A 288,358-nucleotide genomic window follows, 5' to 3' on the forward strand; every position below is an offset into this window, starting at 1 on the left:
TTTTTCCTCCTTTTACCCAATCTATTTTCTTTCCTCTTAGCACCCATACTACTTGGATGAGCATTTTACTTTCACGACTGAACTCATCAAACGTTAATACCTTACAGAATTGCGTCCTGAATTTTTTTTTTTTTTTTTTTTTTGCGGTACGCGGGCCTCTCACTGTTGTGGCCTCTCCCGTTGCGGAGCACAGGCTCTGGACACGCAGGCTCAGCGGCCATGGCTCACGGGCCCAGCTGCTCTGCGGCATGTGGGATCCTCCCAGACTGGGGCACGAACCCGTGTTCCCTGCATTGGCAGGCGGACTCTCAACCACTGTGCCACCAGGGAAGCCCCCTGAATTTTTTTGGATAACATCTTTCCCCACTTTGACACAGGATAATAAGCAATAGGATTTTGTATTCCACACTTCACTAAAAATATTTTAAATTTATCTGTTTTGGAAAGGCATGAAGGAGGAATATAGGGGTATCTTTTTCACTCATGAAATTACTATTCTTTCAGTACTGAGATCTAGTCAAAGCACTTATCTAAGATTTATTGCCAAGATTTGATGATTATTAGCCAAACCGCAAGGGTCTTGTCCTAGTGCTTGTCCTCTTAGATTCTCTTTAATACAATACTGTCAACTAACCTGTGCTCAAATTTTATTCATTCTTATATGTGACTCTCCTTGCACTCTGTTCGATCTTTCAGTATCTCTTTCAAAAAATATATTTTTTCCTTTTTTACCAGCTAATCATGGCATGATTCTCTTTGTCCTCTAAATTGTCTTCTCAGGGAGTTTTCCAGTTTTCTTCTGAATTTTAGTAGTGTTTAATAGTGACTCTGACCCTAGTGTTTTGATTCTGTTCCTATTTTAACTCTAAAACAACAACACCTGGATGGATGGTCACTACCTCCTCAAACTGAAAATCATGAATACACAATTTCATACATTTTATTTTCAGAATCCTCACCTCTTTTATTTTAGTTTGCCCATCTCCCTTATCCCCTGAAATCAAAACAATACCAGTGACTTTTTCTGACTTCTTTAAGCCACATGGTCTATTTGTACTGTTTTGTGTCCTTTCTCAGATCACTAACTTGCTAAAAATAATATATTCATTTCTCTTTCCACTGCCAAATCCCTTTTCTAAGCTCTATTATGGACTAACCAGATTACTGTGTATTTATTTCTTCAAGACTTCTCTATCTTCAGTTTCTATCCTTTAGTCATGCATGAAATCTGAATTTAGTGTTTTAATCTGTAGTTTCTTTTCCTCTTATCATTCTCATCAACTCTTATCCACATACTTCCTTGCCAAATTCCTTGCCATTGCATATTCTTCCTTCAATATTCCCATAATTATCGACCTAAATTATTCATATACAACTGTTTATATTTTTTTTCTTTGAGCTGTAATGAAGTTAGCTCCTGTTCTCTCTAGGCTTATTGAGCTTCAGTCAAGCAATTCCACATACAGAGAACAGTTTAACTTCGCTTCTCTTATTTTTTTCTGAGAGAACCAGGGCATATTGCAAGTAAAAGTTGATTAGGCATGAATAGCTATATATTACCATAGTATCTTTCATTCATTTACCAAATATTTGTCAAGCATCTACCATTTGCTAGCCAGTACTCAAGACACTGAGAATACAGCAGTGAATTACATTAAGTGGTATTAGACAGTATTGAACAGGCCAGAGAAATCCTGGCCTGTCTATAGAGTTTAGCAAACCAGACAAGTTTGAACCCCTAGAGTCATGCTGTTCCCAAAACATGGTAACCACTAGCCACATGAGGCTAATTCCAATTTTAAATTAATTAAAATTAAATGAAATTTAAAATTCAGTTCCTCAATTGCAACTAGCCACATTTCTTTTGTTTTCAATTGACATATAGTTAATTTACAGTATTGTTTTAGTTTCAGGTATACAGCATACTGATTCAATACTTTTGCAGATAATATTGCATTATAGGTTATTACAAGATAATGGGTATAACTCCCTGTGCTGTATAATAAATCCTTGTTGCTTATCTATTTTATATATAGTAGTTTGTTAATTCCATACCCCCAATTTGTCCCTTCCCCCTTCCCTCACCCCTTTGGTAACCACAAATTTGATTTCTATGTCTGTGAGTCTGTTTCTGCTTTTTATATACATTCATTTGTATTTTTTTTTTTAGATTCCATGTATAAGAGCTATTATATTGTATTTGTCTTTGTCGGACTCACTTCACTAAGCATAATATTCACTAGGTCCATCCATGTTGCTGCAACTGGCAATATTTCATTCTTTTTTATGGCTGAGTAATACTCCATTGTGTGTGTGTATAATGTGATATATATATATCACATCTTCTTAATCCAATTGTCTATTGATGGGTATTTAGATTATTGTTTGGCTATTGTAAACAGTGCTGCTATGAACATTGGGGTGCACGTATCTTTTCAAATTAGTGTGGTTTTTTTTTCTGGATATATACCCAGGAGGGGAATTGCTGGATCATATAATACTGCTATTTTTAGTTTTTTTAAGGAACCTCCATACTGTTTTCCATAGTGGTTGCACCAATTACATTCCCACCAACAGTGCAAGAGGGTTCCCCTTTCTCCACATCCTCGCCAACATTTGTTATTTGTAGACTTGATAAAGGCCATTCTGACAGGTGTGAGGCAATACCTCACTGTGTTTTGTTCTTTCTAATGAGAAAGTATTTGATTTTTTTTTAATTTATTTTATTTATTTATTTTTTGGCTGCGTTGGGTTGTCGCTGCGTGCGGGCTTTCTCTAGTTGTGGCGAGCAGGGGCTACTCTTCCTTGCAGTGCGCAGGTTTCTCATTGCAGCGGTTTCTATTGTTGCAGAGCATGGGTTCTAGGCGCACAGGCTTCAGTAGTTGCAGCATGTGGACTCAGCAGTTGTGGCTCGTGGGCAGTAGAGTGCAGGCTCAGTAGTTGTGGCACACAGGCTTAGTTGCTACGTGGCATGTGGGATCTTCTTGGACCAGGGCTCAAAGCCGTGTCCCCTGCATTGGCAGGCGGATTCTTAACCACTGCACCACCAGGGAAGTCCCTCATTGTGGTTTTGATTTGCATTTCTCTAATAATTAATAATGCTGATCATCTTTTCATGTACCTATTAGCCATCTGTATGACTTCTTTGGAAAAATGTCTGTTCGAGTCCTCTGCCCATTTTTTGATTAGATTTTTTTATATTGAGTTGGATGAGCTATTTGTATATTTTGGATATTAACCCCTTATCTGTCACATTGTTTACAAATATTTTTTCCCATCCTGTAGGTTGTCCTTTCGTTTTGTTTATGGTTTCCTTTGCTGTGCAGAAGCCTTTCAGTTTAATTAAGTCCCATTTGTTTATTTTTGCTTTTACTTCTTTTGCCTTGGAAGACTGATCCAAGAAAATATTGCTACAATTTATGTCAAAGAGTGTTTCACCTATGTTCTCTTACAGGAGTTTTATGGTTTCATGTCTTACATTTAGATCTTTAAACCATTTTGAGTTTATTTTTGTATATGATATGAGAGAATATTCTAATCTCACTGTTTTACATGTGGCTGTCCAGTTTTCCCAGCACCACTTGTTGAAGCCACATTTCAAGTGCTAAATAGCCCCATGTGGCTACTGACTACCATATTTGACAATGTAGATATAGAACGTTTCCATCAACATAGAAATTTCTGTCAGATAGTACTTCTCTAAAGTAATTGGAATATGGAAAATTTTGAGCCTATACAAAATGTAAAAATATGTCATAGGACAACTTGGTTCCCTAAATTAGGAATGGACCTATGCTCAAAGTGCCAAAAAGGTGGTAGGGACTAGGTTGTTTCTTTGGCCCAAACTAGCATTAGCACAAAAAAATTCTCAGGATAACACAGATATATGGAATTACTCTGTATTCTATGACATAGGTACCTAAGTGCCTGTTCTACCAATGCCAGCTTGAAGAGTACTTTTGGGGTTTTAGACAACTTTCTAAATAGCCTTCTGCTTATCTCCACTCCCTTTTTTAGAAACATGTTTTTAAAACTCACCTCATAATGTTTTCAAAATAGAAGGAATTTGTAACTCACTTGTTTCTCTGTTGACCTATTTCTCATTTTTATATATGGAACATTTATACTGTAACACTAGACTAAAGATTGTGTAAAATAGATTGTAAGCTCTCAGAGAGAGAGCAAGCCTTTCCTGAGTGCTGGACCCCTCCTAATCTCTACCCTCTCACTTCTTAACACTCTAATACTATTAGTACCACATGTTCTGCAAGTATTTAGTAAATGTTCGTGGATGTCCTACACTCATCTATTCTAACTTATTCTTTTTTTTCCCATTCAGGTTTTCTGATCTATATTTTCTTTCTCTTTACTTAACAGACAGTGTGGAGCATTCATTATTAAGACAACTGGGCAGCTCTAGTCTAGCTCAACTGATTTCTTGTCCTATGATCCTTGTGTGGCCGAGACCCAGCTTCAACGAACCGGCTAGACGCTGCCCGTTGTGAAACTTAGGGTTAGTTAATACCTCGCCATACTTATTTATTCCACTATAAGCTGTCTAAATTTGATGAAATTTGCTTTTTCAGCTGTTATACAGAATTATTTAGGTGGATGTGGCATGTTGGTTTTTTAATGTGTTGATCTAACTGTAGTGACATTTTCTACAACATGTTTTATCCATTCCATAAATAATAACCACTTTGGGAATAGTGAGGTATCTTTCATTTTCTCTGCTTTGTGTTATTTCTTTTCCTCTCAATCTTTTAGAAGTTATGTTTCATATTCTTTGATATTTATTTTAATATTTAGGATAAGAGTCATTTCTAATTCTAATAGAATTTTTAGTACTTTCATGCCTTTTATCACATATTTAATCTTAATGAATCAGTTCTACTACTTTGTAATTCTGTCATTTTTTGTCTATTTTTTAATTTATTTGTTACTGCTACTCCTTATTTAATTTTGCTTTTACCATGGTTTTCAGAATTTGAATAGTACTTATACTCCTTTTTAAATAACATTTCCAAACATTGGAAATACCATCAACATGATCAGTATTCTTGCCTTTTCATGTGATTAATTTGACTATAGTAAATTTTTTCTCTAATATTTGAGATAATGCTCCAGCCTTCCTATAACATAAGCCATTTGGTACCAAATTTTATATAATATGGATCACCTAGTAGAGGTGTTTTGATAAAAGAAGGCTCACCTCTGACATGATCTCATAACATTGACTAATATTTTACTATATTTTGGTGTTCTTTTAATGTTTTAATCTTTTGACCTTTCCTTATGTTTTACCAATATATTCAGTTATATATGTTATCAGTTCTTAAAAGGACAATTAATTATTTCCATAAAAAGCAAAATTATTTCTTACACCAAAGAAAAACTTTAAATTCTGATTCTAAAGCCAATTCTTATTATAAAATTGGAAAATAGGTGGGGAGGAGAAGCCGTTGTTCAAAAGTTACGGAACAAATCATAAGTGTTTTTATCACTAAAATTTATTTGTAGTATGAAAAAAGCCTTCTTCAATCCATTTGCAGTTCTTTCACTGACCTAATTTTAGGTGAGAAGGGGAAAGCCATAAATATTGGCATTACCCTAATAAATTTCTTTCCTTTCTTTTTCCATCCCCAAATATATTCCATGCTCAGCAACAGAAATAATAAGACTTGTACCCCAAAGTTTTTCCTCGTCAGTCAAACAGGGAGTTTCTTTTGAAAACGTAGTGAATGTGCTTGCCAGTCAAATGGTTTCATGAGAACAGCAGGACCATATGAAATATATACTAGCATATGAGGATTCCATGTACATTAATTACTCTCACTTTTTAGAAATGTAAAAAGACTAAAGTCCCACAATGAAATTTCAAGTTTTTTGTTCTGTAAGTAAAAATTATTAACTACCAGTGTTAGAGATCTTCTTTTAATAGTACTATCCTTGAGAACAAGAAAAATTAATGTTTTGATTTTCAAAATGTTAAACATGATGCTAAACAAATCCTGGACTGTTAATAAAAATTAATGATGTATTATTGGATAAGGAATTTTGATAATTATGCATACCCAGGTGTGTTTTTCTACAGAGCTATATAGATTATATGTATGCACACATCTAATATATATACATAATATGCATACACACATACATATTTTATATATATATGTGCATATATAATTCATACATATAGACTTTCTTAGAATTTAGCTTTATTTTGAGAAGCTAATCAAAACTGTGGAATTTATTGAAACCTAAATATATGGAGGATATCATCAACCTTCTTCATGGCCTAGCTTGATAGCCCAAACATGTTTTTCTAAAAACAGATTAGGAGGATGAAAATTCTCCCGACATATACTACATAAAGCTCATTTTATTTTTTTCCTTTCTGTAGGTTTTTTGTTTTTTTGTCTTTTGGGGTTTTTTTTTTTGCCAGCGCCGTGCGGCTTGTGGGATCTTACTTCCCCTACCAGGGATCGAACCTGGGCCACAACAGTGAAAGCTCTGAGTCCTAATTCCCTGGCAGAATTCCCTGTAATATATCTCCTATAGGTAAATTTGAAATGAAGTTTTTACTTACTTAGTACCCATTTTGAAAAGCCAATCTTAAGACAGCTGCAGTTCACTCTGTTTTAGAATGAAATGGGTAATACATTATTAGTCCCTGTACCAGAATCAGAAGGTAATAAATTTGCAACCTGTTTTCCTAAAACCTCTAATACAATCAGAGATAGAAAGATGGTAGCATGTCAAAAGATAAAGCATCTTGGAAAATTAAGACTTTAACTTCCTCTCAGCTGAGTTATCAGGATAGCTTAGAAAAAGATGTATGATTTAGTTTATAACATTGCTTTATAAATTTCTGCCAATAACGGCAGTACATTATTTTCAAACACGTTTATACATGATAACTCCCATATGTTAGGAGTGTGTTTCCTGGATTTATGCTATATTTAACTATAAAATAATGAATTGGGGTCACACAAAAATTCTTTGTATTTTTTCCAGAAGTAGTGTTTCAATAGTATTAAAATATAGAATCAAAGGACTAGAAAAAATTTTAGGAGGGCATCCAATTCAACGTTGATATCATGCTTCAACATGCCCTATTGTTATAATAGTAAATTGCTGGACCCTGAACCTATACTTAGACTAAAATGTACTCTGAAATCCCTATAGACTTCAGGGGGAAAGAGCCAAATAATACACAAAGGATGGATATAATATTCATCTTTGGTACTGTTTCTTTCAACCCTATTCCGTGTTTTCATTCCTGTATATAAATTCCTAAAACTATGCTATCAGCTTCTGTACTTGCATGTTGAGTACTACTCTCTGATTAACAGCTACAGTTATTGCTGTTGTTGGACCCGCTATGTGTGTTTCTGCCTCTCTGCTTTTATGTATTGCATAAATTTGCTAATATTTTCTGCATCCTCCTGGTTCCTCTCAGAAATCAAGTACCATTCAAGATCATTTATTTTATTTAACATTGTCATTATTTCTCCTTTCCATGTGACATAATCCTTCAGTTTTCTATATACAAGATTCATGGTTATCTTGATGTTACCTGCTTTCTGACCTGTCAGGATCCACAGATATAAAATAGAAGGTGTAGATTTCAAACTAGTGAAATAACAGATTAAGGATTTCCCATTTTATCATTCTTTTTAGGCATGGTGCTTAAAATAGTATCAACTAATATAATGACAAGCCTAAATCTATCAAAGTAAAGATACACAGTAACAGTATGAATAGTCATTAAGACATTTTACTTAGGCTAGCGAGTGATACCATATTGACATCTGACTTATTTTTAAAACATGTAATTTTAAAATTTTCCATTTACTGATTTGTCAGTTTTCCTCATTTGGTATGTATTTTTTAGTTAAAAGAAGCCAATACTTGATTATTTACTCGTATTTTGGTGCATAATTTTCTTAGTGAAGCTAGTATGTTAACCTCAGTTTTGCATTTCTGTCAAGGTGTGTACCCATGAGTAATGGTCATTCAGTATTTCTCTAAAGGTGATATAAGTCATAAATATCGTTGTGCACTTTCTCCCCTTTGGAAAGAAGGGGTGTAAGAAGCCACCCCTCTATACACAGGGACTAAAGTCCTTCTCTTCCTCCCCTGCTAAGAGTCTTTTCCTCAATTCAGCCCTCTTATTTGTTGGTTTTTGTTCCTCATCAGAGAAAACTGGGGGGACCCTAGATCCTCACACTCCTTTGGGATGTATGTACCTACAAGATTCCAGTATGCTCTTAGGCTTAAAGAGAGAATTTCTAAAAAGAGGTTTTTTTATTAGACTCTAACTTTTTCCTTCATTTCTTTCCTTGTGGAATAGAGGGGGTAAAATACATCTCTGAGAGTTTTTCTTTCCTGGGGAAAATAACACTTTTCAGGAAATGGTAGTTCTTTTGTGTTATTTTGTTATTTAAAGTGACTCAAGTACAAAGGCTTCAAAGTAAATGTCTCAAAGTTCTTAGCATTTATTTTCCTCCCATTACTTACCATCAACAGGTTTTGTTGCATTCTCTCTAGGCCTTTGTCTTCAATAGGTTTCAGTGTTTTGCAGTTTTCCCTTTGGAAAATTACAAGTGAAAAATCAAACTACAATTAACCCTTAAACAACACGGGGATTAGGGACACCGACACACACACACACACCCTGAGTATAACGCATAATTATGGCCCTCCATATCCACCATTCTGTATCCGTGGTTCCTCCCTTGTTCCTTATCTGTAAATTCAACCTATGGTGGATTAGTACTGTAGTTATTTATTGAAAAAAATCCACCTACCAATGGAGCCTCACAGTTCAAACCTGTGTGTTGTTCAAAAGTCAACTATGTATTCTTCCTGTCCCTTGAATTCCCTAAGCCTACCAGTTGTACTCTTTTAATCTGGAAACAATTCACTGTCTATTCACCTGAATATCTCTTTTCCAACTTGTTTGCCAAGTACCATATCCTTGATGTTTGAATCAATTAAAAAAAAAAAAACCTGAGTGTGCTGGCCATGAGAAAGACCTCCCCCTCCATCTGGCTTTCCTCCTTCTGGCTCTTAGCATTCTGAGGACCTCTATTTTCTATTTTGGATAGAATTTCTCCAAATTTTTAGGGACCCTGAGTCTTTTCTTATCCACCCAATTCAATTAATTTTCTTTTTTTTCTTTCAGACAAACATTTTTTTTTTAATGCATGCTCTCCTGTCTTTTTATGGCTGCGTTGGGTCTTCATTGCTACATGTAGGCTTTCTCTAGTTGCCGCAAACGGGGGCTAACTCTTCGTTGCGGTGCCTAGGCTTCTCATTGTGGTGGCTCCTCTTGTTGTGGAGCACAGGCTCTAGGCACGTGGGCTTCAGTAGTTGTGGCTCACAGGCTCTAGAGCACAGGCTCAGTAGTTGTGGTGCACAGGCTTAGTTGTTCCACAGCATGTGGGATCTTCCCGGACCACGGCTTGAACCCATGTCCCGTGCATTGGCAGGTGGATTATTAAACACTGTGCCACCAGGGAAGCCCCCAATTAATTTTCATTGACTGAAAATGATAGAGCTTAAGTATATTTTCTATGTAGCCATTATATGTATACTGTCACCTCTGCTTTCATTTTCAAATATGGCTCTAAAATGAAAGAAAAGAAAGCAATCAAGCATACTTAATTTTGGAAGAGTTTTGCCAAATTCCAACCATATTACTGATGATATTTAAATTCACAAGATAGTCTCAGAAAAGATGTCAATATTGGGCTAAGTACGTAATCTAATAATACTAACCTGAATTCTAGATTTGCGGAATAAAAGAAAGGGAGAAAAAAGGATCTTTCTCCTCCTTGACTTCCCTAAGAATAAACAGAATGTTAGTTAATGCAAACACTCAATCCAATTTAGTAGAATTTCCAACAGTATAATGTAACATGAAAAAATTCAGGCAATATGGGAACAATGTTTTGGCTTAAGGAATCCAGCTTACAAGTAGCTAATTCATACTTAAGAGAATGTCATTCTTGGTTTTCACAGCTTCCTTCCTTCTTCCATTTCTGAACCCCTTGGTACTCTTTTTTTCTTTTTTTTGGCTGCGTTGGGTCTTCATGTCTGTGCTCGGGCTTTCTCTAGTTGCAGCGAGGGGGGGCTACTCTTCATTGTGGTACACGAGCTTCTCATTGCGGTGGCTTCTCCTGTTTCGAAGCATGGGCTCTAGACACACAAGCTTCAGTAGTTGTGGCACACGGGCTCAGTAGTTGTGACTCACAAGCTCTAGAGCACAGGTTCAGTAGTTGTGGCACACGGGCATAGTTGCTTCGCGGCATATGGGATCTTCCCGGACCAGGGCTCGAACCCGTGTCCCCTGCATTGACAGGCGGATTCTTAACCACTGCACCACCAAGGAAGTTCCCACTGGTACTCCTTTTCTCTTTTTTTTTTTTTTTTTTTTAGCTGCATTGGGTCTTCATTGCCGCACGCGGGCTTTCTCTAGTTGCAGCAAGCAGGGGCTACTCTTTGTTCTGGTGCGCAGGCTTCTCATTGCGGTGGCTTCCCTTGTTCCGGAGCACGATCTCTAGGCACACAGGCTTCAGTAGTTGTGGCACATGGGCTTAGTTGCTCTGCGGCATGTGGGATCTTCCCGGACCAGGGCTCGAACCCGTGTCCCCTGCATTGGCAGGCGGATTCTTAACCACTGTGCCTCCAGGGAAGCACCCCCCATTGGTACTCTTAAAGCTCCATATTGTTCACAATGCTTCCTAATAATAACAGAGTGAGCACTTTGGAAGTATGAAAAAAAAAGAGAGAACCAGGATAGCTTTTGCTTGAACATGGAATGTTTTATCCTTTTCTTTCTTTTGCTTTATGTATTATAAACATTATAAAAGGAAACTTTGAAAGATGATGATCAACCACAGTTACGTTCGTGTCTAATTCCTAAAGATCAGATGAAATTAGAAATGATGATAGTTGACCAGAGGGCAGACAGCAGAAGCAAGAAGAACTACAATCCTGCAGCCTGTGGAACAAAAACCACAATCACAGAAAGACAGACAAGATGAAAAGGCAGAGGGCTATGTACCAGATGGAGGAATAAGATAAAACACCAGAAAAACAACTAAACGAAATGGAGATAGGCAATCTTCCAGAAAAAGAATTCAGAATGATAGTGAAGATGATCCAGGACCTTGGAAAAAGAATAGAGGCAAAGGGCTTCCCTGGTGGCGCAGTGGTTGAGAGTCCACCTGCCAATGCAGGGGACACGGATTCGTGCCCCAGTCTGGGAGGATCCCACATGCCGTGGAGCAGCTGGGCCTGTGAGCCATGGCCGCTGAGCCTACGCATCCGGAGCCTGTTGCTCCGCAACGGGAGAGGCCACAACAGTGAGAGGCCCGCATACCGCAAAAAAAAAAAAAAAAATATGATCATCTCAATACATGCAGAAAAAGCTTTTGACAAAATTCAACACTGATTTATGATAAAAAACTCTCCAGAAACTGGGCAAAGAGGGAAGCTACTTCAACATAATAAAGGCCATATATGACAAACCCACAGGAAACATCATTCTCAATGGTGAAAAACTGAAAGCATTTCCTCTAAGATCAGGAACAAGACAAGGATGTCCACTCCCACCACTATTATTCAACATAGTTTTGGAAGTCCTAGCCACGGCAATCAGAGAAGAAAAAGAAATAAAAGGAATACAAATGGGAAAAGAAGAAGTAAAACTGTCACTGTTTGCAGATGACATGATATTATACATAGAGAATCCTAAAAGTGCCACCAGAAAACTACTAGAGCTAATCAATGAATTTCGTAAAGTTGCAGGATACAAAATTAATGCACAGAAATACACTAATGATGAAAAATCTGAACTAGAAAATAAGGAAACACTCCCATTTACCACTGCAACAAAAAGAATAAAATACCTAGGAATAAACCTACCTAGGGAGACAAAAGACCTGTATGCAGAAAACTATAAGACACTGATGAAAGAAATTAAAGATGATACCAACAGATGGAGAGATATACCATGTTCCTGGATTGGAAGAATCAATATTGTGAAAATGACTATACTACCCAAAGCAATCTACAGATTCAGTGCAATCCCTTTTAAATTACCAATGGCATTTTTTACAGAACTAGAACACAAAATCTTAAAATTTGTATGGACACACAAAAGACCCCGAATAGCCAAAACAATCTTGAGGGAAAAAAACGGAGCTGGAGGAATCAGACTCCCTAACTTCAGACTATACTACAAAGCTACAGTAATCAAGCCAATATGGTACTGGCACAAAAACAGAAATATAGATCCATGGAACAGGATAGAAAGCCCAGAGATAAACCCATGCACCTATGGTCAACTAATCTATGACAAAGGAGGCAAGGATATACAATGGAGAAAAGACAGTCTCTTCAATAAGTGGTGCTGGGAAAACTGGACAGGTACATGCAAAAGAATGAAATTAAAACACTCCCTAACACCATACAGAAAAATAAACTCAAAATGGATTAGAGACCTAAATGTAAGGCCAGGCACTATAAAACTCTTAGAGGAAAACATAGGAAGAACACTCTTTGACATAAATCACAGCAAGATCTTTTTTGATCCACCTCCTAGAGTAATGGAAATAAAAACAAAAATAAACAAATGGGACCTAATGAAACTTCAAAACTTTTGCATAGCAAAGGAAACCATAAACAAGATGAAAAGACAACCCTCAGAATGGGAGAAAATATTTGCAAACGAATCATTGGACAAAGGATTAATCTCCAAAATATATAAACAGCTCATGCAGCTCAATATTACAAAAAACAAACAACCCAATCCAAAACTGAGCAGAAGACCTAAATAGACATTTCTCCAAAGAAGACATACAGATGGCCAAGAAGCACATGAAAAGCTGCTCAACATCACTAATTATTAGAGAAATGCAAATCAAAACTACAATGAGGTATCACCTCACACCAGTTAGAATGGGCACCATCAGAAAACCTACAAACAACAAATGCTGGAGAGGATATGGAGAGAAGGGAACCCTCTTGCAGTGTTGGTGGGAATGAAAATTGATACAGCCACTATGGAGAACAGTATGGAGGTTCCTTAAAAAACTAAAATTAGAATTACCATATGACCCAGCAATCCCACTACTGGGCATATACCCAGAGAAAACCATAATTCAAAAAGACACATGCACCCCAATATTCATTGCAGCACTATTTACAATAGCCAGGTCATGGAAGCAACCTAAATGCCCATTGACAGACAAATGGATAAAGAAGATGTGGCCCATATATACAATGGAATATTACTCAGCCATAAAAAGGAACAAAATTGGGTCATTTGTAGAGACGTGGATGCATCTAGAGACTGTCACACAGAGTGAATTTAAGTCAGAAACAGAAAAATAAATATCATGGCTTCCCTGGTGGCACAGTGGTTGAGAGTCTGCCTGCTGATGCAGGGGACACAGGTTCGTGCCCCAGTCCGGGAAGATCCCACATGCTGCGGAGCGGCTAGGCCCATCAGCCATGGCCGCTGAGCCTGCGCATCCGGAGTCTGTGCTCCACAACGGGAGAGGCCACAACAGTGAGAGGCCCACGTACCGCAAAATAAAACAAAACAAAACAAATATCGTATATTAACGCATATATGTGGAACCTAGAAAATGGTACAGATGAACCAGTTTGCAGAGCAGAAATTGAGACACAGAAGTAGAGAAAAAACGTATGGACACCAAGGGGGGAAGCGGCGGCGGGCAGGGGTGGTGGTGTGATGAATGGGAGATTGGGATTGACATGTATACACTGATGTGTATAAAATGGATGACTAATAAGAACCTGCTGTATAAAAAAATAAAAGAAAATTTAAAAAAGAAAAAAAAAGGATGTTAGTTAATATTCATCTTTTTGTAAATCTGTATCTTACTAGATTTCAAATGGGCTGTCCTGTTTCCTCAACGGATCTCATAAGTATAACCCTAGATAATGAAATACAGACATTTTGCTTTGTAGTTTAAGAGATTTTTTGTTTTGTTTTTGCGGTATGCGGGCCTCTCACTGTTGTGGCCTCTCCCATTGCGGAGCACAGGCTCCGGACGCGCAGGCTCAGCGGCCGTGGTTCACGGGCCCAGCCGCTCTGCGGCATGTGGGATCTTCCCGGACCGGGGCACGAACCCGCGTCCCCTGCATCGGCAGGCAGACTCTCAACCACTGCGCCACCAGGGAAGCCCCAGATTTGTACTTTTGAAGTTAAAAACTTTTTAATCCATTCACTTGCTTCTTGAAAATTACTTTCTAAATCATCGTCACCTTTGCTTAAATTTTGTATACCCATTACAGAGAATTCAGCTTCCCTTATTTTCTTCTAAATGATGAATTATTGGGGAAAATATCCAAAATTCACTCTAAAGATCATCTCTTCATGTAAATCATCCAGTTGGTCTATTTTCTTTATTAAACATCCTTCAAACCAAACATCTTTATACACTCTAGGTAAAGGTCACCAACAATATAGTATTCACTGACATGATTTAATCTCAGGTCATGCAGTTTCAAGACTCTTGTCTCTATTGTTAATAAATACAGTTTGTTCTAATAAGACAAGCTTGTCATTAGAGTCTGTCTGAATAGAGTCATGTGTAAGAATGTAACTTCATCTTTTCTCAGAGATAATTACATTCTCAGCAACTTGTCAAGTTCCAATATGAATATTAGCTTAACCTTCTCTGAAATATGATTATATGGATTCAGAATTATGAGTCCTTGTCTCTAGCACTTACTTCCTCTTGAATCTCACTCCCACCTTCATTGATGAGCAGCAGACAGACTTGATTTGATTATCTTATACAAATGAAAGCCATTTACCTATAGACAAGATCCTCTGATGTTTTATCAATCATATCAAGTTCCGTTTTCACTTCTGCTCCTTGTAGTAGTCAGAAAGTTCTTGACTTTGCTCATCTCTGCTCCAAGTTCTTACTAAATGATATGTTTATCATTCAAATCAGGACACTTGAAAGGGGACACCAAAAATAATTTAAATTACATAATTTTTAAAATATGTACTTATTGACCAACAAAGAAGTTTATCACATTAATAAATCCATTAAATCATTCTATTCAAAGGCTATTTTTCAAAACTTAAATTCTAATATTACAAAAGGCATAAACCTAGACTGTCCCCAGGAAATCAGAATGTAGGTAACCCTATTAATACATTAAAAAAATTAAGGTAATATTAAACTAGGATCAAAAAGTATAGTCTGAAGGACATTAAGCCATAAGGAATAGGTGTGAACTCTTCTATTACTTTAACCCTTGAAGCTTTATGGTTTCTGGCTTAGCCATTGATACAGCTATATAAATAAACTGAATTATGTTTAGGTATAATAAGCCTGTTTCCCTGTGTTATAAACATGAAATCATAGAATCATATAACCTAAGGACTACAGGGTCTACAACTGTGGAATAGCCTTACAATGTTAGTCTTAAAATATTGGTAACTTAACCCGTGTAACTAAATTTGCTATATAATTTCTAGGTAGTTCTAAAGAAAAGCTTCAGTTTAGTCACTGAAGATTGTTTAAAGTCCATGATAACATTCCTTATAAAAACTGCCTTAACTTTGTTGATGTTGATGATAATCTGCTATAAAATCATGCTTAGAATATCACATTTTTGCTTACTATATTTTTCTAAGAATAACACGTCATATTTATATAGCATCTTAAAATTTACGAGCACTTCACATAATCTCATTTTATCCACTCAATATTTTTGTGACATAATCAGGCAACTTTTTACAAGAGAAGGGAGGCTTAGAAAGGTTAGGAAAATTGCCAAAGATGACATTACTATCAAGTGATAGAACCGCGAACTTCTGGTTACTAATAAATTGTCACCTGTAAGGAGGTGACCATCTATCGTTGAATCACTAAAATTAAATCTTAAGACACAAATAAAATGTCTATTCTAATCCCTTAATCATCTCTGAGTCAGGATCAAAAAATATTTCAATTCTAAAATAAATAAATTGTAATAAACCTGAAACTGTTTAATCATGCTTTTATCAAGTAACCTAAGTATGAACAGTTTCCCAACCAAAACAGGAGTAATAGAATTACCCTAGAATTTAATTTTTTAGATTGTTGGTCAAAATTTTTCTTTAAAAGTGTTGTGCAATTCAGCACTCTGGGAAATATAAGGAACACAAGGTGAGAAAAGCCTTCTAAGTATACCAGAAAAACTTAAATCCCTCTGAGAGCGAAAGATACCCACCTATAGGCAGTGCCATCTACTCTATATTTTGGGAACATGGCACATTTCCACATGTTTTTGAGAACATAAAGTCCACCAACAAAAACAAATGAACCGTTGGTTGCTTTTCTTCTTCCTTTCTATTCTTCTTGCTAGTAACTGTAATATAGGCATTTATCAGTCTTTGTACAGACCCTCCATGTAGTGTTTGCTATTTGGGGTAAGGGTTATTCTAGTTTAGTTATCTTTTTTTACATCCTAATGACAAGTACCAAACTCATGCTACTTTTTATACTGATAAAATGTGTGATTCCAAGATAAATGGATCACTATCATAATTGCCTACTGAAGTCTCCTTAGCTCAAAAATTCTAACAGTGCCCACAGTTAAATATAGCTTAATGTCACTGAAATGAATTTTCTCACAACACTTACTTTGGTAACTATCTTTTAATTTATTTTACAATACTTTATAAATGTTTCTTTTCTGGTTAGGAGACTATTTTGTACCTTCACAAAGTATCCTTAAGTGATACAGTAAACTCTTTGTGTAACTGCACAGTTTAAAACAGTTTAAACCCTAGAAGCATCTAGGTCTGATATGCCATTAAAATATTACCCATTGTTTTTATGACTTACTCCTGATAGTTAACTATTCTAGTTAACTGAATTGTTAGTAGACATGTTCAGTCTTAAGTCAAAAGAATGGCACATATGGCCAAATCCTGGAAAGTACAATAGGTAATCAACCATGCCTCTTTAGAGAAATGGGGCTTATCTTAGAAGCTTTAGTTCATTTCCCATAACTAAATATAAATTGCTAGTTTTTAGAAGAACTACTAGAACACTTGTACCATTTCTGTTGTCACATTCAAGCTGGGCAATTGATTTAGCCTACATGCTACTTCCAGTGTTTTATTCAGCTTTATGAGATAAACTTGGCTCCTTGATACATTCTTCTTGAATCACAATATTTAAACTCAAATCATCTAAAGCAGGCAGAGCAAATGATGAGATTTTTTTTCAGACAAAAGGATTTGTCTATGCTCTGAAGTAGGCATTTATTTATTAGAGATGCGTTAGCTAACATTTTCCCATTCTCAAGTGCATTAAGAAAAGCAGTATCTCCAGCAATCCTTATGTTCAGCAGTGAATGAAATAAAAATCATTTGTTGGGACTTATTCTATTCATGGAAGTTTTACTTAACAGTAGGATGTCACTCTATTAACACAAAAGTTTATTAATAATTACCTGATTTTCTCTAGTTAGTCACTTTCTCAACCATAGGATCTGCCTTCTAATTTTGTATATCACTTAAGTACCTAAATCTTTTTTTTTTTTTAACATATCTTTACCAAAGTTCAGGGCTGGCACAAAGAAGGAAGTATAACCTAATAATTTAGAAATACCATTTGATGTGGCTATTCTCAGATCCTTTGTAGTGAGTCTTTTTTATAGCCCTAAGATGCCTCCCTGTCTAGCAGTAGGTTACAAGGTAACCTACTCTTCCTAGTGGGAATTTCCTAAAGTACACCTTCTCTCCTCAGAATGCAGGACCAGTTAATATTATTTTTTAAATCTTCCCCTTAGGTAATAATAAAATAAGAGCCATTTAAAGTGCATTAAAACCATTATTTTCTTTAAATCTCTTAATAGGAACCAAGGTTACATTCTGTGAGAAGAAGCTTTTCTCAACCTTCATCTGTAGGTTTGAAACCTCGATATTCTCGAAGCCCACACTTTCATCCTAGAAAAGATTTCAGAGCAGAGGATTCAATTCTTACTCCACCTTCCTCTACTGATTCTGTTAAGTAGAGTCTTGGATAACTATTTTATCCAATAATAGAAAACAACGAGCCCCATGTGTGGTCTGGTAACAAGTATGAGGTTTTGGATGTACTTAAGGTTAAATGTTTTTGCTTTTTTAAGGGAAGTAAAGAAATCTTAGTAGCCAGAACACTGGAGTTACAGAATAAAATCATGGTTTCCTTTATTAATTCACACACACTTAAGTAACACAGACTTATAATCTGTAACAAATAGAACAAAGGTTATATCTATAAAACAAGTATCTTGATAAAGTTTGAAAAATTTGGTCATCATCTGGCTATCTTATCAACATGATAATGTCATATACAACCACTTAAAAACGTCTTTGGTGTTTGGATTTTACAGTTTTATTCCAGATGTTTTATAGTTTTTAGACACAGCATGGCATATACAGAATATACATAGCAACAAACCATTTGTTGTAATAAGGTAAATTCAAAAAAACACTGTCTCGATAATTAGGGAGATAATATGTATAGAAGATTCTAGCTTCTGCAGTATTTTGTTTTCAGTGTATCTAGGTTTGTGTATATTTTACTTATATTGTTTTTGATAAAACATTTCAAATTCTAGGTTTACATTAGAAATTTTGCCAGATATTAATATATATATATAATTTGTATATATAATATCTGGAAATCTGTCATATTATGACCATTTATTTTATATTAATTACTATGGCCAAAGTTGATACAATTCTTAAATATACTTAAAGATATCTCCATATTTATTTCTGGCCCTCTTGTTATTCATACTAGACGTATAAGGGTTCTTATAGCATCTTAGCAAGTATAAGCATTCACTGTATATATTATGTCCGATTCAATACATATTTCTTCCTTTAACACAGTGACACTGTCAATACTCCTTTTTATCTTTCATTCAGGTCTTAGTTTGTGAGGTCTTTAGACTTTAAAAACATTAACTGTGACTAAATAAAACTTAACCACAACATTATTTTTCATCTTTTAAATACAAAGCTTGAAAAAAACAAAAAACAAAGCTTGATTGTCTGCTCTTACAGAATTGGAAAAGTTTATAATTTAAAAAAGTAGCACATTAAGTAGAACTTTTTAAATTAAAAAATGGTCATGCCAACTTTTCTTTAAATGCTACCTGTTTAATATATATCCCAACTTTCTTCTGCAAAAACATTATATTCCTTTTATAGAAGGTTGGGCTAATAATAAAGAATAAAAATTGTTATATAAGTAAGCAATATTTAAATTGACTACATGGAAATTATAGCATTTATTTAAATTTGATTGCACAATGCTAGGAGTCTTATTTTTTTCACTATTTTAATTTCATGTCCACTCAAAGAACTAGAGTTGGTTTGCACTTCTGTTAGGAAAGAAAAAGAATTATTTATTTTTTTAAATTATACTTTAAAATTTTCTTACAATATTAGATAACCCAGTTATAACTTGAGTTAATTTTTTTTAACCCTGTCTCATAAAGAATAATGAACTATCCATTGATGTATATATTTTTGGAGTATATCACCAAAATGTTTCTGGGCTAAAATATTTATGTTGAGGAATAAAATGTAATAGCACAGTTATAGAATAAATAATATAAAGAATATTCTGTCACATCCAAAGGCCAGTCCACCGATTGAGAGTATTTTATTTTACTACATTAACTTTGAAAGTAGCATGCTGTATGTTAATGGTCCAGTGTTCTATAATTAGAGCCCTAGTCAAAAAGATCATAAAACAGGGGCTTCCCTGGTGGCGCAGTGGTTGGGAGTCCGCCTGCCAATGTAGGGGACACGGGTTCGTTCCCCGGTCTGGGAGGATCCCACATGCCGCGGAGCAGCTGGGCCCGTGGTCCATGGCTGCTGAGCCTGCGCTCCGCAACGGGAGAAGCCACAACAGTGAGAGGCCCGCGTACCGCAAAAAAAAAAAAAGATCATGAAACAATATAATACTCCACCTGTCTGTTGTTTTCAGTATACATTTTAATCCTATATTTATAATTCAGGCTTATTCAGTATATAACAAGGCATTTTTATTCTAAAACTTTTATAAATTTCTAGAGTCCAAGAATTGCATTTTGCTTCAAAAAAAGATTTACATCGGTATTTTTCGTAGCTAATATATTGTAGGCAGTTGTGCTCTTTACCAAAATGTTTTGATGTACTTCCACAGTGCATTCATTCAATTCTGTAAAGATTACTTCATTTTTCTCTCCAGATATAAAATACAGAAAAAATGGAGGTAGTATGAAAGTTAATGTACCCAAAAAGCCTGTTCTGCTTACATTGTGATGTTTTCCTCTTATTTTATAGCTAATATAACATATCCATGATAGCAAAAACAGCTTTAATAACTATGAGATCAACGTTTTAGCTTTTAATTATCAAGGTCCTTTTTATTATGCCCTGATATAAAAATGAACAAAGATAAGGAAACTAAACCCTCATGCTTAGCCTCATATAGTTCTGAAACAACCAATGACAGTACATAAAGGAAATAGTATTACCTAAGAAAGCATATCTTTTTTTTTTTCCTTTGGTATTTTGGAGAAAACATCTAAAGGATAACAATTTTAAAGTATACACTAACAATTTGAGGTTATTTTTAATACTTTCAATGTGTTTCTTGCTAATGATATTTAGGATTTTTGTTTTTAACATGTCTAACTTCGGTACCAAAGCAAAGAAAGCTACACAATATCCACTTACATATTTTTAGCAACACATAGAGCAAACTTCCTAAAATCCTTATTAGTATCTGATCTATTATGCAAACTATTTTTTAAAAGATACTAATAGATGTAAATCTTTCCTACCCTATACATACACAAATACTGACTAGTAAAGTCAACCTTAGGGTTATTTTATTCAGGCAATATCCAATTGTTTGTGAGAATGGCTCTCAATAAAATAACACATTTAATATCCTAATGTCTGTGCCAAAGGAAAAATGAAAATAAACTCAGCAACAATCCTATGTTTACCAAATACATTTTTATGCCTGTGCCCTAGCTGTCTGTCTTTAAAGAATGACTTGTTTAAAACTCAAGCTCAGATTTACCTGCCTTCACATATTGAATATTTAAAACATCTGCCTCTACAAACTTACCAATGATGGGTTTTGATAAGTTAGTTGAACTTGGCTAGCCCCCTTAACACTACATTAGATGTTAAGCAGTAAGTTTTCATTATTTTTCCTTTGTTTTTCTGTCTGAGATTAGATTGATTTCCTAATTTTTACACTTACCTACACAGTTATATATTTATACTGGTTTTTGTGCCCCATAACTCATAGCTTCACTTCTAGATGGTCTCCATGAACTATGGAAAAATGAAGAAGTGCTATATACTCTCCTTAGGCTAGAAAACCAATTTTATGATATTATTTACATCCAAAGATGTTTTATTTAAAATTTGTTAGGAATTAATTACCTTCTAGAAGCTGATTTTTATGTGGACAACATTTTAATAAGAAAAAACTTTATTCTTTGAGGACTGATTATTAACTAATAGATTTTTTTTAACTGGGTCAATGTCATAATGAATGTTAAAAATATTTCCTTTATACTCAGCAAAAAATACTCCTTCTAAATCTTAAAATGGTGTGAAAATCCAACCATCAGCTTTCATGCACTTAACTATATATATTTTCAATAATTCATTTTATTTTAGTACTTAATGATCTTCTATAATACCAAAATGGGCTTCTTACACATTGTAACTTGATTTATTTAATTACATTCCAGTAATGAGCTGTAAAATGAAACTGAACTCAGGACTAAAAAGTTTTGTTTTTTAAAAATGTAGGGAGTTTCCATAAAATAATTTTTATAGAAATTTAAATATAAAAAGTTAATGCAATAATTTCAGTTTACCAGGATTGAAGGTTCTTTGCTTTAGGAATGCCTATATAAATTCCTTCAGCAAGTGATTTTTAAAGGTAATCTTAAACATGCTATATGTAGGGTATTTTTTATAATACATCAGTCTGATTCTATAAGCAAGTCATAATCTACCATGCAAAAAATACTGGAAAAGTACCCATCATGCCTTGCTAACTATGGGATTATATAGCTTGAATTTAAACAGAGTTCTGAAGAAATTATTTAAAACGTAAAATAAAGGTGTAGATGTTATTAGCTTCCAAGTTAGCAAGGACTTTAAAACCTTTTGATATATTTTTAAAAATACAATTCAGATGATAGCTAAGAGACCTATATACACATAGGTTTCATCCTGAACTTCTTCAAGGTGTAGCCCATGTCCAACTTTAGCTACATTTCATTTAAAAAGTAAAATATGACAGAGTATTCTTTATGCAATTCATAATAAAGTCTCTAATCTGTGGAAGTTAAAACATGTCTTGACCATCATATATGATATATATCAGATATAATTTACCAGGAATTATCCAGTATGTGGCATTTTAGCTAACAGGGTGGTATTTGCTTTGGTAATAACTAGAGTCAAGGGCATTTAATCTGGTTTCTGCAAGCTTGTTAGGAAAGATGTCATAAGAATATAGTAAGAAATGTTCAGTAAATTCATAGAACTTAAATTGTTAATAAATAGATGAGTCTTTTAATTAGTTCATTTGTATTAAAACTGTATGTATGAAATGAAAAAATTTCAGTGTTTGTGACCTCTAATAAAATTCTCTGGCTTTGTTACTTTAATAATTAATTCAAATAAAACTCTTAAATATTGATATGTTTTCATGTTTAGAGATAAATATATAAAGTATTGATTAGTAAAATGTTATTTTTAAATACTTAGATTTATGAATTTATGGCAACATACTTTCACTTAGGGAACTGTTGGATTCAAAAATTTGGAACACTTCTGAAAATAAGAAACACAATAATCTTAAGGAAAAAGAAAAATAGAGACTATAGAGTTAAATTTTTAACAATTTACACTAGAATACATAAGCAGGTTTCAAATACAAAGGAAACTATTGAAAGCAAAAAAAGAAATATATTTCATGATAAGGTAAGCATTTTTTCTAAGTTTCATTTTTGGCACTCATATGTTTCATAATCTAGCTATCAAGAACCAATTCCTCTTCTTGAAACACTGAATGTATTTTAATTAAGTGTTCTTATTTAGACTTTTCATCTTCAGACTTTGGATCTGATTTTACTGCTTCCTCTTCCCCACAGTACAGTTCCCTCAATATACACTCAGGGATTGTCGTGGTGTTGATGTTAAGGATGGTGCTGAGGCTCTGGCACTATAACAAGTTTGAGTCTAGGCTCTCCTGTTTTATAAGCTGTATAACCTTAGCCAAGTTACTTAATGTCTCTGTGTCTCAATTTCCTATCAGTTAAACAGAGTTAGAATAATACTTCATAGGGTTGATGGAAAAAGTAAATGAGAGAACACAAACAAGGAACACAGAACTGGCGGTCCTCTTCCTTCATCTTCATTTATCTTCAATTAGAAAATTTGGCAGAATTATGGCCATGGGATCCTCCCCTTTTAATAATCTAGAGAGGACTCACTGAACACGTATATTTGCTGACATTTCTATTCAAAAAGCAAGTTATTATTTTCGCAGAAGCATGCATGTGAAAGATAAGGTTTTAGAGTCACAAAACCTTACCCGCTATAAATTCTTCATTTTTTTCTACCCTTAACAGTGATGATACACTTGGGTAGTGAGCATTAAAGATTGAAATGCTAATGTCTAGTGTAAGTTATTAATTTTTACTTTCTCATTGCCTGGTTTCTCTGAACTCACAAATGGCAGTCTCATTTCTTTCCAAATTTGAACATTTCTTGTCATTTTCAGTTTTAACTTTTTATATTTTGAGGCTGTTGTTCGATTATACAAGTTTAATTGTTATAACTTATCGGTACATTATTCCTTTTATATTAAGTCTCACTTCATCTTTAGTAATGGTTTTCCCCTCAAAATAGATTGTCTACTATTAATATTATGATACCAGCTTTCTTTTGGTTAACATATGCCTAGTGTTTCTTCATGTCTTATTTTGTTATGTTTAAGTATATACCTTTTAACTACATATAGCTAACTTTAAGCTTGAATATTGCTGTCTTTTGACAGAAAGTCCATCCTGTGATATTTTGTTTTATTATAATTACTGATATATTTATATGCATTTCTGCCATCTTATTATGGGTTTTCTTTTACCATATTTTTCATTTTTCTTTGCCCTTTTTTTCACCTTCCTGTCTTCTGTTGGACTGAGTTTTTTTAAACATTTCATCTGGCTAAGAAGAAATACATTCTAGTTGTATTATTTTAGTGATTAACTAAATTGTGTAATATTTACACAATTAATATTTATTATTTAATTATTTAATATTTATTATTTAATATTTACAGGCTTTTAACCAGTAGACATTTCTAGATTAGTTCAAAGGAAGTCAGATTACTGAAACTATCATATTTAATGTGTTCCAGAGTAAAGGTTATTACCCTTTTAAAAGTATTTTAATCAGGAAAAAATGTGTAATGAGTCATATTTTTATTGAATGTATTGAATTAAGAGAATAGAACAATGATTCCAATCTGTAACAGTCAACCATAAACTAGTTTTTGAAGGTTCATCTTACTGTTCGATCCCACAAACCAGTGACTGTCAACCAATGAGGGAGTATATGTACAAGGCATGGCCTTAAGAGTGGTAGCATAGGGAGGTTGGTACCATTTTACCCCTACCATACACTAAGAAAATTAGCAACATCCATTTCCACAGTTATTCCTAGAGCTGTCCCTCCAGCTTACCCAGTGAGTCTTCCAGGCCCTCTGCAGATGTTTCATCCAAAAATCCTTAATGAATTGAAGGCAGAGCTCATCTCTCCTTGGAGTTATTTTCTTCTTGCAGATCATACATTTGGTTTCCTGAAACATTCTGACATCTCATACCATACTGTTCTTAAGTGAGGAGCTGTGTGGACTTGAAAATCTATGGTGAGTAAACTGTGTCATAAACCAAATGGGAATGAAATAGTTCATAGCCAAGGATGGAACTTCTATAATATAGTCTCACCTTACTTTGGTGAAGATCCAAGTAAGGCTGAAGCTCCCAATAGCTATTCATGAGAAGAGGCACAGTACAGAGTTTATTGTTTGTAGTTGTCGAGGCCATAGGAAGATCCTCTTGGTGTGTACCTCTTCCCAATCCCCTTTACTCATCATGGAAATTTAAGTCAAAACTGATTAATGTGATATAATCTTAAGCAAGGTATTTTACATATGGTCAACTATTCCGTTAGATGGTTCCCCTTAATTCAGAGGATCTATACTGGGTAACCCAGGACTACCTAAAAAATAAGTCAGTTTCACCTCTAAGGTTACACTAATGCAGGCCAACACTGGTTAGTCCCTTCTTCTCAGCTCAGAGTAGTTCTTGATGATAGAAGAAAGCAGCTTAGGCTGGGCTTCTCCTATCCTCTATCTCAAAAAAGAATAAGACCCTCTTCTTGAAAGGCTAAAATCCCCACTAATTAACCTTAATTAACTTGGTTGTTACTATTCTGGCCCTTCCAGCAATGTTAACCTCCAAATTTAGTGTGTTCCTATTGATAGAAGTTAACCAGTCCTATCCAAAGCTCCTACAAGAAGGGGCAGGGCCAGCTGTGTTGTGCTGAAATGACATATTTCATACTGTCTTAGTTTTGCAAGGGGCTCCAAGGCTTTGTTCTAAAACTGAACCCCCTAACTTGTACTCTTGGTTACCTCGACCTGTGCCCTAGCTCCCCCCAGGCTCTCTGAACTAGGTAACTTTCTCAGCAAAAATAGACACATGACTGCCAGTAGGTCCAGACCTTTTCAGATCCACTGATATTACTCATTCTGGCAAAAGATGAGGGCAAGGACCCATCAAGGTTTACAGCATCCCAGACCTTACCAGCAAGAACAGTTGTCCTCCATCTGGTAGAACTATGGATAGTGGGGGACTGCCTCTAGGAGGCAATTATAGATTCTCAGACAGCAGCTTTATAGACCAAGTTTTAGTCAAGAGGCATGGCTGCTTCCCCACTGTAACTCAAGGTTACACTAATGCAGGCCAACACTGCAACTACACACTCACTTAGGGGTGAAACAGCCAGCCAGGAAACCATCCCTACCATAATGCCCAAGGAGTAATCTGTTGAATGGTTGGTACTGCCACCTGCTACCCAAGCTACTTCATGATTGTAAGTCTTCCTAGTTGGAGGCCCACAACCTGACCAACTTTACTTCAATTTCGGAACTTCCCAGATCTAAAGAGTTATGTGCCAATCATAGATACAGGTATAGGGGAAAAAGAAAAAAGCCCTGTGCCTCAGAGCCCATGTCTCAGCCTATGCCTTCTTGAGCACATCAACTTAAAATTCAATTTATCAGGCTCTTCTCAGCCCTTATAGAGTCACACAGGTGCTTAAGAAAAATAATGAGGCCTACTTCCAGAGTAAGTGTGAGATTTCAATGAAATGAGACTGTAACTATTTCTTGTTCCTGCCTATTCTTGACCTCCACATAGCCATAGGTCTTCTGACTTCTGAGGTGCCTAATCTACGAGTTCACTTGTGGAATAGCCCTCTAATATACAATGGTGCCACACATATACACTGCCCACAACTTCTTGCATGACTTCATAGTAGACTGTAGTCTACTGGGTTGACAGCTTATTATTACTTTAATGTGACATTCCATGAACACCTGAACAGTGCTCTATCACTCATGCAACACTGCCTCCAAGAATACTCGAAAATGAATAGTTGACAGCCTTAGGGTAGTACTTGGGAGAAACTTCCTTTCTGGTCAAGGAACCCACAAGATGCCAGATAAGGTGTTAGCAATTCTGGAATAGGGGACTTCTTAGATGTCTACAAGTTTATCATCATCTTCTCCCACAAGTGGTTAGGATGTCCTCTCTTGGAAGTGCATCCCTGCCAGTTTTAAGTCTCGCCTATCCTCCACTTGCCACTCTTAAACTGCTGGATTAAATAACACATCACCTCGGTACACAAAGGGTATTTGCTTTACCTGTTTTGCCTCCTACAGAGAATCCAACTGGTTCATCTTCCATATCACCACAGAATAAGTCATATCCAACTTACCACACTTCTTCACTCAAAATATCCTGTCTTCTGTAAAAATTATGCCCTCTCCTCTTTGGTTTCCCTGTTTTCCTGTGTCCTCCAGTACCACAAATACTCTGGTAGAAGTTAAGTGCCTACACAAATGACAGACTGCACAAAAGGAACTCTATTAACACCCAGGAAGCCAATGTCCAGTGTACTGACCAGCATTAGGCCATGGGTAAGATCATTCCAGTGGAAGACACTGTCCCTCCGTTCATGATAGGAACTGTAAGACTTATAATGGCACTTCGAAGGCAGAAGTTATCAATGCTGGTTTTCCAAGTCTGTTTTCCTTCATCCATGTAAACACATCCCATCTCTTTCACTACTCTGCTATCCAGTCCTGAGACATTACACTCCATCCTAGGTCCCAGTAATCTACCCTAGTAATCCCAGCAGGTAACTGGAATATGTCATATGGAAAGCCCAGGATTCCATTATGAAGAATAAGGAGGATCTAAAGGAACTGGTAGAAATGGTCCTTCCACCTTTAGAATGCCTTCAAGCATTCTTTTCTAAGCAATGTTTCCAAGTAACCAGAAATCTTTCACCACACCAACTAATAAACAGAAATTGGAGCTGAACAGTAGCACCCAGAATAAATCTGGGGGAACTACCAGCACAGTTTACTTCATGGTGAGCCCTCTCTGCTTGCTACCATGCTTAGAATGGATATCTCAAGGCAAGTTCTCATTTTAAACTTTGCCCTAGCTGTCCAATCACCTATGAGATATAATGCTGGCTTACTATGTTGTAGTCATTGTATAAGTTGATACCTTAACATCTTCTCTGTGATGTTCTCTTATGGAGCCTTGGAGAGATCCCTAAATCCAGTTTGAGATTCCTGGAGCATTGATCATTTCCTCCCTTCACCATCACCTTCAACAAATGCAACAGAAGAGATCTGGATAAGGTACTCAGAAACTTTTAAACTTTAATAAGTTAAAGGAGCAAAGGGAAATTAGTAAAAACTACTTGAAAGTAAATGTATTAACATTTATATTAGCTATTCCACAATTTCTATATTGTATTATAGATCCTGATTGACCAAAAGAAATCATATAAGGTAAATTATGTATGTGGATAACAAAATTAAGACCAAAAAATATAAAGAAAATATTGCCCTTTTGAACTATCTACAGATTTTTAAAATCATACCTATAAACCTAATGTTATTAAAGTTTAAAAAATTTTTAACATACCAAGTACCTCAAAAGAGCTTTATAGGGGCTTTCCTGGTGGCGCAGTGGTTGAGAGTCCGCCTGCCAATGCAGGGGACACGGGTTCGTGCCCCGGTCCGGGAAGATCCCACATGCCGCGGAGCGGCTAGGCCCGTGAGCCATGGCCGCTGAGCCTGCGCGTCCAGAGCCTGTGCTCCGCAACGGGAGAGGCCGCAACAGTAAGAGGCCCGCGTACCATAAAAAAAAAAAAAAAGAGCTTTATAATTCATCATAGTCCAAACAAACGTGATACCTTTACTTATTAGCTTACTAAACATTTAATAGAGTAAATGTCCTTTTTCAGTAGTCTGAAAAAAACTAAGGATTCTGATCTTTCTATTGCTTACTGTAAAACAGCAGTGGTTGCAGTTATCCTTATTTTAAGGAAAGCAATAAAATTTTTTCTTTAAATTTAAATTTTGCAAAATTAGGAAGCAGAAAACCTATTCTAAATATTCTGAAACCTCAATGTTAAGTAATTAAATGTGTGAGACTAGAGCCATCTACTGGTTAAAGTGTAATGTTACAAAGCACAACTACTGGATTATTAACTAGCAAAGCAGGGAGTCATGGTTGTTAAGAATTGAGAATATAAACATAGGCAAAAATCATCTAGTCTAGGACACTGGTTTTTAAAGGTTTAATGAAACAACCTCTTGTTAACAGGAGACCCAACATATATAACAAAGTAAAAGCTGAGGGAGGGGGTCTCCAACCCCCACACGCACTAATTTGCCCAGCAGAGGCCAGGCCAGTGACAAACAAGCCATGAGAGGTAGTCTGGGCAAATAACTGTGGTTTGGACAGAGGCACAATGAGAAGGAGTAGTATCAGCAAAGTTGTCTCTTACCCACCTTTCCCCTGGAGACATCTTAGAGACACTGGGGTGCAAAGGACAGTGGTTAATGGACACAGAGAACTGAAGAGTAGGGAGTAGGCTCCTGAAAGGCTACAAACCTCTTTTCACAGGGACATTACTTATGTGCTCATTTGATGCAACACTTCAGAAAGCATTAGTATAACTTTCCTGAAAATGAAAAATAAGAAAATAAGATGTTTGCTTTTTTACCACAGCTAATAAGAACTGAGTTTCTAGGTCTTATGGGTTTTTACCAGCCAGGCCCTGGACTGGTCCAGTCTTGGAAACAAGACCCCAGTTTCAGGTCCCAGCCTCCTCCCTTCAAAAGGGCATGGATGTCCATAGAATCGAGGCAAGAAATGGAGCTCTCCAAGGCCCCTCTCTGTGGCAGAGACCCCCAACCTAGACAGCAGCTTGTCAGCTAGGCTTGGGGTGACAGGCTGGAGCAAAGTTCCAAAGACTCGCAAACATTCCAAGGCCACATGAAGCACAGTACCCAGCCAGGGAGCATCCACTGGGCTCTCCCAGTTCAACTTCCATGGTGCATGCCTTTGGACAAAGCCATTAGTTTGCCGGACACAGCTGGATACTGCCTCCAGGGCCTTATAGATCTGAAAGTTATCATAGTGGTCTGCCACCTGCTTGGGCAAAGTGGCCACTGCGCTCACCAGAGCATAGTCCTCTGCCTGAGCACGACCTGATGGCCCCACCAACCCTGGCTCACTGGGAAAACAGGTAGTGCAAAAAGCCGGATAGGTCCCAGAAGGATTTATTCTGTTGGCAGTGCATCGGTTCAAGAGACCTCCCAAAGCAAATGCCAGCTCGGAATCCAACAACTTAACCACCTTTTCACCATAGTAATCACAGTCCCAGTTGGGGACGCCCTGACGAAGGAGAAAGTAGCGGAAGCCATCCACAGTATAGCGGTCAAGGCATGTCCTGGGATCCACCACGTTGCCCAAGCTCTTAGACATCTTTTGACCACAGACTGTCCAGTGGGAGTGAACATAGATGCGGTGTGGTGGGCTCATGCCGGCCCCTAAGAGGAGGGCAGGCCAATAGATAGCATGGAATTTGAGAATGTCCTTGCCTATGATATGAGAGGTGGTGGGCCACCAAGATTTGAACTCAGCGTTTGGGTAGCCAATTACAGTAAGGTAGTTGACCAAGGCATCCAGCCATACGTAGATGGTCTGCGAATCGTCCCCCGGCACCGGAATGCCCCAGTGCAAGTGGCTACTCCTTCGAGAGACGGATAGGTCAGGCAGCTCCTCTTCCAGCCACTGAAGGACTGCGTGATGGAATGGCTCCGGGGTGATGGCCTGAGGGTCGCCCCGCAGCCACCGCTGGAGCGGCTCCCGGAACTGGGAAAGCCTGAAAATGTAGTTTTCTTCCTTGGTCCAGGAGACGGGATGCCCGCTCTCCAGAGATACAGGACACAAATCCCCCGACGGGCCAGGCTGCCTGGTGACCTTGGCTTCAGGCAGGAAGCACTCGTCGGAGGCGCAATACCAACCTTCATAGAGCCCCTTGTAGAGAAGACCCCGAGCCTTCAGCACCCCCCAGAAATGCTGCACAGCCATCCGATGCCGGGCCTCAGTGGTGCGGATGAAATCGGTGGAGGAGATGTCAGCCTCCCGGAAAAGCTGCTGGAACTGGGCAGAGACTCTGTCGCACAGCTCGGACGGAGCCAGGCCCGCAGCGGCTGCTGCCTGCTGAATCTTGAGGCCGTGCTCATCGGTACCAGTGGAGAATCGCGTGGCGGCGGCGCTGGGAACTCGGAGGCGATGGTGTCGGCACAGGGCGTCAGCCAGTAGCGCCGAGTACAGGTGCCCGATGTGCGGCGCCGCGTTCACGTAGAAGATGGGTGTGGTGAAATAGGCGCGCGCGTCGCGGGTATCTTCCCGGACACCGAGAGGGTCCGAACTGTAGTGGCGTAAGCTAAAGTCCTCCAGGAGCGAGAGCCTACTCGCCCTCGTGCGTCCTAGCAGCCGAAAGGCAGAAATCCGCAGCATGATGCCTGCGGAGATGAAGCGGCGGTGGGGGCGTTCTGGAAGCACGTGTGAGGGGCGCATGCGCAGCCGAGCCGCACCGCCGCTTCCGTCCAGAGAGCCAATGAAGTCCGGCCCCGAGCGCCGGCCCTCCGCCGCTCAGCCCGCGCTCCCCCCTCCGTGGGACTCGGTTACAGCGGTTGTGAATTGCGGGAGCGAGCGAGAACGATAGCTTAGAGGAACTGGCTGAAGGAGAGGTTATGAAGCAGATAAATCTTTATCTTTCTATATCATACTGCGTGTCCTGCTTTGTAATTTTATATTTATGAATCTGGTTTTTTTCTCCAGACTGAGTTGCTTGTGGGCAAGAATTTTGTATTCAGGCATTTCTGAAACACCAGCCAGTGGCTGGCACATTGCAGGAGTGTGCCCTCTACGTAGGCTCTGGTAAACGTAGGGATCTGAAATATCATATACATTTCCTCTCAGAGCCTAGTGGGCACAATAAATCCAGAAGGGAGGGGGGGGAAGGGAAGGAAGAAAAACAATGACCTAAAGCACTTGAGTGAAGGATAAGAACTGAAAAAGTAAGAGAAATCCTTTCTCTAAACGCAGTTTTTGTTGAATCAACAAAAGAGGTAGGCTTGTGATGTTCCCAGTCTTTGCAAAGATTACTGAGATCCAGAAAGCTGGAATGCAGTACGTTGTCACTCTGCACCTAAGGAAAAAGCAGTCTTCAAATTTATTTCTCAATGTTGTTGTTAGTAATATTCTTTTTAAATCGTCTTGAAGTTCTTCTAGAGCAGTGTTTTTCAAGTTTGCTTTAGTAAGGGAACCCTAGCTCTTTTCGAAAAGGATGACTCGGGAGCCCAGAATTGGATTAATATTAATCCTTGCTTCTTGACATACTCTCATCTTTGGTCTATCTTTTTTTTCCCCCATTTAACTTAATAATTTAGTAATAAAATAATTTTATTTGATTAATTTAATAATAAAATTTAATAATAAAATGGAATGGAACACCTGTGACCCCACAAGCCAACCTAAGAACTAGAAGTGGTTCTCTAAATGTGGTCCCAAAAGAACAGCATTAGCAGCACCTGGAACCTTGTTAGAAATGCATATTCTTAGGCCCCACACTCCCCTCCTCAATCAAAAACTCTGGGGGTGGTACCCAGCAGTCTAGGTTTTAATGAGTTTTCTAGGTGATTCTGATGCACACCAAAGTTTGAGAACCACTGAACTAGGAGATTACCAGTGATTTAGATCTATGTGCTCTGTTTCTCCTTGTCTTCCTGTTTTCCTCCCAGAGGTAATCATTGTCCTGAATTTTGTACTTTTGCACTTATGTTATTACATATAAAGTATGTCTAAGCAACATATTGTTTAATTTTGCTTGTATGAAACATTCTAAAAAAGGATATCATGGGAATTCCCTGGTGGTCCAGTGGTTAGGACTTGGCAGTGGCTGCAGTAGTTGGGGTTCAATCCCTGGTTCGGGAACTAAGATCGCAGAAGCCACGCGGTACAGCCAAAAAACAAAAAAAGATACCATACCACGTATAGTGTATTCATGTTTTTGCCAGTAACTAGTTAATTCATTTTGACTGCTGCATAATAATTTATGAATTGAGACATATGGTAAGTTGGATCTGATTTCCGTGGTGATATAGAAAGTAGACCAATCAAATGCTCTTTAGGAGTTACAATAGATACAACAAATATCCTTTGGCTACTTAGTTAATGTGCTATTTGATCCAGCAGTTTAAGAAGGGCAAGAGAAGGATAGGTAAAACTTAAAACTGGAGGGTATGTACGGTACCCTCCAGAACTACGAGACAAACCCAGTTTAAGTATGTGAGAAATCAGTTTCTCCAGAAATTATTTTTTTTCTCCCCCAATTCTTTTTTTCACCCTTGTCCATAGAATCAATTCTTCAGTGTACAAACATGCTATTTTTTCTCCCATCTTAAAAAGAAAAAAATTCTCAATCTCCACTACTGCTGCATTTCTTTCCTTTCCTTTATAGCAGAGCTTCTTAAAAGAAATGGCTGGTAATGCACACTTGAGTGGTTCAAGTTTTTTGCTCTTAGAAATCGTACTGCTATTAACTTTCTCATCTACATATATCTCCTGGTACTTATATGCTAAAGTTTCTCATGGGTGTATACCTAGGAGTGCTATTGCTTGATCATAGAGGATGTGAAAGTTCAGTTTCACAAGATAATGCTATTTTCCAACATGATTAAACAAATTTACATTCCCATCAGCGACATACCCTTAAAGAGGTCTCCCTAATTCTTGATATCATCTACTTCTTAATTTTTTGTCAGCTCAACTAAGTATAAAATGAGTTATCTCGCTAATATTCATAGAAACACTAGTCTCAATAACCAAAAGACAGAAACAACCCAAACATCTATCATCTGATAACTAGATAAACAAATGTGGTATTGAATATAACCACGCAGTGGAATATTATTCAGCCACACAAAGTACCGAATGAAGTACTGATAAATGCCACCACATAGGTAAATCTTTATTTTTTTAATTTTTTTTATTTTATTTTTGGCTGCGTTGCTGCACGTGGGCTTTCTCTAGTTGCAGTGAGTGAGGGCTACTCTTCAATGTGGTGTGCAGGCTTCTCATTGCGGTGGCTTCTCGTTGCGGAGCACAGGCTCTAGGCGCGTGGGCTTCAGTAGTTGTGGCTCACCGGCACTAGAGCGGAGGCTCAGCAGTTGTGGAGCACGGGCTTAGTTGTTCCGCGGCATGTGGGATCTTCCCGGACCAGGGCTCGAACCCATGTTCCCTGCATTGGCAGGTGGATTCTTAACCACTGTGCCACCAGGGAAGTCCCTAGATAAATCTTTGAAAATAACCAGACACAAAAGACCATATGTTTTAGATTCCATTTATATGAAATATTCAGAATAGACAAATGCACAGAAACACAAAGAATATTAGTGGTTGTCAGGTGCTGGAGGAAGGTTGGAATAGAGAGTGAATGTTTAAAGGATATGAGTTTTCTTTTGGGGGTAATAAAAAAGTTCTAGAGCTAGATAATGATGATCATTGTACAACACTGTGAATGTACGGTTGACTCTTGAACAGCATGGGTTTATCCACTTGTATGCAGATTTTTTTCAATAAATACATACTACTGGGGACTTCCCTGGTGGCGCAGTGGTTAAGAATCTGCCTGCCGATACAGGGGACACAGGTTCGAGCCCTGGTCCAGGAAGATCCCACATGCCACGGTGTGGCTAAGTCCGTGCACCACAACTACTGAGCCTGAGTGCCACAACTGCTGAGCCTGCACACCTAGAGCTGGTGCTCCACAACAAGAGAAGCCACCACAATGAGAAGCATGTGCACCGCAACAAAGAGTATACCCCGCTCGCTGCAACTAGAGAAAGCCCGCGCGCAGCAACAAAGACCCAACGCAGCCAAAGATTAATTAATTAATTAATTTTTTAAAAATTATCTTTAAAAAAATAAATAAATACATACATACTACACAATCCACTGTTGGTTGAATTCACAGATGCAGAACGACTGATACAGAGGGGATACAGAGGGCTGACTATAAAGTTATACTCAAATTTTCCATCATATGGAGGGTCTGTGTCCCTAACCCCCATGTTGTTCAATGGTTAACTGTACTTAACTCACTGTACACTTTAAAATAGTTAAACTGGTAAATTTTTTACTTGAATTTTACTGCAATAAAATGTTATCTCACTTTGGTCTTGATTTGCATTTCCCTAAATAGAAGTAAAGTTGAGCATCTCTTCATATATTTATTAACTACATATGTTTCTTTGCCGGTGAAGTGCCTATTTATATTTTGTGTCTATTTTTATATTGGCTTGTCTTTTTATTTATTTGCAGGAGTTCTTTACATATTCTTGATATTGTTCCTTCAATGGTTGACAAATATCATCTACCATTTTGTATCTTGTCTTTTCACATTAAAGAGGCTTAATGAATAGAAGTTCTTAATTTTAATATAGAATTTATCAACATATATCTTATGGTTGTCACCTTACAATTAATCATTTAGGACTATTTTATGATTATCTTTTCACCTTAAAAATACTCTTAGTACTCTGATGTCAATAAATATTCATATTTTCATATAAAAGTATAACAGTTTTGCTTTTGATGTTCAAGTTGTTTCTGTAGAATTAAAATTTTTATATATGATATGAGATGGGGATCCAATTTCTTCTCCATATAGATAGCCGATTGTCCCAGCACCATTTCCCCACCATCTGCCATGCCACCTCCATCATATGTTAAATTTCCACATATGTATGTTCCCGTTTCTAGGCTCTTTATGCTATTGGATTGGTTAATTTGTCTATGCCTTGCTAAAAGTAGCTTTAATTACTATGGCTTTATAATAAGTCTTAATATATAGAGAACTAATCTCTCCTCATTCTTCTTCAGAAGTACCTTGGACCTTCTTGGCCCTTTTATCTTCCACATAAATATTAAAATCAACTTGACAGATTCCATGCAAAAAAAAAAAAAGCCTGTTGGGGTTAAGGTCACCATTGTATTAAATCTATAGCTCAGTGACAGGTATTAAGAGCTGAGAGGGAGATATACTTACAGTATTTTTTGTTGTTGTTGTTGGGGGTAGGAGTTTATTAATTTATTTATTTATTTTTGCTGTGTTGAGTCTTCATTTCTGTGCGAGGGCTTTCTCTAGTTGTGGCAAGCGGGGGCCACTCTTCATCGCGGTGCGCGGGCCTCTCACTATCGCGGCCTCTCTTGTTGCGGAGCACAGGCTCCAGACGCGCAGGCTCAGTAGTTGTGGCTCACGGGCCTAGTTGCTCCGCGGCATGTGGGATCCTCCCAGACCAGGGCACGAACCCGTGTCCCCTGCATTGGCAGGCAGATTCTCAACCACTGCGCCACCAGGGAAGCCCTATACTTAGAGTATTAAGTGTTCCTAAAAATGACTATGCATATCGCTCCATACGCTTAAGACTCCTTTAATGCTGTTATAGTTTTATAATTTTCTAAGTGCAAGTCTGGCTTATATTTTGGTAGATTTATTCCTAGAAACAGCATAGTTTATCAATAATGTAAATGGTGTCCTTTTCTGAAAATTATGATTTTCTTAATTGTCTGTTACTGGTATATGAAACTGATAAAATCTTAAGATATTCTGTTTGAAGAAAGAGTGGCAGGGGGACCCAGAGCCCTGCCTGCTCGGCCTCCCCACGTGATCAAAGCCTGTTCTCTTCACCAAAGGTGGCACCTCTTTGGAATCGGAAGGCTCTGTCATACATAGTTTCAAAACTTCTGATCTAGAAGAATAAATAGTTAAGAACAGTCAACATGTTTTAAAGAATAATAATATTGTCAACTGCTGGACATTGAAAGATTATAAAGCCATAAAAAAATTTTAATATGTAATGCTGAGAAGCCCAACTATAGAACAAGATGAGAAGTCAAAATATAATTCTTAGTCTATATAACTATTACGTATGTGATGAGTGTAGGATTTCTAATTATAAAGAAAGAATGGCCCTTTCAATAAGTAGTGCTTTCAATAAGTCATTACTTAGGAAGTTTGACTACATTATGAAACTAATAGTACTTTAAATAGCTAAAACTCAATGTTGGTTTGCTAGCTTGTTAATTCTGGAGAGGATAAACTGGCTTTTTCATCTTTGTGTCCATGTAGTGCCTTACTATATAGTAGGCACTCCATAACACTGTTTAATTTATTTTTTTGGATCAGAGCCACATAAAATAGATTGGATTTAAAAATTACTATTATGCAAAAACTTTTTTCTGTAGGGAATGGGTTGAATGATTTTTTTTTCTTTTTTTTTTAGAAGATGGTGGGGTTAGGAGTTTATTTATTTATTTATTTTTGCTGTGTTGGGTCTTCGTTTCTGTGCGAGGGCTTTCTCTAGTTGTGGCAAGTAGGGGCCACTCTTCATCGCGGTGTGCGGGCCTCCTACTATCGCGGCCTCTCTTCTTGCGGAGCACAGGCTCCAGACGCGCAGGCTCAGCAGTTGTGGCTCACGGGCCCAGTTGCTCCGCGGCATGTGGGATCCTCCCAGACCAAGGCTCGAGCCCGTGTCTCGAGCCCCATATTATTTCTTAAAAGCTTTAAGACTTTGGTAAACTCAAGTGTTCCAAACTTGAGTAGTTACTATGATAATAATATGCTACCAGTTACGGAGAATGTTTTCATAAGGTTCATTCATTCATTCAAGGACTAAGTGAGCTCATACTAGAACACAGATAAGAACTGGTACTATATCTCCATGATATCCAGCCACATAAGAGTCTGCACTTGGGGAAACCCCCTTTACAATACAGAACTGAAAGCTGTCCCTGAAATCTACAATTGGCAGCAAATGTAAATCAATACTGAAATAATGACCAATGTTAGAAAACATTTATTCCAAAAATTTATCCTAATTACTGTAAGTACTCAATATACGACAAGCCTGGGGACACACGATTAATAAAAGATTTTCTATGAAAACAAATGTAGTTGTGACAGCTGGATATCAGTGTGCGGGGGTGCAGAGAACAGACTTAGATCCACATCTTACCGTGTGTACTACAATTGCCAGATACATCAGAGTTAAGCAAGAAGTAAGGGTGTGATGAATAGGTGGAGCACAGATTTTTTAAGACAGTGAAAAGTATTCTGTATGATTCTATAATGGTGGGTGTATGTCAATATATGTTTTTCAAAACCCATAGACGGTACAACACCAGGAATGAACCCTAATGTAAACTATGGACTCTGGGTAATGATGATGTGTCAGTGAAGGTTCATTGATTGTAACAAATGCACCACAATGGTGCTGGATATTAGTGGAAGGTTGTGCATGAGTAGGGATAAGGGAGTATGTGGGAACTTTCTGTACTTTCTGCTCAATTTTGCTGTGAACCTAATATTATTCTAAAATATCAAGCTTATTTATTTAAAAAACAAAATAAAAAAACAGAAAACAGACATTTGTTTCAAATGGAGAAATATGTTATTGAAGAAATGTACATATTTCTGGAGATGCAGAAAATTTTTTGACTAAAAGTATTTGTCTAAAAATGTACAAGCATTAAAGAGGCATGGAGCAAATACATGTGATAACCAACAAAATCTTACTGCCCAAAATACAGTTTTAAAGGAAAAAAAAAATCTGGGACTTTCCTGAAGGTCCAGTATTAAGACTCCATGCTTCCAGTGTAGGGGGCACATGTTCAATCCCTGGTCAAGGAACTAAGAATCCCACCTGCTGCAGAGTGTGGACAAAAGAAAAAATAATAATAATAAGGTTAATATCTTAAACAGTTTATGGCCAACCACATATTTATGTAAGTAATGTAAATGAATTATTTACCCATTAGAATACATTTTCTCTGCTTATTACTTTCTAACTGATTTCCTTGTATGTAAACTCTTTCCTTTGACCATTTATGAAGTAAAATCTAAGTGTTTAGGAAATAATCCAATGTGGAGAAAAAAGTAATCTTTATAAAATTCTTTACCATGAAACTTTGAAAATAGCCAAAATGCTGCTTATTAAACATAATATTAATACAATGAAATCCCATATAATTGTTAAAATAGAGGGAATGTGTGCCATATGGACATTGAAATGTGTTTTGAGACATCATTAAGGGTCAAATAAAATTTTATTTTGTTGGATTTTTGGAGAGAAAAATGATTAGGTGATGGCTTAGTTGTGAACAAAAGGAAGTGCAGTTCCTTTCACTAGAGATAAAAGAAATTCTTTAAGGACACAATAATGCATCCTATTCATTCATTTGTTCAGTCATCAACTCAACTGGACTACTGCAATACTCTCCTGAAGGACTAGTCTCCCCCCATTCTTGCTCCTATTAAGACCATCTTCCTCAAAGCAGCCATAGTAACCCATCAAAAACACAAACTTATGTCACTTGCCTCTTTCAAGCTCCTCGTTTGAATTTTCCATTGGATTATTTGATTCTCATTTGCTGCCTACAAAATAAAGTCAAAATTCCTTTTATGCAGCATATAAAACCCATTACAACTGGCTCTTACCTCCCTTATACTTTAGTCTTCTTTCAAAGAAGACTACTAGAGACGTGTTCTAGTAATTATGTTACTAGACGTGTTCTAGTAATTGTTACTTCTTTATGTTCTAGTAATTCTCAACTGCTTCATGTTCCTTCAAGTTCATGCCATACTGTTTCATGATTCCATAACATTGCTCTTGCCTTTCCCTTTTCCTGGCACATGCTCCCCACATTTCTTTATCTATCTTATGCATATTCATCCTTCAAGACAGCTCAGATATCATCCTCCAAGCTGAGTTAGAGACCCCCTTCTAGGGTTTCTATAGCAACCTATGCATACTTCTATCTTAGCAGCTACCAAATCAAATTGAAATTACCTGTTTATAAGTCTGTCTTCTTCCCCATTAAGCCTTAAGTTTCTTTAGGGCAGAGGCCACGTTTAGTCAACTTGTGTACCCAAACAGCATCTAATTTAGTGCCTGGAATATAGCAGGCGCTTAATAAATATAATGAATGTTTCATAAATAATACTCCAGGCTCTGCAATAGGAACTAGTGAACTTCAAATATTCTATTTCTGCCATCCAGGAGCTCACAGCAAAAGAGGACATGAAAAATGACAGGCATGGAAGCACTGGGAATAGTCAAATGAGTCACACTAGGTCAGAGTCTGCTGTCTTTTTAGCCAAATTTACCCAGAAATTGCTACCCCCAACCATGCTCACCCTTGAGAATGAAGGACTATGGAATTTTCCTCTGTTAAAAAACACTTCTGAAAAGTAAATTGTTTAAAGACAAGGAGGTGGAAGGAAAAGACAAGAGGTCATAGTGATATACAAACTAAATAATCCATACCCTTTTGAGAGTTTTCATGTGCACTCTTCAATGTAATTGAAAAATCATTTCAGGCTTGTGTTCTATAAAATCTGAAATGTGAGATTTATTTTGTAAATAATGGGAATGGTGGCAGAATCACTTCCCTTCTACTACTATTCTCAACGCTGTTTTATAATGTAAGCACATTAACAAATTTATGCTATTTGCCAGGCATAATGTTAAGATATGAGATAAGATTATCTCATTCAACCTTCATAACAAGCCTATGAGGTAAGTATTATTATTAACTCCATTTTATAGGGGCGGAAATTGAAACTTGAAGAGGTCCAGTAAGTTGCCCAAGATCACGTCTCTAGTAGGCATTAGAAGCAGTATTTGAACCCAGGCGGTATGATTCCAGGGCTCACAGTTTTGATGGGTACACCACACCACATGACACGTAAATAGTAAAATACAATAAACACTCATTACAATTGTTCCATTAGAAATTGTTCTTGACTTCAGGTACATAGCAATTTATAAGACTGAGTGAATCAAGTTGTCAGTTTTGTTGTTGTTATTGTTGTTGTTTTTAATTAATGATACTCTGGGACCTGTGGAAGTGTTACTAGTTATTATCATAAGCCTTCTAATGGTAGAGTTTTTTAAACTTTATAAATGTTAGGGAAACTAATTATCCACATTACTGTCTCTTCTTTGCAATTAAATAAAGTCTTTTTATTATGATATTTAAATATAAACATTTTATATGCGGCAGTTTAACTAGTACATGATTTTTCCAGCCAAAAAAAACCCTTCATTTGGAAAGAAATCCTCAAAAGTGCTATCTAAAGACTAAAAGTGGGTTGTTGTTTTTTTAACTTTAACTTTTCTCCTTTTAGACTCCAGAAACAGTTTCCTGACTTCCTTTCTGGAAATGATTTTTGTTTCCAACCATATTGAGAATCCTTTTTTTTTTTTTTTTTCCATTTTCTCTCTCTCTCTCTCTGTCTCTCTCTCTCCTCTTGCTTTCTTGGTAATAGCAGGGAGGAAGGGGGGGCAGTGGGCACAGGAAAAAGGGAAAAGAGAAAACAGAAAAAGAATTGCACACCACTATGTCTGAATATAGCCTCTACTTGTAGATAATTCCATCTGATTTGCACTTTTGCCTTTTTATTTCCGTTTTTGGACACCTCCTTTATCATCCAGCTAACTGGGATAGACAAAGCACTGTTGGTGCCCTGAGCGACAGAACTCTGGTAGGGGGCTGGCTGTAAATTGACGTGGCATGGAAATTCTCCGCTAAGTTGTAGCAGCTTGCATGTTTCTCCTAAGATCAAGCCCAGCCTCCCGGAGCTGTAGCTTAATCATCATGGGTTCAACGACTTTACAGAAAAATGGATAGAAAAAGTCTTCAGCTCCTTTCTTTGGACTCAAATGTTTTCTTTTTGGGTATCTATGGTTTAGCTGAAAAAATCAAAGCAGTTAAGTCTGTAATTTTCTTTTTGCAGCTTAAACAACAGAATTTGCTGGTCTCCCTCCCCTATCCTGCAATTTAATTCCTTACAGATTTTGCCATGGGGTGCGGACTTAGAAAGCTGGAAGACCCTGATGATAGCAGCCCTGGAAAAATATTTTCTACCCTGAAGAGACCGCAAGTGGAAACAAAGACAGAATTTGCTTACGAATATGTATTGCTGGATTTTACTTTACAAGGTACTTTTTGCTTCTATTTTATTTGTAAAATGAAAGATTTCAGAGATAAGGGACTTCTAGTTGTTTTAAGTGTTGGTTTGTGGATTTTTAAACTGTTCCTCATAATCAGATTGTACAATCAATCTAACAATAATGCTTTGTTTCTTAATTACACTCTGAAAGATTTTTGTTCTGTTTGGTTTTTGTAAATTTGGCTCATAGGTACTTTATAAAATTAGAAAAACTGCTTGGAAATAGCCCTTTCATTTTTAAATCAAATGCTTATTTGTAGAAGGACACATGAAAAATGTTCGCTTTCCAGCCAAATAGGTCTAGCCTTAATGACAGTTTGTGTTTTGAAAAAGATCTGAAAGGCACAAGAAGGTAGCATGTAGGAAATATTTCTTGCATCATGTGGAAGAGTATTTGCTAAGACAATTCTGAGGTTTCCAACTGCGTTAATGTTGTGATTGTGGTAGTCATTTGATATTTTTGACCAAACTAAATTTGAAGTTTGAAAATACAGAAAAAAAGATAGTCTTCTGTAAGATACTTCCTTTGCTTGCCCTGTCCCTAACAGAGAAACTCCCTGTTCCAGAAAGTTGGAAACACAAATAAACAAGCCCAGATGGCAGCCCTGTGTAAGGAACAGAGGCAGCTCAACTTCACAAATACTTTACCTCACTTCTTTTGGAAACTTTACTGTACAATCGCATTGATAAAACTGAGTTTTTAAAAAGCAGAACTATATCTTTAATTACAGCGTATTAAAAATGAAATTGAGTGTCCTGCTTGCTGTTAGAATTTCCAGATATCAGTATTTTAAGTTCTTATTACAAAGTTATGCTTTTAATTCTAATAAGCCGCACGTTTTATCAGTTAATAGAAAATGTATACTAAGTAGATTATCATGTTGTATATTAATTTCTTTTCAACTTAAACACAAATTCTCCATTTTTTTTGGTTTGCTCTGTGAACAGTGCATCTTTGTGCAAGAAGCAAGAGCAGCCCATTTTTCTTTGTCAAAAACTGAGCTAGCCAGCAAGCAAACTCCCTTCCAGAGACATACACAAAGTCTGTACATATACTTTTAACATATTTACATTTCCATTTTTACCTAAGGCTAAGGCTACCAAAGGGGAAAAAGTCAATATTCTTAATTTTCTTTTTAATTATGGAAGTTAAAAGTAGATTAAAAAAAATAGTAGATTAAGATAATGGTGACAATCAGAGAAGTAACCACTCAAATGAATTTTTTCTATACTTTTTCAAAAAACATCATTTGAGAAAATATTTGTGATGTGGTCCTATGTTTTCTCCATTGATTGTCCTTGTCAATTATCTTTTAGGACAAGTTTTTGTAAATCCACAGGATGCAAACACATATTTTCCTTAACCTCAAAACCTTGTCTATTCATAAAGTTTAGGCCAGAGCCATTTTGATCTGTGCTTTAAGATTTGCTGCACAACCCCCATAGGTTTTAAAGTAACTTGAATTTTTTTTTTTTTGGATTTATTTCCACCCAACCATGTTAGCAATCTCAAACAAATTTGTATAAATGCAGCCATCCTTGGATCAGAAAGATCTACAACTTTCTTCAGAAGTCATTTTGGTTTTATTATTATCAGAAGCCCTTCTCTCTGTGAAAGGAGTAAAATTTCTACCTTCCACTCTAGGTGTGTGGAGGAGGTAATAGAGTATTACACTATAAAGTGTAAGTATGGGCATAGTTTGCAAATGTTAACTCAGTAAGCAGGCACATATTTTAAAGTTGCACCTGATTCCTATTTGGTCCAGGGGCCCAATCTCCTGGTGTCCCTTTTCTCTACAATTCTTCCACATGTTTTTGTTCTGTTTTGTTTTTGTCTTTGCCTTTGCCTTTTCCTTTGCCTTTGCCTCTGCCTCAGAAGCCAAGACTCTGTATCAGCCCAGCTCCACAAACCACCTTCCTCTCTTCTGTTGTCTCTGACGCCCACCTATTCCTCCAGTGTGTAGAGAAGTGAGTCACGTGGGGGTTAAAATATGCCAGCCTTCTTCGTATAGTCCTGGCCATTCTGACCTGGGGTCGCTGTGAGGACTACTAAATAGTGGCATCTCCTGCCTCTCAGAGACCACGTGCTGTGAGCAACCTTTCAGGAAACAAATTGGTCTAGTGACAGCTGTGTGTGCTCACGAAGAGCCTGTCTCTTACCTTGTTTTCCTCTGTTTCTCCAAACAGAGGACATGGGACAGAGAGTCAAGTCCCAGTGGGGCAAGAGGAGACCCTTTGAAATTTCCAGTGTCCTGTGTTATGGTGGCTATAGTTATCTTGAAAAATTTATTGATTTTCCATTTAGTTCCATTCTCTGTGTGCGTGTGTGTGTGTGTGTGTGTGTGTGTGTGTGTGCCTTTCCCACACTTTTTTTTTTTTTTTTTTTGGTGGGGGGTACTTTGAGCCATTACTTATATATCTCTATGGGAGAAATAATAGCCTAATCATTAAGTGCATAAGGCTCTGGAGTCAAGTTCCTGGGTTCTGAATCTAGGCTCTTTCACTCATTAACTTGGCAAGTTTATAAACTTTGCTGTATCTCAGTTTCCTCATCTATAAAATGGGGGTTCTGATGGTGCTTGCATAATAGAGTTATTTTAAAGATTAAAGGAGATTATACAAAATAATCTCCTTGAAAAGGTACCTGGCACTTAGTAAGCACTTAATAAAAGTTAACTATCCCTCCTGGCTTTGTGCCAGATCTACTAACCGCACTAGTGAGATTTTCAGCACAATTTTTGTGATAAATTTTCTGGATTATTGTATAGTAATCTATACATGTGTATGTATGAGAGTGTGTCAGTATATATATGAGTACATCATAGAGTTTCTTGGTGAAAAGTTAAATTAACTCTGCAAATAATCCAGAAGGGTTGGTTTACCTTCTTGTGCAATCCCAGAAAACAATCTGAATAACCATGGCCTTAAGGATTTTTAGAGCATGTATAGCTTTATGATTAAAAACAAATTTCTACAGTATTAAAAACCCAACAGGACAGATGGTAACTTCCTTATTTGACTTTCTAATAGAATCATGTAAAACACATTGAGTAAAATTTTCCTGGCCCCTCGCTTGCTTTCTTATTATGAGAACAAGAAACTCTCATTGTCTTTTACCATCACTGTAACAGTAGTAAATACATTGATGTATGGATTCTGTAGAAGATGCTGATAAGTAGTGAAAACACAAAAAGGAATAAGACATAGTTTCTGCCCTCCAATATTTTATATTCTAATTGGTCAAACTGGACAAGCTCATGAACTCCTCAAGGTCAGGAACTATGCCACATCCACCTTTGCACTGCTGTGTTTTGCACGGTGTTTGGCACATGACCAGTGGCCAATCAGTTGTGTTGAAGTAATGAATGAAAAATTGCAATACGAGATACAAGAGGTATCAGGAAAAGGAAAAATCAATTTTGAATAGGATAAGTTGGAATTCAAATTAGAACTTTAACTGAACCTGAAGAAAAAAATAGGGTTTATATAATCAGAAAAAGATTAAGAGTTTGAGGTACTTTCAAGGGCTATTGAAAGGAGAAGTGAGGGGGCGTCCCTGTAAGAGACATTACCAAGAGGGACTTAGCCTGTGGCTGGCTGGATATGAAGGGACAGAAAGAATGAGGAATCCAAGATGACTTCCCTGTTCTGAGCCTGAGAAACTGTGGAAATAATGATGCCTCTTACAGTAGGAGGGGCGTCCCACAGGGAGTCAGTTGGTGAAACAGCAATTCCATTCCAGGCACGTTGCATATGAGGTGGCAGTGGAACATCCTGGCAGAGAGAGTTACAGGTGCACGGCAGAGATGATGACTTCCAGGAGGAATTGAAGTAGATAAAGTCTTAAAGAGGAGAATATGGGCAGAGCATAAGTGTCTTGGGCTGAATCATCAGGCATATTTAGCCATATTTAGGACAACTCAACAAAAATGAAATAGAATGAGGACAATTGCGACTGTATAGCACCAGAGAACACAAGGAAAAGGAGGGTTTCAAAAAGCAAGAAATGGTCAGTAATCGTAAATACTAGAGAACTTTCAAGAATAATGAAGATGCAGCACTGAAGAGAATGCATTTAAAAATCAACAAGAGATGAATAAAGTATCAGAAACGAGGGAAGGAAGGAAAGAAGGTCAGTTCAGCTAAATTTTCTATGTCTGTCTGAATCTAATAAGTTCTTGAGTATTTCCTCAAGCAGTCAAAAGATTTTCAAATGTAAAGTGCTATGTAAAAAGAAATTTATAATAAAGATGACTAAATTTACTCAAGCATCAACATAATCTCTGTCAGATAAAAAAAACACATAAGGACTTTCCTTTATTTTTTATTTATTTATTTATTTTATTTATTTTTGGCTGTGTTGGGTCTTCGTTGCTGCATGAGGGCTTTCTCTAGTTGTGGCAAGCGGAGGCTACTCTTCAGTTGCAGTGTGCGGGCTTCTCATTGCAGTGGCTTCTCTAGAGCATGGGCTGTAGGCGAGCAGGCTTCAGTAGTTGTGGCACATGGACTCAGTAGTTGTGGCTCTCGGGCTCTAGAGCACAGGCTCAGTAGCTGTGGCAAATAAAAAAACTTCACAATTTCGGACTGTTGGGGGAAAGAAAGATCCCATTCTGACCTGGGGGATAGGGAATCTCTGAAAATAGCAAACAGTTGACCCACTTAAATAAATATTGATGTTGGGAGAAAATACATTTCTACTGGCAATCTACGTTATATTGGGGGTTTTTCTTACATCTGGGTGGACATTTATTTATTCTTTTTTAAAATTTTTATTGGAGTATAGTTGCTTTACAATGTTGTGTTAGTTTCTACTGTACGGCCAAGTGAATCAGCTACACATATACATATAGCCCCTCTTTTTTTGGATCTCCTTCCCATTTAGGTCAGCACAGAGCATTGAGTAGAGTTCCCTGTGCTATACAGTAGGTTCTCATTAGTTATCTGTCTTATACATAGTGTCAATAGTGTATATATGTCAATCCCAGTCTCCCAATTCGTCTATTTATTTTTTGAACTAACACTTACTGAGCACCTACTGAGCTCCGAGTGAGGAATAAAGCCTAGTCCTTGACTTCTGTGAACCTGCATCCTAGTGAGCTTCCTGCTGAGAAGCCCTGAGGAATAACCATCTGTTTACAGTGCTTACACTCTATGCTGTGATACAAACTTTGCTAGAAGTCTGAGAGTTATAGAAGCAGAAAGAAGAGCACCTCCACCTGATTGGTGGGATCCAGAAAGACTCCTTAAAAGAAGTGCCACCTCATCTGATCTAAAGAATGAGTGAGACTTAGACAAAGATTTATGTCCAGAATATACAAAATACAACTGAAAATCAAAAAAGGAAAAGACAACCCAATAGAAAAATGGACAAGGAACTTGGACAGGTGGCTGATGAAACAGAAAATCTAAATGGTCAATAGACATATGAAACCGTGCTCAACCTCATTAGTAATCAGGAAAAATTCATGTTAAAACCACAGTGAGAAACCACTACAAATCATCCAAAATGGCTAAAATGTCAAGCTAATACCAGGTATTGGTAAATTGGTACAACCATTTTGAAAAAACAAAAAATGCTTTGTCATTACCTATTTAGCGAAGATACATATACCCAGTGGAAGCGTGCACACGCATGCACCATGCAGCACATACAAGAATGTTGATGGAAGTGCTATTTGTAATAACCCCAAAAGTGTGAACAGCTCAGAAATCCACGAACAAGAGACTGGAAAAATAAATTGTGGTAAACTCATACAATGCAACACTGCACCACAGAAGTGAGCCAACTTATTCTGAAAAGGGCCAGATAGTAAATATTTTAGGCTTTGTGAGCCGTGTGGTCTCTGTCACAGCTACTCAGCTCGGCCAGTGAAGTGCCAACATACCATATGCAACAAAACAGGCCGTAGGCAGTACTTTGCTGTCCTCTACTATACTGCAATGAAAACGAACAAACTACAACTACACAAGCTGCCCAAGATTAATCTCACGACCTTAATGTTCAGTGAAAGAAAACAGACACAAAATACTGTATGATTCCATTTATATAAAGCTCACAAAATTGGCAAAACTGAACTGTAGTGTTTGCTTGCATTCTTGCATAGTAAACTAAAAAGAGCAAGGAGTGAGGACCACAAAAGTCAAGGTAAAAAAAAAAAAAAAAAAAGTCAAGGTAGCACAGAGCAGGAGAGGGGGATTGTGATTGAAACGGGCAGGAAGTGAGGCTTCTGGCGTGCCCGCCATTTTCTGATTTTTGAATGGATGGTGGTTACCAAATGCTGGCAGTTTTAAGTATGTTTTGTGCACCCCGTTTGTACGTTACATTTCTACCCCCACACAAGATGTTTTTAAAGGTTAAAAAAAAAGGCTGAGTAAGGAAGTGGGGGTAAGGCAAACAAGGCTGAAAGACAAGCTGTACAGACTCAGAAACGAGAGAAAATCTCATGGTTTGTCTGGGAACTACAAGTAAAACCGAACAGGCAGAGTGCAGCACATGCAGGAGACAGCGGTGAAACACAAGGCTGACTTGGTCATAATGCAATCTTTTGCATATCTGCCTGTAATTATGAGCTCTGTCGTCCCTTGGAGTTTGAGTGCATTTCAAAACCACAGTTGTATTACTTCAATTGAATATATTAATGAGTGACTACAAAGATGGCACCTTTATTGAAAACATAAAATGTTATGTAATTTGGACGTTATTTATATAGTAGTTTATCTTTCTAAGTAACTTAAAACATTTTGATAAGTAGAGTAAACTGGATACTCCTTTTAATATCCGTACATTAGATTGATTAACAATTTATAGTAGTCGAAAGCTTTAGCTCAGCTCATGTCTGAATCTTCACAAATTCTGAATTAGCAGTGATGCAAATCAATGAAGCTTTACTTTCCTGTCGGTGCTCAGATGTACTGGCTCTGGAGTCATTCTGTCTGGTTCAATTACAGCCTTACCACTCACTAATAATTTGGGCAAGTTATCAAATCTCTCTCTTCCTGAGTTTCCTCATCTGAAAATAATGATAATATCTGCCTTGTGGAGTTTTTGTAAGGGCTAATTAAGATTAGGCATGTAAAGCACTTTGCATAATGCCTGGCACAAAATATGTACTTGGTACATGTTACTTATTATTTTTTACTATAATTGCTAGATATAATATGGGGTTTGACAGTCTGTTCCCTTTTGAAAATATGGTAAAATTGCTTGCCAGTGTTTGTACATCGTGCTTTTATCTGAGGAAACAATGTTTCATAAATATTTCAAAAATACATACTAACCTTCAGAAGTAAATTGGTGGAAAGAACATATATATGTCTTGGACTGGTTTCATACAGTTACATCATCAGAGCAAACCTTTTGACATTGAACAAGTTCTTAGCTTTTTACTAGAATGTGACTTTTTTCTATTTTTAAAATTTGATCTTTGTCTATGAAGCTTTTAAGCAAAGGACCATAAAAAACTCTACTGATATTTTATTTTGGAAACTATGAGGATAAATGATAGACTTGCTTAACCTTCAGCACGTTTCAGTTTTAATCAGAAAAGTCCACTCTGCATGTATATAGTTTTCAAAGCAACTACAAAATACTTTCCTTCACCAGTTCTTCACAATAGCCTTGTAAGGTGTAATAAAGCTTTTACAAATCGTGTAGCATTGATTGAATGGCAACCAACCCCACCCATTAATGCTGTCAACAACGCCATTTGTTCCTTCTCCCAAGGAACTCGCAGCGGTTGGGGAGCTAAGAAGAGCAAGATGGCTTGCAGCTGCTGCTAACTGCCTCTGCTGTTCAGTTCTAGCCAAAACAACCACACCTCCCCCCTAATTTCCTGTGTTTAAAAAGTAATAGAGTCTCTGATATTACTGCCCCAGTGTAAGGACATCAAATCAAAGGCTTGGCTTCAAACACCAAGCCTATCTTGGAGACATAATTATTCACTCTGGTGAGCACTGATGAAAATGCCTCACTCTGTGTGCACAGCTTGCCCCTTCCTCACATCTCTAAGCTGAGTCAGGCTGCCAGTCTCTTTTCAGCACAGTTTAAAACATTATTAAGAATCGAGGGGATTACCTGAAGGGAAGTTCTCAACAAAATTCCCAGATTTATTTCACCTTTCCTTGCTCCTAGGTTTACCTTTCTTGAATGACACTGGCATGTTTAAAATAAATCACAATGTAGGATAAGAAGGGCAATTTGTTAACAGAATGAACCCCCGCCCTCCTATCACCATCACCCTCCTGTCCCCACTAATGAAGATTTGGATCACTTTCTGTGTCCTAGGATGCTGAACACTGTCTAAGATGGTCCGGGTGGCCTGGCCTGGACCTGGGCAGGCTCTGGTCTGCAGAATCCCTGGGGCAACCCAGAGGAGAAGCTGCAAACCAGCAAGACGGCCATATTCAGCCTTTAGACAGGTCTCGCTTGGTGTGTATAGTGTTAAGATATTTGAATTAACTGTCACTTTTTAAAGTTGGGAGATATTACATAAGAATCTGGATTTGGGGGTTTTCTTAAAAAAATAGAAGATCCAGCAACACTGGGCCGACATGACCACATGGCAGCACTGGACCAGGGCTGCTGCACTCTTGGATAAGGTATTAAGTCTTCCCCAGGTCCCTCCTTCAGCACAGCCTCTTTCCTTGTTTTATCAGGCTGATACCTTTGGACATTTGAGTCTGGGACTCAATGGAGCAGATCAGCGTGAGTTAGGGACTGTTATTTGGAGTGAGTTGGCAGGGGGGACACCTAATCTATAGGGTGAGTTAGGGACCTGAGATCTAGAGCATGAGTTAGGGGCCTCTGATACAGAATTCTACAGATGGTGAGCCAGGCTGGGCTTTTGGAATAAATCCAGATCTCTACAATGATCTTCCTGGAGATTTTTTTAAACCAACAATGACATCTCGGAGGGCAACTTCATTCGAAACTATCTTTCTAAGCTGGGCCACCAACAGACAGGCACATCACTGATATTTGAGTGTTTACTTTGTACCAGGCCCTGGGCTCATGTTTTACAATTACTATGAAAGCAACTCTATGAAGTTAATACCATTGTTTGTCCCTGTCATTGCCTGTCTCAGACAGGCAAATTAACTTGTTCCAGATCTAGTAAATGGCATGAGTTGAGCCCAGGTGATTTGCTTCCAGATCCTAATGCTCTTAGAATAGCGTGCTGCCTCTCGTTCCACAGGCGAGGACTTTATTTAACAAAGCAACCAATAGTTGTATAGCACATGCTACATGCCAGATACTTTCTAGGAACACATATAAACTTATTTAATCCTAACAACCCTATAGAGTAGACTCTATTATTATTCTTACCTTGAAGATGAGGAAACTGAGGCACGTGGGTGCAAAGTAGCTTGCCAGGCTAGTAAGTGTTAGAGCTGAGATTTGCATCCAGGCAGTCTGGTCCGAAGGTCTTTTTTTTGGGGGGGAGGGGCTTGTGGGATCTTAGTTCCCCCACCGGGATTGAACCCCGGCCCTCAGCAGTGAAAGCGAGGAGTCCTAACCACTGGACCACCAGGGAAGTCCCCCTAGAGTCTATTTTCTAAACTACTGCTCCATGAGCACCCTGGAGCTCTGTTCACTGAATACGTTAATGTTACAACCAATTTTTCATTCAGCTGGTCCTTTAACAAGTGTTTCTCAAGCACTTATCATAATTGTCATGTCTATGCCGAGTGCTATTTATCAAAAGACACAGACCTCCAAATAGAAGAACATGCACATTTGAGACAGTTGAATAATTAATGTAAAGCACTGGGCCCAAAATGACATGATCTTTACAAAAACTTATGTGTAAGATATGCTTATTAGTACTGATGTACAATTTTTTTTCTCCCTTTGTAACTTTACTGGATTTCTCAGTTTGTAATTCTTCTCAAAACTTCTGTGTGTGTGTGTCTTTGTGCTTCAGGCATTAACATTTCTTTTGCATTGAACTCAAGACAATAACCTTACTTTATCGAAAGTGCAAGAGGATGTAGATTAGACTAGAAAAGCTGGATTTGTTCCACTGCCACAAAATTTCTCTGACTTCGCCAGAGAACAAGGTGCTCCTTAGAAATACATTCTCTACCTGAACAGGAACCTCTTTAAGCACCAATGTCCTTCTGTTATAGCTATCTTCTTGTGATTCTATTTAATGTGTTACAAAATTCTGCCTTTGAAAACCTTGTTCTGAAACAATAGAACGGAGGGAATGATTTCATTATCATTATCAATCAGGCCAATGAAGTGTAGAAAGTCCTTTAAGAGACCTCAGGCTGTAAAGTTTTTACAGTTCTTTTATCTAGTTTTTTAATTCATTTTATTCCCGCTGATGTCATCTGTCCCCCTTGCTGCCATCACTGTGTCCTTGCTACTTCTATCCCAGTAGGGGTTCCAAGCCTCCACCAAAAGACTTAGCACTAGACCTGAGATGCTTTTAAGTTGTACACACAAACACAGAATTAATAACATTGAATCTCATAGTCAGAAAGCTGTGCCCTTTTCAGTTCTTTTTAAGCCTTCCAATCAGTTTGGAGTTACTACGTCTTTAACACCTCCCTAATGGCTAATTCTCCCTTTCAACAAAGAGAGAGCAGGGCTGTGGCTCAGTCCTTGGCAGATAACAGTATCCAGCTAGAAGTTGATAAGTATTTTCTTTTTGTTGTATTTATTTGTATGTAATTTTCTACTTATGGTAAGTGATTCTGGTTTTATGCCTTTAAGGAATTCTCAGTCTAACAGCAGAGACAAACACATAAACAAGTATCTATAATACAGATTGATAAGGGAACTAGTAGAATGCACAGCACAGAGGAAGGAATGATTAACTCAACTTGGGGAGCAGGAAAGGAAACGAAGTTCTGGCAACATGAAACAGTGTGCCAGGCTCAGGAGCTCCCGTAGTTCAGTCCTGCCAAAGCAAGATGTAGAAGGAAAAGGATGACAAGAGTGAAAGCTGAATAAGTAGACAGAGGCCAGACTATGAAGATTCTTTCGTATCATGCTAAGCATTTCCATTTTCTACAATAAGCAATGAGATCCATTAAAAGACGGAAATTTTCTTTAAATTTCTGTAGGATTGGTATATAGTTCTAAAAATAAGTTTAGGCTATGTTTCATTCCTTAGTCTTAACAGTTTATTCTGGTTTATAGTTTTTTAGTTCCTTTGTTTGGAAATCAGGGTTGATAGTTAAAATACTAAAAAAGTAAGACCAAATGAATCACAGAGTGATTGCCACACAACCATGCGGAACTGGGTCATTTTGCAATGAAATCCAGCTGTTTCTTCCAAAACCAGGATCAGTCTCTGTTTTTATTCCTATTCATAATGATGAAAATATATTGTAGATTAGTTTAAATCCAGAAGAGGATGAAAATTTGAGTAAATGGATTCATGCTGGTTTATATAACTTTTCTTTGAGTGCTTTATTTCCATTTGAGAAGTTGGCATGAACCCACGTGAATCCAAGTGGTGGATTTCTGTTCCATCACGTGGATATTAATGTAAGAGGAGGTAGGGATTTCCTCTGACCCTTCTTCCTTGTCTGCTTCTTAACCTACTTCCTGTGTTTGGGCAATTAACAGCAGCTATTTTCTGGACAGCACTGACCACACTGACAGAAGGCCAACAGCCAGCACTGCCCCTACCTGGAGTTCATTTCATATGTTTTGTTATTCAAGAGATAGCCAAACTGCAGCTCCATTTCTAGTTATTAAGTCTTGGTTGTTTTCCAGAAAATGAGAAATATTGTCACAGAAAATGAAGTTGTTTTTAAAATTAATACTGCTAGAACATTCATTTTCCCATATAACACACCCTTTTCCTTTTACTAAAAACTATACAGATTGTACTATTCTATAGTTTCTACAGATTTGCCCTGCTTCAAAGGAATGTTTCAACTGCATATCAATGTTGCGTTTAAATTTCCTGTGTATTTAGAATTCTTACTTATTAAGAAGAACTTCTGGTTGCCTTTACTTTTTCAATTTCTTTACTCAAGTATTTATATACGTGCCATAAGAAACCGTATTTTTAGTTTCCCAGAGAAACTTAAAACACAATTTTTTTGAAATGTAATTAGAAATAAGAAAGCACTTGACAGGGACTTCCTTGGTGGCGCAGTGGTTAAGAATCCGCCTGCCAATGCAGGGGACATGGGTTCAATCCCTGGTCCGGGAAGATCCCACATGCTGCGGAGCAACTAAGCCCGCGAGCCACAACTACTGAGCCTGCGTGCCCTAGAGCCTGCATGCCGCAACTACTGAGCCCACGTGCTGCAACTACTGAAACCCCCACACCTAGAGCCCGTGCTCCGCAGCAAGAGAAGCCACCACAATGAGAAGCCTGTGCACTACAACGAAAAGTAGCCCTGCTCACCACAACTAGAGAAAGCCCATCGTGCAGCAACGAAGACCCAACAGAGCCAAAACTAAATAAATTTTTTTAAAAATAATAAAAAAATAAAAATGTGTCTTTAAATAAATAAATAAAATAAAACTGCCTTATTTGAAATATATATATAGGGCATTGTATTTCTACTTGAAGACATATTGGTAATACTAAGTATCCGCCGGCTGCTAAGAGTACTTTTGCTTTTTCTGAAATTAAATTAGAAAATATATAATACCTGTGAGCATAACTTTATTTGAGATTAAACCATATGGATATGTTTCCTATTCATTAGTATTATCATACGTAGATAGAAATAATATGCAATTCAACTTTATGAATGTGCAAATCTCTCTTTGCATTTGATATTTCAGCTTCGCCAAACCCAGAAGTAATCAAGATAAATTCAATTCTGGATATAGTAACAAAAGTGGAAGACTACTATCTTAAAGGATATATTGTCGGGGCTATTCATCCTGTTATACAACCTGTTGGGCAGCAAAAACACCTGCCTGCAAGTTACCTATACAGGGTGGTGCTATCGCGCTTGAAATTAAGGTAAGCCTGACACTCCAGAAAACTGTCATACTAAGAAGCTGTTGAGAGAGACAGTTTTCTTTGGCTAAAAGCAAAGCAAGTTTGAACAAAGTGATGGAGAATAAAGGATAATTCGGGGTTTTGGCTTAAGGCACATTTTCCAGCAGTTGAACCTCGATTGGGAGAAGGAAACTTAAATCTCCTTCCTTAAAACTTCTCATAGATTTAGCCCCTTGCAGACAAACAGGTCCTAGGTAAGGATGTCAATGAAAAATGGGAAAGGAAAATAGACTCAAGAAGCACCTGAAAGCTGATATAGCAACTTCAGCAGATGAGGGGGTATCAATTAGCTATATCCTGTCACTGGGCTAAAAGAGCTGACTGAACAAGTCCACTTTCACTGAGCGTTTTTTTTGAACTGTCCTGTATTGTTTTATTAATAGTGGCAACAGAAACTATCTCTAACTTCCAAAACTTTTACAGCAAAAAGGCCTACATGCCAAGTTCTCACAAACTGGATAGATCTCTTATCAGCTTTTTCCAAAAAATAGGATGGGAAAGCCAGAAAGCCATCCATTTTAGGTTCTTTTTTAACTTTTTTAATAGCTGTTTTTCCAAACAATACTACAAATGCTTTTGCCAACCAAGCTTGTATGTTTCATAATATTCAAAATACTGTTACTCCTTCCAGTGAAGAATGAAAATAACCAGACCAATGTCTTTGATTAACACGTTAAATTTTTTTTACACAACTCTCCAACTGTATCAAAATCATCTCAAAGACCAGGGTAAAAACTGTGTTTTCTCTTTATAGCGACTTTAACTATGAAAGGGCTAAGCTGAGAAGGGAAAATGAAATAAGAGAAAACGAGAGAAAACAGGAAAATTGGGAAAAAAAGAAGAGGCTTTAAAAAATCCCAGATGTGCTTTTTAGGGACACTGTCTGCTACTGAGTAACTAACGGCCCACTTACACATGTCTGAGAGGGCGTGTACACAAGCAGCTTTCACCATGACAGGGCACCTCATCAGATATTTACTAGTTCAAGCATTACTAAGGAAATATGCCATTTACCACACCATAGCAACACTTATGTCCTAATTACAAATCGTACAAACCAAGGATAAATTATTTTTCTCTTTTCGCATTACTTCAAATAGATTTAGCCGTGCCCTGCCAGGGCTAAGAATAATCAAGGGGTGAAGATCAGAAAAGAAGAAAAAGGAAAAAGACAGGACAATATTTATCTGCACTTAAATAGGATTGTTACTTGTGCTTTTGTACAATAATGAGGTATAACAGTGATTTAAAATCATTTCTCATAACTTATCAAAACAACAGACGCGGAGCTTTTCTTTCATGTTAAATTAGAAATTAAATTAATAGAGGTTTTAATTAAGGAAATCTAAATTAATAGAAGTTATTGTGTTTTTCCAATATTTTTACGTAAGAAGACAGCCATTAGAGTCGAAATAACAAAGAAAAAGGATTGCCTTGAACTTACTTGTGAGTTACTCACTCATTTTCACATGAGCATATTAGCTGAAAATCAGCAATTGGCTTCCAACCATAAACATATTCTCTGTTACAGCACGAAGCATTCGACAGCACCCAGTGGACAAAGACGCCCAAGGCTTGTGATTGAGGAATGTCCTCTAACTTTTGAGACACAAACAAATGACGTAGCAAAAGAACTGATAGAAAAGGTACTAAAAGTATACATTTTTTCATGGGATATTGAGAAATATTTCATATTTCTTCTTCATCAATTTCCTTTCCTACTTTAAAAAGAACAGGAAAATGATAGGTGACTTAGTCTACCAGAATTTAAAACAAATTGAAGCACAGGTACCAAATTGTAGAGTTAAAAACAGAAATACAGGCCAGTGAAACAGAATGGAAATGCCAGAAATAGATTTATACATATATAAGAAGTTTCATAACAAACCTGATGAAATAAAAATGGGGGAACAACCATTACTGCGTAAGTGCTGCTGGGAAAATGGGCAATTGTTCTATAGAAAATAGACTCCACACATTTCACATGAGTTAAAGAGGTAATTTTTTTCAAGTGCAAAAAATCTGAAAGAAAATGAAAGAGTGGACATATTTAATTATGAATAGATTGAGTAATTTGAGTTTGAATATATAAATATAAGTTATATACTAGGAAAAAAAGAATCGGGGGGAAATCTGCAGCAAATGTGCCTTATAGAAGCTTCATCTTCTGAATATATATGAAATGAATACAAACGCATGAAAGTATATTCAGCCTTGAATGGACAGACAGAATCCATGGACAGAAAGGAAACACAATTAATAAAGAGACATTTGGCAAAGGGTTCAACCTAACTAATAATTTTTAATGTAAATAAAAACTGAGAAGTAATAACTTACCAGTATTAACTGAGAAATTAAATTGAAAATATTAAATTCAATGTTGGAAAGACCTTTAAGAAAACATTCATATACAATGCAATTGGCATTGTAATAAATTAGTACAGAGTTTCTGAATACCAGTTTGGTAATAAAAGTCATAAATCTTGTTTTATTTTGTGACCCAGTAATTTCCTCTTTAGGAATCCATTCCAAGAAATTAATTGAAAAGGGAAAAATCATGTTTATACAAAGATATTTTAATCAACAGTGAATAGGGGCCAAATTCTCAACAAGTGGAAAACTGAGAAGGAAGCATTAGTCTATCAATATGATAGACTATTTTATGGGCATTGAACATGACAACTATCTTAACTGCTGAGAGAAAAAAGTCTATTCAATGTAACTTAATTGAACCTTAAATGAAAAATTGAACACTATATGTATATTGATTAAAACCAAAAAAAAAGAATTGTACATTCATAAGTATACTAAACTGGCAGGATTTGATGGTGAAAGTTCGGGGTTTTTTTTTAAATTTTAGTTGCATTGTCATATGTGTAAGGTTTAGCTTTTATTTAAATGCATACTGCCAAAAACCTAAGGCATTTCCTGTCAAATAAGAAACTGTGAAATTTGTTCGCTGTTTCTATTTTTCCCAAGCTTTAAATGACCGTGTGTGTAAGATTATCTGTGGTTTGTGTTTAGCCAGTTAGAGCTGCCAATGATACTTCCCATTTAGATATAAAGTCACCATTTAATAGGGTTTTTCAGGAACAGTCTTTGAAACTAGATTTTTATAAACAAGGTACACATACTATTTACTACTACTATTCTGGGGAAAAAAAATTTTTTTTCTGGGAATAAATCCACTCCAGAAACAAAAATCTAACTGCTAATTTAGTCTTAATAGATCATCATGAGAGCATTCATTTTGTATTTGACTTCCTGGACACAAAGATCTATTTAAACAGGAAAGTACTGTTATTTCAGCAATTAGAGTAATGGGGTTATTTTATGAAAAGAAAAGCTTCAGGAAAAATAGCACGTGAAATTTTTGAACATTGCCCCGTGTATGAGCAAGAGCAATAGATGAGTGCCAAATATTATTTTTGAACGGCTGCCTGATATAAAGAGTTGATTGTTAAACAGCTAGATTTTAAGTCATTTTAACATTATGTCAATGTTTGCTCTTTTTTTAAATTTAGATTTACAAGTGTTTTCCCCAGGATTTTAAAATAAAAATCACATGAAAAACATCAATCTTGCAACTTAAAAAACGGAAAAGACAGTAATACTCTGTATCATATCAGCTTTTCCAGATAAAACTTTTTAGTAATAGAGAAAGTCTTCTGCAATTTTCCCCCCAAATCAACAAATAAGACCTAGAGAAAGCACTGACATTAAATTTACCGGTTTTTACCTTCCTCCTCACCACCTCCTTCTCCTCTCCTGGGAAACCTGAAATAAAGGACAATTTACGGTTATTTTTAAGGCTTCTTGCAGTGTCACAGTCTTAATGTGTTAATTTATAGGAGTAAATGATATTGTGCCAGCAGTGTTTGTCCAAGCTCCATACACCCACACCCTCTGTCCGTCTCAGCTAAGTTACAGCAGCCTCCATTGCTGTCTGGTTTCACCCTGCTTCTTCCTGGCCTTTTTCATTCCATTTTATTTCTGACTATAGACGTTTGCACTTGCAACCTCTATCATAACTCTTTCTTCGCCTCCCAGGTGAATTTAAAACATTTAAAATGTTTAAAACAGTGGCCGTATAAAAGATGTTGCTATTTCTTCATTTTAACTTATTTAACGAGTACTTATAGAGCACCTGTAGGTACAAAACATTGCAACACAAAAGTGAGTAAGATAGTGCCTGCCCTCAAAAGAATGGTCAGCTTAACACAGGAGAAAGACGTGGACACAAAAAGAACAAAGAAATGATGCAAAAGCAGAGAAAGAGAAAAGTGTTGAGCATGAAAATAATCACTCTTAGGGTCTCAAATTATTTCACTGGCATTATTTCATGTGCTTCCGAACCCTATTCTTTAACTGATAGAACTGAATCTAATCATGTGTATTTGGCCCAGAAAGGAGATAATAGTACCAAGATATAAGCAAATCAGAAACTTCTTAAGAGTGGTAGTATGAATTGGGCTTATGCATTATATGTATGCATTTTTCAAGAATTAGTCTTTTAACAGTTTTCTTTACACACAAGAAAACAAGGCTGTATGTTTTCTGCTTTTAAATTAATGGCTCTTCTTTATTATTAAGATGTTTTTGTTTTTTGTTTTTTTTTTAAATGGAGGAGAAAGAGTGGCCTTATTTCTTTGCCAGGCAAAGAGGGAACACAGTAGCCTAGCGCCTCAAGAACTCTGCCCCCCTCCCTGGGGAATAGGAAGCAGTCAGTAATGTTATTTTTGAGGATTTCTTGGGATAGTTTTGAATTTTGCTTCAACTAGAGAAACCATTGTTAACAGGGCTGCAAAAATCATGCTATGGAATTATCAGTTCTTCCCAAATAGTAACCTCTTGGAGAAAATATAATTTTAAAATTAATTAATTAATTTACTTATTTGTTTGTTCTTTTATTTATTTATTTTGGCTGTGCTGGATCTTGGTTGCGGCACGCGGGCTCTTCATTGCAGCGCAGGCTTCTCTAGTTGCGGCACGCGCGGGCTTAGCTGCAGTATGTGGGATCTTAGTTCCCCAACCAGGGATCAAACCTGCATTGAGAGTGCAGAGTCTTCACTACTGGACCACCAGAGAAGTCCCGAAAATATAATTCTTGTTTTCACAGTTTCTAAAATGTATCAGTTCTGTTTGAAGAAACCACCAACATAGTGTGACAGGGTCTTAGGATTCTTGCTATATTAGAGGTCATTAATTTGCTTATGAATGGGTCTTTACTGGTCCATTTACTCCTTTTCTAATGGATTTCCTTAATAAGCCTGAAGGTTAATTGATAAAGCAATCAATGCAAATGAAGTTTACATTTTGTTCTACCATGTCTTTTTAAACTTCAGATTAATGGAGGTGCTAAAAGAGGAATGAAATTTGTTGGATTCATATCACAGCACTGTCCACCACTTAAATTCTGCAATGGAACCAACCATGATGGAGATACAGAATCAGCACTACATGTGAGACACAGTTCAGAGGAAAACTGTAAAATTTGGAATGAAGGAACATTAAGTGGGCAATCATCTGAAAGTGGAATTGAGGAAGAACTACATCATGAAAGTGGACAGTGTCAAATGGAACGAGATTGCAGCCCCAGTTTCTCTAAATCAAGAAAGGGAGAAGGTAACAGACAAGATGAGTAGAAATAGAAATATTAATTTAAATTTAGCAAAAATATGTTTTTAAGGGTTTTTTAACAAATATGAGGCAAATTAAATCTCTAATGATTATAAAGATGAAAAAACTAGTATAAACTTGTCTTGATTTTTTTAAATTATTGCACCTGGAATATGGTAGGGCAGTTTTCCGAACAGTTATCCCTAGCATGGTCATACAACACCATCCACATAATGAAACTTTGTGTTGAAAATTGGTTCCCATTTAGTCATACACCAACTCCTCTGTAAAATGGAGGCTGTGCATGTATACCAAAAAAGTGATTCTGTAAAGAAAGCTGTTCTGATTTATGTTTCTCCCTATAAACAGTGTGTGAGAATTTTAGTTCTGGCCTTTCCCATTTCATGGGTACTTTTCACCTTTGAAGTTAATTGGCTTTATTTGATCACCAGTTAGAATATTAAAATGCACATCATGATGAAACAACTAATATAACAATAGTGCCTGCATTCTTCTTCTTTTTTTTAAATTTATTTTTGGCTGCACTGGGTCTTTGTTGCTGCACGGGAGCCTTCTCCAATTGCGGCGAGAAGGGGCCACTCGCTGCGGCGCGCGGGCCTCTCATTGCAGTGGCTTCTCCCGTTGCAGAGCACGGGCTCTAGCCATGCAGGCTTCAGTAGTTGTGGCTTGTGGGCTCTAGAGCACAGGCTCAGTAGTTGTGGCTCACGGGCCTAGTTGCTCTGCGGCACATGGGATCCTCCCGGACCAGGGCTCGAACCCCACGTCCCCCATATTGACAGGTAGATTCTTAACCAATGTGCCACCAGGGAAGCCCGTGCCTGCATTCTTAAATAACTTTAAACAATAGTTTTATTCTTCTTTGCAGCTAGCAAGTCTTCCAAGAAGTTGAGAGTATTTTTTAATGTATTTCGGACTGTTCTAAGTTTTCTGATACATTTACGGGCACGCTTTAAAAAGCACTAATAAAGAAAATCAAAGATTATGTACACCTTAGAGTTAAGAGTCTGCAGCCAGACTGCCTCAGTGTCTTTAATAGAAAGGGTGTTGTTGTGAGTAGACATGAGATGTCTACAAAGTGCTTAGCCCAGTGCCTGGCACAGAATAGACTATTAAGTTAGCTGCTATTAACTGATCCTTTGATCAGTGTTGGTGCTAAGGCCACACACACTGGTGGCATCGGCTTTCTGGGTTGTGGTGAGATTGCTCAATATTCGTGCATGGCAGAGACCCACTGGAGCACGGTCAACACAGCCTCCTTAAGAAAGGACCCAGGGCTTCCCTGGTGGCGCAGTGGTTGGGAGTCCGCCTGCCGATGCAGGGGGCGCTGAGCCTGCGCGTCCGGAGCCTGTGCTCCGCAACGGGAGAGGCCACAGCAGTGAGAGGCCCGCGGACCGCAAAAAAAAAAAAAGAAAGGACCCAGAGCATTTCCCAACTCATCATCTCACCGCCTCACCACCACCAACACCCTCCCATTTTTCTACCAGTTCCCTAGCTAACAACCACCCTGATTTTCCTGCAGAGTGCAAAATTTAGGAATGTAAATTTAGGAATGTAAGAGTTGTTGGAGTTGTGGCCAGAGAGCTACCCACTATATTCCACCCACAGCTACCTATAAAGTCCTGCTGGTTCCCATCCTAACTTTGATTAGATCAGGTGTCTGTTCCAAGTTTTTTAAGTTTCAAATCCAGTATGCTACTTAATTTAATTATCAGTCTTTAGATTCTGCTTTCTATTTATTTTTAAACCCTATATTTTTTGATAACTTTTCTATGGCAGTGGTTGGTTCTTAACTTTTGGTGCTGGGGGATAGGAGTGAGAGCGATAGCGATGGGGGCTGGGGGGAGACCAACAAAAGACCTCTTGGAGAGTCTGGTGAAATCCATGGAGACTCACCCAGAAAAACACACATAACACACATACCCCTAATACTCTGTGACACAAGTGGTGTTAGACTTCCTAAAACACAACCATAAATGTGGGTCCATAGACCCCCAAGTTAAGAATTTGCTAACTTGTAAAGTATATGATCCAGCAGTTCCATGTCTAAGTATGCATTCTAGAGTCACTCTCACATATGTGTCCAAGGAATGAATAATGTTTGTAATAACAAAAATTCAGAAATAATGTATATTTCCATCAACAGGAGAAAAGTAAACTGGAATGCTATATAGCAGTTAAACTAAATGAATAAGATCTATATGTATTAATTACACTTCAAAAGCATAATGTTGAACAAGAAAATCAACTTATAGATTGATACATACAGTATAATACCATTTTTTTAATATAATACCATTTTTTAAAAACTTTTTAAACTGAAAAACATTGTTTTTAAACTGCAAAACATCATTTATGTGTAAAGAAATGTGTATTAAAAAAATAAAAGAACTTGCATGAGAATAATAAACACAAAATTCATTACAGTAGCTATTTCTGGAGAATAGGATTAGGGGAGATACATCTTGAGCCTCAAGTACATCCATTTCTCATTTCCTTGAAAAAAATCTGAAGCAAACCTGGCCCAATGTTAACATTTGATAAAGCTGAATGGTGGCTAATTTTATTATTCTGTATGCTTGTTTGTGTGCTTGAAATAGCTCATGATTAATTTAAAAAAAAAAAATTTTAGGGCTTCCCTGGTGGCACAGCGGTTGAGAGTCTGCCTGCCGATGCAGGGGACACGGGTTCGTGTCCCAGTCCGGGAAGATCCCACATGCCGCAGAGCGGCTGGGCCCGTGAGCCATGGCCACTGGGCCTGCACATCTGGAGCCTGTGCTCCGCAACAGGAGAGGCCACAACAGTGAGAGGCCCGCGTACCGCAAAAAAAAAAAAAAAAAAAAAACTATTTTAGGAATCTTTTCAATAAAATTATAGTTTTCCCCTTTTTTCTTCCTTCTGAACACCTATCCTCAGATAACAAGTTGTATACAGTCTTCAATGATTTTGAGGATGAATCAACCTGCTGGACCTATCAGGAAGGCATCTTGTCAATGAAAGTAACAAGAAAAGGCTCTGTCGTTAGTACACTTGATGCCGATTGGCTGGAGTTAACTACATTTTATTATAAACAAGGCTTGTCTTTAATCGATTCTTTTGTATGCTGGGAAACATCTAAAGGTAAGTTTTATATTATGATATGTTGATATCTAAAGAATTTGACCTTGTGTCAGAGTTGGTGGAAATGTTTTTGCCTCTCAAGTTCAATGGCTAAAAGGACAGATATTATTTTTTTGAATTTTATTTTATTTACTTATTTATTTCTTATACAGCAAGTTAAAAGGACAGATATTATTCCTAAGAAAATAGATTCTAATTATTACACAACTCTGTAGCTTTAATTTAGAAGCTTAACCATCCTATGTGGTACTATTATAATGTGATATTTGCTGTTGGGTTGTGACTATCAGAAATGGACAAACCACTGTGTGATTAATTAGTAGGATTTTCCAAATAATATGTACTACAGCAGCCCAATCCGGAGGTTTATGATGGCATTTGACAATTACTATCCAAATTTATTACACTAGCCCAATTTTGGAGACTACCTACCATGTCCTCCAGTCTAAACCTGACTTCTTCTAAAATTCGTAGAGAAAAATAAACTTCGGTTCAGAAAATTATATTGATCTATATTTATTTATGCCTTCCCCTTATCTTTCATCTTTATCTAACCTTCTTCTTTTAGTTACAATGGGATATGTAATCATTCACGTCTATCATAAAAACAAACAAATCTTTCCAAAAATTATTTCTAAAGAAAGTGTTTTTTAAAAGAGATTAGTGCTGGGACTTCCCTGGTGGCGCAGTGGTTAAGAATCCACCTGCCAATGCAGGGGACACAGGTTCGAGCCCTGGTCCGGGAAGATCCCACAAGCCACAGAGCAACTAAGCCTGTGTGCCACAACTACTGAGCCTGCATGCCACAACTACTGAAGCCCACGTACCTAGAGCCTGTGCTCCGCAACAAGAGAAGCCACCGCAATGAGAAGCCTGCACACCTCAATGAAGAATAGCCCCTGCTCTCCGCAACTAGAGAAAGCCTGCGCACAGCAAGGAAGACCCAACGCAGCCAAAAATAAATAAATAAATAAATTTATTTTTAAAAAATAAAAGAGATTAGTGCTAAAAAAAAAAAAGAACAAAGACAGTAAGGAGACTGGAAAAATACATTAGGAAGGATGGAGGTTATGAAAATCAGGATAGTTAGGGACCATGACTCGAGGTTAGAGGAAGGAATGAAAAAGAAAATAAAATGAGATCTCAATAAACCCTATTATTATTAAATCAGCCTAGTGATACCTTAACTAATACAACTAAAGACTTTGGATGATTATTTAAAATTATCGAGTCATGTTCCAATAGGTCCCTTTAAGTAGCAACCAAGAGTAAGGATCTAGCTCATTGGAGCACCCCATGGAGCACCCCAAAAAACATCACCTTGCATAGTGCTTGGCACTTAGCAAGTGCTCAGTAAATATTTATTAGTATTTTTGGTTACTGGAAACTTCTTCCAAGTTTATCTTTTATGGAAATAGCCGGACCTGATATGAAGCGCATGGACTTCAGCATCAGACAGACCAGGGTTTAAATCCTGTGTCCTCTACTTAGAGCTGTGTGACCTGGGGAAGTTAGTTGAGCTCACTGAGTCTCAGTTTCCTAAAAGGGGGATAAAAACACTCCTACTAACTGTTGTGAGAATTTAATAAGATATAGTACATACAAAGTAACTCCCACGTGCCTTGCCCACTGTCAGAGTTCATTTTCTGGGGTTGATCTTTTCTCCTGCCACTTGCTAGATGCACTTACAGTACTTTTTTTTTTTTTTTCAGCAGGTTTTCCATTTTTTTTTAATTAATTTATTTATTTTTGGCTATGTTGGGTCTTCGTTGCTGCATGCAGGCTTTCTCTAGTTGCAGAGAGCGGGGGCTACTCTTTGTTGCAGTGCTCAGACTTCTTATTGCAGCGGCTTCTCTTGTTGTGGAGCACGGGCTCTAGGCGCACGGGCTTCAGTAGCTGCAGCACGCGGGCTCAGTAGTTGTGGCACATGGGCTTAGTTGCTCCAAGGCATGTGGGATCTTCCCAGACCAGGGTTCGAACCTGTGTCCCCTGTATTGGCAGGCGGATTCTTAACCACTGAGCCACCAGGGAAGTTCCTACAGTACTTTTAGTATGAATCATCTCTTTGAAGGTCAGTTTATGCTTCATATATTCCCTCCCGCCCCATCTCTTTCTCTTCACTCCAAATAGACTAAGTTAGAGCCGTTCAAAACAAAGAGAGAAAAAAAAAAACAAAAAACAAAGAGAGAGGGGTGGTGATTTCCTGGCGGTCCAGTGCTTAAGACTCCGCACTTTCACTGCCGTGGGCCCAGGTTCAATCCCTGGTAAGGGAATTAGGATCTCACAAGCTTCAAGGCACGGCAGAAAAAAAAACATCCATTCCAAATTTTGGATTGTGACTAACTGCTGAAGGAAAGACAAAAAAATCCTCCTTTCACAGTGTCTTTCAGGCATCCCTGCCTTGGGCCTTGCCTGATGATGAAAATAAAATTAGCCACAGCAGTTGCCAGCCAGAGGCTCTGTAGGCCTTTTGTTCTTAAAGCCTCAGAAGCTATTTAGAGAGCCCGGGGGAAAGTCTTTCCCTCTCAGCAGCTCTGGAATGTCTCATTAGACGTTTTGCAGGCCTTGCCAAGCCCTAACAAGCCACGAGCCACGGTCTGTAAGGTCTGGCAATTGGGTGTGTCACTGGGGACTTTCCTGGGATTATACAGGGAAGCTGTGGAGGGGAAATTGTGACCAATGCCTGTGTCACTGTGAGAAGCAAGTCAGAGGAAGCAGGGCTGAATTGGTCACTTTGTTCTGGGATATCTGATGCCTGACATCTAAAGCACATAGGGGACAATGCATATTTTGTTTTGTCTTGCTTCCATCCTCTTCCAAAATATTGTCAGAAGTCAGCCCACCATGAGGAATAGAAGTAAAAAACCAAACGTTGCTCAGAAATTTAAATATATTACTCCACAAATCTCATTCTATAAATCTCACTTTATAAAATTCTCTGGAGACAGAGGGGGAAAAAAACTTTTAAAAGTTTTCTCCTTCAGGAAAGTCATGGCGGAAAAGTTGTAAGGTTTGTGAAATTCCTCTTCAGTGCCCTTTCCCACCCACTTTCAAAGCCTTTTCTGCTTTGAAAAGTCCCATAGGCAGAGGCACCCAGGGACCCTTTTGCTGTTCATATGGCCTGAGGGTTCTCACTGCAGTGGCCTCCTGTTCCTGACCTTCTCCAGCACTGCCCAGCCTTCATCAAACTGGTCTGCAGCTGAATTCTCTGCACACTTACAAAAAGCTCCAAATGAACCCAAGGGAGGCTACAAGAGGCTTACCCAATTGAGCCAACAGAGACAAAACACTTTATTCTACCAGAACATATAGAGATCCAGGGGGGCAGCTGACAGGGATGAGATAAGCAACTTTGCCAGGTGATACAAAACACACACACACACATACACACACAACACTTGAGGTTCTCACACTTCAGTGGCCTACCAATGCCCCCATCACCCTCAGAGCACAGCCTCTTCCCACCTTTAGTATACCCACATCTGAAGGCTACATTTTCATTTTTTGTGAATTCTTTTCAGACTTCAATTGATATTCATTTCAATCTCTTCACTCCTATAAAAATGCTTGTGTGGAGTTGGCAGGGGAGATGTATCAGAATGAGCAGTTAGAACTGGAACATGTATGTGTTCATTTCACATATATGTATATGCCAGGTCCTAGGCCAGGCATGAGGGGTTTACACTGATGAGCAAAATGGACATCTTCCCTCCTCTCAAAAAGCTAGCCACGGGACTTCCCTGGCAGCCCAGTGGTTAAGACTCCACGCTTCCTCTGCAGAGAGTATGGGTTTGGTCCCTGGTTGGGGAACTAAGATCCTGCAGGCAGCGCAGGGCGAGGCCAAAAAAAAAAAAAGTCACATGGCATCAGGCTGTAATGGGCATCAAAACATATATACCTAATTTCAAAATTGAGAATAGTGTGTGATGTTACCCAGCAGGATATTGTAATGAGAGTAACTGGGAAGAACCAGCTTAGATGGGTGGTCACGAGGTCCCTTCTGACAGGGTAACAATCACACTGAGACTGGAAGCCTGGAGAGGGCTGGTGTTCAGGAACCAGAGGAAACGCCCCCAAATGTACAAAAACCTAGGATGCGAGAGAGGAACTGGGAAAGGGTCTGTGTCGCTGGTGCAGGGTGTACAAGAGAGAGTGGCTCCCGAGAAAGTAGGAGAGGTGAGCAGTAACCACGCCACCTAGATCTTAACAATATAAATGATGCAACAGGCACTAACACATATTTGTACTTACTCTATGCCAGCATTGTTCTAAGCACTTCACAGTTATTCACTCATTTAATCCCCACAGCAACCCTATGGGGTAGGTATGATTGTTCCCCTTCTACAGATGAAGAAACTGAGGCACAGAGATTTTAAATAATGGGCTCATGTTCAAGCAGCTAGAAGGGGTAGGAGGTAGGTGGAGTGTGTGCTCTTAACCAACTTGCCATACTGTCAGGATTTTTATTCCAAGTCATTTGTTGAAGATTTAAGGAGGGAGTTATGACCTGACCTACATTTAAAAAATAACTTACTTGGCCTCACTTTTGGAAACGGATCATGGAGGGCAAGCATGGAAGTGGGGAGGCTGCTAAGAGGCTGTTGCAGTGATCCAGAGAGATGATGGTGGATGGGCAGCAGTAAACAGGCTGAGATGCATTCTGGAGACAGAATGCTCATAAAAGAGATACAGAATGAGAGTTCCCATATGTGCCTGCCCTCCACTTCTCAGACGTGGTCCCAGGCCCACCCTCTGGGCAGTTTAATGCCAAAAATGACACTTGGCCCCAAATACTAAAATGGGATGTTACATTTCCTCACATTTACAGAAATGTCAATGTCACATCTAGCTGAAATGAATGTGTAAGATCACATTTCCAGACAAGTAAACCATTCCCTGGAAATTCTTTAAACTTGTGCTTTGCAAACCAGGGTCAAAGTACCCTAGGGATATGCAGCTATGTGCCAGGGAGTACACAACTTCACAGGATAAACCTCTTCCTAGAGTGTCAATATTCCTTTAAGATTGGGGGTAGGAGAAAGCAGAAGAGAAAATATTGCTTTTTCACGTCATATGAACATATTTGAATAGAACGCAAAATTTGCATGGGTTTTTAAGATATAACATTAGACTTTAAAGAAAGCTTATGCTTTGCCCCAAGTCACTTCAAACTGTACCTGGAGACCATCCTTCAGTGATACAAGGGTACTTCCCTTTGCTATTGATGGTATTTGGCCAAAAAAAAAAAAAAATTTTTTGAGAAGCAGTGGGTCAGACCAATGCTTTGTAACTTTTTCATATTATGCATACATAGCAAATGGTAAAATTGCAGGGCACATGGGTATAAGGGGAAAGGCTGCTCTGGGCAGGAGGGGGTGCCCTGTGCCTTAGCACACCTGTACACCTTCTAAGTACACCAATGGGCCAAGGCACACAAGGTGGGACGCTCTGAGATAAGTGATGTTAAGAGATGACTCAGCTCACGGGACTTCCCTGGTGGCGCAGTGGTTAAGAATCCGCCTGCCAGTGCAGGGGACACCGGTTCGAGCCCTGGTCCGAGAAGATCCCACATGCCGCGGAGCAACTAAGCCCGTGCACCACAACTACTAAGCCTGCACTCTAGAGCCCGTGAGCCACAACTACTGAGCCCAAGTGCCACAACTAGTGAAGCCCGCATGCCTAGAGCCCGTTCTCCGCAACAAGAGAAGCCACCACAATGAGAAGCCCCCACTCGCCGCAACTAGAGAAAGCCAGCGCAGTAACAGAGATCCAACGCAGCCAAATATAAATAAATAAATCTTCAAAAAAAAAAGAGATGACTCAGTTCTGGACAGTTATTAAGTAATTGTTCAGAATTATCACCTCACCCCAATACCTGGAAGATTTAACACATCAAACACCCAAATGGTCACCCCCCCCCAGCCCCCATGAGGCCTTGCCTGCCACCCTCCTTAGCTGCCACTTCTGTTAGGGAGAATTTCTCAAGAGAGAAATACTCTCTCCTGTGGAAGTATCATTCTTCTGTGGCTCTAAGGACTGGCATGGTCCCTAAGAAAGCTAGCCAGGGAACCTGGGGAGCTCTAAAGTGAGAAGGCAGGTCTTTTGTTTTTAACTGAAGTATAAGATACATGTAGTAATGTGCATTGATCTTATGTGTACCGCAGGATAGAACACAAATGTTCAAGATAAGAACATTTCCTTATATGTCAATTATATCTCAAAAAAACTGAAAAAAATGAGAAAAAAAAAAAAAAGATACAGAACATTTCCAAAATCCCAGAAGGCCTCCTCATGGCCCTTCCCAATCAATACCCTCCCACACAGAGATAAGCATTATTCTGAATTCCAGCACCATAGATTAATTTTGCCTGTTTTTGAACTTCATGTAAGTTGAAATATACAGTATGTATTCTTTCTCATCTCACTTCTTTTGCTCAACACAATATCTCTGAAATTCATCCATGTTGTTGCATACCGGTGAGTCTTTCTTTTTTATTCTTGGTAGTATTGCAGTGTATGAGTCTACTATACTTTTATTCTTTTAAACCAAAAGAAGTTTAGAAGTACTAGGGACTCTCAATACCAAGAACAAGAAAAACACAAAGCCACAAAACCCATAGTTCTCCAATTATATATTCCTAAAGTGAATAAGAAGCAGATTACAATTAACTACATAATTTTCACAGTATATAATTATTTTTAAAGTTCATACCCCCATTCTAAAAAAGGACTTGAGGCAAATATACATTTTTTTAAATAAATTTATTTATTTATTTTTGGCCACGTTGGGTCATCATTGCTGCCCACAGGCTTTCTTTTAGTTGCAGAAGAGTGGGGGCTACTCTTCCTTGCGATGCGTGGGCTTCTCATTGCAGTGGCTTCTCTGTTGCGGAGCACGGGCTCTAGGCTTGTGGGCTTCAGTAGTTGCAGCACACGGGCTCAGTAGTTGCGGCACGTGGACCCTAAAGTGCACGGGTTTCGGTAGTTGTGGCAGGCAGGCTCAGTAGTTGTGGCTCTCGGGCTAAGTTGCTCTCCGCAGCATGTGGGATCTTCCTGGACCAGGGATCAAACCTGCACTGGCAGGCAGATTCTTAACCACTGCACCACCAATGAAGCCCCAAATATACAATTTTAAAGATGGTCTTGTGATGCTCTAAACTTACAATCTAAAACAGATTTAGTTCCACTGGTCACTTTGGTATGACAGTAGACAAGTACATTAAAGGAAGTGGAACATATACTGTAATTAGAAAAAACAATTCCAACAAGTCAATTAAACTTTACTGGATTGTTGGGGACCGCTCTGAATAATGTAAATTCTTCATGATATTCTGCCCTAACTGTAACTGATGTAAAAATACTAATGAGTGATTTTCTCTTAAAGCCTATAGCCCATTAATAAAAATGAAAACTAAAAATTACATTTAAATTACTTTTGTCTTTTTTATCTTTAAGCTTAATAGATCTTTTGAAAACTTTGTAGGTTATTATTTAGATAACTGTCAACAAGGGAAACTTTGATGTGACCTTATGCTGTATGAAACCAGAATGCTTAACCAGCACATGACCATGGGAAATTGTCTCCTATTGCAAAATAGGAGACAAAAGAACTTCCATAAAATCAGTTTAGTTTTGGCCAGCTGGTTTTTGTCAGCTATTCAAAAAAATGTCAGAGAGGCCCTCCCTTAAAACTTCCTTCCCAGCAGGAATTCTTTTGACAATGACTTCTGTTTAGGATCTTCCTGTTACCATTCTTTTTTTTTTTTTTTTAAGCATCATTGAAGCAAAGAATTGTTCTGTGTTTATATTTTTTTAAGTAATCTTACGTCACCTTGGTTTTAATATCACACCTGTAATTCCAAGGATTAAGATTTTTGATGTTGTTTCTCTTAATAGTATAATTAATACACATACAGCATATAGAACAGAAACCAAAATTTGATTTCAAGGTGAAGGTCATTTCCAGATGCCTTTTAAGCTTAGGAAATCCACTTGCTTCTCACTGTATGATATTATTTTATCTTGTTTTTGTTATTGTAGTCTTCATGTTTACAGTTTAATTTTAATTCAGTTAAGTATAAAACTATCTTGACCTTTGAGGGACTTCCTTGGTGGTCCAGTGGTTAAGAATCTGCCTTCCAATGCAGGGCGACGCAGGTTTGATGCCTGGTCGGAGAGCTAAGATCCCACATGCCACGGGGCAACTAAGCCCACCTGCCACAACTACTGAGCACTCAGGCCACAACTAGACAGCCCGCATCTAAGACCCGACGCAGCTAAAAATAAAATAAGTAAATAAATATTTAAAAAAACAAACTGTCTTGATCTTTGAAAAAAAAATTACCTTCAAGGGAGATGTCATAGATTCACCTAAAACAAGTGGGGGGTTTTCTAAGATTTTTTTTTTTTGATATGGACAATTTTCAAAGTCTTTATTGAATTTGTTACGATATTGCTTCTGGTTTTTTTCATGGTTCGGTTTTTTGGCTGCAAGTCATATGGGATCCCAGCTCCCGGACCAGGGATTGAACCCGCACCCCCTGCCTGCATTGGAAGGTGAAGTCCCAGCCATTGGGCCACCAGGGAAGTCCCCTAAAACAAGTGTTTATTAAGTGATATGTTTTTCCTTCAGCTTCCTACAAGGGTTATTTAAGGTTTTAGATGATCCCAAGAGACTCTGAGCATTTACAACTACTCTTAATTGTATGTTTTTCCTCACAGGGGACCATTTGCCGAAATCTTTGGAAGGATTCTTTATCTATGAAGAAGAAGGCTCTGGAGTTCCAGGATTCAGCAGGAAAGAAAATGATGCCATTGTAGTAGAACAATGGACAGTTATTGAGGTAAACTGAAGTTTTCTGACAATTTGGCTTTAATATTGCATTTAGTTTTACATGTTAAAGGTTTTCATTGCCTAACACATACAGTATTCTTCAAACACATTTTTATTCAATGTTCAGAATTTCATCAGAATGCATCACCAACTTTCAAATTTGTTTAAAGGTGGTTTGTTTTACTCAATGTTCAGCTTTGTTAAAAGATAGCAAAATAATTATCTATACATAAATAACAGTAGATTCCCAAAGATTTAGCATTCTAGTCCTAAACAAATTCCCCTGGCACTGAGATTCTCTTTACACAATGCCATGACAACTAGCTGAAACTGAAAAAAAAAAAAAAATCAGTCAATTTTATACCCAAGCAACCAATGTGACTGACTTTTTTAACCATGTGAATTGACTTTCAAAGGCAAAAATATCCAAAGGTGTTCTTTCTCTCACCAGGCCAAATATGTACACACAGCATTGTCCTTCCTAATCAGAGATGACATTGCTGCTGTTGTTGTGCACTCTGAATTCAGATGTCACCGAATGGACTGCCGTTGAGGTGTACAGACTGAATTCAGGTATATTGTGCTGTGTGCACGAGGCCCTCACTGACAGCCTCTCTCAAGGACAATTTTGCCCTTTCTGGCCTTGCAAAGGTTAGAGAGACATAGGTCATTTTCAAAGAAATTGGAAATCCGGGGTTCCCTGGTGGTGCAGTGGTTAAGAATCCGCCTGCCAATGCAGAGGATGCTGGTTCAAACCCTTGTCCGGGAAGATCCCATATGCCACGGAGCAACTAAGCCTGTGCACCACAACTACTGAGCCTGAGCTCTAGAGCCCGCAAGCCACAATTACCGAAGCCTGCGTGCCTAGAGCCCATGCTCCGCAACAAGAGAAGCCACCACAATGAGAAGACCGCGCACCGCAACAAAGAGTAGCCCCCGCTCACCACAACCAGAGAAAGCCCGCGCGCAGCAACGAAGACCCAACAGAGCCAAAAATAAAATTAATTAATTAAAAAAAAAAAAAAGAAAAAGAAACTGGAAATCCCATTGAGGGGGAAAAAAGGATTTGGGGTAAGAGATAAAGCTCCAAGTAAGAATCAATTCCAAGTGAGTAAAAAGCAGTGAAGATTCTCTGCTCCTCTCACCTTTCACTCCCCAATGCTCACTCTCTATTCCTGTCCTCACTCCCAGCCCCTACACCAGTGTTTCTGAAAGTGTATGGACTCTACTTGGATCCAAATCACCCAGGGAGCTTTTTAAAATACAGATTCCCAGAGCCCCCCATATATTAAAGTTTGATGCCCAAGCAAGACCGAGGGAAGGTAGGCCCCAACCTTAGAGAACCACATGGAAACCTCTCTCCGCTCTGATCCCCAGTGTTTCTAACTTGGTTGAATGGTTGGAAGGCAGAGGGAGCAGAAAAGAAGCCCAGGAAGACTGCAGCTGGTGAAATTGCACTTAATGGAGCGTGAACTCCCCTTATCCTAACACTTCTCACCCTCATTGTCATCACTTGTGTAGCTGGTTATCTTTGTCATTAGACTATGAACTCTGTGCTTATTCACACAGGGCTGTGAAATCAAAACGGATTATGGCCCTCTCCTGCACACTCTGGCTGAGTTTGGATGGCTCCTGACAAGCGTGTTGCCTACACCTATACTGAGACATGACAGGTAATGCCAAAAGTATCCTGACACACTCTCGTCTCCTTGTAAAATAGAGTTCATCTGTTAGATAATTCAACCTAACAATGCTCATTTAATGCCTACAAAAAGCATTTCACTGAACTTCTAATCTGATTTCATGTGCCTTGGAGATCAGCAAATCTAACGCCCTCGAGTTATATACATCCCTCAGTATTCATGAGGGATTTGTTCCAGGACCCCCATGGATACCAAAATCCGGGATGCTCAAGTCCCTTATATAAAGTGGCATAGTATTTGCATATAACCTGCACACATCCTCCCGTATACTTTCAATCATCTCTAGATTACTTGTAATACCTACACAATGTAAATGCTATGTACATAGTTGCTGGAAAATTCAAGTTTTGCTTTTTGGAACTTTCTGGAACTGTTTTCTCAAATATTTTCCATCAGCAGTTGGCTGAATCTGAACTGCAGATACAGAGGGCTGACTGTGTATGTACAAGCTATTAATTGCATCTCCTTCCCAAGGACATATGAGTTCATGAGGACAGAGCCAGAGCAGGGGCAAGGTAGACCAACTTCCAACTCAGTGCTGCTTCCAGCACTCAGAAGGCTGCCTCTCCCCTCAAAGACTGTACTACTATACCTTCTTTTTTCCAACTTGAGATTCCGATTCTTCCCTAGCATGAAGATTGGGCCGATATGAATCTGCAAACAGAAAATGCAGCCCCCTCTGTAGGACCCTTTGTCCTGCTCTTCTGCCCTGCCTGTGTGAAACTGTCTTCAGGCCAGCACGCAGCTGGGGTTAGGGATGCAGCAAGGCCCAGAGCATGGCATGGAGGGGCGTCAGTGCTTCCGCTTCCATTCCTCCCCTCCAGTGTGGGGGGTTAGCTTTCCCCTGAAGCATGGACTTGTCAGCTATTTCCACCAAAATAAATACCTACATTAGAACCAAAATGCCAACACTTCACAAATACCGGCTTTTTCTTTTCTCCTTTTCCTGAGAAAGGAAAAGACTGAGTTGTTATTTTTTGTCTGTTTGTCTGGAAAGAGAGAGAGACCAATTAAGCCCTCTGTATAAAGTGCTTTGCTATGCGTTGGGCTCAGAAATGTTCCCTCTGCCCTCTGCAACATCCCTCTGCAACATCCCTGCAACGTTCCCTCTGCAACATCCAGAAAATGACTGACTGCCAAGGCTGCCCTGCCTGGCTGGTACTACCTGCAGAGGACAGTATAGTAGAGGACAGTATAGTAGAGGACAATAAAGGGCCTTCCCTTTAAGCAGAGTCGACCACGGTTTAACACTGATTGTCACGTATAGCTAAGGGAAGCAGCTCCCCTTTCCTCAGTCTCATCCACCCTTTAGTTTAGCAACTTTACCCCTGGCCAGTAACCCTACCTCCCCACAGACTTTAAAAACATTTGATGGACATGGCTCTATAATAAAGCCACACCTTCTTCAGGTGGAGAGAGGGATAAGAATGGATACAGAGTAAAGACACTCAAGCTTTAAAAGGAGGGGTTAGAAGTAAGCAAAGCAATTAATCTGCTTTTCTTCTCAGAGATTTATTGGTAACTGTTCTCAAACTGTGAGTGACAACTCTCTGAATTATTACCCAACTTTTAAAAATCTGTGACATACATGTCAGATCACAGTACAGCAGTAATTTTCAAGATCTGGTCTTCAGACCAAGCTATATGAATGCTCTGGAGTACCTAGGAACACACCCATGCCAGAGGTTCATCCCAATGGGACAGTCAGAAGCTTTGAGGGTAGGGTCCATGAATCTCCATGTTCACAAGCTTCAGAAGCTCATCAACATTTGAGGATCTTTGCAGGAGAGAGAGAAAGAAATCCCACTTTGCTGCCACCCCTCATCTTCCATCTGCCAAGCCACTGGTCTATCCCACTCCCTACCCTCCCTCAGAATAACTTGTGTATTTGGCCTCCTCACCTCTTTTCGGTGGTTCTCCTAGGTGTACATTTAGGGTTTCATTGGCCCATTATAGTTAACTGTTCCTAAAAGTGCTCTGAGTTCTGAACATTTCATGTTCCTTTTTCCCCAATGAAAAATATATTTTTCATTCCTCCCTCCTATTCACTCAGGACTTCTGTTCCCATGAGTCTAAATATTTCCTAAAGTGACGTGAATGACTCACTAGGCACTAGATTAGACGGCAAGACTAACAGGCTGGATGCTGAGCCATAGAACATGGGCTGGCACTCCTTGAGCATCTCCTGCTTGGTTTGGGAATGAGAACAAGACTGAGACCAAAGGTGGGAAGGAAGAGGTCTCAAGTATACTGTGATGGGGAAGGGTGGTGGAGCCTGGAGCCATGCTTGGCTTCACCACCTTGTCCTGCGTGTCAAACTGCATAAGGTCACAGGCTGGACCAAGTGATTAGGAGGCTCACTGGAGTGAGGAGTGGCTGTATGTTATCCTTGGAGCAGAGGCAGCACCACTGCCTCACCACCATTCCCAACTTCTTCAGTACCCCTGGTATCCACCAAGACACCGTGGAGGCAGAGTGGACCTTTCAGGCCCTCCTTGTGAAGGCTCATCTTATGTGCAATTAAAATAGCAAAGGGGCAGGAATTCCCTGGCCGTCCAGTGGTTAGGACTCAGCGCTTTCACTGTGGTGGCCCAGGTTCAATCCCTGGTCAGGGAACTAGGGTCCCAAAAGCCGTGCGGGGCACAGCCCAAAAAGAAAAAAAAAATTAGCAAAGGGGCTACCAGGACCCTCCAAGGCCCTGCAGCTAGCAGCCTCGTCACCCAGCCCCACCCACCAGTGTCTGGCAAAGCCTCCACACAAGGCAAGGCCTTTTTATTCTTGTCCAAATATGCTGACCCTGTGACAGTCACATGCTGGTCTTAGCTGCTCCAGTACACACAGGATAGTAATCACCTTCAGCCAGGTCATCTTTTTTTTTTTTTAACATGGAAAGTAAACATTTCTCAACATTTAATACCACTATATATAATAACTATAAAATAACCAATGATAAAAGGCTGATACATATTTTTCCAGACTCTTCTCTAATCTAGAAGGTTGTGAATTCTTAAGAGCCAGCATCCAGAAGAACTGACCCTGATACTGCGAACTATGGAACATTTTTCTGGTAAACTGCAAGAGTCCTGCCAGGGGACCCCTCAGGGATGCAGGGCTATAGGGCAGGTACCACAATACTTTCCACCACAACTTTTTCATGCAGATGATATCAGGTAAAAAGGAACACCGAGGGCAACTTCTAGTAAACCCTTTTTTGCACCATAGTCCTGTCCTGCGGAATTTGGGGTTTGAGACATGGTTTTCTTCTCTTTTTCCTCTTCACCCATTTTGTCCCCTTGCTGCAGCTCCACGTCTTTATTTGTCTTATTTTTCCCTTTAATACACTCTTCAGATGGACTGATTCCTTCCTCAAAGATGGCTTATCATTTCTGTGAGTTCATGGACCACAACCAGCATTCTTTCATGAGCCAGGTCATCTTTAAATGGAAATAAAAATATTACGTGTGGGCTTCCCTGGTGGCGCAGTGGTTGAGAGTCCACCTGCCGACGCAGGGGACACGGGTTCGTGCCCCGGTCTGGGAAGATCCCACATGCCGCAGAGCGGCTGGGCCCGTGAGCCATGGCCGCTGAGCCTGCGCCTCTGGAGCCTGTGCTCCGCAACGGGAGAGGCCACAACAGTGAGAGGCCCACGTACCACAAAAAAAAAAAAAAAAAAAAATTACGTGCAGTTCATCTTGGTCCAGGTGGGGGATATTGTCTGAAAGTTTTTAGTTTCTGAAACCAGAAGAATGGTCCAGGCTTTGAGCTAAGCAGATCTCATTTGAATTACACCTTCACCATTTACCAGCCATACGATTTTAGGAACCTCTTTGAGTCTCAATTTCCTCATCTGGATACAATATCAACTTCACTGGATTATCTTGATGATTAAGCAAGATAATGCAGGGCCTGTGCATACTAGGCTAATAAATTAGAGCTATTAGACAGGATTTAATCCTTTCGAAGAACCAGAATCCCTAAGAAGTTGAAGCCAATTGTAAAAGCATGATGGCTTGGCCTGTCCTAAATCAGGATATTTCAGAAAATGTCAATACTGTAGTTCACTGTATACAAAATCATCACTGAGTATTACAAGCCAATAAAAGGGACAGAAATAAATAATGACGCTATAAAGATACATGCTTACACGTTATGCTCATACCCAGAGAAACTAATGTTATCATCTTTCTTTTTGGGCCCACATGTCTTAAAACATAACTTAGAACTACTGCCAGTGAAAACTTTCTTCCTTAAATATTTTTGACTCATATAAAACAATAATGTCTTAAGTCATTTCAATTTTTTCTACTCTTCTATCACCTAAGCCATAACTTGAATGGTCTCTACGTAATGTATTTTCCTCTCATTTCTTTCCTTACGCAAATATATCCTGTTAGATATAGAAAACAAACTTGTGGTTACCAAAGGGAAGAGGGAAAGAGGGAGGAACAAATTAGGCTTATGGGATTAACAGATACAAACTGCTACATTTAAAATAGATAAGCAACAGGGATATACTGTATAGCACAGGGAATTATACCTGTTACCCGAAAACTGGTAGGTGTCAAGCCAAAATATACAACCAAGCCAAGATCAGGAGAAGGAAGGATTTATTACTTGCAGCAAGTAAGGAGAACATGGGGAATCTTTCCCAAAGCAGTGTTCCCCCGAACAGCAAAACTAGGGGAGTTTCAAGCTAAGGGTACATGTGTGTTCATGAAGGGGCTGGAGCAGAGGAGAATTCTGCATAGAATTGGGGGGAAGGTTAACCAGAGTCTAAGCTTTAGTTGATTGACGTCACAAGAGTCAGAAAAGGTCCATGTCATCATTCCTTAGGTTCTGACCAGGCTGAGGTCATAGCCTGTAGTTACCATACTCCACCTGGGTGGGGCCTTAGTTCCTGCAGAACTCAAAGATCTCTATAAGATTGTTATGGACATCCCTTGAGGAGGACCTAGGACTGTTTTGTTGCTGAATTCTTGTTTCATGACTGCTTTTCATTTGTTCCTGCATTCCTTTTTTCCCTTAAGGTCATTATTTGCTGAGACCTGTTCAAGGGCAAGCATTGCGGCCAGGCTTAGATCACAAAATGGCCTCTCTTATGTCAAGAAAGTTGTGCCTGGTTCTCTTTTTCTGGGGACCCCCCCAACCACCCTATCTGCTCGCATACTCATTATTTTGTAATAACCTATAATGGAATATAATCCACAAAAACACTAAATCACTGTCTGTACACCTGAAACTAACACAGTATTATAAAGCAACTAGACTTCAATAAAAACAAACAAATACATCCTGTTATCAGATTGCAGAAAGTTGTTTTCCCAGAGTGTCCTTTAGGTTAAGGTTGTTGGCTCCATTACCTTAGGCAAGATCCTACCACTGAGGTTTAAAGCTGTGTTACCATGGAAACATCAAGATGTGGTAATCTGATACCACTACCTTATTCAAGGGTTATTGTTATCTGCCCTGAAAACTTGCCAGAATCCCTTTTTAATCCTTATCACTATATAATTAACTATACAAATAGGCCCAATCCTTTTCAAAAAAATCAAGGTGAAAATTTACATTAAATTCTTCAGGGCAAATCTGGTAGAGGATCAAATTAGCTGAACAAGCAGCTAATATTGCTGACCTTAAAATAATCTCCAGAAGAAAATGGAAGGAGAAGACAAAGTTCCCTCTGTTTGGCCACCTCAGATCAGCTCCCCTCTCCCCAGTAATAACCTGGGGTGGGCAGGGAAGGGGGAATGTGCATTTTAACAAGAATACAAGGTGATTCTGATGCACGTGCAGAAATATGGAATTATAACCTAACATTGAAAGAGAAAGCATTTTAGAACACAAGATAGAAGAAAAGTATACACCCTCATTTATATCTCAGAAGACAGAATTTAAAGGCGGGGGCTTTTGGTACAATAAATCAAGTTATACTGTACAGAGAATATCAAATAGTCTAGTCATAGGGCTTCCCTGATGGCGCAGTGGTTGAGAATCTGCCTGCCAATGCAGGGGACACGGGTTCGAGCCCTGGTCTGGGAGGATCCCACATGCCGCAGAGCAACTGGGCCCGTGAGGCACAACTACTGAGCCAGCGCGTCTGGAGCCTGTGCTCCGCAACAAGAGAGGCCGTGATAGTGAGAGGCCCGCGCACCGCGATGAAGAGTGGCCCCCACTCGCCGCAACTAGAGAAAGCCCTCGCACAGAAACGAAGACCCAACACAGCCAAAAAAAAAAAAATTCTAGTCATAAAGGACAAGATGTGAACAACAAAAAGAGAAAATCCTCTGCTCACTGTGGTGTCAGGCGCCCCGCCCCCTCTTCCATTTTCTGCAGCCCCTGAGGGAAAAGGCTCCACAGCTCTGTGGTCACCACAGCTCAGAAGCACTAGAAGTCTTTGCAGTTATTTGAGACACTTAAGTGCACAAATAAGTTCCTCTAAGTCCCAAGTGGCAGCCAAGGCAGGAATTGCTTATTTATATACAGTAGAGGGAGAGTCGAGGGTTTCACGTTTGGTCCATTTTCATGACAGTCTCTTCCCTTTCTAATTTAACTTCTGTGGACACAGTATTATGTAATTCCATTGTGAGTTAAGCTTGTAGCATTCTTGCAGTGAGCAGCATTTTTATAAGGCCCACGTTTTTTAAGAAATAGTCAATTTGTCTATTACATATACTTCTAGTTACCACACTTCTTTGTCTGAACTTAAATTTCTAACATTTTGTCAGGAGGAGGGGTTGGGAGGAGCTAAATTGTGGAACTGCCTTTTTTTGTCTTTAACACGTGCACTGATAACTGAGAAACAAATGAAGGTCATAAGGCAAAGGAACTTTGTGACTAAGGACTAGCTTACAAAGGTGCAAGCTAAAATTTAATTTTATAATTCTACTTTTAAAAAGTAAAGTTTATTTCATATTTTAAAAATAAATTTATTTTTAATTTTTGGCTGCATTGGGTCTTCGTTGCTACTTGTGGGCTTTCTCTAGTTGCAGCGAGCGGGGGCTACTCTTCGTTGCGGTGCGCGGGCTTCTCACTATCACGGCCTCTCTTGTTGTGGAGCACGGGCTCTAGGCGCATCAGCTTCAGTAGTTGTGGCTCATGGGCTCTAGAGCACAGGCTCAGTAGTTGGTGGCACACTGGCTTAGTTGCTCCGCAGCATGTGGGATCTTCCCAGACCAGGACTCGAACCCGTGTCCCCTGCAGTGGCAGGCGGACTCCTAACCACTGCACCACCAGGGAAGCCCTACTTCATATTTTAAAAGCAGGATTTTACTCATTTATTTCTGAGTTGTGTTACTGAGCCAAGGGCTCATGTGCCCATGGTGCAGAAAGCCAAACTAACAGCGGATGTTTGCAGCAAAGGAAGAGTTTATTTGCAGGGTGCTAAGCAAGGAGAACATGCTCCAAAGACCCGAACTCCCCGATGGCTTTCAGGCAAGGGTTTTGTTTTGTTTTGTTTTTGCGGTACGCGGGCCTCTCACTGTTGTGGCCTCTCCCGTTGCAGAGCACAGGCCCCGGACGCGCAGGCTCAGCGGCCATGGCTCACGGGCCCAGCCGCTCCGCGGCATGTGGGATCTTCCCGGACCCGGGCACGAACCCGTGTCCTCTGCATTAGCAGGCGGACTCTCAACCACTGCACCACCAGAGAAGCCCACAGGCAAGGGTTTTAAAGACAGCGTTAGGAGAGAGGATTGTAGGGTGCATGATCAGCTCGTGGACCTTCTGATTGGTTGGTGGTGAGGTAACAGGGCGGTGTTTTGGGAATCTCAACCTTCTGGTTCCAACCAGTCTGGGGTCTCCCTGCTTGTGGTCAGCATGTGGCCACCATCCTCCACCTGGGTGGGGGGGTCTTAATTTCTACAGAACAACTTAAAGATATGCATGAGATATCCCTTCTGGAGGAACTAAGAGTCCTGTGCCTCTTGTCCTGATCTTTAACTGCTTGTGTCTGATCTTTAGAACTCAGGAAAGACCTAGAAAACTAAAGCCTTTTGTTCTACAAACAAGAAAAAGGGGACACAGAGGGGCTTTTGTACCTGAGAAGGCCCCACAGGGTCCTGCTTGGTTTCAACCCCCTTTTCTTTTTTTTTTTTTTACAGGTTTTATTTATTTATTTGTTTGTTTGTTTTTTGGCTGCGTTGGGTCTTCATTGCTGGGCTCGGACTTTCTCTAGTTGGGGCAAGCGGGGGCTACTCTTTGTTGTGGTGCGCGGCCTTCTCATTGCGGTGGCTTCTCTTGTTGCAGAGCACGGGCTCTAGGTGCGTGGGCTTCAGTAGTTGCGGCACATGGGCTTCAGTAGTTGTGGCATGTGGGCTTCAGCAGTTGTGGCTCGTGGGCTCTAGAGCACAGGCTCAGTAGTTGTGGCGCACAGGCTTAGTTGCTCTGTGGCATGTGGGATCTTCCCGGACCAGGGCTCGAAGCTGCGTCCCCTGCATTGGCAGGAGGATTCTTAACCACTGCGCCACCAGGGAAGCCCCCCTGCCCCTTTCCTTGATATGCCTCAATCCTGAGGGGAACAGGGTTGGGACAAGAAAACAAATGAAGTTTTGGGGAGAGAAATTAATCATAAACTCAGTAAGGGAACTCAGTTTTAAACCATGGCAATTAATTAACGTATAAGATGATGCAAAACTAATCAGAAAATACAAATTAACCTAACAATTTTGTTTTCTCTAGTCTAATGGATTTTGAAGCCATAAATGGAATCTGTTTATAAGATTTTTATTTCACAAGTGACTAAGCACTTGCAAATAAGCCACTCATTTGAAACCAACTCAGTTTGTATTCAAACCGATTCACATTCTTGCATTTTATTTTAAACAAAGTTCTTTCAGTTCAACTCAAATATTTATTGAGTGCCTGGTATGTATAAGGCAATATTTTACCCGCTCAAGGGGCAGACCCTGGCTTCCAGGAACTCATAATCTACTTGGAGAGACAATACAGTCACAAATAACGAATGTGGAACAGTGGTCTAGAGCATATATTCTTAATAGAGGTGACATTACCACAAGGGGGTGAAAACTGGTTATGGGGGAGGTGAAAAAATCTTAGATATTACAAAGGTTTGTGGCTCTCCAAAAGGTCACAGTACATAGACAGATACATGGCATATCTTTGTTATTAAAATTTTATGGGGCAAGGGGAAGGAATTCGGGAGAAAATGTATAAAAAGGCTCCTTGGGGAAGCAATAATGAAAAAAGTTGAGTGTAAGGCAGGTGAATATGGTAGAGGACATTAGTGAAAGAGGAGAGGAGGTCTGTGGAGGCTGAGAAGTCCGAGGTGCAGGCACCGTTAAGAAAGAATAGAGCTTCCAAAAGTAGTTTTAGAGAGAATATTTCTGGTGGCAGATAGGGCTAACCAGGAACAATAAATAGGCGTCATCTCACACAGTAGCACTGGTCTGTGGGTAGTGGCTGCCTAAACACCATAAAAACAAGGATTCTAAAACCAGGATCAGCAGAAAAGAATGTGATCAGTTAATGATGTCTGCTATGAGCACAGAAGATGTAAAGTGGAAGTATGAATACCACAAAGTATCTCCTCTTTCTGGCAACCATAAGCACATAGCAGAGTCAGCAAAGTGCAGGATATATTCAAGGAAAAGTAGGTACAGGTGAATGAATTCTTAAAGACCTCTCCTAATTTAAAACTCATAGGTCTAACAAAAAAGAAACAGACTCACACAGATACAGAGAACTAGTGGATACCAGTAGGGAGAGGGGAGGGCGAGGGGGAAGGGGAGGGGGAGGGGGAGGGGCAAGATAGAGGTAGGGGATTAAGAGGTACAACTACGACGTATAAAATAAATAAGTTGCAAGGATATATTGTACAGCACAAGGAATATAGCCAAGTTATTTTATAATAACTATAAATGGAGTATAGCCTTTAAAAATTGTGAATCACTATGTTGTACACCTGAAACTTATATAATATTGTACATCAACTATACCTCAATTTAAAAAAAATAGAATTCAAGACAGATTTTACCAAAACAATAAATGTAAAAGGGGAGGGAGAATTTTTATCATGTATAAATCCACAACCATTCTCCTACATATCAGCATTACATATACTCTTAAAACAATTTTGTTAACAAAACACACATATAGAAAGTGCATAAAACACAAATGTGCATAATTATAATTATACAAACCCTTGTGTAATTACCACCGGGCAAGACAGAGAATATTGCTGGCACCCTAGAAGTACCCCATGTGTTTCCCTATCACACCCACTCCCTTCACGCAGAGGCAATATTACCCCAACTTTTAAGATAATCACTTCCTTATTTTGCCTAATAGTCTTACCACTCACCTTTGAATCCCTAAACAGTACGATTTAGTTTTGCCTATTTTGAATTTTTTAAAATGGAATTATATATATTCTTCCACATGTTGCCTCTTTCACTTAACATTGTAAGATTACAAACAACTATGTATAAAACAAATAAGCAACAAGGATATATTGTGCAGCACAGGGAAATATAGCCACTATTTTGTAGTAACTTTAAATGGAGTACAACCTATAAAAATATTGAATTGCTATGTTGTACACCTGAAACTAACATAATATTGTCATATAATCAACTATACTTCAATAAATAAAATAATAAAATTTTAAAAATTAAATTAAAAAAAAAAGCATTGTAAGATTTACCCATGTTGTGTGTAGGTATGAGTTTCTCAAGGGTGTAGACCAGGAAGTGGAATTGGTGGCTCACAGGGCACTTCTTTAGCTTTATTAGATACAAATGCCAGACTCTTTCCAAGTTGAATATTGCAGCTTACTCTCCTACCAGCAGGATGTGAAAGTTCCCATTGCTCCAACAAAAAATTGGTCATACTTTTAAATTTTGTCATTCTGGTAACTGTATAGATAGTATGATCTCAGGGTGGTTTTAGTTTGTATTTACCAAATTGCTACTAAAATTGAGCGCATTTTCATATGTCTATTGACCACTGAGATTTTTCTTTTGTCAAGTACCTGTTTAAATCTTTTGCCCACATTTAAAATTGTACTTATAGGAGTTTTTAAATAGATGTTGGATGAAACTTATTTGCTACGTGTGTTGCAATGATTTCTCTGATTCTGTGGCTTGTCTTTTTACTCTTTATGATGTCTTTCGATTAGCAGAAGTTTTAAATTTTAAAATATGCAAATATATCAATGTTTACCCTTTTTGGTGTATTGTTTAAGAAATCTCTCCCTTCACTGAAGCAATGGGGGGAGGCAAGGAGTGAACTGTTTTTAAATTTGGGTATAATATGGAACATTTTAATTTTTTTTAATTAACATAAAATTCTGTAAGCTAGAGTTGTTATAGGCTGATGTGCCTGAGTAATACGTTTTGTGAGGAGAAGGAAGAGCTAAATCTTAAAAGATTCATACTGAGTGTCAATGAGCTTCGCAGAGGTAAAAAGACCTAGGGAGCCTTTTGTCTTCTCTATTCTTGTGTCCCCTTTCCCTTGACTATTTTCTCTGGAAGATATTCTTAATTCTGAGATATTTTCCTCCCACTTAACCCACCCCACATTTCATTAAACGAATGGAGGAACTGGAGGAAAATCCCATTTGCTGTGCTCCTTCCAGTGACAGGCACGGTAGAGGCTCTTCATACACACTGACTTGTTTAACCATCACAAAGGCCCTGATAGGAAATGTAAGAGAATTTTGAAACTTTGCCAAAGTCACCAGCCATGAGGTGGTATCGTCGGCTATTGTAGTGTCAACTGGAAAAAAAAAACCCAACATGACATGAGAGCTGTGAGTTTCAGTTTTATTTGGGGACTTACTAAGGACACTAGCCCAGGATACAGTCTCTCAAAGAGCTCTGAGGAACTGTTCCCAAGAGGTGAGGCGGGCAGGTCAGTATATATTTGTGGTTTTGGAGAAGGGTCACGTGCAATCAGGCACACATCAGGTGGAAGGTTAGTCATGAGGAGCAGGTATCTCAGTTAATGACGTTAGATCTTTTCTAAGTATGGGAAGATGTGAGAATCCAGGTTCATAAAAAAATTTCTCCTGAAATATTTCTAGCTATGTAAGGGCTTGTTTTTCCAGAGAACCGAGTGCCTTCACCGGAATTCCTTTCACGGTGAATTGTAGGTTAGTGGCTGCAGTGGCTAATGACTTGATTCTTGTAGAACTGGGTGGTGGGCAACATTCTTTGTTTTACAGTAGAGTTGAGACTTGAACCCAGGGCTCATCTGGTTCCAAAGCCACTGCCCTTTCAAGTGTCCTCCCAGCCTCCCAAATAAACCAGCCTGTTCTATACACCGCTAGTCCCTACCTGTGTCATAACTGATGTCTCCTGATGATTCAAGTTGTTCCCAAAAGTTAGGATATATTTCATAACAAGTCTTTTCTTCTAATCAGAGATTGAGTCAAACTAAAATAAGATTAGACTAGAAGCAGTCTTTTAAAAATAAAGATAAAAAAGAAGCAGTCTCTCATTACCACTTTGTGGGAAGATTTGCGGTTTCTCAAAATTCAATAGTATCAGTAAGTTTGGGGTTTTCAAATTGTGTGGGGTTGACCACTAGGGCCAGAGTTTCAATGTTGCATTTGTTTTCCAGAAAAGGAGCTCAGCATAAAATGCAGCTAATAGTGAGGTTTTGTTTGGGTTTTTTGCATAATAAAAGTCGTAACTGAGCAACATTAACTACAGACACTCCTCTCCATAAATCCATGGAGATTCTGTGAAAAGCATTTCAGAGAAATCCAAACCCCAAGTAGTCTTTGGCAAGGGGTAATTTGCCATGATGGTAGTTAAATAAGGAGAATATTGAGTAGCTGACTACAAAGAAGCATCTGAAAATGAAAATAGCTGTGGCTGAAGTCCCTCAATGGAAAGTGTATATAAAATTTCTCACACGTGGCAGCCCACACTGGTCTCTTCTTTTTATGAGACAAATTTGACAGTGCATACCAAGGAGCTTAAATCATACCCTTTTGGCCTAATAATCCCACTCCTGAGAATTTATCTCAAGGAAATAAGTCATAAAGAATAAGGAAGACTGTACATATTTTTATAACAGCCTTATTTATAATTAGCAGAAAACTGGAAACAGCCTAATTTTACAATAATAAAGGAAAGGCTTAGTACATTTTGGTATCTTAATTCTTTGGGATATCATGCAGCTATTAAGAATATCATCCTACTGTACAAACAAGAAAAAGGATAAGCATAGAATACAGAATGCAAATAGGCAGAAGTTATAGACATGCAGAAATACACATGTTGATAAAGAGTAGGAGGTGACACAAAGAGATGAAACTAAGTATGTTAGCACAGTGAGATGACAAGCTTTAAACATTAAAATTTTCTTTTGTGGGGCTTCCCTGGTGGCGCAGTGGTTGGGAGTCCGCCTGCCGATGCAGGGGGCGCTGAGCCTGCGCGTCCGGAGCCTGTGCTCCGCAACGGGAGAGGCCACAACAGTGAGAGGCCCGCGTGCCGCAAAAAAAAAAAAAAAAATGTCTTTTGTAACGACCATATTTAGTTTTCAGGGAATTTTTTCCCCCTGTTTTATCTGCTGCAACTTATATAGAATCATATTTCCTAATTATTGTTGGATCAGAAGATTATTCTACAAAGGACACATGGGGAACATTCTAACCAAGTGTGAAATATAGAGAGAATTACTAATTTACAAATACTAATGCTATTGTTTTAATTTGCAGTGAAGGGAATTTGGCTACAAAGCAGGTTGTGTTCCTTCAGAGACCAGTTATGTGGAATTCAGCCACTCAAACACCGGAAGTGAGTAAAATTGATGCTTTATGAACTAAATGTTACACTGAAGCATTTAATCCTTAAACTCTCTTTGTAATTCTAAATGGTGAACAGATGAGGAAGTGTGGAGTTGATAAGGAAACAGTCTTCTGAACCAGCATATAACAAGGGAAATGTGCCAGCAAACAGGCATGTGAGACAGTTCTGAAGGGGATCAGAATATTACTCTAAAATATGCCACTTGGGCATAAGGGTTACTATTTTGAGCTAAAGGCAATTAAAAAACAGCAGACACAGGAGGACCTCTCTACCCTCTCCCTTTCTGACAAAAGCAGAGCATAAATTTCCCTTTTAAAAGGTGACAGAAATTTCCATTTGTAAAGTTGCCTCCCTCTCCTGTACCAGAGATGACTCTTATCACTGGAAACAACACAGACTGTAGTCCCCACAAACAAACCTTACTAAAGCCTTCTTTTCCCTTAGTTTCCCCAAATACTTGCCTTCCCACAATCTACTGCCCCTAGAAGCCCAAACCCCTTTTCCTTTGTCTAGTCACTTCACCACAATTTATCACCCCTTGTAAAATGATATATAATCTCCCGGTCTAACTGCCTGTTTGGGTTTTCACTTCTCTGTGCAGCCCCCATGTGCATCCAAAACAAACCTTTTCTCCTATTAATCTTTTTTTTTTAGTTTAATTTGCTGGTCTGAGAGACTGAACATAAGACGATAGAGGAGAAGTTTTTTCCTCTCCACAGTTATAAGCCTTATAAGTGAATGTGCGTGATATCTGTGAGATCTTGTCTATCTTGACTTCTGACAGCACTTTTGTATTGTCTCCTCAAGGTCATAATTTTTCAGCCCTTTGCTGAAGGGCTATACTGAGCCTCAAGTCACCTTATCCTTAATAGACCCCTACTAGATGCACACCTAGAATAGTATCATTGAATGAAGCAACCTGTGCATTAATTAATTAAAGCATAACCTTCAAAACAGGAAGTTTGCAAATAGACCAGAAAATTATTTGAAGTGATTCTTTTTCTGTATATCAAGAAAATACTGTTTTAGAAAACTTTAAAGTTTTCTAAACTAGCAAAGATAGACTGACAGTGTATGTAATGCAGCCATGCTACGTTGTCTCACATTAATTTTGGAAAGACTCTAGCTGGCTCCATAGGTAAGCAGGTAGAGAGGTGGAAAGGTGGATAGGATATTCCTCCCACGGAAGGAGAGCAGAGTGATCAAGTACACAGATTTTAGAAAGACTGGATTAGAGCCCACAGGTGAGCAGGGCCTCCCAACCCCGGTGAGAGTGGCTCAAGTTCACGAGTTCATTAAGAAATATTCGGTTAAGAAGAAGCAAGGTGGATCTATGTAAAGAATGGCCAGAAAAGGTTTTCATTCTTCTTTCTCCTTCCCCAAAGCAACTTCTCACCATGCTACAGCCTTTTCTTTTTGCTTTCTTTTTTTTTTTTTAAACATTCTGCACACAGCCATCATTTTTGAGAAAGATCAACAGAATTCACAGCCTCATGGGATTTTGACTAACTGAGGGCCCTGGAATTGGTGTTTGTGAAGATATAAGACCCAAATTCAGCTGCTTCATGGTCTCCTTTCTTAGGGTTAGATATCAGTTCTCTGATTCCCTGAAAATATTTGAGCTTTTTTTGTTTAACTTTAAATACCATTCAGTAGTCTAGTGGTAGCTTTTCTTTGGGTAATCTTTATATTTATATCCATTGTAATATAAAATTTCTGGCTCATTTATATAATAGTAAGGAAGTACATAAATGGTCAGTTTTCATCAATGAGAAGCCCAGGAGTAATATATTTTATAGCTTAGAATTCTACTTCTAAACGGATTTACTATTTCTTCCTTTGATAAATCTTTAATTTTCCTAGCAGGAAATCTCAGGATATTGAGATTATTTCAAGGCAGAACATGTAGGTGGTTCAGTCTGGAGCTGAAGTATGTAATAGCTATAATAGAAAACCAATTTGTAAATTCTTTTAATTCTCTCTAGTGGAAATAATTTGTTATTTTATCTCGAGAAGGTAGTAGACTATCAGTATTGCCATAGAGTTAATTTAGCTATCTCATATATATTTTGTGAAAGTTATACATTTATAACATGCCTTGAAAAAAATTTTTATGTATTGTAGGTCTGTAATGGCACTATCCTTTGCTTGTACCTTGAAATCAGTTGTTGTTTGGGAGGGGCTGATAAGGGTATTGCTTCATTTAAAAAGGTTTTCAAAGGATTATTTCAAATGTGTTTAGTTCTTTTTTATTTTTTTATTATTTATTTATTTAAAGATTTATTTATTTATTTATTTGACTGAACTGGCTCTTAGGCGGCAGGTGGGCTGCTTAGTTGCTCCTTAGTTGAACTCTTAGTTGCTGCATGCATGCGGGATCCAGTTCCCTGACCAGGGATCGAACCCGGGCCCCCTGCATTGGGAGCGTGGAGTCTTATCCACTGCGCCACCAGGGAAGTCCCTAGTTCTTTTTTAAAAACATAAATTATTTTATTTTATTTTTGGTTGCGTTGGGCGCGCAGGCTTTTCTCTGGTTGTGGCGAGTGGGGGCTTCTCTTGTTGCGGAGTACAGGTTCTAGGCGCGTGGGTTTCAGTAGTTGTGGCTCATGGGCTCTAGAGCGCAGGCTCAGTAGTTGTGGCGCACGGGCTTAGTTGCTCCGCGGAATGTGGGATCTTCCTGGGCCAGGGATCGAACCCGTGTCCCCTGCATTAGCAGACAGATGCCTAACCACTGTGCCACCAGGGAAGCCCAAAGGTGTTTAGTTCTAAAAACCAGTTGGTGGAAATTTGATACAATTACAAACATTGCCCTAGGATCGTTAATGAGTTTTCAGTAAAATGATAAATTTCACGGGCTGGTAGAAACTGATCTAGGGTTTAACCCTTGAAAAAAAAAGTTCTCTCTTTTACTGAGATTAATGTCAAGATATATAAGACTTTTTGTAGTCAGTTGCACTCAACATAGAACAGTACTTTTATGTTAAGCAAAGCCATTTCATGCCTCTGTATAGGGGAGGGAATTGAGAATCACATGATGAAGAAAGCATATTGTTGGAATTTTTTCTTCTGAAGTTATAAAGACCTTTACGTTTGGAATTTGTTTATAGTCCACAAATATGTTTTTATACAATATTCTAGATAGCTTGAGAATTTTTTTAAATACGGAAAATATCAATTCAAAATATTTATACTCCCAATTACTGCCTCAATTTTCTTTAAGCTATTGAAAGATAGTTTGTTTTAGTAAAATTAGAAAAATTTTAGAAAAAAATTAATAGGAGAAAATCTCTGAACTGGAGCTAAGCTAAGAGTTCTTAGACATGACACCAAAAGCATAATTCATTTTAAAAAATTGATAAATTAGATCTTATCAAAATTTAAAACTTTTGCTCTGTGAATAACACTAAGAAAATAATAGAAAAGCCACAGACTGGGAGGAAAAAAAAACTTTGCAAATCACGTATATGACAAAGGACTTGTATCCAGAAGGTATCAAGAACTCTCAAAACTTAAAAAATAAATAAACAACGCAGGTAAAAAATAGTTAAAAGTCTTGGACATCTAACCAATGAGGATATGTAGATGAGAAATAAGCACATAAAAAAACATTTAAATCATTAGTCATCAAGGGAAATGCAAATGAAAACCATGATGAGGCACTACCATACATCTACTAGAATGACTAAGATTAAAAAATATTGACAGTACTAAGAACTAGCAAGGATGAGGAGCCATCAGAACTATCACACGCTGCTGGTGGGGATGCAAAATGGTGCACCTGCTCTGGAAAAGAGTTTGGCAGCTTCTTATGGGGTTAAACACACACTTACATACGACCACCGATCCCACTCTTGGGCATTTACCCTAGAGAAATAAAAATTTTTGTTCACACAAAAAGCTACACATAAATGTTTATATGTTCTATTCATAATCTCCAAAAACTGGAAAAAATCCAAATGTGTTCAGCAGGTGTATGGATAAACGGCTGTGGTACTTCCATACAATGAAATACTACTCAGAAATAAAAACAAATGCACTCCTCATATGCACAATGGCGTGGATTAATCTCAAAAAGCATGCTGATTAAAAGAAGCCAGTCTCAGGGAGTTCCCTGGTGGTCCAGTGGTTAGGTCTTGGCACTTTCACTGACGGGGCCTGGGTTCAATCCCTGGCTGGGGAGCTAAAATCCTGCAAGCTGCATGGCACAGTCAAAAAAAAAAAAAAAAAAAGCCAGTCTCAAAAGGTTATAGACTGTACTATTCTTTTTTTTTTTTTTAATTAATTTATTTATTTATTTTTGGCTGCATTGGGTCTTTGTTGCTGCATGCGGGCTTTCTCTAGTTGTGGCGAGCAGGGGCTACTCTTCATTGTGGTGCGTGGGCTTCTCATTGCAGTGGTTTCTCTTGTTGCAGAGCACGGGCTCTAGGAGCTTGGGCTTCAGTAGTTGCAGCACGCGGGTTCAGTAGTTGCAGCACTTGGGCCCTAGAGCGCATGGACTTCAGTAGTTGCGGAGTGTGGGCTCAGTAGTTGTGGCTCGCGGGCTCTGGAGAACAGGCTCAGTAGTTGTGGCGCATGGGCTTAGTTGCTCCGAGGCATGTGGGATCTCCCAAAACCAGGGATCGAATCCATGTCCCCTGCATTGGCAGGCAGACTCTCAACCACTGCACCACTAGGGAAGTCCCTGTGCTATTCTATTTATATGACATCCTCAAAAAGACAGAACTGTACTGTGGATAACAGATCATGTCTTGCCAGGGATTTGGGGTTTGGGGAAGGGTGTGATAAAGGGATAGCATGGGGGGTTTTGAGCAGGATAATAGAACTGTTCTGTGTCCTGATTGTGATTTGTACACAAATTTATACACATGTATTAAAATTCATAGAACTTTACACTTTTACATATTTACTTTTAAATTTAAAATTTAAAAGATTGCTTTATAATTTTATTTTTTTAATTTAAAAATAAAATAAAAATGTTATGAAAGATTGCATGCTTTATAAATCACATAGGCTATATTTTTTATACCTTTGTCTTTCAGTAAAAACTCTCCTCGGATAATGGAATTTTTATGAAGTATAATGAGATTGTTAACCTCCATTTCCTCTACATGAGGCTCTGTAGTATAAATAAAGCAAGGTTCTTTTTTTTTGGGCGGGGCGGGGCTCTCACTGTTGTGGCCTCTCCTGTTGCGGAGCACAGGCTCCGGACGCGCAGGCTCAGCGGCCATGGCTCACGGGCCCAGCCGCTCCGCGGCATGTGGGATCTTCCCAGACCGGGGCACGAACTCGTGTCCCCTGCATCGGCAGGCGGACTCTCAACCACTGCACCACCAGGGAAGACCCGAAAGCAAGGTTCTTTTTATCTTGCTCTTCTTTTTATCTGTTTAAAAATTTTTTTCTTTATTTTGAGGGGAGGGCTCTTGATAGACTCAAGGAAGTGATAGCTATGCTAAGCAGGGTAAGAGACTCTGACCAGGATTTTACCTCCATCTATTAAATGTTCTCAATTTTTCTTCCAAGATCTTCTTTCTTAACTTTTCTGTTTCTTTGAAGACTCAAGTAAAAAACTCATCAGATTTTTCTATTACCTAAAAATCTTTATTTCAGTTAAATTCTTCAGCCCATTTCCCTTTGATAATTATTTATAAGAAACAACAGGTCATTTAAAAATATTTAGTTTCCACTGACTCAGAGTAGGGTTTCCATCCAGTGGTGTTCTTAGGGTTAGACAACAAACCATGAAAGGGATTCCAGGGAATGGGGGTGTGTGTGTGTGTGTGTGTGTGTGTATGTATGTGTGTGTGTGTATGTGTGTGTGTGTGTGTGTGTGTACAAACAGCTTCTGCCAGGCTGTCCAAGCCTCCGTGTCCTCATCTGTAAAATGGACAATGTTAGTACCTACCACAGGGTTGGGAGGAGGAAACTGAAGAAAAAATCCAGAAACTCCTAATGACCCTCCATTTTCTCCAGCTAAAAAATACCTTCAGCTAATATGTAGGAATGTAGTGCATTGATGCTTTTTGACGTTCAAAAAAACACACATGAACATATATATGTTCATATTTATATATATATAAAGCAAATATGGCAAAATATTAACAAGTTTTGAACTAGGTACATTGTAGTATCCTTTAAACTTTCTGTATATTTGAAATTTTTCATAATTGGAAAGTTGGGAAAAATTAAGCTAAAAAGCATTAGTTGCCAAAATTTTTTTTCTGTTAGTTATTAAGTGGTAACTAATTAGTTACTAAGATGCTATGCCAAAAAGACCAATTAGAATGATTTAAATACAACAGAAGGGTCTCTCTCATAATTATCTAAAGATGGGCAGGCAATCCAGGGTGGGCAAAACTCTGCCTCATGACTGGTCAGCTCTGCCACCCTCAACATTTGGCTTCTGCCTCTGGACCCAGGACTGCTTCTTCACTCATTGCTGTGTCCAGCCAGCAAGAAGTAGGAAATTCCAGGCATGCTTCTAAGGCACTGACCCCCAAGACACAGACATATTTCTTCTCACATCCCATTGGCCTGAACTTTATGTCACCACAAGCATCTGCAAGGGAGGCTGGGAAATGTAATTGGGGCAACCATGTGCTGGTACCATAGTGAAATACTACATGCCCAGCTAAATATTGCAAGGCATTGGTGGTGAGGTGGGTGCAGAGTTCTGTTATTAAAAGAAAGATAGAGAGAATAGACCCTGGGAGACAGGAGTTAAATTTAAATGGTTCCAATTTACATTTGTTTTTCTCCTTTAGAGAAGCTTTGCATTCAAATTATTTCCCTATCTTTAAAATGTATCTCAAAACGAATGATTTCAAGTGGTAAAGACTTCTTGGGCACATCTATTGAATAATTTCTCTAATACAAACCCAGAAGTGAAGGAGCTGCAGTCACAGAAATGTTCTGAATTAGATCTTTTGAAGGTAACTATAAATAAAATCACATGGGGACTTCCCTGGTGGCACAGTGGTTAAGAGGCCGCCTGCCAATGCAGGGGACCTGGGTTTGAGCCCCGGTCCGGGAAGATCCCACATGCCGCAGAGCAACTAAGCCCGTACGCCACAACTGCTGAGCCTGTGCTCTAGAGCCCACGAGCGACAACTACTGAGCCCATATGCCACAGCTACTGAAGCTTGTGTGCCTAGAACCTGTGCTCTGAAACAGGAGAAGTCACTGCAGTGAGGGGCCCGCTCACCGCAACAAAGAGTAGCCCCCCCCAGACACAGCTAGAGAAGGCCTGTGTGCAGCAACAAAGACCCAACGCAGCCAAATATAAATAAATTCATAAATTAAAATAATAATAATAAAAAAATAAAATCACATGAATACTAAGAAATATTTAACATATACATTAATTTCTTTCCTTACTGCATGGTAAGATAATTATTTAATCAAACTTTGTTCTTACTTTCCCAGTCATTTGAAATTATTGGAAAGTCATAGGGTCATATTTCATTCACTAGCCGTTAGTATCCTCAAGTGAAATCTAATTTGGTGCCAGTATAAATAGAAGATGTCAGGTACCTCAAAGAGCATCATGTATAGATAAAAATGAAAGCATTTTGCTTTTATCATTAATGAAGTCCTTCATCTAGGGAATGCTTTTCACTCAAAGCAAATGGGCTTCTTACTGGTGTGGGCAGAAGGGACGAGGGATCAACTGCAGCCATAGGGCAGTGTTCAGGCTGGAGAGCAGCCCTCTTCTGGGCCACCCACACTTGTTTCCACATGACTTATTGGTGTCCCTTGGGGTGTAAGGGACAGAAACCCTGCTCAGATTAGCCTATGTCCATAAGGGAATTTATTGGCTTCTAGGTGGGAAGGATTCTGGCATAGCTCATAATATCAAAGAGACAGCTACCAAAAACAGTGCCTCAGGGACTGATTCCAGAGATTCAACAGCCCCAGGATGTTCTGTTTGTTTCAGCTTCTACATATGTATGTGCAGAGGGCTTCTTATGAGGTGAGTATGGCCACCTCATCAAAAAGAAAGAACTTCTTGAAATAACTCAGACAGAGAAAGACAAATACTGTATGTTATCACATGTGGAATCTAAAAAATAAAACAAACAAATGAATATAACAAAAAGAAGCACACTCACAGATATAAAGAACAAACCAGTGGTTACCAGAGGGGAGAGGAAAGGAGGGGGAGGGGCAGGATAGGGGTAGGGGATTAAGAGGTACAAACTACTATGTATAAAATAGATAAGCTACAAGGATATATTGTACAGCACAGGGAATATAGCCAATATTTTATAATGACTTTAAATGGAGTATAATCTATAAAAATATTGAATCACTGTTGTACACCTGAAACTAATATGATATTGTAAATCAATTATACTTCAATTTTTAGAAAGAACTTCTTTATCCTAGAGTCAATATAGCAATCCCAGGGAAGGACTCTGATTGGATCTGATTGGGTCACATGCCCACACTGCAGTAGAGAGGAAGGTGGATAGGAAAGCTAGCTGGAAAGATGGTTGTCCACGACACCTTTTTCCCTTCCCAGGTTTGAATGATTTTGACAGCCCCAAGCTTGGATGACTCAGGAACATATTCTGTGAGCAAGAAGGGTTGGGGTTTCTCTGCATGATTCAAAAGCTCAGACTCTTCTAACTGGTACTGGAGTCACACTTAGTCTTACAGTGGCTTCCTATTCCTCTTTCAACCCTGAGACACACAAGGAAGAGAAATCCTGAATGTCCACTCCATGTTTTTATTACTTTATAAACCATATTTTTTAGCTACTCTTCCACTCTATCCATCATAACACTGTCCAAGACAATGCAAAGTCTTATGATTGCTGGTATAATTCTGACTTTGTTCTTTTACTTTTGTTTTTAAGATGTCAACAGTGGAAAATGAAAGATACATTGGTAAGACAGCCTAACTGAAACTGGTTTGTCACTGAGTCTCGTGTATTTGAAATGGGTCATTCATTTTTAGTAAATGAGGATGATTCTCAGAAGTTGATTGATTTTATCGAAGGGTAGCATTAGATCTGCATGCAACTCTTGGTAGAATCTGCTCTCATTCTACAGTGAAAATATCAGAAGAAAGTGAGAACCTATATGAATAAGTCTGGCAATGTTGCATGAAAAATCTCTTCATTGACATAGTGAAATACTCAAAATATAGTGAGTGTTAAGTGCAAAAGTGAGCTAGCTGTACACATCCACGTGTGCATATGCAAATACATAGTAAAACATGCCAAATTTAAACAGTGGTATCTCTGTGAGATGGGATTGTGGGTGGGTTTTGCTTTTTTCTTTATTTTTGCCTGGTTTTCGACACTGAGCGTGTACTATTTTTGTAATTGGAAACTTTTATTTGAGAAACATACAAATCTTTGACCACAAATCTACTCATATTTTTGCAGAGCAGATAATGTGAAAAAAATAAGGTAAGACACTCCGGCTCCAGTTCAAAGCCAGCTACTCCCTGACCTTGGACAAATACCATCTTCCTTCTGGGTCTTACCTCTGTACAATGAGGGAATAAAGTAGATGATCTCCAAGGACTTGGTCAGGCTTCAGTCTCCTACACTCTAAGTTATAAGAACATTGCAATTTGATTTGTTGGAAAAGCTATTATTTCATGTAGAGTGAGGGAGGCGACATCATCGCTGAACATGTATTTATTAAAAGTCACTTGGTAAAAAAAGAAGAGTTTGTTCTGAAATCTTTTATAGAGTTAGGTATTTTGTCATCTTCTAATATTTAAATTTTAGTGGCTGTTTACTTATTAATACTTATTTAAAAGTGAATTACTGTCACTATCTTATTATTCTGAATAATACCCAATTTTTATTAAGAAAATTCTCATTGAGTATGTGAGAGCTGACCTCTATTGGCTGATGTACAAGAAGGAATTTATTGCAAAATTCACCTTTGGCCCTGGGGCTGGTGAAAAAGGAAAGATCCAGGCTGCCAAGTGCTCCCAGGCTCCCCCTCCTTCCCATTTCATTCAGTCAACAGGAGAGGTCATTCAGGAGTGAATGCATCCTTTGTGCCTGTGGGAAAGGAGCCAGTAGCTAGGCTTGAGAAAGGAGCAGTACCGGTCAGCCCTGCCTGCAGCCAAAAGGCTATATCCTCACTGACCAGGGTCCCCATGCCAGGGAGAATGAGACATTCTCAAATCCTCTACCCTGAGAGTAAGTCTGTCAGGTTCCACTGCTTGTATTAAATTCAGTACATTTGGTGAATGGGAATACAAAGGGAAAAGATTTGAGATCTGAGACTTGCACTTGATGAATGCAAATGAAAATGTCCCTACCATCAAGCTATGTCTGACTTGGGCTGTGAGAGTGGGCCTTTATTGAGGCAGGACCCACTGCAGACTTGTTCCTTTCAACTTGTCCAAGGACTCCAGTAACTCAGCCAAGAAAAAGATGAGCTGCCAACACACTCCTTTCAAAGCAACACACTGAGGCCTGCATCTTCCTATACAAACAGTGCCATCAACAGTGATTACATTCCACAGTAGCCCGCAAAATTCAGTTTAATACAGCTGTTTGCATGGTATATTTGCCATGAAAGCCAGTATGAAATCCTTTTACTTTTATTTTTTTTTAATTTTTTGCCCCACCGCACGGCATGCGGGATCTTAGCTCCCTGACCAGAGATCAAAGCCGCACCCACTGCCGTGGAAGCATGGAGTCTTAACCACTGGACCGCCAGGGAAAGTCCATGCATTTCTATTTTATACACTATAGTTCAAGAAACCTATGGATTAACAAACTTTCGTAAGACTAGCCTAGGCATCTGACTTCTATATATTTTTCTGAGTTTTTTTTGAGTAAATTTAGTTCTCACATTTGAGAAAATGTAATCCTAGTTCCCAACTAACATATAAATGAGCTTTAAGCAAATAAACTCTTTGTAATCTGGGAAATTACTGGGCTTTTTACATGTTTTTTAAATTTTATCTTTATCTTATTTATCCTTACTCAGCTTTTGTGCCTGAGTATATGATCATGATCTAATATCTGTCATGTTATCAGTATTTTTTTTTAATCACAAATGAGATCTTTATTTGTCACCATTAAAAGTCTGATTTTTAAACAGATGCCTGGACTGGTGACTCATGTCCATCAGCTCGTTCAACTTTAGCACCTGTCTCGTCCCCAGTAGCTTTTCCAGAACTACTACCTTCACCATGTAGCTCCATGAGTTTTCCCAATTCAAACCTGTGCTTCTTCAGCATTCTTGCTTTTCTAACAAAGACATCATGGAGTGGATAAATAGATTGGCAGGCCTTTTCTATGTCTTTTCCAATGCTGTCTGGAACCAGTTTATTGACCACCCCTTTCAAGTCATTTGTCTGCACCTCTCGGGTCATGATTTCCATCATCTTCTTGCGGATCTGGCGGACCTGCTGGTGCTGGGCATAAGAGGTCTTCCGAATCTGAGTGTTGCGTTTTTTAGTAAAACCCACACAGAAGAGACGAAGCAAATAACCATCGGTAGTCTTGACATCAACGTGAGCTTCAGTCATGGTCTGCCATTTTTTGACCATGAAGCACATTTTGTCACGGGTAAGATCCACGCCATGGAAATCAGTCAGGCAGTTTTTGCCCTGAACATCCTCAGTAATAAGCTTGAATTTTCTAAATGCAACTTCATCATTCTGCAGATCAGCAAGGCTCACTTCAAACACACGCCCCTTGAGGCCATCAGATGCGATTTTGGTTCCTTGAGTTCTCGTGACTAGTGTTTTCCCAATATTTCTTATATTGAACATAGCTGGTGCTTTCACATCATACCAACCTTTCTTAGAAAATGGGTCAGCCACTTCCTTCTTGGCTCCCTTTTTACCGCCTTTCGTAAGGCGCTTGTTCTTTCCGACCGCCATGGTGCTGCTCCGAGAGCCAAAAGGATGTTATCAGTATTAAAGAAGCCCCTGTAGTCTCATCAGGAGTCTGAAGATCCACAATTCTCTCCCTGAGCTCTCCTTCTGTTGACTTAGATATCTTAGTTTGACTTAAGTTACCTTGGCAGAGACCACGTCTTTCTACTGCGAACCGCATTAAGGATGGGGTCAGGCCTCAGCAATATTTCATAGTGAAAATAGCCGCAGCTTCTCTGACAGTCTGCAGAAGGAGCTGGTCCCGCTGCTGAGCAATCCCACTGTGTCAGGCAGAAGCGGCTTGTAGCAGGGCAAGGAGAGGGGTCTGCTCCTCCTAGAAAGGTGCCCCTTATTCCAATATGATCTCAGTCTGAATCACCTGTGCAGTCTATTCCTATAGAAATGGGGGAGAGGTAGCCTCTGGGGCACTTTTTCTGCTGCTCAGATCCCGACAAACACCTAGAAGGAAAATGGAGGTTTTAGCACATCTCTCTACCTGCTTTGCTCCCCCAAGTAAGATCTCAGCAGGTCCCTCTCCTCAGAGGTGTCACTGAGGACCCAGACAGGGGCACGCAGCCCACCCGCCAATGAGGAGAACGATGGGCCAGGAAGCCACCAAGTGGTGTGAACAGAGACGGGAGCGCACCTTCGCTTGGAAGGCGGGGAGGAGGGAACGTGAAGGGCGGCCCGAGCTGGCCCTTGAAGAGAAGCGGGCAGGGAACTAGACCAGCGGGACAAGACGGCGCCCATTCTTTTAACTCCTGATTGCCAATCTCTTGTGTTTCAGAGGAAAGGCAGCCGGCACGTGAAAGGTGAAGACAGGAGCAAAGTCACGAGTAGGAGCGTCGGATTGGACACGGCCCTGTCACACCCTGCAGAGGGCTGGAGCCCGCCCGAGGCGCGCCTCCTCGCTCCTTCTCGAGAATGCTGGATGAAGGAGAAGAGGCTGGCCCAGCACAGCAGCTTCTCCGGGTTCAGCAACAGTGACAGTGTCCTGCGGGAAATAGATGATGGACAGTTTGACCAGGAAGATGGAGTAACTCAGGTCACTTGTATGTGAGCAAAGAAGGAACAGAGGCCTTGTAAATAATTATTAAAATAATTGCCAAGTTACTTTATTGTATTGCTTTATCTGCATTTATGGAATACTCTGAATTTTTCCAGACTCAGGCTTTCCTCTAATCTACATAAACTTTGGCTCAACCTTCCAGGCAAGGAAGAATAACCAACATATTTGTAAATTTAGAATCATGTTTACAGTTTTCTCAACTAAAACATCTGTTTAAGCAGATGTCTTATGAGGTTATTAACCAATGTACTTCAGTGTCTCATGAATGTGTAAGGTATACTTTTCTTACAATTCCTGGTAAGACAACTAAATATCTCAACCAGTATTTTCACTTAATTAGAAAATTCTCAGGAAGTTAGAGCCTTACTTAAGCTGAAAATTCTTCCCCTCTCTCTCTCTCTCTTTCACATACACACACACACACACAAAGGGCTAATTAATAAAGTACCTATTTCCTGAATATAACAATTAATCTAAATTTTGTCTTTAACTATGGCAGGTATGTACAAAGCAAACCCTTATTTGTTAAAATATTCTTTGAAAAAAAATCCTTTTTGTATGTCTTTGGTTTTAAAGGGTCACCATGTTACCAACCTCGTACTAATTCATTGAGCTTAAACTTTCTTGTGTCTGATAGCCTAGAAACACAGCAAAGCACCATCCCTTAAAATTCAATATGAGAAGAATCCACAATCTCAATATTTAAAAACCGTAATAGACAGAATTAATTTTCTTTCTTTTAAATTGTAAATAGTCTGAAAAGGGAAACATCAACTTTAAATGGAAACAAGTCTTTTATCAGCCTAGATATGAATTACGCTTTTATTTTGATTGCTAAAGCATGAAGAATGTGGAAACCCAGAATTTTCAGTCCTGCAGGAGTAAAAAGGTGCTCATAGCACATGCAATGTGTACAGTGACTTATCTGTTCCATCTCTGCTTTTCTTGCTCTGCTAGTAGGGATGCCTTTGCCTTGCCCAGCCTTTAACAGGTAAAGATTAAAATTTTACAAAATAGAGGATTTTCATTTATCTATGAAAGGCTTACTTTGAAATGTGGTTTACTTCAAATGAATTACAACTGTGCCATTGATGAGTTCAGCCTATTATATATTTTTATTAGCATTGGTGTTGACATTATAAAGTCATTTGAATAATAAAATGTCATTTGTAATTGGGCTATTGTTTTATTGAACACAAATGCTCATAATGTTTTACACATATGACAGATATGTATTACATGTTATCAAATATATAGTGTAACTAGGGACTTCCCTGCTGGTCCAGTGGTTAAGATTCTGCACTCCCGATGCAGGGGGCACGGGTTCAATCCCCGGCTGGAGAACTAAGAACCTGCATGCCGCACAGTGTGGCCAAAAAAATAAATAAAGTTTTTATGTAAATCTGTTATGTAAATGTAAATCAACCATATGGTTGACATGTAAATCAACCATACTTCAAAAAACATGTATGGTGTAACTAAACTATGTTGATCTCCATGAATTGTTGGTAAGATTGACGTGGAATTATTCTACTTCTACCGTGCATAAGCATTACCTTTATAGGTATAAAGGAACTGAAGAATATTCTGCTCAGTATTATTCTATGGAAATAGCTATCAACAGTATTTGCAGAAGTGCTTTTGGTTTTGATTTTTAGATGAACCTGAGTTCCATATTCATGAGTTGGTGAATTTTTGGTAGAAATAAATACTACTTCTGGAGCCCACAAAATGCCATGAGTTATGAAACACAGGTAATGAACTCAGAAAGATCAGACAGTTTTTCCCAATGCCAGGGTCTACAACAGGCAGAGATTCTGGTATATTCTGTTAGTGTAAAGAAGGGATTTGAAGTATTAAAAACAGAGAAAGAAGAGGCTTCCCTGGTGGCGCAGTGGTTGAGAGTCCGCCTGCCGATTCAGGGGACGTGGGTTCGTGCTCTGGTCTGGGAGGATTCCACATGCCGCAGAGCGGCTGGGCCCGTGAGCCGCTGGGCCTGCGCATCCGGAGACTGTGCTCCACAATGAGAGAGGCCACAGCAGTGAGAGGCCCGCGTACCCCCCCCCAAAAAAAAGAGAAAGAAATTTATATCGACTAAAGGAAAACTCAGAAATCTTTTAATTTTTTAAAAATTTGTATAAGAATACTTTCTTTTCACAATTTGTTTCTAATCTGTTATTTCTTCTTATTAAAAAAATCTTTTTATTAGAATAAACTTAGCGGTCATACCCTTAAAACCTATTTTATAAACAGTTACTCCAACAGTTACCCTTAAGTTATGTGGCAAATTTGTATGATAGTAAATAAATAATGACCAAATGGTTCTAGAGCATTTTAATTATATATAAGTAACTCTGAGTCTCTTTTAAAAAACAAAAAGTAACAAAACTTGGACTCTATATGCCTAAGAAGTTAAATGTGAGTAACCTTATCATTATCTACCAGTTGTACATTCAGTTCTTTTCATAACGCTGTGTAATTCCTTAGGGGCTCTGGCATGTGAATTTTTAATACCTATAAATTATGATGATGAAAAAATATGCAGATCATAGATGTGGGTGTGAGGTTCTGCCATTCCCCTTGGTACAGCATCTATGGCACTTCTGTCTTAGGTTTCCATAACCACCTGTTAGTTCCATCCCATTTGGGTTGAATGTCACCTGTTATCTCCATGGACAGCATTTAGCACCTAATTACCAGAGAAATTGCCACTGAGCTGGGGAGCAGCTCTATCGATGTCACTTAAAGACAACAGAAATATCACTCTTTTTAAGAGACTTGAGGGCTTCCAGGAGCCTTCAGACACCTATAGAAGCAGGAGGCAGGGCTGTGGTGAGTCCAAATCACAACTATCATCTCCAAATCATTTGTTTTATCAGGAGCAGGTGTTTGTATATTTGACTGTAAATATACCAGTTGTATTTTCATTTCTTTCATTCTGGAACAGCTAAGGAACTGTCTCTTTTCCCAGCCTTTCCTCACTACCTTAACTCCTCGCTACCATTCCCTCTAGGCTAGAAGGACTGTGGCTCTTTCAGCGTTAAGACTAAAAAGGATTTCCTTCTCTCAACTCCTCAGGGCCCCAGCAGCAGCCTGTATGGAAAGACTAAATTTCAAGTGAGCACTGAAATGGAGTGGTGCTAGCAATGGGGAGAGTCTATAACTAAGCATTTTAATTCAAAATACACTGGTGGGTATGTAGGAAAACCAGCTAAATGCAAACCAGCTAAATGCAAACCATCAGAACCATTTAAATAATATTAATTATAGCAACTTATCATACCTTGAGAGCGAGTTTTACTTGTGCAATAGCCCAAAGTTTATAGAGCCAGTTCTGACAAATGATTATACATAAACATAAGATGACCAGTGGTGAGTTTCTTGGTTTTATTTTTGCCTCATGTATCTCAGACTTGGAAGCTGAAGAAACCAGCAATCAGGAAATGCCAATGTTGCAGACCAAGAAAACCCTAAGAAAAGCCTAGCAAGACGGCACATATTTAGACAATAACTGTTCTACTCCAGCCAAACACCACCACAGAAAAACCTGTGACCTCACCTGGACCTACACCAGCACAGACTGAGTGGAAAGCCTAGATTTCCACCCTCACAGGGCTATACCAAAGGGGCCCAACACCGCGGCCAGGGTGGTGTCAGAGAAAAACAGTAGGGAACTGGGGATTTCATCCCCGCGGGCCAGTCAGAGGCTCCCCACCTCACTGCACAGAGTTAGTGGAGGTCATGTAAGAAGTTTGGACTTCACCCCCGTCCGTCGTTGTTGTATACCTAGACAGCAGCTTCAAAGGAAAATCAGTTCTGGTAAAATGGTAACATTTTTTTTCTTTAACTTCTTTTACCTGTTGAGTCATTTCCCTGCAAAACAGTATCTCAATTGCTGAAAATGAAGTTCCAAAGTGTACACTAAGGCATAAAAGGTCAGTGAAGCAAACCAATAAGAAATGGAAATCAAGTTATTCTTATCTTCTCATCAAAAATGTAATCACTAAATAAAACAGCTGGGGGAATTAGAAGATTTGCCTACATGGAAAAAAGTTTGAATTGACCCTCCATGTTTCAATCAAGTGTTCACTCTCTCCTCCCGGTTAATCACTGCTGTCTGAGCCACCAGGAGACCTGACTCTGGGCGGGCTAGCCAAGAACCACCCACACGGACACCTGGGAAATCTGAAGTCCAGGCTTTCTAATGTAAGAATTTCTTTGGTTGGTTATGCAGAAAAACTGTTAAATACATTTCAACTCCTTTGTGTCTTAATGGGGATACTAATCCTCAGGGACAGAGTCGTTTTCAACATGTTAAAGTTTCAAAAGTAGAACCACTCACATCATTGTAATAGATGTGGTTAGTAAAATGACTTTTTATTTAACACAAGAGAATATAGCATGTCTTCTAATTTCAGTAAATTAATAGAAAACTGAGACACACCAAATTTGGATATTTTACTTACATTTCCTTTATTCTTTCTCAGACTATAGGCATAGTTGAATGTTTATACAGCACACACAAAAAGTGGGTTTTAACATTTCAATATTTTTTCCTGTAAACATTAGTTCCTTAGCCACATGTCATTCTTCTGAATTTCTCCTTTTGGGAAACCATGTGACTCAAGATTTTTCTCCTTGTCTAACCCCCTCCAAAAGTATTAGTTAAGATTACATTTTTTAAAACTTCCAGCTTTATGGTATAGCTGCAGACTGACATTTTACGTATGCTTCTCCCTTTTTTCCCACCTCTTCATGTAAGGAGCTACTGCCACGGACTTGAGTTAAAATGAATGGGATTCATACCTTATTCCAAAATATCTTACAGATGAATTAAAAATTAAATATAAAAAACAAAACTATAAAAATACTGTAATAATATATGAGCAAATATTTAGAGCATAATTCAAAACCCAGAAGCCATAAAGGAAAAGACTGTGTAAATACTAAGACTACACATTTAAAACCTGCACACAGAAAAACACTCCATTAACATCATCAAAAGGTAAACAAAAAATTGTAATCAAGAAATGATCAAATAACAAAGGGCTAATATTCTAAGTATACAAAGGATGTTAATAAAAAACAGATGTACAACCTAGTAGAAAAAACTGCAAATGACACAAATAGGTAGTTTATTTAAAAGTCTTTTTTTTTTTTTTGGCCACCCTGCACGGCTTACAGGATCTTAGTTCCCCAACCAGGGATTGAACCCAGGCCCTCAGCAGTGAGAGCGCAGAGTCCTAACCAATGGACCGCCAGGGAATTCCCAAGTAGTTTATTTTAAAAAGAAACATAAACAACCAATAAACATGCCCTGGTTTAAACTCACTAATAAAAAATTGCAAAACAACAAAAAAAGAAAATGCCTTTTTTTGTTTTAAATTGGGTTAGCAGTTTTCAAAAGATTGCTAATACCCAATGTGGGCCAGTGTGTGCAGCCTGGAGGAGAGCAGCCTTCTTATAACCGAGAAATAGCCGTGAGGAAGGTGGCCATGCCCCAAGGATGGTGGGATGGAAAGTCAGGAAGAGCCTGGGACACCAATGAAGGACCCTGGCGCCACTGCACAAGCCCAGGACTGCTGACCTCTGGCCTTGTTACAAAGAAAAGCAAAACCTTATTTGGTTAAGCCACTCCATTCCAACACATGCTGACTAACACAACCTTACTCAACATAAGAATTAAAGAAGTCTCCCAAGCATAGGTAGCAGGCAATGTTCAGAAACATATGAAATAGCAGATCAAAACAGAGAAGCCTGAGCTTTGGAGCCAGGACTGAGTGCAGACCCTGGCCCTGCTACTTGTTCCTGTGGACACTGAATAGCTACTTTGAAGCTCAGTTTACTTATGTGTAAAGTGGGGATAGAAACAAACAAATTGAATCGTATGAGGATTTAGTGCAATTATGTGGGAAATGTACCACAGTTCCTGACACCTGGTTAGGTGCTCAAGAAACTGAAACCATTATTTTTTTTCACAAGGTCCAGTTTTAAGTTCGCAAAGTTCTTTTTAGTGAGGTGAACAATCCTGTTTGGGGAAACTCCAGAACAAATACAGGGCATCTTTTAAATATGAATATAACAGCTAAAGATTTAAATATATGTCTATGTGGTAAATCAAAAGATTCACCACTACTTTGCCAAGTACATTAGGTAGTTCACAGGGTCTCCAGAAGAGCCAGAGACCCAAGACCGGATGCTAAGCAGCCATTATTTCTGCGGAAGACCATGCTGCTACCTCTACAGGTACAGATCATGTTAAAGGCAGATATCCCAAATAAAAGGCAGAGGAGGGAGGATATATTTTAAGAATGCTTTTTAGTTTTCAGCGTTCAGTCTCTTGTCAGTGATGAAACCCTCCTCCTGAAACAGATTCCCTGTGAGAAGACGCAGGTTCACTCTCTCACCCATTCGTTCCTTTAACAAATATTTCTTAACTCTTGGTCAGTCTTGCACTTATGGAATCAATAAGCTAACGGAGGAGAAAGATAGTGCATGAACAGTAATAGAAATAATTATGTAATTATAGTTGATGTAAATACTCATAGGAAGCAAAGTTTGCTAGGAGGGCATATAACAGATGAACCTAATATATTCAAGGTCAGGGAAGGCTTCCCTGAGCAAATGATATTTGATAAATAATAATATTCTAGTAATAGATTGTGTTTGCGTTATAAAATTATAAACAGATCATTTTAGTGAATTTTTTAAAAACATTTATTTAGGCTGCTCCGGGTCTTAGTTTTGGCACGCGGAATCTTCACTGCGGCATGCGGACTTCTTAGTTGCGGCATGCATGTAGGACCTAGTTCCCTGACCAGGGATCGAACCGGGTCCCCCACATTGGGAGTGCAGTCCTACCCACTGGACCACCAGGTAAGTCCCATAAGCATATCATTTTAAATTTTAGGACCTATGAACTTCTCAGGGGTGCCCCAAAATATTTGAGACCTGTTAAACATTGGGGCTTCCTTGGTGGCGCAGTGGTTGAGAGTCCTCCTGCCGATGCAGGGGACACGGGTTTGTGCCCCGGTCCAGGAAGATCCCACATGCCGCGGAGCGGCTGGGCCCGTGAGCCATGGCCGCTGAGCCTGCGCGTCCGGAACCTGTGCTCCGCAACGGGAGAGGCCACAACAGTGAGAGGCCCGCGTACCGCAAAAAACAAACAAACAAAATAAATAAATAAAAAATACATTGGCTCCAAAATATGAAAACTGCCAAACTGAAATATTTAAATAGCTGTAATAAACGTAATATATATAAAAACGTTATTTCCTTTCATATTCATAAAAATGTCATTAACTTTGAACGTAACTTGTAGATTCTTTTCTCACTTCCAAGGCATATGTGATGATGGATAAGAAACACAGCCAATTGTAAACTAAGTGACCAATGGCGAAACAAATTCTTAAAATCAATTACAAAAAGCTTTCAAATTTATATTTTTTAATATACAAATAATATTTAATGTGAAATGGGGATACATTTTAATATATTTGGTCTTATGTGGGGGTGGACTCCACTGCCCACAAAGGTCTGAAAATTGTCTGGTTTTAAGGTCTTGGGAAGCTCGGGGCAAAGCATCTCAAACCTCAAACCTTGCAGAGCAGCAAATGGTGTGCCAGGACCTGAGTGAGACTGGGGGTAGTGATGGGCTCTTATCAGTAGATCTAGGGTGTCACAGGCATTGGGAGAGAGTAGGAAATAGGGAACTCAAAGATGAAAAATTCTTCTTCTGTAGGTCGAGAGAACATCTGCATCAGGAGAAATCTATCCTGTCTGTCGCTCTCCACCTGGCCTCCCTTTCACCATCATCACTGCCTTTCTAGGTCACATCTTGGCCCCTTTTCGCACTCCATTCTGATTCTACACGAGTAATGATTTTTAATTCTCAGTGAGTATATGAGCCCTTGAATCTTACACATGAGTGGAGTGTGAAGAGTACAGAGGAAATGATATCTTGGGTTTGCAGGGCTTTGACAGCCAGAAAGACACATTTGAGAGGCCTCTCCTTCTGACACTTAAGACCTCACTTCATAGACTGTGGCCTCTCCTAACACCCCAGAAATGTGACACCAATCAATATGGTCACATTTTAATTGGTATTATCCTGCTAAATCTGAGCTTCCCACTCTGTACTGATGGATTCTTCCCATAGTGATTGCTCTATATCTGGGAACTGGTATTTAATTAAAATAACAAGGACTTAGTCTCTACCCTTGCCCTAAAAGTTGGCATCTTATTCAGAAATAGCAAACCCCACTCATTCCAGCCATAATCCTCTCACCAACAACTAAGCTCATTTTGCCATGCACCATAACATTTCCCCTGCCCCAAGCAATGCTTGAAAAAACCCTCTCCTCCTAATGCCTGCAAATCATCACCAAGTTATTTTAAATCCTTTTGTATTAACACATTTAACTATGTTCAGATAATCAAAATAACTACACATAAATACAGCACTAAACAGAAACCTTCATTAATTACTAAATAGACAGGTTGTGAATATAGCTTAGAAAAAACTTATTAATGTGAATAAGCAAAACGGATGTGTTCAGAGATGTTGTTGCCAAGACTTAACGGCTTCTCTAACTAGATATGACATTAATATAAGCCATTATTATAAAACACAATTTATATGTTATCCAGTGAAATTTTTTTAACTTTTTAGAGACAGTTTTCACAAAGTTAACACTAAAATGTAGAATTGAAGAACTAAAAATTGTAAGATATTCCAAATTTAGTTAGGAAGAAATTGAAAATCTATAGTTAAAGATGTACTTTTCTAAAGCTAATTCCTCTCCTTTTAAGGTCACAAACATCACATTTTCCTTCTTCTCCAGTAGTCTCATGTCTAGCTTCTAGAAAGCAGTGCTCTAACAGCTCTTCTAGAAAGCTGTTACCTAAAGTTTATTTTCTAATTTGCATCCCAAATCATACTCCTTAAAATGTTTCATCTTCCATCTCTCCTACTCTGCCTTTCACAAACTGGTAAGCAAGGTTTCTGAACCACAGAATGATCAGTTCTATGAGTCAACTAAAAGATCATGCCAAAAATTTAGCTATCAATGGATCAATACAAGGATGTAGTTAATGGTAAGCTACAGAAAATGATTTCAAGTTCAACTTTTTCAATCAGAGACTTAAATCAAGCATGTGTGACTGGGAGGCATAAAGAAGTAGATAACATGCAGGAAATAAAAAGAACCACCATCAGAGTAAAAATTAAGTCCATAGCATGCAGAACTTTTTGACATTAACAATATGAATTCAAGAAGACTGCTGTGGTAGGCTGAATAAAGGCCCCCTAAGACAAATATGCTACTTTATATGGCAAAAGGGACTTTGCAAATATGATTAATGATTTTATTTTTTTTAATATTTATTTATTTGGCTGCACTAGGTCTTAGTTGCAGCATGTGGAATCTAGTTCCCTGTCCAGGGATAGAACCCGGCCCCCCTGCTTTGGGAGTGTGGAATCTTAATCATTGGTCCACCAGGGAAGCCCCTGATAAATGATCTTGAGATGGGGAAATTAGCCTGGATTATCCAGGTGGGCATAATGATGCAATCACAAGCATCCCTAATTAGAGAGGTGGAGAGAGCTATCACTACAGAAGAGAAGGCAATAAGATTATGGAAGTAGAGACTGGAATGATGGGGCCACAAGTCAAATAATACCAGCAGCCACCAGCAACTAAAAGAGGCAAGGAACACATTTCCCCTGGAGCCTCCAGAAAGAGATGGGAACTTAATTTTAGCCCAGTAAAACTTATTTTGAGCTTCTGACCTCAAGAACTGTAAGAGAATAAAGCTGTATTGCTTGAAGTTGCTACGTCTGTGGTAATTTACTAGAGCAGACACTGAAAACTAATATCATCAATAATATGGTTCTCAATAATCAGAATCCAAGATCTGCATTTTTTTGTAAAGCGTTTTTTCTTTTTTTAAAAAATATTTATTTATTTGTCTGCACTGGGTCTTAATTGCAGCATGTGGTATCTAGTTTCCTGACCAGGGATCGAACCCGGGCCCCCTGCATTGGGAGCACAGTCTTAACCGCTGGACCAGCAGGGAAGTCCCTGTAAAATGTTTAAAAATATAAAAGCACCAAATATTTTTTAAGTGATTTAAATACTAATCGAAATCAAGGCAAGAACAATTTCTCTCTGTAAATATACACCAGGTTTTAAAACATGCTGACATTTTTTTTTTTTTTTTTTGTGGTACGCGGGCCTCACTGTTGTGGCCTCTCCCGTTGCGGAGCACAGGCTCCGGATGCGCAGGCTCAGCGGCCATGGCTCACGGGCCCAGCCGCTCCGCGGCATGTGGGATCTTCCCGGACTGGGGCACGAACCCGTGTCCCCTGCATCGGCAGGTGTACTCTCAACCACTGCGCCACCAGGGAAGCCCCATGATGACATTTTTTAGGGGAGTTAAATAAGGATTTACCCTCAAAAAAGATTCTTTTGAATTTCTGGAATTGGGTGAAGGGGCTATCTCATTGCTAGTGCAATAACGACCATACCCAATGTTTCCTCTTCTCCGGGGTTGCCTTGTTCCTTGGACTCCCCTCAATCTATCTCTGAGGGAGGTAGGGGAAATAGGAGCACAAAATCCTATCATTCCTACTTCATCTAACCCCTTTTAGAACAAGGTATAAAGCATTTTTGTTGTTGTTTTTACAGAAACTAACATTTTCTTCTAGACATTAATAAGGAAAACCAAAAATATTAAGATCAGCAAATGCTCACAAAGATGTAGAAAATTCTTTTACATAAAGTATCATATTAAATGAGAATGTTTCTTTGACATTGTTACAAAAAAAGGCAGAGAAAATCCTATTATCTGTGACAAACTACAATTTTTTTTGTTTTGTTTTTTTTGCGGTGCGCGGGCCTCTCACTGTTGTGGCCTCTCCCGTTGCCGAGCACAGGCTCCGGACGCGCAGGCTCAGCGGCCATGGCTCACGGGCCCAGCCGCTCCGTGGCATGTGGGATCCTCCCGGACCGGGGCACGAACCGCGTCCCCTGCATCGGCAGGCGGACTCTCAACCACTGCACCACCAGGGAAGCCCCAAACTACAATTTTTAAGTGAAGATTTACAATTTTTATATAAGATACAGATGGCTTTCATGAGGTCCACTCAAAATAAAGTGGCAAATACACTATTTATGGAATTATAAACTACTTTTACCAAGGTTTATAGCATAAGTCCAGATCAGGATAAAATGCTGATTTCATTTAAAAATGAATAAATATTTTACTAATTTTTGAATGGTGATGCTGTAATTAATCATGGACTCTATCTGACATTAACATTTGACATACTATCTTCATAGATACAAGTTCAGGATGTCAGTTGTATTTCTCTTTTGGAAATTTGGGTTATTACGAAAACTCAGTAATCTCTTTGCTTAATTACAATAGGTTCTCACACTTGATATAAAGCGTTGCGTACTATAAAAAGAAATGTAAATAGCAGAAAAAAAATCAAATAAATGAAGTATTGTAATTAGATTCTTAGCCCAGAGAAAATATCCATGCATCCCCAAATGTTAGGAGTGAGGCTCCTAATTAAACCTTTCAGATGAGTAATCTAACCCCCTAGTGAATTCACTTGGTAGTTATCTGGTTTTATAGTGTACCCTACACTAATAATGCATATTTTTTCAGAAAAAAAATTTGGATGTTTTGACAACCTCAAATAAATTGCTAAACATGTACCGATACATCCATAGTTCTGCTTAGTGAACAATTAGCTGCATTCAAAAAATGAAAATCTTTCATGCCTAGCATGGAAGAACTATACCAAGAAACCTTTAGTACATTCAAGAAGTAGCTAAAAAATGAAGTGTACAAAATGTAGCATTTAACTGTGCAATAAAATTATAGGAAGCCTGTAGGAAAAACTAGAGCAGAGTACCCAGGGAAAAGTCAATTAGTTCTATTACAATGAATTTGACATCAGTCAGTAAATATGTTTGAGACCGTAATACAGTTCTTGCTAACAATGCAATTAATCATAGACTTTAAATTTTATGCTGATATTAAGTTAAAATTTTAGGGAACTCGTTAAAAATTTAGGGAACTCCCTGACAGTCCAGTGGCTGGGACTCTGCACTTTCACTGCCAAGGGCCCGGGTTCAGTCCCAGGTTGGGGAACTAGGATCCCACAGGCTGGGTGGAACAGCCAAAAACAAAAAACAAAAAAACCCACAAATATATATATATATAACTGAGAAACTTGTTTCTAGAAATACAAATTTAACACCTCAAGTCAGAGAAAAGAAAATGTACACACACAAAAGAACTGTAATACCCATGGGAACATAAATTATTAAAAATCAGCTACTTTCCCACATATGGTAGGGGAAAAAGAATGAGTCAACTATATGAATCAAAATAATTTTATAAAAAGAAAATTTTAACTTTTGGATCTATACTGGGTAATCCAAACAAAAAGTGGAGCCTAACTTCCTTATTGCACAGAACTGTGAGTTTTCTATTCCCCCCTTCTTAGAACACTTACTTCATAAATCAGAGGTTTGCCAGGCTAATCAGTTTTTTTAATACCTCCTAAGTACATACATGTATATTTTCAAAATTCTGTAATCAGTATTAAGGAAAAACAGTAACTGTTTCATTTAGGTCTTACCTAATGAAGTGAGTCAACTTTACAGTGCAAGAGTATGAATGAGATATCAATATGAATACAAAAGCAAGACTACAAACTGATGCTTTCTTTGGGGGATTTTTTTTTTATGATCAATTCCAAACACACAGTACAGGGAAGATGGAATGAGTAAGAAAAAAATCATATTTTATTCCCCTAGTAACACCGAGTTATATTATTCAAAATATGTTTCAAAGTATTTAGCCAGATCACCAATCCCAGCCACTGCCTTAGTTCAAATGTTCACTAAGAAAATAGTCAAGCAACAGAAATCCATTGTGAGACTTTGTCTAGAGAGAACAGCTACATTATACTATATATAATTTATTAACTTAGTAGTTTAGTCTCCCAATATTCAGCAAGTTTGTGTGAAAATTACTATTCCCACTGTTTCATAGTAACATTAATATAAATGCATCATTTCAAAGTCAATATTCCTTTCACTGTGAACATAAAACTTCTTAAAAGTTAGTTATGGGTTGGGGTAATGACTGGCTGCTGGGATAGCATTGTTCAAAGCCAAATATACTGGCAGGATTGGAAGGCATAAATATATATACAAACTCTCAGGACGGTACTGTTTTCCACATTTTTGCTGTACATACTTGTCTCATAATATGGTATAAATTATTTCCTCCAATTTGAAAAAAAAATCAAGATGACTACATTTTAATCTTCATTTGAAAATAACCCACTCAAATGAAAAAGAAGTTCCTTTGTTAATTCTGTTCAAAAGATGGATTTAAATATTTTCTTCACTACATGTACAATTTTTTTTTTACCCTTAGTGCCTTGTTACAACCAGTTTAGCAATTAAGACCTCCAGTGCTTTTGTAAAAACTTGCATTCAGTAGGTAAGACTGTAAAATCTACAGTTGAATCCTTCTTAAGACGCTGAATTATAACAAAATCCAAAAAACGTATGAGCATTCAGCAATACCTTTGGAACCTGTGAATTATTGCAAAAAATCTTACATGTGCATATAATTCAAACATAAACTTTGTGGGGAAGGGGTGTAAAATAAATACTACAATATTTTTCAACTCTATTTAAGTGCTGCCTAGATGGTCAGAAGAAAAGATTAATATTACTAATAGTAAGAGTCAAACTATTTTAAAGACTGTTCTCCAAGTAGTTAGAACAATTTCACAAAACAAAGATAAGCACGAGCCTATGCCAGTACATTTTTTCCTGTAGTGTAATTGCTAATATGAGGTATAATCTGTAGGCAATTAATACAAATATAAATAGGTATAAGCCACCACTAAATCACAGTCTGGTGAAAAGCTTCTCAGCTAATGTACTTTGGGGAGAGAGTTAAGGGAAATGAAGAGAAGGGAAGGACAGGGCAGGTTTCCAGTGGGAACATCAATTACACACTTTTATCGTTATCATCTTGTATGTAACAGTCCACTGAACAGAAAGATAAATCCTTTCCAAGTATGCTGGTCTAGAATATACTTTATGTAGCATAGTAAGATTATTTAAGTATTACTAATGCTTCATTTGCATTTATATTTGGACATACACATAATCATATGTATATATCAAAAAGTATAAACAGAATTTAAAAACACTTTTATCTCACTTTGGAAAACTTAACAGTTAAGACTGAACTATGTGCTACAGAATTTTCTAGAATATCAAAACTCAGGTATAAAACCAAAGGAAAACATTACTATCTCTTTAGTAAATGGCTTGTGTGAAACCTCAAGCTCACTCATCTTTTTCATAGATGTGTTTATTTGATGAGGATTGTGATCCAATGATTGTTTAGCAGCAATTTTACCAAACTGTAAATTCTTTTATTAACGGGCATTATAAACAGATAATACTAATCTTATTTAAAAACGATGAGTGCCACACCAGTGAATATACAGCTCATGAATAACTTAAAAAGTATTTCCCATTTTAAAAGGCAACACTCAGCATACAAAAACCTATACTAAACAAAGAAGCTATAATATGGATACGTGATTGATGTGTCTAAAATGATATATATACAGTACATAATTAATGTTAATTATGTGATCAGTACATTTTTTTCTATATGATTCCCTTCATGCTTCACTTTCCCCAGAAACTGAATTCTGAACTTCTTCTTCTAAAATTGGTACAATCAGGTTATCCTTGGACATCAAATTATATTTCATCACAAATTTAGTAAACCGATGACACAAAAATGTTTCATTCTGTAGAGAGGGAAAAAAAATATGTCATTTCAATTTACTACTCAAAACCAAATAAATGAGACATAATATCAACATTTATTATTGTCATTCTGATAAGAACGTATCAGGACAATTAGTGAAATATACTTACTTCATATTCATCAAATATCTGCCGGTGATGAAAATAAGCATGTGAAAATATTCTGTAAATCCTACGGCATACTGATCCTAGTTTTGCTACAGATGATTCCTTTATGCTAACCCTAGAAATAGATAAGAAATCATAGATTTATAGAGCTGGACAGATCTTAGGAACAGCATAGTCCAATCTTCTCAATTCACAAGTGCAGAAACTGACACCAGAGAAAGTAAGTGACCAGTCCAGGTCACAGCACTAGTAAGTGGCAAGGGCAGGACTAAAACCCCTGTTCTTCACTCCTGGGGCAGTGCTCTTTCTACCTAACCACACTGCCCAAGAAATTCAGTATTATAGTTCTGAAACTTTGTTAAAGTTTAATGCAATTAAAACAAATCCTGACAAAACAAAACTTACTAAAATATATATTTATGACATTAACACTCTGTCCATTAGAGCTAATTAAAACTACTGAAAGAATTATTGTTTTATTCTACAGAATTCAATTCTTTTTCGTGTGTGTGTGAGAAATAAAAACTGCCTACATATTTCTGATTTTTAAAAAAATGTACATAGGATACCAAGGCAAAAACTGTTATTTTTTACCTATTTTATATGAGCCCTTTGAAGTTAGTGATATTGGGGAAAAGTCTCCAAATCTATCCACCTGGTAATAAATATCTTAATAGAATAAAAGGCCAGTCACAAACCTCACCAATAATATATTACAGTATGCACACACTTCCTCTCAGGTCTTAAAAATCTGAAGGCAAGGATAAGGACTCCTTCAAAAATAAGCAGTCCCAACAGAGAAGAGACTGGTGGTTGCCAAGGGGGAGGAGATTAGGAGAGGGATGGATTGGGAGTTTGGGGTTAGCAGATGCAAACTGGTATATATAGAATGGATAAACAACAAGGTCCTACTGTATAGCACAGGGAACTATATTCAATATCCTGTGATAAACCATAATGGAAAAGAATATGAAAAAGAATGTATATATATGTATAACTGAGTCACTTTGCTGTACAGCAGTAATTAATACAACATTGTAAATCAACTATACAATTAAAAAATACTCTAGAAATACATAGAACATACTTAGAAAAAAATATATAAGCAGTCCAACTTAGGAAAATCTGCTCTTTAGGCATGCTAAGAGGATGCCTCTCTCTACCACAGAGATTCAAGTAAGCAAGTGTGTAAAAATCCCAACTCTAAAGCATGAAGGGAGAGCCCTGGAAAATGATGCACAGCAGCAGGAACTGAACTGGCCTGTGAGATTCAGGAGCTGAGTCCTGATGCCTTTAGTTTAACCACAATCTTAATTTCAAAACTTGAATAATTCTGAACAAGCCAAATATATAATAGGTTAAAAAAAAACAGTTTAAAGAATACAATGTATTAACAAGCAAACTAGTTTTAGTTTTAAAAACAGCAATCTTTAAAATTAAATCCAAAAAGTTTAGCACCATGTTTAAGTTTTGTTTACCTGCTGGGAAAATATTTATTGCTATTCAGAAGACATGCAGCACCATCAAGTGTGTGTCTAGTATAGTCTATAGCAGGACACTATAAAAGAAAGGATATAAAAATGCATCAACAAAGAGCTCTACCTCTAAAATTAGGTATATTTATTACTTACGCGTCTTATTCCAAAAACCCTGAGCATAATCTAAGAAAAAGTTCCTTACAATATCAGAATGACTGTAAAATTCAATGTTATGTCAATAAATAAGGCTTTATTATCCCCTTCAACTATAATACCTGGCTTCTAGAAAATAAGTGAATCAGTCCCCCAATTTCTCACTCTCAATATCGTACCTAGAAGAAAACAATGCTTAGAGCTGGGAAGAACACCTGATTATCTAATCTAACCCTCTGGCTATGAGGAAACTGAGGCTGATCAGTTTGCAGAATATGCACAGGTTTCTTGCCAGATCTTAAAAGTCTATAGGCAAAGGTAAGGAATACTTCAAAAAACAAGCAGTCCAACTTAGGAAAGTCTGCTTTTTAGGCATGCTGTCTAAGAGGAGGCTGACTCTGTAACGACAGAGATTCAAGTAAGCAAGCATGCAAATATCCCAACTCTGAAGCATGACAGGGAGAACCCCTGAAGAATGATGCACAGCAACAGGGACTACCCTTGACTATTGGTCAATGACTTATGCAAGATGATACAGTTAGGAAGAAGGACTTAAAAACCATAACCCAGATACACCGATTCCTAGTCCACTGATTTATACTTTACCAAGTGGCCCAGCAGCCTCTTTCACTTCACAAATACCTCCAGAGATCACTGCCTCCTTACATCTTAAAAAGCATGCCTTATTATGTTGCTGGTACCCTGTTACCAATCTAGGAGCTCTCTCAAAAATTTTCTTCCTTTGCAATTTAATACGAAATCTGAAGTTCCTTTATATTTTAATAAACCTGTCTTAGTACTATTTCATTTATCAGAAACAATGAAACCTATTTGTCTCATGGCAAATCAGCAAACCTATTAAAGGAAAAATAAAACTATAAAGTAATTCTCTTTCAGTTCTTCTGAAGGCAGAGAGGGAGAAGCATCAAAAGAAAGGAAGACTGAGAATGAACCAGGGAACTAAGAAGGAAAAAATAAACTAGAGAAAGAAATAAAAATGACTCTAGTTCTACCTAGTAATTAGAATATTTTTCAACTGTTGAGAATGAAACTGGTGTTTAAAAATGCAGTAACTACTAAATATGGCTTAGTATAGTACATGGCAAATACATAAAGATTATCTAAACCAAAAAAAAAAGTATTTTTCTAACTATACATCCACAGGAATTTACAGCTAGTAGACTCACTGCCTAAAATAGGAACATGAGCAGTATTTACTGAAAAAAGTATCTTTCTCCATATATATGATTACAGGTGACTTGGTCAAAAACAAATATCCCAAGTCACTGTGTTTCTCATTCATATTGGTCATTTGGGTGTACCATGGGACACTTTTACAACCTTTAAGTCAGCATGGAAATATAATGCAAGCTACATATTTAATTTAAAAATTTCTAGGGACTTCCCTGGTGGCGCAGTGGTTAAGAATCCACCTGTCAATGTAGGAGACACGGGTTCGAGCCCAGGTCTGGGAAGATCCCACATGCCACGGAGCAACTAAGCCCAAGTGCCACAACTACTGAAGCCTGCGTGCCTAGAGCCCACGATCCACAACAAGAGAAGCCACCGCAATGAGAAGCCTGTGCACCACGATGAAGAGGAGCCCCTGCTCGCTGCAACTAGAGAAAGCCCGCGCACAGCAACGAAGACCCAACACAACCAAAAATAAATTAAATAAATAAATATATTAAAAAATAAATAAAGTGAGAATAATGCATCTTTACTATTTGCCAAAATGAAACTAGCTTTTTGGATTCAGTTTCCTAATTGGAATTATCACATCATTTACTATACTATGTAGCCAATTTCAGTGAATTATCAATGAAGCTGCTATGATTTTCCCAGACGTAGAATGATACACAACCTTAACACTGCTTCAATTTATTAACTCAAAAAAAGTAACACCATAAGTGAAGTCAGTCTTAAAAAATAAGTACTACTAGCTTAGGTACCAGATATTTCTTATTTTGGAGAATTTGCCTTTTCAAACAAAAGAACATAAAATATTGATTTTCCAACTAGAGAATTACCTGTCTTTAAGCCTTAGAGGTCTGTCAATATAATGATCACTTAAAGGTCTATAATCCTACAGCACAGGCCTAACTTAACTATTTTCAATGAGTCAATGTCAAGCAAAAACTAATTACTACAGATTTAAAGGGAATGCAGATCAAAGGAAATGCAATGCATAGTTTAAACAAACCAGTTGTAAACGACACTTTTGAGACAACTAAGGAAAACTGAATGTGTACTAGGTGTTAGATAACATGAAGGAATTATTTAAAACAAAAAATGTTCTCTAAAAATTGCTACTTCCTATACTCTCGCCTTGACAAAAACTAAATAAGGAGAAAATAACATGAATAAGTTTTTCAAGGTAAGACCAATTATGGAGAGGAAAATCATTATGGTAGGTTTCAAATAAGTAGTAAGAAATATTAATGAAATGTAGAGAAAAAATACTGACCTATAAAGTTCAAAAGTAACATTTCTACTTGACAGACTAAGAATCAACTAGTACTCACCAACAGTTATTCCTATCAAAAGACACTAAGACTAAACCAAAAATCTGAACTAGTGCATCTCATCCATTACGCACCATGACAGGTGTTATTCTGTCATAGCCAGTGAATCATAAGTTCTAGCCCATTCAGTTGTCCAATTATGAAAAATGATACTACACAAATGGAAAGATACACTGTGTTCATGGATTGTAAGAATTATTACTGTTAAAATGACTGTACTACCAAAGGCAATCTACATATTCAATGTAATCCTTACCAAAATACCTATGGCATTTTTCACAGAACTAAAACAAATAATGTTAAAATTTGTATGGAAACACAAAAGACCCCAAATAGCTAAAACGATCTTAAGAAAGAACAACAAAGCTGGAGATATCAGGTGCCCTGATTTGAATCTATATTACAAATCTACAGTAATCAAAACACTATGGTACAGGCACAAAAATAGACATATAGATCAATGGAACAGAATAGAGAGTCCACACTTACATGGTCAATTATCTATTACAAAAGAGGCAATACATAATGGGGAAAAGAGAGCCTCTTCAATAAATGGTGCTGGGAAAACTGGACAGCTACATGCAAAAGAGTCAAACTGGATGACTTTCTCACACCATATACAAAACTAAACTCAAACTGTATTTAAGACTTAAATGTGAGGTGGGAAACCATAAAACTCCTAGAAGAAAACATAGGCAATACACTCTTTGACAACCAGATTAAAAAATGGGCAGAAGATCTGAATAGACATTTTCCCAAAGAAGACATACAGATAGCCAACAGACACAGGAAGAGATGCTCAACATCACTAATCATCAGGGAAATGCAAATCAAACCACAATGAGATATCAACTCACACTTGCCAAAAAGACTATTATTGGGGACTTCCCTGGTGGTCCAGTGGTTGAGACTCCATCTTGCAATGCAGGGGATGCTGGTTCAATCCCTGGTTGGGGAACTAAGATCCCACATGCCGTGGGGCAACTAAGCCTGCCACCACAACTACAGAGTCCATGTACTCTGAAGCCCACACACCACAACTACAGAGCTTGTGCGCTCTGGAGCCCGTGTGCCACAACTAGAGAGCCCGCATGCTGCAACTACTGAGCCTACACACTCTGGAGCCTATGCACCACAACTAGAGAGAAGCCCACACACAGCAACAAAGAGCCCATGCGCCACAATGAATGATCCTACTTGCCACAACTAAGACCTGATGCAGCCAAAAAATAAATAAGTAAATAAATATTTAAAAAAAGACTATTATCAGGCTTCCCTGGTGGAGCAGTGGTTAAGAATCCACCTGCCAACGCAGGGGACATGGGTTCCAGCCCTGGTCTGGGAAGATCCCGCATGCCGCGGAGCAACTAAGCCCATGTACCACAACTACTGAGCCTGTACTCTGGAGCCTGTGAGCCACAACTACTGAGCCCATGTGCCACAACTACTGAAGCCTGTGTGCCTAGAGCCCGTGCTCTGCAACAAGAGAAGCCACCACAATGAGAAGCCCACACAATGCAACAAAGAGTAGCCCCCACTTGCCGCAACTAGAGAAAGCCCGTGTGCAGCAACGAAGACCCAATGCAGCCATAAATAAATAAATAAATAATTAAAAAATTACTATTATCAAAAAGACACAATTGGCTATACTCCAATATAAAATAAAAAGTTAAAAAAAAAGACTTAAAAAAAAAAGACAACAAATTAGTACTGATGAGGAGAAATGGGAACCCTCACGCACTGTTGGAGGGAATGTAAATTGATACCACTATGGAAAACAGGATGGCAGTTCCTCAAAACATTAAAAATGGAACTGCCATATGAGCCAGCAATTCGCTCCTGGGTACTTTTCCAAAGAAAACAAAAACACTAATTCGAACAGATATATGCACTCCCATGTTCACTGCAGCATCACTTACAGTAGCCAAGATATGGAAGCAACTTAAGTGTCCACTGATTAGATGAAAAGATAAGGAATATGTGGTATGTATACACACTAGCATAAAAAAGAATGAAATTTTGCCATTTGTGACAACATGGATGGACCTAGAGGCTATTAAGCTAAGTGAAATAAGTCAGACAGAGAAAGACAAATACCATATGATTTCACTTATACGTGGAATCTAAAAAACAAGACAAATGAACAAACAACAAAACAGAAGCAGAGTCATAGACATAGAGAACAAAGGTGGTTGCCAGAGGGAAGGTAGGAGGAGTGAAATAGGTAAGGAAGATTAAGAGGTATAAACTTCCAGTTACAAAATGAATGAGTCACACAGATGAAATGTACAACATGAAGAATACTCTCAATACTATTGTAATAATTTTGTATGGTGACAGATGGTAACTAAACTTATCATGGTGATCATTTTGTAATGTACAGAAATATCGAATCACTATGTCATACACCTGACCTACACAGTGTAGGTCAATGATAATTTCAATTAAAAATTTTTAAAAAGATACTAATCACAAGAAACCCTAAAGTAGCACTGTACCAATGATCTTGCAGCAAAGAACTCTAAACCAAAGGGCAAAATAAACAGTGACCTAAAAACTCAAAAAATTTGTCTACCACCATCTTAAAGAGATTTAGGTTATGATGATTTTATTAGTCATTCTATTTCATAAATTCTCACCTCTTTTGGTGTTTTATGAGCTGCACAAAGAAAAATCCATTGTTCAGTTGCTGTCATCTGAGTGCATGTATCTGGATGGCATTCACTCTGTTAAAATAGTTACATTTATTAATATGTAAAATAATAATGAAAAAGTTTATCATCTGAGTTGCTACATTTCATGTAAAATTCTAGAATAAATTAAAAATTTGGGTAAGTCTTTGTAAGCACATTAATTTACAAAAACAGAAAAAGAAATCAGAACTTTCAATTATAGCTTTAACTTAAAATATTACCTGAAGTTTGACAGCAAGTCCATTTAGCTCAAGACAGAATTGCCTAAAAATGTAAATATATAAATGAAAAGTCTTATCCTCCATATTATTTTTAGAATATTAATTGTAAAAACAGAATCCCATCAGTACCATTCTTCCTCCATCATCATCATTATCAACACCGCCTGAACTTACATGGCACATTCCTTACAAAGACATACACATTAGTAAACAAAACCCAAAACTAACAACCCTAACAGTAATGTTCAATATCAGAGTTCAGTGAGTTGATTACTGTTACACACTGGAAACTGGTACAATTTTTCTGAGAAATACTTTGAAAATATTTACCAAGACTCTTACAAAGTATATATATTTTTAACTAAGTCATTCTCCTAAGAATCTATTCTAATGAAATAATCAGAACTGCAATGCAGACATATGTATAAAGATGTTCACTGAAACTATATACATAAAAAATTTCTTTGAAACATTATAAATGATTAGCAATTGGAGAGTAGTGAAATGTTGGTATTACATAAACATACAAAGGATATATACTTATATTCACAGTAAGATTCCAGTTATGTAAAAATTCATGTGTGTGTACATATCTGTATACAGATAATCAGAAGAAAGACTAGACATTTTATATTCCTATACATTATACAGGTTTTATTCTGATTACAAACAACATGCTCCTTCTAAAAACTCCAAACAGGACCAAATACAAAATATAAAACAGGAAAGTCCTCCGTACTTCCATGACCTCTTCCCAAAGGATAGTTATTGTTTACATGCAAATCTGATTTTCTCTGGATAGATTAAAATATATTGGAATCATATCATACACAATTTCATAACTTGCTTTTTCATCACTTAATAGATCTTGGGCATTTTTTCATGACTTACTTTCCCTCTAAAATTGCCAAACTGAGAATTATAAAGCTTAGAATAATGCTTGGATTGTTCCTACAATAGTTAAGTGCTCAAGAAATATTTTTGAATAAATGAAAATGGAGCAAATTACATGACATTTAGATCATTTTTAGACAGACTTGCTATTTGATATGAAAAGACAATTAATCCTTTATGTCATAAAGATACTTTATGTTGTCAAAGTACTGAATGTGTTCCCTCTAAAAATCTATCAAATTAATCGCTATGTTTCCCCATCAAACAAATGAATACACTTTGGTTCCGCAAATATGCAAGGCTAAAACCTATAATTAGAAGATAAAAGAGAGTTCCAAAAGAAAAACAAAAAACCCAAAACACTGCACATATGTGAAAGGAAAACTATATTTATTTATTTATTTATTTATAACATACATTAAAATAGAAGAAAGCAAAGTAAAAAACAAGGGTCAAATTTTCAGTTGTCTATAACTGTACTTCCTTTCCAGATGCCTAATAATGCTGTTCTTAGATTATACAAATAACACTATTTCTGAATCACCACATAGTCCTCTACTGCCCCATATCTGTAAGTTGCATGTTATGTGTTTCTGAGTTGTTTTCTACTAAGTGGTAATAAAGACAGGTGGTGATAAACAAGTTTCTCATCTAGTCCAACCTACTTATGGCCAACAGGAAAATTAAGCTAACTGATTTGGCAGTGCTATAGGTACAATCTGTGGCAAATAGTGCAAACCTAACAGCTTCAAGTTAATTCAGTATAGGACTAACACACATAGTTATGCAGCTGAAAAGACAAGCCAGAGCTGAAATCTAGTCTACACTCTAGTCACTAAGCCATGCATACTAGCATGGGATTACAGCCACTCAGAGGAAGGGGCATCTTTTCCTAATTACAAATATTCAGTAGGGAGTAGTGGGAGATTTGACTGAGGTCATGATTCAATTCCCATTAACATCATAATATAATCAACTGCATTAATCAGTAACAGCAAGTATTAAGCCTCAAATCAGTAACATTAAGCACATGCAAAAAAAAAATCACACTGCTTTTAAAACTCTTCTTGGTCAACTATAAAGATGTATACACTATAATAAAGAGACAAAAGAATATATATGTCATATATAATACATAAATTATACAAAACAAAAAAAGTGGTTAACATCAAAAAACCCCAAAAGTAATAACAATAGCACCAGGACAAATGGAATATGAATAAGAAAGATTTTACAAGTTTTGTATAATGCATATTTCATAGTCTAAGTTAAATAGGGAGGAAAAGGTCTTTCTTAGATCTGAAATAAAAACCTTGTAAATTAAAATTGGGCTTCCCTGGTGGCACGGTGGTTGAGAGTCCACCTGCCGATGCAGGCGACACGGGTTCGTGCCCCGGTCTGGGAGGATCCCACCTGCCGCGGAGCGGCTAGGCCCGTGAGCCATGGCCGCTGAGTCTGCACGTCCGGAGCCTGTGCTCCGCAACGGGAGAGGCCACAACAGTGAGAGGCCCGTGTAACTCAATCAATCAATCAATCAATCAATCAATCAATCAATAAATAAATAAAACGAACCCTCACTTTTTAGGAATTATGCTTACAGTGAAAAAAACACACTTGCTTATTTTCATCATTAATCCCATAGGTAAGGAAGTAGTTATTTTCAAAGCTGATTAAAAAAAGACAGAGGATATATTATACTAAAGTGCTCTCTATATTTATAAGAATGGCATAACATCTACATACTCATGCTTTCAATTATCATGCATCGAGATGTATTTAAAAAAAAAAAACACTCTATCAAGTAGTCAAGTGACTTGCCCAAGAAAATGGCAGATTACAAAGAAGTCTCAGCATCCTGAAACTGCTGAACGGTTATGACAAGACACTGTCTTAACAATATCTAGACAAGCCTATAGCATCAAAACAAAACAACAGAAAAAGTACCTTGTCTACAAATTGAGGCACTCATCACAGGAAATGTGGTCTAATTTATTCAGGAAAAGTCATATCTCTACTCCACCTTATTATCTAAAAATCAACTCAAAGTAACAAACTCTGATGAACACATATCTCATACAACATCCTCTATTTTTAATGTATCAACTCATCCTAGCTCCCATTTACAATGGAAAGTTTATAACTTCAAGAAATAACCTAGTAGCTTCAGAATACAAGTGCTTCTAAAGTTAACTCATGATTCATTAGAAATCAATTTTCTCATTCAAAGGATATTATGAAAAGCTCTAAAACTTCTTACTTCAGGATTATAATTAATCTCCATTTACCAAACAAAAGACTGGAAGTTCACACTAGTTACCAGGTAACTCGTCAGCTACCAAGTCTAGACTAGGACCTCTAGAGAGAAATAAAGTAGATAAATAGTAGGTAGTAGAAATGAGTAAGCACATGGAAATAATGCATCTGTGATTAAATGATGTAATTAAGGAAAACCATGTAAAAAGATAATAAGGCCCAAATCCATAAATATAGAAAACAATGAGTAAATAACAATGTTGAAAACTTTATGACTTAAAAACATAAAAGCTTTAGAACTTTGCTTTTTGGTCTGTAGTTAACTAATTTATGACTCATAATCATCATTAATATTAAAGGTTATTTTTTACTACTAGGAGTACTATTACTATTTTGATACATAATAAAGACCTACCTTAAATGTTCATACTTCCATACACCTTCATCTTGGCCTTCAGGTGGTTCAAGAATTTTGTCAATATTGGAACAATCTGCTCTTATGTTCTGTTGAATATACTACAAACAAAGAAGTTCTTACAGTTAATTAAAATATACTACATGGTAAATCTTATGAGAGTTATTATTGTTTAATGGGTACAGAGTTTCAGTTGGGGAAGATGAAAAAGTTCTGGAGATGGAGGTGGTAATGGTTGCACAACAATGTGAATGTACTTAATGCCACAGAATCGTACACTTAAAAATGGCAAAAATGATAAATTTTATGTTATATATATTTTACCAATATAAGAAAAAGCAGAGTAAACACCGAACAAGAAAATCCAAAGAAATCCATGCCCAGAGGTAATCAAACTGACAAAAACTAAAGATAAAGAAGCCAGTGGGTGTGTGTGTGTGTGTGTGTGTGTGTGTGTGTGTGTGTGTGTGTGTGTAAAGAATCCAGCGAAAAGAGACAAATGACCTATAGAAAAAGGATTCAAATGAGTGCAGCTTTCTCACCAGAAAACACAGATGACAGGAGGAAATGGCAGAACACATTTAAAGTGCTGAAAGAAAAGAAATGTCAACCTCTGTATCTAGCAAAAATACCCTTCAGTAATGAAGATAAAGATATTTTCAGATGAAAGAAAACTACGGAGGTTTACTGAGCTCTGCCCACCAGAGCAACAACCAACTCTACCCACCACCAGTACCCGCCATTAGGAAGCTTACATATATTTAAGTGATATATTTAAAGTGATGAAAGGGAAGCAACTACAACCAAGATTACTCTACCCAGCAAGGATCTCATTCACATTCGATGGAGAAATGAAAAGCTTTACAGACAAGCAAAAGCTAAGAGAATTCAGCACCAACAAACCAGCTCTACGACAAATGCTAAAGGAACTTCTCTAAGTGGGAAATGCAAGAGAAGAAAAGGACCTACAAAAACAAACCCATAACAATTAAGAAAATGGTACAGGAACATACATATTGATAATTACCTTAAACGTGAATGGATTAAATGATCTAACCAAAAGACACAGGCTCACTGAATGGATACAAAAAAAAGACCCATATATATGATGTCTACAAGAGACCCACTTCAGACCTAGGGACACATACAGACTGAAAGTGAAGGAATGGAAAAAGATATTCCATGCAAATAGAAATCAAACAAAGCTGGAATAGCAATACTCATATCAGATAAAATAGACTTTAAAATAAAGAATGTTACAAGAGACAAGGAAGGACACTATATAATGATCAAGGGATCAACTTTAGAAGAAGATATAACAGTTATAAACATATATGCACCCAACATAGGAGCACCTCAATACATAAGGCAACTGCTAACAGATATAAAAGAGGAAATCAACAGTAACACAATAATAGTTGGGAACTTTAACACCTCACTTACACCAATGGACAGATCATGCAAACAGGAAATTAATATGGAAACACAAGCTTTAAGTGATACAATACACCAGATTTAACTGATATTTATAGGACATTCCATCCAAAAACAGCAGATTACATTTTCTTCTCAAGTGCACACAGAACATTCTCCAGTACAGATCACATCTTGGGTCACAAATCAAGCCTCGGTAAATTTAAGAAAATTCAAATCATATCAAGCATCTTTTCCAACCACAACGCTATGAGATTAGAAATCAATTACAGGGAAAAAAACTTTAAAAAACTCAATACATGGAGGCTAAACAATACGTTACTAAATAACAAAGAGATCACTGAACAAATCAAAGAGGAAATCAGAAAATACCTAGAGACAAATTACAACGAAAACACAATGATCCAAAACCTATGGGATGCAGTAAAAGCAGTTCTAAGAGGAAAGTTTATAGCAATACAAGCCTACCTCAAGAAACAAGAAAAATCTCAAACAAACAATCTAACCTTACACCTAAAGGAACTAGAGAAAGAAGAACAAACAAAACCCAAAGTTCGTAGAAGGAAAGAAATCACAAAGATCAGAGTAGAAATAAATTAGAAACAAAGAAAACAATAGCAAAGATCAATAAAACTAAAAACTGGTTCCTTGAGGTGATAAACAAAATTGATAAACCTTTAGCAAGACTCATCAAGAATAAGAGGGAGAGGACTCAAATCAATAAAATTAGAAATGAAAAAGGACAAGTTACAACAGACACCACAGAAATACAAAGCATCCTAAGAGACTACTACAAGCAACTCTATGCCAATTAAATGGACAACCTGGAAGGAATGGACAAATTTTTAGAAAGGTATAACCTTCCAAGACTGAACCAGGAAGAAACAGAAAATATAAACAGACCAATCACAAGTAATGAAATTGAAACTGTGCTTAAAAATCTTCCAACAAACAAAAGTCCAGGACCAGATGGCTTCACAGGTGAACTCTATCAAACATTTAGAGAAGAGCTAACACCCATCCTTCTCAAACTCTTCCAAAAAATTGCAGAGGAAGGAAAACTCTCAATCTCATTCTATGAGGCCATCATCACCCTGATACCAAAACCAGACAAAGACACTACAAAAAAAGAAAATTACAGACCAATATCACTGATGAATATAGATGCAAAAATCCTCAACTAAATACTAGCAAACAGAATCCAACAACACTTAAAAAGGATCATACACCACGAGTGGGATTTATCCCAGGATGCAAGGATTCTTCAGTATACACAAATCAATTAGTATGATACACCATGAAGAATAAAAACCATATGACCATCTCAATAGATGCAGAAAAAGCTTTTGACAAAATTCAACACCCATTTATGATAAAAACTCTCTAGAAAATGGGCGTAGAGGGAACATACCTCAACATAATAAAGGCCATATATGACAAACCCACAGCAAATGTCATTCTCAATGGTGAAAAACTGAAAGCATTTCCTCTATGATCAGTAACAAGACAAGGATGTCCACTCTTGCCACTGTTATTCAACACAGTCTTTGAAGTCCAAGCCATGGCAATCAGAGAATTAAAAGAAATAAAAGGAATACAAGCTGGAAAAGAAGAAGTAAAACTGTCACTGTTTGCTGATCACATGATACTATACATAGAGAATCCTAAAGATGCCACCAGAAAACTACTAGAGCTAATCAATGAATTTGGTAAAGTTGCAGGATACAAAATTAATACACAGAAATCTCTTACATTCCTATACACTAACAATGAAATATCAGAAAGAGAAATTAAGGCAATAATCCCATTCACCATTGCAACAAAAAGAATACAATATGTAGGAATAAAACCTACATAAGGAGGTAAAAGACCTACACTCAGAAAACTATAAGACACTGATGAAAGAAATCAAAGATGACACAAACAGATGGAGAGATATACCATGTTCTTGGATTGGAAGAATCAAAATTGTGAAAATGACTATACTACCCAAAGCAATCTACAGATTCAATGCAATCCCTATCAAATTACCAATGGAATTTTTTACACAGCTAGAACATAAAATCTTAAAATTTGTATAGAGACACAAAAGACCCCGAATAGCCAAAGTGGTCTTGAGAGAAAAAAACCGAGCTGGATGTATCAGTCTCTGTGACTTCAGACTATATTACAAAGCTACAGTAATCAAGACAATATGATACTGGCACAAAAACAGAAATATAGATCAATGGAACAGGATTGAAAGCCCAGAGATAAACCCACGCACCTATGGTCAACTAATCTATGACAAAGGAGGCAAGGATATACAATGGAGAAAAGACAGTCTCTTCAATAAGTGGTGCTGGGAAAACTGGACGGCTACATTAAAAGAATGAAATTAGAACACTCCCTAACACCATACACAAAAATAAAATCAAAATGGATTAGAAACCTAAATGTAAGACCGGACACTATAAAACTCTTAGAGGAAAACATAGGAAGCACACTGACATATATCACAGCAAGATCTTTTTTGATCCACCTCCTAGAGTAATGGAAATAAAAACAAAAACAAATGAGACAAAAAAAAAAAATGAGACCTAATGAAACTTAAAAGCTTTTGCAAAGCAAAGTATACTACAAACAAGACAAAAAAACAACCCTCAGAAGGGGGAAAAATATTTGCAAATGAATCAATGGACAAAGGATTAATCTCCAAAATATATAAACAGCTCATGCAGCTCAACATTAAAAAAACAAACAACCCAATCAAAAAATGGGCAGAAGACCTAAATAGACGTTTCTCCAAACAAGACATGCAGATGGCCAAGAAGCACATGAAAAGCTGCTCAACATCACTAATCATCAGAGAAATGCAAATCAAAACTACAATGAGGTATCACCTCACACCAGTTAGAATGGGCACCGTCAGAAAATCTACAAACAACAAATGCTGCAGAGGGTGTGGAGAAAAGAGAACCCTCTTGCACTGCTGGTGGGAATGTGAACTGATACAGCCACTATGGAGAACAGTATGGAGGTTCCTTAAAAAACTAAAAATAGAATTAACATATGATCCAGCAATCCCACTACTGGGCATATACCCAGAGAAAACCATAATTCAAAGACACATGCACCCCAATATTCATTGCAGCACTATTTACAATAGCCAGGTCATGGAAGGAACCTAAATGCCCATCGACAGACAAATGGATAAAGAAGATATGGTACATATATACAATGGAATATTACTCAGCCATAAACAGGAATGAAATTTGGTCATTTGTAGAGATGTGGATGGATCTAGAGACTGTCATACAGAGTGAAGTAAATCAGAAAGAGAAAAACAAATGTCGTATATTAACGCATATACGTGGAACCTAGAAAAATGGTACAGATGAACCAGTATGCAGGGCAGAATCAGAGACATAGATGTAGAGAACAAACGTATGGACACCAAGCGGGGAAAGTGGCAGGGGGTTCATTGTGGTGGGATGAATTGGGAGATTGGGATTGACATATAACACTAATATGTATAAAATAGATAACTAATAAGAATCTGCTGTACAAAAAAATAAATAAAATTAAATTAAAAAATTAAAGCTAAGGAGAATTCCTAGCCAGCAGACGGCTCTAAAAGAACTGCTAAAGGAAGCTCTTTAGTTAGAAGGAAAAAAATAATACCAGAAAGAAACTTAGACTATCAGGAGCAACAGCAATTATATTAATATCTGGGTATAAATATATATTAGACCATTCTTCTCTTGATCTTTAAAATATGTTTGGCAGATGAAAGCAAAAAATATAATATTGTCTGGTGGGGTCTTCAATGTATGTAGATGTAATATACATAACTAAAGCATAAAGGAGGAGAGTAAAATGGTCCAAATGATGACAGTTTCAACATTTCAACTGAAGCAGTAAAATACTGACTCTAAATAGACTGAAGAGTTAAGCATGAACTTAGTAATCTCTAGAGCAATCATCAAAAAAATTATATGAGATACAATCAAAATTAGAATAAATTAAAATAGAATACTAAAATGCTCAAATAACCCTTAAAAAGGCAGAAAAAGGAAACAGAAAAAAGAAGAGGAAACTAAAAACAAGTAATAAAATGGTAATTCTAAATCTAAACATATCTATCAATAACCATATTCACATTAAATGGCCTAAATATACCAGTTAAAAGACAAGGACTGTCAGAAAGACCAAAGAAATATGACCCAACTATACTGTTTATGAGAAACTTACTTCAAATATAATGATATAAGTAGGTTAAAAGTAAAAGGATAAATTTGATAATGACACTGTTTCCTGATAATAAAGGAACTGCATCAGAAAAAAAAAAAAAAGTAAAAGGATGGAAAAAAATATATACCATACAAACAACGAATCAAAAGAAAGCTGCAAGGAATAAAAGGTAGTTCAACATTAAAAAAAAAAAAAATTAACCAATGTAATACACTACATTAATATACAGAGGAAAAAACACAAGCATATCAATTAATGCAGAAAAGTCATCTGACAAAATCCAACACCCTTCACGACAAAAACAGAAAACTAGGTATATGAGAGAACTTCCTCAATATGATGAAGGGCATTTTGAAAAACCCACAGGTATGATGTTACTCATACTCAATGGTGAAAGACTGAAAGGTTTCCCTCTAAAATCAGAAATAAGGGGGCTTCCCTGGTGGCGCAGTGGTCAAGAGTCTGCCTGCCGATGCAGGGGACACAGGTTCGTGCCCCGGTCCAGGAAGATCCCACATGCCGTGGAGCGGCTGGGCCCGTGAGCCATAGCCGCTGAGCCTGCGCGTCTGGAGCCTGTGCTCCGCAACGGAAGAGGCCACAGCAGTGAGAGGCCCGCGTACCACAAAAAAAAAAAAAAAAAAAAAAAAAAATCAGAAATAAGGGAATTTCCTGATGGCCCAATGGTTAGGACTCTGTGCTTTCACTGCCAACGGCCTGGGTTCAATCCTTGGTCGGGGAACTAAGATCCTGCAAGCCACACAGCATGGCCCCGCCGCCAAAAAAATATCATAAATGAGACAAGGATGCCTGTTTTCATGCTATTCAATACTGTACTTAAATTCCAGCGAGAACAATTAGACAGTAAATAAATGAATAAAAGGCACAGATGACATGATCCTATATAGAGAAATCCCAAAGAATCCACAGGAAAGCTCATAAAGCAAAGAAATGAATTCAGTGAAGTAGTAGGATACAAGATCAAAATACAAAAATCAGTTGTGTTTCTATACACCTTCAATGAACAATTCAAAAAGAAAATTAAGAAAGGAACTCCTGTATATTGATATATCTACATCTAAATATAACTAAATCACCTTGCTGTACACCTGAAACATTGCAAATCAACTCTACTTCAATAAAAAATGATAATAAAAATTAGAAAAAAAAAGAAAGCAACTCCATCTACAACAGTATCTGAAAGAATAAAATACCTAGGAATAAGTTTAAATCAGGAGATTAAATACTTGCATACTGAAAACTTCAAAACTTGCATAACCTAAAGCAATCTACATATTCTGTGCAATCTCTATCAAAATTCCAACAGTCTTTTTTGTAGAAATGGAAAAGCTGATTCTCACATTTATATGTAATTGCAACGGGCACCAAATAGCCAAAATAATCTTGAAAAGAAAACACAAATTGGGGGCTTCCCTGGTGGCGCAGTGGTTGAGAATCGGCCTGCCAATGCAGGGGACAAGGGTTCAATCCCTGGTCCGGGAAGATCCCAAATGCCGTGGAGCAACTAAGCCCATGCACCACATCTACTGAGCCTGCACTCTAGAACCAGGAGCCACAACTACTGAAGCCTGTGCACCTAGAGCCCGTGCTCTGCAAGAAGAGAAGCCACTGCAATGAGAAGACTGTGCACTGCAAGGAAGAGTAGCCCCCGCTCACCGCATCTAGAGAAAGCCCAAGCACAACAACAAAGACCCAACACAGCCAAAAATAAATAAATTAAAAAAAAAAAAGAAGAAAACATAAGTTGGAGGATACAGACCTACCAATTTCAAGACTTACTACAAAGCTATAGTAGTCGAAATAGTGGGGTACTGGGAATTCGTTGGTGGTCCAGTGGTTAGGACTCTGAGCTTCCACTGCAGGGGGCACGGGTTCAATTCCTGGTTTGGGGAACTAAGATTCCCCCACGCTGTGTGGCCAAAAAACAACAACAACAACAAAACAGTGTGGTACTGACATAAGGATACACATATAAACCAATGGAACTGAATAGAGGAACTAGAAATAAACCCTCACATATACAGTCCAATGATTTTTGACAAGGGTACCAAAACCATTCAATGTGGAAAGGCTAGTCATTTTAACCATTTTTAAGTGTACGGTTCTGTGGCTTACTTGCATTCACAATGTTGTGCAACCAAAGAAAAGCCCTGGACCTGACGGCTTCACTGGTGAATTTTACTAAATATTTAAAGAACTAACATCAATCCTTCTCAAACTCTTCCAAAAAATTGAAGAGAAGGGAATACTTCCTAACTCCACTACAGCAGCATTCCTAATACAAAAGCCAGACAAAGATACTCTAAGAAAACTAGAAACCAATATCCCTTATGAACACTGATGCAAAAATCCTAGCAAACCAAATTCGGCAGCAAATTAAAATTATACACCATGACCAAATGGGATTTATTCCTAGAATGCAAGGATGGTTCAACATACAAAAATTGATCAATATAACATACCACGTTAACAGAATGAAGGGAAAAAAATATACAATTATCTCAATTGGTGCAGAAAAAGCATTTGACAAAATTCAACACCTTTTTATGATAAAAACGCTCGACAAACCAGAACTAAGAAGAAATTAACTCAACATAATAAAGGCCAAATATGAAAAACCTACAGCAAACATCATACTCAACATGGAAGACTGAAAGCTTTCTGCTAAGATCAGGCACAAGATAAGGATGCCTGCTGTTGCCATGTCTATTCAAAATACTACTGCAAATTCCAGCCAGAGCAATTAGGCAAGAAAAAGAAATAAAAGGCATCCAGACTGGAAAAGAAGTAAATTTAGTTGTTTGCACATGAAATAATCTCATATGTAGGAAACCCAAAAGATTACACAAAAAAATAGTTAGGACTAATAAACAAATTCAATGAAGTATCAGGACAAAACTCTACTTTTAAAGGGAAAAATATGTGCACATTTTTCCTCTTAATTTTTGCCAATTTCCAGGCATAGAGCTCCAGGTTTATATTTCTGTATCCTCCACAAGGCCTATCTCTTTGCTAGCCCATTAAATATTTACTGATTGAACAATACATTCTTTTTTAAAATAAATGTATTTATTTATGGCTGTGTTGGGTCTTCATTGCTGTGCACGGGCTTCCTCTAGTTGCAGTGAGTGGGGGCTACTCTTTGATGCAGTGCGCAGGCTTCTCATTGCAGTGGCTTCTTGTGTTGTGGGGCACTGGCTCTAGGCATGTGGACTTCAGTAGTTGTGGCTTGCGGGCTGTACAGTGCAGGCTCAGTAGTTGTGGCGCACAGGCTTAGTTGCTCTGCGGCATGTGGGATCTGCCCAGACCAGGACTTGAACCCTTGTCCCCTGCATTGGCAGGCAGATTCTTAACCACTGTGCCACCAGGGAAGCCCTAATATGCCATCTTAAAATGCGGTTTGATAAAAGTTTCAAACAGGTATCCCATTAATTCCATGGATTCTGGTTTGTGCTAAAAGTTACAGAAATATTTAACTATGCCAAAGGAAATAAAATGCTTAGATTAGAGTTGCAAAAGCAGCTATTGTTATTACCTGCTGAACAGCTAGTGTACTGTCCATTTCATCAAAGGATTCATCAGGCCAATTATAGAAATCCTATAAAAAAAAATTTCATGATTAAAGCACGTACAGAGTTACAAAGAAGATGCAATACTATTATAATTAATTTCAATTCTTAATAAAGATCCGAAGTTATACCAGAGAAGAAAAGCCCTCATACGGTAAACAATGTGATTATTAGTGAATAAGTTAAAGGAATTTTATTCAATGTTTTAAATGAACACCAAGATTTTATTTAATTGAACTATAAGCTATACTTTTTTCAGTCACAAATCCCTGAAATATGGCTCCCATAAACCTCTCATGTATTACTTAATTGATAAGCCTATCACTTTTTTGTTTGATAGTTAAATATTTTTCTAAATGTTATACTGAAAAAAAACAATCTCCAGGCAGTAAAAAACTGAATCAGTTTTTACCCAAAGAGAATAGCTAGAGTTAGTAGTAGTTACTACTCCATAAATATTATTTAAGACAGACATTATAAATTATAATTCCAATTCCAAATGGTGTTTTAAATTTCTAAATCAAAATATGAGCTCCATCAAAAAGCAGTCATCTAAACGGAACAACCTTCTCTTAAGGGGAATATTTCTGTGGATCACTTTGCACTGGTTCTGAATTTCTCTATAGATAGTTCAGTTCATAGACGTTCCCCTAAGTGGTTAAGAACCTTTCCATTTGACTGCTGAAATATATCCCTTGTAGGTGCGCATTGTCCAACGCATTGTAGGTACTCAATAAATGTCTGAGAAAAGGTAGTAGTAAACCAACAATCCATAACCCTGTATCGATCAACATGGATTAAGTCTCCAAAGGCCATGAGCAAAAATTGGAGCAAGCTGCAGAATACAGTGCATGATACCACATGAATAAAAGTTTAAGAAAGTGCAAAACATACTTATGAATATAATGCATATATAATAAAAGTATAAAGGAAAAAAAAGGAATGATAATCACCATTACTGGCTGGGAGTGGGCAGAAGACAGAATATCACAATACAGAGGGATTTAACTATATTAGTAATCTCCTAGTTCTTAGAGTAGGTGATGGGTATGGTACACCTTTTTAAGTGTCTTAAGCATTTCATATCTTTTTTTAAATAGTTGCCTTATCTGAATGAAAATGAACTTTATTTTAAAATGTCAAGAAATAAAAACAACTTTCTGGAAATTGTTCTAGGGTGTCTTTTCCTAGACATCATCTACATATCACCAGAAAGTAGTTTTTAAATTCTTCCTTTCTGATTTGTAGTGAAAACTGTTTCTATCAATACGCTTTGCCTATTCTTTCGTTTTAAAAAAAAAGAAAAGATAGTTTGTAGAATATTTTGTTTTTAAAATATTAGAAAACACATATAGTGGTACACAGAAAAGATGTAAAAAAGTTAATTGGAAATTAAATGCTTTGCCTCATCATAACTGTGATATACTTTAAACACTTAAAAGAGGAGCCAAGGGACTTCCCTGGTGGCACACTGGTTAAGACTCCACGCTCCCAATGCAGGGGGCCTGGGTTCAATCCCTGGTCAGGGAACTAGATCCCACATGCATGCCGTAACTAAGAATTCACATGCCACAACTAAGGAGCCAGCGAGCCGCAACTAAGGAGCTTGCCTGCCACAACTAACACCTGGCACAACCAAATAAATAAATAAATATTCTAAAAAAAAAAAAACAACAGGAGACAAAAATCCAGCCTAATGAACATTCTCATCTAATTCAGTTAAACGTTTACTGAAAACCAACTTTGTGCTTATAACCCAATCTAACCAATTAAAAATAAAAAAGGAGGAAGATACTCTACCTACTCTATTATAGTTCTAAATAAATCATTTTAGAATAGACCCCTTTCACTGAAGGAAATCAGTGTGATAGACAAGGGATATGACAGAATGCTGCTTAAATAGTCCTTTTTTAAAAAAATCTTAACCTTTTCTAATACATTTTATTTAACAACCTTGATCTATGACCATCTGGAAAAAAGCAAAGGAGTTTTCTTATAGGTGACTTACTCATAACAACACAGCAAACAGGTGTGTTACAATATTGAGTTAAAATCTATGATTCTCTAACCTTTCAAAATTAAGAACTTTTGAATAAGTAAAAATGGATGATTCTCAGAATGTGAGTACAAAAGTCCATTTCTGAATTTAAAAACATAAAAGTTGATCACTTAAAAGAGTCAGAAATAATGCTGCCACAGAAAAAGAATTAAAGGTATCTGAGAAAAGATCATTTATAAAGAAAGAAAGTTTAGAAACAGTAAAAGCATAAAAAATATATACATTCCATGTAGTATGACCACAAAATTGCCAGTAGAACTGACACATGTGACTTTATAAAAAAAGGCTTCCCAACTAAACTCTAGAATTCAAGTAACTAGAAGCAACTTGTTAAAAAGAAAAGGTCACTAATGAACTAAGAATCGAATCTGGAGACTGTGCAACCTTGAGCAAATGCAGTCTAATCTCTGGGCTTCAGTTTCCTTTTCTGTAACATGCATCTAGGAAGCTGTCTGTATCTAAAAGTTCCCTTTGAAAGAACTCCCTTTCCAAAATTCTGTGCAAGATATTAAAATGTATTCTCTGGCATACTGTCATAGCTCTACGGTTGTTTCTGGTTTCCTCCCCCTCCGTCTCTTTTTCTTTAAAATTACATTTTTAACACATCTCTTCCGATTTTGGAGTCTGTACTCAATCGCAAGGCATTTTACCTGGCAGATTAATCAGATGAGGTGTATTTGATTTTTTTAAGAATGTGAAGCATCCCGTCTTTGGCAAATCCCAAGAATCAATACTGAAATAAGCACCAATTCACCCCAAGTACTACCCTACTAAAAGGTGATAAAATTATAATAAGTTCATTCCCTATGCTTCACATATAGTAACAAGGAAATTCACAAGGAATGGCATCTAACAAGTCCCAGCCTGATGATGAAAACTTGCTGGACCAGAGAACAGCTACGGAAAGAAGTGGTCAATGGCAAACAGCAGGAGGAGGAGGATAAAGTAAATTATCGACTCCCGGATCCGGCTAGACAAGCTGGATGGCAGAAGTCGGGCACGTCACAGGCCAGGTAGGAAATGGAAACCAGGACGAGGTAGGCTGTTGTTTACACCCCTCCCACCCTGGCAGCCCCGACCCTAACGGAACCCCGGGGGTCTCCACCCGGCCGGCCGCGCCCCTCCCCGAACCTGGTCACTGGGGATCAGGGGAGAAGCGAGGACAAGCAGTCACTGCTGACAGGCTCCCAGTCCCGGGCCTCAGCGGCCCCCACGCGCCCCTCACGCCCACCGTCCAATCGGAGCTCCGCAGACCTCGCGGGCCGCCGCCGCCTCAGCCAAACCGAGGGGCTGAGGCTCCGGAAGAGCAGGCCGGGCACCAGTGCCCCTGCCCGCCCGCCTGTCGCCGCGGCCCAACCTCCTCGCAGAAGCATCCACCTTCCAGGTGCGGCGCAGCTCGGCACCAAGAGTCCCCTCTCCCCTCCACCAGAGGTGCAGAGATAGTACCTGGGCCTTGGTGCCCGGCCTGTTCCGCCTCAGCACTGCCGTCCCCTCCGCCATGACCATAGTGCCAGAGTCTGGGCGGCTGGAGTCGGTACCCGGATGTAGGGGACGGCTGCCTGCGCGGGGGGCGGGGCGGAGCGGCGCTCTAGGTCCGGGAGAGGGGGAGGGGCGACGGCTGACGGCAGAGCCGCAGCCTGCGCGGGGCAGGTTGGGAGGAACCCGAGGAGGCCGGGAAAGGACCGGCGGGCGGAGGGAGGGGCACTGGAGAAGGAATATCCGACGACTCACTGGCGACAATGTGGCGGGAGGGAAAGACCACGCCGCGGAGGCCAGGAGTGGCTGCGAGGGAGTTCGCAGGCCAGCGCAGAGAGCCGCTGCGGGAATGCGCAAGTTCGGCGTAACGCGTTGGTGCATCTCCTTGGGCTTAACTTTAACGTTGGTTAACGTTGGAAAGACAGAGTTTGCACAATGGCGACCGTTTCAGTAAACTCTTGTGCAAGCAAATACCTAGAGAAGCGTAATTCTGTCCCAAAATCTGCCTAGGCGTGCAAAGTGGGAAACAGGCCAGCAGTCTGGGAGAATTCCACAGACCCTGCATGAAATCGACCCAATTTCAAATCAGACTCGGGCTTAGAGTGTGAAATGATATTTCCGCTATCCACTAACTTCAAAACCAAGGGCTTTTCAGTAACAAGTTTGTTTGTGTAGATAAGAGACCCAGATGCCAGTTATCTGAGATAGAGTGGACATCTGGTATTGTGTGTCAAGCAAACAAAATTAGCTTGTAAATTTTGCAAGTCAGAAGCAGGAGGAGAAAATGAATGCCCCTTGATAGACAGTGGGAGTTGTGCATCTTACAGGATTTCAGATTTCCTTTGTTGCAAGTTTTAAGTGTTCTCTTAAGTCATGAAATCACAGTAGCATTGGCAAACTTTTTTTTTGTTCCTGCTTGGAAACCTTAAATCTTTGATCTGGGATGAGGGAGGCCATAGGTTACCAGATGCGAAGACAGTTAAAAGAGTAAACAATGTATATACAGTAGGGTGATTTCCAAGAGAGGAAAACATCAGGTATCCCATCAAGTACACATAAAGGTGTATTGAGAATGCTGAGAGATGTAGCAGAGGCTCCAAAGATGGAAGGGAGGAGTGGAGGAGAGGTTGGTTAAAATGAGTGAGTGCAAAGCCGAATAACTCATGACTTGGAATTTTGTTCAAAAGCATTTAACAACGGGAAGTCTGTTTGCCTTTGAGTAAGATTCTTTCTATCGGGAAGATGTAGAGACTGGTAACTTTTTTTTTTTTTTTTTTGGCCTGAGTTTGGTCTTCATTGCTGTGCGCGGGCTTTCTCTAGTTGCAGCGAGCAGAGGCTACTCTTTGTTGTGGTGCGCTGGCTTCTCATTGCAGTGGCTTTTCTTGTTGCGGAGCACAGGCTCTGGGTGCGCGGGCTTCAGTAGTTGTGGCACCCGGGCTCAGTATTTGTGGCTCGCAGGCTCTAGAGCGCAGGCTCAGTAGTTGTGGTGCACGGGCTTAGTTGCTCTGCGGCATGTGGGATCTTCCCGGACCAGGGCTTGAACCCGTGTCCCTAGCATTGGCAGGAGGATTCTTTTTTTGTTTGTTTGTTTGTTTGTTTTGCGGTACGCGGGCCTCTCCCTCCTGCGGCCTCTCCGGCTGCGGAGCACAGGCTCCGGATGCGCAGGCTCAGTGGCCATGGCTCACGGGCCCAGCCGCACCGCGGCACGTGAAATCCTCGCAGACCGGGGCACGAACCTGTGCCCCCTGCATCGGCAGGCGGACTCTCAACCACTGCGCCACCAGGGAAGCCCAGGAGGATTCTTAACCACTGCGCCACCAGGGAAGCCCCGAGACTGGTAACTTTTCAAGAGCAAGGACAATTCCATCACTACCTCATAGACAGCAAAAAATTTCTTCATTCAACGAGTATTTATTAAGCCCCAGTACGTGTTTGGCACTGAGGTAAAGGTATGAAAAGGCGGCATCCTTAACCATAAGTTGCCTAGAGTCTAGCAATGGAGACAGCCGTGCAAATCACCAATTCTCTTACTAAATATAGTGAGGATCTAAGGCAAGCGGCACCTAAATATTGCCTCCCTAAGAGAGATAAGGGTGGGTCTGTAGAGAGCAGAGTCTTAGGTCTGGACAACCTCGCCTCATTTACTCCAAGGATTCAGTTAACATTTCCCAGATTGTGTGGTAGTCCCCGAGCTGTAAATATCAGTTACCTATAGTTGAAGGCGCTCATCTTAATGTTCTCTTAAGTCCAGATTTAATAATACTTAAGTAATACTGTTTCAGCCCATCTGAAAAGAACAAAAGAAAAAGTGAATAAGTAGGTGTTAAATTAAGGAACAAAATACGTATTCATCTCTTTGAAAAGTCTAATCAAGTTACGTTGTGATGTCAATTCTGGCCTTGTTCACAGGAAGAACCTTTTTCTTTAAGGTTGAAATGTTTCTAGCTCATAACCTTCACATTTTAATTCCTCTATCAGTCTGCAGATTATGACCTCCAAGCAAAAAGTTTTATAACCATGATTAATTTAGGGGATGGGGGAAGAAGAAGAAGAAAAAAAAGCATGATCAGTACCATAACAGTTACATGTAATAATGGGTTACTTGAATATTTTGGTTAAAGAAGGAGTAGTCTTTTTAAAGGCAATATGGACAAAGGAAAATAACTTTAGACTGAGATTCAAGAAATCTAAATTCTCTTGCTTGTTGACTGTAAGACTTTGAAAAATATCAAATAAAAGGGTTGGGTTTTTTTCGTTTTTTTTTTTTTTTTTTGGTAATGAAACTAGTGCACAGCAGTTCTTTCCTTCTGCCTCATAGAGTATGAAAGTATAAAAGTAAATACTCCTGGAAGTCTCCTAAAGTTTTAGAAGAAAATATTTTGTAAATCCAAAGAATCATAAGTAATTTCAAAACCATCTATCCAATACGAAATTCTCTTTGGGGAGTTTTAAAATCCAAGTAAAATAGTGAATGCCCATTGTGTGTAAGGCACTGAGCAAGTGCTAAGAAACATGAATAAGATGTATAATCTATCCTCAAAAAGCTTAAAAATGAATGGGAAAGGAGGATATGTAAATTACTATACTACAAAGCAATATGTCTTAAGTGTTAAGCAGCCCCTGATGGTTGCCTACTTGCTATCCGTACCCGTTCACTCATGTTCTTTGCAAACAGACTTTGATCTTGCTCAGTATCCATCTCTCCGAATTTGAGCAGAGAAAGGTAAACCCATCTCTAGCTGCGGGATAAATCCTCATTGGACTAAGCCAATGTTTAGTTAAAGGGTGAGCATGTGACTCCATTTTAGCCTGAAGAGATATGAAAAGATATCTGATGGAGCATTTTAGGGAAGGGTTTTCTTAATCTTGACGAGATAATAAAAGAGATAATCCCTTTTTTCTGCCAGTGAACCTTGTTAAGTCTGAGTCTGCATCAACCGTCTTGGCTTGAAGGAAGCCAGCCTAAGAGCAAAGCTGATGCAGTGAATGATGCATGAAGTAGTTGAAATGTGCTATAAAGTAACATTTATCTGTGGAGTTGCAGGAGATCTCATTGTGGACCAAGTAAAGGTGAAGCAGCAGTGAAGTATGGAGATGTATGTTCATAGCTGAACAAACTAGTTGTATATGTAGCTTTATACATTTTCAATGTATTATTTGAAAATTAATTTCTCTTTATAAAAATCATTATAGAGAAAATTTTTTTAATTTATAAAGTTCAAACGTAGACAACTTTGACTACAAATGAGTGAGAGACTGAACTCCCACTGCACTTCATTTTTCTCTCTAGAATATTTGACCAATTAGTGATTGTGGTAGCCAGATGCCAAGATGGCCCCCAGTGATGATTATCTCTTGGTATTTACACCTTTGTGTGGTTCTCTCTCACGCTGAATAGGGCTGACCTGTTTAACCAATAGATTCTGTGAAAATGGTGTTGTGTGACTCCTGATGTTAGGTGATAAAAGACATTGTGCCTTGCTCTCTTAGCTCACCTGCCCTGGGTGAGAAAGCTGTCATGTGTGAGGACCCTCAAGTAGCCTATGAGGGATCTGCATGGTGTGGAACTGAAGCTCCCACCAAAAGCAAGCATCGACTTGCCAGCATAAGTGACCATCTTGGAAGTATAACTTCCAGCTCCAGTCAAACCTTTGGATGATGGCAGCCTCATGAAAGACCCCAAACTAGGACCACCCAAATAAGCTGCTTCCAGATTTCTGACATACAGATACTGTGTGAGATGTTCATTGTTGTTTTAAGCCACTAAGTTTGGGGTGATTTGTTACGCAGCAATAGATATCTAATACAGTAGTTCCTGAATTTTCAGGAAGATGTGATCAGAAGAGACAAGTCACAACAGACTGTTATCATTTCCTCTTTTTAACAGGGGACCTCATGTCTTTCATGAAGTTAACGGCATTTTCTACCTTTATTTTCTTTTTTTTTTCTTAATACTTATGCATTTATTTGGCTGCGCTGGGTCTTAGTTGCTGTGTGCAGGATCTTTAGTTGCAGCATGCGAACTCTTAGTTGTGGCATGTGGGATCTAGTTCCCTGACCAGGGATCGAACCTGGACCCCTGCATTGGTAGCACGGAGTCTTAGCCACTGGACCACCAGGGAAGTCCCTACCTTTATTTTCTAGATGACAGCAATCTCTATCTAAAATTATGGTATTACTTTAGTTGTTTACTTCTGCCTCCCCCATTTTATTCATCCCTGTATCTCCAGTGCCTAAGACAGTGCCTGACACATGTTCAAAAAACAATGAATTACTTAAAAATACTATAATAAACTGACCTTTTGAAATGACAAGCCAGATAAGTGAGTACCCATTGATGTTTTTTCCAAGTCAAGTCTGCAGGCTAAATGAGACTGAAAGAGCATTTTGTAAGAGTTTGGCTAAATTTTAACATGCCTTAAAGAACTAGGCTTAATCTGTAAGAAGAAAGAGGGTTTGGATCCATTCCTTATCTCTTATAACAGGAAAATCTCCATATAAGCCAAGGTTGAAAAAGAAAAACACCCATAAACTATAAAACCAAAAACTATAAAAATACCTAAAGAAACCAGTGGAAGAAATTTATATCAGAGAAGACTTTTCAGAGTTTGAAATAATAACCAGAAGCTATAATGGAAAACATTTATTCAACTATACCAAAATGACTTCCTGCAAATTCAAAGCATAAACAAAATCAAAGCCAAATTGATAAACTGGAGGAAAAAAAATTTGTCACAAAGAAACAATTCCCCTGATAGATAAAGATATCAAATCATAAAAGGTCAGTCACCCAGTAGAAAAATGAGCGGAAGATATTAACCGTCAATAGGGACTGTCAGTTAACAGTAAAGGAAATAGAGATGGCTCTTAAACACATGAGATCCTCACCATCATTCATAATGATAAATTAAAATTATCAGTTTGGCAAAACATAAACTTTATAACATCCTGTATTATTGAGAGTGGGGAGAAATCAGCAGTCTCATACATTGCTGGTAGGACTATTAATTGATAGAACTTCTGTGAAGGGCAACTTGAAGGGGTGTGTGTGTGTGTGTGTGTACACATATATGATTAAAGTCCACATACCCTTTGACATAGCAATTACATGCCTAGCAATTTATCTTACAGATATGAAATTTATGCAGAAATTTTATTTTTTGCAGAACTGTTTCTAATAGCATAAGTTTAGAGTTTAAATGTCCATCAATAGGAAATGCTTAAATAAATTTTGGTCCATCCAAATAATGAAATATCATATAGCTATAAAGAGAATGAAACTTTTATGTACTTTATAGATTAATTCCAAAGACAAATTGTTAATACAGAAAAAAACAAGGTGCCAAATGGTGTGTATCGAATATTTTATTTTTCAAAAGGAAAATGAATATATATGTATATATATTTCATATGCACAAGATACATATGTTTATACACACACATATACATATGTATACATAAAACACCCCTGACAGGAAGAATATAAACTGTAACACTAGTGCTTCCAGGAATGGAACTTTGTGGCTAGGGCACAGGGATGGGAAGGACTCTTACATGCATATTATCTAGTTTTAAAAAAATTAAAGTTTAAGGAAAAAAAATAACAGGCTTGGGCTTCCCTGGTGGCGCAGTGGTTGAGAGTCCGCCTGCCGATGCAGGGGACACGGGTTCGTGCCCCGGTCCGGGAAGATCCCACGTGCCGCGGAGCGGCTGGGCCCGTGAGCCATGGCCGCTGAGCCTGCGCGTCCGGAGCCTGTGCTCCGCAACGGGAGAGGCCACAACAGTGACAGGCCCGGCCCGCGTACCGCAAAAAACAAAACAAAAACAAAACAAAACAAAAAATAACAGGCTTGACTCAAAATGTTAAGGGACATCTTGTGCCCTCCTTTTACAGTTAATTCTTAAACTAAGAGGGGTTAGATGATTTGTCAAATGTCACTTAACTAGTATGTAAGTAACACGGGATCCAGAGCCTAGGTTTTAATGAGCTCTCTCATACAGATTGCTTAAGGGTAAAGAAAACATTTAAATAGTCTTCACATAAATAACTAAAAAGCTCAAAACTCCATTTCTGTGTGGGTACAGAGAAAACAGCAATTAGCTTTCTGGATGAGGCATGTCTTAGTATCATGCTGGAGAACAATCTGGCAGTCCTTGCTGAGAAGCTTAAAAATGCTCACAGCTAGGTAAGTATTGTTGAGAGTAAATTGCTGTATCAGATATCAAACTTAAATATAACAGTTTATATTTATATTGAAAACACTGTGATGGAAAAGAGAGATCAATGAAACAGACTATCAAATCTAGGAATATGTTTATTTAAAACTTTAATGTATGATAAAGGTCACATTTCAAATTTGGGGGCAGGGGAGTGGTGGTGGGGAAGAATGGATAATCCAATAAAGTTGAGACAAGATAATCATTGGTTAAAAAAAAAGTCAGACACATATACTATACACTAAAATTATGGATCAATTAATTACTTACATTTCCAAAAGAAAAATGTACTAGAAGAATGAGATTTGACTAGCTAGAAACAAAACTGCACATCAAATTAGGAAACAAATGTGACAAGTTCACAACTCTATTATATAAAACCTTATGATCCATGTTGGTGGGAAAGCGGAATGGTGTGGCCACTACGGGAAACGGTGTAGAGGATCCTCAAAAAGTTAAAAATAGAACTACCCTACTTCTATTCAGGAATCCCACTTCTGAGTATTTATCTAAAAGAACTGAAATCAGAATCTCAAAGAGATATTAGCACTTCCATGTTAACTGTAGCACTATTTACAACAGCCAAGATGTGGAAGCCTAAATGTTCATCTGCTGGATGAATGAATAGAGAAAATGTAGTATATACATACATTGGAATACTATTCAGCCTTAAAGAAGAAGGCAATTCTGCAACATTTGACAACATGGAATGAACCTTGAGGACATTAAGCTAAGTCAAATAAGCCAATCATAGAAGGACAAAATACTGCATTCCACTTACATGAAGTATCTAAAATAGTCAAACTCATATAAGCAGAGAGTAGAATGGTGGTTGCCAGGGACTAGGGGGCGGGGAAAATGGGGAGTTGCTAATCAACAGGCATAAAGTTTCAGTTAAGTAAGATGCAAAAGTTCTAGAGATCGACTGTACAACATTGTGTCTATAGTTAACAATATCATGATGTACACTTAAAAATCTGTTAAGAAGGTATATCTCATGCTAAGTGTTCTTACCACAATAAAAATGAAAAAAAATTTTGTAATCCCGATTTTTAAAAATAAGAACTTTTTGTAAAGCATACAGTTTCTGGAGCAATAGAGGAAAACAATCATAATCTTGATAATGGTAATACTTTCATAACAGAATAGCTCCCTGGTAACTTTAATTTTATTCTCAATTTTTCATTTGTTTTTGTATAGAATTGTGGAAGGCAGACTTTGAAGTCAGACAAACCTGAGTTCAATTCCAGCCTATGACTTAAAATATATTTCACCTTGAGCAAGTTACTCTACCTCTCTCTGCATCCTTCACCTATGAGGCAAAGAACATCTGCCTCACAGAGTTGCTATGATTACACAGGTAAGCAAGATTATATGTTAAGTGCCTAGAACAGTGCCTGGCAAGAGGTAAAAAATGGTAATGTTATGAAAACTCCAGTCAGAATTTTACCTATTTTACCGTTCTCCTTACAATTGATATTTTCCTGTTGAACAAAAGGTAAATGACAGCATGCTTTTTTTTTTTTAATTTGTTTTTGGCTGCGTTGGGTCTTCATTGCTGCGCCCAGGCTTTCTTGTTGTGGCGAGCGGGGGTTGCTCTTCGTTGCAGTGTGGGATTCTCATTGCGGTGGCTTCTCTTGTTGTGAAGCATGGGCTCTAGGCACGTGGGCTTTGGTAGTTGTGGCACATGGGCTCAGTAGTTGTGGCACGCAGCCTCTAGAGCGCAGGCTCAGTAGTTGTGGCGCACGGGCTTAGTTACTCCACGGCATGTGGGATCTTCCCGGACCAGGGATCTAACCCGTGTTCCCTGCATTGGCAGGTGGATTCTTAACCACTGAGCCACCAGGGAAGTCCCAACATGCTTTTCTAAAACACATGGGTCCACATCCCCAATACCCATATTTTTGGCCCAAATTTCTTATGCCAAAATCCTTTTCCCTATTAATTCCCAATATAATCTCACAATGTAAAGTTATTTAGCAGTTCTGCTAGACGAGGACAATTTCCGTGGTACAAAAAGAATTCTCCCGTCCTTCTGGTTTAGTAGGTTATGGAAGGAGCCCTGAAAATTTAGGTATAGCAGGCAACTCGAAGGATGAACCAAGGTTTGGAAACTCATCTTAGATCTCAAAACTTATTTGCTTGGGTCTTGGGAAAAAAATCTGTAATAATGGGGAAGCCATAGCCTTTGACTGGATTCCTAATTGCAATTTACCAGCTACATGGCCTTGAACGAGTTTCCTCTTCCCCTCCGTCAGTTTTCTCATTGGTAAATCAGAGGGAAATATGTGCTTACAAGGTTATGACCTCCAAAGCCTATTAGCTGTGCCTGGGGCACAGCAGGAAATTGATGAGCCACTTGGGTTCTGTAAAAATAGATTCTTTTTATTTGTTTATTTATGGCTGCGTTGAGTCTTCATTGCTTCACATGGGCTCTTCTCTGGTTGTGGTGAGCGGGGGCTACTCTTCGTTGTGGTGCGTGGGCTTCTCATTGCAGTGGCTTCTCATTGTGGAGCATGGACTCTAGGCGCGCGGGCTTCGGTAATTATGACACGCAGGCTCAGTAGTTGTGGTGCACAGGCTTAGTTGCTCCGTGGCATGTGGGATCTTCCTAGACCAGGGCTCGAACCTGTGTCCCCTACACTGGCAGGTGGATTCTTTTTTTTTTTTTAACTTTTTTAAAATTTATTTTTTACAGGTTCTTATTAGTTATCTATTTTATACATATTAGTGTACATATGTCAGTCCCAATCTCCCAATTCATCCCATTGCCCACCCCCACTTCCCCCCTTGGTGTCCATACGTTTGTTCTCTACATCTGCGTCTCTATTTCTGCCTTGCAGACCGGTTCATCTGTACCATTTTTCTAGATTCCACATATATGTGTTAATACATGATATTTGGTTTTGAATTATTTCACTCTGTATGACAGTCTCTAGGTCCATCCACGTCTCAACAAATGACCCAATTTTGTTCCTTTTTATGGCTAATATTCTATTGTATATACATACCACATCTTCTTTATCCATTTGTCTGTCGATGGGCATTTAGGTTGCTTCCATGACCTGGCTATTGTAAATAGTGCTGCAATGAACATTGGGGTGCATGTCTTTTTTGAATTATGGTTTTCTCTGGGTATATGCCTAGTAGTGGGATTGCTGGGTCATATGGTAATTGTATTTTTAGTTTTTAAGGAGAGCAGGCGGATTCTTAACCACTGTGCCACCAGGGAAGACCAAGTGTTTCTAATCTTTTTACCCAAATATGACGAAAGCCTTATATACCAAATGGCACTAACGCATACATTAATGTAAATACACATACGTAATACCTTACTGATGGGGACGTGATCAAAAGTTGAGACCATTATTCCATGTCACTTAAAACTTCATCTAGACTTTAATTACACAAGAAAAATATGGAACACAACTTTTAAAAGACATGATCATAGACTAGTTTATAAGCAACCAAAACTAGGCAACAAATTTGACTGCAAGGCAGAAAGAGCTGGTAGCTGAGAGGCAGTCATGTTTAGGGGTTGGTAATCAACTTTGTTGTAGGATTGTTTGGGTTCAAATCTTAATTCTCCCTGGCTGCTATAGCTAAATCAAGCTATTTATCCAGTTGTCAGTTTCCTATTTGTTAAACTCAATGAATTGTATACTAGATACTTACCAATTGCCAGACACTTTTAGATAACCCCTCCCCTTTTCCATGGTCATTATCACCAGGACTGAAATGTGTATTAAGTACTTAGGATTGGCTGACAAAGTAGCAGAGGCCATAAAGGATGAAGTTTTAGACAGCATCTGAATGTGGACTACCTATGTCCAAATACTGGCTTTGCCACTTCCTACAGTGTCCCTGGTTATTACTTAACCCCTCTGTGCCCCACCTTACTTATCTGCAAGACAAGAACAGTACCTGGCTCATATGCTGTTAAAAGATTAAACCATCCGCTATATGAAAGTACCTACAATGGAGGCCAGTACCTGGAAAATGCTTAAGAGTTAGCTATGGGGACTTCCCCTGTGGTGCAGTGGTTAAGAATCCGTCTGCCAGTGCAGGGGACGTGGGTTTGAGCCCTGGTCCGGGAAGATCCTACATGCGGCGGAGCAAGTAAGCCCGTGTGCCTAGAGCCTGTGCTCCACGAGAGAAGCCACCACAAGGAGTAGCCCGCTCACCTCAACTAGAAATGAGCCCGCACGCAGCAATGAAGAACCAATGCAGCCAAAGATAAAATAATTAAAACAAACAAAAAAAGGAGGCCATGGCCACGGAGCCTGCGTGTCCAGACCCTGTGCTCCGCGACAGTAGAGGCCGCAGCGGTGAGAGGCCCGCATACCGAAGAAGAAAAAAAAAAAAGTTAGCTATGCCTGGCATATAGAAGGCACCCAGCCAGTGTGAGCTATTATACCCTGCCTTCGAGTTTTTTCTAAGTAAATTATGTTGTAGTGTTGTTTTAAAAACTGGAAGTGTTAAGTTTTTCAAAATATAACTTAAGAAATAAGACATATGAGACTAGATTTCATAAACAAACTACACTGAACTGTTTGATATAAATGAGGTCAGAATGTTGCTATTTGTCTTTACCTTCTTAAAATGTTAAGTAAGTGTAAATCTATGGCTTTCTATCAGCATCAACTATATATGTAAAAAGCCAACTTGAAAACTGAAAACCTGTTTCCCTGAATTCTCTGCAGCTTATTTCTAAAAAAAAAAAAAGCCCCATAAACTAAAAACCATCTTTAAATCACTAAATAAAGATAAACCATTCATTTATATACTTTTATTTGGGAAATGTTTAAATCAGTACAGAGAAACTAAATTTCAGAGACACTGAATATCATTAGTTTGGATATCATTACTTTATTATAAAAGAAACACGGAAATTATTTACATGATGAAAGATTTCAGAACTTCAGTGGCAGCTTCACGTGATGCCATTTCAATAGTGACTTATTTTAGTCGACGTATTTTCCAAGAATGTCACCATCTCTAAATAAGAAATAATCCTGCAAACAGAGAAACGGTTAGTTAAGAAAACTAACAGCAAATACTTAGCCTCTCCTTAATAATATGAAGTTTACACACCTTGTCATCTAGAACTACTTTGGTGCCTCCATATTCTGGGAGAAGAACTTTATCTCCAACTTTCACACTAACTGGTTGAATCTCTCCACCCTTAAGAAAATAAAGATGTTTATTAGTAAAGACATCTAGTTGACCAAATATTTACACTTTTATTAATCAACTGTGCTCATTCAAATCAAATGTTAAAAAAGGACTTTGTGGCCAAATGATATAATTTATACAACCATAGTTCTTCACTCAAACGTATCACTGTAGAGTTACACTTTGAAATAATGCACATGCAGTAGCTTAAACTAAAACCTGATTTCAGTGTAAAGGTTCAAAGAGTTATACTGGGAAAACTAACTGTAAGCTTTTTGATCGTTAAATATTAACATAACCTCTCAAGTATACGAAGTAAACCAGTTTTTAAAACTACATGTACAATGGTCATGTTTAACTTCTTTCAACACACAAAAACTTGAGTCTTCTTTCTGACTTTGGAACATACACTTCTTTTGAGATTCAACTTCTGTTCCTCCAAAGCAGATGTGGGGAGAGGGACTGAGGCAGAGCGCCCAAAGCCTTCCTATTCCTAACTCCAGGATAGCTCCTTGCTAGACCTTTCTTAGAGGCAACTGGAACAATGCAAGTAACATATTTGACCCCCAAGGGCATTTATTGCGTATTCTAGTTGACACTTTCAGAGGTCTGAGGTCTAACCCTTAATTGGAGAATGACTACAATAGCCCAGCCAGCTCCTTTTATATGCTAACCAAGGCCGAAAGTGATTAGAAGGATCATGGCAATTTCAGTGTGTTAGAGGTTAGACCAAGAGTTCAAATTTATGCCGTCTGATTTTAATACTGTGGAACTCTCCATCATATAAAATAAGCGATTTTTTTTTCACAATCATTTTTGCTGAAAGATGAGGTGCGAACCCACTAGGGACTGATCTTTAAAATAACAAGCTACCTAAAAGGCTACTTTTAACAATAACCAGTGTTTCCCCCCCCCTTCACATAAAAAATTAGTTCCATTTCAGTCCCCATTTACCTTTCCTTTAGAGCCTGATCCAACAGCTACTACCGTTGCTTGCAATACTTTTCCTTGTGATTTTTCTGGAAGCATAATGCCTCCCTTGGTTACAGTTTCGGCTGCACTTCTTTCAACTAATACTCGGTCAAAGAGGGGAAGAAACTTTCTAAATGCCTGTCCTGCCTGTAGAGAGAAAAATGTTAGATTTGAAACACAATGTATTCTGAACAGGCCACAAATGGCTTTCAACGATAACGAGAAAACTCAGATTTTTTCATTCAAAGGAAACACCTCTGAACGTTCAGCTCTAAATTCCGCGTTTTATTTCCCATTCCCTATGTGTGTTAGGGATCACTGTTGCTCCTTTGGTCAGCAGCCAGACGAGCTTCCAGGACAACCTTAGTATCTCCCAAGGTCAAGTATTCTCCTTCCTCGGATTTTTCTGTAAATTGTCAGCAAACATTGAAGTCCCTCTGCCTGGAGCCGTGGTTTTTTCAAAGCGATTACACACCCATTAATGTCCCGCAAGAGACGTGGGTCGGCCACTGCGCGTGCGTCCGGATTCCCATCCCCTGACACACACAATGCCTCACACGCGTGTGCAAAGAACCCTCCGAGGTGGAAAGGGTCGGGGGGGGGGGCCCTCGCCTCTCCAGGGTTCGGGCGGGCGCGGGTCTCTGAGTGGCCCCTACCCCTCCCTCCAGGCCCAAAGGGAATCGTCCGGACTCCCCGTGCGCCCCAGGCCAACCCGGGCCCGCCGGCCTCCAGCCCACGCGGGACTCACCATGACTCGGGTTGCAACACTTCGTACTCTCGCTCTCTGGCCGCCGCCGCAAAGGAGAAATCCGTAGTCCGACCCCCCTGCCACGTGAACTCGAAAAAAGACCTCCTAGCGCGCAGGCGCGCTCGCCCTCGCCCCCGGCCCCTCCCCGCGAAAAGGGGCGGCCGCACCTGCGCGCGCCACGATTCGTTTCCTGGGCTCTGCGCAGGCCACTGACGCGCGGACCGGTAGGCGGAAGGAAAGAGGAGCTCTTTCTAGGCTTTTCTAGGCTTTTCTAGGCCGCGAGCCGAGGTGAGAGTAGTTACCCTTCACCTCCCCTCCCGGAAATGACGTGATTTGACCCTTGACCCACACAGAGCCCGGCGCTTCCCGGAAAGTTCTGGAACGGCGCGCCGCCCGGGAACTAGCCTAAACCGGCCGGAGAGGGCTAATTCAGCTGGCCTGGCCCAGCGCGGTGGGGAGGGGCGGGCCTAGCGCGCGGCGCGTGCAGATTGCAGGGCCCGGGCGGACGGGACGGGGGTGGGAGCCGCCTGCGCGCGCGCGCGCTGCGGAGGGGCGGGGGGAGCGGCGGAGGGAGGGGACACGGGCTCATTGCTGTGTGCGACCTGCGCTCTGTCCCTCACTCGCCGCCGACGGCCTGTCTCGTCGCCCACTAGCCGTGCCGCTGCCCCAGGTACGCGGGCCGCACGCGCCGTCTCATCCATGCGCCTCGGACCCCGGAGCCGGCCTTCCCCCGCTGCTCTGAGCGGGCTGGCCGGCGAGAGCCAGAGCTTCCCCAAGGCGCCGCAGGCCTGGTCTCGCTGAGCCAGGCCCCGTGGGTGCATGCAGGGGCCCATCATGTGCGGCGTGGATCGCTCGCCCGGGCAGGGCGCAGCTGGGAGGGCTTCCCCGGGGTGGGGTGTGGAGTCGGGGAAGTGTATTCACATGGTCCCTCCGATGGAAGCCACTTTGGCCGGGTGTAGGGTGCCGCGGGGTGGGGGCGGGGTGGTCGCAGCGCGTGGGAACGGCTTTTGGCCCCGCGAACAGATCGGGTACGGTGCATCTACCCTTGACCTTGCTGGGGCATCCTGATGGAAAGACGCGTGGGGCCGCCCGGAGTGGGCAGAGCCGCCGCCCCCAGCTTCGCGGCCTTGCCTGCTGCACTGATGCAGTAGCCCCGAGTGGATACATGAAGACATTTTAGTAAGCGGATTTTTGCACCGTTAGGAATATTTTCATTCCCCTGGTCACTTGGGTTTGTAAATTGTCCCTTTCTTGTAGGCTTGGTTTTTCAGGGGACATTTGGAGCTGATTTGCCCCCAAGGCCATTTTAGCGCTGAAAGATTAACTCGTTTTTAGCGTCATGGGTAGGTGGCCATGGGGAAGAACGGTGTGCTTTTTGCTAGTGCTATAGGTCAGGCGTGGGGCGGCCACTTAAAGCTTGCGCTAGAAGCTGGTGTTTTGGGACGGTGGCGAGTTTCGAGGCCCAGCTGTAGTGGCTGGCAGAGGTCAGCCCAGCTCGCTTCTGATGCGCGGGTGTTATGTTTGTGTTGTAACACACCACGGGTAGCGCTAGTATTGTACTGATGATCTGCTTGTTTCTCCCCCAGAAATGCTTCGATTGCCCGCAGTCCTTCGCCAGATTAGGCCAGTGTCCAGGGCACTGGCTCCTCATCTCACTCGGGCTTATGCCAAAGATGTAAAATTTGGTGCAGATGCCCGAGCCTTAATGCTTCAAGGTGTAGACCTTTTAGCTGATGCTGTAGCCGTTACTATGGGGCCAAAGGTATCAGTATTCTTACTTTGTTGTAATTTAGAGTATTGTTAAGGAGTAATATTTTTGTTGATGGTGAGAGTCACGGCAAGCTTTTGAACAGTGCTTTGGTATTCGTAAACTGCTTCTGCCAAAGCAGAAAGAACTTTATTTTGTACAATGTGTGGTGTAATCCATTGGTAACTCCTAGCTCAAGACGGATTGGTAAACTCGAGGTGGAATTAATCTCGTTTGCCTGCTTGAGTTAAATTTTGGATCCTTTCCCAGTAGTTAGTACCAGGCATAGAGGGAAAAATACAACGTCCACAATACCTTAAGTATGTGCTGGTAGGTGCTAGTTTAACCTAATGTTTTTCTACTGTCCCTTGGTTCCAAAGCACATTTAAAATTTTAAGTCTCACTTAGCAAGAGATTGATGAGTGAGGGGTAATAAGTAATTTGAGGAGACCTTTTTGAGAGTCGTGCACGGTGAAGTGATGCTTCATGTCAGGTTGAAGCCAGTACAAATATCAAAGTGATACAAACTATATAAAATATAGCATATGAATGCCTCACAAGAAGCAGCTTTGGTTCAAATTAAAAAGCTGCCAATACTATTTGCACCATGTTTAAGATTTAATGTTGAACAACTCTGAAAGTGTGTATTGTACTTGTTAGTATTTTAGAAACTAAATTTTAAAACAAGTTTAAAAGTAAGTTTTCATATTATTATTACAGCAGGTACTGGACAAAACTTAAGTATGAATTTTGTGAAGTCTGCTCTGGAATTTCATTATAATCTACCAAAGTGGTATTGGTTCATCTTGTATCATTGTATAAGAAGACATCTTTTAAGTCTCTAAAATTGTTATCATCCAAGGTTATGCACTTAGCAACAAAGGTCATTTTGTCTGAACTAAGAACATTGATGAACTTGCCCTTTAGATTCATGCTGTAGATCTGATAAAAATTGTCAGATGTTGCGTTAAGGCTTTGAAGTAATTGCCTATTGTGAAAACTGCTGTATTGTAGGCTAAATAGTACTTACAGTGTGTGACTCTGTTTTCTGTGCAATAGGGAAGGACGGTGATTATTGAACAGAGTTGGGGAAGTCCCAAAGTGACAAAAGATGGTGTGACTGTTGCAAAGTCCATTGACTTAAAAGATAAATATAAAAATATTGGCGCGAAACTTGTTCAAGATGTTGCCAATAACACAAACGAAGAGGCTGGGGATGGCACCACTACTGCGACTGTACTGGCACGCTCCATTGCTAAGGAAGGCTTCGAGAAGATTAGCAAAGGTGCTAATCCAGTGGAAATCAGGAGAGGTAGGAGTATCTCTTCATTGTCACCACAGTGTTTTGAGCTGTTAAATTGTATTAGAAAGTTGACTCTTGTTTCTCCTCTCTCCTAAAAAAAAATCTTTTAAAATCTTAAAAAAAAAAAAAATCACTGAGTAGTGATCGAATTCCTATGTGGTGGGCACTGTGCTGGGTGGCAAAGAGGAAAATCTGACTAAGACATTGCCTGTTGTCCACAGTCATCCATCCCTGTGTCTTTGTCCCCTGGTCCGCTTCTCCCACAAACCAAGTTTATTGGAAGTTACAGCATGTACCATTCACCTTGAAAGTAATAAGTTTAATGGGGATTAGAGCAGAGAGAGATGATACAGTTTTGATGTTTTACTTTAGTTATTTGGAAAGTAGGGCTAAACGAGGAACCAAGTCACCCAGGATGTCAGATGGGGTTTTTTAAAACAGTTTTTAAAGTTTCTGTTTCAGTGCATGCCATCCAACTCCCATGTGATTAGGAAAAGTACTGGTACAGAAGCAGTGCATAAGCGTTAAGGCATTGAAACACTTAACATGAATCAGAATTTTTACTTACGTGGAGCCACGAGAGAATAAGCATATAATTCAATAATAATATTTACTCTTGAACCAGGTGTGATGTTAGCTGTTGATGCTGTAATTGCTGAACTTAAGAAGCAGTCTAAACCTGTGACAACCCCGGAAGAGATCGCCCAGGTATGGATTTTTTATAACATTTTATGATAAAGTTAGAATTTTTTTTTAGTAACGTGATTTTATCCCATAATTACACGACAGTATCAGAATAGCAACATTACCCAATCACCAACATTGGAAGCATTTTTCTTACTGCTAATACATTTGGAAATTTCCCCGACCAGGGATGGAAGCCGTGTCCCATTTAGTGGAAATGCAGAGTCTTAACCAGTGGACCACCAGGGAAGTCCCCATAATTTGACTCTTAATGAGTTCTCGTTTTAGTTCTGCATGACTGAGTAAAAACTCATTTGTATGTGTAGAAAATGTTCTTTGGCCATTTATCAAAGGTGCATAATTTTGTCATGTTCTAATATTGCCATGTTTGCCAAGGGGAAGAAAGTAACAGGGTCAGCTTCCTTTTCTCTTTTTCTTTTTTTGTTTTTTTGGCCACACCACGTGGCTTGTGGGACATTAGTTCCCGGACCAAGGATTGAACCCGGGTCCCTGCAGTGAAAGCGCCAAGTCCTAACCACAGGACCACCAGGAATTTCTTTTCTGTTTTTGTTTAAAATAATAATTGTGTGTTTATTTCATATCTTTCAAAAATAATGTGGCCAAATACTGGATTTTTTAAAAAATTGAAAACAGGATCAATACTTCATTACAATTATTATGCCATAAAATCCCCTCCCTCTTTCTCACTGCCACCATCACCCTCCCTCTAGCTTCCCACCAAGGATCTATCAGTTTGGGAGTTACTGAGAAAAGGGAGGGGAGTTGATTGCGGACAGTAGCCTTACCTTTCAATTTGGAAGAGTAATTTGATTGTTTCAGGTTGCTACGATTTCTGCAAATGGAGACAAAGAAATCGGCAGCATCATTTCTGATGCGATGAAAAAGGTTGGAAGAAAGGGCGTTATCACAGTAAAGGCAAGTGTGTTTTTAATGACACATAGGAATGAGGTGTCTGATAATCTGAGTTTTATAAATATAAAAATTTGATCTATATGTGTTTCCAAAAGTATATTCCGTATAATTCTTTCATGTGTAATATTGGCACCTGTGTAGAATAGAGTGCTTTCTGTGTTCTGTGTGAATTATTAAACTTTGCCTTCGGGAGTAAATCAGTCCTAACTTAGATGATACTGCCTTCTAGCTGTAAAAATTAGTTCAAATGCATACATGTATTCTTGCAGAAGTGGAGTTGGATGCCCTGGGACATTTGCATATTCCTATCTGGATTCCTTATGAGAAGTGGGGACTGTTAATTGGTCTATACAGTTTTTGTTTCTTTAATGAAATTCACATAACGAATTCTTTGACTTTTCATAGGATGGAAAAACACTGAATGATGAATTAGAAATTATTGAAGGCATGAAGTTTGATAGAGGGTATATCTCTCCATACTTTATTAATACATCAAAAGGTAAGAGCAAATCAGTAACTAAGTTTTTTTTTTAACATATGCTATGTGACAACCTGAGGGCATTAGTCAGTGTCAGACCTCAAAAGTAAATTCATATGTTCCTCACATTTCTGTGGATTTCTTGCTTATGATGCTGTCGACCGCTCAGCATTTTCCCAAAGTCGAGCTCTGAAACACTAGTTCTGTAGAATGTGAGCAAGTTTCTATTTTATGGTAAAGTAAGTGTTGGACATGCTGAGTGAACAGAGTTAAACAATTTCTTACTGTGAGACTTCTAGAGGCTTAAAAATGATCATATATAATGTGAGTTTCCAACTAGGTGATGTAGAATGTGGATTTTCTTAAACTTATTTGATTACAGAACACTTTTCACATGGTCTGGCTCTTGGACTAAGAGTAATGTGGAACACACTGGAAAATGCTGCACGGCTGCACCAGTGTGGACTGGCGTGAGCAAGAAGTTAGACAGGTTTTGAGGGTGAGCAGAGAAATAGAAGTTTGATGTAGAATAATTATGACAAGATGATTCTGGAATAAGTTATCTACTTGGAACAACTTACCATTAAGCAGAAAGGAGCTGGTGCCCTTAAACTAGACCACCACACATCCATTGCATCTGAACAGGGATGAGGAGAAAAATGCAAATTGGAAGAAAGCATCATCAGACACAATGGAAAAGGTTGTGATCCAACACCTTTAGAAGCAGACTGAGAGCTCACCAGGGGACTGAGGCAGTAATGGCAAATTCACTTATGTATTATTTATAATAGTTATATATTTCTTATTTATTACTCTCTTCTCCTACTTGAATGAAAACTTCTAAAGGGCAGAGTTTTATTTTCATTTTTTTTCCCACTGATCTACCTCAAGAGTCTAGAACAGTGCCTGGCACTGGCACCCAGTCAGTGATGAATAACAGTGAATAAATAAATAAAAGAAAGTTCATGTGTATGAGAAATGAAAGGAAAAACATGAACTCATCAATCACTTTTAAAGTGTACTGGAGCTTTGGTTTAGAGGTTTTTCTAAATTGCAGTCATTTTCAGGATAATGTTCTAAAGTTGGTTAGAAATGTTCTTTGCTTTTGCAGGTCAGAAATGTGAATTCCAAGATGCCTATGTTCTGTTAAGTGAAAAGAAAATTTCTAGTGTCCAGTCCATTGTTCCTGCTCTTGAAATTGCCAATGCTCACCGTAAGCCCTTGGTCATAATTGCTGAAGATGTGGATGGAGAAGCTCTAAGTACACTCGTTTTGAATAGGTAATAGGCAGTGGTATTTGGTTTACGTTTCTGTGTGGAAGGCAGTTATTTGTATTGATGTTTGAAATCTCCGTTATGTACCTTCACATTGAACTACTTGTGTTTGTATAATATTAGTGTGAATCATGAACCCTTAGTCCAGTTATGATTCTGTCTTTTTTGAATGGGGTCCCAGAGTCCTTAATGTTTTGTGCAACTTTCTCATAAGATAGCCTAAGTGTTTACAGTTGTTTTGAAGATAAATGACTTGAGTTTTATTCTTTTTTTTTACAAAAAGACTTATGGAAAAAAATATTTTCACAATTACAATTTTTCATGGGAAGAGGTAAACAACTACCATTCTGAATAATCTGTTAAAAGGAAAATTTTGTTAATGAGTAGTCTGAAATTGAGAAATTGGTACTCAACCTAAAGTAAGTTGAGGTCTATTCTTTTTTTTAATCTACAGTTTAATGTATTACTTTTTACTTTTAGATAGTGTTAACGCTATAAACAGAATTTTAGGGCATTGTTAAAATACATATTATTCCTAATCTTAGAACTGAAGTACATTAGAAATGAGTCTCCAATTTTCATTGTAATGGAAATGCACAAATGAAATAGCAGGTATATATTAGAGAATTGAGTACTTTGACCTAAGTGAGTTTACTTATCCTGGAATGTTTGTAGACTGGATATGCTTTGGGGATTATGAAAAAGCCCTAGAGATTGTGGGATTTGAAGCCGAAATAGAAAAACAGTAGGCCTGAAGAGTTTTCATTGAGCCATTTTACTGGTAGCTGTAAAGTTGTATCTGTAGTTTACTTCGCATATCATCAGAGGTTAAGTAACCCTCTGATTTTTATTTGGCTCCTTAATAAAATTGACCAGTTCTTAGTTTGTACATTCCTTCCATTTCAGTCTGGTCTCAAATGGGCATTTTTAAAATTGTATATTCTGAGTATTCATTACCTGATTAAAATGTAGGTAAGCTTAATGATATTCTCAGCAATATTTACATTTATAAATGAACTGAATTAAAAATACTGCTTGCTCGGAATATAGCCAGTATTATATAACCATAAATGGAGTATGTAACTGTAAAAATTGTGAGTCACTGTGTGAAATATATAGTATTGTAAATCAACTATACTTCAATGAAAAAGAAGAAACTGCTCAATCTTGACTTTACTAGCAACTTAATCTAATACTAAATGGAACCCATGGGTTAAGGGTAAATGCCGATTAGATGATCTCCAAATTTAATATATAGTAATTCTGATTTTCACAAACTATAAAGTAGTTATCACTATTTACATGTTTTCAACTGGAAAGGTCAGCATGTAAGGTTAACAGTTTATTAAGAAGGTGAGCAGATACTGGCAAATACGGATAAATGGAAAATTGCCCTTTCCTGTCTCAACTTGACCAAAAGTTGCTAGGGAGCAAAAAAAAAAATCTTTTTAAAGTGCAGTTTCCTAAGTAACCTTAGTTGTCAGAACTTGAAGTAGACAGACATTTTTCTAAAATTTAAATCTTATTAATAACTTCTTAACAGGCTGAAAGTTGGTCTTCAGGTTGTAGCAGTCAAAGCTCCAGGTTTTGGTGACAATAGAAAGAACCAGCTTAAAGACATGGCTATTGCTACTGGTGGTGCAGTAAGTAAAATAAATGTGATGTTGGTTTACTGAATGTTATTTATACATCCTGGTCTGAAATTTATAGGCAGAATTCACATTTTCATAGTCACATTTTCACATTCACATTTTCAAGTCCATCTGAAATGTTTACTTAATCTGTGTTTTTATTAGATGTTTGGGAGGTAGAGATTGGGTTAAATAGTGATAAGGTCCCTTTCTTTAACTCGCCAAGAGTCTGGCCCAAGAATGGGCTTACTGACTAACCTGTTTTCAAGAATGTAGTAGAAAAGACATGGATGGGATGTAAGAGTTAGGCCTAGGGTCTAGTTTTGGTTGCACCAAAAGTATGGCCTTAGGTGAGTTTTCTGAGTTCACAGTTTTCTCAAAGTTAATAATTGAGAATTAAGTGAGAAGTTGGAAATGTCATGAAAGACTATATTCAGACTTTGTTTAGTCTAGCTTTGGTCTCGAAATCTCACATTTCAAAGAAACACAGTATTGCAAGATGTTTCTTTTATCAAAATACCTGTAGGATATATTACCAATGAATTTGGTGTAATGAAAAAAGCTGTAATCTGTAATTTGTTCATTCTTTAAAATGTTTTTGTAGGTATTTGGAGAAGAAGGACTAACTCTAAATCTTGAAGATGTTCAGCCTCATGACTTAGGAAAAGTTGGAGAGGTCATTGTGACCAAAGATGATGCCATGCTCTTGAAAGGAAAAGGTGACAAGGCTCAAATTGAAAAGCGTATTCAAGAAATCATCGAGCAGTTAGATATTACAACTAGTGAATATGAAAAGGAAAAATTGAATGAACGTCTGGCAAAACTCTCAGATGGTGTTGCTGTGCTAAAGGTAAGATGCATTGTTATAAATAAGCTTCTTGGGTTCTAAGCCCAAGATGACTATTTCTGTGGTATGTAACCAAAATATTTAGGGAATCAACTTCCTTGTGGAGATATTTATTATATAAAATTTCTTAACTGAAACATTCTTTCCTTAAAGCCAGAATTGAACTTGTAGTGGGTGAGTTGTGTGGGAACAGATGTTTTGTTAATAATCAGTCTAGAGTCTGATTTGTGAGACACTATTAGCTGTTTAATCACGTAGTTACTTGTAACAAATAGGCAACCTTTTTAAAATTGCTTTTTAAGTAAACTAGGTGCTTTTTAATGACTCTTTTGGCAGTCAGCTTCTTGAATGGGAGAAGCCATGCTAACTGGAATTCTTTCTTAATCTTTAGGTTGGTGGGACAAGTGATGTTGAAGTGAATGAAAAGAAAGACAGAGTTACAGATGCCCTTAATGCTACACGAGCTGCTGTTGAAGAAGGCATTGTTTTGGGAGGGGGCTGTGCCCTGCTTCGGTGCCTTCCAGCCTTGGATTCAATAACTCCAGCTAATGAAGATCAAAAAATTGGTAAAAAGTTACCTTAGTAATGAGTTTACTTGTAGCCTGATTTTAGTCTTTCTGTTGTTAGAATTATATTGTTGCTGCCACTAGATGGAATAAGAAGTCATAAAGCAATTTCCAGAATAACAAAAGTAGAATAGCACTGATGTCAGAGATCTTTCAGGGGGAATCTGTACTCTCACAAGTAGAACTGTGCTATAATAATTACAAAGGAAAGAACTAAATTTGCTGAAAATTTATTTTCCTTATAGGTATAGAAATTATTAAAAAAGCACTCAAAATTCCTGCAATGACCATTGCTAAGAATGCAGGTGTCGAAGGATCATTGATAGTTGAGAAAATTTTGCAAAGTTCTTCAGAAATTGGTTATGATGCTATGCTTGGAGATTTTGTGAATATGGTGGAAAAAGGAATCATTGATCCAACTAAGGTAAATAGTTCACCAGTGTCTAAAAATACTTTCAAGGACTCTTCATTAAGTCTTGTTAATTTGTTTCTTTTTAATTAATTTATTTGGTTGTGTCGGGTCTTAGTTTTGGCACACGGGATCTTGCGGTGCAGTGCGCAGGCTCTTTGTTGAGCACAGGCTTCTCTCTTGTGGCACATGGGCTCCAGAGCATGCAGGCTCAGTAGTTGCGGCGCATGGGCTTAGTTGCCCTGTGGCATGTGGGATCTTAGTTCCCCGACCAGGGATCGAACCTGCGTCCCCTGCATTGGAAGGCAGATTCTTAACCACTGGACCACCAGGGAAGTCCCAAGTCTTGTTAATTTTTTACTAAGGAAAAGTAATATTTTATCAAAACTTTTTTCCTAGGTTGTAAGAACTGCATTACTGGATGCTGCTGGAGTGGCCTCTCTGTTAACTACAGCAGAAGTTGTAGTCACAGAAATTCCTAAAGAAGAGAAGGATCCTGGAATGGGCGGAATGGGTGGGATGGGAGGTGGCATGGGAGGTGGCATGTTCTAATTCCTAGAATAGGGCTTTACCATCATTAATGAGCTGTGAGAGGAAGCTCAAGGCAGCGTTCCTCACCAATAACTTTGAGAGGTCGGTTGAAGGAGATGACTGAAGAAAAGGCTGGCTGATGTTTAAGAAAATCACTATAACCATCAGTTACTGGTTTCAGTTGACAACATAGAATGGTTTACTGCTGTCATTGTCCATGCCTACAGATAATTTATTTTGTATTTTTGAATAAAGACATTTGTACATTCCTGGTAAATGAGTATAAGAGCCATGCACCAATGTACTGCTTTCAACTTAAATCACTGAGGCATTTTTACTACTATTCTGTTAAAATCAGGATTTTAGTGATTGCCATCAACAGATGAGAAGTTAAGAAGCAGCCTTTCTGTGGAGAGTAAGAATAATTGTGTACAGAGTAGAGCAATATCCAATTATGTGACAACCTTTGTGTAATAAAAATTGTTTAAAGTTAATTGTGTTAGCCTTTCTATGATCTAGAGGATATGAGGAATGAAAGAAAACCAGTTGAAGAGGGAGGGGTAAGGTAAGGTTTGACCCAAGTGTTAAAATGTTATTCTCCCTATAGTTTCCTTATGTTTCTCTGTTTATCTTTGCTGCAGACTGGATTATATTATTGCATTGGTAATGGGGGAAATTTTGAAAGGTGACAACTCTGAATGTTGTATGTGTTGAGGTTTGGCCATAAAGAATAGGGCAGCTTGTTTCTTTTAAGGGTTATGGTTACTGTTCCGGAGTCTCAGCATCACAGATAAGCAGTGGGTTCCCTGCTAGGTACCCACAAGTGAGGAGGGCAGGGTTTACAGTATGAGTGTACTTCAGTGGAAAGGAGAGGTGTGCCATTCAAGCATAATGAATAGCAGGGAAGGGCATCCACAACTTGATAATGCACAGCCCAGTGTGATCACCTTTATAAGAACTTGAAATGGGTTTCAGTCTCAATGCGCTTGGTCTTTATTAGATAAAACAGTATAGAAGTATGGCTTTTAAAACAGCTGTGTGTGCATCCGTGTGTGTGTGTGTTGGGGACAGATACTGATTTGCAAGATAGAACGTTGCTTTCTAATTTAAAGCACAAGATCTTATGCAACAAGAACATAAAGTTTTTTTACTTTAACCTGTGTCAAGAATGTAGTCTTATCTTGGAGCTATAGAATCGATCTGCTCGGTGGTAAGGAACTCCAGTCTGTTGCTCAGTTTGGCCCTGGGGTTGCTGCTAAGAGGTCTGGTATAAGGTAGAAACTGAGGCAAATGTTTCTACTTTCCTTATCTAGTATGAATAGTTTGGACAGGAATAGAAGGAAAAATAAAGTCCATCACAGATCAAAAGTCAAAATCACTTGAAATCCTGTACCTAGAAATACCTTCGCTTTGTTAACTTGGTTGGGTTAGAAAAAATGACGAGATGAGAGGGGACTGACTGAACGAATAAAAGGCATTTTAAACAAAACTTGTCTAGACTGTACTTACGGTTATTCAAGTGGCAAAAGGCAACCTAGCTAGTAGTATCAAGGGTTGGAGGAAAAGAGAAACCATGGGGAATGGTTTTATATAGTTTGTATTTTAAAGGCCAAACGAAGTGAGTAGAAGAATAGGTGTAAGAAATGAGGAACACTGGGACTTGAAAGATTTCTAGGTGCTTTTTTTTTTTCCTGGTTGCTGTTTGATCAGAGAGAATGACTAGAGCCTAAAGAGATCAACAGGAGAGGAAAATTTACTAGGTGTTATGTGCTAGGCCCTGGGCTAAGTCCTTGGATTATTTTAACCCTTAGAACAAACTTGGATTAGGAATTACTTATCAAGCCTATGCTACAGTTAGTAAACTGAGGCTCTGAATGGTTAAGTAATTGACACAAAGTCTCAGAGCTATTAAGTGGTAGACCCCAGATTTGAACCAGGGTTTAATTGAAGAGCTTAAACCAAAGAACAAGCCTGGAATGAACCCCTAAGCCAGGATCTAGGCAATTTTAAAAAACCCGAAAGCTGCAGCCAGAGAAATCAATACAGATAAATGGGGCAATTCCCTTTTCCCTTTGACTAGAATAACTGCACAAGGTGATGGCAGTTTTGGAGAGATGACAGAGAGGAGCAAGAGTATCAAGGATCAAGATGGTTCCTTCAAATACAATTTGGTCAAGACTAAAGATGCTAGTGACTAGGTGAGGAAGCAGGAATGGTAGATCTCAGGAAACCTGCACTCATGGAAATCCCTTGGGAAACCACACAAAATAACAATATAATGTCCAGGCCCCAATTGCCTTGCTGTGAAAGCGAGAAGGATTTATTTGAACAGCACAGGCTTTTCAAGGCAAAACTTTTGCAGGAGTGTGTTACAAATCTATGAGCCTGAGAGAGAAAAGGGGCATGGAGGGGACACAAACACACCCAATATTTAGCCCTGACCATGGAGGTGAACTTTTATAAAGACAGCCAGATCTGCTTTAAAAATGGATAAAGGAGTAATCAAGGAAAAAGGAATGCCACTATGAAGTCAGATCCTGCTATTTCAGGAAAAGAGTTGAGAAAATAGATTTTTTCGACTGCAGTCTGGGCAGTTCCAGGTAGGCTTAAGGGTTAGAGAATCTCAAACCTAAAACACGTCTTGGGGCACGTGACTAGAGGTATCTCTCTGGTCCTTGCAAACAAGAGCATCTCTGAACTGATGATTCTCGAACTGGGTTAAATATAAGGGACTGTCTATATTGGAGTAAGTGGTTGATGAAACCAAAAATTTTAAGAAAAATGGAGTATAGTAACTACCAAATTGAAGATAATCATGGTGAATTTAGTAGCCTTCAAAGATCTCTATCTTTGAGGAATTCCCTGGTGGTCCAGTGGTTAGGACTCAGCGCTTTCACTGCAGGGGCCTGGTTCAATTCCTGGTCGGGGAACTAAGATCCTGCAAGCCGCAACACGCAGCCAAAGAAAAAAGATCTCTATCTTTGTCACCAAAAAATGGCCTAACGATATCATTGACAGCATTGGTGCCCATCACCAATTCCTGGGCACATCCGTAGCACCTGATTTTTGTCTCTAATACTGGTTTCCACCAAACGGGAATAGGATTCTTTGAATAGCAGTGGAGTCCATGCCTTGAGACAGAAAAAAAATCAGGATGAATCTGGAACACCCTATCGCTGCCTGACAGCAAGAATACTTTCAAAAATATCCAGGGAAGTTTTTTTTTTCTTTTTAAACCCAAAGGGTTTCCACTGGCCAAGTTAGGACATTTTGAGTGTCAGTAATAACAAATAATGATAGTGAATTAGAACAAAGCCAGGAGTTCATGATGATATTCAAAAGAAGGAAGTGAATATGAAGACTAGAAAAAGATACTTCCAATATAAACTAGTGAATATTGTATGTTTAATGCCCTACTGATGTTACGAAGCCAGAATATATAAGTATGTACCTGCTTATAAAGTATAGATTATATTCGTGTTTCTATACAAGTAAAGACAGGAAGGAGTAAAATAATAGTGAGAGAACCAAAGAAAGAAAGTAGGAACTGAACCAAGGGTAGGAAGAACGAGCAGTATTGGTAGTCTCATATCATAATCAGTAGAAGGGGAGTCCAGTAACCAACTAGCACTGGTCATGAATAATCAAATGAAAGAACATCCAAAAATGGGTTTTAAGATAATAAATTTTCCAAATTCCCCAGAATTTAAAATTTGAAGTTAACCTCCCAAAGAATGAAACATTGGAGCTGAACTCAAGAACCTCATGAATGTTGATACATTCATGAGACATTTTCTATTTATACTGACAAATTGGGTCAAAATATCACAACACAAGTTAGGTACTGACAACCACACAAAACTTGAAGAGTACTTCATTTCCAGGAAAGATACCAAGTTTCTAAGCATTAAAATCTCTAAAACACAAAGGATGTAAGAACCTCATGATGTAACAAGTTTTGATACAAAAAGAAGGATAAACAACAAGGTCCTATTGTATAGCACACAGAACTATATTCAATATCTTATGATTACGCCATAATGTAAAAGAACATTAAAAAAAAAGAATGTGTATGTATATATATATATATAACTGAATCACTTTGCTGTACAGCAGTAATTAACACAGCATTGTAAATCAACTATACTTCAATTAAAAAAAAAACAAACAGAATTCCCTGGTGGTCCAGTGGTTAGGACACCTCGCTTTCACTGCCGAGGGCCAGGGTTCCATCCCTGGTTGGGGAACTAAGATCCCACAAGCCACGTGGCACAGCCAAAAAACAAACAAAAAAAGAAGGGACTCACCCTAAGATTCAAGGCTCAGAATCACATTGGCCTGTGCTGCCAGGTTACACATCCCCACCAAGAATCTAACAGTCGGTTACCAACATCCTGCAACCTCAGCTGGTCTAAGATGGTGTCTTCTTGAGTCTAACTAATATACTGAATGTCCAGAAGGATATAAAAAACTCTCAAACAGGCAACCTCAGGAGAAATAGAAATAATAAATGTAAGAAGCTGAAATAGTAACACTCATATCATTTATGTGTAAATATTATTACTATATCATTATAACTGTGGGGTTTTCTGTCTCAACACGTTTAAGACATTCAAGAGAATCTGATATATTGAATTTGCGATTTTAATTAAATGCAATTTTAATTAATTAGAAGTCTTTGAATCTATAATATTTAAATGTTCAGGGAAATTTATTTTAATTTCATACACTCAGATTGATCAGTTATATAAGCAGTATGTGAATATCTAGAGAAATGCTGTTTAATTTTAAAAGAAATTTCATTAATAAATTCATAGATTAATAAATTAGACATTAAACAAGGTACAAATAAAAGTATTTTACCCCTTGCTGCAAAGCCCCTCTGACATTTAAAAAAACAACAAACTCAAAGAATGGTCCTTACCAACACGTAAGGAATTCCAGGGCAACTGAGGGGAAGGAGTAGATGAGGGATATCAGTGGATCTATAGGAAGTTAGAAAGTTGATGGAAAAGTGATGTGACTTAGAGTTGATATAATTATAACCTAAGAACCTGAAGAAGGAATACAAGAAACAAGGTACTTAGTACCACAGAACTTCCCCAGAGATTTAGCATTTGGACTCATTGGATACTGGGAGTCTAGGGAATCAGGTAAGGCCAAGTGTGGGAGTGGAAACGAGGGTGAAATTAGCTGAAGGATTACTGAGATATTGGACTCCTAGGTCTCCTCCCGTTTCCCACACCACCAGGTAACTATTGCCTACAGTTAAGTCTCTGTGGAAATTGAATAGGAATGAACCTCAGCCTGGGACACCAGAAAGAGCAGAGAGCTGGGGTAAGAGAGGGACCTAAAAGATTAAGGGAAAGCCTACATTCCAAACTGTGAGACCCTCAGTCCCTTACTAAACTTTCAGAATGCCAACAGCCAGGCATTATTTCTACTCCATCTGTCCCTCTTCCTATTCCCAGCCCCATATTTCTCTAGGGCAAGAGATAGAATCCTTATGTAGGAAAACTGTGAAAAAAGACCTCTAGATTCTGCCATCTGGGGAGTCTGCCAGTGAAAAGGCTGGCTGACCCGGTCACCTCACAGTGAAACTCACCAGTCAATATGCCCCCTCTTAATTCCAGTAAACCGTATAGTAGCTTGCCTTCAAATATTAACGGACAAACAAGAACCATTAGACAGTTGAGGAAGCCTTCAATGTGAGAATAGCAAAACCCAGAAGGGGCCTAAGGGAAACTTAGTATCTTAAGAAAGATGAAAAAAAAAAAAAAATGAAAAAAAAAAAAAAAAGAAAGATGAGATCTTGTTTCCTTAAAAGAAGAAAGCTATGAAATAAAGGAACAATTAGAAAACCAAAAAAATCTTGGAAATTAAATCTATGGCAAATATAAAATTAACTGAAAGGTCTGAAAGACAGAATTGAAGAAATCTAAAAGGCAGAAGAAAAACAGATGGAAAATAGGAAAGAAGATACAGATTTAATACAAGAAATAAAATGTCTAAATACTCAGGAATTCCTGAATTAAAGAACCAGAGAATATGGATAGGAGGAAATTATCAAACAAATAATTGAAGGAAATTCCCCAGGACTCAAAGAAATGAGCCTGTGACTGAAAGGATCTGTAAGTTGCCCTGCACAATTAATAAAAGACAGGGCAACACGACCGATCAGCATGCATTTCCAGACTACCCAAGTTAAAGAGTAGATTTTAAAAGCTTCTAGAGACCAAAAAAAGGATGCTAAAACGAAGTACTGGTTATAAGAATGGCATCAGACTTCTCAAGAGCAGCACCAGATGCCAGAATACAATGAAGTCAGATTTTCAAATTATGGGGGATGGGAGGGATTATTGTTAATGTGGCGTTCTATACTCAATCAAGTGTGAATATAGAACAATGACATCTTCAGATACTCAGGGATTCTAAAAATTTAGCTCCCATTCGCCCTTTCTTAGGAAGCCACTAGAGGATTTCCTCAGCATTTTGAGAGTTAAAAAATAAAAAGGAAGCCAAAGATCCAGGAAACAGGAACCCCAAGAAGAGAGAGGTGAAGGGAAATCCTAGGATGATTAGGGAATTACACTTGCACAACAGCAACAGCATGGAGAGCAACCAGTTCAGATTGGAGCAGGATGAAAGGGTGGCTGCAAGTAACTGAATACCTAACTCTAAGTGACTTAAGACACTCGAGGTCTGTTATCTCATGTAACCAGAAGTGCCCACTACAAGGTTGGTTCATTCAACCCTTGATGTTAGGGTTCTGAATTGGCTTTTCTGGAATCATTGCCTCTTCCCTTTTTGTGAAAAGATGGCAGATGTAGCTGCAAACTTCACATCCTCACGCAACCAGGCAAAAACCAAGGAAGAGAAGTTTCTCTTCCAAGTTTCTTTCCACAGAGATAAAAATCTTATCTATCAAGTCCTATCCCATCAGTCTTCCCCTCAGATTTCACTGACCAGATGCCAATTCAAGAGGTTTATAAAGGTGGTGGTGTTTTCCCTCTTAAGATATGGAAAGCACAGATGCCAAATTTTAAGTCCACAGGTCACAGACTTCAGAGCAAACACAAGAGCATACATATTTGAGCCAGAATGCATGGGTTTGTCTCTACCACTTACCAAGACTTGTGTTCTGACAATACTTGGGGAACCTCATGGGTCAAAGGGATGGCTAGGTCAAGGCAATATTTGGGCATTCCTGGGTTCCCTAACCAAAATACCATGTACATACTATCATAATACCAGTCCAGTTACACCCAACCACTAAGTTAGATTCTAAACCTAAGTCTACTTATGGCACTTTAAGAATAGTGGTAAAGTACAAATTCTTATTTCCATTAAAAGTGTAGTAATACTGTACAGGGAAAAAGAGAAAATATCTGGGGTCTTATCTTTGCCACTTAAAAAAAACTTTGTTTTTTAAAAGGTGCATAATTTTTTTTTTCTTTTTTTGGCTGTGCCGCTCGGCACGCGGGATCTTAATTCCCTGACCGGGGACCAAATCCACGCCCCCTTGCAGTGGAAGCGCGGAGTCTCAACCACTGGACCGCCAGGGAAGTCCCCAAAGGTACATAATTATATACAAACTACTTATGCTCTGGGAAGATACCTCATTTATACGTGGAAAAATACTTTACCTGTGTGAAGGCATAATCAAGCTCCATGTGAGCAGACTGTAAGAATCCTTCACCACTGTATACCCACCATGTGGCAGAGAGCAGCTACTCACAACAGATTTACTGAACAAATTGATGCAAACACGCATTCGTGTAGGGAACGAACTAGTAAGTTCCCTTGCTGATCTGAGGAAACAAGGGAAGGGTAATTAATGCCAGAGGGTTGTTGGGTATGGAATGAAGGAAGGGAAGGGAATCAATATTGATTAAAGGAAGACTGAATTTTGCCCAGATTTTTTTCTGTCAAAGTATTTTAAGACATTTCAATAACCAAAATAACTGTACAAAAAATAAACAAATTAACTTTATTAAGTTACCACTTCAGTCCTTACATTGATTTGTTTACAAAAATATCAGTTTGAAATGCATTACTGAAAGTGAGTACACACAATAAATAGAAAATAAGGATGCACGGTGCTGGAGACATCTCAGCCAACTTATCTTCATCTACTGCCCACTGTTGTAGACAAAATTGGACACCAACTTATTATCCTCATGTACTGCCCACTGCTGTAGACAAAATTTGACACGCAAACAGCATTTTTGAAAGAGCAGTCGAAGTACTGGGGAGAGGGCTGCAAACTATGAGAAAAGTAGCTTAAAACTCTGGACCACTCACCAAAAAAAAAAAAAAATCACTATCTGGAAGCTAACCTCAGTATAACAGCGAATTATCTACTACTACCCACAAGAACAATTTAAAAATAAGAAAAGTGCCAGGGAACCTTCATTAACAGTATTTTTAAGTCAAAGTTTTTACTTTAAACATCTGATGATTACTCAAATATTCTAAGCCATGAGGCAGACCCTAAGACAATAAGTTATAAATAGTCTGAATTTAATAACTTAAAAGTGATAATGGTTAATATAATACACACTGCATGAGTATCTCAACCAACCTCTTTCAGGTGAGGTGGTAACTAAAAGGTTTAAATTTACAGTTTCAGTTTCTGTTCAGAAGAGTGATGTCAGTATTCTAGCAATAGTGATGACATCCCATTATTGTAAATATGCTAATATACATATTACTCTGAATTACACTTGATTGAATTCTATGTACACATGGTTCCATATTCCAAGTGCAAATTTTCAATGGTACGGGTTTATAATCAAAGCCGGTTTGACAACTGCTTTCTGACTTCTGAAAGCAAATGATGAAAGTACTTCCTAAAAGTGAATAAACTAGTTACAAGTAGGTGACCATTTCCTTTTTCTCTTTACGTGTGATGAACTTCATGAAGCATTAATTCCCGAGGTATATTTGTTTCTGGACCATACAGCTTACATGCTCTTCTTTCAAAGGCAGCTACCATCTGCTTTACAACTTCATCGAAAAACAATGTGGCAAGCTGAGAGTGTAGAAGTGAGCGAAATTCAAAAGAAATCTGTAGGAAAATGTTAATAATTATTTTAGAAAGATCTTTCTTTTACTCAATCTCCACTTAGGGTAATGGTGTTCACACTGTGAAATGTGTTACTTGGCCCAGTACCTAAGGCAGAGCTCTATGGGTCTATCTAGATGAGATTTTAACATCCCTCAGAAGAGGGAGATTTGTTTACTGCAGTAAGCACAACAACGGCTAAACAATAAGCTTAAGTAAACAAGGCCAATGAATCTCATTTTGGGGCAAAGAGTCTGCTTTTATTAAGTTAAAGAAACCTGGAAAAAAGCTTTGCTAAATACCATGTTTATCACTTTGCCTTCTTATTAATATGCCCCTTTTCGAGCTACCTTACCTCCCAAAAGTAAATAAGGGAAGTGATCCTTCTGATACGGTATTCCCATGAGAAGTAGTAGCAGAAAGATGAGATTAACCCACAAAATAGATGGTGAAGGTGGTTCAATCTTAAAGTAGACAATGATTTAGAACTTTATATCCCCTCAAGACAGAATTCAAGGCAACCCAGTTTAAGAAATAATATCTTAAGGACCTTAAATATCCATTAACTTCTGAATGTTTTAATTTTAAAATAATTTGATTTATAAAAAAGTTGCAAAAACAGTACTAAGATTTCTCATACACCCATCACCCAGATTCCCCTATTTCAATGTCTTATATAATCACAGTACAATTAAAACCAAGAAATTAACAGAGGGAGTTAATATTACTAGATAATAATGCTATTATCTAATCTAGAGAGGTTTCATTCAAATTTCCCCAACTGTCGCATTTTCAATTTTGCGATGAAAGCAACTTAAGAGCTGAGAATAGCATACAGTAATTTACTCAAAATTATAACCATTTCTTCTTAAAATATTTATTTGGTTGGTTGGTTGCGCTGGGTGTTAGCTGAGGCTTGCAGGCTCGTTAGTTGTGGCACGTGAACCCTTAGTTGCGTGTGTCTTATAATCTATGGACTTGTAAAAATTAGAAAATAGAGAAGGGATGACTATTCAAGGTTTCAAGGAATAAAACAGAAAAAGAGAAAGGGTCATTAGCATTCTTTTCTTTTTTTTGGCCACGTCGCACAGCATGAAGGATCTCAGTTCCCCAACCAGGGATCGAGCCTATGTTCCCTGCAGTGGAAGCACAGAGTCCTAACTACTGGACTGCTAGGGAATTCCCCTAGCATTTTTTCTTATAAAATTAGTGCAAAAAAAAAAAAAAGTGCAGAAAAAGGTATTCAATACTCAGAAATTTGAGATTTTTAAAAAAATGTCTTTCAGTAATTGCTATGCACGTAGGTTATTAATTATGACATCTGGGTTCTAATAAAAATGGATTACTCCTTCTTTACCAACTTCACCTGATGTTTGGAACAAATAGAGGGCTTTATGAGAGACTTACTGAAAAATCCAAAGTACAAGTTCTTGGGTAGCCAGGAAGACCTGGGCTAAAACGCCATACAGTCTCCAAATGATTGAAGAGCTTCCCGTCAGTACAGGATGCCTAGAACAAAATGAAAAAAATAAAACCACAGTTAAAATACCATTTGGATTGTGTCCAGAATCTACAACTGAAGATGATTTCTTTGAGAAGTAAATATTTTTATAGGTCAGACCACAGGTGACAAAAACATCTCATTGTTAGCTTGGTACTAGGAAGTGATCTCTGGCCAATATAAGCCATTTTCCTTTCTCCTGGGATCCCCAAGATTGCCACTTGTTCTCTTCCACTGCTGTCACCCACTGTGCTACTTAGAGTTCTCCTCCCACAACAAAACAGGGAGTGACTACCTGCAAGTTTATTTCCAGCTCTGCCACTTATAAGTGATCCTGAACAAGTTAATTCCCTGTACTGTATTTCCTTAATCTGTAAAATAAGTATAATGCCTGTCTTATACCATCAGTACGAGATGGCTAAATTTAACATTTGTAAGGCATTTGGCACAGATTCCTAGAACAATTCTATAATTCTTCTTTGCAACTCAAAGATTTCCTATCAGTCACATTCAGTCTTTCCCTAACTCATTATTCTTTATTTCTAGAGGCCTCTATGGTTCCAGTTTTCCTGAAAGTGTGGCCCTGACCCTTGTCCCTGACCCACTGCTTTCTGACCTCTCTTCTGTGCTCATGTTTATTTTACATGTGTGTGTACACACTGAAACATAATACACAGTAATACTATGTGCAGTGCATCCTGACATTTCCCATTCTATATCATTAAAAAATGTTGGTTGAGACCCATTAAAGAGTTGCCTCCTGCAGTGTGAAAAATGGTGGCCAGAACCATAGTTACTAGTCCATTGTTAGAACATGTTATGACCTTGAATGAAGTTCAGTTTCAGGGCTTCCCTGGTGGCGCAGTGGTTGAGAGTCCGCCTGCCGATGCAGGGGACACGGTTTCGTGCCCCGGTCTGGGAAGATCCCACACGCCGCGGAGCGGTTGGGCCCGTGAGCCATGGCCGCTGAGCCTGCGCGTCCAGAGCCAGTGCTCCGCAACGGGAGAGGCCACACAGTGAGAGGCCCGCATACCGCAAAACAAACAAAACAAAAATACTTTAAAGAATTCAGTTTCTTTATTACTATCCTAAGATGCCATCTGGGCCTTATTATACTAGTAGACAATTGACCTCAAGAATATCTATCACCTTCCCTCAGAAGCAGGCTATTTTTTTAAATTCTTGTTTCAGTCTACACTCCCCTCCTCAATTAAGCCTTAAGTTTTCAGCAATTCTGGCAAATCCTGGGGCCGATAAATGATCAAGCCCCTCTACCCCCTTTCTTTTGGATAAGTTATCCCCCTCAAGAATTTAGACTGTCCCTCTCCTGAGGCTACACACTACAAAATATATTGCAAAATAAGGACCTGCGTAGGTAAACTCTGTTTCCCCCAAGTAAACAGTCATTTTTTCTCCCATAGCTATAGCCTACCTAAACACAGAATATAGGATTATTTCACTGACTATATCTGGATCTCTCTAAAGATGGTTCAAACTGGGGGCTAAAGAGCTAAAAATCCATTTGCAGTTTATTCCTCACTTCCTCTTCATCTAAACCCTTTTGAATTAATTATCAGATGGTAACACGGTAGAATCATTATAAACTGCATCCATACTAAAATGCATTTAAAAAGATATGCTCTATTTACACATTTATAAAAAGAACATATTACTTTAATTTTTAATATGGAAACCAGTGAATGTTTTAAAACTTATTTAGACACGATAAAATAAGTCATTAAAATACTAACTACTTTAATAGCTGATATGCTAAGTCACTGGGGAGAAGTAAAAATTTTCTTCAAAGAGTTTGGCTTTATATATAGTTCAATAATGGCCATCCAATTTTTAAAACCATCAAAAGTCTATAATAAAACCGTATTGTTTCAGTTATCCAACTTCGTTTATTTACTTTTTTTGTTTTTGGCCATGCCTCACAGCTTGTGAGATCTTAGTTCCCCAACCAGGGATCAAACCCATGCCCCCTGCGGTGGAAGCCTGGAGTCTTAACCACTGGACCACCAGGGAAGCCCCTGTTTATTTACTTTTATTTTTAATTTTTTAAAACTTTTTAAATTACCCAACTTTAAGATAATGCATTCCACCTTTCTTTACAACCACATAAGAAGCTTATAGGAAATTTAATAGTGAAGGAGAAACAGCTGTTGGGAATAATCACTATAATATAGCACCTTCCTCTGACCACTTTTTCACAAAATGTGGCAGTGCTATACTCATATCAATAATCCAGCTCAAGGACCCATGGATTTTTACTGGGTTTTTTTGATGTTGGGGGTAGGAGTTTATTAATTAATTTATTTATTTTTGCTGTGTTGGGTCTTCGTTTCTGTGCGAGGGCTTTCTCTAGTTGTGGCAAGCGGGGGCCACTCTTCATCGCGGTGCGCGGGCCTCTCACTATCGCGGCCTCTCTTGTTGCGGAGCACAGGCTCCAGATGCGCAGGCTCAGCAGTTGTGGCTCACGGGCCTAGTTGCTACGCGGCATGTGGGATCCTCCCAGACTATTGGTACGTTTTGATAGGGACAATACTGCCAAAGATCTCATTCCTAACAGAGATACTGAACACAGTAGGAAGGTTTCTGGCCATTACAGATTCAGGTAGACTAGAATCACTGACATGTTAAGTCACAGGCACATTTGGGGCAGCTAACGATTCACAGAAAATGTCACATGGCTTCTGCTGCTTCCTCAGTTATAATAATTTTTATTATATGTCACATATGTGTATCAGGTATTAAAATCCAGAACCTGAACCCAGGGAAAATTGAAAGCTGAACATAGAGAGTTGTGTGTTATTCTCAAATATGTCTTTAAACAATAAACTAGCACACTAAGTGAGACAGCTTATTTTAATGGAAAAATAGTTTTGGAATCAGACACACACAGTATGAATTTGTGTAGGGCTCTTAATTTCCCTAAGCCTCATAAAATTGAGATAGCAATGACTATCTAATACATATTATTATAATTAAAAAAAATAGTTTCCTCCCTCCTTGGCAGTGTTAAAAGTTACTGAAATTATTATGAACATCTGTGGATCTACAATAACCCAAGAACACAGTAGTGAGAACTTCATAAACAAAGAGGCCTCATGACTCCTGTCATTGTAGTACTGGTGCTGAGGATACAGAGAGGAAAAAGAGGATCTCCCATTCTCTCAAGTAGCTCGATTTTGTCAAGCAGAAATACAAATGAAGAAAGAAATTACACTACAGAGTGATAAGAGAAATAAATAAAGCACGTGCAAAGCCCAGAGGAATCACTGAGGTAGAACTAGTCATCTATATGAAAGGAAAGGGAGAAAGCAGGTTGGAATTTGAAAGATTAACAGGCAAGGAATTTCCATTATAGGTAAAAGAGGGAACAATATGCAAAGGCACAGGGCTGTGGAATAAGCACTATATGGTTCATTCATGGAAGCCAGGGAAGGAAAGAAAGCCAGCAGGAGAAAATGAGACTTTAGAGTTCTTTTAGTTAGATGCAGGATATGTTAAGATCTAAGTTATGAGAGTCTGAATGGTAAGAGACTGAGGTCAGGGGACTCAATTTTAAGATTACAGAGATATTTGCTGCTGTCAGACAGACTAGAGTCTTGGCTGTGTAACCTTATCTAACTCTTCTAGGCCTTAGTGTACTCAACTATAAGATGGAGAATAAAATTTGCATCTCAAAGGGCTGTTGTGAAGAGTAATTCAAGTAAAGCACTATAAAGAGCTCAATATGTTAGCTATTTTAAGTGGAGTATAGTAGGTGAAAACTCCAGAACTATGAGGCAAACAGGTGAAAACAGTCGTAATAATGACAGAGTCCCACAGTGGGGCACAGTCTTTTAAGTGGAGTTGAAGTTTTGAGATTGCGACTAGGATGGACTCCAAGGTCTTAGCTTCACTGGACAGTATACTCTTTCTGGTATGAGAGTTGCTCCTCCTCAATGCCTGACAAAGAGGTGACGAAGGAATTTAGCTCTGGCCAATTACCAAGAAATGATACCACCACTAAATCCTGTGAGCACAAAACACAATGCAGCTTTGAAAGTCTTTGGTCATCACATCTAGAAATTCAAAAGAAATCGGCATTACTCTATGGAATTCTGCCTTTTTGTGTGTTGAAGTCTGGGTACCTTTTCTAAATGTGTACCCTCCTCTGAGAAGAGTAAGATGCTTAATATATGCATGCAACAACACTTGGCATTTCAGTACCTGGTACATGGCAGGATGACTTCAACAATGTTTATGTTCTCCACATTTATATCTTTTCTACCTTTCTACATCCTCTCACCACTTTCCCTTCCTTAACTTAAGAAAAAGTAGTGCAAGTATTAAAACATTTCTCACTTGTGCGGCCAAATCCTTCCTGTGGGTCAATAGTCCTCAACAGAAGGACAAAGGAAAAAGCTTCTAATTTCCATGTTCTAGTTAAATTTCTATTTGGAAAGAATAATGCTAATATTGTGTAAAATAACATGATTTAAGAGATACAATAGTTTGTTTTTTCCCTCCTCCTATTAGTTTAGGGAAGTCTTCTTAATGCTATTATACTTTAACCCATTTAACATAATATTTGAGGAATATTTAAAAACAACAAAAAACAAAACCATTACCTTTACCAAATGTGGTTTCACCAAGGTTACCACTGATGTATAGCGCTCCAATACAGGTGGAAACCCAATTTCTAATCGTGTTTTGCAGTATCCAGATCTCCTTGATATTACATCTGATTTTTTGCACCAAGGAACAAAATGCTTGTAATCCTCCATTCCTGATACTACATCATACATTTCCTGCATAGAATATCTTAAAAAAAAAAAAAGGAGAGGTGTTAACTGCATCTATTTATATGGTATATGTACACTTTAAATTGAATATGAATAAGGTTTACTATGTATGAGGCAATAAATCATTTGGCACACATATAGAACCACACTCTGGGATGAATGTCTTTAAAACACAGAAAATAAAAGGATAAAAGGGAGCTAAACATATGTCTGTAGCAGAGCTTACAATGTGGCAGACCACAGGTTGAATCTGGCTTGCAGATATGGTTTTTAAAATTTTAATTAGTAACCAGCATTTAAAAACTGAGCCTTTGAGAGAAAAAAACTAGAAGCAACCTAAATGTTTATTTGGTTGATAAACATTAATAATTGCTTAATAATAAATGGTTGATGAATTATGGTACACTCATACTGTGGAACTCTATCAGTTATCTAAAGGGATTAAGATCAGATGTACAGTTGACCCTTGAGCAACACAGGTTTGAACTGTGTGGGTCCACTTATACACAAAGTTTTTTCAGTAAATTTAGTACCTGTATTTTCATTTTACCGATCTTTAAATTAAATGTGAGGGAAAGTTTGTGTTCAATTAGAGATCACAATATGTGGAATCAAAAAAACTAGGGTTTGAGTCTTTATTTTATTTTATTTTATTTTATTTTTTGAGTCTTGATTTTATCCAAACTGTTTCATCAGCTTCCTGCCTTTGGGTGAGTCATTTAACAATTCCTCGTTTGGAGACAGAAATAGCAGTATGCAGATTTTTTTTACTGTGTGGGGGTCTGCACCCCCTAAACACCCCACTTTTCAAGGGTCAACCATATAGTTTAGAGCAAAGAGGTTTACAATATATTGCTATGTGAAAAAAGGCACACTAAAGCAGACGGGATATATATGATTCTATTATCTATTTGAGAAATATTTTAAGTGTATACTATATTTCCTCAATTTTAAACATTCGGGATTTTTCTCCCTGAAAATAATTATGTTAATAGACTGTCTGTAATGAAAACACATTGAAAAAGTCCTAGAAGGATACAGATTAAACAATTACCAGTTGTTAATTCAGGAAAAAGAAGTAGGAGTAAAAATAGACTAAGTCTTTTAGTATACATACTTCTAAATTGTTAAGTTTTTATACAAGTATGTGATGATTTTGTAATTAAGAAAAACATCTATTCTATACCACAAAAAAAGGAAACCTCTCATTCTTTTTATGAGCCAGCATAACATCTGCAAACCCAAGCCTCACAAAGCACATAAAAAAGAAAATCTATAAACCCACATCACCTGTGGCAAAACTTCTACATATCAGCAGATATAATAGAGCAATATATTTTTTAAAAAATACAACAATCAAATGCAACTCATTTAAGGATGTTTGGATGGTTTAATACTAAGAATTATATTATTATAACCATATTAATTAGTCAAAGCAAAAACATTATATGATTCCCTCCATAGATAGTTAAATACCAGAAGCATTCCTATTGGAGTTAGAAATAAGACAAAGGTGCTGTATATCATCGTTATCTGACATTTTTCTGAAAGTATGTCAAAATAATTAAATCAGAGCATGAAATATGAGGCACATGTGTGGAAAAGAATTAGGCAAAATTATAAATTGGCAGGTGATATGACTATCAAATCAGAAGCTAATCAATTCAGAATTTAGTTATGTAGCCTGTTGAGAAATATATAAAAATTAATATCGTTCCTATACTAACAAGTAGAAAACAGTAGCATAGAAATGCAAAATACATAGAAATACAACAAAAAACCATCAGGGTTTAAATGAAAAACCAAACAACAAAAACATTGTGGATGCAAGTAAAAGACAACTGAATGAGAACCAGACACATATAATTCTTGGTTATAAAGACTCACACTGTTAAAACATAATTCACCTCAAAATGATATAGTAAACAACGACATTCTAAAGTTTAAAAGGGTACTTTTGGAATATGACAGAATGAGTGTTTATACATATTTAATCTTTATGATCATGAAATGAGGCCCACAGCAGAGGGGGGGAAATAAACCTACCCTCCCCATGTTCTCAGACATTGGGAAATAAATGCCAAAATAAGTCCCATGAAGTATGAAACCTGGTAGCCTGGAAGCTAATTGTCATAAAAGTAGTCTGCACTAAGAAAGCAGTATAGCATAGCAGTCAAGGGGATGGACTTTGTAGTCAGAAAGTACTGTGTTCAAATATCAACTCTAAAACATAGTAAGTCATGTGACCCTGGCTAGGCTGCTTAACCTCTCAACTTCATTTTCTTCATCCATAATTGAAAAATACCTGTACAGGTGTTTTTTTTTTTTAATATTTATTTATTTCGCTGTCCAATCTTCATTGCGGCATGCAGGATCTTTCACTGCGGTGCTCCCTTGTGGCGTGCGGGTTTCTACTTGTGGCATATGGGTTTTCTCTTCTCTAGTTGTGGCGCGGGCTCCAGAGTGTGTGGGCTCTGTAGTTTGTGGTTGAGGCGTGCGAGCTCAGTAGTTGTGGTGGCGGGCTTAATTGCCCTGCCACATGTGGGATCTTAGTTCCCTGACCAGGGATCGAACCCACGTCCCCTACATTGGAAGGTGGATTATTTACCACTGGACCACCAGGGAAGTCCCTACAGGGTTCTTTTAAGGGTTAAGTGAAATAGTTTTAGCATAATGCACAATGCTTACTAGGCACTTAATAAATGGTAGCTATTATGTGTTTATGTCAAATATGGGGGAAGACGGAGATCATTAGATAAGACCAATTTGTAATAAAAAGAATTTTAACACGAGAAAGAATAAGGAAGCAAGAAAGAATAAGTAAATATGGTGGGAAAAATAAGCTTAGGAGTCATGACACAACATAATCGCTTCAGTTTCCTCATCTCTAAAATGGGAATAATACCTAGTTCACATGGCTATTGTGAGAATTAAATGAAACAATAAATATAGAGCCCCCAGCAGTGCCTGTCAAATGGCAAGTACACAGTAAAAGGAAGATGTTATATTTCTGATTCAAAAGGAAAGCAGACCAATTCACTATTTGATTTCTCATCCTTTTGTTGCCATGTCTCTTTTCAACAGATACCAGCTGATGCAAAGATGTCTACCTATCCAAGTATTTACACTTGCTTTATGTGGCATAATTGCTGGCCACCCGGAGGCTACAATTACATAGCTGTAACATGACTAGTTCTTGCGAATAATATCTGAGAGTAAGCACTGGGTGTCACTTCCAGACCAATATGATTAAGAACCACGTGTATCTTTTTAAGAGACTCTGAAGACTAAGGAATTACAAAAGTCACAAGTTGGATGGAGCCTGGCTTCCTGAATCACTACTCGAGGATTGCTGCCCATGGATTGGGAATACCCACTTCAACTTTACATGAGAAAGAAATAAACTTTTGGGTTTTACCTGTATGGTTGCTAGCATTACCTTAACTAATACAGTGACTATCCAGTAATAACGGTCAATTATGTGACAAAAGTTATGAGTATGCCCAAAGTTCTTTACTGCAGAAAAATTAGAAGGGAAAAAGCAACTAAATAAAATGAATGAAAAGTACTTTTAGAAGAATTCATGTAATATTTAATGGTCTGTTGGGAATTAAGACCCCCTTGTAGAAATTCCCATATGAAGGACTGCTTGATTTCTGGTTTAGCAGATCTGCAGACTCTCTATACTCTGCTGTATATACCCCTAGATGAGGGGCCAAACCTGGCCTGCTGCGTGGCTCTGTAAATAAAATTTTATTAAAACACAGCCAGGCCCATTTATTACATATTGTCTATCGCTATTTTTGGGGTACAGTGACAGAGTTGAGTAGTTGCAACAGAGACAGTATGGTCCACAAACCTATTTACTAACTGGCCCTTTACAGAAAAGCTTGCCAACCTCTGCTCTAGATGGTAGGGGCCTCTTAGCATGTTTATATGTACTTACCTAGGTATGTGTGTATGTGAGGGAGCTATACAGACATATCTGGCTCAACATATCAGTAATGTTGCCACTATAAAAAAGAACCGTGTACAAAAAATGCAGGTCATAAACAGTCGAATTATTTCCTTTAAATGTCAAGATTTAAATCTATCCTATAGAGTTACCACATGACTACATTCAACAAATATTTATAAAACGGCAAGGGCTAGAAAATTAGAGCTTAGTCTGTAAGAAGAGAATCTAGAAAAAAAGAGGCATGATGTTCCATAGAAAATTGTGAACACGCTCTTTTAGTACAACTATTATTTTATACAAACCCTATAATTCTCCTCTCTGAATATTCTTTTCTTTTGTTTATTAATGGTGCAGCAATTCTGAAGAAAGTTCTTGCATATATCTCCTTAGGCAAAACTGAGGTATGTAGTGGAAGAGTTCTGCTCATCAGTATACCACAGGAAGCTAAATATCTAAAAAGACAAAAAGTACCTGATTGAGTAACATTGACAATTAAGAGAAAACACAAACTATAGAGATTGTAAAATAACAATCATACTTTAGAAGACTGTGCAACCTTAGAATAGTCCTGAAAAAATACACACACACACACACACACACGAAAGCTTCTAAAGCACCATAAAGAAACTAAAAAGGGACTTCCCTGGTGGCGCAGTGGTTAAGAATCTGCCTGCCATATATATGGAATCTAAAAAAAAAAAAAAAAAAAGGTTCTGAAGAACCTAGGGGCAGGACAGGAATAAAGACGCAGTAGAGAATGGACTTGAGGACAGGGGGAAGGGGGAGGGTAAGCTGGGTCGAAGTGAGAGAGTGGCACGGACATATATATACAGTACCAAATGTAAAATAGATAGCTAGTGAGAAGCAGCCGCATAGCACAGGGAGATCAGCTCAGTGCTTTGTGACCAGCTAGAAGGGTGGGATAGGGAGTGTGGGAGGGAGGGAGATACAAGAGGGAGGGGATATGGGGACATATGTATACATATAGCTGATTCACTGTTATACAGCAGAAACTAACACACCATTGTAAAGCAATTATACTCCAATAAAGATGTTAATAAAAAAAGAATCTGCCTGCCAATGCAGGGGACATGGGTTTAAGCCCTGGTCCGGGAAGATCCCACATGCTGTGAAGCAACTAAGTCTGTGCACCACAACTACTGAGCCTGCACTCTAGAGCCCGTGAGCTACAACTACTGAGCCCACATGCCACAACTACTGAAGCCCATGCGCCTAGAGCCTGTGCTCCACAACAAGAGAAGCCACCGCCATGAGAAGTCCACACACCTCAACGAAGAGTAGCCCCCTCTTGCTGCAACTAGAGGAAGCCCACGCGCTGCAACTAAGACCCAACGCAGCCAAAAATAAATAAAATAAATAAATTTTATTTAAAAAAAAGAAACTAAAAATACCAGCTTACAGTTATGGTTAGAAGCTTCTAACAGAAAAGGTATCTCTCCCAGAAGTTGGCTTTTAGTCTGCAGTCATGTTTTACAACGTATTCTTACCCTAGGCTTTCTAGGATATTCATCATCCATTTTTCAACTCATCTACTCAGCTTGTTTTCCCAGCTGGATCCACAGGGGTTTCCTTAATTTCTGATCTACTCTATGAGATTTGAAATTAGATCTTGCTCTCCCACTGGATATCTGGTGGCCCTGTCAGACCTGCTGCTCAGTTATCTTTTACCTTCCAATCTCCATTTCCATGTGTATATGTGAAAACATATGTCAAGGTAACTAGAATGTTAACTGTTTGGGTGCTTTGTAATATAGATGCCTGATATGCTTCTGTTCACCTAAATGTTTTCAGCCTTTATTCTAATAAGATTATTGCATAACTGTTTTACACTACTATTCGTGCATTATTAGTTCACATACTTATTGAGCGCCTATTCTGAGCTAGGCACTAGGGATATAATGGTGAATAAAACAAACATGAAGATTACATTCTAGTTGGGGATTCAAAAAAGAATCACTAAAATAGAAATGGGTGTGGGGAGATGTAATTAGGACCTTCTTTAGACAGGGTGGTCCAGGAAGTCCTCTGAGGTTGTATTTCAGCTGAGAAATAATGGATAAGGAGTCATTAGCCATTCTAATAGATATGTATGTACATAATAAATGCGTGTGCACATATATATAAAATCTCTCTCACACATACATGTGTGTATGTACGTGGGAGGAGAGGTAGATACAGAGCATTTCAGGTACTAGGGGAAGAGCGTGGCAGCATCCAGACGCTAAAAAAGACTAACAGTGTAACAGCAGTATAGCAAGCCGGGGGAGAGCACCATGAAATAATGTTAGAGAGACAGGTTGGAGCTGGATCATACTGGGGATTATTGGTGAGGATAAAGCAATTTGGAATTTATTCTCAATGAGATGTTCTTGAAGTGTTCCAAGTAAGAGAGCAATATTTCATTAAATTGCATCTTCAAGTTACTTTTTAAAAGTGTAATGGAGTGGCCTGGTGAAATCTCACATATGAAATTTGATTTATATAAGATATGATTTACATATAAATAAAATTTCTTTAAGGACACTAAGACCCTACAGTTTGGCTGGAAGAGAAAATCAAGTTAAAGAATGATTGAAGAAATTGGCGATATTCAGCCAGAAGATAAGAGGTGATACTTGAGACTATGGCTCCAAAAATACAAGAAAAAACTTTTGAACAATTAAAGCTGTTTATAAAAATTGGGTACACTCATTCCAAAGGTAATGAAAGAAAGGTCAATGAAAATAGTTAAGCTAAATGCTTCATGACTATGGAAAAGAATCAAGCATATGAACTGTATGAATGAACTTAAGTCTCTTTTAAGATAGATTCATCTCCTAGAGAGAATAAGGGTGTCATGTGTTCCTAAAGATCTTTAAAAATATGATGTTATGTGAATTTTAAAGGCAGTGATAATATTTTTAAAAGCCTACTGTAATTTTTTTGAGTAAAGCTATAGAGTTTGCTTTAAAGTGGAATTATGCCAATAAAAGTGACTGACAGTTATTCTGCTGAATGAAGCAGAACAGTGGAAATAAAATAGGTAGGCAGGGACTTCCCTGGTGGCGCAGTAGTTAAGAATCCCCCTGCCGGGCTTCCCTGGTGGCACAGTGTCTGAGAGTCCGCCTGCCAATGCAGGGGACACGGCTTCGTGCCCTGGCTCGGGAAGATCCCACATGCCGCGGAATGGCTGAGCCCGTAAGCCATGGCCGCTGAGCCTACGCGTCCGGAGCCTGTGCTCCGCAACGGGAGAGGCCACAACAGTGAGAGGCCCGCGTACCGCAAAAAAAAAAAAAATAATAATCCCCCTGCCAGTGCAAGGGACACGGGTTCGAGCCCTGGTCCAGGAAGATCCCACATGCCGTGGAGCAACTAAGCCTGTGCGCCACAACTACTGAGCCTGCGCTCTACAGCCCGACTGCCACAACTACTGAGCCCACGTGCCACAACTACTGAAGTCCGCACGCCTAGAGCCCGTGCTCCACAACAAGAGAAGCCACCGCAAGGAGAAGCCCACACACCACAACGATGAGTAGCCCCCGCTCGCCGCAACTAGAGAAAGCCCGCGCGCAGCAATGAAGACGCAACACAGCCAAAAATAAATAAAATTTAAAAATTAAAAATAATTAGGCAGTTAATTTAGCTTCCCCCTTTAAAAAAAAAGGACACAAAATATAATTTAGAATCTCTGGTAGCCACACAGATTATAAAAACCAAGCTTGGTGTTCAAAATGCCTAATCACCCATTTCCCTTCTAAGACATTCTTTAGATGTCTTTAACTGTTTTAACAGTTTTCTCTATTTCGCTTACTTTTCGTATAGATACCTTCTTATCTATTATTGGAAGCCACTTACGTGGCAGATACTATGCACAATTATGAACAATTTTCTGATAAATCAGACCAGAAAAAGCAGCATCTGAGATAAACCTTTATTAAAAAAAAAAAAAATAAGACCCTTGCTTCTGAAGAGGTGAACTGGGTGTTTTGGAAACTTACTTTTCACTGTATATGGTTTTGAATTTTGTACCAGGTTCATGTAATACGGTCCCCCTATCCCCCGAAAAAGAAACACACAATCTGAGTACAATCATAAGGGAAATGCCTGTGTTTAAAGCAAGTTAACAGGCGTTTTCTGATCGGTCTGCATACAATGGTTACAATGCCCTGGACTGCCCATCTATTTTCACATATTATCAAGAACAATATGTCTTCAACTGCAATACGAGAACCATACAATCGTATATATGGTTAAACCACGAAATGAAAACTGGACCAGATGAAGGACAGTTTTTTGGTCACTAATCTTCCAATACTACATCCCAAATACTCTACTACAATAAAGGCCAGAATCTATGTTAATGCTTCAGCCTTGCAATGAACTCGTAAACTCTCTCCCTCTTCATTATCATAAACAGTAAATATTTTATCCTGGAATTTAAGCCTTAATTTGATCACTAAAGCAATTTTTAGTTTTGTTTATTTGCAAGCCAGCATTTTATAAGAATAATACAAGCAGATCTAAAGCATGATACAGTATGTTCTGCTTAAAACTTTTTCAACCAATAAATGTCTAAAAGGATTTGGAGTTGGTTGGGTTGTTGGTATTTAAAAAAATTCTTCACTGAATCTAAATGTCCTGGAGCTCAACCAGATTTGTGCTTTCTCCCTCCACCCCGTAGTTTACAACTAAATTAATTTTAAACGTTAACTTTAATTTTCGAGCATAGTTTATTAAAATGGCATTAATAAAAGGAGACTAAATGGTAGAAGTATGGAATCTTTCGTGTCTCCACCTCCATCACCTACCGAAAAAGAACCAACCAGGAAAATCGAAGGCAGACTCTGGTTCAAGGTTACAGGACTTCTAAGTTACAATGGCATGGAAAAAAATCCAAGTCCCCGGCTTCGGTTTAGTTTAGCAAGCACCAAAGGGCGGGGGCAAAGACCGCTACCAGAAACTGGGAAAGCACGTCTGGCCATCGTTTACGCTGGGGGAACAAAGGGGGCCTTACTGCCAGGCCACAAACTCCCACACGCCCATCAACCCGCAACTCCTGCGCCGCAAAGTTATCACTTTCCGAGAGCAGCAGCCGTAAGCCATGGGGAGGAGGCCGGAAGAGCCCAAAGGCACCCCCGCCGAGTTGCTTTATCAGCTGCTTCAAAGTCGCTCAGCGGATGATTCACCGCCTCTCGCGAGGGCAGCGAATCACAAACACAAGACCGGGAGCCCGTGACAGGCCGGCGAGCCTCCGGCCAAGGGGGTGGGGGGAAACGCGCGGCCCTGAGAAGGCAGGAGACCCTTTCTTTCCAGAGACGCGGAAACGCATCCGGTCCGCCTGCCCCACCCCAAATGCCCCCAGTCCCCTTGCTCAGCAGGCCTGGGCTGAAAACTACCCTCGCCGCAGCGCCCGAGTTGTTCATTACCTGACGTTCCGCGCAGGCCCCTGCGCAGGAACCGGGGCTCCGGCCGCTGCCGCCGACTTCGGACGGCATCGCGAGACCACCTTTTTTAGGGCCCTCTGACCGGTCCGAGCTGCCATTATCATCTGACTAAAACCGGTCGCCAGTAAGCCGGGACCAGGCCCACGGCACCGCCCTCCTCCGGCGGCCCTGGCCACCCGGCGCCGCCGCCATCCAGCCAATCGGCGGGCCCCCTGAGCGGTCAGACACGCCCCTTCTCTTTCCCCGATTGTGCAAAGCTGACGCACGCTCCCACTACCGCAGGGCCGCCTGTAAATGCGTTCGTCATCCTGCCGGCCAATCAAAGGGAGCGCAGGGCCGCCTAGACGCACCCCTCTCCGCCGGCGGGTCTCCAGTTCCCGCCGCGCGCTCTGGCCCCTTACGTAAGAACCACCGTGACCTCTCACCTCACCTCCCGCGCTGGAACTCTTCCCCGGATTCGCCAACTGCCGCGGTTCTCTTGGGTGCGGCTTCCGGTCGCGAGGCCTGCCACGTGATGCCAGCCCAGGGGCGGGAGGAAGCCCGAGGTTCTGGCTGTTGATTATGTAACTGTCCAAACCGGTGAGTGCTGGGCGGGACTCGCCATGCTTGCCGGCTGCGAAGTCTGGCCGTCAGTCTTGCTGTTAATGACTACCTGACGTGCTTACACTGTGAGGTTGTTGTGAGGGCACCATATGGTCACGGCCTTAGGGAAGAGACTCTGTTCTATTTGCCTTCTTCCTGTGTGGCCAACATTTTAATTGGTGTCCGTGTATGGTTTGGGTTTCCCTTCCTCCATACAAACCAGACTTTGCTTCGATTTACCCATTTCAGGAATCATTCATCAAGTCTTGACATTTTTTTCCCTTTTGTTTGTTCCCAGGTACTTATTTAATCTTTATATGTCATAGTTTCCTGTAAACCGTAAAGTGAGAATAGCAATACTACTTTCTGCATTCTGCTGCTTAAATGTAGTCAACAAATATTTATGGAGCACTCACTGTTCGCTGTTTTAGGTGTTGGATAAGTGACCAAAAGTCTTTACTATCATAGAGCTTATATTCTAGAGTGGGGGAAATCAATTAATATAATACAATGTCAGATAATCGTATGCTGTAGAAAAAAGTAAAGCAGGGAAAGGAGATGGAGAGGGATAAGGTGGGGTGCTGTTTTATACAAGGTGGTCAGATGGGCCTCTGAGGAAGTGATAATGAACAGAGGCCTAAATGAAGTGAGGAGGTGAACGATATGACTGTTTGAGGGGGAAAGTATCTTCAGGTGGAGGGAACAGCAAGTGCAAAGGCCCCAGACAGAAACATTCTTGCCTTGTTTTATGAGGAGCAAGGGCTTTGGATCACAGTGAGTGAAGAGAGTGGTAGGAAATGAGATCAGAGGTAGTGAGGGCTTTTTCATAGTACTTGGGAGGCCGTGGTACCAACTTTGGATTTTACTCTATGTGTGAAGGGAAGTCATTGAGGTGACTTCATCTGATTTACATTTACATAAATATTCTAGCTTCTGTGTGTATGTATGATTATTATTTTCTACTCTTGCTTTGTTCATTGCAGTCATCCCTTACTAGATGCTTTGTGGAGTGAGTTGAAACCACCAGCTACAAAGAACGTCAAGCACTTTTTTTTTAAAATGCATTTATGTATTTATTTATTTATTTTTGGCTGCCTTGGGTCTTCGTTGCTGCGCGCAGGCTTTCTCTAGTTGCAGAGAGCAGGGGCCACTCTCCGTTGTGGTGCACGGGCTTGTTGCGGAACACGGGCTCTAGGCGGGCGGGCTTCAGTAGTTGTGGCGCATGGGCTTAGTTGCTTCATGGCATGTGGGATCCTCCCGGACCAGGGCTCGAACCCGTGTCCCCTGCATTGGCAGGTGGATTCTTAACCACTGCACCACCAGGGAAACCCTGTAAAGCACTTTTCAATACAACACAGGATGTACTTGTTGATTGAGGTCGTTCTGTAGCTGCATCCAGACAATTCTATATCAGATTACCTTCAAATACACAATCCCTGCTTTTCTTGCCTTAAAGCTTAAATATTACCAGTAATATCTTCCTTTAAAACACATTTTTACTATATTACCCCCCCACTCAACATCACAGTGGTTACAAGTTGCCTACAAAATATAGGCATTACACTTCCACAAACTACGAAGTTCTATTTCAAACTATTGGTATTGTTAACTAGAAAGCCTGTTAAACATATTTTTCAATACAATACATGATGTACTTGTGAACTTAATAGAAGGCCTTCTTTTATTAAATTTACCAAACATTTTCTTATTGAACTCTTCCAAGACATAAGAAAATATCTACTGAATTGGGTCACCCAATTGAATAGTTCCCCCCCACTAAAAGAAATTTTTTTAAGGCAGATAAAGGCATCTTTGCAGTAGATTACAATGTATGGTACTCACTGGACTTCTCAGCAAAGAGTAATATGTCAGAAGCTTAAAAGTGATAAGAAATTCTGGTTCAGTTTTAGTAGATGACAGTGCTTCCATAAATTGTGGGCTAAAAATCTGTTTATACAATAGGAAAAGATTGGTAGTAAATTAAAATTCAGCAGAGACCTGTGAGAAGCAGTACCTTAGAGTCCAGACCAGTTATGCTCCAAAAATATATCTGACACAATGCCACCTATTAAATATTCTTGCCAAAATAATTGAATCTGAACCTAGTCAAGCTTTTAGGTATGCCAGTTTAAACAGGAGATAGAAGAGCATGTTAAATGACACCGAGGGGATATAATCTGCCAAATACAGAATATGGGAAATTCTGTAGGACAAATGATCCAATTTCTTCCACAAATAAATGTCAAGTAGAGAAGGAGGATTGGGGGTGGGGGGGATTGTTGTAGATTTATAAGATTTAGGAGGCATTGTTTAGATTTTGTTTTGAACAAACCAAATATTAAAAGACATATACAAGACTGGGAAATTCAACTGAAATCTTTACTTCAGTAAAGATTTGTACTGAAGATTACAGGTGAAATATGTTTGTGATTTACTTTAAAATGATCCAGTGGGGGTAGAGGAATAGAGTGTACGAAACAAAATTGATCATTTGTTGATAATTACTGAACTGGATATGGATAATTGGGAGTTTATAATAGTATTGTATCTAATTTTTGTGGATGTTTGAAATCTATATATTTCTTCTATCTTATGTGTATATATACACATATATATAATGTGTATATTTAATTTCTGCCTTTCATGTGATCTTTACAAATGAAATTTTCCTGATTGACTTCCACGTAGAAATATGCTTTGACCTTTTGCTCACTTCGGAACCCTGAATACAGACTGAACAGAACCAGAAAGTCTTCAGGTAAATAGAGATGGCTATGACTTTGTATTAATACAGCTTTTAATCAAGCCTCTGGTCAAAACAAATAAAGGATGAATTTTAACCACAGAATAAGACCTTTAAACATCACTTATATTTCTCTCCTGAAATAAAGCAAGCTTTCAAAGTTAACATAATCTCATTACTGGCACCTTTTTGATCAATAGAATAATCTTCCCAGCATGCTCAACGATCTCTTACAGGGATTATCTTTGTGAAGTGTTTGGTTGAAAGAACACCTTCCTTGACTGAATCAGGAACTGAATTACGAGAGATTATTGTAATTACAGATGTTAGTTTCTAATAAAAATCAGCTATCAAAGGGTATTAACTAGACAGTTTGTCCTTACTGATTGGCTTTGTCAGTTAGGGACCAATCAGGGAAATTATACCAGTTATTTTAAACAAAATTTAATATAAAGTCATTGTTAAATAGTGATTGGAGAACTAACGTGACATGCTTAAGTCTTCTGACACAAATTCTGACAACATGTGTGAAATGTTGCCAGCCAGAGAAGCTGAGAATCAAGAGATTCTGTGCAGGGACGTCCCTGGTGGCACAGTGGTTAAGAATCTGCCTGCTAACGCAGGGGACACGGGTTCGATCCCTGGTCCAGAAGATCCCACATGCCATGGAGCAGCTAAGTCCGTGCGCCACGACTACTGTGCCTATGCTCTAGAGCCAGTGTGCCACAACTACTGAAGCCTGTGCACCTAGAGCCTGTGCTGTGCAGCAAGAGAAGCCACCACAATAAGCCAGCACACCGCCATGAAGAGTAGCCCCTGTTCACTGCAACTAGAGAAAGCCTGCACACAAGCAACGAAGACCGAGTGCAGCCAAAAAAAAAAAAAAAAAAAAAGACCATCTTAGATTAAAAAATAAAAAGAGACTCAGTGCAGTACCAGGGTTTTTACTGGGGGCTGATCACATAGGCACCCTCTACCTGGGTGCTAAATTTCAGACTCTCCAAGGAAAGCTGTTGTTTGGCATAAGCCATATTGCTTGCACAGTTCAGGCACAGTGAGACAGCCTTATCATTTCTGGGAATGTTGGAAACTCACCTGAAATCCAAGTTCCCAAATGCCAGCGAAGGGCCAGCCTTGTAGGCAGGTCTTTCAAAGGATAGCAGGCAGGCCTGACTCTTTGCCGCTCTAGGGCTGGGGGAACAAGGAAGAAGTTGGTGTTATTAGAACTTAGAAACTTGGTGGAGGGGTACCAAAATGCAGGAACCCCAACTCTAAGGGGGAAGGCACTGCTTGGCTGGTGCCAGTGCCTAAGAAGCATAAAGGAGACACACTCGCTACTCCCAAACCCCACGAACTAGGACTCAGATCTCTGAGGAGGAAGCACTAGTTGATATTGGTGTATCTGTGTTGGTGCAATGAGGCCTTTTTGATCCAGTCCTTCAGCACATTGACTAAGACCTTAGGAAACAGGTTTAGGGATGTTAAGTAACTTGCACACACTAGAAAGCAGCATAGCCAGCAAGTAAACCCTTGTCTTTGACTTGAGTCAGAGAGCTGTTTTATCCTGCATGACTTTGTGAACGATGTAGCAACAACCTTGTAATACTAAAATTTTAGATCTGTTTGTTTTGGTCGCTCCGTGCAGGTTGCAGGATCTTAGTTCCATGACCAGGGCTCGAACCTATGCCTCCTGCAGTGGAAGTGTGGAGTCCTAACCACTGGACCGCCAAGGAATTCTCATAGAACTGTTTTTTAAAACAGGTGACTTAGACTGAGTCAAAACTAGAAATTTGAGCAAGAGAAAAGAGGATAATTGACAACCGGGGGGGCCACAAAGGGTGACAGCCTAGTTTAGGGGCTCTTCTTAGCTTTCCAGATCCAGAAAGTTTTAGTTCAGGGCATTCAGAGTTTATCAAGAAAGCAGTTTCTTCCTGGTTATATGACCAACCTTCTGATCTGACCCTAGAATTCCCCTTTTGCTGCTCCCTGCCACATACTGTAGCATCTAGCCACATAGAACTGCTTCTAGATCCTCTACAGACACGGTGGTGTTTTTTTGCCTACACTGCCCTCTTTTCCTAAAGGTCCTCCTTCCTATTCCCACCCCATCTCCTCTATTCCCTTTCATCTGGCTTACTCCTTTTCATCCTGTGAGACTGACCCAGTGTCACCCCACCTAGGAAGCCTCGCCTTAGGAATTAGATACATCTATAGATAGCATGGTTTGATACTTCTGTACTATCCTCCTAAAATACCACAAACGTATCTAACTACTCTAACCATTTTGTATTAGAATTGTTTCTAATACAATTAGAATTGTAATTAATTAGTTAGAATTATAATTGTGTCTATGTGCACTGGACTACAAAGCAACTGAAATACTGGGGTTTCTATGGCGTTTCTATAATACATGAAGCCAATAGAATAAATATTTTATATTAGGATTACCATTTTAAAAATCTGAGACATAATGTCTATTCTCCTGTCTCCTCTTTTTGGTGTGAAACATTATTTCTTTAGTCAGTTTGCCTAATGTGGGTTTCAGATCTTTCATATCTTGTGTCCTCCATCACAAATAATACATTTTGTTGAGATTGCTTTTAAAAGTGCTTTTGGTACGTCAGGAAGTTCTTTTGGGAGGTGGGATGTGGTTGGTTGAGGCCAGGACACCTGCCCTCACTTAAAGCTGTCAGGTACTCTCTTACTGTTACCTTGCCTCATTTAAATTAAGCCCATTTCTGTTTTACTCATATTTTTTTCCTTTTAGTTTTGGGATTATTTTTCTTAATAGAAAACAAAGAAACAAATGAATTGGGGAGTTCACTTTGTCTTCTGTTAGATTGAACCATCCACCTCAGAATTGGTTTTATTATTCTTGCTCCAAACAAGAGCTTTCTTATTTATCTTAGTATTTCATCATAAGCCTCAGCTCACTGAGAGTTTTAGCCTTTCTTACACTGTTGTTATAGGTGTTTTTCTTTTTTTTTTTTGCGGTACACGGGCCTCTCACTGTTGTGGCCTCTCCCGTTGCGGAGCACAAGCTCCGGACGCGCAGGCTCAGCGGCCATGGCTCAGGGGTCTAGCCGCTCCGCGGCATGTGGGATCTTCCCAGACCGGGGCACGAACCGGTGTCCCCTGCATCGGCAGGCAGACTCTCAACCACTGCGCCACGAGGGAAGCCCTGTTATAGGTTTCTGACACTTTTAAGTTTCTTTTTTTTCCACTCAAGAAAATTTTATTTTATCCTCTTTATAAGTTACTAAGTTTATAACCTGCTAAACATTTTACCCAAGTATGGGAAAACTGCCTGGAGATGCAAAGCACAGTAAAATAATTACATGAAAAGAACAAATGAAAATACCTGTTAAAGTTGCTGTAGGTAGCAGCACTTAAAATTGGTAATTGGTATTTTTTTTAAAGTGCATAGCTTAAAAGAAAAGTTACATAGCTACACGATGATTCATTGTTGATTAACTGTTTAGAAGTTTTATTTAAGAGGACACAATAGATTTAATAAATTGCAATTCAGTAGACAATCCTAGATTTGATTAATTAAAATGTAATTATGCACTTGATTTACTCTTTGGACTGCATCCTGATATTGTTAAAACTTTAAAACTATTAATATCTTTTAGCTTTCTTATGTAGAAGTCTATTTTCCACTCTTGGGAGGAAAATAGAAGAATTGAGATCATGGTATACATTCAGAGAATGTTTTACTGCTTGATTACATTTCTTGGTTCACATTTAAGACTTATTTATAAGAAGTAAATTATGTAGTCTTCAACTTAAGAATAGATGAATGCAGAAACATCATGTTGGGAAAAATAGAGATCCCAAACTAAAAAAACACAACTAGTTGCACAGCTCTGAGAAATTAATAGTAAATCAACTTTTAAATCAGTTAACTCTGGCGTCTGAATGCAAAATGTTTATCAGTATTACCTATATAGATGACTATTAAGAGATATGCAGCATTTTCAAAATCCCTGTGTGTCCTTTATATGCAAGTTTGTTACACTGAGTTCTGTGGTAATTGTACTCTTTTCAGCAATATATTTTTTCCTGTATGATTGTTTGTCTCCATGTTCTTGAGTCTCAGAGAACTCAGATTTCTGGCTCAGTATGTCTTCATTTTTGTTTTTGTTTTACCAGAGACAGATCTTCACATCCTCTCTGTTTTGCAAGCACCTTCAAGAGACAAGAAAACCTATAAGACAGGAATCTGATGCTTAATCTGAAGGGTGCTCAGGCCAAGATCTATTGACTCTTGACCCTTGAACACCTCGGGGGTTAGGGGTGCTGACCCTCATAGTCTAAACTCTGAGTATAACTTACAGTTGGCCCTCCCTACACTTGGCTCCTCTATATCCATGCTTCTGCATCCTCAGGTTCGAGCAACTGTGGATGTGGATTGTGTAGCACTGTAGTATTTACTATTGAAAAAAACCCAGGGCTTCCCTGGTGGCGCAGTGGTTAAGAATCTGCCTGCCAATGCAGGGGACACAGGTTCGAGCCCTGGTCCGGGGAAGATCCCACATGCTGCGGAGCAACTAAGCCCATGTGCCACAACTACTGAGCCTGCGCTCTAGAGCCTGCGAACCACAACTACTGAGCCCACGTGCCACAACTACTGAAGCCCGTGCGCCTAGAGCCTGTGCTCCGCAACAAGAGAAGCCACTGCAGTGAGCAGCCCGCGCACCGCAACGAAGAGTAGCCCCCGCTCACCGCAACTAGAGAAAGCCCGCACGCAGCAACGAAGACCCAAAGCAGCCATAAATAAATAAATGTTTATTTAAAAAAAAAGAAAGAAAAAAACCCACCTGTAAGCAGACCCTTGCAGTTCAAACTCATGTTGTTCAAGGATCAACTGTACTTCAAACCATTCACTGATGCAGCCTTTATGATATATGCATAGACAAGGCAGTCGTGCTACAGTATCTCTCTGCTACAGGTCTTCAAGGCATATTCCACATTCCCCTGCATCTTTACTCAGTATATCCTTAGATTACCAGTTGATTATAGAAGAATATTACTCAGGAATATGGAGTCAGATGGAAGAAATGCTTAGGGCAAGGTTATGTGGGAAGGGACTTGAAGCATCCATCTCTTTTTTTTAATATATATATTTATTTATTTATTTATCCCTGCATTGGGTCTTTGTTGCTGCGCACGGGCTTTATCTAGTTGTGGCGAGCAGGGGCTACTCTTCGCTGGCGGTGCACAGGCTTCTCATTGTGGTGGCTTCTCTTGTTGCAGAGCACGGGCTCTAGGCGCGCGGGCTTCAGTAACTGTGGTACACGGGCTCAGTAGTCGTGGCTCGCGGCCTCTAGAGCGCAGGCACAGTAGTTGTGGCGCACAGGCTTAGTTGCTCCACGGCATGTGGGATCTTCCCGGACCAGGGCTTGAACCCATGTCCCCTGCATTGGCAGGCGGATTCCTAACCAATGTGCCACCAGGGAAGCCCTAAGCTTCCATCTCTGAGTGTGCCACTCTCCCCAATCTCCATGTATTCACTGACCCAGAAGCTACTGATTATTTTTCTTATGTAGGCCTCCTATCATCTTTTGACCTTTTTTAAAGTCTGATTTTATCAAGATGCTTCTTATTTATTCATACTAGCATCTTTGTGTTTGAACTCTTTCCTTTTTGGAATAATTTGTGATTTTATAGTATATAATTTCTGCCAACATCCCCCTTCTTAAACAGTCTTCCTTTTAAGAATCTGGTGTAAAAATTAAATAATATATATACTGAATGTGTTTGTATATGTATAACATTAATTAATGAATACATAAAATACACTTAACCATTGGGGAATGAGACATGTGAGGTAAGGCTTTTACTTTTCATTTTATATATTTTTTGGGGGGTACTATTTGAATAATTTATAATGTACATTGTTTTTTGGAATCAAAACTAAATTATTCATGACATTGGATTTGGCAATGATTTCTTGGATATGACACCAAATGCTCAAGCAACAGAAGAAAAAAAAAGATAAGTTGGACTTCATCAAAATTAAAAGGTGGAGAATCAAAAGACACTGTCAACAGGGTGAAAGTCAACACATAGTGAATTAGAAAACCTCAGTTTCCCACCTATGTATTTCTCCTGTGTGTCTCCTTTGCTACTCATACAAAACAATTCACTTTTTGTCACTAAATGTGTGGAGGTTTGTCCCACACCAAGTAATTCTCTTTGACACCAGCTGGGTGTCTTACAGTTTAACTCAATTCTAACACTGTCTACCCGGAGATAGTGTCAGATCTCACAGGCTAAGGGCTTAGTCCCACAAGACTGCACCTGCCCTACTTCATATGCCAATCACAAGTAGTAGGTTCCCAGGTTACCCACAACTTCTGTCTGGTTTGGCTACATATCAGAGGTTCCCATAACCCTCTACTCAGGTTCAATTAATTTTTAAAAATTATTTTCGGCCACATCCCATGGCATGTGGAACTTCCCCGACCAGGGAGCAAACCCTTGCCCCCTGCATTGGAAGCATGGAGTCTTAACCACTGGACCACCAGGGAAGTCCAAATTTGATTAATTTTTTTGAGAGGCTCACAGAACTCAGGAAAACACTTATGTTAACTAGTTTATTAAAGATGTGATAAAGGATACAGATGAACAGCCAGATGAAGAGATACATAGGGTGAGGTCCTGGAGGGTCCTGAATGCAGGAGATTCTGTCCTCATGGAGTTGGTGTGTGTCACCTTCCCGGCATGCGTGTGTTTGCCAACCTGGAAGCTCTCTGAACCCCATACTATTGGAATTTTATGGAGGCTTCATCACATAGACATGATCAATTATTTACTCCATTTCCAGCCCCCCCTCTTTGGAGAAGTGAGGAGTGGATGACTGGAAATTCCAAGCTTCTAATTATGACTTGGTCTTTCTGGTGACAAACCCCAATCTAGTAGCCATCCAGGAGCCCACTCAGAGTTGCCTCAATAGAATAAAAGATGCTCCTAGCGCTCTTCTCCCTTAGGAATTCACTAAAGATTTTAGTAGTTCTGTTTCAAGGACACTCAAAGACCAAATATTTGAACAGGAGATGCTCCTAGTGCTTTTATCACTCAGGGTTTTACAAGGGTTCAGGGGTTTTAGAAGCTCTGTGCTAGGAACTGGAGGCAGATTATATATATATATATATATATATATATATATATATATATATATATATATGTATCTGTGGTTAACAATAACCACACACACACAAAAAAACCCAAACCCAACTCAATTAATAAATGGGCGAAAGACTTGAATAGACATTTCCCCAAAGGAGATACACAAATGGCCAATAAGCATATGAAAAGATGCTAAACATCCTTAGCCAATAGGCAAATGCAAATTAAAACTACAGTGAGGGGCTTCCCTGGTGGCGTAGTGGTTGCGAGTCCACCTGACAATGCAGGGGACACGGGTTCGTGCCCTGGTCCGGGAAGATCCCACATGCCGCGGAGTGGCTGGGCCAGTGAGCCATGACCGCTGAGCCTGCACGTCCGGAGCCTGTGCTCCACAACAGGAGAGGCCACAACAGTGAGAGGCCCGCGTACCACAAAAAAATAAAAAATAAAATAAAAACTACAATGAAATACCACTTCACACCTATTAGAATAGCTATAAAAAAAAAGTGTTAGTGAGGATGTGGAGAAATTGGATTCTTCATGCATTGCTAGTGGGAATGTAAAATGGTGTAGCTGCTTTGGAAAACAGTTTGGTAGTTCCTCAAAAAACTAAACATAGAATTATGACTCAGCAATTCAATTCCCAGGTATATCTACACCCAAAAGAATTGAAAACAAAGACTCAGCAGGTATTTGTACAACAGTGTTCATTGCAGCATTATTTATGATAGCCGAAAGGTGGAAATAACCCATGTCGATCAATAGAAGAATGAGAAGAATGGATAAACAAAATGTGACTTTATATATATATAAAATGAAACATTTCTCAGCCTTAAAAAGAATGAAGTTCTCCATGTTCTTGGATTGGAAGAATCAATGTTGTGAAAATGACTATACTACCCAAAGCAATCTACAGGTTCAATGCAATCCCTATCAAACTACAAATGGCATTCTTCACAGAATTAGAACAAAAGATTTTACAATTCATATGGAAACACAAAAGATCCCGAATAGCCAAAGCAATCTTGAGAAAGAAAAATGGAGTTGGAGGAATCAGGCTCCCCAACTTCAAACTATACCACAAAGCTACAGTAATCAAGACAGTATGGTACTGGCACAAAAACAGAAATAGAGATCAATGGTACAGGATAGAATGCCAAGAGATAAACCCACGCACATATGGGCACCTAATTTACGACAAAGGAGGCAAGAACATACAATGGAGAAAAGACAGCCTCTTCAATAAGTGGAACTGGGAAAACTGGACAGCTATGTGTAAAAGAATGAAATTGGAACACTACCTAACACCATACACAAAAATAAACTCCAAATGGATTAAAGACTTAAATGTAAGACCAGACACTATAAAACTCTTAGAGGAAAACACAGGAAAAACACTCTTTGACATAAACCATAGCAAAATCTTTTTTGACCCACCTCCTAGAGTAATGTAAATAAAAACAAAAATAAACAAATGGGACTTAATTAAAATTAAAAGCTTTTGCACAGCAAAGGAAACCATAAACAAGACAAAAAGACAACCCTCAGAGAGAGAAAATATTTGCAAATGAAACAACAGACAAAGGATTAATCTCCAAAATATACAAACAGCTCAATATCAAAAAAACAAACAATCCAGTTAAAGAATGGGTGGAAGACCTAAATAGACATTTCTCCAAGGAAGACATACAGATGGCCAAGAGGCACATGAAAAGATGCTCAACATCACTAATTATTAGAGAAATGCAAATCAAAACTACAGTGAGGTATCACCTCACACTGGTTAGAATGGCCATTATCAAAAAATCTAGAAACGATAAACGCTGGAAAGGGTGTGGTGAAAGGGAACCCTCCTGCACTGTTGGTGGGAATGTAAATTGATACAACCACTATGGAAAACAGTATGGAGGTTCCTTAAAAAACTAAAAAATAGAACTACCATATGACCCAGCAATCCCACTACTGGGCATATACCCTGAGAAAACCATAATTCAAAAAGAGTCATGTACCACAATGTTCATTGCAGCACTATTTACAATAGCCAGACATGGAACCAACTTAAATGTCCATCCATAAATGAATGGATAAAGAAGATGTGGCACATATATACAATGGAATATTACTCAGCCATAAAAGGGAACAAAACTGAGTTATTTGTAGTGAGGCAGAGTCTGTCATACAGAGTGAAGTAAGTCAGAAGGAGGAAAACAAATACCGTATGCTAACGCATATATATGGAATCTAAAAAAAAAAAAAAAAGGTACTGATGAACCTAGTTGCAGAGCAGGAATAAAGAGGTAGACATAGAGAATGGACTTGAGGACATGAGGTGGGAGGGGGAAGCTGGGGCGAAGTGATAGTAGCATCAACATATACACACTACCAAATGTAAGATAGTTGGATGGTGGGAAGCAGCAACATAGAACAGGGAGATCGTCTTGGTGCTTTGCGATGACCTAGAGGGCTGGGATAGGGAGGATGGGAGGGAGGCTTAAGAGAGAGAGGGTATGGGGACAGGTGTATGCATATGGATGATTCACTTTGTTGTGCAACAGAAACTAACACAGTATTGTGAAGCAATTATACTCCAATAATGGTCTATTAAAAAAAAAAGTTCTGACATATGCTACAACATGGATGAACCTTAAAAATATGCTAAGTGAAATAAGCCAGACACAAAAGGACAAATATTGTATGGTTCCACTTTACATGAAATATCTTGAAAAGGCAAGTTTGTATAGACAGAAAGATTAGACATTGCCAGGGACTCAGGGGAAGGGGGAATAGGAAATTGTTGCTTAATAGTTACAGAGTTTCTGCTTGGGGTGATAAAAAAGTTTGGATATATATAGTTGTGATAGTTGTACAATAGTTTGTACTTAATGTAGAAATGCATTGAATGTACTTAATGCACTGAATGGTATACTTAAAAATGATTAAAATGGTATATTTTATGTTATATATATTTTACCACCAAATATAAAAATAAAGATGGCAGCCAAATATGGCTGATGGGCCAGAGTTTGCTGTCCCTTGCCATAGAAGATTGTGGAATGAGAGTCCGTTTAACCCTGCTTTAGTTCCACCCACCTGAGGATTCCCAGGACCATTTATGTTGACAACCTAATAGCAAGATACCTCTGCTTGTTATCCTTGCTCAATGTCTAAGTTAAGAGTCCCTCTAATAGTCATTCTCTCCTTTAGCCTCATTATTATACAATTGAGTGCTTCCTCGTTCCTGATTTTCACTCTTAAACCTTTCCTTTATGCCTCTGGAAACTCTAACCTGTGATTCATAAAATCTCCTACTCCTCAATATATCTTTTTATCATAAGCATTTTTCTTTTATTTATATTTCAGTTAGGGTATTGATATTTCAGAATGATCAGGTTATATTCTCTATGATTTTTATTTCAGGAGAATAAAGGAGGTGTTGCACCCTGTGGCGTTGAGAACAATTGCCTTGGCTGAAGTTTGGCTCCCTGTAAAGCTCTTCTGTGCTTTTTCTCTCATATCGATGCTGCTCATTCTTTCTCACCCAAAGGCACATTTTATCTAAAAGTGGGTGGGGGTGGGTGGCTGCTGAACACTGGGTACATGTATTTCTCTTTCTGACCATGGAACATGGGAGATCTGCCTGCCTTCACCCAGAATTCAGATATAGATGAGAAAAGAGGCTTTGATATGCAGTGTTTCTCAATGCATGGTAGTAGGCCACCTGTAAAGATGATCAACTCTTGGGCTTCACCTCAAACTCACTGAATCACTCTCTGGAATTTTGGTTTATAACCTACACTTTTAAGAAGCTCCTCAGGGGGACTTCCCTGGTGGTCCAGTGGGTAAGACTCCAAGCTCCTAATGCAAGGGGGCTGCGTTTGATCCTTGGCTAGGGAACTAGATCCTGCATGCACGCCCCAACTAAGAAGTCCACATGCCTCAACTAAGAGTCCACATGCCGCAACTAAGAAGTCCATGTGCTGCAACTAAAGATCTCGCATGCCCCAACAGAGATGGTGTGTGCTGTAACTAAGACCCAGTGCAGCCAAAATAAATAAATATTTTTTTAAAAAAGAAACTCCTCAGGGACTTGAGTGCTCTTAGAGTTTGAGAATCACTGCATTAGTGGGAGAGAAAGAAGGTTTCAGAACTGAGAGCACGTGCATGTTCTCACTCCTCCAATTTCCACATGTAGAGACTCCTGGAGAGGCATAACTTGATAAATTGCCATGAAGAAAGAAAAATGATTTTAAAAATTATTTTCAATTAATCACCATTCCAAGAAAGAAAATGGTTTTTGAGAACTTTGGGAAGGGGCATTTGCCAACCCATCTACTACCTGTGCACTACCTGTGTACCTCAAGTTCAAGAGAGCAGGACCCTTGTGTCCATCACTCCTCACTACTGCTTTCAGACCATTATTTATCCACTTTTTGTGAAAGCCCAGGCTTCTTTGAGGTTCATATCCTTAGGGGATAGTGTCATCCTCTATCTGGCTGCATCATTGTCATCTCATGGAAGACACGTTTGTTTACTTGTAGTGGATGCTATAGGCTGCCCAGATTCCTTTCTCTCTCCTCTCATAACTAGAGCTGTTGGAAGTTCTTTGGGTGACAGCCCTCTGATGCATCCCTCTCTGGGTATTGCTCGTAGTTAAAAGAAAGCTGCCTCTCCCAAGGTCATGCCCTCTGCCCGGGGAAGCTCACATCCAAAATCATGTTGATATGGGAGTATAAAGCCTCAACTCCCTTGCCCCAATTTGGGACAACTCTAAAGGGCCAAAACATCTACAGAGTTCCCCATAGAATTGAGGTCTTTGTTGCAACTGAGTGGCAGTTCAGCTGCTGCTTCTGCCCGATTCTGATTCCCTCTGCATGCAAATCTCCATCTCAGAGTCTGCTTCATAGGGAACCCAACCTGTGATCCAAGAAAGGAGACTCTAAAATGGGATTTTTAAGATCTGGATCACCTGCAGTCTGGCTGGCATTGAGGACCCTCTAACTGGTGGTAGGTGAAGCGCTAATAGCTCCTATTGAGGTATTGGGAGACAGACACTGAAAGGCTGAGAGTGATTAATCACTAAGAAATTGTTAAGTGTTAAAGCTGGAGGGCATCATTGGTAGTATATAAGGAGAGTCTCATTGTCTCTGTCTCCAGCCAGAGAGCAAAAAAGGCTGATGGTCAGGTCCAGGACTTAAGAGTGGCAGGACTTCCCTGGTGATGCAGTGGTTAAGAATCCACCTGCCAATGCAGGGGACATGGGTTCGAGCCCTGGTCCGGGAAGATTCCCACATGCCGCGGAGCAACTGAGCCCATGTGCCACAACTACTGAGCCTGCACTCTAGAGCCCGCAAGACACAACTACTGCAGCCCACGTGTCGGAACTACTGAAGCCCACGTGCCTAGACCCTGTGCTCCTCAACAAGAGAAGCCACCGCAATGAGAAGCCCAAGCACCACAATGAAGAGTAGCTCCCGCTCGCCACAACTAGAGAAAGCCTGCATGCGGCAATGAAGACACAACACAGCCAAAAGTAATAAATAAATTTTTAAAATAAATAAATTTATTTAAAAAAAAAAGAGTGGCAGAACTCCAGGAACTTCCTTGGTGGCGCAGTGGATAAGACTCCACGCTCCCAGTGCAGGGGGCCCGGGTTTAATCCCTGGTCAGGGAACTAGATCCCACATGTATGCTGCAACTAAGAGTTCACATGCCACAACTAAGGAGGCTGCATGCAGCAAGTAAGACTCAGCGCAACGAAATAAATAAATATTAAAAGAAAAAGAAAAACTCAGCCATTTCTGCAAACTAATAATAATTTTAAAAAAAGCAGAGCTCCAAAAGTGGACAAAATTTTCAGCCTCGGCATTCCTTTTATACAAAATGAGGGCACTGATTGGGAAGGATTTCAATCAGGAGAAATAGGATCAGGGCATTGGGGTCAGTGCACCCAGGCAACTTGAAATCCTAGGTTCCCCTGAATCCTCTGGGCCTACAGATGTGGCCTAGTCCTCTCTGTGAAAAAGCTAGTGCTCCCTCTTTGCTTGAAGAAGATACAGAAGCCTTTGACTTACTAGAAGACAGGTGCTCCACTCAAGAATTTTCCTTCCTGGACAACAGACCAATAACTGCGGTTAAGTCACACATCACCTGGCCAAAGAAATGCTGGGCCTGCTAAGGGAGGAGAGGGACACCTCAAAGGAGTCAAAGGACCTAGCTAATATGTACCAGCAGGAGCTGGAGGATGAAATAAGGAACTAACTTCTGAGGGTCTCAGATCAAGGGGTAGGGCTGGGTAGCAGAAGGTAATGAATAGGGAGGATTTATCAATATGGGAGTACTATCCCATTATATGGAATATGCTGACAAGGATCAGGGGAGGCAGTGCTAACGCTCTACTGGGATGGCTCACATTAAGTGGTGTAGAAATGGCATAACTACTGTGGAAGATTGTGGAAGAAGGGATCAAAAGGCTCAGAGAGGTGGGTATGCTAGAGTAGGTATTCTACACTAAGGCTAGAAAACTTAGGAGGTGACTGTACTCCACGGGAAGGCTCAGAGGATACTCTTTTCCCTAAAGCAATAAGAAATGTGAAAGGGGCAGGCACCAGCATCACTGAACAGGACTGAGGCCTCAGGTTCAGAATTTAAGGGGGTGCCAAAAATCTCAGTAACCAAGATAAATAATATTTTAATATGGTATTTAAACAATAATACTAATGCAGAAAAGTCCATGATGAACAAATGTCAAAATTTTAAAGACAGGATCAATATTACTGATTTTTCCTTCTGCCTCAGACTGCAACATGTCTCAGCACAGTACTGTTACTCATGGTGACTGTCCTTTACAGGCCCCAGGTGATAGTAGCAGAAAAAGTTACATAGCTTGGCTCCATGAAAGCAGTGGGGATGATGGGATCCCAAAATAGAGGCCAAGTGGTGATGCTTCACCCTCAGAAGCAAGGTGGGTACAATTATAATTAGCACAAGATCGAAATGGCTGCGTCGGGGGTCCTGCCCTGGGGAAAGATACAGAGATTGTTAATGCAACAGGGTGTCCTTAGAGGCAAGATTGATGGGCAGCCCACAACGATGTTGCTCAATCTATACAACCAAGAGAAATCAAGGTTGGATGTTCAGGAGGCTGGAGGCAGCTATTCCAGTAAAAATTTTTCAAAAACTGATCCTTTAATAGTTTCCATGCCTGAGCTAGTTTTCAGATGTAGAACTCTGATTTTAGACCATTTGATTGAAAGAGAAGCTAGGTCCGCAGGAACCAGGACCATGTAACACTATGGTAAGGATGTGTTAATGAATCCCCTCGTACTTCTCCAAAGGCACCTATCATTTGCTCTGGTAACTGTTCATTGGGAAAAGTGGAATCACTAAATGTTTGAGTGCTGTGGACCCTGTACAAGTTGACATTGATACCCAAAGAGTCATAATAGTCCCTGTTAGAGTGGGAATCTAGGGTTATAAATGGAGTCCGGGCCCAGGTCTGGTTCATAGTGCCAAGTGTCATTTCCCAAGTTCCCAAATGTTTAATTGGAATGAATATAGTTAGAAGTTGGCTAAACTGTCGTATTGGTTCCTGGAATAAGAACATAGTAGGGAAGGCTAGTGAACAGCTTCCCTCACACTCTGCCATGATAGTAGATAGAAAACATTGTCATTACTCTAGGAAGTATGGCAGAGATCAGTGCCTTAAAGACCTGCAGAATGCAAGGGTCGTGGTCCTCATCATGTCTAAACTGAAGTCTGGCCCTTACAAAGGCTGCACAGACCCTGGAGGATGGCAGTAAACTGTCACAAATTCAGCCAAGTAGTAGCCTCAGTTGCAGTTGCTGTGCTAGAGGTGGTAGCTAGAGCAGATTAATGTGACTTCAAGTACATGGTAAGCAGGTACTGATTTGATGAAAGAGTTGTTTTCCATCCCTAACAATAAGGATTTATAACAGTATTCATTTTCTTGAACTGCACAGGAGTATACATTTTAAGTTTTACTCCTGGATTATGTTAACTCTCCCATAATATGGTCTATCATAATAACTCTATTATAATATAGTCCTTTTTTTTTAAAGTTTTTCTTTTTTTAAAAGATATTAATTTATTTATTTGGCTGTGCCAGGTCTTAGTTGCAGCACGCAGGATCTTCATTGCCACATGCGAGATATTTAGTTGTTGATTGCGGGATCTTTAGTTGCAGCATGTGGGATTTTAGTTGCAGCATGTGGCATATTTAGTCGCTGCATGTGGGATCTTTAGTTGCAGCATGTGGGATCTTTTAGCTGTGGCATGCTGGATCTAGTTCCCTGACCAGGGATCGAACCCAGGCCCCCTGCATTGGGAGCACAGAGTCTTAACCACCGGACCACCAGGGAAGTCCCTATCATAATATAGTCTTAAAGGACCTGGACAGCAGAACGTCATATCAGTCCATCATATGGATGGCATTGTGTTAATCATGTTAATCAGACTAAATGACCAGGAAATGGTAGGTACATTGGAGGCCTTGGAAAGACATATATATTCCAGAGGGTAGGAGATAAACACAGTGAAAATTAAGGCCTGCTTCGTTAGTGATATTTTTAGGGCAGGATTTCCCAGCGTGGCACTATTGACATTCTGAGCCAGAAACTTCTGTTGTGGGGAGCTTTCCTGTGGAACTTATGATACTGAGCAGTATCCTATGCTCTAGATGCCAGTAATTGCTCACTTTACCTTGCTTTAGGTGTTACAAGCCAGTTCAGGGAGAAAGACACATAGAAACAATTATAATACAAAATGGCTAGAGTAATTAGAGATGTTTGTGGTATTTAAGGAGGAGAGCAGTATCAAAGCATGCTATCTATATCTCACTCCTCGGGTGAGATTTCCTGGGTGGGGCAACACTGGGTCAGTTTTATGGGATGAGGAGTAAGCCAGGTGAAAGAGAGTACAGGAGATGGGGGTGGGAATAGGAAGGAGGACCTTCTAGGAAAAGAGGATTAGGTTGTGACAACCAAAAATATCTGAAGACATTGACAAGTATCCCTGGAAGACAAAATCACTCCCAGTTGAGAACCACTGTGTTAGGGGCGTAGTGGCCTGGGGCATCCCTGGACATCCCCTCCAAAGTAAAGGACAAACTATTGCATCTTGTACCTCCCATCACTAGGAAAGAATACTCTGCCTAGTAGGTCTCTTTGGGTTTGGTGTGACATCAAAAACTGCCAGCTTTGTACTACTATTGTTGTTATTACTGCCAACATATCTAGGTTGACTCTGGTACCTGCCTACAGCAGATCACCTGTCATTGACCTAAGGACCCTAGTCTGTCCAACATCCCTTACCCTCTTTCACAAATCCTGTTTCTCTGGTCCTGACCTCCCACCTCAGCCAGTTTCTTAGTTCAGCTAGTGAAAACAGCCATCCTAAGCTGAGTCATTAGTGACAGTGTTTCCTGCCCTTGTATGGTACATCTATCATTGAGAATCCAGTAGCAAAAATTATGCGGCAGGTCTCTTTGTAAGCTAGCAGAGACAGTACAGAACAGGAAAGTTTGGCAGATTCCTTCATTCAATATTAATTTAACCATTCAGCAATGTAGTACTGCCAGGTACCACAGGTACCTGGCCTCATCTCATGCTACTCTTCTCCCCCTTACACCACTCTAGACACGCCAGCCTTCTTGCTGTTCTTGGAACACCCCAAGTTCACTCTCACCTTGGAACATTGGCACTTGCTACGTCTGGCATACTCATTCCCATACTTCATTTAGGTATCTGCTCGGATGTCATCCTCACAGACATCTTGCCTTTCCTGTCTATCCTGCCACCCTGCCCACTCCCCCCTTACTTTGCCTTATTTTTCTTCATAGCACTTGATAGTATCTGAAATTATATAATCATATATATATGATTTTATATATATATATAAATATATATATATAAATTATATAAAATTTTTTATATAATAAATAAATATATATATATATATAAATTATATATATAATTTTTAATCCCTCTCCCTCAAAGAATCTGATCTCCGTGAGGAGAGTATCTTTTTATTTATTTATTTATTTAGCTGTGCTGTGTGGCGTGTGGGATCCTAGTCCCCCACTAGGGATGGAACCTGCGCCCTCTACAGTGGAAGCACTGGAAGTGTGGAGTCTTAACCACTGGAGCGCCAGGGAAGTCCCAGTGAGGACAGTATCTTGTTCAACATTGTATTCCCAGCATCTAAAGTAATGTCTGATATATGATGGGTTCTTGCTGAATATTTATTGATAGGTCTTCAAATATTTTTTGAATAAATGAATGGTGAAATTTACCTTTAGCATTTGTTTTAATGAGGGTTCAACTGGATAAACCAGTAGGAGATACATATTAAGACATTTATTGCAAGGAATTGGTTTACACAATTGTGGGCACTGGCTAATAAGCAAGTCCAAAATCTATAGGGCAGGCCATCAGTAAGGGCAGGCTGGAACTCTCTGGCATAGGCTGAAGTTGCCATCCACGGATGGAATTTTCTTATTCAGGGAAACCTCAGTTCTGCTCTCCAGACCTTTCAACCGATTATCTAGGTTGAATATCTAGGACAATCTCCTTTACTTAAAGTCAGTTATTATGGACTTAAAGCATACCCACAAGGCCTTCATAGCAACACCTATGTTAGTATCTGTATGAATAACGGGACTGTAGCTTAGTCAAGTTGACACATTAGAAGACCATCACAGCATTCTAGGTATCTGATGCTTCTGAGACACAATCCTCTTAGCTATCTGGAACACCTACTTGACTTATGTGTGCTCTGAATCTAGGTATTTCACTACTATGAATCAAAGACAGCTCTCAGCTGACTTTTAGCTAGAAACAGAAGCTAGTTAATGAATTCACACATATTTTTTTGGGTTTTTTTGCTTTTTTTTTTTAAACATCTTTATTGGAATATAATTGCTTTACAATGGTGTGTTAGTTTCTGCTTTACAACAAAATGAATCAGTTATATATATACATATGTTCCCCTATCTCTTCCCTCTTGCGTCTCCCTCCCTCCCACCCTCCCTATCCCACCCCTCCAGGCGGTCACAAAAACCGAGCTGATCTCCCTGTGCTATGCGGCTGCTTCCCACTAGCTATCTACCTTACGTTTGGTAGTGTATATATGTCCATGCCTCTCTCTCGCTTTATCACAGCTTACCCTTCCCCCTCCCCATATCCTCAAGTCCATTCTCTAGTAGGTCTGTGTCTTTATTCCTGTCTTACCCCTAGGTTCTTCATGACATTTTTTTTTCTTAAATTCCATATATATGTGTTAGCATACGGTATTTGTCTCTTTCTTTCTGACTTACTTCACTCTGTATGACAGACTCTAGGTCTATCCACCTCATTACAAATAGCTCAATTTCGTTTCTTTTTATGGCTGAGTAATGTTCCATTGTATATATGTGCCACATCTTCTTTATCCATTCATCCGATGATGGACACTTAGGTTGTTTCCATCTCCGGGCTATTGTAAATAGAGCTGCAGTGAACATTTTGGTACATGACTCTTTTTGAATTATGGTTTTCTCAGGGTATATGCCCAGTAGTGGGATCGTTGGGTCATATGGTAGTTCTATTTGTAGTGTTTAAAGCAACCTCCATACTGTTCTCCACAGTGGTTGTATCAATTTACATTCCCACCAACAGTGCAAGAGGGTTCCCTCTTCTCCAGACCCTCTCCAGCATTTATTGTTTCTAGATTTTTTGATGATGGCCATTCTGACTGGTGTGAGATGATATCTCATTGTAGTTTTGATTTGCATTTCTCTAATGATTAGTGATGTTGAGCATTCTTTTTTTTTTTTTTGTGGTACGCGGGCCTCTCACTGTTGTGGCCTCTCCTGTTGCGGAGCAACAGGCTCAGGACGCGCAGGCTCAGTGGCCACGGCCCACAGGCGCAGCCGCTCCGCGGCATGTGGGATCTTCCCGGACTGGGGCACGAACCCGTGTCGCCTGCATTGGCAGGCGGACTCTCAACCACTGCACCACCAGGGAAGCCCATGTTGAGCATTCTTTCATGTGTTTGTTGGCAGTCTGTATATCTTCTTTGGAGAAATGTCTATTTAGGTCTTCTGCCCATTTTTGGATTGGGTTGTTTGTTTTTTTGTTATTAAGCTGCATGAGCTGCTTATAAATTTTGGAGATTAATCCTTTGTCAGTTGCTTCATTTGCAAATATTTTCTCCCATTCTGAGGGTTGTCTTTTGGTCTTGTTTATGGTTTCCTTTGCTGTGCAAAAGCTTTGAAGTTTCATTAGGTCCCATTTGTTTATTTTTGTTTTTATTTCCATTTCTCTAGGAGGTCGGCACACATATATTAATATATGCTCTTCTGTTCTAGTTAGGCCTGGTATAGCTGAAAGGAAGAGAAATCACCCAAGCTAGTTCAAGAAGAGCAGTATTATTTAAAGAATGAGCCTTTGGAAGCTTGGAGCCGGAGGTGATTCTGGATTCAAGGTAGTGGTGGGGACTCAAGCAACAGGAGTTCATGATTCTTCAGAGGAAGTGACAATTTCCTCTAATTCTTTCTGTTTCAGTAGCAACTAGCAAGTTCATTTCATACTTCAAGTTAAAATTTCCAGGAGAAGGAATCTTGGCTTAGCCAATAATTTCCTTTGTTTATGGACAGGGTGTACACACTGTATTCCAGGCCAGGTTCTAGGTAGCTGGCCAGGTGCCTGTCTCTTCCAGAACAACCCAGTGCTGTTCCCCTAAATAGAGAGTTTGGTCAGGTCAGTTGAAGCTAGAAGGGAAAGTCAGGCATGACAGGCACACTGACTGGTATATTCAGAACTTGGCATATTCAGAAATAAAACTATAGTTTTGGAAGTTTAGACATAACTGAAAGGCAAATGGAAGTAGAGTTTTGGCCTGGGGTAGGTAGAGTCTGATGTCTCTCCGATATAGATTTCTGGAAAGCTCAACATTACACATCAAGATTGTGGTCCATTTATCCTGTGACAGTCCCTTTATCTCTGAAAAGATGGGCTTGATAAATTGTCACTGGTTTTCCAATAGCATGGCGCTTCCAGGCCTTTATAGCTTTATCTCCAAAGGTAATTTGTGCAGTTACAGCTAGCAGTTAACATTCTGAAAAATTATTATATCTTGGTTTTTGTCCAGAAAAATTATGTATACTTGCTACTTTGCGATATTTTTTTAAAATAAATTTATTTATTTTTGGCTGTGTTGGGTCTTTGTTGCAGTGCGCGGGCTTTCTCTAGTTGTGGTGAGCGGGGGCTACTCTTCGATGCAGTGCGCAGGCTTCTCTTTGTTGAGGAGCAGGGGCTGTAGACGCACAGGCTTCAGTAGTTGTGGCTCGTGGGCTCTAGAGCCCAGGCTCGGTAGTTGTGGCACACGGGCTTAGTTGCTCCGTGGCATGTGGGATCTTCCCAGGCCAGGGATTGAACCCATGTCCCCTGCATTGGCAGGTGGATTCTTTTTTTTTTTTTTTTTTGGGTTCGCGGGTCTCTCGCTGTTGTGGCCTCTCCCGTTGCGGAGCATAGGCTCCGGACATGCAGGCTCAGTGGCCATGGCTCACGGGCCCAGCCACTCCGCGGCATGTGGGGTCTTCCCAGACCGGGGCACGAACCCGTGTCCCCTGCATTGGCAGGCGGACTCTCAACTACTGCGCCACCAGGGAAGCCCAGCAGGTGTATCCTTAACCACTGTACCACCAGGGAAGTCCAATATTTTTTTGAGATTAGGAAAAGCAAGCCTCCAAGTGTCCTTGATAAGAAAAGGAATGGACCTTCCTTTTAATTGGGTGTCATCACTCTCAATGGTTTAGGTTATAAAAGGGAGGGGAGATCACCCCTTCTGACTTTTGAAATTAAGAAACCTCACCAGAAAAGGGTAGGAAATCCATTTTAAATAATATCTGATTATTATTTATTAATTTTGGGAATGGAAAGTAAAGGGTACTTATTAAAAAACTCTTGTTTCTTACTGTGTAAAAATCCAAGTCATTCTTTTATTAAAGACAATTCATCTTTTAGAAGATTAAGAGAAGGGAGTCTCACTTGATCTTTGGCAAAGTCTCTCATACCTCACTACCCAATATATGTCCTTGCCCTACAAAAGTAACTTAATACCTAGGAACCTAGAGAAATATGCACATAATACAAAGTGGTCAGCAGGCAAAGCTTTTATCTTGGAAAGACAAAGGACATGTGACAAAACATAGTGTTACAAATGCTTTTCATTTCATTAATTTTTTTCTGTTCATAAAGATAATACATGCTCATAGCAGAGTATCTGGAAAATACTAAAAATTATAAAGAGAAAAACACTCAAAATTCCATCATTCACAAATATCCACTATTAACATTTTGGTGAATTTCCTTTTCATATATTTTTACATGACTGTGATTGTCTTGTATAAACGAATTTAAGATAAAAAATCATGAATCAAGAAATGCAACATACCTGCAATCTTTTTGCCAACATGGATGAATTCTTTTAGCTTGTTGGTTATTGATGGACATATAACACCCTTTTCTAATTCATTATTTCTTATTCATTTTCTTTTATTATTTTAAAATATGCTATTTTGTATCTATAAAAGAATATATGTAATCTATGTGTAGGTCATAAACCATTTAAGGAATGTCTGTGGACCCTCTGACAATCCAAGAACTAGAACTTATCAACAATAGGCATAATCTACATGTTCCTCTCTTATCTCATCCCCTTCTTCCTCCGGCTACTGTTTAACCTAAATTAAAACAATTAAATCAAACAAATGAAAACTTTAACCCATCAAATTGATTTTTTCATTGATGCTAATAAAAAAATCTCACTTTTTTGTTACTAAAGTTTCTACTACATATTTGTATTGAGTCAGTCACACAGCAAGGTAAACTGTTTTCTTTGTGATAGCTATAACCTGACCCTTACCTGCTTTACAAGGCTGCTTCCAGTACCAACTTCCCTCTTAAGTTCTTTTGTTCTTCAGAGTCCAAGGCCAGTGTGACAATACAAGCTTATGCTCTGCTCGTATAGCTGATGCTTAGGAGAAAAAAGACCACTGTATTTTTTTTAGCATATATTTTATTTATTTTTCACATCTTTATTGGAGTATAATTGCTTTACAATGGTGTTAGTTTCTGTTTCATAAGAAAGTGAATCAGCTATACATATATCCCCGTATCTCCTCCCTCTTGTGTCCCCCTCCCACCCTCCCTATCCACCCCACCGCTGTATTTTTATCTTTTAAAAATTCCTGATTTAGGAATGACGTTTAGGATCAAGAGAGGCATTTCATTAGTGTTAATGCTGACGATCAGGGCTTTTCTAAGAACTCAGAAAGTTTAAAAAGGCTTTAAAAGACTGTCAGAGTTCCTGCTGTGTAACTTAATAACTGTGTGATATTGCACAATTTATATATACCCCCCGCCCTAGTTTTTTCTCTCATTTCTTAAATGGGATTAGCCACAGTTTTCCACTTTATGGGATTTATGGGATTAGCAACAATTTACCAACTTTATGTGAATTTCAGTAGTGTTTGGGAACGTATATTGTAGACGAAACTCCTATCCAAATGGTATTTAGAAAGAAAGAAAAATGACCTTGAATTACAGCGCGAGGGATGAGACTTTTGTAACTGTTTCTGCAACTAAGCACTGCAACATCTGAGACATGCTAAAGAAAGCTTTTGTTTGGCTCCAGAACGCCGGTCCGGTGAATTTGGAGGAAGGGGATTGAAGGCCTGAGGCTTCTCCCAGCCCTGAAACCGTAATGTTTCTTTCAGTGACTGTTTTTAACTGCCCTGGTATACTCTGGTGTAATCCACTTTACTCCAGAGCAGAGTTACTCACTTTAAGGAACCAAGGCTCACCTAGCCCTTTTCTGGTTTACCGGGAAAACCGCCTCCCGGCCCCACCCTGGCTCCTCCCTCCACCCACAATGCACCTCTCTGTTCTATCTAGGTGGCTGTTCTGTCACGTGTCATCGACGGAGCGCGCTCCCGCTTGGCGCTTGCGTGGAGAGCGGCCCCCAGCTGTTTTTCTCCGTGGCAGCGGCGACGAGCGGAAGTTCTTGGGAGCGCCAGTTCCGTCTGTGTGTTCGAGTGGACAAAATGGCGAAGATCGCGAAAACCCACGAAGGTAAGCGGTCTTTTCCTTGTTACGTAGGTTCTCCGCTGCCCAACCTGCTAAGACTTTGGCTTCCTAGGTTTTTGCCTCTTCCTGTGGTTCCTTTTCTGGGGGCCCGAGCCCGATCTTCAGGGCCCGCGTCGTCTACTCGGCGCCAGCGGCGCAGGCCACTGCCCCGCGTAATGGCGTCCTACTCGTACACCCCCGACAGGCGCTTTGTTCAGTGTTCGGGAGCTGTTGCTTCAGCGTTGCTTTTCTTCTCTGACCCGGGGGCCTCGTTAAACGGCTCTCTGAGGAAGATTCTTGGGCAAGGGAGCGGGGAAGAGCGCGTGGGAACAAAGTCTTCCTCGCCTCTCGGAACTGCCGTTGGCATAGTTTGTGCATGGGAGAGCCAGAAAAGCACTGAAATACGGCAGCCGCTTTCCGGGCAGCCTTCAGTCGAGTTTAGTCAGACTGAGGCCCATTACTCTTAACCTTGGTTAATCTGCATGACTTCAGGCGTCCAAGATACTTATCTAGGTTTTTTTTTGTTGTTGTTCGAAATGATTTGGGAATAAAATCTGGTAGTTTTTCCCTCCCTGGATCACTTTTAGTATAATATGGGTCGTTTTCTTCCTCTAAAGAAAGCAAAGGTCTTTTTCTTCCCACCGTATTATTGGTGGAAGAGAGAAAGGCACATTAATGGCCAAAGCATTTGAAGTAGTTGGTCGTTTTGTGGAATACAGAGTATGCATTAGGAAAATGTTGGGAATAGGCTGGAGTCCCCCGTCAGGGAGTATCCAGAAATGACAGGAAGTAGGGTCACTGTTGAGAAAAGATGAGGCATGGGAAGTTGGAGCTGCATTCCTTGATTTCTGACTTGGAATCTGAAATTTTCATCAAACACGAGCTTCCAAGAGTCGCTATTTCACACATCGTTTCTAGGTTCCTGGCTCGGGGTTAGTCTGTGAGAGGTAATAAAGACTAAGGCCATCAAGTTTTACAGCCTAGTGGGGAAACAGATATGTATACATCTTCATTATTATATGAGGCAAATGAATGCTTAAAAAAAGTATAAGCAACATGTTCTGGGAACCTGGGTAACGAACGGAGTAATTAATTTATACTTAGGGCTGTTTCATAGAGGAGGTGAGGTGTCCCTGGTCTAAAAGGATCAATCGGTTTTAAATTAGGGGAGGACATTTGAGCCCGAGAGACCATCTTGTACCTAGGCAGTGAGTCGTGAAAGATGTGTTTTGAGTGGTTGGCTGTAGCAGGAAAAGAGAGCGCAAGGAGGGAAAAAGTAGATGCATCTGGAAATGTTGGTTGGGGCTATTAATAATTGTATCACCTATGGGAACTGAAGTCTAGCTTTCTGCAACTTAAGAAACAGGGTAATGAAGTGGCAATAACTTTAATATTTTTATTATTCTTGTTAGGTATTTGGGATTTAAACACTGTTTTAACCCTGAAGTGTTTTTTAGGCATTTCTGTCTTTAGACTATCTCAAACTTTTTGCAAAATAATTAGAAAAAGTAAGGATGTTGGCTATTCTTGTTTATTCAGGAGTAGATTATTTATTTGGGGCATTTTGTGGCTTTGATTACTTGTTTATTGGTATCTTTATCATAAGATACTTTTGGATAGGAAAATCAAAGTTACGATTAGTTTTCCTGCGTTTTAGAAACCCAGTTGAAAGTTTTGGTCTACAGAAGATTGCAATTCATTTACCAAAATTGCTCTCTTATTTGGGATTATGCTTCCTATCAATATGAATTAGCTGAGGCCATAAAGAAAGTATTGGAGCGTTCAGTTTCACATCTGAATACCGTCTGTATACAAGATATTGTCCATCACTTAGGAGTATAATACAGTGGGATGAATGTTAGTGATGAATGTTACATAGTTTCTTGCTCCTTCCTCGTGACATTTTCCTGGAGAACGCTAGTCCTTCAAGGTCCATCTCTGTTTTCACTTGTTAAGCCATCTCTGATAATCTGGAGCAGAATTAGTTTCTTGGTGTTTGTTTTTTGTGCTGCTACTGCAGCACTCTATAAATCATTATTACTTAGAATATTCTATTGTGTTAAGGTTTTCTCTTCCACTTTGAAGTTGTGTACAGAAAGTGTACTTTGGTATCGGCAGTACCTCGTGTGTGATGAGTGCTGAATATTTTATCAACACTATTGAGAGATTAATTTATACCGTAAGTATTAAGGGTGTCACAGAAAGGGGACACAAACTTGAACGATTGGGTAGGTTTGGATACATCTGTTTGGCTAAGATAGGTGGGAAGTAGGGCTTATATTTTGGGAACCTCCTGAGCTCAGAGGAGGAAATGTTAGGTTAGCATCAGATTAGGGAAGGCTTTGGACGCTGAGCTAGGTTTCGCTTTGGCCTTCGGATATCTACAGGATAAAGTGCCCTCCTCATTCTCCCAGGTAACAGATTACTTATGTGATTTAGGAAAGTCATTGGTTGCAGAGTGAAGGATGACCTAAAGGGAGTAAGGGCAACTTTTTAGGTTATTGAAGCAGTTGAGAGGAGGTCTTGAATATGAACCTCAGTGGAGCAACTTTTTTTTTTTTTTGGGCTGTGCTGCTCAACTTGCGGGATCTTAGTTACTGCACCAGGGGTTGAACACGGGCCACGTCAGTAAAAGTGCCGAGTCCTAACCACTGGACTGCCGGAGAACTCCCTGGAGAAACTTTTTACAATGTGTAATAGTTGTTTAATTTTTGTCTTAGAGTTGTCTATCATGTTGCCTTTTTAAATAAAGATTATATAATCTTTTTGTTCTAAATAATGTTGCTGGTAAAGACATTGCTCTGTTGTACCTTATAATTTATTGTTAAATTAATGGCTGCATCAGTACTTTGTAATTGAGTCTTGTGAAGTAAGTAATATTGTCTTCAAACTGCAGTAGGTTATTGTTGTACCTTCCAATGTGGTTCTTTTCACAGACTATTACTTCCCATCATTGAACCAAACTGATAACTTTTTTTTTCTTGTTGTCATGTTCCTTTCAAATATTTCTGTTAAGATCAAGCCTTAACATCCTCTTTAACCAACCCAGTTATTTTTTTATCCTGGGTCAGTGCGGCTTATGCTTTCTAGTGTTGAAATATAAAAAGAGCTGGACTTATTCAAGTCGAATATAATCCCTTTCTGCATGTTAAATTGTGTCAAGTGTATATAGTTATTAATGTGCATAATCTTGCCATTCAGCAGTTCTTCAGCTGTTGGTGATTTTGGCCCATGAGAGAATACACACTTTTCTGTTCGGAAAGGAAAATAGATGGATTATCCAAAAATCCCATATATTGGCTTGTTTTGCCACTATCCCTTGAATGGATTTTGGGGGGCATCACAAGGCTGAAAAAGTTTTCTCCCTTAGTCTCTTGCTTGCAGAATGGCTTGGAATAATCATTTTGTTACTCTGAATCTTCTGAGATTTTTATTTTCTTGTGTCCAGAATAGTTACTGTTTTGGTTTTGTAGATATTCAGGATGAATGTTGCTAGTCAAAATAAAAAGGAAAAGAAATTGCTTAAAGATTTTGAAAAAAATTTTTCCTGTAGAATTATTTAAGAATTAATTTCATTGATATTAGTTAGGAATTAATCATTTAGGAACTGTTATCTGTAGTGTTTAGTAAAATAATTTACCGTTATAGTTAGTTGTCCTAGTGGGGTTTTGTTGAAGGAAAAGATTGAGTGTTGGTATGCAGAATATACTTTGTATTTTTCTGGATGTCTTTTGGAAGTCTCATATTTGAGAAATCCTTGCTCACCACCTGCTTCTGATTGGTGGAGATTAGATGTCACTTACGGGCCAGACTGAAAGGTGTCAGTGAGTGATTAACATCCAAAGGCTGTGTCTGTGTAACACATAATGAACAGTAATTAGAACGTTGCAAATAATACAGATTAAAAATGAGGAATAAAGATGTATCAAGGAGGAGGAAGTGCTGCAAGCTGGACTTAGCAATGTGTGAGACATAGAAGAAAGAAAAGGCACAGAAAGGGAAACCAGTAGAATGGAATTGGTGGGGAGCAGTTAAACAGGTGTATAAGATGTGACCAGTGGTGGTTTATCTCAGAGTTTGATATTTAGGTCTTAGTTTAAAATACAAACAGTAGGTTAGATGTTGCCCATCTTTTAAAAGACCCCTAGTTCCAGCAGTACTGTCTTTTGATGTCAAACTCAGTTCCCAGATAAAACATTTGATGTATTTATGTCAGAAAAATGTCTATAATTTTAAATTTTAAGTTATCACATTTTTTGGATTATAAAAGTAATACAGTAATTTTTAAGTAAATGAAAAATGGAAATTTATTTATTGAATGAATTGAGATTTCAAATGGGCCAGTTCATAAATTTATTCATTAATTCACAATTAATTTTTATCTCCTAGGGAAGGATTTGTTCTCTGATAGTTGAAAATATTCCTAGGATCAGAATTCCTCTCCAAAAAGAGGGGTTTCAATTGAATAATGACATTTATTTTTTGTAGATCATTGGAGCAAATTTAGTTTTTAAAATATATATATTAACATTTAGAAGATTTTACGTTACCATCATTTGCAAGATCAGTAAGGCTGGAAAAGAAAGAAAATGACAAAGAAAAAGAATTGGAACTTTTAAGATTAAAGTTATTACGTAAAAGAACTTAAAAAAACTCTGTTTATGTGTAGCAGAGGACTCCATTTCAGAGAAGAGAGAGCTTTTATTTTCTGTTGCATGGGGTCAGAGGGTGTGGTTTCAAAGGGTTAGAAGAAAGGAGAACCAAGAATGAGGGAAAAGGGAGAAACTTAAAACTACGCTTTTAAAAAATTTTAACTTTTTATTGAAAATTGAAGACATATACAAAAATAGAATAGTAAAATAAACCCCCACGTTGTGCCCATCATCTAATCATCTTGCTTGAACAGTTGTAAAGGCAAGGCCACTTTTGTTTAATCTCTTCACTGGCCTTTTCCACCTTTCCCATTATTTTGAAGCAAATCCAAGATGTATCATTTTATCCATACATTTTTCAGTGTGTATCTCTAAAATGTAACAACTTTAAAAAATACCATTGTTGGGAGTTCCCTGGTGGTCTAGTGGTTAAAATTCTGTGCTTTCACTGCCGTGGCCCGGGTTCAGTCTCTGGTCGGGGAACTGAGATCCCACAAGCTGTGTGGCGTGGCCAAATAAGAAAAAAAAAAAAACATTATTGCACCTAAAATTAATATAATAAAATATCCATCAGTGTTGGGAATCAAGTTCCAAATAAAGTTCATACATTGTGATTAGTCTTAAAATCTTTGTTCCTCCATCTCTTTTTCTTGCCATTAATTTGTTGCAGTATCTTTGTCCTGTAGAGTTTCCCACAGTCTAGAGGGAAAAGAGAAGATGGCAATAAAAACACAACTTTCTCTTAGACTCTCCCACCACTACTGCTGCAGTCAAGGTGTCAGTAGGCCCACAAGCAAGGGAAGCTCCAAGAATATTATTGGGTTTTGAAGTGAGCACAGTTCTGAAATCATACTTCAGGTTTAGGTTGGACTAGCCATGGCAAGGAGCTCTAACAAAGGACTTGGAAACTCAGGTGCCCGTCCCACTATAATTTTAATGGCAATGAATATAATCTCAAAATTTTCTAATAAGCTTAACTGCTACCTGAAATAGTTTTTTGTGTGTGTGTCATTTTTTTTTTTTTTTTGGACTCCCAGTGATAAGACATGCCTTAAAATACGAATACCAACTTAAGAAAAACCCCGTTTTGACCCCGGTCAAAACCCCTTGACCGTTTACCCTCAAGGATCCTCCTTTAGTGAGGCTCTTTCAGGCTCTTTGGTAAATACAAGTCTAATACTTAACTAGTACTTTGATTTCTTGTCTAAGGCTTTTTTTTTTAACCACTTGCAACTCTGGGTATTTGAAGGACTATGCATAATTTTAATTTTAGGATTCCAAATCTGCTGTCAAGATAAGGAATCCCTGCTTTCTTTTTAAGTGTTCAGCATTAGTAACCAGGAGTCCTACTATAGAAGCCTCCTTCCCCCTCAGTAGACTTTACTGAAGATGGGGGGTAGGGTTGGGTGGAGAACAGAAGAAGTGAGGCTTTCATTCAGATAATCAGATAACTTAGAAATCCGTATTAGATGTTTCTACCTTCTGTTACCCTTTCTTTAACACCATAAAACTGTGGAATTTTATAATTTCACTTACCCCAGCTTTTCTTCATTTTACTTGTTCTCTTAATTCCTCTTCTCCATTTCATTTCTCAGAATTCTTCTGTTGTACAGAATAATTCAGTTCTCCTCTGTCCTTAAACTTGCTTAAGTAAACCAAGAGTTTGTGATAAAATGAAACAAATACTTGTTATAAGACCCGGCAATCCTGCTCGTAGGTATTTACCCAAGTGGTATTAAAACCTGTGTTCACACAAAAACCTGTACACTGATGTTTACAGCAGCCTCTACAAACTCAAACAACTTGAATGCCCCATAGAGAATGGGTAAACACACTGTAGTACAATGGAATGCTACTTGGTAATAAAAAATCACAAACTTGATGTGCACAACATGAAGACTGGAATGGGTTTGGGTGGATTAGAGTGCCAGCTCTTGGCAATCATATGTGTGGCCACTAGGAGGTCCTAGTCTGTGGTGTCTAGCAGACTGTTCATTTTTTTTATTTTCACATCTGAATGTCTTGAATTACAGAGATGCTAAATTGGAAAGGGATTAGGTGGGAACAGATTAGCATAAACATTTCCTTCTTTGTTTGCCTCCTCAAGTCTTTTATTAAAAAAATTTTTTTTTTCCTTTGGCTGTGTTGGGTCTTCTTGCTTTGTGCGGGCTTTCTCTAGTTGCAGCGAGTGGGGGCTGCTCTTCGTTGTGGTGGCTTCTCCTCTTTGTTGTGGAGCACGGGCTCTAGGCACTCGAGCTTCAGTAGTTGTGGCACTTGGGTTCAGTAGTTGTGGCTTGCAGGCTTTAGAGTGCAGGCTCAGTAGTTGTGGCGCACGGGCTTAGTTGCTCCGTGGCATGTGGGATCTTCCCGGACCAGGGCTCGAACCCGTGTCCCTTGCACTGGCAGGGGGATTCTTAACCACTGTGCCACCAGGGAAGTCCAAGTTTTTTGTTTAATATCTTAGACCTCTGGTTATTCTTTTGAATATATTCCACCTCATTTTTTTTTCATACTTGGTATCAAGTCTTATGCGTTCATCGTTTGCTGTCAGAAATTATCTATTTGATTATTTTTAGTTCGTATTTTAAGAAAGTACAGGAATACCTGCATATCAGTAGCTGTAATTTAGTGTTAGCTTTGAAAGTAAGGAGTTAAAGACAACTTTTTTCTCTTTCCCAGTTTTTTATAAACCCTTGCTGGGAGAAAAATTAGAAAATTTACTTTTTTTTTTTTTTTTGCGGCACGCGGGCCTCTCACTGCTGGGGCCCCTCCCGCCGCGGAGCACAGGCTCCGGACTCACAGGCTCAGCGGCCATGGCTCATGGGCCCAGCCGCTCCGTGGCATGTGGGACCCTCCCGGACCGGGGCACGAACCCATGTCCCCTGCATGAGCAGGCGGACTCTCAACCACTGCGCCACCAAGGAAGCCCAGAAAAATTACTTTTAATGACTTCTACAGATTGAAAGTTACATTTTTATTATGAAATATAATACAGAGAAGTGTAGGAAAAAATGTTATGAACATAGTATAACCCATTGCCCAGCTTTACCAATTCTTAATATTTTGCTGTATTCCACAAATTTTAATTTATTTTGGAAACAAAACAAAGTTACCTTATTTATGAACATATTGATACATTTGTTTGCTCATAAATATTTGATTGTATTATGTTTGGTATTTTGGCACAAGTTTTATTAAGAAATAATTACAGGGTTTTCTAGTTTTTAATTCTGTCACTTGTATAACTGCTGAGTTTTGTGGAATCTATTGTAATTTTGTGGATAACACGATTTTTGTAAATGTGCTGCAGTTTACAATGCAAAACAAAATCCACTAGCTTTTTGGACTTTAATCCATACAGATAAAGATACAGAAATAGTAACTGGTTGAACTGTATACATAACCTGTTGAAATTTAGTAATGAACCTCGCCCTCAGAATTTAACCATGAACAGCTGCCTAGCCCCATTTGATTCAATAAGTATCCAGTCACAGTTCATACAGGCTTTATACAAATGCTAATTCAATATTTGTGTACCTTTGTAAGAAAACTGTTGCTAATCAGTAAGGACATAAAATCAGTAGGTAAAATTCAGTAGATGAAAGTAGTTCTGAATAAATATATTATCCAAAAAAGGATAATAGCTATTGAAAACTTATAATGGAAAAGTTCTTTAGAAGGAAAATAAAACTGTGATGTGTTGGTGGGGCAGCACACTGCACAATGATAGGTGTGGTGTGATGCAATTTTTATGAAACAGTTCCCCTTCCTGGTTTTTTAGTTGTATGTGACCTAGAAGAAAGTATAAAATTGGTGATTCTGGTGAGAGTGGGCTGGGGCTGGAAATGGAGGGATGATGGGCTAGGTATGAGTTTCCTGGGGCGTTTATTAATAATGTGGAAGCCTGGGCTCATACATTGGAGGTTCTGATTTAGTGTGTCTGAGGCTTAGGAGTCTGTCCTTGTAACAGGTGCCCCAGGTGATTTCGATGTAAGTGGTCAGTAGACCACACTGATGCTGTAGAGGGGAGATGGCATACTATTTGGCTGGCCTGATTGACCCGTTTATGTTTCTTGCCTGGATCCTGATGGCGGTAGCGTTTGTGGTTCTTAAAAAGAACCTATTTACTTAAAAGTGATACATGTACCTACTGGTTGGAAAAAAAAAAAAAAAGCCTCAAACATTGCTGAAATGGAAATGCTCAAAAAAGGAAAAAATGAAGGGTAGATCTCCGCTCACCCTTTAGCCAATCTACTAATCTCTGAGAGGTTTCCTTGTATTATACCAGGGGAAAAAGTGTTCCTAGGGGGTGAGGGAAGGGAGCAAATGCGGGTTAAAACTTACATATATATATATATATATATGTATAAATACTTAAAACAGAAGCAACAGTAGAGAGAATAGTAAAATGAATCAGCCAGCTCAAGTGAGGATATTTCTGTTTGTGATTAATCGTGGTGGAGGCCCCTGGCTGCCTGTGCTGCTGTAACAGTTTTGAGGGGAGAAATGCAGGAAAAATGCGTGGTGCTGGCGGTGCTGTGACACAGTATAAAAATTTTGAGATGTGTTTACAGACTGGGACTGCTAATTTCAGTGTTAACCCTATTGCATTATATTGAGTTTCTGAGACTTGCTCCCACAAGCTGTGCCTCAGACTAGATAATGTTATTACATTTTCTACTTTAAACCACACCCCATCTTGAGGAACTAGAGAAGGTTTTCTCCCTTAGCTGGGGGAGGGGGTTGGGCATTTGTGCCACTTGAATTTTTTCCTTTTGGTCCTTGCAAACTAGTAAATGAGCTTTTAAAAGCTTTTTAAATGACTTAATTCAGTTGAAGGTAATGAGCTAGCACAAGCTAGCACAAATTGAAACATCTATTTGTTAGGCCACAGATCACTGGCAGTAGAAACTCTTTTTCTTTACACATGTATATGTTATTCATATTATTAAAATGAAACGTTAGTTTGTAATTTAAAGTTATCTGTTGTCTGGAAAGACTTAAAAAAAGGTTGGAAGACTAGTCAGTATTCAAAGGAGACTGAAGAGACATGACAACTAAATGCAATGTGTGGTTCTTGATAGGATCACGGATCAAAGAAGGGACCATCTATGAAGGATGTTACTAGGACCATTGGGGAGATATGAAACTGGATTGTATTTTAGATGATGTCATATCTAGGTTTAATTTCTTGAGCATGTTAATACTGTTGTGGTTATGTAGGAGAATGTTCTAGATCTGGAAATACATGCTGAAATATTAGGGGTTTTAAATGGTTTAGAAAAGTTGCATGTACACACGTATTTGTTTTATGTCTTACATACATAAACAGTTGATGAATGTAAGTGAAGGGTGTGGGTGTTCATTGTACTGCTTTAATTTTTTTCAGTCTTGAAAAATTAAAAAAGCAGTTGAAAAGAGTTGATACTTCATTCACCACATTTGCATCTTTTTTTTGGCTGCTTTGGGTCTTCATTGCTGTGCATGGGCTTTCTCTAGTTGGGGCGAGCGGGGCTTATTCTTTGTTGCAGTGCGCAGGCTTCTCGTTGGGGTGGCTTCTCGTTGCAGCAGCTTCTCGTTGCAGCACATGGGCTCTAGGCGTGTGGGCTTCAGTAGTTGTAGCACATGGGCTCAGTAGTTGTGGCTCCCGGGCTCCAGAGCTCAGGCTCAGCAGTCGTGGCTCATGGGCTTAGTTGCTCCACGGCATGTGGGATCTTCCCAGACCAGGGGTCGAACCCGTGTCCCCTACATTGCAGGCGGATTCTTAACCACTGCGCCACCAGGGAAGTCAACCATGTGCATCTTCTGAATGTCAGACCTATGGCTAGACATGGTGTTTGGGGAGTGAGACATGGCAAGAGTTAATTCATTCATTGAATGCTTAAGTGTTTCATGCTCATGATGTCCTTCAGTCCTTAAAACAAAACTTTATGTTGTAGGAAACTGAGATACATAGGTTAAATAACGTATGAATTAGCAGAGAAAGAGCCTTTGAAGGCATACATTTTGAGTCTAAAGCTCAGACTCTTAATCATAAATCTAATGTGATGGTGGTTGCAGCCAAACTGTGTAGGGCTCTGTATTACGTGTTTAAGAATTTAGATTTTATCCTTTATTGTTTTGCTGTTGAAGATGTTTAGGACATCACCTAGGAGCTTGTTAGGAATGCAGAAACTTGGGTCTGATATGATACAGGCCTACTGCATTCTAACAAAATCAGAACGTGTAGATGATTTGTTGCCCATTTAGGTTTGCGAACCACTCTCCACAGTACTGTTTTTACCTTTCTGGTAGTGTTGAGTTTAAATAATCTTGAGTGTTGTACTTGGTCCCTTAATCAACATTAACAGTATTATTTTTTCAAGCAGGAAAAGCTTAGAATTCAGCGGTAGTATAATGAACTTTGGTAACCCATTCTTAAGGTGAGAGTAACTTGTAGTTGGTGAAGTAGTAAGCATCTCCTCTGTGTGCATAAGTATTGTCTGTTGGGTGGAGATGTATTAAATTTATTAAAAATCAATACTTTGTATAGTTACTCTAACCCCTTATGGAATGATTATAACCCCTTATGGAATGATTATTTTGAAGTTTCTGTGTTTAGAAGAGTTTTTGATAATACTCAGAAAAATGCATTGTGTTGAGTGCTCTTTGGAAAATGAGATTAAGAAGATTTTATTAATTTTGTTATAGATATTGAAGCACAGATTCGAGAAATTCAAGGAAAGAAGGCAGCTCTTGATGAAGCTCAAGGAGTGGGCCTTGATTCTACAGGTTATTATGACCAGGAAATTTATGGTGGAAGTGACAGCAGGTTTGCTGGATACGTGACATCTATTGCTGCAACTGAACTTGAAGATGTAAGTTACAAAGTATATAAACAGTCCAAGCATTATTTTGAAGGAGAGCAAGAAATATAAAGGAATCTTCCGTTTTGAGTTATCTGGTTTAATCTGGGGAGACATCTTGGAGATTGGGAGATCTTCCTTTGGGAGGATAAAACTGTCGAAAGCGTCCTTCTCTTCTAAGAAACTTCTGGAAGTGCTCAGTTCTGAATCTTTATGTTAAAACTAGTTTGTTTATCCAGCAAAGCACCCGGAAATCATTAACCATTGTAAAGTAAATCCTTATTGTTACCTACTGAGCTCTATCTAGAGTAGCCCAGTGAGAAGTGACTTCATTTTAAACAGCCGTCTGTGCTTGTGACTTTTGATTTCTGACTTGTTTCCAAAAAACTTGGTGCTGTTTTTTCCCCCCTTGACATCTTAACATGAGTGGACTCTTTCTTGTTACTCATATTAATGGGCTTTTCATGCCTAGTTTAGTTACTCTGAAGGGGGACTGCCTCTCATTTTGAAATACATCTCTTAAAGTGTTTTCATATATTCCACATAGCTTATACTTTGTCACACCATTTTCAAACATCCAAATTTGGTGAAATAGCTGATCATTTTCGTGTGGTTCAGTAATCTATGTACATAGATTATGAAACTTGTTATTTTTATGAAATTCAAGCCATATTTAATTTTATGGTTAGAACTTTTTTTTTTAAGAAAAATTTTAAAGTTCCAAAGGCAAAATTTCTAGAAGCTGATCAGTCTTATATTTGCATTATCGTACCTTAATGGTAAGAGGCAGTGATGGCTCTGTGTTCTAGACGCTGAGCAGGAAGTTGTCATTTCATTTTTGAATAAAATTAATGAGGTGTTAAGATCTTCTTGAGATCCATCCATTGTTGCACTTCTTACCTTAGTAAAATAATAATATAACATTGTTCTGTTTAAACGTACTATTAGGGAAATAAATACATTTACAATTAATTACATTTTACTTGTTTCTGTGGTTAAATCATGTTTTTTAAAAAAGAGTTAAAAAGACAAGGAAACTGGAGAGTTCTAAATAAGCTGTATTTTCCAAATTTGAAAACAAATTTCATCATGTGCTCTGTGAGAAGATGAAATGCTCAGGTTTTTCAAGTCCATACCTACTTTATTTACAGAAAGGATTCCTTGTTTAGTATTTTTAAAAGAATATAGAGAACTAAATTTCTTTATTAACACTTTGAGTTGAAAAAAAAACCTAAGTGTTAACAAGTTTCATCACGTTGTCTTTTGATTTCATATTGAATCTTTGTGTGTTCTTTCTAGTTTTTAAGTTCTGACGTTTTTGTTTGTGGCTTTCTGGGGGCATTCGTTGCAGGATGACGATGACTACTCATCATCTACAAGTTTGCTTGGTCAGAAGAAGCCAGGATATCATGCCCCTGTGGCATTGCTTAATGATATACCACAGTCAACAGAACAGGTGACTTTTTTTTCTTTTTTAAGTTAAAACCAAAGTTTATTCAGCTAAAGAAAACTGAACGTCTCAATTCCAATGGAAAGTCACATATTTTAGGAATCAAGTTATTACAGTGTCTGAGGAGAGTTGATTTGGGAGAATTAGAAATAGTAGTTTATTTCAAAAAGGTGATCATTTCATGAAGGATTGAACTATGGAAATTGTCTCATTTCCATATGCCTTATTTTTTCACATTAGCATTTATCTGAAAAATGATACATAATATTAGGTATTTATTAAACATTTTTACATGTTTTATAATGTTCTGACTTTTGTTTGTGACATTCTCTTTGGTTATTTAATAAGTGAGTGTTAAGTGAGACATACCTCTTTTCAGTATGATCCATTTGCTGAGCACCGACCTCCGAAGATTGCAGATCGGGAAGATGAATACAAAAAGCACAGGCGGACCATGATAATTTCCCCAGAGCGTCTTGATCCTTTTGCAGATGGTAATTCTTTCCCACTTTTCTATAAGTATTCAGAAATTTATTTGTGTTAAGTTGTCTTTAGCCCTTTGATTTTTTTTGGCATGCTTATGAATTTGCTTTTCTTTTTAAAAATCCCCCTTATAGATTTGTATAGATTTGGTTGAAGTCACAGATGCCATATTCTTCATCTTTATAATGCCAGTTTTCTTTCCAGGTAGAAGGACAAGAAACTAATGAGCCAATGCCATAGAAACGCAAAGGGTTAAAGGTTTTTCTTTTACTTTTGTTTTGGGTACGCTTTCTTTACTTTGAACAAATGTGTTTTTCTGCTCAAAATACTTTCAAATTATTGAAAGTTTTCATTCCAAGTCTTAGATTTTTAGGATTGTTACTTTTGAGAAACTGTTTCCACATTAGAGCTCCCCCATATTGCTCTAAATATAGTTTAGTAAATGCACCTACTTTGCTCTAAGCATACTTAAAGTTAAAACAAAAGTATGTATACAAAGACTTTGATATTTTTAATAGTTGGAGTCTGTTTTGCTAATTTTAGTGCGTAGGTCAGCACAAGGGGCATAGTGAGCCTGATGGAAGCTTTCCTCAGGTGAGTGAGTTTCAAGATCAAAGTTAGGTGCCTGTTTCTTAAAATTAGATTCTGCTGCAGGTTTACAAATTAGACTTTCAGCCTGCATGAATTAGTAGGGATATTCTTTTTTTTACTTGCATAATTGTAATTGATTTAAACATGTATGTCAGAATTCACAGGCCCATACTAACTGTCCTTAATTTCTTTCCTACAGCAGTACTGCTATATGCCAGTCCTGTCTGCATTCTTAAGGGTGCAGTTCAACACATCCTCTCTAGATTATGGTGAAAAAGTATTCCAAAGGAAGTCTTATCAGAGATAGTGTCAGAAAGAATGACACTACCAATTGGGCATGATCTTCAGCATAGGAAATGTCTTAGACCTTTATTAGTTTTTCCTAAATTGTGATGCTATACTACTTGTATAGCTAATTATCACATTTCTAAAACGTAGTGTGCCTCTGTGAATCTTGTTATATATTGTTTGGGCTTCTTTAAGATATTTTGAAGTTTGGAAAGCAAATACTGAAACTTTAACCAAGAGACTAACACATCTCTTTGTACACCACTTTTTTTCTGTATGCATCATAATAACTGGTAGAAGTAATATATTTCAAGTAATATGTTTCCAGTTGTTATTTATACTTTCTAAGAAAATAAAAATATGTTTCTGGGTCAACAAAAAGTAAAAATCATGAAGCCCTTTTTAGTAACATGACATCAGAATAAGATTAGAGGTATATTTTTAAAAATCAGATTTTCTAAACTATAACTGTTTTAGAACATTGTATGAAGAACTTATCTAGTCATAGTTACTTGTAGTCAGGATTTTAACAGCTTGCAACAGGTAATGTTTTGAATATAAATATCTTTCCAAAGTGTTACTAATGGTAAAGAGATAATTTTCTAGGCTTCTATTCTGCTGCTTGAAGTCAGAACTGCTGATGGAGACAAAGGCACGAAAGTGTACGTATTCCGGATTAGCAACCCAGGAACCCATCACTTCTGAAGACTCTAAACTGTGCTGTCATTTTGTTTTTATATGCATTAAAATATTTGTTTTAAACTGCTGTAGATATGTTTGTGTTCAAACAGGTTAAATTGATCAGCAAACTCAATAAAAAGTAAGATGTGTAATTATTAAAGTTTTCCATCAAAAAATAAATTAAATGATTATGGAATAATGTAATATTAGAGCAGGGCAGATAAATCAGTTGAACCTAATTATCTTTTATTTATTGTACTCTTGTCCTGTTGCTGTTCTTTTCTGCAGGAGGGAAGACCCCTGATCCTAAAATGAATGCTAGGACTTACATGGATGTAATGCGAGAACAACATTTAACTAAAGAAGAGGTCTGTGAACCTGCTTTTTATTTTAATGGTGTTGAAAGAATGTAAAGAAAGTTGAGATTAAGAGACTTTCATGTTTCCTTTTTATTTGCTGCACAAGTAATATTTTAACATTATTAATAAAAATTAAGTTGAGAAAGAACCTTATTCAAAATTCTAACACCTCCCAAATTAAGCTTTTCATATTTCTATACTATCCTTTTCTAGTGCCTGGCCCCTTGGCCACATGTATATGCATATATATCTTACAGTGGATATATCTGGGGGTGGATTGATGGTGTGTGCCTGAAGTCAGTGTGTAAGGGAAAAGTCAAAGAGTAAAATCATTTTTTGAAAAGCCTCTAATTCTTCCATAAAATTTAGTTTGAATATGGGCGGAGAATTCTAACGAATTCCTGCTGGCCTGCAGAGATTGCGGTGTTTTGTTTTAATAGTTAATTTTCATAACTTTATTATAAATATATAATAGATTTGTTTGTTGGATGAATTAAATGCGGTAATGGAACCCTACTTTAAAATCATAGGCTAAATAAATGTGTATTTTTTGTGACTATTATATATAATATTTCATAGTTATAACAAAAAATTTCACTTTTATTGCTTTTCTAACTTATAGTCTTAATTACTATTTATATGAGTTTTATGTAAAACTGTTTTTCACTGGAAGCATTTTGGTTCACGACCATTGACTGAAGATTTTACTTCATTAACTGTATATAAAGCAGTGCGCTCTACGTAATAAATTCTGTATTTGCTCATCTATTGTGTGGAAAGACAGTATATAAAACTTGAAAATACAGGAAAGAGGGAAAATAAGGAATGGGTCCACCAGTAGCATAGAAAGGAGAATGAGTGAAAAATAAAATGGCATTATATAGAAATGACTCTGCTAATGATATAAGAATATATTGAAAATGTTTTAAAGATGCTCACTGTTTATTCAAATATTTTTCAGAGAGAAATTAGACAACAGCTAGCAGAAAAAGCTAAAGCTGGAGAACTAAAAGTCGTCAATGGAGCAGCAGCATCCCAGCCTCCCTCAAAACGAAAACGGCGTTGGGATCAAACAGCTGATCAGACTCCTGGTGCCACTCCAAAAAAGCTATCAAGTTGGGATCAAGCAGAGGTAATTTCTTTTTTTTATTTTTTATTATTACTATTTTAAATTTATTTTTCTCATGGAATATATTAGTCTGCTTTTGTTGACACAACAAGATAACCACAGACTGGGTAGCTTAAACAGAAGACATTTTCTCACAGTTCTGGATCAAGGTGCCAACAGGGTTAGTGTCTGGTGAGAGCTCTCTTTCCGGCTTGCACACATCTGCCTTCTTGCTGTGTCCTCAAGAGGCCTTTGCACACGTGGAAAGAGCGAGGGAGCTCTGGTGTCTCTTTTCCTATAAGGACACCAGTCCTATCAGATTCATGTCCAACCTTGTGACCTCATTTAGCCTCATTACCTCACTAAAGGTCCAGTCTCCAAGTACAGTTACAGTGAGGATAAGGGCTTCGACATGACTTTTGGTGGAGACATAGTTTAGTTCATAACATGGGGTAAAGGAATGTTCCTTCTGGAATATTAATTATACATATGTAAGTATGTCGCGTTATGTGGAGGTTGAGTATAACAGTGGTCTTCCTCATTTTTTAGATGGATTATTTAAGTCTCTGACCACAGGTGTCAGATATATAATGCTACCGCGTTTCCTTCGTCAGTTGATTTTCCTAGAAACTTTTTTTGGTGGTAAAATGTATATAAAATTTACCATTTTTAACCATTTTTAAGTGTACAGTTCGGTGGTATTGATGACACAGTGTGTGTCAAGTACCACCATGATTCATTTTCAAAACTTTTTCATCACTTCAAGGAAAGTCTGTGATCATTAAGCAATAACTCTGTCCCCCTCCCCTTCAGATGACTTTTTTATGCTTTTCTCTGTGAAACCTGTAGTACCTCCTTAGCTGCTGCTTTTTTGGGGGGGGGGGGGGGGGGGTGGTTCGCGGGCCTCTCACAGTTGTGGCCTCTCCAGTTGTGGAGCACAGGCTCCGGACGCGCAGGCTCAGTGGCCATGGCTCACGGGCCCAGCCGCTCCGCAGCACGTGGGATCTTCCCGGACCGGGGCACGAACCCGTGTCCCCTGCATCGGCAGGCGGACTTTCAACCACTGCGCCACCAAGGAAGCCCTATATAGAATCTTTTGAAAGGAAAAAATACTGAGTCTTATTTGCAAACATAAAGCTAAATAGAACTCTTGGGTTGGATAGAGCATCCAACTTTAAAAGAAATATGTGAAAGTATACTACAAAACTTACAGAATTATTTAAATACAGATTTTGTTTTGCTTCACTAATTCACCTGCTGTTTTTGATATGATATTGTCTGCACTCGGCAGGTTCTTTTGCTTTCATACTGTCTGATGTCCTACATTGCTCACTACTTGTCTCTATTCAACTACCATGGAACCTTCAATCATTTAAGTCAACTTCTAATCTTTTTTCACTAATCTTGCCAGCATCAGAGCAAGAGTATTATAGATGTGATTATAAGTATAACCTCTTCTCAGGGATTTGAAATAATGTCGCAGTATCTAGTTATAATTACCCAGGTGATCCAAAACATGCTTAAATTAATTAAACACACACAAAATTGAACAAAAACAAAAATATTCTTAGTGGGAACTCATGAGTCTCTGTCTCTAAGCCCCAGTTTTGAGATGTGCTGGTATAATTAAAGGTGAAATTCTTGAGATCTTGACAGAGAAACAATGTTTTCCCAAAGTTACGGAGCCATTAGTGGCATAACCAAAATACATTGTTTTTTAAATTAGGGCTTTTTTCATTGCTCCAAATTAAATCTTTAAGTTATTTTTTGTCATAAACATATTTGCTGGAAAGTAGGTATCTTTTAAGCAGAAGGATAATCTATTAATCATGAACTAAAACATTTAATTTTTTTTGTTTGCTTAGCAGGTTTTCTAATTTTTATGTGGGTGTATGAAATAAATTTTTTTTTGCTCTGTTAAGACCCCTGGACATACCCCTTCCTTAAGATGGGATGAGACACCAGGTCGTGCAAAAGGAAGTGAGACTCCTGGAGCAACCCCAGGCTCAAAAATATGGGATCCTACACCTAGTCACACACCTGCGGGAGCTGCTACCCCTGGACGAGGCGATACACCAGGCCACGCGACACCAGGCCATGGAGGTGCAACTTCCAGTGCTCGTAAAAACAGATGGGATGAGACCCCCAAAACAGAAAGAGGTACTTATAGTGGAGTTTGGGTGTGTGCTTGGGTAAAATGTTGATTTGATGAGTGGTATGTTTATGGCCAAAATCTGTTCTCTCTGGTCCTAGGAAGACAGATAAACAGATGCTTTTGGGACAGGTAAAGAACTGAGCAGATGATATACCTAATTCTTTAACCTTCTTGAAGAGGTTTAAGATTTATTTTAGGAAGAACATTAGAAGAAAGTAAAGTTTGTAGGCCATAACCTCTTTTTTATTGTAGTATAATATATATAACATAAAATTTACCATTTTAACCATTATAAGTGTATAATTCAGTGGCATTAAGTATATTCACAGTGTTGTGCAACCATTACCTTTATTCATTTCTAGAACTTTGTCATCATCCCAAACAAAAACTGTACCCATTAAGCAATAACTTTCCATTCTTACTTCTCCCAGCCTTTGGTTACCTCTCATTTACTTTCTGTCTGTGTAAATTTGCCTAAATACCTTGTTTTTTGTGTAAACTCTCTAAAGCTGTATTTCATTAACTGTTTATGAGATTAGCGTTGGGAAGTTAAGATTTAACATTACATCTGCTATATTAAAATTTTATAAAGAATTTTTAATGATTGGGCAGAGTGCTTAACATGTAATGTAGGGAATTCCCTGGTGGTCCAGTGGTTAGGACTCGGTGCTTTCACTGAAGGGGCCCGGGTTCCATCCCTGGTCGGGGAACTAAAACTAAGATCCCACAGGCCGCACGGCACAGCCCAAAGAAACCCGGAAAAAAATACAATGGATGAGAGAGGCAGTATAGAATTGTACATGCAGAGTAATCTCACTCCATGGAGAAATGAAAGGTGGCCCAAGATACATAAAGTGGCTGTCTATGGGTTGTGATGTTGTGGGTAGTTGAAAAAATCCTTTGCTCTGTTTTCCTGTTCCTCGATGGTTATCATTTATTGTTTTTGTAATCCGTGGAAAAGATACAGTCAAGGAGAATAAATATGAAATGAAACATTAAAACTTAAATGTGTCTCCATTTTAGGAATATCCTGTTTCTGAAGTTGATCAGTTTAAGTATATTAGTTGTCTGAAAATAGTCATTTTTTGACAGTGGTTAAAATTTTAGGCTTATTCACTCCTTTTCTTTAAAGATACTCCTGGACATGGAAGTGGATGGGCTGAGACTCCTCGAACAGATCGAGGTGGAGATTCCATTGGTGAAACACCAACTCCTGGAGCCAGTAAAAGAAAGTCACGTTGGGATGAAACACCAGCTAGTCAGATGGGTGGAAGCACTCCTGTTCTGACCCCTGGAAAGACACCAATTGGCACGCCAGCCATGAACATGGCTACCCCTACTCCAGGTAGAAACTTTATCACTGGAAATAATTTTTTCCCCTTGTTAGTATTTTGAATTTTTTCTTTGTGGTTTTTCTGTGTGCCATTAATGCCTATTTTTAGCAAGAATAACAGGATGTAAAAAGAAGTCTTGGTTTGAGTTTATAATATAAACAATTAAATGTTAGAATGGATTTTAACTATCTTATATCCCAAGGATCTGTGTAATGATAAAAGTCTTGCACTACATAGATTGTTATAGAAATTTGCTTTTTTGGTAGGTCACATAATGAGTATGACTCCTGAACAGCTTCAGGCTTGGCGGTGGGAGAGAGAAATTGATGAGAGAAATCGCCCATTGTCTGATGAAGAATTAGATGCTATGTTCCCAGAAGGATATAAGGTAAAAACAGTGAATGAGTGTGGTGGTTTTTAGGATAGGGATTTTTTTTTGGCCACGCTGCGTGGCTTGCAGGATCTGAGTTCACCAACCAGGAATTGAACCCGGGCCCCGGCAGTGAAATTTCCGAGTCCTAACCACTAGACTGCCAGGGAATTCCCTGGATTTTATTTTAAGTATTCTTTGAAAATACTAACTGGTCAAGTTTGCATTGGCCTTGCTCAAATTTACTACTGCCGTTTCATTCTTTAGCTGTTTCCAGGTATATTTCATTTCCAACATTAGATCATGGTTATTTTACTTGGTGTCTCACAAAATCTTGTGTATTTAGTTCATGGGTTGCCAGTGGACACGAAGAATGTTATGTTCTCTCTTTACCATAGCAACTTGAAGTTCATTTTGAACTATAAAATCTTCTAGGTACCTGTTACTCAAGGATCTTTTGCTGGTCTAAAAGTGGTCATATAGCTGATGTTATAACCAGGGCTGGAACCTAAGTCATTTTGATGGCCTTTACAGAGCCTTTTCTGCCAATGCCTGTTGCTTTTTTAACAGTTTTTATGTATGTATTTCCCCCTACCCCCTCATTAGGTTTGTATTAGAGTATTTATTTCAAGTATGCATGACCTTAACTGCTTTATAACTTCTTGTACCCTCCGTGTAATGCTGTGGGTATAGTCACTCTCCAGCCTACTATTGACTGGCTAAGTGTTTGTCACAATTGCATTCATTGATTGGTTTATCAATAGGAGGGGGAAAATCCTCCTTTGTGAATCTTTTTTTTTTCTAATACAAGTTTTTTTCTTTTTTTTCCCTAAGAGGATAGTCATTACATCTTTTTCTTTTTAAAATTTATTTATTTTTGGCTGCATTGGGTCTTCATTGCTGCGCGTGGGCTTTCTCTAGTTGCGGGGAGCAGGGGCCACTCTTCGTTGCAGCGTGTGGGCCTCTCACTGCAGTGGCTTCTCCTGTTGCGGAGCATGGGCCCCAGGTACGCAGGCTTCAGCAGCTGCAGCACGTGGGCTCAGCAGCTGTGGCTCGCGGGCCCTAGAGCACAGGCTCAGCAGCCGTGGCGCAGGGGCCCAGCTGCTCCGCGGCATGTGGGATCTTCCCAGACCAGGGCTCGAACCCATGTCCCCTGCAGTGGCAGGCGGATTCCCAACCACTGCGCCACCAGGGAAGCCCTCCTTTGTGACTTTTGAGTGAATTTTTTGGGTTTAGTCAAATGTTGTGTATTTACAGGGCTTTGGTGAATATTTTGGTTTTAGTTTTTATGCAGTCACTCATTTTTGTAGAACGACTTAAACATTAAGATTTGTTTTTGTAGAGATTTACATGAATTTTTAATTTATTACTAAAATATAATATTTTATACATTATGTGCACTTTGAGCTTATTTCCATTTATATGACATTGGTTCACCAACATGTTTATATAGACTAATGTTTGAAAGTGATCAGAATTTGTAAGCCCACTTCGTGTATCCTCATTTCCCCACACTTCTAATACACTTAATTTAAATTTGATGAGAAATAGTAATACTTGTATATTTTAAACTTATAAATAAGATAGAAAAATGGGATTGTTAATTCTTGCCTCTAAGCAAAAAGCATCTTAACTGCAAATATTATTCATTTTTGTTATTATTCACTATGTAAAGTTAAGAAAATCCTAAACTGTCTTTTAACTGTATTAGGTACTTCCCCCTCCAGCTGGATATGTTCCTATTCGAACTCCAGCTCGAAAGCTGACAGCAACTCCAACACCTTTGGGTGGTATGACAGGTTTCCACATGCAAACTGAAGATAGAACTATGAAAAGTGTTAATGACCAACCATCTGGAAATCTTCCATTTTTAAAACCTGATGATATTCAGTACTTTGATAAACTTTTGGTAAGTGATAATACCAGAAATAAAATATTACTTTTTATTTAGAAGTTACAGTATCTCCACTAACCTTTAAACTTTTTACTTTTTACTGTTAGGTTGATGTTGATGAATCAACACTTAGTCCAGAAGAGCAAAAAGAGAGAAAAATAATGAAGTTGCTTTTAAAAATTAAGAATGGAACACCTCCAATGAGAAAAGTAAGTACCAGTTTATTAAATCATCATGTTCATTATAATTTTAGAGATTCACCATTTTATCATCAGAGCCTTTAAAATATGCTGAAGATTCTAATGCAATTAGTGGAATTATGTGGGGTATTGTATTAGTATCATATGTGGCTTGAAGATGGTTGATCCTTTAGGAGAAGTTAAGGAGTTTTATATTATACTCTGTGACTCTTTCTATTAAATTACCCTTTTTTAAAATTTATTTTTTATTGAAGTATAGTTGACTTACAGTGTTGTGTTAATTTCTGTTGTACAGCAAAGTGACTCAGTTATACATATGTATACATTCTTTTTCATATTCTTTTCCATTATGGTTTATCACAGGATATTGAATATAGTTCCCTGTGCTATACAGTAGGACCTTGTTTATCCACTCTATATATACCAGTTTGCATCTGCTAATCCCAGACTCCCAGTTCAACCCTCTCCCACCCCTCTCCCCATTGGCAACCACCAGTCTATTCTCTATGTCCCTGATTCTGTTTCTGTTTCATATATAGGTTCATTTGTGTCATATTTTAGATTCCACATGCAAGTGATATCATATGATATTTGTCTTTCTCTTTCTGACTTACTTCACTTAGTATGATAATCTCTAGTTGCATCCATGTTACTGCAAATGGCATTACAGTAAGTCCCCTACATACTAATGAGTTCCGTTCTGAGGGTGTATTCATAAGTCCAGTTTGTTCTTAAGTCCAACAAAGTTAGCCTAGGTAACCCAACTAACACAATTGGCTAGTTATATAGTACTGTACTGTAATAGGTTTACAATACTTTTCACACAAATAATACATAAAAAACAAAAAATAAAGCAGTTTTAATCTTACAGTACAGTACCTTGAAAAGTACAGTAGTACAGTACAGTACCTGGCATACAGGGGCATGTTTGCATCTTTGAAAGTTCACAACTTGAAGGTTTGTGTGTAGGGGACTTACTGTATTTTATTCTTGTTTATGGATGAGTAGTATTCTGTTGTATATATGCACCACATCTTCTTTATCCATTCATCTCTCGATGGTCATTTAGGTGTTTTCCATATCTTGGCTATTGTAAATAGTGCTGCCATGAACATGGGGAGGGGTGCGTGTATCTTTTTGAATTATATTTTTGTCCAGATATATGCCCAGGAGTGGGATTGCTAGATCATGTGGTAACTCTATTTTTACTTTTCTGAGGAACCTCCATACTGTTTTCCACAGTGGCTGCACCAACTTACATTCCCACCAACAGTGTAGGGGGGTTCTCTTTTCTCCACACCCTCTCCAGCATTCAGTTACCCTTTTTGAATTAACTGAAAACATTGAGCCTTTATCGCAAGAGTTCAGACTTCAGAGTAATTTTGATGGGAATGAACTCATGCTATTCTATGTAAGGTGTCTGAAGTTTACACTAAAATATTCAGTTACAGAAAACCGTGGAGTAATTAATTGGCTCATGCTTACAATAAAGAAAAATGCCTATTGCTCTTTTTTCTTCCAGGCTGCATTGCGTCAGATTACTGATAAAGCTCGTGAATTTGGAGCTGGTCCTTTGTTTAATCAAATTCTTCCTCTGCTCATGTCGCCTACACTTGAGGATCAAGAGCGTCATTTACTTGTAAAAGTTATTGATAGAATATTATACAAACTTGATGACTTAGTTCGACCATATGTACACAAGGTTTGTTCTCAATTTGTGTTTCCAATGGTTTGATTTTATTTATTTTATTTATTTATTGTTTTGGTTTGATATTTTTTAAGTAAAAGGAGTTAGTGGATTTTTTTTGAGCAGCTTATTATTAGGTGTATTTGTGAAATTTAAAAATTCTAAAAAAGTAACAGCTGATGTTACACATTCTAAAAAGGGAAATTTCAACCCCTTTAAAGATACTCAGTTAACCAATGTTAAATTTACATGCCCTCCCAGACCTTTTTCTTTGCATAAGCATACATACACAAATACATGTGTAAATAGATGTAACTTTTTGCGATCTTATATAGTGGGTTCATATTATTCATATTTTAAAATTTGCTTTTATTGATATTAGAATGAGAAAATGTATGTTTCTATACCATGCCATTTACTACTAAGAAGCATCTTTTTGCTGATGGTAATTATGGTTTAGAATTATAAAATGCAGATGGGCGTGTGTGTGTGTGTGTACTGTGTGTATTTTATAGTCTGTGTAGTTAACAGTGCTCCCAAATACTCATCTTTATGTGGGGTTTAAACTTGTGTGATTAAAATTCTTAATTTGTCCCTTGATTAACAAAGTCCTGGTAATTATAAATTCCCTTACATGTACTGTTACTTGAGCATTGCATCAGTAATTGCTGTGAAAATGTAGCTCCTTCTCTTTTTCAGATCCTAGTGGTCATTGAACCATTGTTGATTGATGAGGATTACTATGCTAGAGTGGAAGGCCGAGAGATTATTTCTAATTTGGCAAAGGTATTTATGTTTCTGGAGAAGAAAGTTTTATATATGTTGATAGGATTATTTGATTTTATTATTTTTTTTAATTTATTTTCTTTTTTTTGCTGTACGCGGGCCTCTCACCGCTGCGGCCTCTCTCGCTGCGGAGCACAGGCTCCGGACGTGCAGGCCCAGCGGCCATGGCCCACGGGCCCAGCCGCTCCGCGGCATGTGGGATCCTCCCGGACTGGGGCACGAACCTGTGTCCCCTGCATCGGCAGGCGGACTCCCAACCACTGCGCCACCAGGGAAGCCTGGATTATTTGATTTTAGAATAGAATGATTGAGGGTTAATGTTATCAACTCATGACTGTTGCTTTTTTCTTAAACTTTTAGGCTGCTGGTCTGGCTACTATGATCTCTACCATGAGACCTGATATAGATAACATGGATGAGTATGTCCGTAACACAACAGCTAGAGCTTTTGCTGTTGTAGCTTCTGCCCTGGGCATTCCTTCATTATTGCCTTTCTTAAAAGCTGTGTGCAAAAGCAAGAAGTCCTGGCAAGCAAGACACACTGGTATAAAAATTGTACAGCAAATAGCTATTCTCATGGGCTGTGCCATCTTGCCACATCTCAGAAGTTTAGTTGAAATCATTGAACATGGTAAGTTGTAGTATAACTGTCTTTTGTAAGACAGTTTCCTGAAATTTAGGCTACTGAGTTTTGGAGAGAGAAATGGAAGGTAAACTACATAAACACCATATAGTTTATGATTGGATTTGTAATATTAGCTGCTAATAGGCTGTGGTTCATACTGGCTTTTGCCTAATTTTGTCTAATGGGAACAGATTCTGCAGTTTGACTGAATGGTTAGATATGTTTCTAGAATCTGCATGATGCTATGGAAGTTAGGTAATGTTGCTTAGTTAAAACCTGTGTTTGGTTTTTTATAGGTCTTGTGGATGAGCAGCAGAAAGTTCGGACCATTAGTGCTTTGGCCATTGCTGCCTTGGCTGAAGCAGCAACTCCTTATGGTATCGAATCTTTTGATTCTGTGTTAAAGCCTTTATGGAAGGGTATCCGCCAACACAGAGGAAAGGTAGATTTACCAGTTTGATTTCATTTTTCTTTTTATTTCTACTCATTGAAGTTCAAGTGACTTAAAGCTAATTTACTAAGTATATATATATTTTTTATTTTAAAATAGGGCCTGGCTGCTTTCTTAAAGGCTATTGGGTATCTTATTCCTCTCATGGATGCAGAATATGCCAACTACTATACTAGAGAAGTGATGTTAATTCTTATTCGAGAATTCCAATCTCCTGATGAAGAAATGAAGAAAATTGTGCTGAAGGTAATTGTTCCAAATTGTTGCTGTTCCAGATTTGTTAATCTAAATGTGTTTCATGGTTCAAAGAGAATTTTATATCATTTAAAAAAAACTTGCGTATTAAACCAGGACTGTGATTACTATTATTATTTTTTAACATTTTAGGTGGTAAAGCAGTGTTGTGGAACAGATGGTGTAGAAGCAAACTACATTAAAACAGAGATCCTTCCTCCTTTTTTTAAACACTTCTGGCAACACAGAATGGCTTTGGATAGAAGAAATTACCGGCAGGTAAGCTTTTATCATAAAATAGTTTCAGAAATTCTTTCAACTGATCCTTTAGTCAGTTTGAATGCATATTACATAAGTTATTTTTTGCCTTGAGAACCTCACAGGTTGTTTGTGTTTGATTGTGAAAGGAGATGGATTTTAGTTAGCCAGTTAACTTCCATTTTGCTTTTGTATTCTAGGATAGATAGCCAACTATGAACTGACATTTTTGTCTAGTAAATGAACTGCTTAATCTGGCTAGGTGAAGCATGAATACAATCTTAACCTTAAATCTCCTTGACTTAGACTCATATTTAAATGTTTTTGGCCACCTTTTTCTTAAAGTTTTAATAGTAGGAGCCATCTGTCCTCAGCATGCTTACTAGCTAAATAGTATCTTTAGAATATTCCATTTTCATGATGTCTCTTTATTTCCTTGGAAAAGCAGTAAATTAAATGATTTTTCCTCCTCTTTTTAGTTAGTTGATACTACTGTGGAGTTGGCAAACAAAGTAGGTGCAGCAGAAATTATATCCAGGATTGTGGATGATCTGAAAGATGAAGCTGAACAGTACAGAAAAATGGTGATGGAGACAATTGAGAAAATTATGGGCAACTTGGGAGCAGCAGACATTGATCATAAACTTGAAGAACAACTGATTGATGGTATTCTTTATGCTTTTCAAGAACAGACTACAGAGGTAATGATACTAAACTATTAGGCAAGTTGCCACTGACTTTCATATTTGTAAAACATATTTTCAAGTAAATATTATCACCAAAGAGTAATTAAATTTGAAATAATTTTTAAATGCTCATGTTCTCATGCAGTTGGCTACAAAGAAATACTCTTCTACCTCAAATTTTTAGGTTAGATTTTTGGAAACGGAATATAAGTATATTTCAACTGTTTAGTCACAAACTGAATTCTTGTTCACATTGAATGTAGGTTTTAAATTTAACTTGGCTTTTTTTTTTTTTAAGGACTCAGTAATGTTGAACGGCTTTGGCACAGTGGTCAATGCTCTTGGCAAACGAGTCAAACCGTACTTGCCTCAGATCTGTGGTACAGTTTTGTGGCGTTTAAATAACAAATCAGCAAAAGTTAGGCAACAGGCAGCTGACTTGATCTCTCGAACGGCTGTTGTCATGAAGACTTGTCAAGAGGTAAACTTTTATATCAGATTCTTATTTCTTCACCAAAAGGAGTAATGTAAACAGTAACATTTCATCATCATTATTTTTTTATTACAGGAAAAATTGATGGGGCACTTGGGTGTTGTTTTGTATGAGTATTTGGGAGAAGAGTACCCTGAAGTATTGGGCAGCATTCTTGGAGCACTGAAGGCCATTGTAAATGTAATAGGTATGGAATTTGTTGGTCATGTAAGAATTTTTTGGTTTGTATTTTAAAGTTTCTTCGGTATTTTGAAAGTAAAATAGAGAATCCTATTTAGGAGTTGACTAATGAATGTCTGATACTTTTTTTTTTAACCACTGAAAATTACAGTTAAGTTGGGATGTCACAAGAATCTTATCTCCCAAAATCTATTTATATTTTACTTTAAAAGAGAGAAAGAGGGCAAGTTTAGGACCTGCAAGAGAGGAAGAAGTAGTCAAAACTCAAAAAACTTTGAAGTCATGGGATAGAGGGCCCTAAAAAAATTGTGTGTCACCTGAAATATATGGGAGAGGAGGTGGTGGGTGGAGAGAACTCTAACGTTTTATATTATATATTTATTCAACCTTGAATTAGTAAATGGTTATGGTAGGTTTTCCTGCTTGCTATTAAGTTCAAGGAACAATAACCAGAGAGAAAAGTGAATTGATCAAGTGACCTCATTTTTATTTAAATCCAATTCTTTTAAACTGTCCTTTCAGTTCTTTATCCAGTTAAAACAGAGGTGTATTACAAATGCTCTTGGGTGTGGAGAACAAAGCTTTTCCTCTTTAAGGGCATTATGATGGAACAAACAAATGGTCTCCTGTTTTATCCTTCATTATAAGTGAATGTAACTATTGCAAAAGTAACTTCTATGGAGTTTAGAGGGACAGAAATAACCTATCAAGAGGTTGAAATAGCTGGCTGTGATAGCCACTATTTTTCTCAGTAAGGGGTTTTTATACAGTATAGGAGGTCTTCAAACCATCGCATTTACATATAATCCCCAGTTCAGCCCTTTCCTCTCTACTTGGAGATACTTGCCAAAAATCAGTTACTTGGCCACTGTGGGGCTCTGGTTTGCAGGGAATTGTAAACCATATTGTTGGTCAGAGAAACATGGGAAAAGCAATGGAGAGAGAATCAGAGCAAGCAGTTCTAGTTAGAGCAAGAGCCCCTGCCAGCTGCCTCCTTTTTTCTCTCTTCATAGGTGTAAATACCATCCAAGTATGCCCTGCATTGCAGGGAGACTGGAGATCTGTTTGTTTTGCAGTTAAAGGGTAAGGGGGCCCTTTCTGGAAAATTTTGCTTTAATTTACATGTCTACCTCTGGCTTATATTGTTGTGTATGGCCGGAACATAAGCTGTCCCCATATTTAAATGTCAGTGTACAAATACATTTCAGAACCAAATAAAACTTTTTTTTGTTGTTGAGTATCCATCATTCTTTAAACCACTTCACTAATTTCTTTCATTTTTATGCATAATCAGAAGTTGTTAATAAAAAGTTAAAAATTCTGCGTTTGATCTGAAGCTGGGGCTTTTTCTTTATATAGGCAGCTGTAAGTTTGTATTTATGCCTAGTCACGTATATTACATTGTTAAATAAAAGGGTAAAATGAACAAAGGTTGCAGTTCATGTGTTAATTGATAGTGTGTTTGACTTCTGTTAAATAGGTATGCATAAGATGACTCCACCAATTAAAGATCTGCTGCCTAGACTCACCCCCATCTTAAAGAATAGGCATGAAAAAGTACAAGAGAACTGTATTGATCTTGTTGGACGTATTGCTGATAGGTAAGCAGATTACCTAAACATTTCAATAAGCAGTATTGTTTTTCACATTTAGCCACTTTTTATTCACTTTGCAAATTTGCTTATTGTTTCTAATGTAAGTATATATGGTCAGGCTAATATTTCAGTAATATTTTCAAATTTGAATGGTAATGAGGGAGTGGCAGTATATTTTTAAAACTAAACCATCCTTTCTGAGCAGTAATAATAATTTTATTTAATGCTTAAAATGAATTGGTAATCATGTTTTGAGAACTGAATTTGCAGATTTACCTTTTAAAACTTATTGTTACAAAAAATTTAACTTTTTTTTTTTTAACTAGGGGAGCTGAATATGTGTCTGCAAGAGAATGGATGAGGATTTGCTTTGAGCTTTTAGAGCTCTTAAAAGCTCACAAAAAAGCTATTCGTAGAGCCACAGTCAACACATTTGGTTATATTGCAAAGGCCATTGGGTGAGTATTATTTACTTCTGTGTATTTTTTTTTTTTTTTTTTTTTTTACTTTGTAATAGACCCATTGTAGTGTTAAAAGGTGCTTCTATTTCTGTAGAATCTCTTTTAAGGCAAGGTATGAGTAATGCAGTTAGAATAGACTTATGTTTTTTAGAATAGACTTCAACCACTGACCTTCAATTTTTGAAATGTTTTCTTAAATGTTAAATTGAATTAAAATAGATGGAACAGTTTAAAATTTCATTTAGTCACACTTCACTATTTTCAGAAGAGGGAAACAGTACCATTTCAAAATAATTTCAAATTTTGTTGGTCCTTTTAGGATATTGCTTACAATATTAAGGCCAGTTCTTAGTAAAACAATTAACATAATTCAGCTTTCATGTTAATGCTTTATGTGTTTTAAAAATATTTTTCTAAAATTAATCCACAGACAACTGAATGATAGCTATTTTATTAGATAACCTATGGTTATTTGCTTCTGCTCCACCAAACTAGAAGAAACAGTCATTGTAGAAAATGAGATACTTATGTATATGTGGCTTAATAACTAAATATTTTCAAGCAATAAAACATAACAAAAGTTGGATTATTTAATTAGAGTCTCCCCACCTGCCTTTTGGTAGCAATAATATTTTTTCATCTGTGATGTAGTTAAGAAGTTGGCAATGAATAGCTGTTGTTAACTTTTTAGTTCCTGTGTCCCTTTAAATTTGTGGTAGAATAAATGCTTAAAGAAGGAGAATAAATGTGGTAAAGGTGTGTGGGAGGGAAGATTTTGGAAAACAGATTTTGTGTGTTGTGGCATGGGAGACCACAGTTTATATACTACTGTAAGGTTGCCTGCTCTGGTGGCCATGTTCTGACCACTCAAAGAATTATTCAGTCTAAACATTTAATGAAATTTCTTTTTGTTTCAGGAAATATACTAAAGACTGTAAATTATATTTGAAAATGAAGCCATTTGAATTTTTTCATTAAAATGAACACTTTAAATGAAGTTCTTAAGTAGAAACCGTAATGCCAGTGACTTGAAAGTATTGCATTTTAGCATAAAATTACTAAGTTTGCAGTAATTACTTAGCATGAAGTTCCATTCCTTTGATTATTTTTCTTCCCTCCAAAAAAATTTTGACTTGTAAACTAACAGTTTGCTGACACATTTATTTTTTTCCAGCCCTCATGATGTATTGGCTACACTTTTAAACAACCTCAAAGTTCAGGAAAGGCAGAACAGAGTTTGTACCACTGTAGCAATAGCTATTGTCGCTGAAACATGTTCACCCTTCACAGTACTACCTGCCTTAATGAATGAATACAGAGTTCCTGAACTGAATGTTCAAAATGGAGTGTTAAAATCACTTTCCTTCTTGTTTGAATATATTGGTGAGATGGGAAAGGACTACATTTATGCTGTAACACCACTCCTTGAAGATGCTTTAATGGATAGGTAAGTGACTTGAACTAAATGCAAGAAAATAGTTATAATTCTTCTTTTATTTTAGAACTTATGGAAGTAATTATTACATGACCTATTTGTTGTGATGTAGTTAAAGAAGGGACTGCTAGCCTGGATTTTTATGAAACTATAAATAAATATGACTATTATCTCTAAATAAGATAGATGCTATAGTGGTTCCCCCAATTTTTTTTCCAAGTGCCCCCTCCCTGTTTTAATAGCCCCCCGCCTTTGGCCACGCGCGCGGCTCGTAGGATCTTAGTTCCCTGACCAGGGATTGAACCCGGGCCCCGGCAGTGAAAGTGCTGAGTCCTAACCCCTGGACCACCAGGGAATTCCTGATCAACTTTTGTTTTAAAAATTAAAGTCAAATATAATTAGAGGAAATGTTGAGCATGAGCTTATCGGTATGGCAAAGAGACCTGATCTTTTTAGCTTTTTGTTATGGCAGATGAAGCAGAGGTTTCTGTAAGGCTTTTGAACTACTGAACATAGCCTGCCAGAGGTACACTGTTCCCACTGCAGGCCCCCAGTTATTCAGGTGGTGACCACCGATAAAGTACTGCTTGAAGTGAGTCCTGATACCAAGAAACATTAGTTGGGAAATTTACTGAGGGGGAATACAGCTTCACTTCAGTCTATGCCTAATAGATTATTACAATAAATAAGAGAAATAAGGATGCTAGTAACTAAGTTCAGATTTTTTTTCTCTTATACCTTTAAGGTACTCTTCCTGCCTTTGAGGGTAAAGAGTGTGAACTTGTTTTTATACCCTTCATAGACGCGTTATCTGATGCTTGTAGTCAGTTGAATAATTGTGGAATAAATAACTCAATGACTTGTCATAAACATAAGTTCATTTAAAACATGGGAGGTGATAAGAGTTCTTATTTCTGGGTTTGAAAAAATTATTGGTCCTTCTCTTCCTTTCCCTAAATTGAGTTCTTGAATGAACCTTTAGAAAAAATTGACAAGGGAAGAGATTTAGTCTCAATTTAGTTATCTATTGTATTGAATTACTTTCAAAAGTTTTAAGTTTACAGAGTTTAAAATGAGATATTACTGTTAATCATTCGTATGTAAGAATCATGTGTTCTCTCTCATTTTTGGTAGCATATAAAATGTACACTGTGCTCGGCTTTCTTGCTTATATTACTTGCAAAGAAAAATATGGTTTATTTTTGAGCCAGAGTGAGGTTTGAGTCGTTAAAGTTCTCAAGTAGAATCATTAGTCACTCTAAAAGCATTCTGTATCAGATACATAAGGTGTGGGGATGACTGCATCCATTCCATGCACTGAATTTGTGATTTAGTTTCTAACGGGCAGGCACGTATCTTCTGTGAAACTAAGATTGTATCTTAACAAAGAGCTTTCTCTCCCTCTGTTACAGGGACCTTGTACACAGACAGACGGCTAGTGCAGTGGTGCAACACATGTCACTTGGGGTTTATGGATTTGGTTGTGAAGATTCACTGAATCACTTGTTGAACTATGTATGGCCCAATGTGTTTGAGACATCTCCCCATGTAATTCAGGCAGTTATGGGGGCCCTGGAGGGTCTGAGAGTTGCTATTGGACCATGTAGAATGCTGCAGTATTGTTTACAGGTAGGTCAAAGATTTTTAAAAGAGTACTCATTGAAAAAAGTAATTTTAGTTGAATTAAGTCACTGTTCCTAATTATCAGTAGGGTGTATTTGTGCCATACGGGAGAACAGTTGTGAGGGGAGGGAGGATTAGATTTTGTCTTTGCCCACTGCAGTTTTGTGCAGTTGCCATCTTGTTTTCTCTCTCAAAGGGAAATGCTTGCAACCATTTCTTTATGGTTTGTTAGTTGTGTTAAGGTTGTGTATTTCTTGAAGTAATGTAGCCTTTTAATTATTCTAGGGTTTGTTTCACCCAGCCCGGAAAGTCAGAGATGTGTATTGGAAAATTTACAACTCCATCTACATTGGTTCACAGGATGCTCTCATAGCACATTACCCAAGAATCTACAATGATGATAAGAACACCTATATTCGTTATGAACTTGACTATATCTTGTAACTTTATTGTTTATTTTGTGTTTAATGCACAGCTGTTTCACACCTTAAACTTGCTTCGATTTGGTGATGTAAACTTTTAAACATTGCAGAACAGCATAGAACTGGTCATAGAGGAAGAGCTAGAAATCCAGTAGCATGATTTTTAAATAACCTGTCTTTGTTTTTGATGTTAAACAGTAAACGCCAGTAGTGACCAAGAACACAGTGATTGCACACACTATTCTGGAGGGCTTTCATTTTTAATTCATCTTTATGAAGATTTAGAATTCATTCCTTGTGTTTAAAGGGAATGTTTAATTGAGAAATAAACATTTGTGTACAAAATGCTAACTTGTGTGTGTTTTTTGAACATGACTTGTAAAATACAGAACTTTGATAAAGTACTGGTTTGTGTAGAATAAGTGGCTTTATATCATTTTCTGTCACCTGGTTTATAGAAAGTAGCAGAATACAAGTGATATAAAGTGATGGCATCTTTGTCAAAATTCCATTGTTCTGTTGATAATGACATTGAGAAGAGTAGCTTTGGGGGTGTTCACCTCAAACTAGCACAACCCTTCCATTACCATAGAAACTATAGCATCTTTGCTGAACTGTCTTGAATAATATTATTTTGCACTTACATAGCGCCTTTCATCTCTTGATTTCTCAAAATGCTTTATGAACATGCTTAAGGGAAGTGATTCAAGTCATATCCAACTCTTGACGATTCTGTGTAGAACGTGGGGAAAGTGTCTTTACTTTAAAACTGCCTTGTACCTATTGGGAGTGCGGCTACTACCTAAGTAATGCTAGTTAGAATAAGACAATCTTTGGGCTCTTTTCCTATGTCATAAGCCACTATTCAACAATATATTTAGTAAATACCTGTTAAGCACCTACTGTATACCAGCCACTGTGCTTAGTTGTAGGGATGCAAAGGTGCTTTTGACATGCCCCTTGCCCTTAAGAAATGCAGTATAATGGAAAAGGGGAGACGTCTAGTTACAGATTAGTTATGTACTGCTATTATACAATGGTAGCAGCTGAAATGTCTAGGTTTGCTTAGTTTTGCATTTAGTAATCAGATAATGAATTGATCTGTAGGTGTCAAACATAAACTGAAATGCCATTTAAATCTAGAGGAACCAAGCATTAAGGCAGTAATTTTTTATATATAATAAAGTATATCTTCAGTTTTCCCTAATTTTCTGGTCAAAAATTTCTTAGTCCTTCACTAAAAATTTTTTAGTCCTTCACTTGCCATAGCTATTTTATTTTGTCTCCTTTTGTAATAGTATTGAATACTTATGTGCAGTCTAATGGGAAATGAGCTTCTGCAGCAGCGTAAGCATAGGATGACTGCCACAGTAAGTAAAACCAATATACTGAGACTAGGAGGTTTATTGATTGAACTGTTAATACTTAGGGCTCCCTGTTGTGGAGGCTTACTTGAGAAACAGCTTATAATTGGCTGACTTGTACAGAATTGATATTGAGCCTTAGCTGACCCTCCAGGCAGAATTTGTAACTCGTTTCTTGTGTGACATAACTTTGTGACAACATGGTAATGTGTACTAAATTTCCAAAATTATCTTTTTAGAAGTTTTTGTAATAATAGCCCCCATACAACTTTAAATCTTGCTTTTCTCTGTATTCGATGTCAGATGACCTTCAGTAATTACTAATCATGAAAATTGAATACAATGGATTTCAAAGGGAAAATTTGGTTTTAAACCAGTCTTGGGGAAATTTAGTTACATTTTCGCTTCAGGTACTTGTATAACTTGAATTTGCTTGGGCCCTTGCTCTTTATGTAAAACATCTGTGCTTTGTAGTGGCAGTGTGGAGCAAAGGAGGCTTTACCTGTAAGTGACTTTTTACTGATACAAATTTGAGGACAGAGAGGTGAGGCAAATACTGAGGCCTACGATCTTGAAAGTTGGGACCAAATCGAGGCTCACAAATGTTTGGATTATTTTACATACTTATTTGAATAAGGAAAGCATTTTGTGAGATACTCATGTGAAAGACGCTATGTGAAGTTTTAACTATCTTTCAAAGACTTTTTCTTTCGCACTTTCCTTTGGTGTTTCTTAAAGCCAAACTTAAGCAGGAAGAAATTAATGTTCTTAAGGGGACAGTAGGTGGGTCTTTCTGTGGGCTTTTGCTGGTTTTTCTGTGGGCCCTCTAATGGAAATGATCTCTTTGGCTGTTCAATTTTTTTCTTATTGTATTTTTTAAATTTGTTGTATGGTGCCCTGTGAGCATCAAGTACCACCAGATGAATAAAACTTCTTATATCTAAAGTCTTAGAGCAGTTTTTAATCTTAGTTGACTTTGTATTGTTCCTGTACTACACTCTGTTGTGGTTGTGCCATTTTAATAATATTGAGCTCTTTGGGTTGTTTTCCAAATATGGGAACTTAGTATGGAAAAACTGAAGAACTTTAAAAGAAACTGAAAAAGACAATTGCAGTCATGTAGGCTCAGTTGTTGGGTTCTTTGGTGTTCAGTGCTTCTTAAATCCCACAAGGTTACATAAAGCAGGAACTACAGCTGTCACAGGGTTTTTCAACCTTGGCGTTATTGACATTTTGGGCCAGACACATCTTCATCGTGGGTCACTGTCCTGGGCATTGTAGGATGTTGAGTAGCATCCCTGACTACCCAGTAGATGCTAATAGCACTCCCACCCCAGTAGTGATGACCCAAAATGCCTCCAGATATTGTCTCATGTACTCTGGGAGGACAAAATCTCCCTAGCTTGAAAACCATTTTGAAACTTGTTTAAGCAGCACTCAAATATGTCTGGTAAACAACAAAGCATGATGTAAAAAGTGTTTCATTTTCGGCAGCAGTTACCTAGGAAGGAACTAGATTTAGTATTTCACAAATACTTAAACACCTACCTTGGGCAAATCTCCGCATCAGACCTGGGACCAAGAAGCTGAAAACATGTAAAATGTTGACTGCTTTCTGGTCCTCAGAGCATCTTGTGGCCGAGTTGGAGCCAGGTGCACAGCACTGGGGCAGGAGCGTCAGCTTCTCGGTGCTCTACTTTGAATGCAGTTGTTCAGCGCCCTGGTTATCACCTGTGAGAGGTGGGGTGTGTGGTATGGCTGGAGGAGGAGGGCAGGCAGGAAACGGAGACCCTTGGCTCTTCTTGTTAAGAAAATGGATAGGAAGCTGTGGAATGTAAGGTGAGTCATGGTGAATTTAGATTTGCGATGCGGTCATGAAGATTTAGTAAATGCGAGAGAGTAGGTCAATGACGTTTCTAGTGTTCGTGCTAGAAAAGCTAAGTTTTAAATTATTCTTAACGGTTTTATCATTTTATAATACAAAAAGATTATAAAAGGACAGCTTGCGTGTCAGGTTAGACAATAGACTTGTTAAATTTTTTTGGAATTAAATTTTTTTGGTTTTTTGTGGAAGGAAATTTTTAATGGGCAACAGGCTCTGGAGGGAATTTGTGTTATCGTGGAGTATCTTTGTGCTAGGAAAAAACAAATAGGAGAAATTGTTAATTGTTCCTGTATCTAACTCCCTGCCAAGCTTAAAAATTTTCAAATATTGAGAAAAGTTGAAAGAATAGTACAATGAACACCTGTATATCCATGTAAATTCAGTAGTTAAAATTTTGCTGCATTTGCTCTCCTTTTTTAAATAATGTAATTTCATGAAACAATTTTCTGTCAGTATTACTGCAGAGAAATTTAGGACCAGATAAAAAGGATTAGCAAATGGTTAGCAAAAGAAAACAGGTAACTGAATGAGTTTCTGATGAGTTGGAAGTCAGAGCACAGATGGAGGAATTTTCTTGGACAGGAAGAGAAACATCTTTCCCTGAGTCCATAAGGAAGACAGCGATGTGGTGGGATGTAGGCATGAAAAGTTTGTCCATGGCGTATCAGAGAGCATTGAAATATAGAAGTAGTTTTACTGCTATTTTAGAAACAAGTAGACATAGTAAGGAAAATCAGACTTACAAAAAATTCAAAGCCCCCCAAATTTTAAAACCTGGTAAAGTTTAACAACTGGTGTCTGTAGTATATAATGTGTATACTGTGTAATATGCAACTGGATGCTCTGTATAGTTTTTGATCACCGAAGCATAATCTACACACTTGGGAAGAAAATCAGCTCCAATATGGTCACCAAGGGAAGACTTCGGATGCCAGATGTCTAGGTCATTGCTACTGAAAGTGTAGTCTGGAGATCAGAAGTATCAGTGTCCCTAGGAGTTTTTTAGAAATACAGACTCTACCCCAGACCTGAAAGGATCTGCCTTTTAGTAAGATCCTGAGGTGACTTACATGTACATTAAAGTTTGAGAAGCCATAGTCTAGGGTACCACTCCATTCCTGATGTGGTAATGATATGGAAATAAGGGCCAAAGTTCCTATTATAGGTATGAAAGCAAGTTGGCCTATAGACACAGATAGCCAAGAGGTGGTCAGAACAACCCCACGATGGTACCTTGCTGAAATGTGGGTGAAATCAAAAGGGAGGGAACGAAAGAAGGAGAAATGTTTGTTTTTTATGGTAGAGAATTGCTTTTTCTAATAAGGCTGTGCTATGGACTGAATGTGTCCCCCCAAATTCATGTGTTAAAACCCTGATCCCTAATGTGATGGTATTAGAAGATGGGCCTTTGGGAGGTAAATAGGTCATGAGGGTGGAGCCCTCATCAATGGGATTAGTGTTCTTATAAGAAGGGATATGATGACACAAATGAACTTATCTACGAAACAGAGACAGACTTACAGACACAGACAACAGACTTGTTGCCAAGCGGGAGGAGGCGGGGAGGGATGGATTGGGAGTTTGGGTTTAGCAGATGCAAACTATTATATACAAAATGGATAAACAACAAGGCCCTACTGTGTAGCACAGGGAACTATATTCAATATCCTGTGATAAACCGTAATGGAAAAGAATGTGTGTATGGGTATATATATATCTGAATCACTTTGCTGTACGGTAGAAATTAACATTGTAAATAAACTACTTCAATAAAATAAATTAAAAAATAAAAAATAAGGGATATGAGAGCTGACCCTCTCTCTGTCTTGTCAGGATGCAATGAGAAAATGGTTATCTGTAAACCAGGAAGCAGGCACCTCACCAGACACTGAACCTTGCTCGCACCTTGATCTTGAACTTCCTAGTCTCTAGAACTGTGAGGAACAAATGTTGGTTGTTTAAGCCACCCAGTCTATGATATTCTGCTAGAACGACATAAACTAAGACAAGCCGGTTAGGTCAATGTAATAGGTGTATATCCATATTGCTTCTACTTACTGGTTGACATTGTAGGAGAATCTTGACCTGAAGAGATGGAGGCTCACTCTCTAGAGGCCCATATGAGCTGGACTGGCACAAGAGCCAGACAGCCTGTTGAGAATCCTCTTGCTACCTTTACCATATTCTATGGGGAAAGTAGAACAGGGAATCAACATAGTACAGATTTACAGTTGGCTCTGGAGTTTATACTGGGACTTGGATTTATAACCTGGATATGATACTTAGTGGCTCTATGACCTTGGGCAAGTTATTTGACCTCTCTATGCTTCAGTTTCCCAAATTCAGTTTCCTAATTTGTAGAAAGGGGATGATAATAGTACCTGTTCAATAAGTGGTGGACTTTGTGAAAATTAACTGAGATAATGCCTTTAAGGTAAAATGCCTAAGCATAGTGCTTAATAAATGTAACAGCTGTTGATGTTGATATAATTTATTATTTTTATTATCACGAGGGAGGAGACCTCTTTTGTCATTGCTAAAATTGGAGGGGATGGAGATTGTAGGTATCTTGAGGAGAAGACTTTGGAGAACACTTGAGGGAGAATGGAGACCTTTAGGATTTAACTGATAGTCCCACGGAATTGCAGAATGTTCTCTAGCATTGCTCAACAGCCCAGGTGGATGGCGAAGGTATTTGGTTGGATTGATCTCAGGTGCAGCAGAAAAAGCGAGAGGATTAGGGTATTGGCCTGAGTGCAGTTGAAGACCTGAAAGCATAGGTTTACTGTTCAAATCTTCAAATCATTTTAGAAGGAATTGGTGTCACTCAGTGGTTAGAATCACACTCCACTTATCAAATTTTAATTCTTTGGAGACGGTGACATGCTTCTGCCTCAGATACTTATGAGATATGCAATGCAATACATTTTCATTTTCTGATGGGCATTTTTATATATTCATTGCATTAAATAACCTTGAACAAATGACCTATTTGGTTTTTAAGTTTATGAAAGCATGGATTTAAGGGGATTTGAGAAATGTATTCTCAGCGGTGTAAAAGAAGTATCTGTAACTTAAGTCACGAGTTCACTCATTCATTCATTCATTTGACAAACATTTACTAAGTGCCAACTATTACAAGGCCAGCTGCTCTAAACATAGTTGAAAAGGCCCTTCCCTTAAAGATGGTGAAGAAAATATTGATATAATGGTAATAGAGAAGATAATGCCAAAACAAAGCTGCCCATCAAGTTCTCAGTGGGTTCAGAGGACAGAGCTTCCTTCATGTGGGAGAGAGAGGAGTGCTTGACCTTAAATTTGAGGAGAAGTTAGAATTGCACATATGGTGTTGGAAGGAAGGATGAAAAGGTTTAACAAAGTAGTGGAAGTTTGGGTTGTGTTGAAGAAAGTGTGGGCCATTGGACGGCTCTAGTGATACGAAATAGTGGAAGATCAGATGTAGCCCCAAGAGGTTTGGGCCAGTATCTGATAATGTCTGCATCACCAAGTATAGTTCCTTCCTTACCAGGTACCCAGTACATATTTATTGAACAGATGAATGAATGAGGTGAATTTTATTTCAGTTTAGGGAGAACTTCCAAGGCCGTTCTTTAAACTTTATAGGCAGTGGGTAACCACTGACTATTCAACATTCATTTATTCAACAAATATTTACTGAAGGTTTTCAAGTAGGGAAATGGCATAAATTTGAACTCTGCTGCAGGAAGATCGATATTCCTGGTTCACTTCCTGGATCTACAGCATAGATGTATATAAAGAGTTTGTCCAAGAAACATTCTCAGGGCAGAGTTAGTTCAAAGAAGACACGTAGACTGATTAAATCAAAGACCCCACCCAACACCTTTCTCCCACCTCCTTTACTGTGACACTGTGGCCCTGCAGGTCTCTGTCTCATCGCTAGCCAACCACTGCAGAAGAAATTGGCCAGTTGTGGAAGGAATTGATACAAGCTGGTTTCATGTTTTTCAGTTGCCTACTTGCTTGCTACTTTCTCTAGATGTCCAATCTTTAGGGGTCTGGAGGGTGTTAGAAAAATGATTTTTTATACCACAAAATATCTAGAATATTCTGTATCTTTCAGGCAGAAAGGATTAATAGTGAACCTTCCGAAAGACTGTGGCTAATTTGACTTGCATGTTGAGCGGCTTCCTGGACATTTTCCACAGGAGAGTTGGGATTGATGAGCTGTCACTGTTATTCCTGGAGCGGGGCACTGAGGTGCTCTAGCCAGCCACCCCATAAGATCATGTACACATGTCATAACAGGGTAAGGAAACAGAAGCAGTTAATGCTCTGCAAATTTTAATATTTCTCTGTCTCCACCTTGAAATTATACATGGATCCTACGTTTTAGTATTTTTCTTAGAGGAAAAAAATAGCCTCTTCTTGCTCTAATAAGAAAAATAAGTTTGTAATTAGCTGTTAATGGTATCAATCATCTCTGCCCAAGAAATGTTATTAAAGGGGATCAAGCTACTTAATCCCTTTATTGCAGTTACTGAGTCTAGTCCATGGATGTTTGCCATGGCCTACCAGAGTTATCTGTCTTAAAGAGTCCCAAACAATTTGGACTTCTGCAAAACAAAAAAGTGGCCTGAAAAGGGATGGATAGTAATTACTACTTAATATTACTTTGGATTAAAAAAAACATGAAGGAAAATCCTTTTTGAATGCAATGCTGTTTTCTTATGTGCTGAAATTTTTGTCGTGCTAGTTTTAACAAGAATTAATTAACTGGGGCCTAGAAGAGAGAAGGAAATCATTCCTGATCTTGGCAAGGTTCTAAAACAGTGAGATATGGGCAAATAAAGAATGTTGTCATGATTAGAACCTTGGTGTTCAAAGGAAAAATTATGAAACCTGCATTTATTGAATAAACAATTATACAAGCCTTACATTTGATTAATATTTCATAGTTTCCAAAGTGCTTTAGCGTCAGTTTCTTCATTTGTTTCTCACAACAGCCTTATGAAGTAGGTATTTATTATGCCAGTTGTTCAGAGGAGAAAATTAAAGGTCAGAGAGGTTTAGTGGTAGTGCTATCATTTGAACCATGGCTGGTCTGACCCCAAGCCGGTGCTCTCTGGTGCATGTATTCAGTGTTTGTTTTCTTTTTAATTTAAAAATTTTAAATACAATTATTGGCTGTATTCCCCGTGTTGTGCAGTACATCCTTGAGCCTATCTAACACCCAATAGTTTGTACCTCCCACTCCCCCACCCCTATATTTCTTCTCTCCACCCACCACTGGTAACCACTAGTTGGTTCTCTATATCTGTGAGTCTGCTTCTTTTTTGTTATATTCACTAGTTTGTTGTATTTTTTAGATTCCACATATAAGTGATATCAAACAGTATTTGTCTTTCTCTGTTTGACTTACTTCACTTAGCATAATGCCCTCTAAGTCCATCCATGTTGCTGCTAATGGCAAAATTTTGTTATTTTTTATAGCTGAATAGTATTCCACTGTGTGTTTATGTGTGCGTGTGTGTGTGCGTGTGTGTACATCTCACATCTTTATCCATTCATTTGTTGTTGGACACTTAGGTTGCTTCTATGTCTTGGCTATTGTAAATAATGCTGCTATGAACATTGGGGTGCACTTATCTTTTTGAATTAGTGTTTTTGTTATTTTTCCGATATATACCCAGGAGTGGAATTGTGGGGTCATATGGTATTTCTATTTTTAGAAACGTCCATGCTGTTTTACATTTTACATTCCCATTCAGTGTTATTTTTAATGATTTTAACTATTGAAATTAGTTTTTGACCCTGTTCTTCTAGACTAATGAGAAATACATTTTTTTTTGGAAGGGTATCATTTTTTTCACCAAAATCCTTTAGGACCAATAAAGTCAAATAAGTCACTAGGAGACCAGGAGAATGGAAAACATCATTAAAGAGTATAGAAATAAATGTATATTTGATATTTGAGAGAGAGTAAACTAAAGGAAAAGGAAAGAATAATGGAAAAATTTTGCCAAAAGACTTCTCAAAGGGAAAACATATGACTCACTGAAAGATGATGCACTAAATGGAAATGAGATAAATAATGGAAAACTGTAAATGATTAATGCCTTGGTACGTGTGTATTCTGACAAAGACAAAACTGCTTTCACGAGGTGAAGCAATATGCCCAGCGCTGAAAGGAAATAGCGGAAATGAGCATTAAATTGTAAGTGTCTCCCATAGGTTGTTTTCAAATCCCATAGATGATCACTGTTTTTTTTTTTTTCCCTTGGTTTTGCTTTCGGTTGTCTTGCGAACAGTATCTCTGATCATGTGCAAGTCTTTATTGACAATTTAATGGCTTCCTTTCCCGACTCAAGTCTTGAGACTGTCCTTAGCTAGCTAACAGAATATTTCACCTCTTGTGGATGTAAATCAAATGCATGCAGAACACAAGGCAGATGCTGGTTGGATATCCTGCTCAACTGACCTCCTTGGGAATCCCTCTTGCTCTCCTTTGTCTTGAGCTCTGACCCAGCCATACTCTGAGGCAATGAGATAAAGTGGCTTCGCAGCCAGCAGTCATCAGGCAGAGGAGTGACAGCTGGGCTGCTGGGAGTAAGCTCATCACATAATTCAGTCCCTTTCTTGCTGTGGCCTGAACTCGCCACCCTCTTCTAGGCTTCCCTGCCCTGGCAGACACAGTTGCCACTATCTGGAAAAGCCCTTTGCTTTCTTCTTCTCTTGGCTGGCTCCTGCTCTTTCTTTGAGAATGGGCCCTTTTACTTTGTTTGGAACCCACTGGCTAAGGTGCTGCCTCGGTGTGCTTCCTCAGCACCTGGTACTCACACACCTCTCCTCACTCCGTGTTGAAGTTGTCCGTTCACTCGTGTGTCTTCCCCAGTGGTCTGTGAAAGGCATGAGCCTGTGGACTGGGCCCAGCACCTGTCTGCTACTCAGTGCCCACAGGCTGAGGGACTCCATTAGTGACAACCACCCCAAATTATTTCAGACAGATTATTACTGCTGTGATTATTATTACTGTTGTGCAAGAACTTCTAGACAGCAAAGCAAGCAGGTGCATTTTAAAGCAAATAATTCTTTGGTCTTAATTCACAAGGCATGGGCATATCCTATTTTATCATGTGATTGAGAAAACCTTTGTTCAAAAAATTCTATTTCCTGTAACATCCTTAGCTTCTGACAGGGGGCAGCAGAGACCATGAAAACAAAGGCTGGCCCTTCAACTGGTAGCTTACAAAATTTTGGAGCCAGACCTTTTAACAACTTTCAGCAGGAACTAGCCCATGATAGCGGACAAACCTCACTGTGGAATAAAGACTTTAAGGTAAAGACTGGCTTTTATTAATAATATTCCTTGAAGGCAATATAAATAGTTTACAGGTTTTTTTTTTCTCTTTAGCTGTACTCGGGCCTCTCACCGCTGCGGCAACTGGACGCGCAGGCTCAGCGGCCATGGCTCACGGGCCCAGCCGCTCCGCGGCATGTGGGATCCTCCCGGACCGGGGCACGAACCCGCGTCCCCTGCATCGGCAGGCGGACTCCCAACCACTGCGCCACCAGGGAAGCCGTACAGGGTTTTTTTTTAAAAGAAAAAATAATTTATTTTTAATGCAAATAATCATCTCCCTCGTTTTATTACTGAGTAGGAAAAACTCTCTTCCTCATATGTGTTTCCCTTTTACCACTCACACAGAGCACTTCACTTCTGATACTTTTGGTCACCAAATGTGTGTGGGTTTTTTTCCCTCCCCCCAAGCAATTCTCTATGACACCAGCTGGGTGTCCTATAAATTCAATGCTGACGCTGTCTACCTGGAGATTAAGAGCTCAGTCCCCACAAGACTGATGGCATGCTCCCAACTTCAGGTGCCAATCTCAAGTCCCATGTTGTCACCTGTATTTCTGACCGACTGGCTATAAATTTTTGTTCCCATGACCCCCTCCTTGGGTTTGATAATTTGGTAGAATGGCTCACAGAATTCAGGGAAACAATTACATTTACTGGTTTGTTATAAAAGGGTATGATAGAGGATCTAGATGAACATCCAGGTGGAAGAGGTGCAGAGCTACCATGCTCCCTCTGAGTGCACCACTCTCCTAACACCATATGTCACCAGCCTGGAAGCTTCCCGAACCCCACTTACATTTGGGATTTTTATGGAGGTTCCATCACACGGGCATGATCAACCATTAACTGCATTTCTAGTCTCTCTCCCATTCCTAGAGGATAAGGGATGCGGCTGAAATTTCCAAGCTTCTAACCATGGCTGACGTTTCTGGTGACCATCACCCATCCAGGAGCCCTCCAAGCTTTGCCTTCTTTCACCCAGGAAATTCCAAGAGATTTAGGATTCTGTGTCAGGATCTGGGGGCAAAGGTCAATATATTTATTTTATATTATTTCATAATTACAAAATTTTTAAAAAGATAGGTGCTTATTTTTTTGCTAGTGACTTGTAAAATGATGCTAGACCATGAGATATTTCCAGTTGGTCTTAGGGAGAGTGTCAAGATTTGCAAATTATTACCAGATGCTGGGGTTACCTTCCCTTTCCCTGCCTTGGGAAAAAAAGACATAAAGTAAAGAAGAAAACAAACAATGAAAGCAATTGAAGTAATAACTAAAGCAAATAGCCGGAGCCTAAATCATCCCTCCCCCATCCATCATGGCATGGGGGCCAGTCTCATGCCTCACGTACTTTTTATGTCTAGTGCCCGGTACAGGGCCTTTTTATGTCTAGTGCCCAGTACAGGGCCAGGCAGGTGCCCAGCAAACGTGTGGAACTGAACAGGCATCTCTGGCCTGATCACATGTAAGTTCTCCAGGGGAGTTTCTGAGTTGTATCTCACATCTAGTTGTCCCATAAATACACAAGGTGAGGAACTGGCATTCAGAAACGTGATCACCCTAGGTCTAAATTCAGGGACTCTGTTAATGTTCTGTTATATAAAATCATGAAAAGCAGAGTGGGGGAAATAAAAGGAGCGAGATTCCATGTGGTTGCCAGATGAGTGTGCACAGGTAAGAAACATGCAGGTGGGCTGGGTCTAGTTGTCAGAAAGTTGATGCTCAGTCCACATGGTCAGCTTGAAACTAGGAATACAAAAGAAATTGGCCGTGTACCCTAAGGTTCTCTGCTGTCCTTCTCCATTTTAGTCTAGAAATCCTGGGTAGTTCAGCTCTAATTCCCTCATGTCCCTCTTTCCAGCATTGCTGTAGCACCTTTGTTAATTGGAGCTTCCCAATTTTTTATTATGTTGGTAGTTAGACCTCTTCCCCATCCCTGTCTGCTAAGTTCTGTTTGTACTTCTTGGAGGCAGATTTGAAAGCTGGGCTCTTGGCAAGTAATAAGAGCCTGGCCTTTTTTTTTTTTTTTTTTTTTTGCGGTACGCGGGCCTCTCACTGTTGTGGCCTCTCCCGCTGTGGAGCACAGGCTCCGGACGCACAGGCTCAGCGGCCATGGCTCACGGGCCCAGCCGCTCCACGGCATGTGGGATCTTCCCGGACTGGGGCACGAACCCATGTCTCCTGCATCGGCAGGCAGACTCTCAACCACTGTGCCACCAGGGAAGCCTGCCTGGCCATTTCTTTTCATAATAACTCAGAGGCTCTTACATTGGCTTTCATGGTTCATACTGTTTGTAGAAGACAGCCATTCTCTTAAGGCACAGGACAGGTATTAGGAAACCTCTCCTACTAGAAGAGTTAGATGAGACTCAGAGAGGGGAAATCCTGGCCCTGTTGGTCACCTAGATTATTACTGGCAGAACCTGGATGAGAATCATCTCATCCAGCCTCCCCTGGAACAGCTCATCATGCTCATTCATCAGTGGGGCCTAGTTTAGTGATGGGACAGGGGAGATCCTGAAACATGGGATTAAGAGAGGGCATGCGTATTCAGGTTTAGCACAGTGTCTGGCTCAGTGCTGTCTTCAGTACATGGTAGACTGCTATGATGGGGATCATGGGGTGGCCCAGCCATGGAAGCAGTAGACAGTGTGGAGGATATAAGGGGAAGGCTTTTTTTTTTTTAATTACATTATTTATTTATTTAGGCTGCGTTGGGTCTTTTGTTGCTGAGCACAGGCTTTCTCTAGTTGCTGTGAGTGGGGGCTAGTCTTCATTGCAGTGCACGGGCTTCTCATTGCAATGGCTTCTCTTGTTGTGCAGCATGGGCTCTAGGCACACGGGCTTCAGTAGTTGTGGCATAAGGGCTCTAGAGCACAGGCTCAGTAGTTGTGGTGTACGGGCTTAGTTGCTCCACAGCATGTGGGATCTTCCCAGACCAGGGCTCGAACCCACGTCCCCTGCATTGGCGGGCGGATTCTTAACCATTGTGCCAGCAGGGAAGCCCAAGGGGAAGGCTTTTACTGGAGGCAAACATTTCCACAGAAAGGGATATGGGTGGAGACATACCCAAGGAGATGGTGATCAGGGGAATATTCTTCCAGGGGAACAGGGGATCTTGGGGTGTCTTCTATTGGGCCAGGCCAAGCCTTATTTTATTCCGTTGCCACAACAGCCTTGGAAGTATTATTATGCCCATTTGTCAGCTGGGACTACAGAGTCACAGGGAGGCCAAGTAATTCCCAGGATAGCTGCACTGAAGACCTCTAGGAACTCCATTCACATGAAGTGCCATGTGAACAAGCCCCCTGGAATTATTAGAAGGCAGAGCTCACACCTAGGCTGTTTGGCTCCACAGCCCGGGTTCTTAGCACCTCTTCATACTGCATTTTCCAGACAACCTTTTCTGGAAGCCAGCATTGCCCAGTCAGGCCCTCATTCATGTATGTCTCCAATCTAACAAGAGAGAACATTGCATAGGTTATAGCTGTTGGGGAGAAAAATGATCTCTGGACTCAGGGTCAGAGGCTGGGTTTGAGTCCTGGCTCTGCTCCTGACTTGTGTGACCTTGGCCAGTCACCTCACCTCTTCACACAGTCATTTGCCATCTGTAACATGAAGAGAAAGGTGTACACTTCTCTCAGGCTTACGGCGAGGACTCTGAGATTAATGAATGTGAAAGTGCTTTGTAAGCCGTGAAGTTCTGAACAAACGTAAGCGTCCGTACAAATCAAGGGAACGAATGGGGCCGGCAGGCAGCCATTTATTATGTGGGCTGATATGTATGCAGAGTATGGACTTTTTATGCTTCATTTGCTTCTGTGAAAAATGTACAAGTGACGATGTCCTGAGTCTGCAAACAGAGGATGGGGCCTTTGTGTGTGCTGCGGATGTTGCAGAGCCCGAGGGAGGGGGCCAGGAAATGAAAACCATGTGGCTCTGCATTGGGCCTTGAAGCTTCAAGCTTCCCCACAAGGAAGAAGAGAAAAGAGCATGCTAGATGTTCTTGGGTGATAACGATGAGACTTATGAGCCCAGCCTAAGTTCCTTGGCTTCTTGTATTTCTCTTGAGCAAATGTTTCTGTTCTTGAGGCAGCTTAACAGCAAAATCACCTTTCATTTGTTGAAATATGACAAAATTGGGCAGAATCAGAGGCTCAGGATGCTGTAAAAACGAGCTATAAAATTTAAATAAGTCTTAAGTGAATTGGCCTCGGGCATTTCCTTGAGTTGAAAAGAAGAGGAACTGTGTGAACGTGAATCTTGCTTTTTCTTACCATCCTCTACTATGGGGGCCATGACTGTATGCAAAAGAGCTCACGCTTACAATTCTAGTCTTTAAGGAGAAAGAGCAAAGCAAGTTCTTTTTAACCCATCATTTTCCCCCCCACCCACTGTTATAGGAAGCATCTGGCTGGGTTGTCTAGAAAGGCACCCTCAAGAACTTCCATCTGGAAAGATCTATAGTCTGAGGGATGCAAGGTAATGATGTTTATCAGACTGTGAATAAAGAAAACAGAATGGATACTAGTGAATCGGATGGAGCTACTAGGCAGGACGGAAGTCAAAAGATTTTTGACCTCAGTTTGGAAAACTGAATTAACTAGAAGGATCATAACACATGTGTGCATGTATATGGGGGTGGGGGAGAGAAAGAGAGAGAGGTTCCGGGAAGAGAGAAAATTTTAATAGCATACAGGTGCTATGATCAGGCATGAACAAAAAATAGCTCTCACATCAAAAATACTGAAGCAGAGGAGAAGTACTGATATTTGTCATGTGAAGCTCTCTAAACAGATGAAAACTACATCTCTGAATTAAAGGGGCAGCTTCTCAAACATCTACTTTAATAGAGAGCTTTCACCCCACGTGACTGTGACTGAGATTAGCAACAAACCCCTCGTAAAATCAAATTAATGAGATGATTCCTGGTTGTTGAGAAAAGGAACTGGAAAAAAGAGGGAAAGTGACTTTTCTCATAGGAATGGTCAGTGTTGTTTTTTTATTTAATTTATTTAATTCACTTTATTTTTGGCTGCGTTGGGTCTTCATTGCTACGTGGGCTTTCTCTAGTTGTGGTGAATGGGGGCTACTCTTTGTTGCGGTGCACGGGCTTCTCATTGCGGTGGCTTCTCTTGTTGTGGAGCACGGGCTCTAGGCATGTGGGCTTCAGTAGTTGTGGCACTTGGGCTCAGTAGCTGTGGCACGCAGGCTCAGGAGTTGTGGTGCAGGGGCCTTTTTGCTCTGCAGCATGTGGGATCTTCCCAGACCAGGGCCCGAACCTGTGTCCCCTGCATTGACAGGTGATTCTTAACCACTGTGCCACCAGCGAAGCCCTGGTCAGTGGTTTTACATTCGAATTTTTGAGAAAATTCATTGACTCTTAGGAGTTGGAATAATTTCAGAGATTCTTTCATCCAACCCCCCTCAGATGAGTAAACTGAGACCCAGAGAGATTCAAAATCTCACCCAAGGCCCACGATAGGAAAGGGGCTGAGCTAGCCCACGCTCCAGGCCTCTGTCTGCACCCTGGATAAAAAATAACATTGGCGAGGTTTCCTCCTGAGGCTGGGACTTAGGATGTGGGGGCAGTTGCTCTGGGATAAAAAGAGGCCTCTTTTAATATTCCTTCGTTTTAAAAGTTTGAGTTTAACATCTGCTACAGAGAGAGGAAAATAAATTCCAACTGACTTCCTTTTTCATTTTCTTTTATTTCTCATTAAGAGTGGAGGTGGAAAGAGGGGCTCGAAGTTGAAGACAGTAATATGAGCCATGAAAGCACTGTGTGATCCACAGTTAAAAAGTGAAATGCTTTACAGATGCCACCAAAAAAAAAAAAAAAAAAAGAAAAAAGAAAGAAAAGAAAAAGAAAAGGCAGTCTTGAACCAGGGCACACCTCTTCACTTTCCACATCAACCAGGTAAAAGGAATCAAATGCTAATAAACCACATGTCCACTAGAATCCTTCTTGAGTATTGGCACAAGTGACAGTAGTAGACTATATGTAACATATGTTTTTTATTCAGAAGATTTCTGTGCTTCTTCATCCTAGTTCTGAACTAATCAAAGTGGACATCTGTGTCCTGGAGGTTCTTTCTTCACAAATCTAGAATCAGACTCGGAATTCCAAGCATCTAGAGGGGCTGGTATGTGACTAGTTGCTGTCAAAGTCCTGGGACTTGAACTTGCCGACCTAGTCAAAGCAGATGAAAGTTCATTTTTGGGTTTGTCCTTCCCTTTACACCAGGTACTCACCCCCTCCCTATTCAAATTCTCCCTATAGTTAGCTATCTTTCCCAAAAGACACTTAAAAAAATTAAACCAAAACAAATCTAAGAGAAACCTGAAAGATCAGGATAGATGCTCCTTGATGATATCCTGAAGGGATTTATAGTATCATCGATATTTCCCAATTATCACTGGACTTGGACTGGTATACTTTGTTCATTTTAGATTACATCATAATAATGGGCATTTTATTTCCCTAGAATATTGGTGACTTAAAGTGTCTCAGTTAAAAATTCATTTGGCCACAAGTAACAGAAAACCCAGTTTACAGAGGCTTAAACACATGAGTTTCAATTTCTTTTTTTTCTTTTTTTTTTTGGCTGTGTGGTTTGCAGGATGTTCTCCATGACCAGGGATTGAACCTGGACCACAGCAGTGAAAGCCCGGAATCCTAACCACTAGACCACCAGGGAACTCCGAGTTTCAATTTCTTACTCAACAGGAAGTCTGGAAGTAGGCATCTGGTGGTGTTTTGGTGGCTAAAGATGGTGGCCACTGTCCTGATAAATCTCTTGGCCTTCCCTCATCGTTGCAATACATCAAATAGTAGTCAGCATGGCTAAATACAAGGCAGGAAGAAGCAGGGAAAGGGGAGGCCAGCTATGTCCAAACTTTTTTATCCAGAAAGCCAAATCTTTCTCACACCATGCTCCCAAGCAGATTTCTGCTTATGCCTCATTGGCCGGAAGTGGGTCATATGGCCCCTCCACTTGCATAGGAAGGTAGAAGAGGAAGAAAAGATTATAATGATTAGTTTAGGCCAATTTTGATCCACCTGAGACTCCTGGGTACATTGCTTCTCTGAACCAAATCAGGGTTCAGTCAGCAAGGTAGAAGGTGGAGGATGGTGGAGGATTTTGAGTAATCACTAGCAGCGAGGATCATAAATTGGAGTTCTAACTTAATACATTTGTAAGTGTAATTTTTACTGTTAATAGCGAACAAAGATATTTAAAACGCAAAGAGTTTTGCTACATTATTTCCTCTTGCTTCTTTACCTCTGTCTTGATGGTCTTATAGTTTCCATATAATTTTCTTTGAAGTGGCCTTTGGCATCTACTTTCTTAAAAGAAACACTGTTGAGCCAAACCCCAGCTTTGCCTCCAGAGTTCTGACATGCGCAGAACTACATTAGTAGTACATATATCTTCATGAACAGCTGGAAGTAATTTTCAACCTAAGCATTTCGTATTTCATGGATGGGTGAAATTTACAATAACTTTTGAAGCAACTATTCTAAAGCTCATGCATCTTTGATTGGATGCTTGACTAATCCCATCCATTTCACTGGTGCTAAAATATTTTAAAACTCTAAAAATGTCCTTACATGGGTTGTAAAAGAGATATAAGAAAGGCACCAAGAAAAAAAAAAATCATGTCTTCTCTGGTGCCTCACAGTACATTCAGTGTATTCTCTACATAACAGCCGAAGTGATCCTGCAAAAGGAAAAGTAGGCCATGTCACACTCCTGGTCTCAGTCCTCCAATGGCTTCCCATCATCTTTGATGAAATCCAAAGTTCTTACGATACCTTTCTGGGCTCTGTGTGACCTGGGCCCTGCCTGTCTCTCATATTTTCTATCCCTTCTCACTCTGGGTGGCTGCAATGTCCTTCTTTTTTGTCCCCCAAGTAAGCCAACCATGTTTTCCTCTCAGGCCCCTGCCCTTGCCTTTCTTTTGACCTGGGATTCTCTCTTCTTGGGTATTTGTGTGGATTTTTGCTCCTACTATTCAGGTCTCTGCTTACATGTCACCTCAGAGAGCTTTCTCTTGACCACCCTGCCTCCCTCCATCATTCTCTATCTGCGAACCTGCTTTATTTTTCTACAAGGCCCTTATTATAAGCTGACATTATATTACATATTTATTGGTTGACTGACTTATTTATTATGTGTTCCCTACTAGAATGTGAGCTCAACAGGGTAGGAACTCAGTTTGGTTTACTTCTTTATCCTCAGTGCCTAAAATGGTACCTGGTACCAGTAGGTATGCAATAAATATTAATAAATATTTGTCGGATGAATGAATAGAAGTTTTAAAAAACTGGTTCTACTATCACATAGTCAGAAGACTAATGAGTGGGTCAGAGCTAGTTATGCAGTTATGGTTTTTTTCCATGTCTACACTGGTATTTTATTTAATTCGCAAATACAAAACTTAATAAAAATGCTCAATTAAATCAAAGGATATTACATTGAAATGTGGTTCTTCCTGAACCATTCACTCAGCAAATACTTACTTTGTGCCTCTCCTTTAAGGAAGTACCAATGATTTTTCATATTTAATGTGTTACCTATTTATTTCCCTATTAGAGTTAACTCTAAATAAACTTAATAAAAGGGACCAGGAGAAAGGTTCCTGAGGACTAAGTTTTTGGCTCTATATCATGAACATGTTTTATTGATGACACAAATGAAGCTACTGAAGGCTCTTCGGCAAATTTAGTAAATGAAAGAGAACTACTTACCTCAGTGATGTTATAGAATTAGGATCCTAAAATGTCTTGACCAGCCAGAAGTAATGAGATATCCCACCAAAGAAAATAAATCAACTGATAAGAAGACTTGTAAGAGGTGAACTCAGATTTAACAGTAATATATTGGGAAAAGATTTAGAATTTTAATCACTGTGACTCTGTAGTGTGCTGTGGTTATCACTAAAATGAATGCAAGCTTAGACAACCAAATATAATATTACTGTGTTATTAATATCTAACATAGTATATGTATATTGTCAAATAAAAAAACAAATCCAGACTTAGGAAGGAGACACTTTACTTGAAAAGGATTATTGCCAGGAGGGGAAAGAGATTACTATATTACAATAGGGAGAAGGCTTTGACCATGAGATCTGCAAGCTTCTCAAAAATCAGGCAAAAAGATTTTTCTTTTATAGAGAAAAGTAAGCAAAGAAACAGGTGTAGGTGAGTGAGAAGAGAGGTAGCATGATCAGATAGCAGTTCAGAGGATGTTCTGAGGCCAGTCTCTTCTTAGCAGGGGCTGTATGCTGGCTCAGGCTGAGGAGGGCTAAAGTTTGGGGCCCCGGAGGAAAAAGAGAAGCCTAACCAAAACTTATTTGGGAAGAGCAGTTCAGCTAATCATTTATGAGGCAAAGAAAGGGAATTTTGGGGGTCTATGTTTGGCCTTGTAAACAAGGGAGGGCATATGTGAGTCTTATTGACGTCGTATTGGGGAAAGGTTGTTCTTTGCAGTAAACTGTTCTTCAGAACACAAAGAGGGGAGGTTTTTTTCTTTTTCATAAAAATATATATATATTAAAAAATTGTTTATTGGAGTATAGTTGATTTACAGCATTATATTAGTTTCAGGTATGCGGTACAATGAAATGATTCAGTATTTTTACAGATTATACTCCATTTAAAGTTATTACAAAATAGTGCTACAATTCCCTGTGCCATACAACATATCCTTATTTCTTATCTATTTTATACATATCAATTTGTATCTCTTAATCCCATACTACTATCTTGTCCCTCCCACAAGAGGGGAGGTTGCTTTCCATGGTTACAGGGCTTAGGTAAAATTCAACATTTATACAATATATAAATTATATAATGTATAATGTACAAATTGTAATTATATTATAGTATAAAGTTATTATATAGAAAATATTATAAACTATACAAAACACAAATAAAAAACATAATGCCTATAACATATAATATTATATATACATATGTATATATATATATATATATATATATATATATGCACAAGCACATATAATAGCTAGTTTAATATAATTCCAGCTGCCTCTTTCGTATCAGGGAGGTGACAGTCAGCTTTACTTTGGTCAGCTAACAGGTGGCTCAGAAGGGCAAATATGGCTTACATGCTCCAATATTATTTGGCCAGCACATGGGTTTCAAGTTTTAAATATGAAAGCCTTATGTCAGGGGTTAAGTCCAACTCCTATCACTCCTTATGTCTTTACACTGGGCCATAGCCACACATTTACGTTTAGTAGGGTCTGGTCCCTGGGAGTGTCTGAATTCGCAACCCCTAATCAAGAGCACTGTGGGCCCACCCTTTGAGGAATGTGGACAAAGTGGATCACAGTCAGGAAACACACACACACACACACACACACACAGATGGTAAGGTATGAGAAGTTCGGAGATTTAGTCTAGAGGATATGAGGCAGGGGAAGGATGAGAGAGGCCATCACAATTATCTCCAAATACCAGAATAGTTGCCATGTGGAAGAATTAGACTTGTTCTGTTTGGTTCCAGAAGGGTAATAGTAGGACAAGTGGGAGGAAGTTGCAGGGAAATTGATTTGTGTGTCAGCATAAGGAAGCCCTTTCTAACAGAGCTGCCTTCAGAAAGTGGGGCTCTCCCTGTCACTGTATGCTTTGCTGCAAAGCTTCATTGTAGAGCTGCAGGAGGGGATCTGACTATTGAATGGGTATGTTGGAATAAGCAGTATTGAAGTTTCTTTTCCACTGTAAGACTCTCTGATTCTGTGAAATAAAGTAAAACCCCATTATTTTGGCCTTGATTGATTGATTGATTTTATAAATTTATTTATTTATTTATTTATGGCTGCGTTGGGTCTTTGTTGCTGTGCACGGACTTTCTCTAGTTGTGTTGAGCGAGGGCTACTCTTCGTAGCGGTGCGCAGGCTTCTCATAGCTGTGGCTTCTCTTGTTTCAGACCACGGGCTCTAGGCATGTGGGCTCAGTAGTTGTGGCTCGTGGGCTCTAGAGCACAGGCTCAGTAGTTGTGACGCACGGGCTTTGTTGCTCCACAGCATGTGGGATCTTCTCGGACCAGGGCTCGAACCCGTGTCCCCTGCATTGGCAGGTGGATTCTTAACCACTGCACCATCAGGGAAGTCCCAAAGCCTTTACTGATTTAGAATTAGTATAAATCCTGTTAGTGGGGCAGGATGAATTTTTTCTTTATAATATTTTATGATATATTATTATTTTCTAATATATAAGAAGTGTTTTCTATAACACTAGGAAAAATGTTTAAACTACCTAAAGTCAACTAATAAAGTAATAGTTTATTGTTGATTATGTGTATGACACTATTCTGGGAGTTTTATGGAACAATAACAGAATATAGAGGGAAAATACATTCTCCTGGGAAAGACATGGTCATATGGGAAGATCTGATAACCCCATGAAGCAATAAGAGAACCAGAAATTATATTTATTTATCTCTTATATATTTACAACATCAAGTGAAATTAGACAATAATAATGTGCTAATTGTCAGGAAAACTCATTAAGAGTAAGAGGTGACCAGGTGAATATAGTGAGCATGGTTTACGAACAAAATATCAGAACACAAATCAAAGATTACTAAGTAAGTATTTGAAATCAGGCTGTTAGAAAAAAACAGTCTATAATAATTAAACAAACACATTTAAAAGAGTCATCATGGACAACTTTAAGTAGGAGGAACTTCTTGTATTTGTCCTTGACTGTTGGCTGTGAGAACAAAGCAGGCTGGAGAGGAGTGTAGAGGTGGGAACGAGGAGGATGGGGATCAGAGATGTCTTGCAGATTTTCCACTTGAGGGAAGTGCACACCAGGAGTGGAGGGGGATAGGATTATTGGGTGGACTCCCTGTGACGTTGAAAACAGGTAGGGAGGCTTGTGATCAGTGCAGTAGGGAGGCAAAAAATAAAATGATGTGAGAAATTTTAAAAGAGCAGTTTCTAGTTCATTCACCAGATATTCACTGAGCACTTTACTGCACACCAGGCATGTTCAAGATGCTGAAGATCCCCTTACCCTCAAGGATTTACAATTAAATGGGTGAGAATGACAAGAAAACAGCATTATAATTCCATGTCATAAGTCCTGGAGAGAGAGCAGAGGCTGCACGTACTGCAGAAGAGAGTTGGGTGGGGTCAGCCCCACTCCAGGTGGCAACTGGTGTAATGCCATGGAAGGCCTTCAGGTGAAATAATAGCTGAGCTGTGTTTTGAAAGACAGGCATAAGAGGTTTGGAGGACAAGCATGTTAGCAAAGCAAGCAACACATGCAAAGTGACCTGGAGAATAAGTGGGGCGGGGCTGTAGTGTAGGACACGGTGGGGTGACTGGTGAGGGTGAGAGGTGGGCCTGGCCAGGTGAAGAAGGGACTTACATAATACCAATAACAGTGAATTAGGTTTGTTTTTTTTTTTCTGTCTTTTGTTTTAGGGTAAATCAAGCCATAGGAGTGAATGAGACTGTGGAATGACTGAGAAGTGAGAAGGCAAAAAAGGGGAGCCTGGGGAGCCCCCTAGTTTCCTTTTATATACAGATAATCATCTCCTGCATACTGACCATCTGCTGTCAAAGCAAAATTCCAGTGGACCTAGCTTTAAATCTTCATACCAAGGTAACAAATTATTCATTTTCTTGTTTTTGTTTTTACTACTGAGAATTGGTAATATTTCTATTAAGGTTAAAATGCCTTCCCAGGATTGGTTAAGTAAACGTGGCATAGTCTTACACTAAAATACTTATTCTTAAAAATGATGCCATAGGACAATATCTAATGACGTGGGGAATCGTTCATGTTTTATAAGTGGAAAAAAAAAGCTGCTATCTATGATCTTATTTTTTTAAAAAGAAAAACAAACAAAAAGATTACTCCTTCCTTCTGAGTCTCATTTTCCTCTTCTGTAAAATAAATGTATTAGATTAATGATGTCTATGACGCCCTCTAATTATAAAACTCTGTGACCTAGAAAGAATACCATGTTTTCCATTTGCCTTCCTATGTGTTCTCTCTTCTTCTTTCCCATTTTACAGATCTGGAAAATAAATAATAGTTCAGTAATAAAATATTTATTTTATATAGCATTATTTAATGTTGAAAAATTCTGTTATCTATTAGTAGGTTGTGTGCTATGTAGAGATAAGGATTTGAGTATTTATTGCATACTTAAAACTTTGCTAAATATTAAGAGGTCTACAAAGAAATTCTGCCTTCAAGGAGTTTATGACCCAATTGGAAAGAAATGGAGATTCATGTATAAACTGGTGAATAAAAATAATAAGTGATAGGGCTTCCCTGGTGGCGCAGTGGTTGAGAGTCCGCCTGCCGATGCAGAGGACATGGGTTCGTGCCCCGGTCCGGGAAGATCCCACATGCCGCGGAGCGGCTGGGCCCGTGAGCCATGGCCGCTGGGCCTGCGCGTCCGGAGCCTGTGCTCTGCAACGGGAGAGGCCACAGCAGTGAGAGGCCCGCGCACTGCAAAAATAAATAAATAAATAAAAATAAGTGATAAAAAACAGTACCAAAATTATACATTTCATCACTGCATAGAAACCAGAGAAGGACCCATGATCTTAGCATATACACAGATTTACTCCTGAGGTGACTTAATCAACAGAGGCCCCACCAGGACCACTGAAGCCCCACCAGCCCTCCCAAAGCTTTGAGGTTCTGGTGAGGACGGCCATCCCACAGGCTGACTGACCCCCACTGCACAGTTGGAGGAAGCTGGCCTGGCCTGTAAGATACTCATCTTTAGCCCTCCTCACTCCCTGAAGAGGATCCTGCCTTCTGTATCTTCTCTCCTCCCAGCCTTACCCACCACTCCTCCCTCAGCACAAAGCCAGGTGTGGACCGTGCCTCTGGGCCTCCTGCTGCCAAGTGCTGAAGGATCTCATGCTAGGGAATAATAGTTGCTGATTTTTATGGCGTCATCAACCAAGAGCAGAGAAATACCAGCAAGGTCTGCCCTTCACAGGTGATTTCCCTTTTCCCTTCCCAAAGTTTGTTACCAGAAGGGCAGGGCCTATTTATTTACTCTTAGGCCAGCTCAGAGGAGCAAAGATTAATTACTAATAGCTCATTGGCTTATCTTGATTACTAAAGTAGTAATCTAAATATTGTGGCTAGGTCTTGTTAACCAGTATGAAATTATCTCAAATATACTCCAAACAATATATTTGAAACTAAAACATAAGAATGACTCTAACTTCTTTTTACCAGGCCAGATTATAATAGCTAAAATCTTAAAGTACCTGCTCTATATAATTATATGAGTTCTTCATTTGTATTTATATTTATATAAGTAACATTTATTTATATTTATTATATATATATTTTTAAAGTTTATAATAATAAAAATGCCAGAAGTCTGTAGAAAAATGAGCAAAGGACTCAAAGAGAGTGAGTAAACCATGTGGTTAATAAGCGAATATAAAGATGCTTAACTAATGAGGAACTGAAGAAATGCAAAATAAAACAAAGTGACATTTTCAGCTATTGGTAAAGATTGGTAAAGATGTATTTATTTATTTATTTTTTGGCTGAGTCGCATGGCTTGTGGAATCTTAGTTCCCCAACTGGGGATCGAACCCCAGCCCCTGGCAGGGAAAGTGTTAAGTCCTAACCACTGGACCGCCAGGGAATTCCCAAGATTTAAATGTTGATGAGACTATGAAGAAAGATACTTTCATACACTATTGCTTAAATTATAAATTAGTAAAAACTTTCTGGAAGGCAATATATGTTCAGTTTAAAAAAAATCTGTATACCATATTTCCTAGACATTCTATTTCTAAGAATTTCTAAGGAAATAATTAGATAAAGGCACAAAGATGTAACTGCAAGCATGTTCACTGTAACAGTATGTATAATAGTGAAAACTAGTACTGAATGAGCATTAATATAGGATGAGGAGGCATATTTTAAAGACACAGACAGTGTTCGGCTTACCCATTAGTTATAAATTGTGATGATATTTTCCATAAAAGCTTTGCTGAGCATTAGATAATTGGGGCAGAAAGGTCAGTGAGAAATGTCTCAACTGCTTTACCATGGTGACTATGTAATATGCACTTAATGGAAACGCAACTTGCCAAAATATATAACTCTCTCCCATAGTCCTAGAGCCTATTTGTTTTTTAATAAAGAATGTTTTCAACTCAGAAATGGTAAATTTAGTACAAAGCTTTCAGTTGTTTTGGAGGGGGAAAAAAGAAACTCTAAACGGATTCAAAGAACACAGGGACTAGAATTTCTATTGAAACCAGATGTTCTCATTGTGGTTGTATTTTAATGGTTATCAGCAGTCAAACCTTAAAATCCACATCTTCAACATGGCCTGGCTAACGTGAGTCATCCACTAATGACTGGGTAAGTTACAATTGCCCTCCATATCCAGCGGTCGGCATCCATGGGTTCAACCAATTGGGGATAGACTATGTTAACGTTGTTGCTGACTTATACTATGAGGTTAGGCCTACTATGGTTGTGTCTGTATTGAACAGGTACAGACATTTTCTTGTCATATTCCTTAAACAATACAGTATAACAACTATTTCATAGCATTTACATTGTATTAGTAATCAGTTATAAGTAATCTGATTTAAAGTATATGGGAGGTGTGCATAGGTTATATGCAAATACTATGCCATTTTTATAAGAGACTTGAGCATTTGAGGATTTTGCTATCTGTGGGGGGTCCTGGAACCAATTCCCTACAGATACTAAGGGTTGATTGTGTCTTTTTTTTTTTTTCTGTGCACAAGAAACAGATTACTATACTGGCAGCTTTTGTTTGTGAAGAATTTGCGATATGCTGGTCCCCATGTGTAAGCATCTATCCATCTTATTGCATTTAATTCTAAGAAAACTATAGGACCAAGTGTTTTCTGCATTATATAAATGAAAACGTTAAGAGTGTGAGAAGTTAATGGCTTGCTTAAGGTCATCCAGCAGGGATTCAGGCCCATGGCAGACTACAGCCTGGCTCATGTTTTCCACATCGTACAGTCTTTCCACATTGTACAGGGAAGGACAGATGTAGAAGAAAGGGTCATAGCAGGTCTGATATTCAACTGGTAAACACCAATGTGACCACAATGATTTTCTAAATGTTAAAATAGTTCCATACTAATTGGTAAATAGCTGCTATTATCAGCCCCTCCCTGCCCCCAGTGCTCTTCCACTTCCCTCCTACGAGACCCCTGCCCCGTCCCCCTAAACATGCAGCAACTAGAGGGGCCACACCTGGCCCAGGAGGGGGCTTCAGGGGGCCTTCTGTTTGGGCAGCATGGTGATTATTAAGTCTCTGCACATCACCCCTGAAGAGAGGAAATCTCTAGTGAAGATAGGGCAGAGACAGCAGCTCTAGAAGTTACAGCTTTGTTTGTCACGTGCCATCTCTAGCTACTCGTTTTTATACATTAAAAGTTTCTGGGAGCTTCCCTGGTGGCGCAGTGGTTGAGAGTCCGCCTGCCGATGCAGGGGACACAGGTTCGTGCCCCGGTCCGGGAAGATCCCACATGCCACGGAGCAGCTAGGCCCGTGAGCCATGGCCGCTAAGCCTGCGCATCCGGAGCCTGTGCTCTGCAGCAGGAGAGGCCACAACAGTGAGAGGCCCGTGTACCACAAAAAAAAAAAAAAAAAAAGAATCTGCCTGCCAGTGCAGGGGACATGGGTTCGATCCCTGGTCCGGGAAGATTTCATCGTTAGTGTATAGGAATGCAGGACATTTCTGTGCATTAATTTTGTATCCTGCTACTTTACCAAATTCATTGATTAGCTCTCGTAGTTTTCTGGTAGCATCTTTAGGATTCTCTATGTATAGTATCATGTCATTTGCAAACAGTGACGGCTTTACTTCTTCTTTTCTGACTTGGATTCCTTTTATTTCTTTTTCTTCTCTGATTGCTGTGGCTAAAACTTCCAAAACTATGTGGAATAATAGTGGTGAGAGTGGGCAACCTTGTCTTGTTCCTGATCTTAGTGGAAATGGTTTCAGTTTTTCACCATTGAGGACGATGTTGGCTGTGGGTTTGTCATATATGGCCTTTATTATGTTGAGGTAAGTTCCCTCTATGCCTACTTTCTGGAGGGTTTTTATCATAAATGGGTGTTGAATTTTGTCGAAAGCTTTCTCTGCATCTATTGAAATGATCATATGGTTTTTCTCCTTCAGTTTGTTAATATGGTGTATCACATTGATTGATTTGTGTATATTGAAGAATCCTTGCATTCCTGGAATAAACCCCACCTGATCATGGTGTATGATCCCTTTAATGTGCTGTTGGATACTGTTTACTAGTATTTTGTTGAGGATTTTTGCATCTATGTTCATCAGTGATATTGGCCTGTAGTTTTCTTTCTTTGTGACATCTTTGTCTGGTTTTGGTATCAGGGTGATGGTGGCCTTGTAGAATGAATTTGGGAGTGTTCCTCCCTCTGCTATATTTTGGAAGAGTTTGAGAAGGATAGGTGTTAGCTCTTCTCTAAATGTTTGATAGAATTCGCCTGTGAAGGCATCTGGTCCTGGGCTTTTGTTTATTGGAAGATTTTTAATCACAGTTTCAATTTCATTACTTGTGATTGGTCTGTTCATATTTTCTATTTCTTCCTGCTTCAGTCTCGGAAGGTTGTACATTTCTAAGAATTTGTCCATTTCTTCCAGGTTGTCCATTTTATTGGCATAGAGTTGCTTGTAGTAATCTCTCATGATCCTTTGTATTTCTGCAGTGTCAGTTGTTACTTCTCCTTTTTCATTTGTAATTCTGTTGATTTGAGTCTTCTCCCTCTTTTTCTTGATGAGTCTGGCTAATGGTTTATCAATTTTGTTTATCTTCTCAAAGAACCAGCTTTTAGTTTTATTGATCTTTGCTATTGTTTCCTTCATTGCTTTTTCATTTATTTCTGATCTGATCTTTATGATTTCTTTCCTTCTGCTAACTTTGGGGGTTTTTTGTTCTTCATTTTCTAATTGTTTTAGGTGTAAGATTAGGTTGCTTATTTGAGATGTTTCTTGTTTCTTTTCTTTTTTTTTTTAAAGGAAGGAAGGTTTTATTTATTTGTTTATTTATTTACTTGTTTGTTTATTTACTTATGGTTGCGTTGGGTCTTTGTTGCTGTGGGTGGGCTTTCTCTAGTTGTGGTGAGAGGAGGCTACTCTTTGTTGCTGTGCATGGGCTTCTCAGTGCGGTGGCTTTTCTTGTGCAGCATGGGTTCTAGGCACACAGGCTTCAGTAGGTGTGGTGCAGGGGCTTAGTTGCTCTGCGGCATGTGGGATCTTCCCAGACCAGGGCTTGAACCCATGTCCCCTGCATTGGCAGGTGGATTCTTAACCATGGCACCACCAAGGAAGTCCTGTTTCTTGTTTCTTAAGGTAGGATTGTATTGCTATAAACTTTCCTCTTAGAACTGCTTTTGCTGTATCCCATAGGTTTTGGATTGCCGTGTTTTCATTGTCATTTGTTTCTGGGTATTTTTTGATTTCCTCAGTGATCTCTTGGTTATTAAATAGTGTATTGTTTAACCTCCATGTGTTTGTATTTTTTACAGATTTTTTCCTGTAACTGATATCTAGTCTCCTAGCGTTGTGGTCAGAAAAGATACTTGATACGATTTCAATTTCCTTAAATTTACCAAGGCTTGATTTGTGACCCAAGATATGATCTATCCTGGAGAATGTTCCATGAGCACTTCAGAAGAAAGTGTATTCTGTTGTTTTGGATGGAATGTCCTATAAATATCAATTAAGTCCATCTTGTTTAATGTATCATTTAAAGCTTGTATCCTTATTTATTTTCATTTTGGCTGATCTGTCCATTGGTGAAAGTAGGGTGTTAAAGTCCCCTCCTATGATTGTGTTACTGTCCATTTCCCCTTTTATGGCTGTTAGTATTTGCTTTATGTATTGAGGTGCTCCTATGTTGGGTGCATAAATATTTACAATTGTTATATCTTCTTCTTGGATTGATCCCTTGATCATTATGTAGTGTCCTTCTTTGTCTCTTGTAATAGTCTTTGTTTTAAAGTCTATTTTGTGTGATATGAAAATTGCTATTCCAGCTTTCTTTTGATTTTCATTTGCATGCAATATCGTTTTCCATCCCCTCACTTTCAGTCTGTATGTGTCCCTAGGTCTGAAGTGGGTCTCTTGTAGACAGCATATATATGGGTCTTGTTTTTCTATCCATTCAGCCAGTCTGTGTCTTTTGGTTGGAGCATTTAATCCATTCACGTTTAAGGTAATTATTGATATGTATGTTCCTATTACCATTTTCTTAATTGTTTTGGGTTTGTTATTGTAGGTCTTTTCCTTCTCTTGTGTTTCCTGCCTAGAGAAGTTCCTTTAGCATTTGTTGTAAAGCTGGTTTGGTGGTGCTGAGTTCTCTTAGCTTTTGCTTGTCTGTAAAGGTTTTAATTTCTCCGTCAAATCTGAATGAGATCGTTGCTGGGTAGAGTAATCTTGGTTGTAGGTTTTTGCCTTTCATCACTCTAAGTATGTCCTGCCACTCCCTTCTGGCTTGCAGAGTTTCTGCTGAAAGATCAGCTGTTAACCTTATGGGGATTCCCTTGTGTGTTATTTGTTGTTTTTCCCTTGCTGCTTTTAATATTTTTTCTTTGTATTTAATTTTGATAGTTTGATTAATATGTGTCTTGGCGTGTTTCTCCTTGGATTTATCCTGTATGGGACTCTCTGTACTTCCTACACTTGATTAACTATTTCCTTTCCCATATTAGGGAAGTTTTCAACTATAATCTCTTCAAATATTTTCTCAGTTCCTTTCTCTTTCTCTTCTTCTTCTGGGACCCCTATAATTCGAATGTTGGTGCGTTTAATGTTGTCCCAGAGGTGTCTGGGACCTTTTCATTCTTTTTTCTTTATTCTGCTCTGCAGTAGTTATTTCCACTATTTTATCTTCTAGGTCACTTAACCATTCTTCTGCCTCAGTTATCCTGCTATTGATCCCTTAGAGAATTTTTAATTTCATTTATTGTGTTGTTCATCATTGTTTGTTTGCTCTTTAGTTTTTCTAGGTCCTTGTTAAACATTTCTTGTATTTTCTCCATTCTATTTCCAAGATTTTGGATCATCTTTACTATCATTATTCTGAATTATTTTTCAGGTAGATTGCCTATTTCCTCTTCATTTGTTAGGTCTGGTGGGTCTTCACCTTGCTCCTTCATCTGCTGTGTGTTTCTCTGTCTTCTCATTTTGCTTAACTTACTGTGTTTGGGGTCTCCTTTTCACAGGCTGCAGGTTCGTATTTCCCGTTGTTTTTGGTGTCTGCCCCAAGTGGCTAAGGTTGGTTCAGTGGGTTGGGTAGGCCTCCTGGTGGAGGGGACTAGTGCCTGTGTTCTGGTGGATGAGGCTGGATCTTGTCTTTCTGGTGGGCAGGTCCACATCTGGTGGTGTGTTTTGGGGTGTCTGTGACCTTATTATGATTTTAGACAGCCTCTCTGCTAACGGATGGGGCTGTGTTCCTGTCTTGCTAGTTGTTTGGCATAGGGTGTCCAGCACTGTATGTAACTTGCTGGTCGTTGAGTGGAGCTGGGTCTTGGCATTGAGATGGAGATCTCTGGGAGATTTTCACTATTTGATATTACATGGAGCTGGGAGGTCTCTGGTGGACCAATGTCCTGAACTTGGCTCTCCCACCTCAGGGACACAGGCCTGACACCCGGCTGGAGCACCAAGACCCTGCCAGCCACACGGCTCAGAATAAAAGGGAGAAAAAAAGAAAGAAAGAAAAAGGTAAAATAAAATAAAGTTATTAAAATAAAAAATAATTATTAAAAATAGTTTAAAAATTAATAAAAAAGAAAGAAGAGAGCAACCAAACCAAAAAACAAATCCACCAGTGATAACAAGTGCTAAAACTATGCTAAAAAAAAAGAAAAAACAAAACAAAACAAAAAATATGGACTAATAGAACCCTAGGACAAATGGTAAAAGCAAAGCTATACAGACAAAATTACACACAGAAGCATACACATACACACAAAAAGAGAAAAAGGGGAAAAAAAAATACATCGTTTCTCCCAAAGTCCCTTCCTCAATTTGGGATGATTCGCTGTCTCTTCAGGTATTCTACAAATGCAGGGTACATCACGTTGATCGTGGAGATTTAATCCGCTGCTCCTGAGGCTGCTGGGAGAGATTTCCCTTTCTCTTTGTTCGCATAGCTCCCAGGGTTCAGCTTTGGATTTGGCCCTGCCTCTGTGTGTAGGTCGCCTGAGGGCGTCTGTCCTTCGCTCAGACAGGACGGGGTTAAAGGAGCAGCTGATTCGGGGGCTCTGGCTCATTCAGGCCGGGGCGGAGGGAGGGTTACGGAGTGTGCAGCGAGCCTGCGTTAGCAGAGGCCGGCGTGACGTTGCGCCAGCCTGAGGCGCACCGTGTGTTCTCCCTGGGAAGTTGTCCCTGGATCATGGGAACCTGGCAGTGGCGGGCTGCACAGGCTCCCCGGAAGGGGGGTGTGGATAGTGACCTGTGCTCGCACACAGGCTTCTTGGTGGCGGCAGCAGCAGCCTTAGCGTCTCATGCCCGTCTCTGGGGCCCGCGCTTTTAGCCGCGGCTCGCGCCCGTCTCTGGAGGTCCTTTAAGCAGCGTTCTTAATCCGCTCTCCTCGCGCACCAGGAAGCTAAGAGGCAAGAAAAAGTCTCTTGCCTCTTCGGCAGGTCCAGACTATTTTCCGGACTCCCTCCCGGCTAGCCGTGGTGCACTAACCCCCTTCAGGCTGTGTTCACACAGCCGACCCCAGTCCTCTCCCTGCGTTCAGACCGAAGCCCGAGCCTCAGCTCCCAGCCCCGCCCGCCCCGGTGGGTGACCAGACAAGACTCTCAGGCTGGTGAGTGCTGATTGGCACTGATCCTCTGTACGGGAATCTCTCTGCTTTGCCCCCTGTTGCTGTGCTCTCCTCCGCGGCTCCGAAGCTGTCCGCCTCCGCCACCTGCAGCCTCCACCTGCGAAGGGGCTTCCTGGTGTGTGGGAACCTTTCCTCCTTCACAGCTCCCTCCCACTGGTGCAGGTCCCATCCCTATTCTTTTTTCTCTGTTTTTTCTTTTGTCCTACCCAGGTACGTGGGGAGTTTCTTGCCTTTTGGGAGGTCTGAGGTCTTCTGCCAGCGTTCAGTAGGTGCTCTGTAGGAGTTGTCCCACATGTTGATGTATTTCTGATGTATTTGGGGAGAGGAAGGTGATCTCCACGTCTTACTCTTCCGCCGTCTTGAATCCCCTCTCGCAAATCTTCTATGTTAATGTAATTAAATATTTTAATTTTTTACCTTTGTGTTTTGGGCTTTTTATGTCTTGTTTTAGAAATCTTTCCTTTTCTCACAGTCTTAAAGATATTCTTCTGTATTGCTCTCTAATTTGTTTTAAAGCTTTGATTTTCTACTTGGATATTTAATCAACCTGGAACTGATTTCTTGTGTATGGTGTGAGGAAAGGATATAACTTCAGTTTTTTACTATACAATAACCAATTATTCCAGTGCCATTTATTGAATAACCAGTCTTTATCCCACTGATCTGCAGTGCCACTTCTGTCAAATTACATGTTCCATAAATGAATGGGTCTATTTCTGGGGTCCCTATTTACTTTGTGAGTCAATTTATCTGTCTCTTTTCAATACTATATTGCCTTAGTTACTATTATTTTACAGTAAATCTTGATATCTGTTAAGGTGTGTCTCCCTTCCTTGTTCTTCATAATTGTCTCAGTTATTCTTAGCTTTTTATTCTTGCACATAAATTTTGGAATCAGGTTGGCAAGTTTCATGAAAAACCCTGTTGGTATTTTGGTTGGAGTTACATTGAATTAATAGATTAATTTGGGACTGTTGAAAGGTCTGAAACATTGACTTTTCTCATCCATTAAGATAGTGTACCTCTTTCTTTATTGAGATCCTTATTGTCTTTCAATAACATTTTACAGTTTTCTCCAAATAGGTTTTGTACAAATTTTTTTAGAGTTATTCATAAGTGCCTTCAAGTTTGGGTTGCTATAGTAAACAGTATCTTTTCCTTTTAAATAATGTTTTCTAATTTTTCATCAATGGTGTGTAACAGGAGTTACACACTATATGGCCTGTGGACCAAATCCAGCCTGCAGCATTCTTTTGTAAAGAACACAGCCGTGCCCATTTGTTTACATATAGTCTATGGCTACTTTTGCACTATAATGGCAGATTTGATTAGTTAAGATTGAGACCATATGCCTTCTAAGTCTAAAATATTTACTACTTGGCTCTTTATAGAAAAATTTGCTGACCCCTAATGTATAGGAACACTATGGATTTTTGTATATGTACCTTATGTCCAGCAATGTACGTGAACTCTCCTATTAGTTCTAAGGATTTTTGGGTTAATTCTCTTACCTTGTTTATGTAAACTATCACATTATCTATGATTAATGATATTTTTTTTCCTTTATCTTGACTCTTTTGAAAAATGTTGAATAAAAGCTGTGATAACTGGCCTCCTAGCTTTGTTTCTAATTTTAAAGAAAATTCTTTGCATTAATTAATAGGATTGCTTTTAATTTTTGGTAAATATCAAATATCACATAAGGAAGTTCTCTTCTAATTTTTTATTTTTAGCTTTAAGAGTTGTTTTGTGATCACCATTGGGTGCTGAGTTTATCAAATGCTTTTTTGTATCTACTGATTACCTATTGATCTCATGCTTTTCTTTTGATTCTTTGACCATTGTGTATTATAAACAGTATGAGGAATCCTTAGAACAAATAAAATATATTTGTATTTTTCTTCCTGTTTTTTAATTTCCTTTTCCTTCTATCCGTCAACAATGAGATCTCAATTCTGTACAACCACACAAAATTATCAAATTAAAAGGAAGCTCTTGGTAGTAACTATAATGGATGCTTCTGGCTGTATCTAAACTGAGATAGATTAAGTAAATTGATAAATTCACATTCCACCACAGGTGGTTTCCTAGAGCCAGAGATGGGAGTGGGAGGATAGCATACTACTTGGCTTCCATCCCCCCAGCCCCAGGCAGTAGTTGTGAACTTTTTGGAGAGAAGTATGGTATCTGCATTTCTGCATGGAACACAGCATGGTGTTGGCATGGTGCATCCTGAAGAGGAACCAATGGCACTTGGCACATTGAAGGTTTTACAGGTTTGGGAGCACTGAAGTCTGTGCTATGGGCAGGATATTTTCCCTGTGAGCTTCAGCAGAACATTGCAAAACAATGGGGCTGGCAGCAGATTGCCGAAGCTCAGCAGACTCGGTGGATAACCAGCAAAGCCCTGAGAGAGAGTAGAAGCACCTCATTTGTGTTGATTCATTCCTGAATGCATGTGAAACACCCTTGTGACTTCCCAGAGTCACTTAGGGTCTGGAATGGAAGTAGGGGGCACTTAGCCAGGAATATATTTGGACTTAAAAGTTAAGGTAACCTGAGGCTGTTGGGCTGAGGAAGTGGGGCTCCATAATCCATCCTACCTGCACTATTCTAAATGCCTGTTTACTTGGATAAAAGCTTTTGTATGACAAAAAGAGCTATTGTAGACCTTCATTAAGGCTCCCAAAGACTTGTCAGTGAACTATTTGGTGGATTTGATATTTACTAGCTTGTTTTTCACCATGGCCCATGCACTGGCAATTACACTGCAGAGAAATAGTAAATGTAAAACATGCAAGCACATTTTTAGATTCTTTTGCTGTGTTCTTGATTTCCTTGTGGATGATGCATCCAGCTGACAAACTGCCAGATGCTAAATCTTAATTCTTTTCTGTTTCTACAAAAATTGAGGGTACTTTCCTATGGGTTCTACCATCGCTGTCTGACGGCTATGCGTTCTGCACACTGGATGGGAAAATCCAGCTGTATCTTTGTGTCTCTGAATGTCATTAACTAATTCTCAAATATTCAGTGAAACCACAGATAGACGAGGTCAAGCAGTTTTCCCCCTGAGGTTTTGAAAATGTGCACATTTTAAGAAATGTATTGCATGTTTCTTATTCATTTACTGCCAACTGTTCCAAATCTTGCATTGCAGGAGTTAGACACTGTCCAAAGAGCTTATTTTTTTAAATTAATTAATTAATTTATTTATGGCTGTGCTGGGTCTTCGTTGCTGTGTGCGGGCTTCCTCTAGTTGTGGAGAGGGGGAGCTACTTTTCGTTGCGGTACGTGGGCTTCTCATTGCGGTGGCTTCTCCTGTTGTGGAGCACGGGCTCTAGGCGCGCAGGCTCAGTACTTGTGGTGCACGGGCTTAGTTGCTCCACGGCATGTGGGAATCTTCCTCAACCAGGGGTCAAACCCATGTGCCCTGCATTGACAGGCAGATTCTTAACCACTGCGCCACCAGGGAAGTCCCCAAAGAGCTTACTGAACCATTTTTGAAACTGTTCTTTTACAAAAACAGAAAGTCACAATATATCAAATGTCAAGTAAATTTGAACTTGAGAGAAGTCGGATTAGGTTCAAAACATTTGAATTCATAAACTTGAGCAGGTTCTAAATCAGAGCATTGATGAGTCCCCTGGTTTCTAATTATTTTTCCTCTTTTATGCTTGTGTGTGTGTGTGTGCATGTTTGTTTATACAGTGCCTACTTCATATGTACTCTGAAGTGCACTGATGAGAAGAAGAAATTTCTCTGTTTTGATTACATTGGATTTAGGGAGGCAAGAAAAACAATCCTGAGGCTTCAGACTTGGAAATTCAGAATGCATATTTAATCGTCTATGAGCGGTGTGACTTTAGTACTGTTCTTTTTTTTAAAATTGAAATATAGTTGACATACAATATTATGTTAGTGTCAGGTGTACTACATAGTGATTTGACATTTGCATACATTATAAAATGATCACCATGATAGGTCTAGTAACCATCTGTCCCTATAGCAAGTTATTACAGTATTATTGATGATATTTATTATGCCATATATTACAGCCCCATAGCTTATTTATTTTGTAACGGGAGGTTTGTACCTCTTAATCCCCTTCATCTATTTCACCCACACCCACACCCTCTCCCCTCTGGCAACTACCTGTTTGTTCTCTGTAACTATGAGTCTATTCATTTTGTTTGGTTGGTTTGTTTGTTTTTAGATTCCACATTTAAGTGAGATAGCATGATATTTGTCTTCCTCTGTCTGACTTATTTCACTTAACGTAATACCCTCTAGCTACATCCATGTTGTCACAAATGGCAGGATTTCCTTCTTTTTTTTTTGTAATTTTTGGCCCCACCACGTGGCATGCCAGATCTTAGTTCCCCGACCAGAGATTGAACCTGTGCCCCCTGCAGTGCAAGCGCAGATTCTAAACCACTGGATCGCCAGGGAAGTCCAAGATTTCATTTTTTATGGCTGAGTAGTATTCCCTTATATATGTGTGTGTGTGTGTGTCTGTGTGTGTGTGTGTATGTATATATATATATGTGTGTGTGTATATATATACATATATATATGTATATATATCTCACAACTTCTTTATCCATTCATCTGTTGGTGGACACTTAGGTTGCCTCCATAGTTTGGCTGTTGTAAATGATGCTGCAATGAACATGGGGGTGCATGTATCTTTTCCAATGAGTGTTTTTGTTTTCTTTGGAAAAATACCCAGAAGTGGAATTGCTGGATCATATGGCAGTTCTGTTTTTAATATTTCATACTGTTTTCCATAGTGGCTGCACCATTTGGTCCTGTTTGTTGTCATTTGTTAAAGCCACTGAAATTGGGGACATTTACACTTAGTGATTGTTTTTTAAAGATATATTTCACAGATTACTTAACATATTATTGAAAAGAGTGCTTTGCAAAGATAATTAAAAAGTGTGTATGGTTTATTATTTTATATGCTAATCATATATATATCATATATATATATATGATATATATATTTGTTGTTGTTGTTACTGTTGGGGGACAGGAAGGAGACTTGGAAATGTTCCAGGACCTGAAAATGGCAAAAAACTGATATAACTGCTATGCTCTATATTTCTTTAGTGGCTGATGAATCTGTTCAAGGTGATTTAGAGAAGAATTTTTGGAGTATGAAAGAATTATCTTCTTAACAACATCTTATACATTAGAAGATATAATTTTAGTTCAGTTAATAAAAATTTGACTGAGTGAATATTATGGGACCAGGCACTGAATGTGCTTGAGATAAAAAGATGAATTTGACATGGACCTGCCCTCAAGGAGTTCACAGTAGAGTGAGAAACAAACAAATCATCAATATTTAAAGTGTTAGACCAAGTAGTAAGAGATTAGATAAAGTACAGGAATCATACAAAGGGAGGCAGGATTAAGTGTGTCTGGGGTGGTGAGGGAGGATGGTGAGGGAATGTACAGCACCTGGCACTGTGCCTGGTATATAGTAGAGGCTCAGAAAATGTTAGTTCCCTTTTCCCCTTCCTTTATAATATGTTGACGTTTATATGCAAAAATTATGATTCTGCTGGCCAAATGTCAAGGGGATATGGAGTTCGAATTCTTTCCTTGTTGAGTGTTAAGTTAATATGGATTCTGCTGCATTAAAATTTTTTTCGATTCTTCTGGGGACTCGTGACCAATATTTACAAAATTGCTGACCAGTGCAATGGGCAAGCAAGGAGCAAAGAACAGACACACAAATCAATGCTCAACTATAAACTTGTGGTAAATGAACTGAGCATATTTGCTGAAGGTTCTTCTGTCTCTGTTTCATTTCAGCAGTATGGAAGCCTACCAAAGTTCTAAAAGCAGTACTTATTAAACTTTTCCTAAGCATCCCAAGAGCATAGCTGTGTAAAGACTTACTCCTAGGGCTTGGGAGTATGGAGGTTTGGTAGGGGGAGTGAAGGGAGACAGTGTGGGACTATTGTCCACTGGAAATACAAAATGTTTGAAGTCTTAGGTTTATTTAAAAGAGGTATGCAAGTGCTACAGTCCAAGCTATAACATACCCATTTATTTATATAAATATGAAAATACTGCTTCAGGTTACTTACCAAGTAAATGATTTAATTTCCTGAATCATCAAGTAAAAATGATGTTCCAGGAAGAAGAACTGAGTTTATCCTGTGATTTCCTGAGCCCTGGGTACACCATTATGAACAGCTTGGTCTTCAAGAAAGAAATAATTATTTGTATCTCACAGATCGTATGACCAGTTGATGAACTGATACAATGGCTTCTTTACTACATTCCTCATTTCCCACTTGTTGTCTCTTTGAAGCACTATGGCTGCTCATTCTAATTTAAGACAAGGCACAGAATCTGTGCTCACTTCAGCAGCACAGGCATTAAAGTCTTACACATGATGGAGTGGAACGGTATGTCTCATGCCTTTCCTTAGAATCATCCCTTTCCTTGTCACTTTCTCTTTATGGTAATGCCATGACAATTGTTCTCTCTCCCATCTCTTTATTTCTTTCCACTTTCAAAGCATTTTTCACATACATTTTGTCATATTGTTCTGTAAAATATTGAGGACAGACATTCTTAGCCTTATTTGACCAGCCATAAACTAAGGTTTAGTTAGGTTAAATGATTTACCCAAAGTTGCATTCATTCAAAAGTATTTACTTTGTATCTACCATGTGCCAGACTCTGTACAATGAACTAGAGACACAAAAGTGAGTAAAACACAGTCCCTGCTCTAAAAGAGGAGTCAAGAAAGTAAACAGACAATTATAGGATCAAGGGATAAGTACAAAAATAGGATTTAAGCAGAGGGCACTAAACATAAGCCTTAGGGAAATTCTTATTCCAAAACTGGGAGACAGTGTGAGTAAGGGAGAGCTTTCTTGGTAAGTGATATCTAAATTGAGATCTAAAGGACGAGTACAATTAACCAGATGAAGACGACATGGAGTTGGACGAAATTATAAATGGGAAACAGCGATATGCAAAGGCTCAGAGTGAGGGGAAATACGATGTGTCAGGGAAGCTGCTTTTAGCACAGTATACGATGTGTGAGAAAGAGGCGAGGCTGCCATGTTTAATCTCACAGGTTGTGCACTGCACTACTCCAGCAGTCATCATTCACATAGACCAGGATGGAAATGGTGGCTCCAGAATTGAGCAACCTGGCTTCCCTGCAAGAAGAAGGGTGGGTGGGGAGAGTGCAGGACTTTGAAAACCAAGCATGCTAAGGTGTTTGCCAATAGCCTGAAGGTAATGGAAAGCCATTGAAGGAGAGTGACTTGATCAGGCTTGCAGTTTAGAAAGATTGTACTGCCTGTGGGATGGAGAATAGATCCAGGGAAACCAGCTAGGAGGCTGCTCCAATAAGGTGGGTATACATGGAGACTGTCCTGAAGTGAAGTCCTGGAGATTGGGATCACAATAAGTGATAGATTTAAAAGATATGACAAAACCAGAATTGATCAGACCTGGAAGAGCCTCAGCTTTTGTTTTTAGACCAAACTAGGTCCATGGTAGTGTCATTTACTGAGATGGAGACACAGGAGGAGGAATGGGTTTAGGGGAACATTATTAATTCTTTTTGGATATGCCGAGTATGAGGTGATTGTGCCACATCCAAGAGAGGAGTTGGATGGTATGGAGATCAGGAGAAATACGGTTGCCCTGAGACACAGAAATGCATTCTGGGCCAAAGACAAAGTGTTTGTCAGCATGTGCCCGAGTGGAGCTGGTCAGAGCTGCTATGTTTTCAGGGGAGTGGCTCAGGGGAGTTGGAGAGGGATGTGGAGGTGAGGAAGGGGAGATAAGAAAAAAGAGACATCCCTTGTGAGAAGTTTGGCTGTGAAGGAGAAGAAAGAGGGGCAGTTAACAAATTTTGTGAATTTGCATAATCATTTTTCTGGAGGAAGGTTGAGAATGGTGCCTCGGATTCT

The 288,358-nt window shown here is 38.9% G+C and overlaps 6 protein-coding genes, 1 long non-coding RNA gene and 1 pseudogene across 16 annotated transcripts; 3 read left to right on the forward strand and 5 right to left on the reverse strand.

Moving 5' to 3' along the window:
* Positions 1-6,552: 6,552 nt before the first annotated feature.
* LOC114897010 lies at positions 6,553-9,804 on the reverse strand. Its single transcript, XR_003793978.1, has 3 exons — positions 9,787-9,804; positions 8,524-8,593; positions 6,553-6,636 (listed from the first exon to the last, which is right to left on the reverse strand). It is a non-coding gene; the product is annotated as an uncharacterized LOC114897010 (long non-coding RNA).
* A 19,204-nt stretch (positions 9,805-29,008) lies between these two features.
* MARS2 (methionyl-tRNA synthetase 2, mitochondrial) lies at positions 29,009-31,289 on the reverse strand. Its single transcript, XM_029225614.1, has one exon. The coding sequence runs from the start codon at positions 31,255-31,257 to the stop codon at positions 29,476-29,478; it is 1,782 nt and encodes a 593-aa protein (XP_029081447.1). The 5' UTR covers positions 31,258-31,289; the 3' UTR covers positions 29,009-29,475.
* Positions 31,290-41,146: 9,857 nt separating this feature from the next.
* Positions 41,147-102,055, forward strand: RFTN2 (raftlin family member 2). Of its 2 annotated transcripts, none has more exons than XM_029225903.1 (10): positions 41,147-41,575; positions 41,661-41,807; positions 54,579-54,762; positions 56,333-56,447; positions 60,147-60,426; positions 63,355-63,558; positions 72,280-72,401; positions 73,961-74,064; positions 87,776-87,854; positions 100,513-102,055. In XM_029225903.1, exons 2-10 carry the CDS (start codon positions 41,669-41,671, stop codon positions 100,783-100,785), a joined length of 1,500 nt encoding a protein of 499 aa, XP_029081736.1. In that variant the 5' UTR covers positions 41,147-41,575; positions 41,661-41,668; the 3' UTR covers positions 100,786-102,055. The 2 variants fall into 2 exon arrangements, with proteins under 2 accessions (XP_029081736.1, XP_029081735.1); XM_029225902.1 differs by having other exon boundaries at positions 41,147-41,350; positions 41,603-41,807.
* Positions 98,922-99,834, reverse strand: LOC114897172 (annotated as a pseudogene).
* Positions 102,056-113,026: 10,971 nt separating the features above from the next.
* LOC114896789 (10 kDa heat shock protein, mitochondrial) lies at positions 113,027-153,126 on the reverse strand. 3 transcript variants are annotated; one of them, XM_029225144.1, is made up of 9 exons: positions 152,824-153,126; positions 152,058-152,222; positions 135,643-135,705; positions 126,423-126,523; positions 122,861-122,903; positions 122,586-122,672; positions 117,269-117,348; positions 115,794-115,905; positions 113,027-115,663 (listed from the first exon to the last, which is right to left on the reverse strand). In XM_029225144.1, the coding sequence occupies exons 1-9, from the start codon at positions 152,824-152,826 to the stop codon at positions 115,532-115,534; spliced, it is 786 nt and encodes a 261-aa protein (XP_029080977.1). In that variant the 5' UTR covers positions 152,827-153,126; the 3' UTR covers positions 113,027-115,531. The 3 variants fall into 3 exon arrangements, with proteins under 3 accessions (XP_029080977.1, XP_029080975.1, XP_029080976.1); XM_029225142.1 differs by lacking the exons at positions 152,058-152,222; positions 152,824-153,126 and adding an exon at positions 139,182-139,282 and having other exon boundaries at positions 113,536-115,663; XM_029225143.1 differs by lacking the exons at positions 113,027-115,663; positions 115,794-115,905; positions 117,269-117,348; ... (2 more) ...; positions 126,423-126,523; positions 135,643-135,705 and adding exons at positions 150,703-150,943; positions 151,023-151,112 and having other exon boundaries at positions 152,824-153,071.
* Positions 153,127-153,384: 258 nt separating this feature from the next.
* HSPD1 (heat shock protein family D (Hsp60) member 1) lies at positions 153,385-163,720 on the forward strand. The gene is made up of 12 exons (XM_029225141.1): positions 153,385-153,493; positions 154,410-154,585; positions 155,630-155,882; positions 156,499-156,581; positions 157,398-157,493; positions 157,896-157,989; positions 159,080-159,248; positions 160,786-160,885; positions 161,478-161,723; positions 162,112-162,286; positions 162,532-162,710; positions 163,095-163,720. Exons 2-12 carry the CDS (start codon positions 154,412-154,414, stop codon positions 163,245-163,247), a joined length of 1,722 nt encoding a protein of 573 aa, XP_029080974.1. The 5' UTR covers positions 153,385-153,493; positions 154,410-154,411; the 3' UTR covers positions 163,248-163,720.
* Positions 163,721-171,196: 7,476 nt separating this feature from the next.
* Positions 171,197-188,466, reverse strand: COQ10B (coenzyme Q10B). 2 transcript variants are annotated; one of them, XM_029224657.1, is made up of 5 exons: positions 188,415-188,466; positions 182,848-182,997; positions 178,414-178,606; positions 173,701-173,802; positions 171,197-172,296 (listed from the first exon to the last, which is right to left on the reverse strand). In XM_029224657.1, the coding sequence occupies exons 2-5, from the start codon at positions 182,970-182,972 to the stop codon at positions 172,129-172,131; spliced, it is 588 nt and encodes a 195-aa protein (XP_029080490.1). In that variant the 5' UTR covers positions 182,973-182,997; positions 188,415-188,466; the 3' UTR covers positions 171,197-172,128. The 2 variants fall into 2 exon arrangements, with proteins under 2 accessions (XP_029080490.1, XP_029080489.1); XM_029224656.1 differs by lacking the exon at positions 188,415-188,466 and adding an exon at positions 187,972-188,403.
* Positions 188,467-214,401: 25,935 nt separating this feature from the next.
* SF3B1 (splicing factor 3b subunit 1) lies at positions 214,402-250,227 on the forward strand. 6 transcript variants are annotated; one of them, XM_029224654.1, is made up of 25 exons: positions 214,402-214,578; positions 225,915-226,081; positions 227,421-227,525; positions 227,899-228,013; positions 229,851-229,930; positions 230,883-231,053; positions 232,952-233,189; positions 234,317-234,529; positions 234,785-234,906; positions 236,600-236,797; positions 236,890-236,991; positions 238,505-238,684; positions 239,369-239,455; positions 239,816-240,086; positions 240,377-240,522; positions 240,631-240,777; positions 240,919-241,044; positions 241,503-241,724; positions 242,008-242,190; positions 242,278-242,389; positions 243,863-243,983; positions 244,304-244,435; positions 245,613-245,885; positions 247,286-247,502; positions 247,782-250,227. In XM_029224654.1, exons 1-25 carry the CDS (start codon positions 214,551-214,553, stop codon positions 247,938-247,940), a joined length of 3,915 nt encoding a protein of 1,304 aa, XP_029080487.1. In that variant the 5' UTR covers positions 214,402-214,550; the 3' UTR covers positions 247,941-250,227. The 6 variants fall into 6 exon arrangements, 2 of the variants coding, with proteins under 2 accessions (XP_029080487.1, XP_029080488.1); XR_003793841.1 differs by lacking the exon at positions 247,782-250,227 and having other exon boundaries at positions 214,511-214,578; positions 245,729-245,885; XR_003793842.1 differs by lacking the exons at positions 245,613-245,885; positions 247,286-247,502; positions 247,782-250,227 and adding an exon at positions 243,396-243,465 and having other exon boundaries at positions 214,511-214,578; positions 244,304-244,432.
* Positions 250,228-288,358: the final 38,131 nt, after the last annotated feature.

This window comes from Monodon monoceros, unplaced genomic scaffold, assembly GCF_005190385.1.
Source record: "Monodon monoceros isolate NGI ecotype Baffin Bay Population unplaced genomic scaffold, NGI_Narwhal_1 Super_Scaffold_16, whole genome shotgun sequence".
Taxonomy (NCBI): Eukaryota; Metazoa; Chordata; class Mammalia; order Artiodactyla; family Monodontidae; genus Monodon; species Monodon monoceros.

Excerpts from the sequence above, each read along its gene's own strand:
- RFTN2 (XM_029225903.1), top strand. The coding sequence starts at position 41,669 with ATGGGGTGCGGACTTAGAAAGCTGGAAGACCCTGATGATAGCAGCCCT. Across the intron at positions 54,763-56,332 it reads CTATCGCGCTTGAAATTAAG|CACGAAGCATTCGACAGCAC; the intron begins GTAAGCCTGACA and ends TCTCTGTTACAG. Across the intron at positions 56,448-60,146 it reads CAAAAGAACTGATAGAAAAG|ATTAATGGAGGTGCTAAAAG; the intron begins GTACTAAAAGTA and ends TTTAAACTTCAG.
- HSPD1 (XM_029225141.1), top strand. The coding sequence starts at position 154,412 with ATGCTTCGATTGCCCGCAGTCCTTCGCCAGATTAGGCCAGTGTCCAGG. Across the intron at positions 160,886-161,477 it reads CTATTGCTACTGGTGGTGCA|GTATTTGGAGAAGAAGGACT; the intron begins GTAAGTAAAATA and ends ATGTTTTTGTAG. Across the intron at positions 161,724-162,111 it reads ATGGTGTTGCTGTGCTAAAG|GTTGGTGGGACAAGTGATGT; the intron begins GTAAGATGCATT and ends CTTAATCTTTAG.
- SF3B1 (XM_029224654.1), top strand. The coding sequence starts at position 214,551 with ATGGCGAAGATCGCGAAAACCCACGAAG. Across the intron at positions 236,798-236,889 it reads AGTACTTTGATAAACTTTTG|GTTGATGTTGATGAATCAAC; the intron begins GTAAGTGATAAT and ends TTTTACTGTTAG. Across the intron at positions 242,191-242,277 it reads TCATGAAGACTTGTCAAGAG|GAAAAATTGATGGGGCACTT; the intron begins GTAAACTTTTAT and ends TTTTTATTACAG.
- MARS2 (XM_029225614.1), bottom strand. The coding sequence starts at position 31,257 with ATGCTGCGGATTTCTGCCTTTCGGCTGCTAGGACGCACGAGGGCGAGT.
- COQ10B (XM_029224656.1), bottom strand. The coding sequence starts at position 188,093 with ATGATAATGGCAGCTCGGACCGGTCAGAGGGCCCTAAAAAAGGTGGTC. Across the intron at positions 178,607-182,847 it reads TCAGAGAGGAGAATTATAGG|ATATTCTATGCAGGAAATGT; the intron begins GTTTGTATAAAA and ends TTTTTTTTTAAG. Across the intron at positions 173,803-178,413 it reads TGAAACCACATTTGGTAAAG|GCATCCTGTACTGACGGGAA; the intron begins GTAATGGTTTTG and ends ATTTTGTTCTAG.
- LOC114896789 (XM_029225144.1), bottom strand. Across the intron at positions 135,706-152,057 it reads GATCAGGCTCTAAAGGAAAG|GATTTCTATAATTGGCCTGA; the intron begins GTAAATGGGGAC and ends TTTTTTTTATAG. Across the intron at positions 122,904-126,422 it reads TGGAAGTATGAACATTTAAG|GCAATTCTGTCTTGAGCTAA; the intron begins GTAGGTCTTTAT and ends TTACATTTTTAG.